Source organism: Heteronotia binoei, chromosome 4 (assembly GCF_032191835.1).
Source record: "Heteronotia binoei isolate CCM8104 ecotype False Entrance Well chromosome 4, APGP_CSIRO_Hbin_v1, whole genome shotgun sequence".
Classification (NCBI taxonomy): Eukaryota; Metazoa; Chordata; class Lepidosauria; order Squamata; family Gekkonidae; genus Heteronotia; species Heteronotia binoei.
Window position 1 is genome coordinate 138,779,539 of NC_083226.1, and position 265,385 is coordinate 139,044,923.

A 265,385-nucleotide genomic window follows, 5' to 3' on the forward strand; every position below is an offset into this window, starting at 1 on the left:
ATCCTCGGAAAGGGCGGCTGAGCTTGACGCGCGTCGCCTGGGCGGCTTCAATGGGCACATTGTGTGAGCGAGAGCGATCATTTTAGCGGGCGGGGAGGGAGAGGCGACGCCTAACAACAAAGGCGCTCCGGAGCCCTCAGAAGGGCGAAACCGGAGAAAGAAGGAAAGCTGGTCGGGCCAGACAGCAAACGACGAGCGACGGCGGGGCCTCCACGCCCTCCCCTCATCCGTCTCCCCAGCACCCCGAGCTGGCGTCGCGGGAGGGCGGAGGAGGAGGAGGAGGAGCCGCCGCGGGCTGGACCCGCGTCAAGTGAGCCGCCGAGAAGACTTGTTGGTGAGGGCGGTGGAAGCGCGCTGGAGGCGGAGCAGCGCCAGTAAACAGATCCGGGGCCTCCACGTGATCGCCTGAAGTACCTGTAAGACTGCTGCCTACTGACTGCATTGTCCCCGGCAGGCAACCGCCGTCCGGCCTCAGAACCACAAAGCCGAGAGAGTCGGGCGCGCGCGCGCCGCAGAGAGCTGAGGAGGCGGCCGCGGCGGCCGTTGTGGGGACTGACGGCTCTCGCGCGCCTCAGCCTATCCCAGCGTTTCTTTCCCATCGCCGCGCCAGCGCATCCTTCCTTCCTGCCTGCCTCCCTCCCTTCCTTCCTTCGGTGTCGGCTAAAATGGCTGATGCTGGGCAGTGAGCGAGCGCGAGACCCCGACGGGAGCGGCTGCGGCGGTTGAGGGGAGCGCCGCGTCACCATGAGCACCTTCGCCTTGGAGGAGACGCTGGAGGCCGACTGGGTGGCGGTGAGGCCTCACGCCTTCCACGAGCGGGAGAAGCACAAGTTCGTCTTCATCGTGGCCTGGAATGAGATCGAAGGCAAGTTCGCCATCACCTGCCACAACCGGACGGCGCAGAGGCAGCGCAGCGGCTCCCGGGAGCTCCGCCGCGGCGGCAGCAGCACCAGCAGCCCCGGCAGCAGCCCCGGCGGCGGAGCCGAGCAGCGGCCCTCCAAGGCCGGCGGGAGCCCCACTGTGCGCCGGAGCCCGGCCTGGAGCGCCGAGCAAGGCCAAGCCAGGAGCTCGCCGGTTTCTCCGGCCCGGGCAGACTCGTTGCTGCGAAGCCCCGGCGGCCCGGCTCGGGCCAGGAGCAGTTCGGCCCGCAGGTCTCCGCTCGCTCCGGAGGGGCCGCTCAGCCTGGCGGCCTGCGGGACCGAGGAGCTGGAGGTGCTGGAGCTGGGCAAGGACGAGCCTGCGGGAGGCGCCGCCGCCGCCGCCACTCTTCTGCTGCCCTCCCCGCCCGCCGAGCCGTTGGCTGGGGCCTCTGCGGAGACCGAGGCGCCGTCGGCGGAGGAGTGCAGCTGGGCCGGCCTCTTCTCCTTCCAGGACCTGCGCGCCGTCCACCAGCAGCTGTGCTCGGTGAATTCGGAGCTGGAGCCCTGCCTGCCGGTCTTCCCCGAGGAGCCTTCGGGCATGTGGACGGTGCTCTTCGGGGCGCCGGAGCTGTCCGAGCAGGAGATGGACGCCCTGTGCTACCAGCTGCAGGTCTACCTGGGCCACTGCCTCGACACCTGCGGGTGGAAGATCCTGTCCCAGGTGCTCTTCACCGAAACCGACGACCCGGAGGAATATTACGAGAGCTTGAGCGAACTGCGGCAGAAGGGCTACGAAGAGGTGCTGCAGCGGGCCCGCAAGCGCATCCAGGAGGTGAGGGAGCCGCGCTAGTGGCAGATCCTAGTTGACAGATCCCGTCAAGCCTCTCGCCCCGACAGATCCACTGCTTGTTTGGTTCCACTGCATCAGTGGGATTTAACATCCAAAGTGTGGTGCTGTAGGATTTCAGTTGCTTCTCTCTTCCTACAATGATTAGGAGTAAAATATTGAGGACAAAGGAAACCTTTGGAGAAATACAGCCCTATACAGGCCAGTATTGAAAGCAAATCCTCTGAAGTTCAGGGGGATATATTTCCGTGTTCCGGGGTTGTTGGCTCTGGCCTTTTGGGGATCTTTCAAATGTTGGTATTCAAAAATGTTTTGATGAGGAGGCATTTAAAGGAGGAGCCTAAATGTTTCAGTTTTAAGTGCTGGAATGATTGTAAAAGAACAGTGACTTGGCCAAGTTAGATTTTGCATCTGGTAGATTTTTGGGGTATTTTAGTACACCTTATCTGTAATATTTGTCAAAGCTGAAATAGTCAGGTGAGTTTTGGATTAATTTTAACAAGCCTAATGTTAAAAAGAGACACTGAGACTGATATCTCTTCTCTGTCTGCCAGACAGGCTGCTATTATACATAGTAAATATATTGCACTCAGAAAACTGGATAAAAGTGTGGATGTCACATGCTCAGTTTGCAAGAAACTGCATGACCCTCTATTTAGAATGAAATCCTGTCCTCATTGACATTAATAAGAATAGTAATTAGTGAATTGTGTGGAGTAGGATGCTTGCAGCATTGTCAGTTTAGCCATTTAGGGACAAAATTGTATCCACAGTGCTTAGACTCAGACTTTGTTTTTTAGTGCATTTGCTTCTGAACACTTCCAGAGTCCACATAGCTCTGCTTTTTAGCAGGATGTATCCTTTGTTTGAAATGGGGGTGAGAAAAGAGGTTTCTTGCATCTACTCTTGTATAGTTGCCTACCTCTTAATTATTTAGGTGGACTACAATTAGGAAATACACGTCCTTTTGTGATTCACCTTTTATGGCTATCCAGACCAAATGGCCAAGCCACACTGGTTTACCTTTAAGACCAACCAAGTTTTATTCAGAACGTAAGCTTTCGTGTGCTCTCTAAGCACACTTCATCAGATGAGGGGATCAGGTATTTTACCATGTGATCAGTCTGCATACTTAATCAACAAACTGCTTGTATTTCAGCCCACAATACCTGATCCCCTCGTCTGATGAAGTGTGCTTAGAGAGGACATGAAAGCTTACTTTCTGAATAAAACTTGGTTGGTCTTAAAGGTGAAACTTGACTCCTGCTTCGTTCAACTACTTCAGATCAACAAGGCTGCCCACTTGGATCTACCTCTGAATTAGATCACTGAAAGTGCCTTCAGCAAGGGTTTCAGTATCTTCTCTTGCTCTGTATTGTTAGGGCTGGAAAAGCTTAATAATGCAGGTCTAAAGAAAGTTACATTCTCCTAAGCCCATTGACTTCAATGGATTTAGAAGTGCACAGATGCTTAGAATTGAACTGATGAGCATCTGAGACAAGTGGTTTTAGTTCTAAAGTACCTGAACATGGTTAACTTTACAATTTGAAATATTTTCTCAGCCCTGCTGTTAATGCCTTTGGTATGATTTAAATTGAAAGTAAATTCAAACTCTGACTCTCTGCATGCCCAACTGCTTTCTTCCCCATTTACAGTGTCATGTCTACTGTCCACTCTGTCAATTATGCTTTTGGCGCTGCATATCGCAGTTGTAAAGGTATGCAGAAAATATATATTTGTGGACACATCCCACCTCTACAGGTAATTTCTAACAATGGTTCGACAAAGCCTGTTTTGATGTATCATCACAGTAGTATGCAAAGCATATGTAAGTTTACGTAGCATTGAGTATGCCATTTATGTTTACTTTTGCAAGTCAGTTGGTCTTACTAGAAATAAGTGACAAACATGTTTTGCAACTCCCCCACCTATTCCCTTGTCAGCTTGTGAAACTTTCATGTGAAAGTTTGTGGCACCATGTCTCATTTAAATAAAATCTTGTAGGCTTCATGAGGGCCATATTTGGTTTGAAACAGATGCTGTCCTGGAGCACTGGCTCAGCAGGTGTGATTTAGGGTTTCTGTTGACTTCTCCTGATTATTATATGCATTATTATATGTAATAGGTATTTTAGGAAACATTAATTAGGAGTTTTTAATATAAAAACAAAACCAGGATTGGAAGGCACTAGTTTTTTTTGAATTATTGTGATTTAGTGTAGACTGTATGCCCTGACCTGGATAGCCAGGCTAGCCAGATCTTTCAGATCTCAGAAGTTAAGCAGGGTTGATTCTGGCTAGTATTTGAATGTAAAACCTTCAAAGAATACCAGGGTTGTGACATGGAGGCATGCAGTGGCAAACCGCTTCAGAAATCTCTTGGCTTGAAAACACTATGGGGCCACCAGAAGTCACCTATGACATAATGGTGAAGAGGAAGAAGAAAAAATAGATTGCTGATATCTGACCTGGATTTCTGGGGTGCCATGGTGCTTGCAAATGTATTTCTTGATGCCCACATCATTCTTTTCCAAAACAAATAATCAGTCCTGGCTACCTGGAGCAGGAGGTTATTCAAAGCTCTTAGGAGACATCACCTTTGGGTTTGTAGGGAGAACCCATCTGTAGGCAGCTGGCTACTTCATGGAATGACACTTGGCTGGGAACCTCCCGACATTTGTCACTAAACCTGACACCCTGGCATCCATTTTTTGGTGGTACCCATTACCTCTTCTTGAATCCAAACGTTTACACAGACTCATTATGTTTTGGGACTCATGGGGCAGATTATAGTGTTAATTTAAAGTTGATTTTAAGAATCTTTGTTGGTAGTCTGAAATTATATTGCTCTTGCAAGAGCAGTTACTTTCTTCGGTAGAGCTTTATCATCACCCTTTACTTAAAAATACAGAATTGCTTAATACAAGAGCCCAGCATGGCTACTATCAGACACAAATTATCTTGTTCACCCTTTTGGTGGCAACATTTATAGGAGCAATAATTAAATACCAGGGAAATAACATTAAGTAAGGACTTCTCTATTTTTTATTTTGATTTCTACTTAAGGCAATAGCTGTATGAGGTGTGATAGATAGAAAGATAGAGTAGAGCTTTATCACAATGCATATCTGCAGACAGAAAAATTAGTCTTAGATTAGGCAACCATATTTGTTAATTCTGACTACCTTTTAATGCCTTTCTGTTCCACAAAAGATGGCCTATGAGCCCATGTTCCACCCACTTTTGGTTTTGTACCTGTTCAAATCTGCAACATGATTTTGTTATGGATGTGCTTTTTGCATTAGTGAATGTACAGCTTTACTTCATAGATGGTTTGAAATCAGGGCTTTCTTTGTAGAAAAAGGCCAGCAGGACCTCATTTGCATATTAGGCCACACCCCTGACATCACCATTGTTCCACACAGGGCCCTTTTTGTAGAAAAAGGCCATCAGGACCTCATTTGCATATTAGGCCACACCCCCTGACACAAAGCCAGCTGGAACTGCGTTCCTGTGTGTTCTTGCTCAAAAAAAGCCCTGTTTAAAATAATAATCTGGATAACTGGAAAATCCTGTGCGTCTGCATACACAGACACTGAAAAAAGCTATGCTAGCAACTAAGAAAAAGCAACTTTTATGGTTTCTAGTGACAAAGAAGCAGTCACTACCCTTGTTTCCTCAGGAAGCTTGTATTTATTCTGGTGTAATCTGAGGTATAAACACACACTGAAAAAAAGAGAAAATGTTAGGTTGATTTGCAGGTAGGTAAAATCCTAAAAGCTAAGCATAAATGCATAATAAAAATTATGCACCCCCCCGAATTAACAAGCATATAGACGTGGTAGAATATTGTGTTTTACTGAAGTGCAGATTTCTTGTCCCATGGTATCTGAATTAATTAATTCTACAAGTATTAATTCATATCTAATGTCAGTATCTCTGTTAGTGTCTGCTGTGTAAACTGACCCATCTTTAATTAAAAAGGTGCTTCATATTTAAGAAAGGAGATCAGTTAGGAGGCTTGCTCTTTTCCTTCTGGCTCTCAGGTTTCTGCTGTCTGTTACTCGCTTGATAGTAGCTTTCTTTTAAACAAGAAGCTCATATCTCACTTGGCTAAGTTATTCCATGATAATGGAGCAACAGATGACAGGCATTTAATATTAATGTGTAATTCTGATGCAGTGGTTTTCCACACTTCAGGATTGGACTCAGTTCTTTTCCTGAAACATAAACCTGCCAAGCTCATGTATGCCATACATATATTCTTTAATGTTACTTTTGCCATCTGTACTTTAAAATGGCTTTTAAGAGTGTTGAGATACAGGTGGAGATACTGTACTCTAGACTAAAAAAAGTGCTAGAACTTTCAGAATAAATATGTTCTCGATTTCAAAAAGACATATAAACTTGGCATGGATCTTGAGCCAGATGTCTTTTATGAACATAAAATGTCTTTTATGAACTGTGGAAGACTACAGAAAACAAACATCCAAAGATTTCTCGTGTTTTCAGTTTTCAGTCATACCAAAACACTTTCTGACACAGAGGCAAGTTGAACAGGAGCATTAATTATTCTAGGTATGGTTCAGATATAGCAGCAGTCCATGCTTTGTTTGCTACTTGAATGAGCTTGGGGGAGGCTGCATTTACTCACTCCTTCTAAGCTAATTAGATAAATGTTCTTCTCAGCTAATTAGTTATTTTCACTTTTGTAGCAAATCATAATCTACTACTGCATTTAAATCAGTAAACTGTTTCCTCTGCAGAGTTGGCTTCCAAATAATGCTTTGATTATAATGCTTTGATTCTGGTTTGCAGATTCAATTTGAATATAGTGGCAATTACACTGATTTCCAGGTTTGTGGGACAGATAATTATCTTGTGTAAGGGTGGACAGAGACAAAGGAGTGTACTAGCTAGAGCATCCTTCAGGTGCATTCACACTGCAGCAAACCATGCTTTATTATTCCGAACTGCTCATTCTGTTAATTATACTGCTGATACTGTTAATTGTCCTGGGCCTCTCAGTTGCTTTTGATACCATCAATCATGGTGCCTTTCTGGATTGCCTTTTGGGACTGGAACACTGGTCTGTGGTAGTTCTGGTCCTGCCTCAAGGGTAGGTTTCAGAAGGTAGTACTGGGGAACTATTGTTGTGTCCCTTAGCCTCTGACCTATTGGGTTCCCCAGGGTTTCATCTTGTCCCCCATGCTTTTCAACATCTATGTAAAGCCACTGGGAGAAGTCATCCAGAGATCTGGGCTGAGTTGCCACCAAAATGTAGGTAACACTCATCTCTTTTGAACTCCCAGAAGATTCCAGGGAGAATGCGGAAACTGTGAACAGGTACCTGGAGGCAATTTTAGAATGGATGAGAGCTAACAAGCTGAAATTCATCTCAACAAAATGGAGGTGCTACTAGTGGGGAGAATTCTGACCCAGGAAATGGTTTATGCTCTAAACTGGATGGGGTTATTCTCCCAGCTTGGGAGTGGTCCTGGACCCATGCCTCCTATTGGATAGATAAACAGGTTGTAATGGTGGTAAGGAGTGTTTTTCAGCAGCTTTGACTAGTGAACTAGCTTTAGCCCTTCTTGAGTAGAAAATATCTTGCCACTGTAGTGCATGACCTGGTAACATTTACATTAGATTACTGCAATGTGCTCTATGTGGAGCTGCCCTTGAATACTGTCCAGAAGCTGCAGTTGGTATAGAATGCTATAACCAGCTTTCACGAATCAATTCCCTTTGTGAGATACAAGGATTTTGCAATAATTCAAAAGTTCCAGAATGTGAACAGTAAATAAAAATTGTGGTTAAAAGGCATGAAGTTATTATGCATCAAAATTTTATTGTTTCTTTAATAACTGGATGACCATTCAGAATGTTTAAAATTAGATGGTACATCTTATTTGACTGAGACTGAACTTAGATGTCATGACAAATAGACTTATCTGTGATGGACACAAATATAGCTTGTTCTTGTGCTTTTCTGTGTTTTTGTGCTTTCTCCCTTTGCCTCTGTTGCCCAGAGTACAATTGAAAACATCCTGGTTTGGGAAGCCTTCAGTCCAGCTTCAATTTGCTATGATGTCCCAATGCCAGCTGCATTGTGTTGTGCCAAAGAAGAGGAGGAGTGAAGGGAGCACTGGTGCATGAGAATGAGATGTGTTTGTGTTCGTCACAGACAAACCTCAGACAAACCTTTATGTGTCTTGACGTCTGAATGCAGTCATAGATTTGTGTGTTGAAGCTGTGCAATTGAAAAAGTGTAGTAAACATTAAACTAACAGATGAATGAAGAGACTATCATTATAATAAGCAGAGGTGACAGTAATTCTTGGTCTTAAAATGAAACTTCTTTGAAACTTCTTTATTTTAGATTTTATTAATTATTTTGTGTTTATATTCTAGTGATCACCAGTCTCCTGCTTTCAGTTTTTCATTCTCATTTCCCTTTAAATTTTTCCCATTAAATGTTACCCATGAATATTCTGGTTACCTTTAGCTTGTAATAGAAGATGAAAAATAAATAATAGTTTTTAAAGCTAAAGCTGATGGTAATTACCCATGCACTTTAGTTTAGTGAGTGGGCATCAACATGGCAAATGAGGTTCAACATGGCCAAGTGCAAGGTAGTGCACATTGGGGTCAAAAATCCTAGCTATAAATACAAGTTAATGGGATGTGAACTGGAGGAGACTGACCAAGAGAGAGATCTTGGGGTCGTGGTAGATAACTCACTGAAAATGTCGAGACAATGTGCAACAGCAATTTAAAAAGGCCAGTGCTATGTTGCGAATTATTAGGAAGGGAATTGAAAACTTGTTCATAAATGATTTGGAGTTGGAAGTGAGCAGTGAAGTGGCCAAGTTTGCAGATGACACTAAATTGTTCAGGGTGGTGAGAACCAGAGAGGATTGTGAGGCACTCCAAAGGGATCTGTTGAGGCTGGGTGAGTGGGCGTCAACGTGGCAGATGAGGTTCAGTATGGCCAAGTGCAAAGTAATGCATATTGGGGCCAAGAATCCCAGCTACAAATACAAGTTGATGGGTTGTGAACTGGCAGAGACTGACCAAGAGAGAGATCTTGGGGTCGTGGTAGATAACTCACGGAAAATGTCAAGACAGTGTGCAATTGCGATAAAAAAGGCTAACGCCATGCTGGGAATTATTAGGAAGGGAAATGAAAACAAATCAGCCAGTATCATAATGCCCCTGTATAAATCGATGATGCGGTCTCATTTGGAATACTGTGTGCAATTCTGGTCACCGCATCTCAAAAAGGATATGATAGCATTGGAAAAAGTCCAGAAAAGGGCAACTAGAATGATTAAAGGGTTGGAACACTTTCCCTATGAAGAAAGGTTAAAACGTTTGGGGCTCTTTAGCTTGGAGAAACGTTGACTGCGGGGTGACATGATAGAGGTTTACAAGATAATGCATGGGATGGAGAAGGTAGAGAAAGAAGTACTTTTTTCCCTTTCTCGCAATACAAGAACTCGTGGATATTCAATGAAATTGCTGAGCAGTTGGGTTAGAATGGATAAAAGGAAGACTTCTTCACCCAAAAGGTGATTAACATATGGAATTCACTGCCACAGGAGGTGGCGGCAGCTACAGGCATAGCCAGCTTCAAGTGGGGATTGGATAAACATATGGAGCAGAGGTCCATCAGTGGCTATTAGCCACAGCTTATTGTTAGAACTCTCTGTCTGGGGCAAGTGATGCTCTGTATTCTTGGTGCTTGGCAGGGACAACAGTGTGAGGACTTCTAGTGTTCTGGCCTCACTGATGGACCTCCTGATGGCACCTGGGTTTTTTGGCCACTGTGTGACACAGAGAGTTGGACTGGATGGGCCATTGGCCTGATCCAGTATGGCTTCTCTTATGTTCTTAAACCTTTAACTTATTTATCTATTTGCATTACATTGTAGGATCCTACTTGTAAGTCTTTCAGATACTGGAACAGTGGGAATTTTCTGCTCTGAAGTAGAAGAGCTAGAATATTTTTATTTTGGTTATTCAAGCAAGCAGATCCACTATGACACCCCCAACAAGATAATTCATAAAGGAACAGAACTGCTTTACTGTGGATTGCTTAGGCAGAAATATTTAATATTGGGGTGGCAGACACTCTAAAGACATCTTAAATTATCCCCTCGGTCAGGAGTGTCAAAACTCATTTGTTATATATCTGATATAAATGAGACCTTGTCGGGCTGACCATATGTGTCATAAAATGTAATGCCAGGTAGCAGTGTTATAAACTTTATAAAGAACACAAACAAACACAGTTCAAGATTTTTTTTTACTTAAAATAAAAAGCATGCTTAAAACATTAGCACCCTTGCAATATTATGGTTATTTAAAAGTCTCTGTTAACTGTCACCTCTTGCTCTGAAGTATTGCATCAAAATGTTTTGAGTATGCTGTTTTGGTGTGTATCTGTAAACTACAAACCTACTTCTGATTTATTGACATTCATTACAGAAATCTCATGCTTGGTGCTCTGAACCTAGGACCCAGAGGAAAACATGAAATGCCTGGGCATTGTGAGCTTTTGTACATAAATTGCTTCATATGCTGGTCAAGAACATGAGAAGTCATCATGACACAGTGAGAGCTATGTGTTTGTCTACAAAACTATATAGTCTTCCCAGAAAAATTACTTCCCAGAAAAATTACAACTCCTAGGAGACAGTGCAAGAATAGAGAGATAACCATGTATAGTAGTCAGTATGAACTTGCTATCTGAGAAGCCTAGGTTCAAAATCCCGCGTCTACAAAGGAAATATGTAAGGTGAACTTGGTCTGGACACACACTCTTAGCATAATACATTTCATTGGTTTGCTATTATTGCTTTCCCATAAATCATGAGGGCGTGAATACAATGAAAAAGGGGAGGCAAACCAGTTCTATCCAGGAGAGCCACAGCATAATGAGCCCAAAAAAATACACAATGTAGCAAAGCACATGAAAACTCATACCTTGAATGAAACAATGTTATTCTTAAAGATGCTTTGTATTTCTCCTGTGTGATTGTGGCAGCTGAGCAAAGGAGAGGAACCTCAGCCAGTGGAAAGGTGGAAAGGCTTGCCTTTGTTAAGCAACTGAGGGAGCCTGGCCAGGAAGCAAGGAGCTACAGCCATGCAGATAACAGAGAGTTACCTACCTATCTCTTCTATGCAATTGAGAGAGTCTGGCAAAGCAAACTGCAATGCAGCAGAAGCAGAACTGGAGACAGAAGCAGGAACCAGGCAGTTGCTCAAGGGCTACATAGGAAATCTGCGCAGGCCAGATGCAGCCTTTGGGCTGCATGTTTGACACCCCTGCTGGAAATGGTTTGAAGAACAAAGTGTCAGCAGTATGCTGATGATGACCAACTCTAATTTTCCCATTTCACCTGAGTCAGGAAAGACAATGAATGCTCTGACTCTGGAGGCAGTATTGGGATGGATGAAGGCCAATGCATTGAAGCTTTATCCAGATGAGACTGAAGTGGTACTGGTTGATAGTATAAGTAATTAGTAAGTGAAGCTATTCTGTATGGGATTCCACACTCCCTAAAAGAGCTGGTTTGCTTCTTGGGGATGATATCAAATCCATGCAGGGCTTTTTTTGAGCAGGAATGCAGTTCCAGCTGGCTTGGTGTCAGGGATGTGTGGCCTAATATGCAAATGAGTTCCTGCTGGGATTTTTCTGAGGAAAAAAGAGCCATGAATATCTGGATATAGATGCTTAAGTCTTGTCTGTAATTTCTAACACCTCTTGCCAGTTTTGATTGATGTGCCTTTATAAGCATGATCTAGGCACATGTATCCATATTCTGGTGACATGCTACTTAGATATGCTCCTTAGACTGTTAGACATGAGTTTCCCTTGAACAGAGTTTGGAACTGGAAATCGGTACATAATGCAGTTGCATGACTTAATTTAGAGAATGTATCTGAAAGAAGTGCAGCATTCCAACATTCTGACAACATTCCAAGCTCTGATCATTTCTTAATATGCTGTATAGCCAGGAACCAGGGATGTAAGGTACCTATTGCTACCATATGAGAGTATCTGTCAGTTAAGATTTTCTGCAAAAACCTTGACCTGTATGCCCCCACCTTCCAAGATGAGGTAGGTGGCCACTAGAGGCAGGGCCTTTTTTGCAGTGGTTTGTGACTTTGAAAGTTTCTGAACAACAAATAGTTGATTAACTGGCATATAACTTGCTTAGGTTAGGTGCTGTGTGAAATCTTTCCTACCAGATTCTTTTTTATTTCCTCCCTGCACTTTTTGCTGCCCTGGTTTTTGGGGAGGAGGTTACTCTGATGATAGTTGATACTAGCTGTTATTGTTATTGACTTCTTTTTAAGATAAATGTCTAAGGCTGTTTTTTGCTGGTTTATGTGGTCACTATGCCATTATATTTCACTTGTTTTATTGATGAATTGTTTTATTGTTGGTCATTAAGCATGTAAGTGGCTAAGCCAGGAGTTTCAGTACACAAATGATTCAGGTAGATAAAATAGTCTTGCCTGTTGGTGGATCATATTCAGAATTAAAATTACAGGAAAAGAATTACAGTTGCAGAATAATTTATTTAACAATTTATGCAAATTATACTTGAAAATTTACATGTGTCTTCTGTAAGAAGGGTTTTTTTGGTAGAAAAAGCTCAGCAGGAACTTATTTGTATATTAAGCCACACCCTCTGATACCAAGCTAGCTGGAACTGTGTTTTTGCTCAAAAAAGCCTGCCTGTAAGTAGTTTTACTGATTCAAGTCTTGTGTATTGACTTTGTGCTTCAGAGGATCTGGGACAGTAGGTTAATGGGAGTTCTGGCTTGCAGCCTTTAGCTGGCCTTCTTATTTCTAATGATTGTAAAGCTTTCATTTGCTTGCTTTTTTTTCTCCCAATGGCAGTATTTGTATGGATGGTTGAGGGAGCATACATAAATCACTCTACATACATATTTACTGTCAGGTAAGCTAATATGTGCAGTATTATCAATCATTTAGCAGTAGAAATGTTTTTGTGTTGTGTAAAAATAAAGAAATGTGAACTTTGCACATTTTATTCATACGAACCCAGAAAAGAATAGCCCTTTGCAAGGCTGCTGCAAAGAATAAGTAGTCTCTTTTTGTTCTCACATTAGTGCAACTTTTGTAGTTGTTTTTGTACTTAGATGAACGACTAAGAGAAAATGTAGAAACTCGTGGGTGGGTGGGTGGGTGGAATATGTATGGTTTCCTGAAAAATAGCATGGTCCATGCTTTAATTTCAGTCAGCTTCAGAACCATACATGCTCTTTGGCAACCAGTGATGCAATCTTGCTGTTGTTATATGATCTGACTCAGAGTAATGAATAAGAAAAGTCAGAAAATTGTGAATGCTTAGGTATGACTGGATAGTTGCCATACCTATTATTAAAGCAAGTGTTGTAAAATTAATTGTGACAGCATATAACACTGCAGCTTCATCCACATAAGTAAGTCAAAGTACTTGGATTCAAGTTAATGAAGGCATGCTAGCCTTTTCTATGTCTTTTCCAGTTCTGCTCTGCTCTTGTAATGTTACATTGTCAGAATGGCACATAATGTACAGGGTGTGTCCTTACTAGGGATCCATAAAGTGCTTTTATGGTGCTTCACTTTAATCACTATCCTTAATATTCCTGAACTTCTTGGCAAATACTTTTCCTTTTCTGCTGCAGTGGTGTTTTTAGTGAACTCGCCTTTGTGATCCCTTTTCCAATGACTAGTATCAGTTTAGAAACCAGTATTGTTTATGTATAGCTTTCAAATTTATTGCTCAGGACTTTCTCCTAATTTATTGCTTAGCTTTGCTATATAGTTATTTAATCTGGCCTTTTTGACGCATGATTCAGTTTTAATTATCCAAAACTCAGTTTGAGAGACAAGGAGACCTGTATGCCTCAGTCACATCTAGTCCCTATGTATGTAAGAATTAATATCTCATTTCTTCTCTGTTAAACAATTTATAGTTGGTTATTCATTTCCTCTGGCTCCCACAGTTCTAGAGTGGGACCTTGAAGATTCCGTCTTATTATTTTTTTCACACAGAATATTAACGGGTTGCTTTATTACTAGAAAATGCTGTGGCTACCCTGTTCTTATGGTTGAAGCCACTATACATAAGATTCAGATTGGCATATCAATCTACTGTGTGGAATTCTTTTATGTCAGGCAGCAGGTTTTATCTTTTAAAAGGAACCAGGACTGTAGTTTTGGATCATTTGCCATATGTTTAGCTGATTCATACCTTGAAGCCAGGCATGAACTCCTTAGGAATCATCTTGCTGATTCTACCTTTACTCTTTAAGATACCTTGAACAAGTCTGAAGTAAAATGTAGCTATATGGTTTTGTGTCTTTCTTGATGTTTGACATCTTTAGTCAGCACTAGGGTTACCAAGTCCAATTAAAAAAAAAATCTGTGGACTTTGGGGGCGGAGCCAGGAGACTTTGGGGGTGGAGCCAGGAACAAGGATGTGACAAGCATAATTGAACTCCAAGAGAGTTCTGGCCATCACATTTAAAGGGACAGCACGCCTTTTTAAATGCCTTTCTTCCATAGGAAATAATTAAGGATAGGGGCACCATCTTTTGGGGCTCATAGAATTGGACCCTCTGGTCCAATAGTTTTGAAACTTGGGGGGTATTTTGGGGAGAGGCACTAGATGCTATACTAAAAATCTGGTGCCTCTACCTCAAAAAATAGCCCCCCCAGAGCACCCAATACCCACCGATCAATTCCCTATTATTCCCTATGGGAATCGTTCTCCATAGGGAATAATAGAGTGCCTAGTAGACACTTCCCTCCCCCCCACGCTTTCTAAAGGGGGGGAGGGCCTCCATACCAGGGAATCCCCCCTCCCTCTCTCACACACACGAATACTTACTTGGTCTTCTTCCAGCAGAACTTTGCTTGCTGTGAAAACGAAAGCAAGGCTGCACAGGAAAAGAAAGGGAGGGGCCGTTCTCCATGGAAACTGTTACTGACCCTTTCCCATGAAGCCCTTCCTGTTTCCTGTGCAGCCATAAAGGGGCACACATTTTAAAAACGGATCAGAAGCTTTACAACAACATGATGCCTACAGGTATGTTCTCTCTCCCCCCCTGCCCCTCCCCCGCTTCCAGATTTTTTGAGAGCGGGGGAGGAGGCTGCAAATTCGGGGCTCCCCCGCCAGGGCAGGGGGGTTGGGAAGCCTAGTCAGCACTGTAATGAATGAGCTAGAAGTAATTATTTTATTTCGTGCAATGCAATTTATGCTGTATTTTATTTTAAAACTTTGTTAAAGAGTCTGTATTTTGTTTGGATATTAGTGCATTAGACTCAGAGGTTTCTTTCTTTGTTTCTGCCAAAGCAAGCTCTGGGCAGGTTACAAACAGAATAAAATACAATATATCAGTAAGTCATAAGAATATAAAAGATAAAAAATTCTCAGTATAAAGCAATATGCATAACAGTGTAGAACAGCAAGATGGCAATAACTTCCTGGTCTGCTCTTCAATATTCTAGATCTAATTCAGTTCAATTTGTATCATTCATGAGCAGTTAAAGGACAGGTCTGAGCTAATTGCAGTAGGACGGATCAATTTATCAAGTGTCTATGGCCAACCTGGCAAAAGAGCTCCATCTTTCAGGCCCTGCAGAACTATAGTAAGTCCCACAGGGCCCTGATCTCTATGGGGAGCTCATTCCACCAGGCTGGGGCTAGAGCAGAGAAGGTGCTGGCTCTCGTAGAGGCCAAATGGACCTCTTTTGGACCAAGGACATATGGGGAGAGGTGGTCCTGCAGGTATGTTGGTCCCTGGCTGCTCAGGGTCTTAAAAGTTAGAACCAGAACCTTGAATCTGATTTGAAACTTTATTGACAGCCAGTGCAGTTCTGCTTCTGTATCACTTCATCAGCAGTTAACATTTGATACAGAATTCTGCTTCTGTATCACTTCATCAGCAGTTAACATTTTGGGTCCTTAGAAAGGTGGCATATAATACTTTAAATAAATTCAATAGTTAAATTTCCCCATACTGGTTTCTCCCGATAGTGGATTTTCAACTCAACTCAAACTAGTACAAACTGTTTTCACAATTGCTGTATCTTTAAGTTAATCTCTGAATGTTACAGAGTGCTGAATACATCCCTCCCCTCAGTTTTACAGATTAGTTGTGAAGTGATGAAATCGTATCACACTTACCAACAAAAGTTACTCAAAACAATTTCAGGATCTTCTTCATGGTCTCTGTGCAGTCCCACACATGGTTTATCCGCCAGGATTGAACCCGACCTCGGAGAATTCAAAGCAATCTTGGAGCGATAATTTTGGCGCGCACTTCCTCTCGTCCCAGGGAGGAGGCATCCGTTGCGCATGCCTAGACGAGAGGGAGGCGCTTCACCCACCCAGTTTCTTCTTTACCACCGCCCGGGATACACCTACCTCGCTGAGTCTCCTCTATTCATCGCGATCATCATCCTTTTCCTCTCTATTTCCTCACCGTTTTTCTCACTGTTTGTCTCTTTCTTCAACTCACTGGTATCGTAAAAATATATATATTATTATCCCTCTTTTCTTCTTTGGCCTTCCCCCGGGCGGATGGAAGGAAAAGACAAAATCACTTTTAAAAAGTGTGTTCGGTGCGCCTCAAAAATCCCATCTACCGACAGACATTCTTTATGCCTTTTCTGTCTGGGTGAGGCTCATTGTACCAACACTTGCCTGCATTGCAGTCATTTTGGGAAGCAAGCAAGAAAAAACCACGCGGCTAGACTCAGAAGTCATTTGTTAGAGTCCTCACTGCGCCCTACTATGTCCCATACTTCGGGATCCCAAACCTTGCCATCTTCCTTATCTACTCAAAAGGGAGTGGCTCGACTGGCAGCCTCAGATTCGAAGTCTCCAACAATGACTTCTGCATCGCACCCGACTATCGACACCGCGACCTCGGTACAGACAGCACTGACTCCATTGGAAGTCTCGGCGCCCATCGATACCATACCTCTCGAGGTCGTAAACATTCCTTCTCTGTCCCTTTCAGTTCACGGATCTTTACCAGAGAAGATCCTCGACACCGAATCTCCAGATTCCATCAGAAGTCAGCGCACTAACATTCTCGGCGCACACTCATTCTGGGAGGTCTCGATGCCTACTACCAAACAACAGATAGCGACACCTGCATCCCCACTTCTAAGAGAACCCTCGACACCGAGAGAGCCATCCACTTGAGTTCGAGCCGAGAAATCTCGAAGCCGTCATAGGGAACGCTATTATTATTATAGCCCATTGAGGTCCAGATCATCATCTCCTCGCAGGTACCGAAGATATTACAGATCACCATCCTCGGATTCCCATTGGTATCGATTCCGTGAAGACCTTCGATACCGTGAAGACTCTCAGTATCGTGAGGTATTTTACCATCCCTCACATCGGGATCAGGCATATCGGGATGACTGTCCTCGGTACCGTGAAACTCCTTCACATCGAGAACAGGCATACTGTGAGGACTGTCCTCGGTACCATGAAAGTCCCTTTCGTCACCCTAAACACTACACTATGGTATCGAAGCCATTGTCTCCAACCAGATCAACGTCGGTGTGTTCAGTCTCTCCTAAACAACCGGAACAGCCTCCTCTGCTGACCAAACAAACTGCTACAATTACTAAGCCTTTTGAGACCCCCATTAAAACCCAAGAAGAGTCTGAAGCTGAGCAATCCGACTCATCCCGCTCCACAGCCTCAGCTCCTCCTTCGCCGGCATCTGACATTATCAAACCTGCTGACCTTTCACCCTCAGAGGGTTCCAAATCCTATCTGGATCTATTATCTAATATGGCAAATTCTCTTAACATCAAGCTGACTACTGATGCACCTAGAGTCTCGGATGTAGTCCACGATTTAGTGCACACAGACCTGCCAGCGGGCTCCTTTCTTCTGATGCTTCCAGTTCACCTGGAAACCTTGAAAGAGGCTTGGGACAAACCCGCTTCAGTGCCACCCATATCGAAACGAATTGAATCTCTTTACAAAATTCATGCTCCTGAATCTAAATTTCTTTTCAGTCATCTGGCCCCAAATTCCATGATAGTGCACTTGCCTCAAAATCAAAACAAACAAGACACCCAGTTCCACCTGAAAGGAAGGCATACTTCCTTTGGATATTCTAGGAAGAAAGATCTATTCTCTTACCACCGCCACAACAAAAATCCACAATTATATGGCCTATTTTTTGGCATATGCTTTCAACCTGACCTCCCAACTTAACTTAACACCTTGGTTCCTTCCTTACCGGATGCAGCACAGAACCACGCTTCGCACATCCTTCAGGAACTTACTAGGGTCAGCAAGCAGCAAATTAACACAGTGCGTCATGCTGTGGCATGTTCATCTAGGACTATGGCCTCATCGATTGCCCTACGCCAGCATGCATGTCTTAGGTTCTCATCACTGCAGCCTGACATCAAATTCAAAATAGAGGACTTACCCTTTGACGGACAGGGCCTCTTTAATGCCACCACGGATGACATTTTGACCACTGTTGACGACAGTAGGAAACGGGCCAAAAGATTGGGAGTTACTCAACCGCAATCCAGCCTAATTGGCAGAGAACCTGGAAACCATCGTATTACAAACGTTCTCGATCCCCCCGACAAGCCGAATTCTGGAAACATAAGGCTTCTCCGGCAAAACAACCGTTTCAGCAGAGACCACGTCCACAAACCTCAAAGTCAACACCAGCCCCAAAGCAGTCTCTTTGACTTCTTCCCTCTACCTCTCAACCAGCCACAATACCATCTAGATGCCACCACCAGACTACGACCATTCTATCCCATGTGGGAATCCATAACATCGGATTCATGGGTCCTGGTGATCATCCACAGGGGTTGCATCATAGAGTTCGATTTGACTCCAAAATTCCACAGGTTCATACCTACACCCCCCTCTCCTCCTCTACAGTCAGAAATCGCCACCTTGCTGGACAAGGGAGCTATAGTTCTACCGCAGTTCCATCACATGGGATTCTACTCCCATTATTTTCTGGTCCCAAAGAGAGATGGGGGGCTGCGCCCTATACTGGATCTTTGAAAACTCAACCTTCATATTCGCTACAAGAAATTCTGCATGGTTACTCTACAATCTATCCTACCACTGATTCCAGAGCAGGCATGTATGGCGTCGATAGACCTACAAGATGCCTACTTCCATCTCACCATCAGTCACCATCACAGAAGATTCCTCAGATTTGCTGTCGGAGATCAGCACTATCAATTCCGCTCTCTCCCCTTCGGTCTCTCTACAGCACCGAGAGTCTTCATGGAATGTATGGCTGTGGTGGCAGCAGTACTCCGACAACAACAGGTCTCCATTTACCCTTATATAGACGATTGGCTGGTCGTATCCCAAACAAAGGAACAACTTCAGAAGGACATTTCATCTACCCTGTCCCTCCTGTCTGCACTAGGTCTTCAGGTAAATCATGCAAAATCCAACCTGAATCCCACTCAGAACATACAATTTATAGGAGCGGACCTGTCAACGATATCTCACAAGGCCTATCTTCCAGCGGACAGAAGGTCTTCCAATCCTTAGCCAATACGATAATAACACATCGTTCCCAAACAGCCCTCATCTTTCAAAGGATGTTAGGTCTTACGGTGGCCACCACCGCCGTCCTCTGTTTTGCAAGACTTCATATGTGCCCTCTTCAACTGTGGTTTGTTCGGACATTCCGTCCACACCGGCAACACCAAATGACCTTACTTACGGTTCCATCTCACATTATCCCATCTCTTAAAATGGTGGATGGTGGATCGTCATCTCCTGGCAGGAATGCCGTTTGTACGAACACCGCCCTCTGTGATTGTCATGACCGATGCTTCCAAGTGGGGATGGGGAGCCCACTTGGGAGCGCTGACAGTTCAGGGACAGTGGACCGATTATGAGAGATCCCTTCACATAAATTGTCTAGAGCTTCTGGTGGTCCACAGAGCCCTGAGATCCTTTCTCCTGTCTCTTCACAACCACCACATTCAGGTCACTCCGACAATGTAGCCACTGTCTTCTACATCAGTCGGCAGGGAGGCACAGCCTCTGTTCGACTATGCAAACGAGCCATATCCTTATGACACTGGAGTATCGCCCACGGCATTTTCCTGACAGCAGTGCATCTATCAGGAGTCCAAAACGTCCAAGCAGATACACTGAGTCGTTATCTAGTCAACGACCACGAATGGGCCCTCAACCGTTGTTACCTGCACGCAGTGTTCCAGACCTTCGGAACTCCGACAGTAGATGTGTTTGCATCTCCAGACAACGCACAGTGCCAGCGCTTTTACAGTCGGGGCCCTCCATCCCCTCTGTCAGCAGGGGATGCCTTCCTCCAGCAATGGTCAGGGACACTACACTACCTATTCCCACCAATCCCTCACATCACGAGGATATTACAAAAGATAAAGTTAGATCAGACCAATTGCATCCTGATTACACCATGGTGGCCTCGTCAACCTTGGTTCACCACTTTTCTCCTCCTCTCAGACAACACATTCCTCCGACTCCCCCAAGTTCAGGACTTGATTTCACAGCAAGAAGGCAAGGTTTTACACCACAACCCGGCACTTTTATGACTGACTGGAAAATCAATTTCTGAATTTCCCTCTGGAAGTTCGGCATGTCTTACTCAACGCCAAAAAACCTGCCACCAGAAAATCTTATTCTTTGAAATGGAAAAGTTTTTTGGCGTATGCTGTTCTACATAACTTCAAACCTGAACTTTCCACTATCACTCAGATCTTAACCTACACCTTATCTTTCTTTAACTCAGGACTTTCGTACTCTTCTCTAAAAGTCCACTTAGCGGCCATCTCTGCATTTCATCCGCATATTGAAGGCTGCACTGTTTTCTCCCACTATGCTACTAAAGCCTTTCTGAAAGGAATCCTCCACCTTCATCCTCCAATCCGCCAGATTCATCCTACCTGGAGCTTGTCACTTGTACTGAGCCAGCTAATGAAGCCACTCTTCGAGCCCATGGCATCCATTCCTTTACATCTCTTGTCCTAGAAGACAGCTTTACTGGTAGCACTTACTTCCGGCAGGAGAGCTAGCAAGATCTGCGCTTTTAGAGCAGACCTGCCATACACCATTTTCCTCATGACAGAGTCATTCTACGCCCTGACCCCTCCTTTCTACCAAAGGTGGTTTCAGCATTTAATCTGGGGAAACCTTCAACTTTACCTGCCTTTTTCCAACGCCCTATTGATGCAGGCCAACGAACTTTACATAACCTGGACGTATGTAGGGCCCTTGCCTTTTACATCAAAAGGACACGCCAGTTTCGAAAAGACACTAGACTCTTTATAGCATACGCAACCCACAATCAAGGTACTAAAATCTCAACACAGATATTTTCTAAATGGATTGTGGCTGCTATTACATTATGCTATAGACTGGCAAAACAGCCTATACCTGAACATTTACGAGCTCACTCTACTAGAGCCATTGCAACCTCAACAGCCTTCTGTAGGGGTGTTTCTGTGCCGCTGCGGTCGGGTCGTCTCCATCTACATTTGCCTCGCACTACGCCTTAGACGTCCGTGCCCACCGTGACACGTCCTTCAGACAGGCTGTACGAGGATCCATCTTCGACTGATTCTCCAGTCGCCTACACTGTAAGTACGTTACTGCTTTTTATATGCATAGCTAACCTTGTCCTTTGGTTACAGATCTAGCACCCGCCTCCGGACAGAATAGCTTGCCAGTCACCCATGTGTGGGACTGCACAGAGACCATGAAGAAGATAAACAGGTTTCTTACCTGTAACTGATGATCTTCGAGTGGTCATCTGTGCAGTCACACACGCCCGCCCATCCTTCCCCGCTGCTGGTTTCTTTTTCCTGAGTAAAAATTTTCCACCTATGCGGCGGCGGGAAGATACTGGGTGGGTGAAGCACCTCCCTTTCATCTAGGTATGCGCAATGGATGCCTCCTCCCCGGGACGAGAGGAAGTGCACACCAAAATTAACGCTCCAAGATTGCTTTGAATTCTCCGAGGTCGGGTTCAATCCTGGCGGATAACCCATGTGTGTGACTGCACAGATGACCACTTGAAGACCATCAGTTACAGGTAAGAAATCTGTTTATTTTTAGTGTCAAAAGAGTCTCTGGATGAATTCACTCATCATAAAAGAGATTGCATCATGTGTTCCTTATTTAATCTCTTGCAGTTTCTGTTACCAAATACCAAAACCTACTGACATCTTTATCCTCTGCCAGTACTTCTAGTTTTGCCAAAAAATTAGGGCATATGTACCTTGTACGGCAAATGAATTTGGGTTTCTTGAACAAGAAACTTTAGAAACAAAATGAAATTGGTTGTTCTTTTCCTGTAAGTTTCTTAGATATGAAGGGATTCTGGATCAGGAACTTGCTTCATGTAGGGGAGAGAGAGCTCTATGATGAAACTGTCTGGAGCCGGGATCCCCAGCCTTTTAGAGCCTGTGGGCACAAGGGTTGCCAGCTTTGGGCAAATACCTGGAGATTTTGGGGATGGATCCTGAGGAGGGCAGAGGTTGGGGAGGGGAGGAATGTCAATGGGGTATAATATAGAGTCCACCTTTCAAGGTGGTCAGTTTTTCCAGGTGAACTGATCTCTGTCACCTGGAGATCAGTTATAATAGCAGGTGATCTCCAGTCACCATCTGGAGGTTCAACCAACAACAAAAAAACCTGGAAAAATAACGAAAAATTAATGAAAAATACTTCAAAATTGTAATAGAGAATTAAACACTTCAACTTCACACACTTTCACATATCATTACATATAACAGCATATTATCAAAAATGCAAAGTATAAAGTACAAGGAATAAATATTCAAAAGTGCTTGCAGTAGGGTGGCCATAATATCTGCAGGCCAGCCAGGTGACGTCATGCCACCGCCGGAAACAGGAAGTGACATCACTTCCTGTGACATCGTTTCCCCGTGCCACTTCACTAATGGCAATTTGATATTGTAGATTATGTTTCTCAGTCATTCAAGCTGTTGCCAGAAAACAGGAAATCACTAAAATCACTAAAATTGACACCTTTTTTTGGCCAGTCTGCTGGAGTAGCCTGAATGCATTAACTGATTCTCTCATACAAATATAGATGTGTGGCATAATTTTTGTCTGGCTGAAATCATAAGTGCAATTGTATGGACACTACAGTGAAGTCAATGCAGCCTTGAACCAAGTAAAATGTTTTCAGGATCATCAGGGTGCCATTTAGTTACTTGCAATTCTGTACAGTGTAATGCAAAATACATGAGAAATAGCTCAGAATGAAGATCATCAAGATAAAAGCATATTAACAAAAGTAAACCTCATATAATTGACTGGACTAATAAAGAATTGGGTTTTCACAGATAGATGCAAACAGCACTATTCAAAAACACAGCATATTCAGCACAGTATATTATAATCTGAAACTAAACTAACTTTGTTGTCCCTGATTTAGGATCTCTCTCTGAGATCACACACAGACCAATTCCACACTAGATCTTTAATCCTATTTTAGCCCTGTCCCCAAACTGACATTCCACACTATCATCACAGAAACCAACTCTATGATTCTATGATTTTTGTACAGCATGTCAGCTTGGGGACAGGGTTAAACCAGGATTAAAGGTCTAGTGCGGAATTGGTCAGTTCACACAGTAAAAATCCAGTTGGAAAGTGGACTGAAAGTGCATTATTTAGTGTGTGTGATTGCAGCCTGTGATTAAAACAATAGATCTCATCTTTTTTTAAGTTGCCACAAGATAGTGCCAAACTTTAGGAAAAGCATGCCAAAAGGTAAGAACCCAAACAAGAAAACGTTTATTGTGAAAAATTCTAAATCATTCTCTGCTGCCAATATTACACAAAAACTAAAAGTCCATCTTCCCAGAAGCACTTCAAGAATATTAAAACTGAATCAATTTAAATCCAAAGAAAGCCTTCCACAGAATACCCGAGCTACTCTCTCACAGCACAGCTGGCATCATGAGGCCTTTGATTTCACATTCTACTTTGCCTAACAGTTAGTAGTGACTCCACTCCCTCTGATTCTCCTTTTTATTGTATCTTCCTTTAAATCATTCCCTGTTTGTAACATCCTCCCACTCCCTTCCTCATCTTTCTATTGAGCATATATTTAACGGATATACACTTTGCTGCATCTTTTGAAGTAAGCACTGAATCACAAAAGCTTATGCTGGAATAAATTTTGCTAGCCTCCTGCTTTATAATGCATTCTGTTTAAATTGAAAGTCCACTACATATTCTTTCAACAACAAATGTGAATCCAGTAAAAATAGCTACCTTGCCTATTTGTGAGCTTTTAGTTTTCTGCACTTTATAAAGCAAATAAAGTTCACAGTAATATTAATTACTAGAAGCAGAACATAAATGTACAAATAACACACAAAATACACTTCTTGCCCCAAGGAACAAAAAAGATCCTCAATTGAGTCCATCATCACTTTACAGGTATCATCCTATGCCATGGGACGCCCACGACACTGCTGTTTAATTTTTTTAAAAAGGAAGGAAAGGAGAGAGAATTCCCCCCCCTTCATTCTTAGAAAAAGCAGTGTAGGAGTGGGTTCGAATTCCATCCAGATCAGGCAGGAAACCGGGGGCAAATGAGTTTGACACTCCTGATTTAAAGTGTGAATGCACCCAGAGAGTGAAGTGGGGCACATTGGAACGAGGGAACAGCAGAACTTTTTTGTAGCAGGAACTCCTTTGCATATTAGGCCACACACCCTTGATTTAGCCAATCCTCCTGGAGCTTACAGTAAGCCCTGGAACATTGGCTACATCAGGGGTGAGTGGCCTAATATGCAAAGGAGTTCCTGCTACAAAAAAGCCCTGTGAAACAGGAAATGTGAGCCAGCTAAGCTCTTAATAGGGCTACTCCGAGGAGACACCAAGGCTCTTTTGGAAGCAAGCCCCAGGCCTTGTTTGGGCTGCCCAGTCTTGGTTGGGTATTCGGGAAGACGGTGGGGTTTGGGGAGTGATCTCAGCGGGGTATAATGCCAGAGTCTACCTTTACAAAGCAGCCATTTTCTCCAGGAGAGCCGATCTGAGTAGTCTGGACATCATTTGTAATTCCAGGAGATCTTTAGCCCCCACCTGGACTCCAGGTGCTGGAGGTTAGTTTGTGAGGCGAGGAGGTGCCTGTTTTCGCCTGGCTGGCTCGAAAGGCGTTCCAAGCAGGGGGCTTCGAGCCGGCGCCCCGGAGCCAGCCCCCCTCTCGGGCAGCTTTGCCCTCCCTCCCGCCAGCCAGTCAGCAAGCAAGTGAGCTGATCTGGCGGCTGCCCGCCGTCCCGTCCTCTCTGGAGGGAGGAGCCGTTCAAGGGACGGCCGGGCGCCTGCGGGGAGGCGGCGGTGGGCGGCGCGTCTTTGTGTGCCTGCGCGTCTGGCGGCGCAGAGGATGGAGATGGTGACAGAGGCAGCGCACGGGACTGCGCTCCTGCGGGGCCTGGCCGCCTTGCGGGCGGAGCGGTGCCTGCTGGACTTGACGTTGGTGGCGGGCAGTGGGCGGGAGTTCGGAGCCCACCGGGCCGTGCTGGCGGCGGCCTTGGGCTACTTCCGCGCCGTGTTCGGTGGGGCCCTGCGGGAGGCGCGGGCGGAGTGAGGGCGGCTGCATGGCGTGGAGCCCGAGTGCCTGGCGTTGCTGCTCGACTTCGCCTACACTGGCCGCGTGCCTCCTGCACGCCGCCGACCTGCTCCAGTTCCCGGCCGTCAAGGAGGCGTGCGGCGCCTGGCTGGCGGCGCGCCTGGAGCCGGCCACGGCGCTGGAGATGCAAGACTTCGTCGAGACCTTCGCGTGCGCGCCGCTCGCCGCCGCCACCCTAGGGTAGCCACGGGGACGGGACCAGGGGGCGGCAGGGCTGCGAGGGAGGGAGGGCAAGTCCGGTGGAGCGTGGGAGAGCCGGGTCAGGATCGCGCGCAGGCGGAGAGGGCGTGCGGTCTTCCGGCCAGGTGGGGAGGAGGGGGCTCCACGAGGGGATGCTCCTGATTGGCCGCCCGCTCTCCCGAAGGCGCCGAGGCCTTTGGGAGAGCGGGATTTTGGCGAACCCGGGATTTCAGTGGTCCCGGGTGAGCCAACCCGGGAGGCAGGAATTTGGGGGCAGGGGCGGGACTTTCCCGGGTTTGCAGTTAGTCCATATCCAGTTTGAAATCCTTGAAAACTATTACTTAAAGTGCCAGTGTCCAATGTGTTGCAATTGCAGATAATTCTTGTTCTTCAGCAAAAAATGTATGATGTTAAGACATTGCTGTAAACTTCCTTTCTTTAAAGACGTTTATTATATAGTGGAAGGTCATAAGCCTCTAACAGTAAAGCTTGTAATACTGTTTCAAATGTCTTCATCTGAGAGACGTGTTCCACTTATCAACTTCCAGCATACCACATTCCTGTGACACTAGCTCTGGTAAGCTTCTATACATAAGCACATTAACTAGATCAGACATTAGCGCAGTAGTGGGACTGTTATGCAGAAAGACTGCAAAACTAACGACTGGAATGCTCTCAAGACTCTTGTGAGGTGCCTAAAGGGTACTGCAAAATTTAAACTTAAGTTACCAGCCAATGACAGCCCTAAGCTTGTGTCATATGTGGATATATTGACTGGACTAGAGCCTTAACAAATAGAAAATACACGAGTGGCAACATAATTTTCTATGGAGGAGGAGCTATAAGCTGGTTAAGCAAGAAGCAAGATACAAACTCTACCGCTGAAGCAGAATACATGTCAGCCGCACTAGGTTGTCAAGAGATACAGTGGCTACTCCAGCTATTGAAAGACATGGGCATAGATGTACCCTATCCTGTAATAGTGCATGAAAACAACCAAAGTTGCATTCACATTTCTGAGAAAGAAGATGTGACTTCGTGCTCCAAACACATTGATGTGAAATATCACATTGTGAACCCCAACACTGTTGACAGTACTCCTTCCCTGTCTTCCTCTAACAGTTAACTCCCTTTCTGCCTAACTCCCTGCTGCCAAGTAAAAAATAAAAGCTGTGTTTGAGCTGGGGGTATATATTCATTCTGCTCCCATGGATATATTTATATCTATATATCTATGTATATCTCCATTGAGCAGAATGGAAACTCTTTGTTGGCCGCCAGAGCTGCCTGTCAAGCTTTGGAGGGCCACTATAGGTGTTCCCAAGACTGCAGAAGTCCACATACACCCATTCCTTTGAGAATTAATTCATTGGCATCAATCTGTCTGACTCACAAACCGCTGCCACGAACCTCCATTAAAAACAAGGTGGTTAGTGAAAGAAGCAATTTCATGAACCAAGACCTCAGGAACCATAAACTGGCCAGCTTCGTTACAAACTTAGGTTTGTGCCCATCCCTAGAGGTTACTGTAAGCATGGATCAGAATGGCCAGATCAGATGTCTGCAGAAATGGAAACAACTTCCAAACTAAACGCAGCTGGAATTCCCTCCCCCAACTAGTCTATTTACCTGTTGCTAGATCCTTCAATGAAAGTTGCACCATCTCAGAAGTGTAGAGAACCACCCCATTCAGTACAGACTTCTTGTTGGGCAACAACTTTTTTTTTGGTCTTACCTGGAATGAGTTTCAGTTGATTTTCCTTCTCTTGATTACCACTTTCAGGCATGGATCTCGAGGAGCTAGCCATGTTACTCTTTTGCTGCAAAATAGTAGAGTCCCGTAGCACCTTGAAGACTAACAGATTTGTTTGTAGTATATACTTTTGAGAAGCAGTTGTCTGACAAAGAGAGCAGTGTTTCTTGAAAGCTTATGCTACAAAGAGATATGTTAGTCTTAAAGATGCTACTGGACTCTTTACACTTTCAGGCATTGACATAAAAAATGGCAGCTTTTGACGATTTAATCAAGGTGATATACAACTGGATGAGGTGTCATCCCCACTCCAAAATACTGTGTGATCTTGTTCAGGACTCTCACATGCATACTGAAGAACATGCGAGAAAGAACAGAACCTTTTGCCCCTCCCCCTATAGATCCCATGGTGACTATAGAAAATAAAGACTTGTCAGAGTAATGCTAGTTCTTCAGGTTGTTCCACTAATTAGGTTCTCGGTGTGGGGGCTTTTGTATGCAGCCAGGCTTTCACTTGTTTTTTTCCATCTCTCTCTCTCCTCCCTCCTCTTATCCCCACTCCACATTGCATGCTGTTCTATAAACTCCACTGAATTCCACAAGTAGCTTGTCATAAGCTGCCGACTGTTCTTGTTTGGGAGAGAGGGAGTAGGATGGGAAGGGAGGAATGAAAAACACAAAAAGCTTTGGTGTGTATGAAGCACTAGCCAGGTTGTTCTCTTAGCTGTGGCCTTAGTTTTATTGAGATTTCTGTGAAGAATATAAAAGAAATATTATTAAAATAATAAAGGTCAGAAAGAAAAATTAATTATTTCCTTTTCTGACTGAAAGCTCCATGAGACAAAGCTCTTAAGCAGCAGAAATAACTATGACTTAAAGGAAAAGGGCTGGGAAAAATGGCCACTGGTAAAGCAATGTTAGGATCCATATCACAAAATAAAAAAAATTGAAAGCATCTGATGGCAAGCTAGAAGAGGAGTAATAAAAGATGCTCTAAAATCATCCAAGATCAGGCACTCAAAAAGAATATGAAAAGTGTCAATTCTACCTAAAGGGCAGGGACAAAGATGGCCAGAATATGGAATATTCAAAAGTCTACCATGGTGAAACTGAGAAGGATTAGCATTAAGCCTAGCCAGACATTGATTATTTCTGAATGCAAAATTGATTTTTTTTTCTAAATTGTTTATTTTGGATTGGTTAAATGCTTGGTTGGAAGTTGTAAATTGAATATCTTTTTGTTATAAAATCAAGAGTTGGGAATGATCACTGATATTTTCCTTGTGTGCATCTACTCCACTTTTATAAAATAACATTACTTGTTTAGATATTCTCTTGAGTTTCTCCTTTATCTTGTTTTGCTTTTAAAATGAAAACTGTGGTTCTTCAAAGAAGTTTGCTTGAGAGAAAGGTTATTTTCTCTCAAGGGCAGTGATGTGTCAGCTGCTCTGCGCCTAGGGTTGCCAAGTCCAATTTAAGAAATATCTGGGGACTTTGGGGGTGGAGCCAGGAGACTTTGGGGGTGGAGCCAGGAGACATTAGGGGTGGGGCCAAGATCAAGGCTGTGATAAGCATAATTGAACTCCAAAGGGAGTTCTGGCCATCACATTTAGAGGGACAGCACACCTTTTCAATGCCTTCCTTCCATAGGAAATAATGAAGGATAGGGGCACCTTCTTTGGGGCTTATAGAATTGGACCCCCTGGTCCAATCTTTTTGAAACTTGGGGGGTATTTTGGGGAGAGGAACTAGATGCTATACTGAAAATTTGGTGCCTCTACCTCAAAAAACAGCTCCTCCCAGAGCCCCAGATACCCGTGGATCAATTCTCCATTATTTTCTATGGGAATAAATCTCCCTAGGGAATAATAGAGTTCCCAGCAGACATTTCCCTCCCTTCCCCCTGCTTTCTGATGACCCTGAAATGGGGGGAGGGCCTCCAAACTGGGGGATCCCCTGCTCCCACCTGGGGATTGGCAACCCTAAGCTGACACCATGGCCAGTCTGCCACTGCTGTCACCAGAACCCAGCTATGCATGCCTGTTTGCGCAGAGGCCGGTCTACCCGACAGCCACGGGGCTCCCTCTAAAGAAACGAGCCCTGGAGGCGAGCAGGTTGTCGTCGTTGCTGCCGCTGCACAAAGGAACCTTCCTCCTCACCCCACACATGCAAAGGCTTCCCTCCGTCAGCATCCCTCCCACCCGTACAAAGCTCCCTCTCCACAAACAGAACCGGCCCGTCAGTGAGCAACCGTTTACCTCAGTGAAAGGGTCCATGTCTGCAACAGGCACCGCTACGGCGCTCGCTCTCCCTTCGCTGCGTCCCTCTGAGGCAAGAGTGGCTATCAACCGCCCTTCAGATTTGAATTTCAGCGCCTGCTGCTGCCCAGCCCTGCAACACGCCTGCGCCCTGCCCAGCCCGATCATGTGGTGGGGGGGAAACGAGCGCAACCGAAAGAGAGTCTGGCCTGCCTGGTCCGCCGTGAACGCATGCGCCGTCTTTCCTACAATGTAGGAGCGATCCAAGGTCGGAGGAACAAAGTAGGATTCAGACCAACAGGGCTGCCCACTTGGATTTATTTAGAGGCTGCTCCTCCGAGATGGGCTCCGAAGGACCCGGACTCGCAGCTCGCCACGCTCCTTGGCGCCGCTTCCGCCCCCCTCTCCCTGCTTCCAGATTTTTGGAGAGCGGGGGAAGATGCTGCAAATCCAGGGGTCCCCCGCCAGGGCGGGAGGGTTGGGAAGCCTATCTGCGCCCCTGCCTTATGAATTAGACCATTGATGGATGATTATTACACTCTCTCACATTGTTGGATTTATGGGCTGATGCCACGATAATTCTTTGTACTGAAATAATGTTGCTAGTGATATTTTCATGGCTTGTGGCTACCACTAATCCCTTGATTGGGACCTGTGAAAGTTTTCAGTAAATTGTTTTGGAAGTGAAATCACTTGACCTTTGGGCTAGAAGTGACATCACAGGATGTAACATCACAAAAGTGATGTCATATCCTTGTTTGGCACCATCCTCAAAGTCTCATGGTTCCACCCCTGAAGTCCCCAGGTATTTCCCTAGTTGGACCTGGCAACCCTACTTGATAATGAATGATTGTATAAAGCTTTTCAGTGTGAAGAGAAACTGTCTGATAACCAGATTTATCTGAGCAAGAACCAGATTTATCTGAGCAAGGCTTTGGAGATGCCTTACATTGAAGAGTCTATGCTAGTGGTTTTGTTCCATTTGTCACAATGATATATAACATCACAAACATGCTTCACTTTTGTTTTAAGTAAATCTGTTTAATATTGCCCATGTCTTGCCTTTGCTGTGTCCTTTGGGCTCCAGGCTGAGTTCTTGCAGGAGCAGGATCTAAATTGAAGGATTAACATGTGTCATCTGTCTGCAGAACAAGGAGTCAGAAAACCAGCTGAGCTGGATGCTAGCTGTAGGACTTCACGTAGCTCCAGGTCTTCTAACTTGTTCCAACAGATGACAGAATCAGACTGAACTCTTATACCCTGAAGCAGGCCCAGGAAGATCCAGAGTACTACTGCAGTGCTCTGAGACTTACTAGGGATCCTCCATTGTTTCCAACAAGTGGGGCTCATGATTGTAATTTCTGAGGAAGTTGGGGGGCATGGCTTCTAGAAGTGGATTTTAGAAGAGTCCTTTGGGGCACTGTACGTGGGTGGGGTGCCGATACTGTGGTTTGGGCTCAGAGAAGCTGTTTCCCTTCCAGACTCTTAATTCCTGATTGTGGTTGGTATCATGGCTAAGCTACATGAGTCACCCACAATTGTCTCAACTTGTAACAGTGTCTGTGTAAAGCTCTCATCTGGACATTTCAACAGAGTCTGTATTTGGCTTGCTAAACAAAGAAACAACATCATATTTTTCCATTAAAAAAACCTCTGAAGTTTTTCCATTAAATATTTTTTCTGATTTAAACATAATAAAATGTAAGGGCCTAATCCACTCACTAGGAATGTGAAGCTGCTGTAAGTTCCATTAAGCATACTCAAGCCTGCTGCTTTGTAGTACATATGTGCACACCAATGAGAAGGAGGGCAGCAAACAGGGTTCTGTCAAAGTGTGTGCTAGTCCTTCTGTGCAAAGGCAAATGCACTTAACATGGAAATGATCGTGCTGTGTATTTCCCTCCCACTATTTTAGTGTGATCTCTCTTTGCACAAAGACTTCAGCCTCTCAGATAATTATAAGATTATTTATAATCTTTAAATTGTAGATTCAGAATAAACAAAAGAAAGTATATCTTCATACAATGCATAATTAATATGTGGAGGACTGCCATGAGATTTGGCAATAACCACTAGGGATGGGCATACAATGACTTATGAACCAAAGATTGTGAAGAACTGGGCCAATTTGTTGGTTCGTGAACCATAATTGCCCAGTTGTTTGCGAACTGCCCTCAAACTGCCATGTTTTTGCTGGGGATGTTCAGTTCATAGGTCTCTTTAAATGCCTTCTTTTCATTGGACTGGCAAACCTCAGTGAGTGAAAGGAAGGCATTTAAAAATGCTGCCCCCTCCCCCGGTGGAAGCTCCCCCCCACCTCACAAACAACCATGAACCTCAGTTTTCCAATTTTTGCCCATCCTTGATAGCCACTAGCCTGGAGAGCATTAGAAGAGCATTGAACAAATTCATAGAGGATAGGTTCCTCGATGGGTAATAACCGTAGTGGTGGCTGAGTGTTTGGAGCATGTTTGGAAACTGCATTCTTCTTCATGCCAGTTGCTGGGGAATAGCAACCAGGGGAAGTTTTGGTCTTTGTGTCCCTCTTCTGGGCCTTTAGGTCATCAACTGTGGGAGACAGTATTCTGAATTAGATGCGCTACTTGTCTCAATTGTGAGCAGTGTAGGAATTATTTTTTTTTACTTTTTAATAGAAAAAGTTTTGGAAGTTATTTTTAATGTTATGAATAACATCATAACATAAAGCAACATAATAGAAATATAAAAATTATATTGGAGAGATATTATTCCTTCTGATAAAATACTCAGTGGATCCCTGTAAACCAATTTATGCAGCACAGACAAACTGGGGGACTCCCCAGTCATACAAGAAAATGTAATTAAAAAAAACCCCTTCCCCCTTGCAACCCGTTGTCACAGAAACAGAGTGACAGATTTAAAAGTCCTCAAAGTGATGAAAAGAAAGCTATTGAAGACCTCTGTTGCTGTTACGGGAGGAGAAAGCTGCCCATCACCGAGCTTCCTAGTGATTCCAGCTCAGGAGGCTTCTCCTCCTCAAAGTGCCATAGCTAGGCTCTTAAGAACTATTTTGTCCAGTTACCAGCAGAGGGCTACTAAAGAATGGAATTTCTCAGAGGGGAGGAGAGAAAAGACAGAAGAGCCTGGTGAGAGCTGTCCATGATCCAGTTCCCAGTAATTCTAGCTGAGGCAGCCCCCTCCTTCACCAGTTGCCACCACAGAGCTACTTAAGAATCATCTTAGCCTGAGTGAAAGGGATGGCAGAACAGCTTGTTGTCAGATAACCTGATTGAAGAGAACAGCATGAAAAGAAAGCATCTGTTAGAACTTCAAAATAAGGAGCACATTGTGAGATCATAAGAAAATGATATATTTGTTTCATTAGCTGTACTTTTAAAGAATATATCATTCTTATAATGTATAAAATTAAAGTTGCTCTTTTCAGTTAGGAGACATCTCTTCTTGAAAAGCAACACCAAATTTTAATACTAAATACTCTCATAACAGCAACAAGTGCATTGATGAGTTTGGCTCAAACTTGGAAGGTAGCCACTGCAGACATATATTTCTGTCCCGATAATTTTAATGTACAACTCCTCAGGCATATTTGTGAGCAGTGGTGATTTGTGAATATAGTAAACAATGCTGACAGTAACAATCACCCCCAAAAAATAAACTGGGAGGGGGGCCTGCCCTTCTTAGCTGTATAAGTTCATGCAAAAAACAAGCAAAATCTCCACACATATAATATTGTTGAAATTCAGTTTGCATGCATACAATTGATTTAGTGAACCATAAATTGATATTTCTTATCAATGGCTGAAGACTTTTGGATAATATAGCTGAGACTGATGTATTTCAGAAATATACAGTCTGGGTTGGAGCAGAATAGATATGCAAGGCTGAAATGAAGGCTGAAGCCCTTTGTGCAGTTGCTTGTGTACCAATCATTGATGTCATTGTAGCTTATATGTGTGACTGAGTGAATATTTGGGGTACAACTGATGTCTTTACTATTACTATTGTAGACTGGCTACAAATGTTAATCCAACTGTGGGTGCTGGTCATAGACCATAAGAAATAAATTGATTGAGAATCCATCAATCTGGTTTTGCCTTGATAACAACCCCCCCCCCCATAAATGTATACTGACAAATTATTTTACTTGATTTTTATATACAGCTCCTGGAAAAACATAAGAATACAGAAAGCATGGTAGAGCTGCTTGAGTTGTATCAAATGGAAGATGAAGCATATGGTAGCCTTGCTGAAGCCACCACAGAACTCTATCAGTACTTACTGCAGCCATTCCGAGATATGAGGGAACTTGCAATGCTCAGGCGACAGCAGATAAAGGTACTAACCTATAAGAACTGTCAAGAATATATGAGATAAAACATAATCCGTTTTCATCATTTTTTGAAGTTTTGGTGATTTTTGAATTGCTTTGTGACTCTTATTTATGTCTAATGCAGGTATAAACAGTTCAAATTATTGCATTTTGCAGCTGTAACCTCTATGTGCAGAATTTCTTCCTATAGCCCACCTTCTTCCATCACTACTTATCACATGTACACAGTAGTGCATGTCCATAGCCACACCCATAGGGCACAGATTGGGTTGTCTACAGCTGCTTTCACTGCATTGTCTCATTTTGTGGAATCAACACTGTAATAATGCTTCTGTAGGCTAGATTTATGCTTTAGGTGAGAATGAGCATAACCAAATTCCCAAGAGCTGCATTATCCCTTTGAGTGCACTAAATGTTCCTTCAATATGCTCTTTGAATCTGGCATGTCATTGATTGTCTGAAGAAAATGATGCAGTGTAGTCTGCATATGACTATGGCAGGAGTTAGCTTTAAAGTGTATGTGTGGTCAAAGTATTTGTATATCCTTTTAATTTAAAAGAGGAATTTTTTGCACACAGGTGTGTGGGAGGCTATGGAAGATAGAACAGTTTCCCTCGCGGTGAATTGATCTTGTTTTTTTGAGATCTGGAGGCTGCAAGGGAAATTGGAGAGGCACGTGGGTCAAAATGTGGCTGCGCAATGACTAGTGGGGAATTGGTTGCTAGCTCTGAGGAAAGCAGAAGCCCGGGGGCAAAGCAACTGCTAGTGAGGAGTAGGTATGAGTATTCCACCTACAGGTTCAAAACTTGCTATGACGGTAAGGTATGGGTTAACAGAAAACCAAGGAAAACCAAGGACACATAGAGCCTGCGTCAGGTGACCTGAGGGTGGGGGCCAGAGTGCTCGGAACTCTCAGAGGGAGATTGACAGCTAATGGCTGGGAGAGTCAGTTAGTGCCTGACAGCCGGAGAGAGTCAGTGTCGGACGGAATCTGAGAGAGTTGGTCTTTGAGGGAGCTGAGACAGTTGCTGAGGAGAGAAGAAAAGCTGACTGCTAGCTCTATAAAAACAGCCAAGGGGCTGTGTGTGTGACAACAGAAGTGTCACAGACACATATACATCTCTTAAGAATTAGAGAGGTGGTTGAGGGAATATATGTGTGTCTAGGAGTCTGAAGGGCTGGGAGTAGAGGCTCCAGTCGACTTGAGAGACTTGGCATATTACACCCAAGAGGCCAGCCTATATTAGTGATAGAGAGTGTATTATTTATAAACTGTGAACCTGAGAGACCTAAGAGAAAGATAAGATATTATAAAGCCTGAAGATACTGAGCAACGTGTTAACTGTATGAGATTCTTTATAGCCCATGTAAATATCTCCCATATCCCCAGTTGAAGTCTTTGTGTTGAATTAAATATCTGTGGTTTACCTTAAAGTTCTCTGGTGCCTACATTTTGGGAAAAACTAACAAAACTGCTGTGGTCCCCTACGAAGTGAATTATATATACATCTGAAAGCAAAACCAAAACAAATACCCCGAAGAGACTAATATAGAGAGAAATCCAAATCATACCCACCCCTTGAGTACTATATTCCTGAGGTAAAAGCTTTAAAAGAAAGAACTGAGGAGAAAGAGGGGCTGGGGTAGCCAAAAACAGCACATAGAAGCGATTCAGTGGGACCGTGAGGTGGGTGCAGTGATACTTGCTATTTAGCAAACCGAATATTTTGAAACCACCAATTACAGGCAAAGTGCAAACAGGTACACAGTATTTAAAAAAATCATCAGATGGTAAAAAAAAAAATGCCTGATGAATAGAACTATAGAGAAGTAGATGGTAATGTGCTTTCCCCTACTATATGTAACCGACCTGTGGAAAGAAAGCTCACAAAGAAAGAAGATGAAGAAGCTCTGGTTTCTGGAACACTACTGCTTAGATCCCACGGCGACTTGGTCTTTTTTTTTTTTGAGATCTGGAAGCTGCGAGGGAAATTGGAGGGAGCCATGAGTCAAAATGTAACTGTGCAGCAACTAGTGGGGAATTGGTTGCTTGCTCTGAGGAAACAGAAGCCCAGGGGTGGAGCAACTGCTAGTGAGGAATTGGTATCAGAGAATGCTGTGTTTTTACTTTAAACAAACCTATTTGAATGTATTCTTTAATTTGGTCATGGACATATCAGATTACTCTATTTCCAGATTTCCATAGAAAATGATTACTTAGGACCAAGAAGAATTGAGAGTCTACAAAAAGAAGATGCAGATTGGCAGCGGAAGGCTCATATGGCTGTACTTTCTATTCAAGACCTTACTGTGAAGTACTTTGAAATAACAGCTAAAGCACAGAAAGGTAATAGATTTCTGCTACTTCACATTTTTTACATTCAGACATCATGCTTTTACCTTATTACTGTGCCTCAGATCACTGGCAGTGGTTCATGTAAATTTCTAGACCCTTCTTTGTGAAATACCAACTGTGATATTATTGGTTTGTCTTGAGTTGATAGCAAGTTAAGAAAAGGGGCTTCTGGGTATGAGCACCATTACTACACATGTCATCCATTCCTGTATCATTTTTTCCTTAAATAGCATTAAACAGTCATCAAAACTAAACTATGGCATGGGGCACTATCCTTCCTATTCTATTCAAAAAAATTAAGTTGGGGAATAAGATTACCCAGCGAGTTTGTGTTGTTCTGAGATTGGAACCTGTGTCTCAACAATCTTTATCTGCTTCAGATTTACTATTTGATCAAGTAAACACATACGAGACTGATCAGAATTAAGCTCTCAGTACAAGGTGCTAAGCTCACTATTTCCTTTTTAACAGCTGTATATGACCGAATGCGAGCAGACCAGAAAAAGTTTGGCAAGGCTGCATGGGCGGCAGCAGTGGAACGGATGGAGAAACTTCAATATGCAGTTTCTAAGGAGACTCTGCAGCTGATGAGAGCAAAAGAAATAAGTTTGGAGCAGAAGAAACATGCACTGAAAGAAGAGGTAGAATAATTTAACTTTTAAAATGAAACTTGAAAGAACAGTGATGCCAGCATTCAAAAGCCAAATGGGTATAGCTGAAATCTCAGAATAATTATCTACTGTAATAATTTTTAGGACTTTATAAACATTATACAAACACACACTTATCTGTCTTCTACTCACTGTGATTCCATGCTTTGAAAACCTAGTAATAAATGGTGAAGAACTATTTCCTCAACTTTTTGGAGGCAGTGGATATAATATTTGGAAAAAATTTAATTTTGAAGTTGCTGTCTTCTAACTCTACATAGCTTCTATGCCGATCACTCTTCTTTGACTTCATAGTACAATGTTGAATGGCATCAGAGTGAATACTTTGTGCATGCTTTTCTCAGTTGACAGTTGTCCTTGGGCAGGGCTTTTTTTGTAGCAGGAACATCTTTGCATATTAGGCTGCACTCCCCTAATGTAGCCAATCTTCCAAGAGCTTACAGGGCTCTTCTTAAATAGGTTCCTCCTCCTGATGGCACCTGGTGTTTTTTTTGCCAGTGTGTGACACAGAGTGTTGGACTAGATGGGCCATTGGCCTGATCTATGGCTTCTCTTATGTTCTTACAGGGCCTACCGTAAGATTTTAGAGAACTGGCTACATCAAAGGGGTGTAGCCTAATATGCAAAGGAGTGCCTGCTACAAAAAAAGCCCTGTCCTTGGGTAAAAAAAAAATGGTTATCCCAAATTTGAAGCACTCCATGTATGAATGGATTGTTCGGGCGGTGCTGTGCTGGGTGTGCGAACCGGCCATGGTCGAGTGTCAGGTGTTGGGATGGCCATGGCCGCAGGTCGGGGTGTGGCGGAGCCGAGTAGGAGCTGGGAGCGGAGAAGAGCTGTGTGGAGTGAAAGAACTGGGGCTGGGAAGCCAGAGGATGCCAGCAGGAGGCTGGAGACGGCGACGGTGGTGCCGGCCGAGCTTCTGGGAGCGACGCTGGGAGCGACAACGGTCGAGTTGTGAGGAGAGACGACGGGGCGAAGTACCAAGGCAGCCGAGGCTGCCGATGGGACGATGGCTCCTATCTCTCCTTCCCCCCCTCACCCTAGGTTGCTGTGACTGGCGGGGTTGGGGGGCGACCGTGGACGAAGACTGGCCAGAAGATCAACTGGCAGGGCTGAGATATCAGCAGGCATATGACGCCTGTGATTCTCTGGTGTTCCTGAGGGCACTGGCTGTGCGGCTGGGGGGACACAGGGAGGCTGGCTCCCCCCTGGGTTGTGCAGTGGGCTGCTCCAGGTTGCCAGATAGCACGACAGTATATTGTACATCTGGATATGATCACACCCCCGTAACAAAAATACATTTGCACCTTACGGCTACTGCCCCAAGTATAAGATCAATTGCACTCTATGGACATCGGCACATCGCAAGAATAGGAATAAGAACACTCGCACCTTACAGGCACCGACACTTTAAAAATAGCAGCACTTTTACTTAGTTTGTTTACATCCCCCTTTTAATCCCTTCAACTCTAGTTGATTTTAACTGCCAATTTTATATTTGGATTGTGGAATTGATAATTGTTGGTTATTTAAATAAGATTATTGGTTTATTAATTAGCTAAATTGAAGAATGATATTTGTGGCAAATTAATTGGGGAAGATGATTTGATTGGGAGGGTTTTATAATTAAGGAGCCTGTGTAGTCACTTAAATTATATTTTAGCTAATGAGTAATGGGTAGAGTGGGGCAGGGTTTCTAAGTAAATAACTATTGGCTATTATTGGCAGGTTAGTTTTTAATTGATAAATTGGCTAGAGAGGGGGGAGGGCTGAGGAGGGAGTAGGTTCAGCTTTCTCACCGGTCTGAAGTTCTGGTGACACTGGCAGGAGATGACTGGGTTGGGGATTCCAGTACTCCTGGGGAGGGGAAGGTATGACGGTGGGAACAGGCAGAATTATAAGGGAAGGAGGCTGAGACATGACAAGGCTCAGCCCCCTTCCAGCCTGCGTCTCATCCCGATGGTGTCAGGTAGTGAAGCCAGGTTAAAGTACTCGCCTCCGTCACTGGTGTTATGCAATGCCAAGTCCATAAATAATAAAACCTTTACCCTTCGGGAGTTCCTGCTTGAACAGGATATGGACCTGGCATGCGTGACCGAGACCTGTGTGTGTGATGGGGAGACCGTAGCTCTCTCCCAGATGGCCCCCCCAGGATGCTCGGTCTTTCACCAGTCACGGACTAGCGGGCGGAGGGGAGGGGTGGCCCTATTCATACGAGAGGCTTACTCCTTCCGGGCTCTCCCGGTCCTGGAGATCAAGGGTATTGAATGTGCCGGTCTGGCGTGGGACGTTGGAGAGGGGTTGGCGATCTGGCTGGTGTACCAACCGCCTAATGCACCAGCTGGCGCCTTACCGTCCCTACTGGAGGCCGCAGCAGGCTGGGCATTGGAGCATCCAAGGCTTCTGATCCTGGGTGACTTCAATGTCCATGCCGATGACGCGACCTCCAATCAGGCGATGGACCTGGTGTCATCCATGGCGACACTAGGACTCTCCCAAATTGTTACAACGCCCACTCACCAGGCGGGGCACATGTTAGACTTGATCTTCGTGGCGGGAGTTTCAGTGGACGATATTACTGCTGAAGCAGTGCCATGGTCGGACCACTATGCCCTCAAGGCTCGTGTGGATGTCCCACCCCAAGCCCATTTAGGCGGTGAGCGTATCTTAGCTTGCCCCTGGAGTCAGATGGATCTGGAACCCTTTGGGTTTACCCAAAAAGGGTAAATTTGATACTTTGCGGCTAAGATTGCATCTGCAATTTTGCTCCCGGCACAACTGTTCAATACAATTCGGACCCTGACAACTCTGCCACAAGGCAGACCAGATTTTAATGAATTGGAGATTGGCTATGAGGCTTTTGCGAATTTTTTTGCAAATAAGGTCGCGTCGCTCCGCCACGACTTCCCCGCCATATTGGAGACAGTATGTGAACCTGAGACTCTGTGCCTGTTGTTGGAGTGTGTCCTGGATGGTTTCAATGCTCTCAGCCTGGAGGAAGTTGACAGGATCCTCTTGTCTGCTCGCCCTACAACTTGTAATCTGGACCCCTGCCCCTCCTGGCTCCTTAAAGCTTGCCAGAGGGAGCTTAGATATCCTGTATGGGACATCATAAATAGATCCCTGATGGAAGGGCATTTTCCAGCACCTCTTAAAGAGGCGGTGGTCCGCCCTCTACTGAAAAAACCAACGTTGGATCCGGCCGAATTGGCACACTATCGGCCGGTCTCGAATTTACCCTTTTTGGGTAAACTCATTGAAAGGGCAGTGGCCTTACAGTTGCAGAGTTTTCTGGAGGATGCTTCCGTTCTCGACCCCCATCAGTCCAGCTTTCATCCGGGTCACGGGACGGAGACAGTGCTGGTCGCTCTGATGGATGATCTCCAGCGGCATCTGGATCGAGGCGGCTTGGCAGTGCTGATGTTGTTAGACCTATTGGTGGCATTCAATACGGTCGACCATCAGCTGCTGACTTGCCGTCTCGCCAATGCTGGGATTCAGGGGTTGGCCTTACAATGCAGGGATTCAGGGGTTGGCTCTCCTCGTTCCTTGATGGTCGGGGACAAACGGTGGCAACGCTTGATTGCTGGGTGCCTCAGGGGGCAGTTCTTTCCCCAATGTTGTTTAACATCTACTTGCGCCCCCTTGCCCAGATTGCCTGGAGGTATGGGCTGGGTTGCCACCAGTACGCTGATGACACCCAGCTCTATCTACTCATGGCGGACGGCCTGACTGTGTCCCAGAAAACCTGGACCTGGCATTACAAGCCATGGCTAGATGGCTCAGGCTGAGTAGGTTGGAACTAAATCCAGGTCCTTTGCTTGGGTTGCCGTGGTCCGGGAGGGGAAATTCCCCTACCAGCTCTTGACGGTGTGCCACTGACAATGGCGCACAGGGTCAAGAGCTTGGGGGTACTACTTGAGCCTGCCTTAACCATGGAGGCCCAAGTAGCAGCCGCTGCTAAGTCTGCATTTTTTCATCTTAGGCGGGCGAGGCAGTTGGCTCCTTTCCTGGAGCAGGATGATCTGGCAACAGTGATTCATGCAACGGTCACCTCAAGGTTGGATTACTGTAATGCCCTCTACGTGGGGCTGCCCCTGTGCCGAACCCGGAAGTTGCAGTTAGTGCAGAACGCCGCTGCTCGGCTGTTATTAGGGCTCACTAGATGGGAGCACATTCAGCCGGGCCTCCGGGGACAGCTCTACGGGATCCCTGGCTCCTTGGCGATTCCTTAGATGACCTGGTAGAGTCTTGGAATGATGAGATCGCACCTAGGTGTCCTCTGCGCCCCTGCCCAAAGCCGGCACCTTGGTATAACCAGGAGCTGCGGCAATTAAAGCGTGGACTCAGACGACTAGAGAGGCAATGGCGGCGTACTCGAAACAAAGCGACTAGAACATCTTATAGGGAAGTTATGAAGTCCTATGAGATGGCAGTCAAGGCCACAAAGAAAACATACTTTGCGGCTAAGATTGCATCTGCAATTTTGCTCCCGGCACAACTGTTCAATACAATTCGGACCCTGACAACTCTGCCACAAGGCAGACCAGATTTTAATGAATTGGAGATTGGCTATGAGGCTTTTGCGAATTTTTTTGCAAATAAGGTCGCGTCGCTCCGCCACGACTTCCGCGCCATATTGGAGACAGTATGTGAACCTGAGACTCTGTGCCTGTTGTTGGAGTGTGTCCTGGATGGTTTCAATGCTCTCAGCCTGGAGGAAGTTGACAGGATCCTCTTGTCTGCTCGCCCTACAACTTGTAATCTGGACCCCTGCCCCTCCTGGCTCCTTAAAGCTTGCCAGAGGGAGCTTAGATATCCTGTATGGGACATCATAAATAGATCCCTGATGGAAGGGCATTTTCCAGCACCTCTTAAAGAGGCGGTGGTCCGCCCTCTACTGAAAAAACCAACGTTGGATCCGGCCGAATTGGCACACTATCGGCCGGTCTCGAATTTACCCTTTTTGGGTAAACTCATTGAAAGGGCAGTGGCCTTACAGTTGCAGAGTTTTCTGGAGGATGCTTCCGTTCTCGACCCCCATCAGTCCAGCTTTCATCCGGGTCACGGGACGGAGACAGTGCTGGTCGCTCTGATGGATGATCTCCAGCGGCATCTGGATCGAGGCGGCTTGGCAGTGCTGATGTTGTTAGACCTATTGGTGGCATTCAATACGGTCGACCATCAGCTGCTGACTTGCCGTCTCGCCAATGCTGGGATTCAGGGGTTGGCCTTACAATGCAGGGATTCAGGGGTTGGCTCTCCTCGTTCCTTGATGGTCGGGGACAAACGGTGGCAACGCTTGATTGCTGGGTGCCTCAGGGGGCAGTTCTTTCCCCAATGTTGTTTAACATCTACTTGCGCCCCCTTGCCCAGATTGCCTGGAGGTATGGGCTGGGTTGCCACCAGTACGCTGATGACACCCAGCTCTATCTACTCATGGCGGACGGCCTGACTGTGTCCCAGAAAACCTGGACCTGGCATTACAAGCCATGGCTAGATGGCTCAGGCTGAGTAGGTTGGAACTAAATCCAGGTCCTTTGCTTGGGTTGCTGTGGTCCGGGAGGGGAAATTCCCCTACCAGCTCTTGACGGTGTGCCACTGACAATGGTGCACAGGGTCAAGAGCTTGGGGGTACTACTTGAGCCTGCCTTAACCATGGAGGCCCAAGTAGCAGCCGCTGCTAAGTCTGCATTTTTTCATCTTAGGCGGGCGAGGCAGTTGGCTCCTTTCCTGGAGCAGGATGATCTGGCAACAGTGATTCATGCAACGGTCACCTCAAGGTTGGATTACTGTAATGCCCTCTACGTGGGGCTGCCCCTGTGCCGAACCCGGAAGTTGCAGTTAGTGCAGAACGCCGCTGCTCGGCTGTTATTAGGGCTCACTAGATGGGAGCACATTCAGCCGGGCCTCCGGGGACTGCATTGGCTGCCAATAATATACCGAGTCTGGTACAAGGTGCTGGTTATTACCTTTAAAGCCCTATATAGCCTAGGACCTGCCTACCTTAGGGACCGTCTCTTCCCATATACCCCCCAGAGAGTGCTGCGATCCGGCTCTAGAAATCTGCTTGTAATCCCCGGGCCAAATGAGGCCCGGTTGAAGTCAACTAGGGACAGGGCCTTCTCGATCACAGCCCCTTGCTGGTGGAACCAGTTACCGGAAGAGGTCAGGGCCCTGCGGGACATTGGACAGTTCCACAGGGCCTGTAAGACAGTCCTCTTCCGGTTGGCTTATAACTGACCGGCATTGAAACATTGAAATATGGAAATATTCTGACGAAAGACTATAAGATAGCACACTGAGACTGATGTATTGATATAGTTGTTGTTTTAATTATGTAAATTATTATTGTATTTTAATTCTTGAATTTTATTGTTAGAACTTTTATATTGTGAGCCGCCCTGAGCCCGCTTTGGTGGGGTAGGGCGGGATATAAATAAAATAAAATGAAATGAAGGTTCCCAAAAAGTTTTTCTTTGAACAGTGCAATCATGTCTACACTATAGGCTGAAACTGGTTAATAGTAATGCCCCTCTCCTCCTGCAATCTTAGGAAGTGTGGAAAATTCACAGTGCCCATGCCCAGACTAACAGCTGCTAGGATTCTTAGTGGGGAATCATGATAGTTATAACAGCTATAAAAAATTGTACATACCTTTGGATATTTGACAGATCTTAATACAGAATTATTGTCATGCTAAAACTGGAAGTGAGAACTTACGTTTGAACAGCAAACTGGGCATTTATTTAGTTCTTTAGAATCTGATGGTCTGAACGCATTGGTTGAAGTTCTGGGAAGAAAATGATGCAGTGTAGCCCTTGTGAACCATTATTTTGTCTGCATTCTTTTTTGTAGATGGTGTTCCGTTATGGAAATTTGCTGTATTATTGTTTATATTGGACTTTCCTCCCAACTCTGAACATTGCTGCCTGTGTTTTTACTTGCATTGATGACACTGTTTTATAACCAGGGCTTTTTTTGTAGAAAAAGCCCAGCAGGTACTTATTTGCATATTCGGCCACACCTGCTGATGATATGTTACCAGTTCAGTAGGTTACTTTCCACATATTGACACAGAGCAGTACAGTGCCATCAGCTGCATTTCATGGATGTGTGTTCTCACGCAGTCCAATGAGAGATCTTGTTTCGCCCTCCCCTCAAACACGGCTGGAGAAAGAGAGAGAGCCATATATAGCAGAGCCGGCCAAGGTCCTCCCTTGAAGTTCTCCTTGGCAAGCTTTTTTGGGTAATTCAATTTAAAGGGACCACCCAAAAGAGCCCCAGCTAATCTGTCTTTCAGCTGTTTTCAGCAGCTTTGCTGCTGCTTTTATTTTCTCCATGTTTTTCAGTTTGGACGAATTGGACCCGAAAAAATTGGGGTTTTCTGAAAAATCCCAGATCTGATGACTTAACCAGTATTGGGATTCAGTTTTGGGGGGGAATCCTGAATTTTTTTCAGGTCCAATAGACTTGAACCAAAAAATACAGAGAAAAAAAAGAATTGACATCCCTAGCAGTGACCAGAACTACACATAGTATTTTAATGAAGGCTGTTACACCTTAGAGCTATGCAGTGACATTATAATATTGGTTGTTTTAGATTCAGTCCATTTCCTTAATAAAAGTGGCGCGCCAGGTCAGGAGCCTGGGAGTTCTACTAGAGCCTTCACTATCGATGGAGGCCCAGATAGCTGCCACTGCCAAGTCGGCATTCTTTCATCTGAAGCGGGCAAGGCAGTTGGCTCCTTTCCTAGAGCGCCGGGACCTAGCAACAGTGATCCATGCGACGGTCACCTCAAGATTGGACTACTGTAATGCCCTCTACATGGGGCTGCCTTTGTGTCGAACCCGGAAGCTGCAGCTAGTGCAGAATGCAGCGGCCAGGCTGTTATTAGGACTCTCGAAATGGGAGCATATACAGCCGAGGCTGTGCGAACTGCACTGGCTGCCAGTTACACACCGGGTTCGCTACAAAGTGCTGGTCATTACCTTTAAAGCCTTATATGGCCGAGGACATGCCTACCTGAAGGACCGTCTCTCCCCATACGAGCCCCAAAGAGCACTGAGGTCAGCAGGGAAGAACATGCTGACTGTCCCTGGGCCAAGGGAGGCAAAATTACAGACTACACGGACACGGGCTTTCTCCGTGGCAGCCCCGTGCCTGTGGAATCAACTCCCGGAGGAGGTGCGGGCCCTGCGGAACTTAGATCAATTCCGCAGGGCCTGCAAGACCATCCTCTTTAGGCAGGCCTTCTCAGAATGCTGACAGAGGATGGCTGAACGGAGGATCCAACAAAGTGATTCTTTAATGATTCTTGCCACCATTTAAATATGTAATAGCGCCCGGAACACCTCTGCTGCTGTTAAGTTATAGATTATATATGTTATAGATTATATACGTTGGATTAGTTCTTAAAATGTATTAACTATGTATATTATTAACTATGTATAATTTTAATGCTGTTTTATAATTTTAATCTGTTTTAATTATTGTATTTATATTATGTCTTCTTGAATGTTGTTAGCCGCCCTGAGCCTGCCCAGGCAGGGAGGGCGAGATACAAATAAAATTTAATAATAATAATAAAAAAACAAACCCAGCATAGTGTTCACCTTTTTCATGGCTTTGGCACATTGGGTGGACACTTTCATTGAACTATCCACTATGACTCCAAGATCTTTTTCCTCTCACTGAATTTCCCTTTGATTTCAACCCTATTAGCATATACTTGAAGTTGGGATTTTTTTTATTTCAGGGTACATCATCTTATATTTACCTACTCTGAACTTCATTTGCCACATTGCCCACTCACCCAGTTTTGTGGAGATCCTCCTGCAGCTCTTCACAGTTAGCTCGTTTTTCAGATAATTTTTGTCACTTTCAGACTTGCCACTACACTGCTCCCTGCCCTCCCCCCAAGTCTGAGTTCATTTATGAACAATTTTTTTTGTCCTCAGTGCCAGTCCTCAGCACTGTCCTCAATGTCAGTCCTTGTGCGATCCCACAGCTTTTTGTGGTTTTTTGTATGTTTTTACTCAATACTTGTAATACTTGAGTAATATTTACTCAATACACTATTTCCTGTTTAACCAAATTTATTTCATAAGAGGACCTGCCATTTGTATGCTATTATATCATTAATTAGCACCTAATATTGCTAATCTATCAGTTTTTTGTACTTAATTATGTCTTATCACTGCAGGATCTTCATGCCCCTCTCTTCGTGCTTGATAACTGTGCTTTAGCTACTTAGGTTTAAAATCTGGGCTACTTATCAGCATATCCTTTTCACTCATGTTAGCAATTATTAACTCGTAACAAGACTATCAAAATTGTGGAACTTTTGCTCCCTCTTTTGTCTTGTTTGACATTTCTTATCAGTCAGTGATGGATTGTGTATCCTGCTTTGCCAGGACGAATTCAAATGTCTGATGGATTTGCTTTACTTGATTCTAGACATATTAAAACATTTTTATTTGTAGCAGAACCATTTTTTCCTTTGAAGCACTTGTGCACAAATACTTGAAAGATGGTATTTACAATGGAAAAGGAATAGTGAAAAGCTTTCTTAGAAGCAGAACAGAGCCTGTTTTGTAGTTTAGAAGCCAGGACTTATTATTTCTTAACAATCAGAAATACTAAATCATTGGCACTCTTTGTAGTTTTCTAAATATGCAAAATTAGCTTGAATATATAGAATGGTGTATTTAGATGTCATTTTTTAGGGAAAAGGTACTTTTGTGAGCATTGATTGCTGCTGCTTGCTGTCCCAGTTGGCTGCAGCTTCAAAGCCTTTGTTTGTTTTGAAATTGGCTTTCTTATCCATTATAACTGTTTCCACATGTCGTCTCTTAGATTTGCTTCATTCACTCGCTCTCACTGTTATTGTCATTTTAATCTTTGTGGCAGTATCATTCCTATTACTACAAAGAAGGTCTATTTTTAAAACAACAGAATGGAACTGAAGTTATTGCTGATTGAGAATGAAAGAGCTCACTCAGGAACACTGTTGTCACCTGAATGCTAAATTGTAATGAGTGAGAGTATTTGAATGTCTGTCACTGAGATGTTTCTTTTTTGCTCCGTTCCTGTGTTGCCCTCAGTGAAACGAGAAAGTGCGGATGGGAGGAAGAGAGATGTTGTTCTTGGAATGCATCCTCTCTGTAGCAGCTCATCCATAATAAATACAGCTCCAGCCAGCAGTCAAGTTCTTTATTGTAGAAATAGGATTGCTTGACTTTCATATGTTAGTAATTCTTCTGTTAACCCCAGTTAATTTGTTATTATTACTGTCATACTGCAGATTGGAAAGAGATGGAGAGAATTCTCCTTTGTCAAAACTGAGTGATTAGTGGTTTGCCTAAGATACTTTAATAGGTTCACGATTGTGGCAAGTTTTTAACTTGGCTTGGGACTTTTTGGCACCCTCTTAGCTGATATTGTACACTAGCTTTCATCTGCCTGATAGTCTCTTATTGTGCTATATCTCAAGTTATCTGGCATATTTCTTGATCTTCCATCTTAATATATTGGTTATAATATCAATAATAGATAATTCTATTGATAAAACTGATGTCTTGAATGAATTTTTTGACCTTAATGTCATTGTCAGCAGTTTCATATTTCTCATATATTTAATTTTAAATTAACTTTCTTTAAGTATGAAATATGAATTTTTCTAGATCTAGGCTGGTAAAGAGAGGTGCAGATTGCTGGACCACAAATACTAAATGATCATTTTAAGGCTTGTGTTTGGAAAAAAGCATCTAGGCAAAATTGAATGACTTCATGAAATCTATTCACCAAGATCTGAATCCTTATGTGGGAGAGATCTTGGAAGTTCTTTATAGAATCATAGATTCACAGAGTTGGAAGGAGTCATACATGCCATCTAGTCCAATCCCCTGCTCAAGGCAGGATCAGCCTGGAGCATCCCTGACAAACTCCTATCAGAGTTTGTTCTGCCAAGTGAAACTGAACAGGACAAGACCGTGGAGATGTATCCAATCAAGCAACAACAAAGTTAGACCTTGACCATGCCACCTTATGGAACAGTTGTTTCTGGAAATCTAGAAGGACTTTAGGTATGAATGTTGTTTGTGATATATTGGCTCTTTAAGAAATGAAGTTTGAATAATATGTAATGGATTACAGATACTGTGTTTCTTTAAGAAACGATGTCTAAAGACTGTGTAATAGATTATTCTGTTATGTGGTGGGGTGATAAAATTTATTCGTTTCTATTGAATAAATTAGGAGTTCCAACAAACTTTAATATTTTATAAAGATCAAGTTTTGACTAAATATTTACTCAAGTATTACAAATATTGAGTAAAAACATACAAAAAACCCACATCAGATATAAAAGATGTTTTTATCTCTCGGCTTGACTTCGCGAACGAAGATTTAAGAAGAGTGCAGTAGTCCACGTCTGCTGCAGGCTCGCTGGTGGCTGACAAAACCAATGCGGGACAGGCAGATCCGGCCACAGTGGCTGCAGGAAAAAGTCTGATTTGGGGTTGGTGCTGTAGCAGTGCGATTCTTCCTCAATCTCCTTTTGTCCTCAAGACCAGCTATGCGTGCGTTCTCAAAGGAAGAGACAGCCTGGTGGATGGTATGCCTCCATGCTTTGCGATCTGAGGCTAGGTCGGACCACTGGTGATGGTTGATGCGACAGGTGCCAAGGGATTTCTTCAAGGAGTCCTTGTACCTCTTCTTTGGTGCCCCTCTATTTCGATGGCCGGTGGAAAGTTCGCCATACAGAGCAATCTTGGGAAGGCAGTGGTTTTCCATCCTAGAAATATGCCCTGCCCCAGCGCAGCTGCGTCTTCAACAGCAGTGCCTCGATGCTTGTAACCTCCGCCCTCTTGAGGACTTCAGTGTTGGTCACAAAGTCACTCCAGTGGATGTTGAGGATGGTGCGAAGGCAGCGCTGATGAAAGCGCTCAAGGAGTCGCAGGTGATGACGGTATAAAACCCACGATTTGGAGCCGTAGATGAGGGTTGTCATCACAACCGCTTTGTAAACATTGATCTTTGTGCCTTTTTTCATATGCTTGTTGCTCCACACTCTTTTGTGCAGTCGGCCAAATGCACGGTTTGCCTTTGCCAGCCTGTTGTCAATCTCCTTGTCGATCTTAGCATCTGAGGAGATGATGCACTCCAGGTAGCTGAACTGCTGGACTGTCTTCAGAACTGATTCACCCACAGTGATGCAGGGAGGGTGATAATCTTCCTGGGGTGCAGGCTGGTGGAGAACTTCTGTCTTCTTCAGACTAACTTCTAGGCCGAATAGCTTGGCAGCCTCTGCAAAGCAGGGCGTCATATGCTGCAGAGCTGATACCGAGTGGGAGACGAGTGCAGCATCATCAGCAAACAGTAGCTCTCAGATAAGTTTTTCCATTGTCTTGGAGTGAGCCTTTAGTCGCCTCAGGTTGAACAGGCTGCCATCGGTGCGATAGCGGATGTAGACACCATCGTCATCATCTAGATCTACTGCGGCTCTTTGAAGCATCATGCTAAAGAAGATCGTAAAGAGAGCTGGCGCGAGAACGCAGCCTTTCTTTACACCTGTGCCTATTGGGAAGGGCTCCGAGAGGTCGTTGCAGTGTCTGACTTGGCCTCGCTGGTCTTCATGTAGCTGGATGATCATGCTGAGGAACCTTGGGGGACATCCTAAACATTCCAAGATTTGCCACAGGCCTTTCCTGCTAACAGTATCGAAGGCTTTGGTAAGGTCGACAAAAGTCACATATAGACACTTGTTCTGTTCCCTGCATTTCTCTCGGAGCTGCCTGAGAACAAATACCATGTCGGTGGTGCTCCTGTTAGCTCTGAAGCCACGCTGGCTCTCTGGGAGGAGTTCTTCTGCAATGGTGGGCACCAGTCTGTTCAGGAGTATTCTGGCAAGGATTTTGCCTGCGATGGAGAGCAGGGTTATCCCCCGGTAGTTGGAGCAGTCTGACTTTTCCCCTTTGTTCTTGTGTAGAGTGATGATGATTGCATCGCGAAAGTCCTGTGGTAGTTTGCCTTGTTCCCAGCAGGTGACAACTACTTTGTAAAGTGTGCTATGTAGTACTGTGCCCCCATGCTTCCAGATCTCTGGTGGGATTCCATCAACTCCTGCTGCCTTGCCACTTTTCAGTTGCTTGATGGCTTTAACAGTCTCTTCTAGGGTGGGGATCTCATCCAACTCTGTTTTCACTGGTTGAAGTGGGGTGAGGTGGATTGCTGAATCTTGAACTACGCGGTTGGCACTGAAGAGAACCTGAAAATACTCCGACCACCGGTTCAGTATGGATACCTTGTCTGTGAGGAGCACTTGGCCGTCTGCACTATGCAAGGGACTCTGAGCCTGATATGATGGGCCATATACTGCCTTCAGGGCTTCGTAGAACCCTCTTAAATCACCAGTGTCTGCACACAGCTGGGTTCTCTCTGCAAGCTTGGTCCACCACTCGTTCTGAATGTCTCGAAGCTTGCGCTGGAGGTTGCTACATGCAGCGCGAAAGATTGCTTTTCTCCCGGGACAGGAGGGCTGAGCAAGATGTGCTTGGTAGGCAGATCTCTTTTTCGCTAGTAATTCTTGGATCTCTTGATTGTTCTCGTCAAACCAGTCCTTGTTCTTCCTTGTGGAGAACCCGAGGACTTCTTCAGAGATCAACAGGATGGTAGTTTTTAGGTGTTCCCAGAGTGCTTCTGGAGAAGGGTCTGTGGGGCAACTGGGGTCCTCAGTTCTTGTCTGGAGTTTTGCCTGGAAGGCAGCTTTAACTTCGGCTGACTGAAGGCTGCCAACCTGAAGCTTCCTCCCAGGGATACCTCCTCTCCTGGGTATGGGTTTAAAGTGAAGACGAAGATTGCAGCGTACAAGACGATGATCCATATGACATTCCGCACTGGGCATTACTCGGGTGTGTAAGACATCTTGAATGTCTCTCTTGCGCACCAGAATGTAGTCAATAAGGTGCCAATGCTTGGACCGTGGGTGCATCCAGGTTGTCTTCAGGCTGTTCTTCTGCTGAAAGATAGTGTTGGTGATGGTGAGCTGGTGCTCCGTGCAGAATTCTAGCAGGAGGCACCCGTTATCATTGAAGTTGCCAATGCCGTGTTTGCCAAGTACTCCTTTCCAGGCTTCCGAGTCTTTACCTACTCTGGCATTGAAGTCGCCAAGGATGATCACCTTGTCCTCTGTAGGGGTCTTCCATACAAGGTTGCGTAGATCAGCATAGAACTTGTTCTTTTCTGCAGGATCTGCTTGAAGGGTTGGGCATACACACTGAAGAGTGTTGCATGCTGCTTGTTTTGAAGTGGGAGGCGCATGGACATGATGCGATCTGAGTGACCTGTTGGCAGGTTTTCGAGTTTGGAGGCAATGGAGTTCCTGACCATGAAGCCAACGCCAGAAAGGCGGCTCTCAGCCTTTGACTTTCCCGACCAGTAGAGGGTATAGCCAGCACCATGTTCTTGAAGACTACCTTCCTCAGGGAAACGGACCTCACTGAGAGCTGCTATGTCAATATTCAACCTGAGAAGTTCGTGGGCAACTAGAGCAGAGCGTCGTTCAGGGCGACCGCTGTCTACTGTGTCAAGCATGGTTCTGATGTTCCAACACGCAAGCTTTAGTCTTTGCACACTTTGTGAGGCAGGTGCATGTCTTTGTTGTTATTTTTTGACCGCAAGTAAGAATGCCCGTTGACCGTGGCTAGCCAACTGGGGGGGGGGGAGACGAGCTTTGTTTAGGCCACCTTTTCTAGGCCCCTCTCCGTATGGAGCAAGCAGTGCTGTCCCTAGATAAGGTTGCTTGGTCGTTCAGGGTGCTGCCGAAAAATGCTTTTGTCTCCGGGTCAGCATCAGGTGACGAATACCCTGAACTGCCTACATGCAGGATCGGGACTGCGGCTTCCAGTGGCATCTTCCACCTGCCGTTTCGCCCCTTGCCCATCGCTGCAGGACTTGGTGTGTTGTGTGTTGTGGATGTGGATATGCCCTTCAGGCCTGCGCAGAGGAATTTTTAGGTGAAGCGCAATGTGCGCAGTACTGGCTCCACCCTTTCACCCTGGGGTCATCTGCCATGGCCCAGTAAGTTGGGACGCCAGCAGCAAGTCCTCCAGGTGGTAGGTGTTACATTAACGAGCTCTATCTGCCCGGGTTTGATGTTAGAGTTTTCCTTCTCTTGGCTGGCGAGGTTGGTGAGCCCAGCCTGCCCATCTGGTTATACCGCCGGACATTCGGTCGCACAATAACGTGGCAAACTCTGTGAGAAACAGGGGGGACCAGCGGGAAGGTGTTGCCACGGATGCAGTAATGCAGGAGAGGCCATTGCAGTGACCATCTGCCAGGCATAGCCGGACAGTGACCACGTGGCTTTCACTACACCGGGAAAGGAGAGGCTATGTATTGTGCATACACTTTCCCTGGGGGGGCAGGATACCCAAGAGGGAGCCCACCCCTCCCCCCCAGATGTTTTTATACACATTGGATATTTGATCATTGTTATTACATGCTGTGTTCCCTTATTTAGACAAGTGAAATGTAATGGCATGTGGGTTTGGTGGGTGGACAGGCAGGGCCAGCGCTAGGGGTTCTGCTGCCCCAGGCAAGAACCCTTGCCCCCACACAGCCACGTCCCAGGCAGGAGAAAGGGGCAGCGGGGAGTCTCTGTACTGCTGAGAGGCTGCCCTCTCAAGGGAAGGCAGCCTCCAAGTGGCACAGAGGACCTGGAAGGGGCTGGGCGGGTGTGTGTTTTCTTGGCGCTTAGGCATTCGGAGCAGGTCTGAATTTATTGAAGCCGAGAAAACAGGTCATGCTGCAGGTCCCGCTCAGCTCCCTCCAGATCCAGAAGGGACTTGGTGGGGTGAGTTGCATGTTTGCTCAGTTCCGAGGCATTTGGACATGCTGCAAATGCCTCAGAGCAGAGCCAGCTGGTGTGAGCAGGGACAGGGAGGGGGCACCTGCCCCTACTGCCAGGTGGCGCCCAAAGCAGCCGCCTACCTGGCCTGCTCCTATGTGCCGGTCATGTAGAGAGGCTGTGTCTTCTTCCTTCTGTGTGTGTCTGGCAAAAGGGTGCATGGTTGCAAGGAGGGGGCTCGAAGCCATATCTGCACAGCTCCCTTGTGTGTGTTTATTCTAAGCTGCCAACTAGTTATTTGTTGGCTGACTTTACTGTGTGAAGGAAGATGTTGTGGTCTCATTGTTCCCTCCTTTTTGTTTTGTGTATGGGCAGTAGCAGGCTGATGTTGGAGGTGCAGAGACATAGTCATGTCTGCAAGCAGCAATTGCTGCTGCTATCTCTGCCTGTCCTTTCAGCAACATTGAGATGTTTCTCCATGATTGGTGGGTAACTGCAGTATTGCTGTGATCTTTGGTGTAATTGTTCTGTTCTCTGCATTTTGGTGGTAGCTTTCTTTTACATATTTCCTGTGTGCTAAGTCAGCATAGAATATGACTAATGCATGCACTGGTGTCAGTTATGTGCCAGCATTGGCAGTCTTAGCATGGGCGCTAGGTGTTCAGAGAGGTTTCAGATGGCTTAGCAGATTCCATCTTGTTTAGTAATAGCAAGTAGTAAGACAAATGCTATCTATAAACATTTCTCTAGGAAAGTTGGGTTTGTATTGCTTCCATCCAGTGGACTTTTTGAATGTGCTGAAGGATCTCTTTTCCAGTCATCTGCAAATTAAATTGAAAATGCAGTTCCTTATGGCATTTAGTATGGTGCCATATTTCCAATAAAGCCCTGTAATGCCTTGTCCCCATGAACAAGATCCTAAAGTATGTTTGATCCAAAGTCCTATTTGGCAAAGGCCTTCCTTCTCCTTCAAATTGTCTCTTTAATTTTGGTACTTGACCTCTTATGTTTTATAGCATAACTGTGAGAACTTTCTGGTTTTCATGCTTAATTTCTGTTCACTGTTTGTATCCATCAATTAATTTCCCCAAGGGAATGGGAATATTTTAACTACTGTGTTCCCCTTCATAGTAGCCAAAGAAGTTGTTCACTAATTTTCTTTATATTTCATTATTGTAATTTCATAATTCCAGGATTTTTGTCTTTAAAAAGGAAAGAAAAGTAATGAACAACTGTTTTTGCTGCAGAGAAAAGCAGTAATCAAAAGTATTCTGGGAACGAGAACTGATCAAGAATCTGCTCAAGAATGTTTTGGCTCTGGAGAGTGAACAAGAAATAATGAATTAGATTGCAAGAGAGGGGGGGCTTTTAAACAAGAAGAAAACTAGAAAGACAGAAATATCAGTAGCTCTTTGTAAGTCTACATGTGAATAATTGGCACTGAAGTTGCATTTAAAAGGAAGAAAAATCTCCGCCAATCAGACCTTTAAAAAGATGGGGGGGAAGGGGAATTCTGGAATGTAATGGACTGATGTATATTCCAGGTTAAACATCTAGTGGTTCATGATGAATCTGATGGTTTTGAGCATAAGAACATAAGAACATAAGAGAAGCCATGTTGGATCAGGCCAACGGCCCATCCAGTCCAACACTCTGTGTCACACAGTGGCAAAAAATTTTATATATACACACACACTGTGGCTAATAGCCACTGATGGACCTGTGCTCCATATTTTTATCTAAACCCCTCTTGAAGGTGGCTATACTTGTGGCCACCACCACCTCCTGTGGCAGTGAATTCCACATGTTAATCACCCTTTGGATGAAGAAGTACTTCCTTTTATCCGTTTTAACCTGTCTGAATACTTGCATGGAGGTTTTTATTTCTGTGGTGGAAAATTCAGCTCTGAATGTTGTTTATGTAGTCATGCTTTACCTGTAACATGAGATCTCAAAAAGTTTTCCACTTTTTCCACTTTTTATATGTTCTGATGGTAACCATCATTGTTTTTTCCATGACCTTGCTTAGATGCAGAGTTTACAAGGTGGCACAGAAGCCATTGCACATTTGGACCAACTAGAAGCTGATTATTATGACCTGCAACTTCAGTTATATGAAGTGCAGTTTGAAATCTTGAAGTGTGAAGAACTGCTGCTGACTGCTCAACTTGAAAGTATCAAAAGACTTATTTCAGGTGACATATATTCATTTACATCTATGTTTTTAACAAATTGTCACACTACAGCTTGGGAATTGAGATTATTTGGGGTTTGCATATTTCCCACACCAGCAATAGCACTTGTCATTATTTTGCTTTTTTTCATTTGAGACACGAGATTGCTGGAGTTCAAGACAATATGATGGATGAGGTGGGTTTTAATCAGGGCCAGATCTAGGGGGGGCAGAGGGGGGTGCTTGCACCGGGTGCCAACAGAGGGGGGCGCCAAATTGGGCATGGAGTCCATTCTATTCTGTGGGCCCATAAGATAGAATGGGCCAATAAGGGGCATCATTTTTTAATTTTGCCCCCCCATCAAAAACATGTATATCCGGTCCTGGGGGTTTTGCGTGACTTCTAAGCAAGATTAACGTAAGAATGTGCGCTCCCCATATCTGAGTGGGAAGTAATTTTTCTGGGGCATTGTCCTCAATCACTTGCAGTGTGATTCACCTTATTTGCTTCTACTTTTTGCTTCATCCAAGCTTTAAATGGACCTTTTGTTACTAGATTAGTGTTAGTGTGTGCATGTCCTTTCCTGGGGTAGGATTTGTTACTCTTTAGGCTGCTTTTGGATCTGTCCAGTACTTTTCCCACCCTGTTTTTCTTATTCTATCATTTTGTTTTGGTTTGTTTCTAAATACTTGTATTAAAGCTTTTGTTTTTTTGTAAAAATATAACAAAATGAGCAAGGGGTTGTAAAGGATTTGACCTTAGGGGGAAAAACGAGGTAATAATCAGAAATAGAAAGAATATATCATAGTAATTAGATCTTTTCTCTTTGAGATATTGTTCTGTTTTTTACAACTGAAAGTTTCTCCAGATTTGACATTAACACTGCTTGAGTGTAGGTATGTGGGTTTAAAATAATTAAAATTGTTAGTATTTTCTAACAGAGAAAAGAGATGAAGTAGTATATTACGATACATATGAAAGTATGGAGGCCATGCTTGAAAAGGAAGATATGGCAACATCTATACACTTGCAAAGAGAAGAATTACAGAAATTGCAGCAGAAAGTCCGGCAACTAGAAGCAAGGCGTGGGCGAATTTCAGCCAAGAAAGCCTACCTCAGAAATAAAAAGGTAAAGCAACTTTTATTTATTTATATTTAGACTGCCCATAGCAAAAGTTTGCAAGCTGTTTACAGTAAAATCCAGTGTAGTAGTTATCACCATCAAACCAAATTGCAGTCATATTTCTATAGAAACAAGAAAATCCAAATAATATTCACAGTACCCCAACTGTCAAGTGCTTGCTGAAATCTACTTTGCAGACTTTCCTGAAGGCAAGCTGGGATGGTATGTGAATGACCAGAGAGAAATCTCCACTAAAAATGACAGTGAACCACCTAATATAGGGCACAGTCAGGATGGTATGGAGGACATTAACTTGTGCTTGGATTCGTATAGGGAGAAGCAGTCCCTCCAATATGTAGGGCCTAGGGTATAAACTGATTTACAGAGAAGCATCTGCTTTAACTCTGGAAGCAAAGAGGTAATTAATACAGAACTGATATAATATGTTGTAACATCTTTTACCAATGAGAATCCTACTCAGTTGTTGGGGATCACATCTACACAGACTGTACACAGAGGATACTTGTGTAAGTGCTATGTTTTAAAATCAAAAAACCTCTCTGCATCCTATTACGACTAGGATTACTGAACTCTCCTGATAAGTATTGTATTGCATTTTTTGTTTATCGTAAGTATGGCATTCTATCAATATGGCAGGTTTTGGGAAATAAAAGCAAAGCAGTTTCCTGCATGTTGAAAGTTAGCATATCAGGAAAATGACCAGGTTAATTGCTTGCCCTTAATATGTTTTTTCTTTTGTTAGTCTTGAACTGTTACTTGAGTTGTTACTTTTCTGCCAGGAAATGGAATAGAGTTGTCTGCTGAGACAGTGACAAGCAGTATGGACTGCCTGGCAAAGTATCGAGGCAGCCTAACTTGCCTGGGAAATTATAGATGTTTATATACAAATGCTAGAAGTGTCTGAGGTAAAATCAGGGAGTTGGAATGCTTAGTGTTGGGGGGAAATTGTGGGTATTTCAGAACATTTCAGAACATTGTGGGTATTTCAGAAACTTGGTGGAATGAGGAAAATCAGTGGGACACGGTGATTCCTGGATGTAAATTATATTGGAAGGATAGGGAGGGAAGAATTGGAGGTGGGGTGGCTCTGTATGTCAGAGAGGGTATACAGTCCAGTAAGATTGAGAAGGTTAGAGAATTAGATTCGCTTCTAGAAATGTTTTGGGTCTAAATAGTGGGCCCAAAAGGAAGCTTAACTCTTGGAGTTTGTTATTGCCCACTGGATCAAAAGATAAAGGATGATTATAAAATGATGAAAGAATTAAAGATAGCAGCTGGATGTAAAAAACTATCTACACATTGATTTGGTCAATATGTGTTCAGGTTGAGAGAAAGAGATTGAATTTCAAGACACTCTCAATGACTGTGCTATGGAGCAGATGGTTACGGAACTTAGCAGAGGAGAGGCAGTCCTGGACTTGGTACTAAGTCCCTAGACCTGGTGAGAGATGTAAAAGTGATTGCAGCACTTGGGAACAGTGACCATAATGTTATTGAGTTCACCATTTGTATAAATAGAGTTGCCCAAAAAGACCAACACAACCACTTTTAACTTTAAAAGGGGTAACCTCTGAGATGAGGAAACTGAAAAGAAAGGTAAATAGGGTCAAAACCCTTGGGGAAGCTTGGAGACTATTTAAAACTACGATCCTAGAAGGTCAGATAAAATATATACCACAAGTCAGGAGAGGCACAAATAGGTAAAGGAAAAGACCTGCATGGTTAACAAACAAAGTAATGGAAGCTGTAAAAGGTAAGAAGGATTCCTTTAAATGGTGGAAAGCTAGTCCAAGTGAGGTTAATAAAGGGAACACAGGCTGTGGCAAATAAAATGCAAGTCTGTGATCAGGGACTATGAGGAGCATATTGCAAAAAACAAAGACCAACGATAAAAATTTCTTCAAATACATTAGAAGCAGGAAACCAGCCAGGGAGGCAGTGGGGCCCCTGGATGACGAAGGGGTAAAAGAATTACTGAAGGATGATAGGGAAATGGCTGAAAAATCAATTGCATTTTTTGTCTCCATCTTCATTGTGGAAGATGAGAAGTGTTTGCCCACTCCAGAACCACTGATTTCAGGAGGGGTGTTGAAAGACCTGAGTTGGATTGAGGTGATGAGAGAGGATGTCCTATGACTGATAGACAATTTAAAAACTGATAAGTCACCATTCCCAGATGGTATACATCCAAGAGTTCTGAAAGAACTCAAAGGTGAAATTGTGGATCTCCTGAAAAAAATATGTAATCTTTCATTAAAATCTGCCTCTGTTCCTGAGGTCTGGAAGGTAGCTAATGTCACTCCCATCTTTAAAAAGGGTTCTGGAGGAGACTGGGAAATTATAGGCCAGTCAGTCTTACTTCAATACCGGGAAAGTTAGTGGAGACTGTTATTAAAGAGAGAATTAGTAGGCACATTGATGAATAAAAATTGAGGAAGACTTAGCATCGGTTCTGTAAGGGAAGATCTTGTCTCACTATCCTGTTAGAGTTCTTTGAGGGGGTGAACAAACATGTGGTCAAAGGTGAACAAACGGCCAATAGACAAGGGGTGTCAAACATGCGGCCCGCGGAGGGCTCCAATCAGGCCCTCCAGCAACTGGCTGTCATTGGCTTCGTTTTCCCTTGCCGGTTTTTTTCGATTGGCATTTTGTGTTTCTCCCCCGACAGGCTAGAGCAGCAAAGCAACCTTTCCCTCTCCCCCTTCCCTTTTCCTAAAGGGAGGAGGAGGGAGGAGCAACCTCAGCCAATGAGGGAACTTGGCTCTATAGCTCTGCTGGGTGAATAAGTTTGCCAGGCTCAATTAATCACTCTGCAGAGCTACTGAGACAAGCCTCTCTTCCTTCTAATAAATGGCTGAGGATCCTCCCCCTCCTCCTGCCCTGGGGAAGGAAAGAAAGAGCCAGAGCTTCCTTTGCCCATTCCCCACCATCAGGAGAGCTACAAAGAATGCTTTTAAGACTAGCAACGTTTTAGTGAAGGTATGAGCTTTTTGCCCTGCTACAGAGAGAGAGAGAGAGTTTTGTTGGGCTTGTAACTGGGTTCCCCTCCTCTTTTTCACTGTACTCATGCCCTCCAGTCTTTCTCAATAGGAAAGCATGTGAACTATTTAAAAGAGAAATTTCAGCATTAGGCTGAGAGTGTGTTCCACCCCAGGTTTACCCAGCAAATTTTTCTTATTTTTTTCTTTCACATTTTCCTTTGATTGGGGGTCCTGAATTTAGACTTCCGAGATAGTAAGCTGACACTGACCACTGTACCTGGCTGCCTCTCTGTTCTTGTAGTTGTTTTTTGGGGGGAAATTGTATTTTTTTAGTCATTTTTCTGGGGGAAATTATAGTTTTGTAGACAAGCACATAGCCCTCAGTCTGTGCCATGGTGCCTTCACACGTTCTTGACTAGTACTTGAATCAACTTCTGTACAAAAGCTCCCAATGCCCAGCTGCTTCATGTTCCTCTGGGTCTTTGGCTCAAAGCATTGACCATGAGATGTCTGTAATGAATGTCAATGAATCAAAAGTCGGTTTGCAACTTACAGATGTGCACACCTGAACAGCACATATTCAAGACTGGTACAGCACAGACATTGTCTGCAGTTTTTGTTGCAATAATTCATAGCAAGAGGTGACATTTATAATAATAATAATAATAATAATAATAATAATAATAATAATAATATATTTTATTTATATCCCGCCCTCCCTGCCGAAGCAGGCTCAGGGCGGCTTACAACATATAAAAATTACAATTTGCAATATAAAAACCTCAGTACAATACAGCACATAGTTCATTAAATAAAACCATCATAATTAAAACCATCATTTATAATTAAAATTAACATTTGTGGTGCTACATATCAGATATTTCCCTCAGTAGGTTTGGTGGTTGAATATAGTAGATTATGTCTACATATCAGATATTTTCCTCGGTAGATTTGGTGGCTGGATATAATAGATTATGTCTCCAGCAGGTCTACATTAAGTCTATATTTAACCAAAGGCCATTTGAAAAAAGTAGTCTTGCAGGCCCTATGGAATTGGTCAAGACTCCGCAGGGCCTGCACTTCATCCGGTAGTTGGTTCCACCAGTCTGGAGTTACGATCGAAAAGGCCCGTTCACATGTGCTCTTCAATTTGGCCTCCTTCGGCCCAGGGATTGTCAACCAATTCTTTCCTCCTGATCTCAGTACTCTCTGGGGCACATATGGGGAGAGACGGTCCCTAAGGTAGGCAGGCCTTTGACCATATAGGGCTTTAAAGGTAACGACCAGCACTTTGTAACGAACCCGGTATACAACTGGCAGCCAGTGCACATACGCAGCCCCGGCTGTATGTGCTCCCACTTTGGGAGCCCTAATAACAGCCTAGCCGCCGCATTCTGCACCAGCTGCAGCTTCCAGGCTTGGCACAAAGGCAGCCCCATGTAGAGGGCATTACAGTAATCCAGTCTTGAGGTGACCATTGCATGGATCACTGTTGCTAAGTCATGACGCTGCAGGAAGGGGGCCATCTGCCTCCCCCGTCTAAGATGGAAAAACGCGGATTTGGTAGTGGTCGCTATCTGAGCCTCCATTGACAAGGAAGGCTCCAGTAGAACCCCCAAGCTTTTGACCCTGTGTGCTGCTTTCAGTGGCGCACCGTCAAAAACCGGAAGGGGGATTTCTCTTCCTAGAACGCCACGATCCAAGCAAAGGACCTCTGTCTTCGTTAGATTCATCTTCAACCTACTCAGCCTGAGCCAACCTGCCACGGCTTGCAACGCTAGGTCCAGTCAGGCCGATGGTCCATTAGTAGATACAGCTGGGTGTCATCTGCATATTGGTGACACCCAAGCCCATACCTCTGGGCAAGGGGGTGCATGTAGATGTTAAATAACATCGGAGAGAGCACTGCCCCTTGCGGCACCCCACAATCTAGTGAGTGCCTCTGGGACAGTTCTCCCCCAATTGCCATCTTTTGTCCTCATCCATCAAGGAAGGAGGAAAGCCACTGTAAGGCCAACCCCCAAATCCCTGCGTTGGCGAGGCGACAGGTCAGTAACCGATGGTCGTCTGTGTCGAACGCAGCCAACAGTTCTAACAACATCAGCACCACCACGCCACCTCGATCCAGATGCCTCTGGAGATCATCTACCAAAGCAACCAGCACTGTCTCTGTCCCATGACCCGGGCGGAAGCCAGACTGGTGAGGATCTAAGATGGAAGCATCATCCAGAAAACTCTGCAGTTGTAAAGCTACTGCCCTCTCAATAATTTTACCCAAAAATGGTAAATTTGAGAACGGCCGATAATCTGCCAATTCGGCCGGATCTGCTGTAATCTTTTTCAAGAGAGGACGGACCATAGCCTCTTTAAGAGGTGTTGGAAAACGCCCCTCTGAGAGGGATCTATTTACAATGTCCAGTATCAGAGATTGTAAAACAAAATATTGCAAGTGGGCTAATATTTTAAGCATGTTTTATTTTAAGCAAAAAAACCCTCTTTAATTGTGTGTCTTTGCCCTTTTTAAAGTTTATATGTCCACTGCCTGGCATTACATTTTATGATACACATAACTCAGCCCAACAAGGTCTCATTTATGTCAGATCCGGCCCTCATAACAAATGAGTTCGACACCCCTGCAATAGATGTTGACTTCTTGACTTCCAGAAAGCTTTTGATAAAGTTCCTCATCAAAGGCTCCTAAGTAAGCTTAAGAGTCATGGGGTAAAAGGACAAGTCCTCTTGTGGATCAAAAACTGGCTAATTAATAGGAAACAGAGAGTGAGTATAAATGGGCAATTTTCTCAGTGGAGGGTGGTATGTAGTGGGGTGCTGCAGGGCTCAGTACTAGGTCCAATGCTTTTTAACTTATTCATTAATGATTTGGAGTTGGGAGTAAGCAGTGAAGTGGCTAAGTTTGTGGATGACACTAAATTGTTCAGGATGGTGAGAACCAGAGAGGATTGTGAGGCACTCCAAAGGGATCTGTTGAGGTTGGGTGAGTGGGCATCAACATGGCAAATGAGGTTCAATATGGCCAAGTGCAAGGTACACATTGGGACCAAAAATCCTAACTATAAATACAAGTTGATGGGGTGTGAACTGGAGGAGACTGACCAAGAGAGAGATCTTGGGAACGTGGTAGATAACTCACTGAAAATGTCAAGACAGTGTGTGACAGCAATAAAAAAGGCCAACGCTGTGCTGGGAATTATTAGGAAGGGAATTGAAAACAAATCAGCCAGTGTCATAATGCCCCTGTGTAAAACGATGCTGTGGCCTCATTTGGAGTACTCTGTGCAATTCTGGTCATCACGCCTCAAAAAAGATATTATAGCACTGCAAAAAGTGCAGAAATGGGCAACTAGAATGATTAAAGGGTTAGAACACTTTCCCTATGAAGAAAGGTTAAAACGCTTGGGGTTCTTTAGCTTGGAGAAATGTCGACTGAGGGGTGACATGATAGAGGTTTAGAAGATGTTGCATGGGATAGAGAGAAAGTAGAGAAAGACCTTCTTTTTTCCCTTTCTCACAATACAAGAACTTGTAGGTGCTCAATGGATAAAAAGAAGTACTTCTTCACCCCAAAAGTGATTAACATGTGGAATTCACTGCCACAGGAGGTGGCAGCGGCTACAGGCATAGCCAGCTTCAAGAGGGGATTGGATAAACATATGGAGCAGAGGTCCATCAGTGGCTATTAGCCACAGTGTATTTTTGGAACTCTCTGTCTGGGACAAGTGATGCTCTGTATTCTTGGTGCTTGGGAGAGGCAACAGTGTGAGGACTTCTAGTGTCCTGGCCCCACTGATGGACTTCCTAGGTTTTTTGGCTGCTGTGTGACACAGAGAGTTGGACTGGATGGGCCATTGGCCTGATCCAACACGACTTCTCTTATGTTCTTAAGAACCTATCACCAATCAGCTTCATTGGGTGCCTTATCACATCCATAATATGGCATCTTAGAACTGTAAATGCTGTCTGCTTTGTTAGTTATATGTTTATTGTATTGTATTACTTTTTATTATTTATATGTTTTAATTCTTTTGTCAAGTATTGGTCTAATAGCTAATAACAGGTCACATTGCCTTCCTGACAAGATCTTTGTTGCCATGTAGCAGTTTGATACTGTGCTGGTTCAGAATGTAAATATTGTTAGCAATTATCCCAGTACTACCACCTACTTGCTATACAGCAGTGCTATTAGTGTGAGTAGACCAAGCAACTATGGTATTATGGAAGGTGATATTGTAAAGACAGGATCTCATTTATGTCAAATCCGGCCCTCATAACAAATGAGTTCGACACCCCTGCTGTAAATTTTACTGTCCTATTTCTAACCCTCACCCCCCCCCCCAAAAAAAACAAAACAAAAACAAAAAACCCATACTTGCTTCTGGGCTTCATTCTTCAAACCCCCTGTGAGAAATTTGCTGAACTCTAAGATTTGACAACTTTCTAATATTTTCCCCCACCAAAAAATGGGAAAATATCTTATTGGCTCAGATTAAATTTATTGTTTTGAAATAAATATTAAAATATCCTTAAGTGGAATTAGAAACATAATGGAACTAGAACATTTTTTAAAACTGTGATGCAAACTGACATTTCTGTAAATTCTGAAGCATTCATGTCAAATTGAGTTTGAAGATTATCTAATTTAGGCTGCAGACTTACATTCCCATCTTAAAAAGCCAGCAGTATGCTGATGTCAACATGGCACTGGCATTGCCAGCTAGTATCCTATGGCTGTACTGCAGGGGGGCATTAAGTGACACAATGACCCCTCATCATGGCTTAAACACATCATGATCACACCAATGTGCATAGCAACCTCAACAATATCCAGCAGTCATGGAGCAGCATGCTGCCAACACACTGATGCGACCAACTGCCTTCCACTGATGTAGTCAAGGTTCCCTGATGTTACGCAGCCACCACACAAGTGTGGAATACCAGAAGATGGAGAAGGGACATCAGGCTGGCCCCTTTGCTCACTTTGTAGTTCTGTTTTTGTAGTCCTCTGTGGGCTACCTCAGGGATATATCTGAGGCTGGTGGGATTCAAAAAGCCAACTAAGTCCTCTCTCTGCTCATGGCACAACCTCCACACTGCCCCGGTCTGCACTGGCATAGGACTTATCCAACTTGCCACTGATGTAACTTGGAGGTATGCCAGTTTAGGGCTTAGTTATCCTGTGCCCTTTCAAGCCAGTGCTTTGGATGGGACTATTAATGGGCAGTACTGAAATAAAAACAAATAAGCAAATGCACCTATATGTCTATATTTTCTCATTCCATTCCATTTAATACAACAGAATCAGGATTTTACATCTGATGAAAAAGCACTAAGATTATTATAGGTTAGACCCAACAGTACCAGTCTAAGTTGCAAAAATGTATCTGAAATTAGTCATTTGTTGCAAATATGCATGAATGCCTTTGCAAAATGGTAGCATGAATAGAATATATTGAGCTGTATAAACAAATGTTCAAATTTCTCTGCACTTCAGTAATTACTTATGTGTATAATTTAACCTTTTATGTTTACAAAGCAATATTAGTTTACATGTGTGTTTTTAATGGACACACGGTTTATTTTGCAAAAGGAAAGAGTCGTTCATCTGTGTTCTTAGAATATTCTACAGCTCTCCTCACTAGAGTTATGCTGTATTGATGAGCTTTGTAATAAATGAAAAATAAATAAATAATGCTAATAAAGCATTAAAATATTTAACAAAGTTTTTGTTAGTGTCTCTATATAAATTCATTTGTTTAATTTATTAATTTCTGCCTTTTTTGATCTCTAGGGCTATTAAATCCTTTTCCAAATCTTGACTTTATATTTTATAATCTTGTGCCCTTACAGGAGATCTGCATTGCAAAACATAACGAAAAATTCCTGCAGCACCTTCAAAGTGAAGGGCAGTCAAATGCACATCATACGGGGAAGTTTGTGAGTTTGGTTTGGTTAAAATTAAAAGGAGCCTTCAGTTAATTATGTCTGTCCCTCTTCCAGGGCTGGTCTGAGCTATCCTGCCGAGCTAGGGAATTAAAATACCGCCCCCCCCCCAATTGTGTTGTGTCATGTGCTGAGCAGCACAGCAATAGCAGTTAAATGATCAACAGTTGACTGAGATACTGCTTTCTTCCTTTCAGTTTTAATTTCAGTAATTCTCATTCTCTTTTGCTCCTCAGAAATCTAGACTAAATGCTAAATCCAGATTTCTGAGCACAATCACTACCTAGATTCAAATTCCCATTTTCCCTGTAAATATGCATTGAAAAAGTGGATACATTTGAAAATGTAGGCAGCTTCTCTTTCTTCAAGGCATTGACACAGCAGAGCATGTGCCTAACTCAACGCACAGCAGCCAAGAAGGTCAGAGCGCCTGCTCCGGCTGCAACACCACTGAGGATGTTCTCCGCAGCTGAGAACGAAACGTCTGGAAGGAAAACTTTCTCCAGTAGAACACGGCACTTGAGCCCGAAAGATTCTACAAACCCTAATCATGTGCCTAGACTTTGGCACCCAGCTGGTTGCTTAGTTTGCAACCATCATTTAGTTGATGGAAATTAGAGCAGTGTTTGATATTTTCAAACAAATTTTAATGTTAATTGTTTTGCATAGCAGTTTAAACTTAAATGGGTTAGATTCAAAGGACTGCAAGTAGAGCTCTGCTTGCAGAACTGATCTTCCCTGCCTTTTCCTCTCCAATGCAATCCCCTGCATTGTTTGAAAAGCAGCTTTTATGGCTTGCGAATAGGGGTGTGTTTTTGGTTCAGCCAAATTGAATACAACCCCAAATAACAGCTGATTCAGCTGTGTTCAGCTCAGAGTGCCACTGTGGCAGTGTAGTGCCACACACAGAGGATCTTAGCTCAAATCTGAGAATCTCTCTGAATTACAAACCTAGAGGAGTGCTTTCTGCATGGACTGCAGCACAGAAACAGTGCATTGAATGCACTGGTGCTAAGCAGCAGAGCCCAGTGGCAACTTAATAGTGACCAGCCCAGTGGCATAATCCTGCCAACTACTGCCCAACAGCTGAACCAGTGCCCTTGTGGCCTGGGCATAACAAAAGATGAATAGACACAAATCTGAAATTAAGATTCACAAAACTGAGCATTCTGTTTAACTGTGATGTCATTTCAGGAGGTTGCTTAATTACAATCTTTACACTCATTGCAAAACTCAGGGCAATGGAACCCCTGCACTAGGCTGGTCACTATTAGGTGGGCACAGTTGGCTTTCCACTGCAGAGATTCTGTAGTCTAGGAGAATCTGATTACTGTTTGTGTTTGCAAGTTTTTGCCAGCATAGGAAACAATGGTGGGATGGGGGCACCCTCTTTGAGTGCCCCTAGATTTGGACCCCTTGGTCCAATCTTTTTGAAACTTGGGGTTTCTGTGGGGGAGAGGCCCCTGCAGATGCCCTGCAAATTTGATGTCTCTCCCTCAAACCTCTCCCCCACAGTCACCATTCATTATACCCTATTTTGCCATTGACTTCAATGGCCCATAGGGTATAATGGATCCGTATATTCAGGAATAGCCAAATACCTTCCGAATCAGATTCTGCTGTTGAATCTGATATTCAGAGATATTCAGCCCTCCAAATATTTTGACCCTGAATAACTTTGAACCCAAATTTTACCTTTTTTTTTTTGGGCACATCCCTATATAGGGACCCACAGAAGCTTGCCTGTATGCAACCATATGTGGACAGAAAGTTGATGATTTTGCAGTCCCTTTTGATCCCCAGAAAGATCATTCCTGAGGCTGGTAGACCTGTGCAGGGAAATATCTATTTGGGAGGAGTGAGAAAGGATGAAATCTTCCATTTTGTGTCTTCTGCAAGTACAGCTCTTCTGATGGAAGTAAAAGGATGGGGCAACTTCATCCCCTTTTCATTCCTCACCACAGTGCCCCAGCCTGCACAGATATTTCCCTCTGTAGATCCTGTGACCCCAGGAATGATCATTCTCTGTGTTCAAAGAGTTGTAATGGAAAGGAGTGCAAGAATACTCTGCACTTTCCATGCACACACGGCCAGTGTGGGATGAAAGGTGGATGTTTTGCAGTGGGAAAAATGAATCACTGAAAACTGTGTGAGCAGAAATGGCCCTGTACTTGTGAAGGAGAGACATCTAGTATACTGTGTTGAAGAGGCTGCATAGTAATCTGATGCAGTGAATATAGTTACCATTTTGGTAAATCAGTCTTCAGTGGTCTGTTTTTTCTCTTGATTTTTTTTTTAAAAAAAACCTTATTGTCTGTCTTTACAAAGCCTTCTATCAGATAAAGCAAGTATTGTTAACACATAAATATGCTGTTTTTTCAAGCTAGTAAGTTTTAGACATTGATTACTGCTGATTATCTAAACGTGAAATGGAAAGCAAATTGATCAATAAGAACGGAACAAAAAGGTTGTGGATTGATGTGGAAGAGCATGCTTTTGATGTTGTTTTGAAAATCTGAAAATTCTAACTAGAATTGTAAAATTAAACAAACTTATATGGTGATTATTATATTATTATTTTGATGCTGGCCCAGCCAAGGGATTTGAGGGAAGAGACAAAATCACCTTCTTATTTTCTGCTTCTGAAATGGCATACCAGAGGCTTTTGAAAGTTTAAAATAAAATGTTTTGTTTTAACTTAAAGGTGGAAAGATCAGGAAGAATCAGGGTTAGGATGTGTGAGAACAGATGATAAAAACTATTACACACTAATTCCAGATAATTTGCTGCCAACAAATAAGTGTTTCTGCCATTCAGTGAGGTCTTTTAAAACTTTGAGGAGAGAGGGTTTCTTTTTAGTTTTTGCTTTAACATGCAAGCATAGGTTTCTGAATTTCGCTAACACTTCAGGTTTAGAAGGCAGGAACATTCAACCCAGTTCCCAAAATCCTTCTTTATAAGACTAGGGATCACTCCTCTCTTAACTAGAAACAATTTCCCTTTTCAGCTTGAATGGGGATTGTCTCTGATTCTTACTCCTTTTGCCTCTTTCCCAGTCCACCATCAGCACCTAATTTTCTCTTCTTCAACTGTAAGATCGCACCTGTCATTTCCTAACTGACATTCTCCACAGAATTCCTTTTGAACAGCCTGTCACTCAAAGGTTCTAAGTTAGAACAATAACCCTTCATAGTCCATCACAATATACTAACTCAGCAAAAGTGAGATACACTGTGTTAAATGGAGAAAACAGAAATAACTGCAAAACAATGAAATATAAACCAATAAAACCACTGAATGCAGTCTTATGAAATGTAAGAGGATATTGGTTTATAATTAATGTATAGAAAATTCTTAAACTAATAATTGAAAGATTGTGCATCAAGAGAATCAGTTTTACAAATTCAATTGATGAGCTCTCACAAGTATTGATGAACAGAACATGATGCAGTGCTGTGGGAAAATGTCATCTACATTTCAGTATACTGCTATGTTCTTCTCTCCTGTTTACATTTTTGTTTTTTATACTTAAAAGAGAGAGCATTTGCAAGATGAGGAAGAAACAAAAAGCTCATGGGTTAGTCAAGAGCGGCAGAAAACACTGGATAGACTTCGAACATTTAAGCAGGTAACTAGATGAAGGTGGACATTCTTTTATGCTTATGCATCAATAAATGTACAATAATCATTCATTAGCATTCATTATCACTTATTAATAAGAGTATCTTTAGTTATGGAATTGTAAAGGATGTTTCATTTTTTAGTTATACAAGTTTATCCTGCATGTAGCCCCTGAGGCAATGTTGCCTCTTTTGCTTTCCTAAAAGCATTAAAAAAATCTCAGATTTTTTAATTCTAGCCCTTGTGGTTTCTTCAGATAATCTTAGAAACGTTAAGGGCACTACTAAGACTCAGGTTCTCACATTACATATCTGTTTCCAGTTTATCTGAAAATTTTGCTGGGGTGAATTATGATTATGAGCTTTTGGAGAGAGTGTGAATAAGTCTCTTTACCATGCATCTTATGTTGCTTCTGCAGAAATACAAAGTGTATTTTAAACTTTCATGATTCTCCCTTTGAACTGAGGTATACTTACTTTGCTTCTTCCTCCAAGAGAGATTCATTATTTGAAGGTTACCAGTTTGAGGATAAACAGATCTAATGTTAATCTCTGTATGCCTGTGTCTGTAGTTCTCTCAGATAGTCCTTCTGGTGTTTTTAGATGTGGTATAATATTGAATTGCTTTCCTATTGAAACTGTGGAACAAAACATTAGAATGAAGCATGTAGTTCTATATGTACATTGTATAATTGCCTAATTTTAAATTTGTGTCTTTTTCCTAAGCGTTATCCTGGTCAGGTAATACTCAAATCAACCAGACTCCGACTGGCCCACTCAAGAAGAAAAAGTATAGCCAGTTCGGTATCTTCTGCTGATCATCCCCTGTCTTTACCAATAACCACACAGACTGATGAGAGACCCCAAGAAGTGGGGCCAGAAAAAGTCACCCAACCCTTACAAATCCATGAGCCTAAGAATTTAGTAGAATATGAAAAGACTTTTTTACCTCCCTATGACGTTACCTCTGAATTTTCTCAAACTACGTCTCTTCCGGCTGAACTGAAACCAGACGTAATTGGTGAGGCACCACTTCCTCCTCCGCTCCCACCACCGCCACCACCTTTGCCCACCAAGGAACAATCTACTCAGTGTTCTGAAAAAACCAGTAGCCCTGTTAAACAGGACAGCATGGAGAAGCCAACCCTACTGAGCACCATTGCACCATCAGCTCATTTCTTTGATAGCAGTCAGTTAGTCAGTGCCAAGAAGAAGCTAAAGAAGACTGGTGATTTAGAAGGACTGCAGAGGAGAAGAGGTAGCTCTTCATTTTTATTTGTTTGTTGACTGCAGTTCTATTGTATATGATTATCTGGAAATAAAAAGTAGTGATCAGTTTGCTCCTGTGTTGATGTTCGTTTTGAATAATAACTAAAAATAACGGCCAGGAGCTAAGATACTAAAACAAGTAGTTATGCACACTAAGGAAAGCTAAGGACTTGTATGTCTTGAACAGCATTTCCACAGCATTCTATAGTATGACATGGAGGACTTCTGTTTAAAACACAAAGCAAAACAAAGCTTGGCAGCACATAAAATAGTTCTTCGGATGTTGGCCGGTGGAATCATCTACATTCTTTGAATTTGTACTATGGTTATTTTAATATTTTGTTAATTTAGGTAGCTCTTATATCATCTTAACAACAGCAAGTGTGGGGCCACAAGACTTGTGGGGGGGGATCCTATTTCCTCATTCCTGTTGTTGAGCCGATGTGGCTCCAGGCCTCACGACTCACCTTTGAGCCCAGCTGCACCTTTGAGCCTAGCTGCAGCAGTAATATGCAGGAACTCCTTTGCATATTAGGCCACACACCTCTGATGTAGCCAGTCTTCTAAGAGCTTACAGTAGGCCCTGTAAGCTCTTGGAGGATTGGCTATATTAGGGGTGTGTGGTTAAATATGCAAAGGAGTCCCTGCTACAAAAAAAAGCCCTGTCTGGGAGATTGTCAGATGAAAACAGCCTCCTCCCGAATTCCATCCTCTTGTTTTTCATCTTCCTTCTGGGTGGCTGTGATCCATTAATCAAGTTGCAATTTCACTGCTAGAATTGTAGAGATATACCAATGAAGCTCTATAATACTTGACAACTTTTATTTGTGCCTGGGAAATTGGAAATGTTCCCTGACAAAGTCTACCTACTGATAGTAGTGCTTGATTTTTGGTGAGCAACAAATAAGAGAGTGTACATTGTATAGCTGATATATTTAGTCAGAAATGGAAATATAAATTTAGAGAAATAATTTAAAAGCTAAAACTTGCAAGTTACAATAGATTATGTTGGAAAACTCAAGGATATCCCCTCCAATGCTTAAAATAAAAAACTCTTTGCAGTTTTTGTAAAATGATGCGTTTTCTAATGCATGTTTAATAAATAATTTCTGTAACATAAAACATAAAAAAATTGAAGCTACAATGTGCCAAAATACCCTAAACAGATCCTATGATTTACTGCAGTGAGTTCACCGATGGATGAGGTGTTGGCTTCTTTGAAGCGTGGAAGCTTCCATCTGAGGAAGGTTGAGCAGAGAAACCTTCCTCCTTTCCCAGATGAAGATGACAGCAATAACATCCTAGCACAGATAAGAAAAGGAGTGAAACTGAAGAAGGTGCAAAAGGACTTGATGCGAGAGTCATTCACAATTTTGCCTGATGATGATCCTTTGACACGCAGCATCCATGAAGCACTACGGCGAATTAAGGAGGCATCACCAGAGTCTGAAGACGAGGAGGAGAATCTTCCTTGTACGGACTGGGAAAATTAAGGTGTAATGTTCCTACTTTTAATACAGATTTGGTTTCTCCAAGCTAGTAGCAGCCTTGGTAGGAATAGGCATGAGCTGTCCTATTTATATTCTGTGAGAGAAGAACACCTGTGGCCTAAGACCCACATTGCAAAATGTATGCATGTAGCTCAAAATAAAAGGAACATTTTATCTGGGATGTTTAGAGTAAATAGCATTAGACTGAAATACAGAATGACTTTACTCAAAATAACTGTTAGAAATTAAAGGGGCTTATTATTTTCAAGCTCAAGCAACATGTTATATGTCAGTAGAACACTCCAGCATAATACAGAAACCTTCCAGCCACCAAGACTGAAAAAAAAAAATGCATCACTGAAATGCATATCTGGAAAGACTTGTATGGTATAATGTAGAGCTAACTTTGTTGTAAGTTATGCCTACATCATGTCTTGCTCCTGAAAGATTCAGGCACACCCTGACTGTGGGAATGCCTCAGTTGCTTCCTTCCTGAGGGTCATAAAAATGTGGCAGGGATGAATGGGGATCTTATTTGTTCTGATCTGGAAATCAGTGTGTACTGATCTTTTGTGTGTACAGGCTCCCCATTTGGTTTGAGGAGTAAAAATCATAGATTGACATAAAAATGTACTTTTTCCAGCAGGGAGCTTGCTGGATGTGGGGCACTTTAAAATGCAATCCTAAACAGAGTTACACCTTTCTAAGCCCACTGCCTTCTACTTACAAGGGTATAAATGGACTACACCATTATTCCAATTTTCTAATTAGAGAAGATATGAGGATGCAGTTGATTATTGCATAATTGATACAAAATGTTTGAACTGAAATTAGGTTATAAGGAATTTGGGAATATATATTAGTACTTCTTTAAGTAGAAACTAGGATTTTTTTATTTCTAAAAATCTACTGCAAGTGCAGAATTGTGTCGTCCTTATCTAGCTCTTATGGGGAACAAATGAAAGTATTCTTCTTACAGGTTCAAAAATTATTTGCTTCTTCTTTAAGACGTTTGTCCTGGTAGAGGATGCATTTTCATTGTACTCGAAGTTTTTGTGGAAGGGGATCATAATAAGCAAATCTTGACTATCTATGATGAGGAATAGACTTTGGGAAAGATAATAACTGTGGCTTGGTAAAACCTTAGTAAAAATTGTGTAACAATGTTAATCTGATTTCAGAGTTGCAGGTTGAAACATATGTTGTTTTAATCAGACATAAGATTTATTCTTATCATAGTTGTTATCAATTTGACAGAGATGACCCCACTTAATTAATATATGAATTAGCATGCCAGTAACTAATTGCAAGAAAATTTAATCAAAATGAAGGTCACATCCAATATCGGCAAGGCAAGTGTTCCAGTAAGGGGAAATTAATTTAGTACTGTAGCCCATATAAAGTATGAAATTATTAATTTACTTGGGAAAAGTGGTAGAGCCAAATACAACTGCAGGGGAAAACAGTTAAAAATTAAAACTTCCACATTGTCTCCAACTGTAGGCTCTTATGCACACCTGCCAGACAGCCATTTCAAGATATTTCATCTCGCCAAGCAAAAGCAATCTCTCCCCATTTAGTTCCTGGGGATTTTATGTGTATGTGTGTGTGTGTGTGTACATATAAACATGCAATGGCCTGGGATATAAAGTCAGTCTGTATTATTTTATTGCAGATAAGAGATAGTGACCTCTTTAACACCGTCTTGTGAGTTTACAGGAATGCAAAATTTGAATGAGTATCTTCACAAAACATGCAAAGCACCCACAGCAGAACAGCTTTCTAGATTACCATGTTCCAACAATTGTAAACCCCAGCTAAGTGTGCACTGAAAACTCCAAAATCTGATTCAAATTTGATTTTTCATCAAGGACAGCGAGCAAGTTAGAAAATTCTATGAATCTTTCAGTACCATTTATCCAAAGTTAACAGCCTCTGATTTGCTTGTACACTCAAGAAATAAACCATGAAGGCTTGAAAGTCAGCAACTTTGACTCACTACCCATTTGATCTCAGGAGAATGATAATATAAAAGTTAGTATCCTATATGAGAAAACTTCACAGTTCAATAGGGAAACAAACACCTTTTTTGCACAAGGCTTGTTCCAGGTGGAAAGCCCTTTTGCTCCCGGGGCTTCTCTCCATTTTCACACAAGTTGCCCCAGAGCTGCGAGTTAGTGCAGTGCTCTTCTGCAGCAAGCAGGATCCTCTTCCAAGCGGTTTCTGCTTGCTGCGGGAAAACAGCACGCCAACTCACAGCTCTGGGGCAACTTGTGCAAAAATGGAGAGAAGCGCCAGGATCAAAAGGGCTCTCCACTCGGAACAACTTCTAGTGCGAAATCAGTCACAGTGAACTGTGTTATGGTGATAGATCCAGGTGGGCAGCCATGTTGGTCTGAAGCAATAAAACAAAGTAGAAGTCCACTAGCACCTTTAAGACCAACAAAGATTTATTCAGAATGTAAGCTTTCACATGCATGCATACTTCTTCAGACCAGGATTGCCACTGGATTTTAACTTTGTACCACTTCGTATTCTAAACCACTGCCCACCAGCTATATGTAGCTCTGCCCACTGTACCTCCTTCCTTGTCTGAAGAGGCCATTTTCTGGCTTTGTTATTCTTTCTACGAGTCCTTGCCTTGGAAACTTGTGGTGCAGTGGTCTGTACTTAAAAAGTGTCTGAGGCAAGTTGCCATCCTGGACAGCTATGATCAATGTTTTCTTTTCCTGGACAAGGGACACAGAGTCCTGCACATAGTGCCAGCACTTCACTGAACAAGTTTGCTACAATCACTCCATTCCAGAATTGCCTTGAGGGAGCATGCTTTGCTGGCATTGGATTTGATGGTCCACCTGCTTGGTCTTGATGCTTCCATTGTCTCCACTTACATTAAAGCCTTTCAGCAGTGATTCCTTTGCAACCTATTCAGGGGCATAAAATCTTAAGTCCAAGTACCACTAGCATACCTTTTTAGAAATGAAGAGAGAGAAAGTTCAGTACCCAGTGGTGGAACTGCAGTCTCCACAACTTCCTGTCTTTCTACTAGTCATGTCTTTGGGATTATGCATTGTCTTTCTGACAGCTCTGTCATCATCTTGGACTGATTTGGCTCAGACCCTTTCATCACCATTTCACCCTCTGTATCTTCTTCACATCCAGTCTTGAAAACTAAGCAGAGGGTCTTATTCTTCCAAGAAACCCACTTTTAGAAGTTTAGAATACAAATATAAAGTACAGCAATGGGACTACTGTTTCCTCTTTCCTCACCCTGCCCTCAATTCCCAGCATATTTGAGCCTTCACAGGAAAAAAGGGAAATTAAAAATATACTTTTTTGAAACAAACAAGAATTGCAGCTAGTTTGATAGCATAGAATAGAAAGTCTTCTTTTCAGCAGCGGTCTCTCTCAAGACTGCCAACTACTCTGTGATCAATGTTCCTTGTGCGGAATGTTCTATTGTACCATTTCCTTCAGGGTTAAAGATCTTTACATACTTTCCCCAAATACATTAGATTTACAGCAAACAAATAGATCTGGACCTGTCAGCTGCACTGCTGTGGCTTGAAAAGGCTAAGGCAAGAATTGAAGACCTACCATTTGTAGAAAAGGTTTAGTCTAAATATAGTTGACATCCTGGAACCTAGTCACCCTTGCATATGACCCACTTTTTATGATCTTCTACCAAGACCAAAGTTATCTTTCACTAGATCTGTCCTTTTAATCTTGAAGTTGTTTAGCCTTTTCATGTACAGTATGGTGTTAACCTGCCAATTTTCTTTCTCACCTAAGAATGATATTGAGAAGAAGTTCCAGTCTTGGATGTAACATGGGCAATCACATTTTACACCCATTGCACAAAAGACCTTTGAAGGGATCAGAACCTTTTACTCTGCTACAGTAGACATAGGAAAGATCAAAAGGATGGTATCACTTCATTATCTGTCTATCTCCTTGTGCTGTAAGCTGGCAGAACAGTCTTTACAGACATATTCTGCATGAGTAGTAGGAAAAAAGCAAGAGATAAACTGGTAACAGCTCTCAAATTCTGTGTCCTTCCTTCCCTTGATTCCTAGTCATATGCCGATCTAGTCTTGTTCTCTGACATCAAAGAAATAAATGGGTCATGAGAGACTGAGAAAAGGTGATGGATCAGAATATGAGGGGAAAATAGCTTACAGGACAGTAGTTTTGAAGCCATAGATTTGCATAAAAAGAATTTGCATGAAAAGATACTGAATTTTTAAGTGGAATTTGAATAAAATATAATTTATGTCATTTGTCCTTAAGCTGTTTTGTTTTTGTTTAAACAGGTGCTAAGGATTCCACAAGACACAGTTTTCCTTTCACTTCTGACCATTCAGAATCAGCAACTTCAGTCTGGGAAAGGCTTACTCTGACAAACAATTTGATATGTATATGAGTCTCAATACATTTTTTTAAATTCATCGTAGAAGATTGTGGTTGGACCAAACACTACCTTCTTTAGATGTGCATTTTGTGTAACACTGAGGAGAGTGATCCCTTCAAGATATTTTCTAGTTCTTCACTCACTTTTTACATTTGTGTGACATACAGTCTAAGTAGCAGCTATTGCAACAAAGTTTCTTCCTAAGTTTAACCAGGACAGGTATGAAAACCAGTTCACTGAAGACTTTAAGAAACAAATTACTACATTCATGTCAGCTTCTTACACAACAGCACAATTACGTAAAGTTTATCACTGTATTTTTCATGGAGGAGGTGGATTTCAGAGATATTATGCATTTGTTAATTACTCCAAAAAAAGAGAAAGAAAGTGCAAGATAGTTTGAAAATGAGAGGAGGTGGCTATGCAGAGTAATGGAAAGTATCATGGTGTGGAAGGCATGTATTTAAGAATGTATTTGTTTACAGCCTAATACATTTAAAATGGTATATATAAGAACCCTTTAGAAAGACATGTATACTGTATACATCATATATTTTTAAATTAGATTTTTTCCCCCTTTGCTCTTATGAATAACAATGTTTTAACTTCAGGGCTGAGTTATAATAAAGTTACATAAAATTTTATTTATAGAAGCAATATTTTGTAATGACAATTATTATAATTATTTTTGTCTTAGTTTGCCTGTCTTTGATTAATCTAAGAAACCTTTATTTAAAGAGAATGCAAAACTGAAATAAGATTTTACTTTTGTGAGATTTGTAATTTTTTTTCAGTTTTGTTGTTCCCTTTTAATTGTTGGACAGATCTGAATTATATAACAGTCTGCTTATTTGAAAATACTTTTTCTTTTAACCCTGATTGTATAATGGTGTAATTGAGGCACAGCTTCCAGTACAGTGAATATCTAAAGCAACCTAATCCCAAACAGCATGACTCATAGCTGCAGGCAGCTAGTTTTATACTGAGCAGTATTTCTGCACCAGGGTTAATCTTGACCATTTTAAAATTCTGTGTTGGATGGGAATCTCCACTGTAGGAGAATCTTGAGCTTACCCAGCTTTTTATTTAAAACAGTTTGATGTTTACTGAGCTTAAAAAACTATGATCCCTTATCTTAGAAAAACGTGATTCGCTATACTCATTCACTGTCCTGTTACAAGCAGATTCCATGAGTTTGTGTATTAGAAAGAATGCATATAATAATTCCTCTTACTTGTATACAAAGAGGTTAAATATCTTGCCCTTTTTCTTTTTAAAAATAGTTGGGGAGCCGTAACCATTGACAATATGTTGTGTAATTCAGTGCATCTCAGCTCTTGGAAATGTTGGGATTTTCGGTAGTGACCACCTTGATCAGTAAAGATCATAATATCAAATGTTTTAATGGAACACCTGCCATTCTGTACTTGGTGGGTCTGCTTTTGAAGCTTGTTGCCTTATATAGTGCAAAATGCTATCCTTTTCAGAAAGTAAACTTGAGAATTGCATGAATTCAGTTAATATGGGAACACCTTCTGTTGAGAAGACAAAGTTCTATTGTGTGTTGAACATAAATTTGTAGGAAACAAGACAACCCACCTTTTCTCCCAAGTTATTGCATCTTAACCAAAATTGCATTATACAGTACATAGTTAAAATCCCAGGTAATGCAGGGTTCAGTGGCAATAATTCAGTAGCTGACAAATAATATATCTGTAAACCTTTACCATGTCTGTAGTCTGTGTGCTTTCGCTGTTGGTCACCCACTCTTCAAATTTCCCCTGTATAACATATTATGTTTGAATTTTTTAGCCATAACACAAAACATGAACTTCTGAAATTAAGATTATGTGGATCATGTATCGCTTCACACTGTCAGTTGCAGCAGCAACACATTTCTCTGGAGAGTTCACATAGATATTGATAAAACTTCTGAGTAAGGAAATTATTATTTGTTGGAAGCTAGGAGTGACATTCCTTGTCATTGCACTGTTTTGCACCTATGAAGTTTGAATTATGTGGACAATTTACAAAGCTCTCAATATGATTGTATAGTGTTTGAGCTTATATTTATGTGATCTTTGCCTTAGAAACTGCATGAGGTTTTTTTTAACATGTTCAACCATTTTATTAATTATTGCAAGAATCTTAAACTGGCTTGGGTCTATAAATTGGCTTATTCATAGGAACATTTTTAAACATACTGACTGCTGTACACAGATTGATCTCATATCCAGAAGTCTCCTTTACATAGAAAGCAGAGTTCAGTCTGCCTCTAAGTAATCACTAGACAGCATTTCATACAAATTTGTCACTGTCAGATGCAAAACAAACATGCGCATCCAGACATGAACAAGTTCTTATAATATTTCCCAAACTTTTTTGGCTGATGGCAATTCCTAATTTTGTAGCTTGCATCCCTTGCACTTGAAAGTTCATAGGAGGCCAAGATAATATTGGCCCTGGTTCTGGTGCAATTCTCCTAAAGTACTTAGAAAATAAATAGGCACTTAAGAGAGCTCAATGAATGCTATTTAAAACTGCATTCATACCCATTCTATGCAACTGAAAAGTGTACAAGAAAACACATTTCAGTATTTTGTGTTGTAGGCTGCCATATATGATTGCAACTGTAGTTAGCATTGTTTGTCACTGTTCATATATAGTTTCTTGCCCATAATATATTCTACATGTCAAGGAACAATGTAAGTGTATTTCAGACACAGCTGGAGGTTTCTGAAATTGGTGGTGGAATTTCTCAAGATTAATAAATGATGACTGTTGAGGTAATTTTACAAAAGGTTCCAAGGACACTAGAGAAATAAACTAAGTGGAAGAGAAACAGCAACATGTGTTTCCGGGGCTTCACCTTCTATGGAACAGTCTTTAATCTTAGTTGTGTGGTTTATTGGTATAATGACTTCAAAATTCTTCAGAGCAGTTTTGCTTTTTGTTTCAACCATCTTGTAAAGCTCTTCAAAATAGAAAAGTTTGTACTGTAAAACTGATACCACAAAAACAAAGTATTAGCACTAAATTGTCTCGCAGGGATAGAGGGAGAGAATCTACTTCACCATAAGGAGTTTGTTTTGAGTGTTATTTTATGTATTGGTGCATTTTTGCAATGCCATCCTGTGAAATGAGAAAACTAATTATCAACATATGTTTATTTGCACTGACTTTAAAGAGTAACTGTAAATTGAAGCTATTTGGATTTATGAACATATTTTATTTTCACTATAGTGATTATGTAATTAGGTTACCTGTGTTACTGTAATGGACTCCTAAGCATGAAACAAGATGTGTTTAGAGTCAGTGAATCATTAATAAGCAAATAAGCTTATTGAAAAGAGATGGAAGCACCTTTTTGATAGCATGTGAAGTTTTTAAATGCTAATGGAGTCAAAAGGTGGCAGCTTCCTATCAACTGTTACCCCAGTCCAGCAGTAGCAATCTGCTTGTGGAAACGGGGTCCTTTGTTTCAACCAACTGCCCATTAGATTTTGAAAATGCCCCTAATCCATTGTGGCTCCCAAGTTGTAGCAGATTCACTGGTACTGCTTCTATGAATACTGAATCATGCCTTAGGCAGGTTTAACATTCAATGGTGTAAAAGCAGTATATGGACTTTTGCTACTCTCCATTCCCTGGATTGGGGCATTTGTTGCTAAGTGTACTTTAGTACAGAAAATCACATTGTTATGTTACTATGTAATGGTTTGAAAAATACAGCACTGTCTGGATTCCCCCCCGTAACTATAATTTTGAATATTCCAATAAAACAAATTTAAATCAATTGCTGTATCAACTTGAATTAAATTAAAACAATTTTAGTAGGAATGACAAATTACATCAGTGTATTTTCTAAAATTTTGCTTTCTATGAGTTAGTTATTGATTTATCCAACTTCATAAGAAGATCAAATTGGCATTTACAAAACTTTTTTTTATATCCATGCTTTTCAAACTTGCATGCTAGACTTTTATTTATTGTCCTGCATTCCTTAATGTGGATATTCATACTGCCTGAAAATAAAAACAAATGTGTTCGGTATTTAGGCAAAAGATTTTTTTCATTGAAAACTGTCGCAAAATATGTAACATTCCTGTTCTGTTAAACTAACAGTTGTGGTTTAGTAGGTACTATACCTTACATTATCTTCTACATCCCATGCAAATTCACAACAAATGTGCTATTAGTTTTCATCATTTTGATTTGAGGCCTTTGTATCTTGGATGATCTCTTCTCTTGGAAAAGCTGAGTTTTATTCTTTTTCATTTGAATTTAGAAACAAGCATTTTTTCCCCACTCAATTCTCATTCCTTGCCTCAGTTTAAAAAAAAATAGAATGTGGGTGTATGTATGTGTACGATACACATTGAGTCTTGATTCAAATGTGCTGGACTATACAACTTCATAATGCAAGTGAAGGGTACATCTTTCAAGTGCTCCCCCATCCAGAACACTATAATAAAGGTGGAAAGGTAACGGATCAAGAAGATGGCTAAGCTAAAGCCCTTGTCCCTGGCTTGCTTTGAATATAAATATGGGGTGGGGGAGAGCGATAGTAAAAGGTAACATTCACAGCATGGTATCTTCTTTGTATTTAGCAGTGATTCTCACTCACATGGTATTTCTACACATGTGAAATGATTTTAAACTCACAAGTTCCTGCAGCTGCAGCCTGTTGGATGTTTATTTCCTTTTACACATTGCCAAGAACATAGCTGCATTAACATGTTTGCAGAAACAAAGGCTGCTGATTATATTGCATGGGTAAAGCTGCTAAGGGTTAATGAAACACTTCATTTTTGAAAAGCTAACAAATCAAAAGGAAAACTCATTCACCATTCACTAATCAGCAAACTCTGCTACAACTCTTTAACACAATTGTATTTACCTGGACATTGTAAATGGCCATTGCATTTCTAAAATACTCCAGCAAATTTGCAATACCTTTATAACGCTCGGTGTTCTAAAGTGTTAAACAAGAAGCATAACTTAAATAAGCATTCTTAGCAATATTTTGAAAACTGAACCAGATTTGACTGCTTTTTTGCTGTCCCCCCCCCCCTTAGTGCAGCTTTTCTGCAACTTTGTTGTATTGCTTTGTACTTCATGTTTTTTACTATCATGGCTTCAAAATTCAAACCTGCAAACAAAGTCCTGAATGACTTGTCTCTTGTACATGCAACATAACATACTTACAGTTTTTGGTGCTTAAAATCTGTTCCTTTGTTTTCTTTAATAAAGGATATTTATTTGAACGTTGTATCTTTCATTTTTGTTTTAGGAGGGAATGGGCTCATTTGTGGAAAGGACTTGGGGCAGCTCAGCATGTGCTTATACTACGCAAATAACGGGCTGCAGCAGTTTTCTCCCTTACTTTGATATGTGCATAAGGTGCACTTTGAACAGATCTTTTGCACTGCAACAGGTGTTCTCTCATGTAGTCTTAGCCTTCTCCCCATTACGTAAAGGAGAACTATGCCAGCGCCTCCACAGGATTCAGCAGGAAACGTAAAACTAAACTGGATTCTCAGAACAAGCTTGTACTTCAATCAGATTATGAGTGCTAGGGTAGTCATTCAGTGAGTGAGTTCTAATCTATTCAACTAATGCTTTGAAAAAAGCAAGGGAAAGTTCTTGCTTAAAGTAGTGGAGTTATCCCTAAGTGAGTTTAGCTATTTTCAGGGCTTTTTTTGTAGAAAAAGCCCAGCAGGAACTCATTTGCATATTAGGCCACACACCCTGATGTGATCCAGCCAGAACTATGTTCCTGTGCATTCCTGCTCAAAAAAGCCCTGGTGATTTTAGCTTCTAGGGGAAATTGTAGCTTGATTTAACCAGAAGTTAAAGTGAAGAGGGAGGTCCTGTTCTTTAAGATAAATCAAACTTATCTTTGCCCAATCCAATATATCCCACTGAAGGACTTCTTTTTGGACCCTTCTCTTACAAAAGCAAAACAACTATTTAGCTGCTTGCTTACATTTTCTCAGTGATCTGGTAAGGTTGGGTGCTGCTTGTGTTCCCAAATTAAGAGATGTGATGCTGAGAGAAGATGACTTATGAAGGGCACATGATGAGTCCATGGCTGGGAAGGGACATGGCTCATTGGTGCAGCTTATACTTCACATGCAGAAGGTCCCAAATTAAATCCCTGGCATTTCCAGTAATGTAGCAGTTCTCCACCTGAGATCCTGGAGAGCCACTGCCAGTTAGAGTAGACAATTCTGGCCTTGAATAACTGATGGTCTGTTTCAGTATGAAGCCTGGTGTGTACATTTAACAGTTTGGGAAACGGTGTTAAACAGTAATTTACATTTTCCTGCTGCTTATATTGTTCTCAGCAGAGAAATATAGCTGCTCCCTGTTTTTGTATCTTAGAGTGTTTAAAAGAGCTGATCCCCTCCTGTCTATGTGCTTTTATTTCTGCAGGCCAGTCAAACAATACTCAGCCTGGAGGAAGTCAACAGAATTCTCTACTGTACGACCAAAAACTTGTGATCTGAACCCCTGCCCCTCCTGGCTAATTAAAGCTTGCCAGAGGGAGCTTAGATGTCCTATACAGGACATTGTAAATAGATCCCTCTTGGAGGGACTTTTTCCAACGCCTCTAAAAGAGGCTGTGGTCCGTCCCCTCCTGAAAAAAGTTACATCAGACCCGGCCGAATTGGCAAATTACCGGCCAGTCTTGAATTTACCCTTTTTGGGTAAAATTATTGAGAGGGAAGTAGTGTTGCAGTTACAGAGTTTTCTGGATGATGCTTCCATTTTAGACACCCACCGATCTGGCTTCCACCCAGGTCATGGGACAGAGACAGTGCTGTTCGCCCTGGTGGATAACCTCCAGCAGCTTGGCGGTGCTGATGCTGTTAGATCTATTGGCTGCGTTCGATACGGTCGACCATTGGCAACTGACCCGCCGCCTCGCCGACGCGGGGATTCAGGGGTTGGCCTTGCAATGGCTTTCCTCTTTCCTTGATGGTCAGGGACAAAGGGTAGCAATTGGGGGAGAACTGTCCCGGAGGCACCCACTTAACTGGGGTGCCACAGGAGGCGGTGCTCTCCCCGATGTTGTTTAACATCTACATGCACAGATTGCCCGGAGGTATGGGTTGTCACCAATATGCTGATGACACCCAGCTCTATTTACTGTTGGATGGCTGGCCTGACTGTGTCCCAGAAAATCTGGATTTGGCGTTGCAAGCTGTGGTGGGATGGCTCAGGTTGAGTAGGTTGAAGCTAAATCCAGTGAAGACAGAGGTCTTTTGCCTGAGTCGGGGCAGTCTGGCTGGGAAATCCCCCTCCCAGTAATTGACGGTGTGCCACTGAAAATGGCATACAAGGTCAAAAGCCTGGGGGTGCTGCTGGAGCCTGCCTTAACAATGGAGGCCCAGAGAGCAGCCACTGCTAAATCTGCTTTTTTTCATCTTAGGTGGGTGAGGCAGTTGGCCTCCTTTCTGGAGCACAACAACCTCACAACAGTGATCCATGCAACGGCCACCTCGAGGTTGGATTACTGTAACACCCTCTACATGGGACTGCCCCTGTGCCGAACCTGGAAACTGCAGGTGGTGCAGAACACAGCGGCCAGGTTCCTAAGTGGGAACACATACAACCGGGGCTGCGGGAACTGCACTGGCTGCCAATAGTGTACTGGATTTGTTACAAGGTGCTGGTTATTACCTTTAAAGCCCTATATGGCCGAGGACCTGCCTACCTTAGGGACCGTCTCTTCCCATATACTCCCCAGAGGGTGCTTCGATCTGGTTCACAAAAATCTACTGGTAATCCCTGGGCTGAAGGAGGCCAAACTAAAGGTCACCAGGGAAAGGGCCTTTTCGATCGCTGCCCCCCACTGGTGGAACCAACTCCCAGAGGAAATGTGGGCCTTGCGGAATCTTGGTCAATTCCGCAGGGTCTGCAAAACTATCCTCTTCCAGCTGGCTTTTAATTGATATGGAGCCTACATCATAGATGGAATATCGTCGCACTGTAGAATCTAACAAGATAATATCTAGATCTGAGCGCTAAATGATTTGTTGTTTTAATCTCTAAATATACAATTTTATAGAATGTACTATTTTATAATATGTATTGTTTTCATTCTGTGAGGTTTTATGCTGTGAGCCGCCCTGAGCCTGCTTCGGCGGGATACAAATGAAAATAAATAAACAAACTAGTAGACCCATAGAGCATGAATTCTTGCTGCTCTCAGTCATTCACTTTTTAACACTAGAGTGCCAAATACCTGCATCTATATGCAGCCCTTTTGCTTGAAACAGTTTCAGTGAAGGTATACCAATCATACCATCTATCAGTCTATTGACCAAAAAAATCCCTTAGTAGCAGAGAAATGATGATTAACATTTCATTAGAAGTAGCGTTAATACTACTTATCGCTTGGTAGTGATTTATCAGGCAATAATTCCAGTTGTGGAACAGTCAAACAGAATATTTTTTTAAGAAACCAAAGCAAATAACACCTTACTTTGTAACAGTCCTTTGCATGTTATTGTTTTTACATTTTTAAAATATGTTCCTTCCAGACTCTGCCAAGCACAGACAATACATCATCAACTCCTGACTTAGAACAGGAAGCTGATGCGCCTTTACACATTCAAAAAAGGATGCTTTTTGCTAAGACTCATATTTGTTTCCTCTTTGTATTGTGACAAGCAGCAACAATGTCCGTCTGGATGAAGGTTCTGTCCTCTTGCTACCCAAACTGAACAGATCTTTGAAAACAGTTTCAGAGGATAGCCATGTTGGTCTGTAGTAGAACAGCTAGATTCAAGGCCAACAAGATTTTAGGGTATAAGCTTTTAAGAGTCAAAGCTGGTATCCGATGAGAGGATCTTTTTAGGGGAGGGACTATGGCTCAGTGGTAAAGCTTCTGTATGGAAAAGGTCCTAGGTTCAGTCTCCAACATCTCCAGTTAAAAGGTCAAGGTAGGAGATAATGTGAAAGACCTCCACCTGAGACCCTGGAGACCCACTGCTGTTCTGAGTAGATAAAACTGACTTTGAAGGACCAAAGGTTTAATTCAGTATAAGGCAGCTTCATACGTGTTCAGTCTAGTAGATCTTTGAAAGGATTGCAGAGTACTGTTCAGCTGGTAAAATCCTGAAGACAAAAACTGCAAGAAAAACTTAGTGCTGTACTAGAGCACCCCGAGATTTGAAAACATGGTGAAATAAGCAATAACAACAATTAACATTCATCTAGCACCAGTATTAAAGGCACCTTATATACATTTAATTCATTAGTTAATCTTAATATGCAAAGGTTTAACATAACTTGTTTTACTCTTGCCCACTAAGGCATGACTGTATACTAGAATGGCAAGTGGTTCCTATGGAATACATAAATGAAATACATTAGAGAGTGGCTGGGAGGTGCTTGGCTACTGCTACTCTGCATTTGCACTGGGTCTTTGTAAATCTTAAATATTTCCAGTGTGTTAGAATTACATAGGGGAGTCAGTCAGAACAATATACTTCCCCATGTATACCTTACAGCAAAAGGCTGACCCACTGCATAGATAACCAAATGCGCACAATGGGGCCAGCCTGGACTCAAGAGAACACCCCAAGTTTAAAGAAAAACATGACTTTATTTTAAAACACACACACTGGGGAACACCCCCTCTCCAAGTCACTGGCCCAGGCATCACAAAAAGGAAAGGCTGGATGCCATTCTGAGTTGTAGTAACCAAGACTGCTCCATGAAAAAGCGTAGGTGAGGAGGTGGCAGTGAAGTCAAGGATGAGCAGAAGGACGGTAGAAGAGTTAAAGGGGGGGGGATGGGATTCCTTTCCTACAGTTCTATATGATCCCCCTGTAAAATCTAATGTGCCAATGTAATTTAGCTCAAGAGGATGCATCTGTTCATATTTACAGAGCCACAGAACTATATGTATTATTTTTCAGCTTTGGAAAGGTGAGCCAAGGCAGGTGCAGTCGTGTGTTCACTAATATGTACTTTGCTCTCGTTATTTTTGGACTGCTCCTTTAAAGCTTCATAGGGCTGTTGTGGCAGGAAAGTCTTGATTATCTATGGCAGTTGCATGCATTCTTGTGATACCAAAGTAAGAGCCAGGAAGCAGCCATACAATTTTGCTCTATCCTGCACCACTAGCTGGCCTGGGGATGCTGGCTAGAGCTGCTTATCACCACATGTTAAATGGCAGCAGGATCCTGATGGAAGGTTTTGCTCCAGGGCTCCCTGATTATCACCCCCATCCACATAAGACCAGGATATCTTCAGAACATTGCCGAATAATACCATTATTTTTGTATTAAAATCTAACTGTTATGGAATGAGAAATTTTGGTTTTTGTGGGCAGCTGACTACCAAACAAGGGAGGGGGAAAACCTAAATTGTAGCTCACCCCTGTGTATGTTTACTTTGAAGTAGGCCACAATTACGAGCCCTGTGGCGCAAAGTGGTAAGCTGCAGTACTGCAGTCCAAGCTCTGCTCACAACCTGAGTTTAATCCTGGCAGAAGGTGGGTTCAGGTAGCTGGCTCAAGGTTGACTCCGCCTTTCATCCTTCCAAGGTCAGTAAAATGAGTACCCAGTTTGCTGGGGGTAAAGTGTAAATGACTAGGGAAGGCAATGGCAAACCACCCCGTAAAAAGTCTACCGGGAAAACGTCGTGATGCAACATCACCTCAGAGTCGGAAACGACTGGTGCTTGCCTTTGCCTTTTTTTTAACCTTTAAGCCACAATTAATTCACTGTGTCTATGTCAAGTTAGTCTGAATAGAACAGTCTCAGTCATTCTTAAAGTAGTACATAATTTTCAATGTGTTATGTATAGTTTTTACAAAAACAACTTCTTTCTCTACCTTTGATTACAAAAGATGAAGGCTGAAAACTAACGAAATTCATATTCCGGGAACTTTATCAACCAATTTGATACTCTGTTCTGCCCTAGCTTGCTCACCTGCCATGCTTCCCTAAGCAGAGTTACACTTATTTCAATGAACTTGGATAGCCCTAACTCTGTTTAGGATAGCACTATAAATTGAGGAATTATAGTCTACTTATTAGCACTTGCTGAATCAGGTTTTCTGGGAGCTGGTGATACTACACTATTGTGAAGTTTCTTCAGTTGGAGTGGTTGGGACACTCTTGAATAGAAGTCTGAGAAAAAGGGCCCAAAAACCAACTTCCAGACGGGGATATACTTATAAAACCTTTTTTTATGTCAAAGTCAGAATTCACAACATGACACTCTGATTCAAAATCCAGTAGCACCTGAAGGATTAAGGTAAATGCTGCCATCCATTCAACAGTTTGTAATATTAAAAAGAGTTAAAGAAGATATTTTTTGAGTAAAGTACATTCTCCAGAACATCAATTGTATTTCAAAATAAAAATTGTATTTTTGTTGGGTTTTAAAAGAATTTTTTAACAAGACTTCATAGCTGTCATATAACAAGTTATACACAACGTGATTCATCTTCTATGCAAGTTCTTGTTTTTTGTGGGGGTTTTTTAGTCTACAGTACCCAACAATTTACTCTGGCATATATATTCCCCACAGTTTCTCTTAAGATAGATACTTTATGTAATACCACTCCTTGGGAAAATGACTTTTTCCAATATGCCAACCGTTATCTTTATAATACAGAAGGGCAGAGGCTAAAGTAGGCATGATCATCTAATTAGGAACTTTAGAGTATAATTACTATAGTACAATTTCTAAACACTCACCTACTGTAAATTAATGTTAAAATATTCTTAACAATAAGATTTTATTTATATGTGCACTTAAATCCACCTTCTCCCATATACATATTAGATTACTTTTTGGGAATTAAACGGTGCAGCCCTCATAGGTTTTATTTTTACAAACAAAAGAACCCAAAGTCAAGCATATTAATATACATGAGAAAAGAAATTATCAAATATTGATTTCCAATTTTTAAATTTAATTTCAATAGGAAAATATTAAAAATGTGCACATTTAAATTTTTCCATGTACTGTATATACATATGTATACACATATACACAGCATTTAAGTGGAAATATTTTGTAAACTATTTTCCCACATGTAAATGTCACTGTATTAAAAATTTTGATCTCATTAAAAATAATGTTACATTTTTTTGCCATCAAATTTCTGTTCCAACTTGTTATAATTAAGAACACCCTTCATGTACACACTTGATTCCTCCTACAATTACACCAATTTTATACTTTGCTGAAGATGTTCCCAATTGACACTTGTATAGCAAGAGAATCAGGTACAAACTTCTCCAGGTAAATTAAAATCAGGTAATTGCTACTGTCCTGGACCTGATAAAAGTTACACATCATCAACACCTAGCAATTAATTTAAAAAATCACCATAGAAAGCTTTTAACTATGAATGCAATGAACAAATATTTTTCCTCAACCATAAATAAAATAAGCAATAAAATACCCTAAAATATGGATGGAACTTAAATAGTGTGTACAGTATAATACATGGCAATTTAATGTTTAGTTAAACAGAAATCCTGACATGTCAGGAAAAAAATCCTTGATAAATTATGGATTACATGGCATTATGGAAATTAAACTGTATTTTCCCTTCTTCAAATACAAATTAGAATGCATGTATTATGCAGTATATACATACAGTACACACATTTTAAAAATCCCGATTTATATTATCTAGTTTTGAATAGCAGTCCTTAAGTGGAAAAAAAATTGTCTATTACAGGGGTGGCCAATGGTAGCTCTCCAGATGTTTTTTTGCCTACAACTCCCATCAGTCCCAGCCAGCATGGCCAATGGCTGGGGTTGATGGGAGTTGTAGGCAAAAAACATCTGGAGAGCTACCGTTGGCCACCCCTGGTCTATTATACAGATTTAATATTTAAGCTGGGTTTTGTATTTGACACTCAATTTGGATATAAAAAAAAGGTCAGTGCATCATTGCGGTTGATACTTTTTCATTCTTTTTTTTTTAAATCCTCTCCCATATTAGACAATTTTCAGCAAGACTGTCCCAAAATGCAGTTCCCATTCAATTAGCAGACATGTGACACTTGGCTTACCTTTCAATTTTTTTACCTTAAAATAAAAATAGTATATAAAGAAATATATGTTTGGCAAAAGTCTTTGTAAATTACATCAAAACAACTTAAAAACCTGTTCACTGAGGATAACTGAATTCAATTCCTGTTTTGAAGTTCAGAATATTGCCTGGTGTGGTTTTTGATAAAGATGAGATGTGAAGGTCTAACAGAGAAAACAAAATCTCTATTTCAATGTTCTATGATTATATAGTTTCTTTTTAAAAAAATTCTCTTGGTTGAGCTAGGTCAACCTAAAGGGAATGCCCTGGCAATAGCTATATAGCCACTATAATAAGCTGCACTGATCATTATCAATGATATTTCACTAAAAAATAGTAAAATATTTTAAGTAACAATAAACATTAAACCTGTGTGATATTTAATGACTGGTTTGATCCTTATCTGTATATACCAAATTTTAAAATACATGGAGGTACTCACCTGTCTTCATTGATTGGCTTGAAGATGTATGACAAAATGGGATACAGAACTTCTACATACATGGACTTAAAATAGGGGAAAGTAAACCATACACTGGACAATATTATAGAACACCAGAGTGAACATTGTAAATAAATACCGTATCTTCCAGTATAAAAAAGGGAAGAACTCTATACAAGCAGTTATTCATTAGGTTTGAATTAAAGATGCAACTCTCTCTCACTCCTGGCAAGAATTAATTGGTAATGCACTGTTTCTCAACAGTGCAAAATATCCTGAGAAATTATTAAGATTATAACAAAAGACAAGGGCTATCATCACAAAGTTCTTGCACAAAACACAGCAGTTAGGTACCTTAACAAAAAGGAAAAAGAAAGGAGAAAAAAAGCAGATCATCTACATTGTGTCTAACATTTAAAAGGGACGTCATCTGGGGCACTTCTCATTCTTTCACTGGCTAATAATTAGAAAAGGATTGCATTCAATTACTGCTAATATCTTTCGAGTTACCTATGGCCAATTATATACAAGGAGGTAATTTGTAATTCAAGTTCTTTTATTTTTTTTCAACTAGCTACAAGCTGAATTCTAAAATTTTACACAAATATGCTGCTGAAAATTTAAAATAGGCCCTCCTGGGGGAACATTTTTTCCCTAATTTTGTGCAACTTTGATGCAGAGCCCAACAAAGTCCTATGAAGAGAGACAGTGCATCTTTAAGATGTTTTGGCACTGAGATTCCATTTGCTTTAGCTGCATTCTATTAGCTTGGCCAGGTTATCTCGCAGTTCTGTTAGTTCAAAGATTTTGCCATCGAGAATTTCTAAAAGCGTTTTCAAGTTATTGCGAAAAGCTTCTTGTTCATTCTGACTTTTCTCCAGACGTTGTTCAAGATCAGAGAGCTGTCCTTCTAGGTCTTTGTTTCGAATTTCCACTTCCTTTAAGAAAAAATATGCCATAGAGTTATGAATCATTTGTAAATCCTACACTATGCTACCCACTGCACTTGTCTAAAACATTAACATGGGGCTGGAGTAGTAATTATGCACAAGATAATCCAGAGGAGGTCCAGACTGGAGCCCTTGCTGAGTGTGATCCATCTTTAATTTAAAAAAAATCTTCTGGAATTCTAGTTCCAGTGGAAGTTCAAGTTCAGGCAGCTGCATAGCAAGAAGAACCAAATTATCATCCTTGATCAAAAGCAGAGGGTATCTTTATCATTGCTTCTGACAGTGGGGTGGATACAATGCTATATTTCATGGATGCAAGGACTTTTGCACATGGTGCATGATTTTTAATGCTCTTCCCTCCTACAGCACCCCAAAATTGCCCTCTAAATTCTGCTCCTGGAGGATGGGGACCCCCACTTACAACACAGGCCTGAGAGGTCAGTGGGCCCTGATTCAATCAGATTCAGCTTAGGGGCCTATCTCCTTAGTCAGTTGTTATATGAGCATATATTTTAATTATTTTAAACACTAAGATATAAATGGATTTAAAAGACTGGTTTGCCCAGAAGTCAGGCATTTCTTACCAGAAAGGTTAAACCTGAGTTTCTTGAATGCCACTTCATTTAAGAGCATTATTATTTCAGACATAAAAAAACAGATTTACATAGGATTCATTTGGTACACTTATTTGTTAACTTATCCCAGGAGATTATATCCCACTAAATGAACACTAAGGTTCTCTGTAAAAATCTAAAAGCAACTGTGAAGGAATGTATTTTCTCCAGGGAGGTTGACAAGCAGCAAACCTCATTTTGGGGTTTTAATAGCTCCCTCCTTTTCTCTGGCTGGGAAGGAGGAAGTCCATCAATGGCTTTCTAGGTCCACCTCTTAAGAAATGCTAATGGATTTAAACAAATGGATGGTTAAGCCTCCCTCTCCTCCCTCGTTCTCCAGGCAGGGAACAGAGTTTGGAGGACTTTGGCTAGAAAAACCCAGATATAATCTCCAGGAAGAAGCTGGAGGAATGCTTCTTTGACCTGGAATGACCACGGTCAAGGGGGGAGAGGAAGCATAAATGATAAAATCTCCTCACAATGGGAAATAACTCTCCTTTTCTCTGAGATGTTGTGATGAGGATAACTCTGAGCTGTGGTCTGAAAACAGGCAGCCAGCCATTTTACCAATGTGGTTGGTCTGGACATCTGAAGCAAGCTTGAGGTAATGGTAACTGTGTAGAGATCTGTGTAGCTAAGTTTAAAGAGCCTATTTTAACAGCTGGTAGGACAAGTATAGAGAAAGGGGCAGAGGATGTGAGGGTTTTTTAAAGTTATTTTGTATTCCTTGCTCAGATCTGGTGTTATGCCAAAAGGTATGCTTGTAAACATTTTCATTTTAATAAATACTTTAAACTTTTGATACTGGGATTGGTTCTCTGTACTACATAGATCCCTACTGTCTTGAACACGGTATTCTGAAGAGGGGAGCCAGGGGGTTGGCAAGTGGCTATTCCTCCAAGGGGATCCAAGGCATTAATCTGTCCCCATGGTGGCCTGGCACTAGGCAGCAGGAGACACAGAGGCAAGGCCTCAGAACTTCAAAGGGAGCCTGGGAGTCCTGTCCCTCCCAGTGGGTGATTTCTTGAAAAGGGGCAGATGGTGGTAGTGGCTAAACTAGAGATAAAAGCCCCTCTGAGGAGCTGGGGACCCCTAGGAGGGCAGGGCAGAACAGGGCCTGTAGGCCAGAGCAGGCATGTTCTGGCACAGCAACAAATAACTAATGTATTTCCTCGCAATTACAAAAGCCAAAACTCTTTACATATATTTCAAACAACATATAACATGGTAACTGTACTCTAGCGGGAATTAATCCTAGCTGCCTGCCCAACTTGATTGTCTGCCAAGCAAGAATAAATATAAGATATTGCTTGAGATCTGGGGGTGATAATTTCAGCATTTTAGAAATGTATTCTTACAGAAACATCCTGAGTATATTTATGGCAGAAAAAGTTTTTTCACAAGTCAGTCAGCCAGTCTGTGTCCCTTCCTACAAGTACAGAGCTAGATGCTTTCATCAGATTTCCTCCAAGCAGTACCTAGGCCATACTGAACACTAATGGGATATGAGTAACAATTTGATTTTAAATGTCCTTTTTAAACACTACTTTCCCAATCTTATTGCCATAATCAAATTCACCCTGAGTAGGCACAACCATCTGCCTACTTATCCCTTGCCACATATGCTCATTGCAGCCATGACTTGGAATGGAGCGTCCATGCACACCTCATATATTCCCATCCTCTCCTCTGGAGCACAGGTTACCAAAGCTGCTAGCAGCCTGCACCTGCATGAGAAGAAATGATGGACATGGATGTGGGAGATGCACACAGGCCTTGTGCTGATCTTTGTGCTCCAAGACCTGTAACTCTCTGCCAGTCTTAGAGGAACTGGCATATCGAACCTTATGCTTGAATAGAACATGCACAGAAAACAGAGTTGCACTTACTTGTAACCACTGTTCATCGAGTTGCCTTCTGGGCAGGCACACATGGGACTGCGTGATTGCAGGCCAGCCATGGAGAGGAGCTTTTAAACTTTTCTGAAGAAGCTTCTAGGCTCTGGAGTGCTCCCCATCTCCTCTGTCTTCAATGATCCTTTTTCCCTCCCAAGGGTCACATGACAGAGATGCGGTTAGAACTCAGGTCCCTTCACAGCTGTAAGGAGACCCCTGCATGGCAACCCATAGTTGGAGAAAAAGAGAGGGATGTGTGCCTGCACAGAAGACCATTAAATGAGCAGTGGTTACAGGTAAGTGCAACCCTGTTTTCATGTGCAGTCATACATGGGAGAATATCAAGTTCACCATGCTGTGGGCTCATCAATGGAAAATGGCTTGTAACACTGCTATTCCCACTGCAGCTTCCCTTCTGGAGTCCACATTCATTGAATAATGCTTGATGAATGTTGATGGAGTAGACCACATCACTGCTTTACAGATGTCCTTCAGGGCAAGTCTGGCTCGGAAGGCTGCCAAAGATGTCTGGGCCTTTGTTGAATGGCCAATTGATATCTGTTAGAAAGGAATTTCTACCAGCACTAACATGGTCCTTAGTCTGGAAAGAGACAAATAAGCCTTCCTGTTTTGTGAATCTAGCAAGGCTCCAATGAACTGCTGTTTGCCCAATTTCTGTCCTTCAGCAATAAGGACTTTGGCTACACTCTGCTTATCTACTGGTAACAATTCTACAAACTGTAACATTTCCCCCTACAATAACATTTGGTAACGGCCTATGACTGCTGTAAAATTGGTCACCCTCAGTCCTACCACACCTGAAGAGTAAATGGCTATTGCTATCTCCTGGATCCCCTGTAGCAAGGAGAGAGCCACTGGACCTGAATCATGGATGTATAGGACTTTCATTATGGGACTGGATGGCTGCATTTCTGATGCATTAAAGTCCAGTCCTAGGGCCTTTGCCATCTGAATCAGCTATTCTGAATACATCTTCAGGTCTTCCATAGGGGAGGAAGCTAATAATTTGGCGACCTGACATCTGGTGATAGCATTAAAATGCTCTCTGAACTAGCTTCTGACATAAAGTGAATCCTCTAGGTTGATGGGGAAGGGTTCCTTCAGGCTGGTAATGTAGTTGTCATTTCTGCTAATGCCAAAGGATTCTTTGCAGGTTGCCATGGGTATGGTTTTAGTGATGCTCACTGAACCACTGCTGTGGCATCATAAACAGAAACAGGGCCCACGGTGATTGTTGAAGCTGTGTATCTGTTTGTCCTCCATCTTGAGGTATTGATGGACCCATAGCAGGAACCTCAACAACCTTTCCCTCTGAGAAATTTGAGCATCACAGAGCTCTCTTGATGGAGAAAGGATCTTTGGATGTGGAAATGACTTGATGTTGAACCTTGGTGGTGAGCTGAGGAATTTTGGAGGTTTGACTTACAAGACTGTCTGTGTCGAAGACTGGATCCAAGGAAAGGCTAACCATCATAGTCAAGGTTGTGAGAAAAAGATGTTCCTGAGCCGGAGAGTGCAATTTTGGCAAGGGAAGATTGTTGGTTCTGAGGGTAATCTGTATGATGCCAGGTTGATGGCAATCAGTTTGGGCTCAGTCTTTGTGGCCATTTAGCCTGTCTTTGGATTTACGGTCACTTTTGCTGAGAAGACTTGTAAAGTCATAAAAGGAGGGAAAGTGCTGGGAGTTGGGAGATTACAGAACAATGTTTACGTTCTTGAGAACTCATCAGGAACAGCTAAAGCTGTAACAAATTCTAACCCTCATGACAATTGTGTACATTTAATGCACCGGAGATTGGGGCATGTTAGTTTTCATGCTATAAACAAAACACTCTCTATTGCGGGGAAGGGTGGTGTGAAAGATTGCAATAAATTCCTTGACTGTGAGATATGCAAGTGTACTAAATCACAAGCTTTCCCTGTAGCTTGCAAGAGCGACAGAGTGTCGGAAAGGCCACTAGCCTTAATACATGCAGATCTGATTGGTCCATTTCCCAAAAGCCACTCCAGTAACAAATATGTGTTAATTCTAACTGGTGACTACTCCAGGTGTATGTGTTAAAACAGAAATCTGATGTATTCACCACTGTGAAATATTGGCACAAAAACAATTGGGTAATCTGTGTGCTATTCAAACAGATATGGGAGGAGAGTTTATGTCCTCTGCATTTAAAATCTGGATGCACATACATGGGATATCTCATAGAGTGGCTAATGTAGCAACATCTCAGGAAAATGGGGTTGCTGAACAAAAAGGTGGAGTGTTGCAAACAACGATGCATTCTATGTTAAAAGATGCTGGGTTACCTATCAGTTTTTGGGCAGAAGCTTTAAAAGCTGCTTGCTACGTGAACAACAGACTCTGGTCTAAACCCATTGATAGCATCCCATATAAGATGCTATATAACAAAAATCCCAATCTAGATCATCTAAGAGTGTTCAGTACCAAAGCTTGGGTAAACATTCCAGTTAACCAAAGGAGAAAGGGAAGTGCAAGATCTAAAAAACTTCTGTTTCTGGGTTACCAAACCAGCACAAAAGTCTATCAGTTCATTCAGCAGATCAGCTAACTGTTGTGAACACCAGGGGTGGCAAAGAATCCATGCTAGTGATTTGCCTGATCAGGTTGCACTGCCTATAACAACTGAGGAACAAACTACTACTATAAAACAGGAAATAAGTTCTCCTTCACCTAGTGTCTCTGAGGGTGAACAAAATGCAGCAGTACCTAGAAGGTCAACTAGGAGTACTAAGGGTGTACCACCTGAGAGATATGGGTTTGAAAATACCTCAGTGAATCATGTTTACGTTAGGGAGCCACAAAGCTTTCAAGAGGTATTAAATATGCCAGAACCGGAAAGGGTTGCTTGGCAGGAGGCCATGCAGAGGAAGTACTCGTTAACTGAAAATAATGTGTTTTCTTTAACTTGCCAGTTGATAAAAAAGGCTATTGGGTGTCGGCTGTACAAACTGAAAACGCTACCAGGTGGTCAAATGCAAAGAAAAGCAAGATCGGTTGCTAGAGGTTTTTCTCAAATAGGAGAAGACTATGATCAAGTGTTTGCTCCAACTGTAAAAGCAGATACTTTAAAAGCAGCATTATGTAAAGCAGCACAAGACAAGATGCAGGTACATCACTTTGATTTTACCACTGCTTACTTAAATGCACATCTAGAGAAAGAACTGTATATGGAACAGATACCAGGTTTTGAAAACTCAAACAAAACTTTGGTTTTGAAACTCAACAAAGCATTATATGGCTTAAAACAAAGTGCCAAGGAATGGAACCAGTGCTTGAGTAAAGCATTGATTGATTTTGGGTTTGAACAGGGGATAGCTGATCCCTGAATGTTCTGCAAAACAACTGAGCAAACAAAATGTTACTTATTAGTTTTTGTGGATGATATCTGTTTTTTGTTCTGCACTGACACATAACTGAAATGGTTTATGGAGTCAACTCAAAATCTGTTCAAGATGAAACACGAGTAACATACAACACTATTTGGGAGTAGATATAAGCAGAGACTCACAAGGATGGTTTAGTCTAAATCAAAAGGAGAAAATATTTAAACTACTTGAAAAATATACCATGCTGGATGCATTGTGTAGACTCACCAATGACTACAGTTTATAAAAATGAGCCTGATGAAAGAGTATTTGAGAACAGTTCCATCTATCAATCTCTAGTCGGTTCATTGCTGTATATTGCCTTTTGGTCCAGACCTGATATATGTTTTGCTGTACACATGTTGTGTCAGAAAAGCTCAAATCCTTATGCTAAGGAATGGGTTGCAGCAAAAAGGGTACTCAGATATCTTAAGGGTACTGCCAACTACACATTGGTGTTAAAAGCAAATGAGGCACAACAAATCACTGCCTACAGCGACTCAAGCTGGGGTGATAGGGAGGACAGTAGATCCACAACAGCATATGTCGTGTACATAAATGGTCCACATTGATACTGTGGAAATCATTAAAACAGACCTAAGTGGCCACTAGTATGTGTGAAGCTGAATATGCTGCACTTAATGATTGTGTAATACAACTAGAATGGTTGTATCAATTACTGATTGATCTAGAAATACAATGCAAACTGCCAATACGTGTGTTCTGTGACAACACTGCAGCTCTGCAACTAGCAGATGGACAAGGGATAAAACCACGAAGCAGAATGTTAAAGATGTTGTGTAAAGAAAGTTAATTATGTTACAGGATTGTACATCTGTAATGAATGTGGCTGATACGTTTACCAAAAGCCTAAATGTGGATAAGTATACAAATTTGAGATCTAAATTAGGTCTCACTGCCTATGCCTTAGGGGGAGTGTCAGCATATAAAAATGCTCAATAAGGCATCAGGCTAGTGACTAACTGAGATCATGCTGATCTAACTGACAGTCAGTGTCAAAAAGATGACATCAGTGTTTAGCAAGTCTCAACAAAGTGAAAACAGTTCTGACCAGCATTTGGAAATGAGTGAAGAGGTTGAGTGTCCAAGTACACAATGACTCAGCACGTAACCCATTGGTGCAGAGACTATGTATATAAGCAGTGCTGTGCTGTACAATTTTTCCTTCTACTTTAGATGGTTGTTTGGCGGAGCACTTTGCTGGTGAATGTAAATATTGTAAATAAATTGTATATAGTTAAGCACAGTGTGTCATTGGACTGTTGCTTGCTATATTGACTCACCTACCAGGGCTAGTGGAAATAACTATAAAATGACATTTTGACCTGTACTCCCCACGTTTCTTAAATTGAGCCATCCTATCAATCTGTAGGTGTTACAAGTCTTCTGAACGCTCTGTGGAGGAATCCTCTTTGCCTTTATGAGACCCCACAAAGCAGCAACCAGAAATGTGTCCTCTCACGGTGGCAAGAAGAGAACTGAGGGAAATAATTCATTGGGTGGGAAAAGGGATCACTGTAGACAGAGCGGAGGGGGAACACTCCAGAGTCTAGAAGCTTCTTCAGAGAAGCTTGAAAGCTCCTCTCTGCAGCTGGTCTGCAGTTATGCAGTCCCCATGTGGGACTGCACAAAAGCCATGAAGATGAACATCAGAGTACTCTTGCATGTGATGCACAGGTTTATTTTTTTCTTTTTCACCATTGTCACTGGCAAACCACTTCTTCACGTTTTCATAGTGCTTGAAGTGGTATTTGGTAAAATTGAAAACACCTTTTTGCCAAAATTGCTGTCCATCTGGTACATTCTTATTCCACTCTTTCTTCAGAGAGCTCATAAGCTTCCTCCTCAATTTTATCCTCAGAATCTGTGAGGTAGGCTGGGCTGAGAGTGAATGACTGTCTCAAGGTCACTCAACAAATTTCATAAATGAGTGGGGATTTGAACCTGGTTCTCATCTAATCTAGTCCATCATTCTACCCAATACATTTACCAGCTCTTCTAGCTCTTCTATGGGGAATGGCCTACTAAATAATACCCATGACATCACAAATATCCTTTCTCTCTTCCTCACACTCCTTTTTCCTATGCCACTATGGAACTACTTCAAGGTTTGATTTCTTAAAAAGGAATTACCCATTTGGCAGAGGAAGAGTGCTCTGAACATAAACATAATCTTTTAACAAGAAAAAAGTTCAAGGCTATCTCATCACTTCAAGAACCTTTTAAAATTTGCTTTATTTTTCTTCTTTGAGGGGCATCCACTCCTTGTTTCCAATTATGATGGGGTGTTATTTGCCTCACTGGGGGCTACACTTGTATTGATGGTCTAAACATGCAACCCTCCAACCCTCCACCTCCCTCATTTACTTACTTGTAGCTTCTGTGTTAGAGAGTCTCTCTGTGCCTGAAGCTCTCGGGCATTATCAATTTCTTGTCTCAATTTTTCTATTTCCTAAAGGGGGGGGGAACATCATGTTATTGAAACTGACCTCAGTGCATATGCTAATATTCACCTTGGAAAAAATGTTCTTCATGAACTGATACAGAATGGCTGCTGACAATGACACTTTGGCACAGAATGATACAGAATGGCTGCTAACAATGACACTTTGGCACAGAGAATATAAAATGCACTGAGTCCTTGAAGTCAGCAACATCTGTAAGGTCTTCATCTGCCACTAATGAGCAGTACATACATACCATCCAATTCAAGTTGGGTATGAAGTTACATCACAGTCTGTATTGACAAATAAGTGTAGGAAAGCAACACCATTGTGGCTTTTGTTCAATTATTACCTAAGCTGTCAGATTTAATCATTTGAGAAATATTCTTTATATATCATGTCAGATTTGAGAAATATTCTTTATACATCATGTACAAGAGCATGAGCTTGTGCCAATGGACACATGACCTGAATGGAGACCAACGTTGCAGCTGATGTTTCTTCCTCTAACAGGTGCACAAAGAGTGCAGATGGGAACAGGCAGAGAACTAGGCTGCCTTTATGCATCATTTTAAGAGTGGTTTAGCCAGCCCTGCACCACTGACTTACTTATAGTATTAATAAAAACCCCATGCTGTTCCCAGTAGAGAGTGTAGTTCTGCCCCACTGTGACAAGGACAAGATGCTGCTATTGATCATGCAGCAACAGCAGAACTGGATTGTTAAGAATGGGTTGTCAGAAAGCAAGATTAGCAGTGTCTGTTGCTGTTAATAAAGACTCCTGAGAAGAACAGCTGTTGAGTATATACAGATGCAGCTCCAGATTACCAGGGACTGAGAACAACGGACGATTTTATAGTGTGAGGAAGTATAATAAAAATACTACAGAATTATGAATGACAAGAGAAAGTAAGCTCTAAAGCAATTCTAAAACATTCAGTCCATACTGATAAAATCTGATTTTATACAATGCCTTAGAGAGTTTAAGGAATTCCTTTCTATACATTATCACCGGATCACAGCGTTAAAAAGAATGAAAAAAGTACATAATCATTTATAAATCATTACCAGCCAATAGCAGTGTTAGAACAGCAACAAGAAGATTGGGAGTTATAATTGTAAAGATTACAAAATGTAAAGCAGACTTCCATGGAAGCAGCCAACTTTCTAATCTTAGTGTAATAAACGTCTACCAATTAGGCGACTAGGAAGAAACTTCCCTGAGGGCACATTATTTCAGAACTACAGCGAGGCATCTTGAACTTTCCAGTGAAACATCTGGTGCCAATTACTGCCAGAGAAAGAATAATGGGCTTTCAGGACTAAAGATGTAATATAAAAAGGTAGTCCCTACCTATTATTCACTCTTTTGAGAGATGAGTGTGTTCACCTGGAACAGCAAAGATACTTTTAAGCACCCCCTCATGCCTGGCCCCCACACTGTCGGGGTTATTAGGCTGGCCATAATTACTACACAGAGTATCTTTCATTCTATTGCACCACACTCTTCAAGCACACAAAACCTGTATATAAAAGCAGTCTCTAAGAAACTGGTTATGCTCAGTCTATTTGCCAGCAAGTTATCACAGCCTGAGAAGGAACTGGGGGAGTTCTGTTACGTATCAGAATCCCAAATTAATTTTATTTTTATTTTTTGTTTTCCATGAACAAACAGCAAAGACAGAGAAACATCACAGGATTGCAACAATGGAAATATATTTAATTGTTGCAGATTATCATGACCTTTGAACAAAGCAGGAGTCAAGGGACACCTTTAAGACCAATCAAGTTTTATTCAGAATGCAAGTTTTTGTGTGCTCTCTGAGTGCACTTGTGCTTAGAGAGCACACGAAAACTTGCATTCTGAATAAAACTTGGTTGGTCTTAAAGGTGACACTTGACTCTTGCTTTGTTCATCTGCTTCAGACCAACAAGGCTGCCCACCTGGATCTATCTATCAGGACCTAAAACATCCTAAAGCCTGTTTCTCAAGATTTTTTCCCTATTCATGTGAGATTCCTCATACAACATTATAAAATAAGTCAAGAACATAAGAACATAAGAGAAGCCATGTTGGATCAGGCCAACGGCCCATCCAGTCCAACACTCTGTGTCACACAGTGGCCAAAAATTTTATATACACACATACACTGTGGCTAATAGCCATTGATGGACCTCTGCTCCATATTTTTATCTAAACCCCTCTTGAAGGTGGCTATACTTGTGGCCGCCACCACCTCCTGTGGCAGTGAATTCCACATGTTAATCACCCTTTGGGTGAAGAAGTACTTCCTTTTATCTGTTTTAACCTGTCTGCTCAGCAATTTCATCGAATGCCCACGAGTTCTTGTATTGTGAGAAAGGGAGAAAAGTACTTCTTTCTCTACTTTCTCCATCCCATGCATTATCTTGTAAACCTCTATCATGATGATTGAGACAGTGCCATACTTTATGTGATCAGTATCACATAGAATTAATGATGGAGTGCCTATGTTTTCCAAGCCTGAACCAGAACCTAGCCACCATCAAAAGACAAACTCACTACAATTTCAGATTATCATCCAGCTCTAAGACATGAAGATTCTTCTAGTATCTTGACCTCCCAGCTCCTGAATCAGGTAGGACCTACTAGGAGGAGGAAGAGGACCCTTCCTGAGAGGACAGCCCATTCTTGAACGCATACACACATATACTGCCCCAGGCCTGGTTCTGCCCTATGCTACAGGATTTCCATGATAACATCCTGGACCCTAAGAACACAGTGACCCTAGGTAGACGCCAATGTTGGAACATGTAGTACTCTGTAGGCAGGGTGGGGCTTCCCTTCCACAAGTACTGCCATGAAATAATTGCCCTAACCAGGATCAAGACCTCCCACTGCTACACCAGCAATGACAAGGTTACCAGGCCTACTGTAAGAATTTTCAGTAACTATGTCTCTGTGTGGTGTAGTCACTATACTGTGACTCCTTTATAGTCCATCTCCTTGGACAGGTTATCAGACTTGACAGTTCTCCCAGTATTTCAGGAACTTTGCCCCTGAAAGTACTCTCCCTACCTTACCCTTCTGAACAGCTCCCTGTCTCATTTGTAAACTCTTAAACATGAAACACACAACTGGAATGGGGCAAATGTTACGCAGGAATGGGGCAACTGGAATGGGGCAAATAGGACCAGTACAGAAAGTTTTGTGTTGCTTTTGAATATGCAGACATCATGCTAAACCACAATTAAACTCTGATTTGCCATGACAAGCAAGAATGCAGTTTCATACTTTGATCTGTGGATTCCCTTTCCTTCTGCTCTCTCCACCCTTCTGCTCTCTCCACCCCCACCCTTCTTGTGCAAAGCACGCAGACAAACTCCTGTTTCCTGTGATGACTGAACATAAGAGACTGGGTAAATGAGAATTTGCTACTCCCCCCACCCCAACTGGGAGACAAAGGATATCTGTGTCTTGTGCCTTTATGTGAATTAACTATTTTGCACTAGAATAGGACTAGATTGGACCTTTTTAAAGTGGGGATCAACACAAAAGACTTTAATTCCACTCAGTGTGCTCAAATGTTTTCTTTCTCACTCCTTCCCTCCAAAGCACACTTTATACAGAGATGTTTACTTAATGCATTATTTTAATAAATATTTTCTCTTATAATTTCCCATCTCCTGATAAAAATCAATTGAATCAGCATCACTATTATAGGATTTCATTTTATTTATTTTAATAGCATGGATAATTGCCCAGATTTTTAAATCATGGTTCAAAAGTTACATAGGCCTAAGGACACTGGTTTAGAAAGAACTCTCCTTTGATTATGCATTTCAATAAACAACTTAGGCAACTGATTAACTACAAAAATATACATATATTTCATTTTTGTAACTCACACCTTTTATATGTGTGTGTAGGGTATCAATAAGAACATAAGAGAAGCCATGTTGGATCAGGCCAATGGCCCATCCAGTCCAACACTCTGTGTCACACAGTGGCCAAAAAAAAATTATCTATCTATCTATCTATCTATCTATCTATCTATCTATCTATCTATCTATCTATCTATCTATCTATCTATCTATCTATCTATCCACACACACACACACACACACACACTGTGGCTAATAGCCACTGATGGACCTCTGCTCCATATTTTTATCCAATTCCCTCTTGAAGCTGGCTATGCTTGTAGCCGCCACCACCTCCTGTGGCAGTGAATTCCACATGTTAATCACCCTTTGGGTGAAGAAGTACTTCCTTTTATCCGTTTTAACCCGACTGCTCAGCAATTTCATCGAATGCCCATGAGTGAGAAAGGGAGAAAAGTACTTCTTTCTCTACTTTCTCCATCCCATGCATTATCTTGTAAACCTCTATCATGTCACAGGCGACGTTTCTCCAAGCTAATGAAGAGTGATGTGTGTGTGAAGCACTGACATTGTGCTTCCTCTTCATTACAGAAAAACTCATGCCAAATTCCATATCCTTTTTAAGATGTACTATTATGAATGGTATAAAAACCTATATCTATGGCTACTTTATTAACAAAAAGATGCAAGCAATTACCTCCTCCTTTTTCTTCAAAGTTGCTTCTAATTCTTGTATTGTCTGATTTAGTTCTGTTTTATGAGTGTGGACTGCATTTGCTTGACTACTAACACACTCCAGCTCTGTCACCTGTAAAAGTAAATACAAGTAGTAAACATAAAATGCATGGGTAATGTTGAAGATTTCTGCTTTCTTGCCCATCTGGATCAAGGAATTATTAATGCATGCAAAATTATGAATAATTAAGGCTCACTGTTTTATTTATTACTTTGCATTTCTAGTCTGCCCTTCCTAAAAATGGCAGGTTTTAGACAAAAGGTAAGTGAAATATCGTTAAATATAATTAAACTATGGGTTATTACACTTAAGGAGTAAAAAAAGTCATGCTAAAAAATTAAATTGACATATAGGGTTCAAGGAAAACTCTGCACTATACTAATAAGAAATTATATACCCAATCTGATTTACCACATTGCATATCCAAACAAAAACTAAACAAATTCATGAATCACTGCTTTGTAATGCAAAGCGGACAGAGAATAGTATACCATAAGAAACCAATAAGTTCTATTTTATATTTGTGCGTGCCCTTACCCCTCCAGTCACTAGGATACTAGCTACAAAAGGTACTAGATTTGAAAGTAATTTTCCTATTGCCCTTATCTCTTCTGGAGCTACCCAGAAACAAAACTGTACAGCATAAGATGACACAAAATTTGGACATCCTACAAGCCTATGGAAATCATCTGGGCAGACATAATTGTTAAGATTATAGATTTCACAGTAGCAGTCTATAGTTGAAGATTCCCAATTCTTGGAATTAAGGAACAGTAATCATCCATAGATACAACCCCACATTACACAGCAAAATGTTATACCAGTGATTTCTCTGGCAAGGATAGCTGTAAGCACTTCACACTGTTGCATATTTAATACCTATTTCCATACACACAAGTTTCTTCTTCTCTAGCTATTCAGCAGATTTGTTTAAATCAGAATCACTTCATGACATGGAGACCACTTGAGCAGATTGGGAGGGTTCTAGAATGTCTTTTTTAACCTGCACTTTAAGCCGTCGCTACAAACTAGGTGCAAAATGCTCATTTTCAAAGCACATCTCAGACTCCACAAAACAAAGTTATGGGCAACCTCCAACATCTGAGCAACCAGCATGGATTTCTGCTGAACTACTGAAGAGCAAATGGTAATGTAGATATTTTAATCACACTTAGGTTTCCCAATCCCCAGGTCCCAGCAGGAAATCTCCTGGTTTGGCAAGTTCTTTCCCACCCCCAGTCAGCTGGCCAGTGAGGGAAACCCTGCCCCAGTGGCCTCCATGTGCCTTCAAACCTCGGAAGGCTTAAGATAACACTGGGAACAGTTTGCTCTTTGAAAGGTGTGTGTGCCTTTAAATCTTCAGCTAGGCTGAATGGGGACGGAGTGAGCCTACAAAACAAGGTGGCAATGAGGAAGGGAAGCAGCCCAGTCCCTCCATTTCTTGTTTGCAGAGTAAATTGGTGAGTAAATTGCTTCAGTGAGACCACAAAGTGTGTGCTTCCAAACTGCATTTATTTTGGCTGCGCTCTGTGTGTTGGTGTTTGTGTGTGCGTGTGTGTGCGTGTGTGTGTAAGAGAGAGAGAAAGGGGGGAAGTGCAGCCAGTTGCTGGGGAAATGACTGTATTCAGGGGAACTGCACTGCTGTATTTTTATTTATTTATTTTAGGGAATGGGAAAGTCTCCTAGTCCCACTCCCAAAATCCCCAGGTATTTTGTAAGTTAGACTTGGCAACCCTAATCACATCACAATAAACATATGTTAAATGCCGATATTAAATACACAGAAGATGAAAAAGAAGATTTATATTATATTATATTATATTATATTATATTATATTATATTATATTATATTCACAGCAATTAGCTATGAAAGTTTCTGGTATCCTTTTGATGATTCTACAAGTCATGACTTTGTGCTGATCTTTAGCGGAGTCCTATGCAATGTGACTACAACCAGTTTAGACTGGAGTGTCTCTGCATAGGACTGACTGTAAAATTCTTTTTGAAATACATTCATGCTTCTGTCTGCATGTAGGCAGAACTGCTCTATGCTTTTACTACACTGGCTTAAGCACTGATATAGAACTGGTCCAGTACATTTACATTACATTACATTTTGCATAGTCCAGTTTTGCAGTATGGCCTCTTTTGCTGTAAACAAGCCAGCCCTCAATTGCTGGAGGATAGAAAAGTTGTTAACTGAAGAGACTGCAGCTTGTAATGGTTTTACAGAGGGAAAATACATTCTTGAGTTCTTGTGTTAACCTTAAAATATTACTGCCATGATGTTCTTACTGTGAATGTGAAGGATGTTTACTGCTAATCCATATAATTTTCTGACATTTAACCCCCCTAAAGTATTTTGAACAAATACCAACAATGAATACTTCCTGCAACACAGGATGCCCTTTCTGACACATGTTCAATATGTACTCACTAATAATAAATATTATGTAGAAAATCAGCATATAATTTGAAAAAGATGAACAGTAGGGTTCCCAAATCCCCCGCTAGGCCTGGAGACTCCAGATTTGGAGCCTCCTCCCCCCGCTGGCCATAAAAGGGAAAGCGGGGGGGAGGGGAGGGAGGAGAACGGCAGCCAGAGCTCTTCCGTTTTCTCAGGCTGCTTCCCGCCCCCAGTCAGCTGGCCGGTGAAGGGAGGGGAGCCCAGCCACGCCCCCAAAGGACCATGTGCCTTTGCACCTCCGGAGGTGAGTGAGTTCTGTCTCCTGCATCAGATTTCCCAGAAACGGGGGGTGGGGGGGGAGGGGGGGTGGAGAGGGAAACGTCTTCTCATAGGGTATAATGGGGAATTGATCTGGAGGTTTCGGGGGCTCTGGGGGAGCTGTTTTTTGAGGTAGAGGCACCAAATTTTCAATATAGTATCTAGTGCCTCTCCCCAAAGTATCCCCCAAATTTCAAAACGATTGGACCAGGGGGTCCAATTCTATGAGCCCCAAAAGAAGGTGCCCTTATCCTTCATTATTTCCTATGGAAGGAAGACATTTAAAAAGGTGTGCTGTCCCTTTAAATGTGATGGCCAGAACTCTCTTGGAGTTCAGTTATGCTTGTCACACTCTTGTTCCTGGCTCCGCCCCAATGTCTCCTGGTCCACCCCCAAAGTCTCCTGGCTCCACCCCCAAAGTCCCCAGATATTTCTTGAATTGGACTTGGCAACCCTAATGAACAGTAATATTAGCAACATCCGTATAATAAGAACATAAGAGAAGCCGTTGGATCAGGCCAATGGCCCATCCAGTCCAACACTCTGTGTCACACAGTGGCTAATAGCCACTGATGGACCTCTGCTCCATATTTTTATGTAACTCCCTCTTGAAGCTGGCTATGCTTGTAGCCGCCACCACCTCCTGTGGCAGTGAATTCCACATGTTAATCACCCTTTGGGTGAAGAAGTACCTCCTTTTATCTGTTCTAACCCGACTGCTCAGCAATTTCATTGAATGCCCACAAGTTCTTGTATTGTGAGAAAGGGAGAAAAGTACTTGTTTCTCTACCTTCTCCATCCCATGCATAATCTTGTAAACCTCTATCATGTCACCCCACAGTCGACGTTTCTCCAAGCTAAAGAGCCCCAAGCATTTTAACCTTTCTTCATAGCAAAAGTGTTCCAAACCTTTAATCATTCTAGTTGCCCTTTTCTAGACTTTTTCCAATGCTATAATATCCTTTTTGAGGTGCGGTGACCAGAACTGCACACAGTATTCCAAACGAGACCGCACAATCGATTTATACAGGGCTGATTTGTTTTCAGTTCCCTTCCTAATAATTCCCAGCATGGCATTGGCCTTTTTTATTGCAATCGCACACTGTCTTGACATTTTAAGTGAGTTATCTACCACGACCCCAAGATCTCTCTCTTGTTCAGTCTCTGCCAGTTCACACCCCATCAACTTGTATTTGTAGTTGGGATTCTTGGCCCCAATGTGCATTACTTTGCACTTGGCCACACTGAACCTCATCTGCCACGTTGACGCCCACTCACCCAGCCTCAACAGATCCCTTTGGAGTTCCTCACAATCCTCTCTGGTTCTCACCACCCTGAACAATTTAGTGTCATCTGCAAACTTGGCCACTTCACTGCTTACTCTCAACTCTAAATCATTTATGAATAAGTTAAAGAGCATGGGGCCCAGTACTGATCCCTGCAGCACTCCACTGCTTAACGTCCTCCACTGCGAATACTGCCCATTTATACTCACTCTCTGCTTCCTATTAATTAGCCAGTTTTTGATCCACAAGAGGACCTGTCCTTTTACTCCATGACTCTCAAGCTTACTAAGGAGCCTTTGATGAGGAACTTTATCAAAAGCTTTCTGGAAGTCAAGGTAAACAATATCTATCGGGTCTCCTTTGTCCACATGTTTGTTCACCGCTTCAAAGAAATGTAACAGGTTAGTGAGGCAAGATCTTCCCTTACAGAACCCATGCTGAGTCTTCCTCAATAACTCGTGTTCATCAATGTGCCTACTCATTCTGTCCTTGATAATGGTTTCTACCAACTTTCCCGGTATTGAAGTCAGACTGACTGGCCTGTAGTTTCCTGGATCTCCTCTGGAACCCTTTTTAAAGATGGGGGTGACATTTGCTACCTTCCAGTCCTCAGGAAAGGAGGCAGATTTCAATGAAAGATTACATATTTTTGTCAGAAGATCCACAAGTTCAACTTTGAGATCTTTCAGAACTCTTGGATGTATGCCATCCGGACCTGGTGGCTTATTAGTTTTTAATTCGTCTATCAGTTGTAGAACCTCCTCTCTTGTCACCTCAATCTGACTCAGGTCTTTCAACACCCCTTCCAATAAAAGTGGTTCTGGAGCAGTCAAACACTTCTCATCTTCCACAGTGAAGACGGAGGCAAAAAATGCATTCAGCTTCTCAGCCATTTCCCTATCGTCCTTCAGTAATCCTTTTACTCCTTGGTCATCCAAGGGCCCCACTGCCTCCCTGGCTGGTTTCCTGCTTCTAATATATTTGAAGAAATTTTTATTGTTGGTCTTTATGTTTTTTGCAATATGCTCCTCATAGTCCCTTTTTGCCTGCCTGATCACAGTCTTGCATTTGATTTGCCACAGCCTGTGTTACCTTTTATTAATCTCACTTGGACTAGCTTTCCACCGCTTAAATGAGTCCTTCTTACCTTTTACAGCTTCCATTACTTTGTTTGTTAACCATGCAGGCCTTTTCTTATACCTGTTTGTGCCTTTCCTAACTTGTGGTATATATTTTATCTGAGCTTCTAGGATTGTAGTTTTAAATAGCCTCCAAGCTTCCCCAAGGGTTTTGACTGTATTTATCTTTCCTTTCAGTTTCCTCTTCACATGCCTCCTCGTCTCAGAGAATTTACCCCTTTTAAAGTTAAACGTGGTTGTGCTGGTCTTTTGGGGCAACTCTCTGTTTATAAAAATGGTGAAATCAATAATGTTATAGTCACTGCTCCCAAGCAGTGCGATCACTTTTACATCTCTCACCAAGTCTTGGGCATTATTTAGGACCAAATTCAGGATCGCCCCACCCCTGGTAGGTTCAGAGACCATCTGCTCCATAGCACAGTCATTGAGACCATCTAGAAACTCAATCTCTTTCTCTCGACCAGAACACATATTGACCCAATCAATCTGCGGGTAGTTAAAATAACCTATTACGTCACAGTTTTTACGTCTACCCACTATGTTTAAGCCTTCCATCATATTATAGTCATCCTCTATCTTTTGATTTGGTAGGTGATAACAAACTCCCATAGTTAAATTTCCTTTTGGGCCCTCTATTTCGACCCAAAGCATTTCTAGAAGGGAATCTAATTCTCTGACCTCAGTCTTAGTGGACCGTATGCCCTCTCTGACATACAGAGCCACCCCACCTCCAACCTTTCCCTCCCTATCCTTCTGATATAACTTATACCCAGGAATCATCGTGTCCCAGTGATTCTCCTCATTCCAACAAGTTTCTGAAATTCCCGCAATGTCTATGTTTTCTCCCAACACTAAACATTCCAACTCACCAATTTTACTTTGAACACTTCTAGCATTTGCGTAGAAACATGTATAATTTCCCAGGCAAGCTAGGCCTGCAACCTTCCTCCTGCCGCCTCGAGACTGTGGCAGGCAGTCCATTCTGTTTGTCACCATCTCAGTGGACAACTCTGATCCATTACGTGGTAGAAAAGTAACAGCTAACCCTTCATCTCTTTGAGATGAGTCCTCCCGAACCAGAGACATTTCATCTCCTGTTGGCTTTCCCCCAAGATTTAGTTTAAAAACTGCTCTGCCACCTTTTTGATTTTAAGCGCCAGCAGCCTGGTTCCATCTGGGGACAAGTGGAGACCGTCTCTTTTGTACAGCTCCCGTTTGTTCCAGAAAGCATCCCAGTGCCTAACAAACTTAAACTTTTCCTCCTTATACCATCGACTCATCCACACATCGAGACTTCTAATTTGTGCCTGTCTCTCCTGCCCTGCATGTGGAACAGGTAGCACTTCTGAGAAGGCTACCTTGGAGGTCCTGGCCTTAAGTCTCCTGCCTAGCAGTCTAAAGTTTTCCTCCAGGACCTCACAACTGCATTTCCCCACATCGTTGGTGCCAACATGTACCATGACCACTGGCTCCTCCCCAGCACTGTCTATCAGCCTATCTACTACACGAGTAATGTCTGCTACCTTTGCACCAGGCAGGCAAGTCACCTGGTTTTGCCACCCATTACGCGGTTTTGCCACCCAGCTGTCTACTTGCCTAAGGATCGAATCACCAACTACCAAGACCCCCCCTCTCTCCCTGCCGAGGGATGGTTTTTTGGCGCGAAAGGATTCCCGCTCACCAACTGAAGAAGAGGTCCCTTCTGAAGGCGCATTCCCCCAATCCTCAGCCCGGTGCCCTGTTCCCTCTCGACCCTCATGCTCCGTGGGGCTGCTACGTTCAGAGCGGGGCTCATCTAACTTGTCCTCGAGAGTCTTCTCCAAGTGCCTAACTGACCATCTTTGCTTCTAATTGTTTCCCTCTTCCTCTGCAGTTCCTTATGCGCAGACTGTAGGGTGTCCCCCTCCAGTTTCTGAACTTCCAAATGAAGAATGATTGTTCTCAGGGGGGAGGTTTGTAGAAAAGCCCAGCAGGCACTCATTTGCATATTAGGCTGCACTCCCTGATGCTAAGCCAGCCAGAACTGCATTCCTGTGCGTTCCTGCTAAAAAAGAAAAAGCCCTGGTTGGTCTGTAACTGCTTTAAAGGCAAACCTATGCTCTTCTTATACACAGTACTGCAACTTAAAACTTGCATTTGACGGATTGAATTTCTGATTTATCTTTGTATGGATTTTAGACCTTTTTAGAATGGTTTGTGTGTATATGTGTGTTCGCTCCTGCTGGCAGGTTTTATCTATTTGTATGCATGTTTGTATATATATGTACATCTGTATTTTCTCTTTTATCTCTCCTTCAATGCCAATAAAGGTAACTGAACTGAAGAAAGGCAAGCCTATTTGGCTTGCCAAGATCATGGGTGAGGTATCTTGGTATCCAGAAAGAAATAATCAACCAAAAATATGCATGGGAAATGAAGTTAAATGTAAAACTCTTTGGAAGCTATTGAATGATGAGGATTTTAAATGCAGGATTTTAATAATGCAGAACCAAAAGTGGAAATAAGCAAAACAAAGCATCCTAACCCTAGGCAAAAGATCTGAGTAGAAATTTATTTGCTCTGTTTCTTTTGCTTCAAAACTGTTGTTTTTTAAAAAAAATATTATTATTATTATTTTTGTTATGACTAATGATCTAGAAACTGTTAAAACAATATTCTGGAATGTATTATATAAAGCCAAAAAAGGAAGATTGCAACGCACTCAACTTCAGTTATTATTTTACTAGTAGCTGGAACAAGAGCTGGGAATGAAACCAAGGGTACATCGTGGGACATTATTTATTTGGTAAATTTATATTCCGCGCTTTCCCAGACGGGCTAAGGGCAGATCACATTCAAGTAAAACAGGTCACATACAATAAAACCGATAAATACAATTAAAACAACAGCATTATATAACAAATGCGGGTGGGCACATAGTGCAAATTAAGGTATAATCATTCAGTGGCCCAGATGTAGTAGTTCAGATGATAGCTCACTGTGGGGGAGGATAGTTGATGGTATAGGCAATACAGTAAAGGATGCCCACTTGCCTCAACTAAATGCCTGGCGGAACAGCTCTGTCTTACAGGCCCTACGGAAAGGTAACAAATCCAGTAGGGCCCATATCTCCACAGGGAGCTTATTCCACCAGGCTGAGGTCAGGGCCAAGAAGGCCCTGGTTGAGGCAAGACAGACATCCTTATTAAGTCTTCATGGGCAGGAGCTACCTGAAATGCAAACTATTCCTGTTAAACTGCAAGATCATATCAGAAGTAATATACTATACCGAGGTGTCATATGATAAAGGTATATTTTTATTAAGAAGTTTAACTATGTTATTAAAAAATAACAAACTGCCCTTGAAAAATTATATAGTCCCAACACTTATTACTTTTATTGGTATTTACCACTTTGTACCTACCTTCTGGGATGTGGAATGGTATAGTATAGCTCAATCTTGTAAGATCTCAGAAGCTAAGTAGAGTTAGTACTTGGATAGGAGACTACCAAGGAAGATTTTGCAGAGAAAGGCAATGGTAAACCACCACTGCTTAATCACTTGCCTTTGAAATCTTACAGTGTCACTGTAAGTCAGCTGTGACTTGACGGCACTTTACACACACATAAACCTACCTTCTGTTTAATGAAAAAGCAATATATACCGGTACATTTTGCTTGTTTATCACTGATACACAAGTTATATGGCTTTTTTTGCACAAAACTTGGACCCCAAAGTCCTCTGCTCTTGGAAAGCACTCCTGAGTTTCCTTAATTTCCAAAGATTCTCTCCCATGCCACATCCAACACAGTTCCAAGCATCCCATGACCCTCAATACAAACTGCTCAGCAGGTGCTGGGAATTGCATTGGGAAGCATGAAAAATCTAGGGTATGAACAGATTTCTGCTTGCGCTGTTCTGGATCCAATATGAGTTTTAATTGTATCAGGCATAAGAAGTACGACATTGAACAGCTGAGAGGATAAGTACTTAAATTCATCAGCATCTCTCAAGAGAAAAGAGTTGTGACTATAGTTTATATTTTTAATTTATAAATCTTTAAAAACTGACAGTATATTAACTCCTGGCAGGCAATCCATTTGCCATTATCTTCTTCGAAAGCTTTGTAATTTTATACTCTGTATTTGTTTTTTGTTAACTGTGTTATTTGGCAAATTGTCATGTTTGTAAGTCCACCTTGTGCTATATGAGAAAGGTGAGATATTAAATAAATTTATATGGATCTGTCGCTGGCCTTGAATCTATTAAATGAAAAGGAGGATATGTAGAACAAATAAAATAATTTTTAAAAGGAAATATTATGGGGAAATGAAGATCAAACCTCCCATCAGTGGTGCTGCACTTTCCGCTAACACTCTCAGAACATTATTGAACAACTATCCAATGGGGAACTAAGGAGGATGGGTTGGGACGCCACTTGTTCAGAATGTGGATAATCTTTGCTTATCTCCCTTCAAGAAAAACAGAGTGGCACTTATCTGTAACTGTTCTTCATTGACATATCTTCTGTGTAGGTGCACATTGGGACTCCATATGTGCAGGTCGGCCAGGGATACGTTTCTAGCTTTAAAGAATTTGAGGGCAGACACAATACTATTTTCTTGCCTAAAATGGGGCAATGGCCCCCTTCCCTTGCTTCCTGCTTAGCTGCCAGAAATGCTCAACCAGACCTAAAACAAGAGAGAACTCACAGTTGGGCAGGAGAGAGGGGATGTGTGCCTGCACAGAAAATACGCTGATGAACAACAGTTACAAATAAGTACAACCCTGCTTTCATCTTCTGTCTTCTCTGCAGTCCCAGCTTGCACAGGATGTTCTCACAAGGGGACCCTTTCTTCACCACAATATACCTTGGCTGCATTTGACAGGATGGAGAATCCAACTGCAAACTTAATTTTTTTCTGCAGACGTGCAGAACATCTTCACATCTTTCAGAACTGATTACTCATATTCCAATATGTGGAAGCATTTTTCCTCATTTTTAGTGTAATCATGGTGTAAACCATGTCATGTGAGCCGCCCTGAGCCCGCTTTGGCGGGGGAGGGCGGGATATAAGAATAAATTTATTATTATTATTATATGGTCTGCTTCTATGGGTGCTGTCTCCTTCCGCCTTTCTAAAATGCTAAAATCCTGTCCCTTAGTTTGGCTGTATTGGTCTTCTCTTCAGTTAAAATAGCAGCCATATCTGCCCATCATGAGCTGATGGAAGGTCGACCATTTTCTCACACAAGTTGTCCCATCCGTTCTTAAAGAGACTACTTAATATATACCCACCAAGATCTCCTGTTGTTCCCCAGTGGTCATTGTCCTTAATACTCTGAGAGTATTTTTTTTAGTCATTGTATATGTGCCCATTATCATTACTCTCCACGTGGACTGCCTTTTTGGTTGCTATTACTTTTAATCAGAGAGTAAGAGAACTGGCTGCATTGAGGATGGATCCTTCCTTCCTTAAAATACATTATAGTTGTGCTACATCCCAGCCTACAGTTTTTACTGAAAATTGTATCCAAGTTTCAATTAACCCAAGAGATTGTTCTCCCCATTTTTTTGTCAGTCCCACATCTCAAGTAGAATACTCTGCACAAGTTTGATTTGAGAAAGGTTTTATTGCTCTGCCTAAAGAGAAGTTAATCATTCTGCTGGTTCAGGAGAGGATAGAGGTGATGGAGACACCGGCTTCAGTATATGGCAGTATATGGTCCATCATATCAGGCTCAGAGTCCCTTGCATAGTGCAGACGGCCAAGTGCTCCTCACAGACAAGGCATCCATACTGAACCGGTGGTCGGAGTATTTTCAGGTTCTCTTCAGTGCCACCCGTGTAGTTCAAGATTCAGCAATCCATTTCACCCCACTTCAACCGGTGAAAACAGAGTTGGATGAGATCCCCACCCTAGAAGAGACTGTTAAAGCCATCAAGCAACTGAAAAGTGGCAAGGCAGCGGGAGTTGATGGAATTCCACCAGAGATCTGGAAGCATGGGAGCACAGTACTACATAGCTCACTTCACAAAGTACTTGTCACCTGCTGGGAACAAGGCAAATTACCACAGGACTTTCGCGATGCAATCATCATCACCCTATACAAGAACAAAGGGGAAAAGTCAGACTGCTCCAACTACCGGGGGATAACCCTGCTCTCCATCGCAGGCAAAATCCTTGCCAGAATACTCCTGAACAGACTGGTGCCCGCCATTGCAGAAGAACTCCTCCCAGAGAGCCAGTGCGGCTTCAGAGCTAACAGGAGCACCACCAACATGGTATTTGTTCTCAGGCAGCTCCAAGAGAAATGCAGGGAACAGAACAAGGCTCTGTATGTGACTTCTGTCGACCTTACCAAAGCTTTCGATACCGTTAGCAGGAAAGGCCTGTGGCAAATCTTGGAACGTTTAGGATGTCCCCCAAGGTTCCTCAGCATGATCATCCAGCTACACGAAGACCAGCGAGGCCAAGTCAGACACTGCAACGACCTCTCAGAGCCCTTCCCAATAGGCACAGGTGTAAAGCAAGGCTGCGTTCTCGCGCCAACTCTCTTTACGATCTTCTTTAGCATGATGCTTCAAAGAGCCGCAGTAGATCTAGATGATGACGACGGTGTATACATCCGCTATCGCACCGATGGCAGCCTGTTCAACCTGAGGCGACTAAAGGCACACTCCAAGACAATGGAAAAACTCATCCGAGAGCTACTGTTTGCTGATGATGCTGCACTCGTCTCCCACTCGGTATCAGCTCTGCAGCATATGATGTCCTGCTTTGCAGAGGCTGCCAAGCTATTCGGCCTAGAAGTTAGTCTGAAGAAGACAGAAGTTCTCCACCAGCCTGCACCCCAGGAAGATTATCACCCCCCCTGCATCACTGTGGGTGAATCAGTTCTGAAGACAGTCCAGCAGTTCAGCTACCTGGGGTGCATCATCTCCTCAGATGCCAAGATCGACAAGGAGATTGACAACAGGCTGGCAAAGGCAAACCGTGCATTTGGCCGACTGCACAAAAGAGTGTGGAGCAACAAGCATCTGAAAAAAGGCACAAAGATCAATGTTTACAAAGCGGTTGTGATGACAACCCTCATCTACGGCTCTGAATCGTGGGTTTTATACCGTCATCACCTGCGACTCCTTGAGCGCTTTCATCAGCGCTGCCTTCGCACCATCCTCAACATCCACTGGAGTGACTTTGTGACCAACACTGAAGTCCTCAAGCGGGCGGAGGTTACCAGCATTGAGGCACTGCTGTTGAAGACGCAGCTGCACTGGGCAGGGCATATTTCTAGGATGGAAAACCACCGCCTTCCCAAGATTGCCCTGTATGGCGAACTCTCCACCGGTCATCGAAATAGAGGGGCACCGAAGAAGAGGTACAAGGACTCCTTGAAGAAATCCCTTGGCACCTGTCACATCAACCATCACCAGTGGTCTGACCTAGCCTCAGATCGCAAAGCATGGAGGCACACCATCCACCAGGCTGTCTCTTCCTTTGAGAACGCACGCATAGCTGGTCTTGAGGACAAAAGGAGATTGAGGAAGAATCGCACTGCTACAGGACCAACCCTAAATCAGACTTTTCCCTGCAGCCGCTGTGGCCGGACCTGCCTGTCCCACATTGGTCTTGTCAGCCACCAGCGAGCCTGCAGCAAACGTGGACTATTGCACCCTTCTTAAATCTTCGTTCGCGAAGCCAAGCCGAGAGAGAGAGAGAGTATATGTGCCCATTATCATTACTCTCCACGTGGACTGCCTTTTTGGTTGCTATTACTTTTAATCAGAGAGTAAGAGAACTGGCTGCATTGAGGATGGATCCTTCCTTCCTTAAAATACATTATAGTTGTGCTACATCCCAGCCTACAGTTTTTACTGAAAATTGTATCCAAGTTTCAATTAACCCAAGAGATTGTTCTCCCCATTTTTTTGTCAGTCCCACATCTCAAGTAGAATACTCTGCACAAGTTTGATTTGAGAAAGGTTTTATTGCTCTGCCTAAAGAGAAGTTAATCATTCTGCTGGTTCAGGAGAGGATAGAGGTGATGGAGACACCGGCTTCAGTAGCATCTCTTTGTTCTCCTGGAAGACTGAGCAGCCTGGCCATGACTGGAAAGCATTCTCACTCCCATTGCTTCCACTGTTGAGTCTTCTGCTGGACCCAGATGCTCAGGTGGGGATACCATTGGTGCAGGGTCTGATTCTTCTGATTCCTCCTCCAAAGAGGAGAAGATGGCAGCTGAAACAGTGATGTTGGAACTTGAGAGTGAATGCTGGGTTATACTTTCTAATAAAATAATTTTGAAGGTGGTGCACATTCAGTTTGGCCAACTGAGCAATAGCAGTGGTGGATGCCATAAGACCTAGAAACTTTTGCATGAGTAACACAAGCTGCCACTACTTGAGCAAAAAATGATCAACCAGCAGTTGAAGAGTGGCCCCTCTTATCAGACAACAGAGAGGCCTTGGTCTCTGTGAAATCCAGAGCTGCACCAATAAATTAAGCTACCTGTGTTAGAATCAGCCTGGATTTTTCCCAGTTCACAATTAAACCTTATCATTGGCAAGTAAGTAAAGTCAAATTTATGAGCTCATCTCTGGACAAGGCTGTAATAAATTGGTCATCTAAATAGGGTAAAACTGAGTAACCTGAGTAAAACTCAGTAATAGAGTAAACTGAGTAACTGAGTAAATAGGGTAAACATGAGTAAACTGAGTAAAATTGAGAGAAGATTGTGGGGATAAATTCTGTAGTCAGAATAACTTTCTGAGCAGGTTGTTGAGGTTCCATAGATGAGTGGGATTGGGTCCCAGATTTTGGCCTAAATGATCCCCTTCTTCTTGAAAATGGTGGAGCCTGTTTGTTCACATTTCTGAGTAAGATACTGTTAATATGATGGGAAGTATTGCAAGCCCCACTGATAAGAAGAGCAATGCCTTTGATACCAAGGGTAAAATCTCTGACAGTACAATTGCAAAGCAGTGGGAATCATTTTCAAGGATTTTACAGTCTGTCTGTTTTTTTTTTATTTGAGACAAAAATTAATCGGTTGCCTTGGAAAATAGGAACTGGCCCTCAAATGGTAAGTCCTCAACTCTACGTTGGGTATCAAATGGCAAAGCAGTTGTGCTGACACATGAATGTCTCTAAAGCACTATGGCAGATGCCACTGCTCTGGCACAGGAGTTCGCTGCATGCAATCAGCATGGATCTTCTTAGAAAGCATCTGTCACATCACATCACAAAACCTTTATTGGCATAACAAGACAACACCATATGGATAATAGAGTCCATGATAAAAAAAAAATCTCCTCCTGGAAGCATGGTAAATGAATTTTGCTACAGATTCAATGGTTTTACTCGTTTGAGGCTAAAAGTGAAAAGATCTTATGGTCCTCAAAAGCATCTGTCTGAATGACCTTTGCCATTGACCACTTGTCCTCTGGTAGCATATCCAGGTACAGAGAAAATATCTTCCAAAGGAAAATTTGATACCCCCATGATCGCTTGATAGTTTGCAGTATGGAGGCTGAGAGCTGCAAAGAAGTAAAGCTTCCTATCCAGAGAGTCAAGTTTTCTGCTTTCCTTGTCAGTGGCAGTCAAGTGTGATCCCTGTCACTGTCCGTTATTAACAACGTGGTGGAGGGTGAACTAATCAGAAGTTACATCCTTCCTGTTTGAAATTATAGAGGTTCTCAATTTTCACAGAATTTGCCAGCACTGAAGAAGCCATTTCTCGTATATAATCGGTGATTTCTGTAAAACCCTCCAGGACTGGGAATCCAAATATAATCTGCTTAGAATTTTCTCCTCAGGTCTTGTCAGCCATGGTCACATTGATTTTAAGTGATGGCCATTCTCAGAAGTTGTTCAGAAAATAACCAAAAGTCATCATTTGGAGAGACTGGCATTGGTTTCCCATTCTCATTGAGGTGTCCAAAGGGGCCTCAGAACTATGGCCAAAACCAATAGTACCCTCCTCCTCAGCTTCTGATTCAACCAGCTGATGGAATCCCTGAGGGGGTAATCAGGTTCTGCCTACTCAAAGAAGAGGACTGAGTTTGTTGGGGATGCAGTAAACCAGGTTCCATTCTGTGCCCATAACAGTCACCCCATTCTGGAATATATGCTGAGGACATCTATAAGGGTACCAAGGCATAGGTGGGAAAGGCTGAGACCATGGCATCACAACTAACAGATCCAAACACGGTGCTAGCCAAGACTCCCTCAGACCGATTTTGCACTAGGCTTGTTCTGGGTGGAGAGCCTTTTTGCTCCCAGGGCTTCTCTCCATTTTCACACAAGTTGCCCCGGAGCTTCAAGTTGGCATGCCGCTATTCTGCAGCAAGCGAGATTCTCTGACAAGCGGTTTCTGCTTGCTGTGGGAAAGTAGCACGCCAACTAGCAGCTCTGCAGCAGCTTATGTGAAAATGGAGAGAAGCCCCGGGGGCAAAAGTGCTCCCTACCCTGAACAAGCCCTAGCGTGAAATCAGTCTCAATGTCTTTAATTCCAGTTCCACTTCAGGCTCTGAAGCTGATCAGTTTGGGGAGTGGAAATGCAAAGAGGCAATATGTAGTGGAAGCCAAATGACCTCTTGTTGTTAAGGTGCCAGATCTGGTCCCTGAATGCTCCTTGAAGGCTGACTTAGACTATTCCTTGTGTTTGGTCCTGGTCTTCAACTTTTAAAATGGAGCTCTGAGGAGTTTGTGACAGAAATAAGCTGCCTGGTAGGGCATGTCACTCCCTTGGATCCAGCAGCAACTCACTTGGATGACACAGAGAGGGACCAGTCAGGATAGCCTCAGCAATAAAGAAGCCTTGGCAGTCTAGTCCAGGGAAGCTCAAAGGGTGTGGAGGCAGTGAGCAAGACTGAGTGGGAGAAAAATGGCTCTCTAGGCCCAGGTGTTTTGAACTAGGGGAGGGAAGAGGAGGGCAGAGCTTAGCTCAAAGACCAGATGTGAAACTGTGGTTATAAAAAGGGAGGAAGGGGAAATGGGAAGAGGCTGGTACGAGGAGGAGGAGGAGGAGGAGGAGGAGGAGGAGGAGGAGGAGGAGGAGGAGGAGAAGGAGAAGAAGAAGAAGAAGAAGAAGAAGAAGAAGAAGAAGAAGAAGAAGAAGAAGAAGAAGAAGAAGAAGAAGAAGAAGAAGAAGAAGAAGAAGAAGAAGAAGAAGAAGAAGAAGAAGAAGAAGAAGAAGAAGAAGGGAGAAGCACAAAGCAAGTTGTAGTATCATTGCTCTTGTATGTAATGCACTGTAACTTTGAGGTGGATGGAGAGAACCACATCTTCAGGTGCCTGGATTAGTAAATAAAGCAACATGACTGGGTCCTGGTTTCAAGATTCCATGGACCCCTGCCCCAGAGGGCACTACTGAGCTCCTTGAAACAACAATTACGGTGGACACCCAAGACAGTCATATTGAAGCCTCCGATGTTATAACCAATAGAACCAAGATCAATGGCACTGGCCTTGAAGGGTGCTAAGAACTGTTTGACAATTTCAGTACTTCATCTGTCAAAAGTGCCTTTTCCCACAGAGTGGCTTATTGTACAGATGCCCTGTAGTTTTGAGCTTCTGTGGGTTAACTGCTGACAAATTCTCCAAGCAGCCAGGTTATGGCTCTCCCCAAGATACAATAGGCACAAGTCATGTTTGTTTGCATCATATTTGGTACATTTTTCAAACACACTCACTGACACTGAGAAGTGGTGGAGAGGTTAAAGAGGCAGGAATGCTGGTAGAAAAGCAAAGGTCTTGCATGAAAATACAATCCTTTTTTAATTTAAGAGATATTTCTCTTATTGTTTTCCCACTTCTTTTTTCCCAGTCAGTACACAGGCCAACAGAAAGGTGAAGAAAAAAAAAAGAGAGGGAGAATTGTCCACAACAAAAGGCCCATGGAGGTAAGGAGAAACAGACAGGACTCTCCTATCTAAGCAGTGGCAAAGGAAGAACTGAGGGAAGAGGGCACTGCTCCCTCAGAGCACATAATGATTTAGATAGGAAAAAATGTTGTGTTTGCTCTGAATGGGGAGAGGCACCCCCTTAAATTCTTTAAAGCTAGAAACTTCTATTCATGGCCAGCCTGCATATGAGCAGTCCTACACAGAAGACAGAAGATGAGCAAACTGATATCTGAGTTACAACAAAAGGGTAGATACCAACCATGGTAGATTTCTATGTGCCATTCTGGAATAGGGATACATTATTTTTAACTGTAAATGGTATAAACTTTCTATTCCTTTGAGCCCTGAAAATGAAATGGACCATTAATCTAAAACAAATAAAATAAAATGGCTGTAAGCACAATATCATGTACATTTTGCTTCACCCTTTGTTTTCTTTGCCATCTTTCTTTGTACTTCTAGTTCTGAATAAAAATTGAGGGGACTTGGGCCTTAATTGTTTAGCTGAGGCTTGTGAGTTTAACTGTGCATGATTTTCAGTCACAACGAGTTGCTATGACAGAAATATGTGGCTCAATCCAGTTGGGTGGTAACTCTTGCTGCTCCTGCTGATTTCTTAGAATCAAACATATGATTCTTTGGAGTTTTGTTTCATTTCTTGCCCTCTGAAGAGACAGCCTAACAGAAAAAACAACCCATTCCTGGAAAAAGGCATGCTAAGCATGTGCCATTATACAGTTATGGTTGCCTCCTAGGTAGTTATGGCAGCATTTCAGCAACCTTCTAATGTTTCCTGTCACAGCTTAAGAGCAAACTGGTACACGGAAATCAAATATGAGGTTTAAGAAGAAACTGTGTCACTGGATTTAGTGTCCCAAGAGCAGTTTGCCTGTATAAAAACAGCTATATCTAATCCTTGAAAGAAAAGAAAAAGAACGTGAAACAATGAAACAATATACTTAGCCCTTTACAGGAACAGGCCTGCTGATTAATCAATGTTATCCTGATCAACTCCACCTCTAAAGCAATCAAGGTGATACCAAATTGAAGCTGATTTGCTTTTTAAATACAAAAATGTCATCACTTTCCTTTGAGAGCCATATTTATTAGTTCAGACAGATCTGTCAGCGATGCTTTGCAATTCCCAGAAAGGATAACAGATTGGAGGAGCTTTCACTGGTGCAATTTATGATCATATTTTTAAAAAAATATCACAACAGCCAATTTCATAACTAACTCTCTAGGATTACAACTTGAGTCAATATTTTCAAAAAACAAAGGTGTGTACAGAGCTATTTTATCACTTAAAGCAGCAGTGAAACGCAGATATACCAAGCGGAGCAGACACAGTATTCCATGGAATGGGCAATTCCGATAAACAAAAGGCATTTTCTGCCAGGACCACATTTAACTAAATATTAATTCATTTAAATCTAAGCATTATTTTGAAATACATGACACATTCAAGAGTGCCTGCACAATAATCACTGTAATCAATTAAAAAATCTTCAAGACCCTGCCAGTGATCTATAGGTACATCTGTGAGTGAGGCATGCATGCAAACAGATAATGTGGTGATAGCAATCCCTGCCATATGCACTTCTAAACTTTACAAAGGGAGTGGGGATCACTTGAACAAGGAAGCAGTTTGAAGTGTCCATCAATGGCAATTGCAATGCGTGGTCTGGCCTTGAGTTGACAGACAAAACGGATAGAAGGTGCTTTTGATGAAGCTGTTAGGTGGTGCACAGCAGGGGTGGGCATGAACTGGCTGATGAACTAAAGTTCATCACAAATTTGGCTGCTTTGTTGTTCATGAAGCAATGTTCTCAAACTTAAGAACTGCCACAAACTTTCATGAATTTTGATGCAGAAAGCTTTCTTCTATTCGTGAAAAACAGCGGAGTGATGGGGAGCTCCCAGGGCTTAGATGAGAAACAGCTGAGCCACAGGGACAGCCAGCTCCAACAGCTCAGCTGTTGAAAGGGATTTTCTTGAGCAGCTAGTCCCAGGGGCTGCCCACCCAAGAAAGCCCCTTTCAAGATCTGAGCCTTGAGGAGTAAACTGCTATGTAGGGCTCAGCTGTTTAGATGGGAAACAGCAGACTGGCGAGGGAAGCTTGCTCCTGTGGCTCAGTTGTTTAAAGGGGCTTTTTTGGGCAGCCAACTGCTGGGGCTAGCTGCCCAGGACAGCCCCTTTAAAAAGCTGAGCTGTGCCCAGCAGGGTATCCCTTCTGCTCAGATATTTAAAGGGGCTTTCTAAACAGCTGAGCCACAGAAGCAGGCTGCCCCCGCCACTCAACTGCTTCAGGCATGAACCTGGTTTGGTCTGTATACAAGATGACTGGGTTCATGGTGTGGTTCAAACCTCATTTTTGCTCATCCCTAGCGCAGATCTCTGAATGGCTGGGAGACTATTTGCTACCTATTTTCTGATGTTATGTAATTCCACCCACACCCCCAATCTGGCTAGGGGACTAGTCTACAAATTTACAGGATGCCTTGTGATAGGGCATTACTTTACCAGGTAACTCACTACTTCAGCAAACATTAATTACTACTGGCCCCTCAGTTCCTCTGGGAAATTGAATATCAGTCACAGCCTGGCACCGAGTTGCTTAACCTTGCCAACAGACTAGAATTCCTCACTGTGCAATGGACTGTTCACACAAGTAGGAATGCGTGCTGAGAAAACATTTGTTATTACTCCAGATCTGTGCTTCAGGGGTGGGGGGGGGAGTTTGGGGGTGGGAAATGAACCTTTACTATGATTGCTGGTTTTCTGGTAGGACTTACTGGGTTCCAGATTCAAATCCATGTGTGTGTATTTTTTTCAGGTTTGAAAATTTTGCAACCACCCTTTTCAAAGGGAAACCTATTTGAAGATTTGGGGCAGTTGTTTTAAAAGATAACAGCACCAAATTTACACAGAACATAGTCCTCCTACTAATCTAAAGCTATGCTAAGTTTCAAACAGAATGGACAAAGGGGATTGATTTCACAGACATGCAAAGCCTTTCAGCACTAATACAAAACTAAGGAGCAGCAGAAAAGACAGACTGCCATTGTATGGGCAACTACAAGAAAAGAAAACAAGAAAGGGGGAGGCAATCTTTGCATCACAAATGTTTTAGAAAACAATAGACTTTGCCCAACAATTCAAACAAACTGTGTGAAAGGCACCAAGGAGTTCTCCTTGGTTGGGAAGGCTGATGCTTTGGAGGGACTGGACCTGCTTGGAGTGGATAGAGTGCAGCAGCAACCGCAGCAGGAAGGGGGGCTGCGCAGTCATTGCTAAACTTATGCACATGACCACAGATTTAGCATTGCTTCTATCATTTCTGACCAAGTATGCAAGATGAATCATGTACCACTGTGCGCATTATGCAAGGCAAACAGGACCTCTTTTAATAATACGTATTAAAATGCTAAAGTGAGTCATCAGATAAAACTCAATATAAATGTAATAAATAAGCATTTACATAGTGGAAAAGGTCAGCTGGGAAGTTATTACATTTAATTTCAAGAACTGAAAATAAAATTGAGCTTATATGAATGCTGAAAGTTACAGGATGAACTGAAGGATTATTAATGTGATACTTTGCTGCACCTTTTTTCTTATTTCAGTACAAAATGACAGATTTGTTAGTTCCACATATTTCAAGGGCCTTAAACTCACCCGTTTATGTAGACGTTCTGCTTCCTCCTGATATGCCGCAAGCTGTTGTTTCCATTGTTTCACATTGGCAGTGGACTCAAGCAGAGCCGCTGTAAGCTTGGCATTGTTACCCTTGAGTGTAGCGAGTTCTGCCTCCCAGTGCTTGCTGATTGCCGAACTACAGACAAAATGAGAGCTGTTGTTACAGTGGAGACCACAGTTTCTTTCTTCTCCTCTCCTTTTTGGCTCATACTATGTAGTTGCCTTCAAAAAACATTTTTTTTAAAGAAAAAATCTGTTTCAAATGCCAAAGATACAAAGCAGTTTAAAATGCTTTGCTTAGGGGAGGGGCCCACAGTTCAGTGGTACAGAACATGTTTTGCATGCAAACGATGTCAGATTTAATTTTTTGCCATATATAGTAAATGGGATATCAGGTTACATGACTGGAAAGAATCTTTGTCAGGCACTGGAGAAACTCTGCCAGTCAGAGCAGACATGAGCTATGTTGACCAGTGGCCTGACTCAAGTCCAAACTATATGCTACCTTTGAAATGTGATTCCATGGGAAAATTGCAGCCACGTGTCAAGTGTCAGTTCCTCATGGAAACTCAGTTCTGATGTATGCAATCCCTGATTTGGTTTGGAACCATGGTGTGGGGCAAAGGGACTTCAGCCTCCCCACATGCTATTTTTTAAACCCTAAATTGCTTGGGACCTGCCTATCTGCAGGACCACCTTTCCCTGCATAAACTCCAGAGAGCAGTGTGTTCAGGGGCCCTAATTCTTTTGTCAATCCCTGGGCCAAAGGAGGCTAAACTAAATTCAATCAGGGCCAAGGCCTTCTTGGTGGCAGCACCAGCGTTATGGAATAACCTCCCAACTGACATCAGGGCCTTACGAGATCTCGTCCAGTTCCATAAGGCCTGTAAAACAACATTGTTCCAACATGCTTTTAAGAACTAAGGGGAGAGTGCTGCCAACCACCTACAAGCCAGGTATATTTATATTACTATCATGGTGCTTTCATGAGACATTCACCTAGGCTATCAGCATATCTGGGAACTATGAGAAACCATTAAGAACTATGGGACGCTGTCCATCTATCTATTTATCTTATACATTACATATCAGCAGATATAGCACCAAAGAAGTTGATTTTATATATTATGGTTTTAATAATTGCTTAATGCTTTATACTAATATTGTTTTAAAATAGATTGTTGTATTTTATGATGTTAATATGCTGTTAGGTGCCCTGAGCCTGTTCGCAGGGAGGGCGGGATATAAATAGAAATAAATAAATAAATAAAAATAAAATTGCCCTGGGAGGCACCATTTGCCCTGTTGGGTAGTTCTACATATACTGATAAGGCAGTGTTCCCTCTCAGCTGAGTTAGTGTGAGCTAGCTCAGTTTTTTAGCCTCTGGCTCACACATTTTTGTCTTAGCTCAGGAAAAATGGCCCCAGATCAAACTAATTTATGCAATAGCTTACAACTTTAATGCCAGTAGCTCACAAAGTATAATTTTTGCTCACAAGACTCCACAGCTTAGATGGAGTATTGCTGATAGGTTACATGCACTTCAATATTGAGTTCCCATGAGGGACTCACAGCTGCTGTATGAGTGAATAACCACACAGCAATCGCATGTAAAATGTAACATAAGAACATAAGGGAAGCCATGTTGGATCAGGCCAATGGCCCATCCAGTCCAACACTCTGTGCCACACAGTGGCCAAAACATACACACACACACACATGTATATACACATTGTGGCTAATACCCACTGATGGACCTCTGCTCCATATTTTTGTCGAACCCCCTCTTGAAGCTGTCTATGCTTGTAGCCACCACCACCTCCTGCGGCAGTGAATTCCATGTTAAGCACCCTTTGGGTGAGGAAGTACTTCCTTTTATCCGTTTTAACCTGACTGCTCAGCAATTTCATCGAATGCCCACAACTTCTTGTATTGTGAGAAAGGGAGAAAAGTACTTCTTTCTCTACTTTCTCCATCCCATGCATAATCTTGAAAACCTCTATCATGTCACCCTGCAGTAGACGTTTCTCCAAGCTAAAGAACCCCAAGCGTTTTAACCTTTCTTCGTAGGGAAAGTGTTCCAACCCTTTAATCATTCTTGTTGCCCTTTTCTGGACTTTTTCCAATGCTATCATATCCTTTTTGAGGTGCGGTGACCAGAATTGCACACAGTATTCCAAATGAGACCACACCATCGATTTATATAGGGGCATTATCATACTGGCTGATTTGTTTTCAATTCCCTTCCTAATAATTCCCAGCATGGCGTTGGCCTTTTTTACTGCAATCGCACACTGTCTTGACATTTTCAGTGAGTTATCTACCATGACCCCAAGAGCTCTCTCTTGGTCAGTCTCTGCCAGTTCACACCCGATCAACTTGTATTTGTAGCTGGGATTCTTGGCCCCAATGTGCATGACTTTGCACTTGGCCATATTGAACCTCATCTGCCACGTTGATGCCCTCTCACCCAGCCTCAACAGATCCCTTTGGAGTGCTCACAATCCTCTCTGGTTCTCACCACCCTGAACAATTTAGTGTCATCTGCAAACTTGGCCACTTCACTGCTCACTCCCAACTCCAAATCATTTATGAACAAGTTAAAGAGCATGGGACCCAGTACCGAGCCCTGCGGCACCCCACTTCTTACCGTCCTCCAGTGCAAAGACTGCCCATTTATACTCATTCTCTACTTCCTATTAATTAGCCAGTTTTTGATCCACAAGAGGACTTGTCCTTTTACTCCATGACTCTCGAGTTTTCTAAGGAGCCTTTGATGAGGAACTTGATCAAAAGCTTTCTGGAAGTCAAGGTAAACAACATCTATCCGGTCTCCTTTGTCCACATGTTTGTTCACCCCCTCAAAGAAATGCAACAGGTTAGTGAGGCAAGATCTTCCCTTACAGAACCCATGCTGAGTCTTCCTCAATAACCTGTGTTCATCAATGTGCCTACTCATTCTGTCCTCGATAATGGTTTCTACCAACTTTCCTGGTATTGAAGTCAGACTGACTGGCCTGTAATTTCCCGGATCTCCTCTGGAACCCTTTTTAAAGATGGGGGTGACATTTGCTACCTTCCAGTCCTTAGGAACGGAGGCAGATTTCAATGAAAGATTACAGATTTTTGTCAGGAGATCCACAAGTTCAACTTTGAGTTCTTTCAGAACTCTTGGATGTATGCCATGTGGACCTGGTGACTTATTAGTTTTTAATTCGTCTATCAGTTGTAGGATTTCCTCTTGTCACCTCAATCTGACTCAGGTCTTTCAACACCCCTTCCAAAATTAGTGGTTCTGGAGCGGGCAAACACTTCTCATCTTCCACAGTGAAGACGGAGGCAAAAAATGCATTCAGCTTCTCAGCCATTTCCCTATTGTCCTTCAGTAATTCTTTTACCCCTTGGTCATCCAAGGGCCCCACTGCCTCCCTGGCTGGTTTTCTGCTTCTAATATAGTTGAAGAAATTTTTATTGTTGGTCTTTATGTTTTTTGCAATATGCTCCTCATAGTCCCTTTTTGCCTGCCTGATCACAGTCTTGCATTTGATTTGCCACAGCCTGTGTTCCCTTTTATTAATCTCACTTGGACTAGCTTTCCACCGCTTAAAGGAGTCCTTCTTACCTTTTACAGCTTCCATTACTTTGTTTGTTAACCATGCAGGCCTTTTCTTATACCTGTTTGTGCCTTTCCTAACTTGTGGTATATATTTTATCTGAGCTTCTAGGACTGTAGTTTTAAATAGCCTCCAAGCTTCCCCAAGGGTTTTGACTGTATTTATCTTTCCTTTCAGTTTCCTCTTCACATGCCTCCTCGTCTCAGAGAATTTACCCCTTTTAAAGTTAAACATGGTTGTGCCAGTCTTTTGGGGCAACTCTCTATTTATACAAATGGTGAAATCAATAACGTTATGGTCACTGCTCCCAAGCAGTGCGATCACTTTTACATCTCTCACCAAGTCTTGGGCATTACTTAGGACCAAATCCAGGATCGCCCCACCCCTGGTAGGTTCAGAGACCATCTGCTCCATAGCACAGTCATTGAGAGCATCTAGAAACTCAATCTCTTTCTCTCGACCAGAACACATATTGACCCAATCAATCTGCGGATAGTTAAAATCACCTACTACGACACAGTTTTTATGTTTAGCCGCTATCTTGAATCCTTCCATCATATTATAATCGTCCTCTATCTTTTGATTTGGTGGGCGATAACAAACTCCCATAGTTAAATTTCCTTTTGGACCCTCTATTTCAACCCAAAGCATTTCTAGAAGGGAGTCTAACTCTCTTACCTCAGTCTTGCTGGACCGTATACCCTCTCTGACATACAGAGTCACCCCACCTCCAACCCTTCCCTCCCTGTCCTTCCGATATAACTTATATCCATGAATCACCGTGTCCCACTGATTCTCCTCATTCCACCAAGTTTCTGAAATTCCCACAATGTCTATGTTTTCTCCCAACACTAAACATTCCAACTCACCAATTTTACTTTGAACACTTCTTGCATTTGCATACAAACATCTATAATTTCCCAGGCAAGCTAGGTCCACAACTTTCCTCCTGCCGCCTTGAGACTTTGGCAGGCAGTCCATACGGTTTGTCACCATCTCAGTGGACAACTCTGATCCATTACGCAGTAGAAAAGTAACAGCTAACCCTTCATCTCTTTGAGATGAGTCCTCCCGAACCAGAGACATTTCAACTCCTGTTGGCTTTTCCCCAAGATTTAGTTTAAAAACTGCTCTGCCACCTTTTTGATTTTAAGCGCCAGCAGCCTGGTTCCATCTGGGGACAAGTGGAGACCGTCTCTTTTGTACAGCTCCCATTTGTTCCAGAAAGCATCCCAGTGCCTAACAAACTTAAACCTTTCCTCCTTACACCATCGACTCATCCACACATCCAGACTTCTAATTTGTGCCTGTCTCTCCTGCCCTGCATGTGGAACAGGTAGCACTTCTGAGAAGGCTACCTTGGAGGTCCTGGTCTTAGGTTTCCCGCCTAGCAGCCTAAATTTTCCCTCCAGGACCTCATGACTGCATTTCCTCACATTGTTGATGCCAACATGCACCACGACCACTGGCCCCTCCCCAGCACTGTCTATCAGCCTATCTACTACACGTGTAATGTTCGCTACCTTTGCACCAGGCAAGCAAGTCACCATATGGTCAGTACACAGTTTTGACACCCAGCCGTCTACTTGCCTAAGGATCGAATCACCAACTACCAAGACCCCTCCTCTCTCCTTGCCCAGGGATGGTTCCTTGGCACGAAAAGATTCCCACTCACCAACTGAAGAAGAGGTCCCTTCTGAGGGCACAGTCCCCTTATCCTCAGCACGGTGCCCTGTTTCCTCTCAACGGGGCTCCCATGTTCAGAGCAGGGCTCATATAGTATGCCCCCGAGAGTCTTCCCCAAGTGCCTAACTGACTGCCTCTGCTTCTCCAGGTCAGTCACGTTGGCCTCAAGGGTAAGAACTCGTTCCCTGAAAACCAGGAGCTCCTTGCATCGACCACACACCCAAGACTTCTGCCCTGTGGGCAGATAGGCATACATGTGACACTCAGTGCAAAATACTGGAAAGCCCCCACTCCCCTGCTAGCATCTAGCTTGGACCTCAGTAATGGCAGTTTCATACATTCATACCGCTCAGAAAAGAGACATACCTATGGTAGATACGCTATTTATTTTCTCAAAGGGCTTTCCCACATTCTCATTTGCCTTATTTGTAAGCTCTGGTTTTTTTGTTTTTGTTTTCCTGTTCAGTATGCATTTATTAAAATATTACACTGGTTAATGTTGGACATAAAAACCTGCATTTTAAATCTGTAGAGAGAGATGTTGGACATAAATTGGTGTAGAACAGAACTGACCACTACAGGGAGCAAAACATATATAGAACAGAATCCCTCCAAGAAAAAGGAAATTACAAGAGAGGAAAAGGAGACTATGGAAAAACCCGAAGTATCCTAGCCGATACTTTCTAATAGTAAATGATAAAAAAGAAATTTATTGGTCTCAAAAGCTACAAATTCCCATAATTACCAACTTCCAAAATAACTAGCTTTTAATAAGAAGCTAGCAATAAGTAACTATTTTATTTTTATCATAGTAATTTTGGTCACTGTGGCTAAAAGTCTCACAATTGTTAAAAGCAGGGTTTTCCAAACAGTTGAGCGGTGGAGATCATCACTCAGCTGCTTGGTTTAAATGGCTCCAAGCAGAAAGCAGGGTTTAAATGGCTTGGACTCATTTAATTCAAACAGCTGAATGGGAGTCCCTGCTGCTCAGCTCTTTGGAAACTCCCGCTTTATGCTCCCTGCAAAAAGCCCTGAGGAGCAGAAAGCTGTCAGCGAAGGTTCATTGAAGTTCCCAAAATGAGCAGACTTAGTTATTTGAAACAAAGTTGCATTTATTGTATTCTCCAAAGTTACTTCAGCATGAAAGACATTGGAACTGATGGCTAGCAGTTCGAGTCATTGGTATTTAACATTATACATCAAAGCATTCACATCTACCCCTAATTCCCAAAACAAAGGCTGTCTTTGCATGTGATACATTTCACACGGCTCCCCCTTATCTTCTACAGTTGGTGGTTACATTTCCCGGCAGCAATGTCCTTGCCGCCTCTAGGGGGGAGGTGAGAATCTGCCCAGGCACTTTCTACTTCAAAGACCAGTTAACAACCTTTGATATTCCTGGGAAGCTACTCTTGGGCTAGCCCCTACTTGGCCCCCCTTCTACTACTACACTAATACGAGTTAGTAAGCATATACCTTTTATTAATCAGTATGGTTAGTGGTCAGTATTCAAGAAGAGTATCAATGAACAGAGTCTGACAGGGTTTAAACTTTAAATGGCTCATGAATTGATATGAACTAGTTCATGAACTAGCATATCAGTTTGTGGTTTGGTTCATGGTTCAGCATGGTTCAGCAATGAACCATGAACCAAACCGCAAAAATGTGGCTCATGCCTATCTCTGATTAAGCAGCCTCTCTTGACATTTTCCATAACATCTTTAAATTTTAAAGAGTACTGGAAACTACAGTTTCTCTATTGACTTTAATGACATTAATTCTGCCAACAATATCTGCTGACAGAAGGACTTCCATCTGTTGATTGTGAGTGTTTTGTGTTTCCCTCCCTGTTCAAGCCAAAATTCCCCTCAAATGGTGCTCCTGGTGGGTTCAGGAGATCCCTAGGGACAGCCAGGGCCGGCGCGTGGGAGTAGGCAAAGTAGGCAGTTGCCTAGGGTACCACCCGGCCTAGGGGGCACAACTGGGTCCCCCCTCCAGGACACATTACTTTGGCTCCTGACCACTGTAACCTTGTCTTCTCCCATCACCAAGCTGCCTTCAACAAAGCCAAGCCACCCCCCCTCTCCCTGATGTGCGACTTGGTCTCCTACCTCATCCTATCCCGCCACCTTCCTTCCTGGCTTGGCGGGCAAGCACTTATTCTCACAATTTTTTTAATAACATACCACATTTTAAAAAAAATTAAAATTAAAAATCAGTAAACTAAAAATGTGAAGTTTCAAGTTTTGTGCTCTTCATTTCCCCTATATTTTTAATAATGAGGGGGATGCTAGTGGGTGATTCGCCTAGGACGCCAGAAAGCCTAGCATCGGCCCTGGGGACAGAACAAAGGGGGAAGTAGTGAAAATCTCCACAGTTCATTAGGGGAAATCCTCCATGGGTTGAAATCCAACGGAAAATAATTGCACTTGGTGTTCCATGGCTTTTTTCCAGCTTTGATACTTCTTTTTGCTGTATTGTGAAACTACATAAAGTTTATGAATTATGAAGAATCAACTGCAACCTGATTCTGTGTATATTACTTTCCCTGGGGTGGGATCCAAATAACTAGTTCCATGTGTACATGAATTTGGGGTTCCATTTCTCAACCAGTTGTCTCCTATGCCACATGGAAAAGGAGGACAGCAAGGTATTTCTGAATGTTTCAATCTGCTCTATTAACATATACTATCCGCCTCCTTGTCTCCAAATATGTATTCACCTCCAAAGTAGCTCATCCGTTACATGCCCATTTTGTGCTTAGGTTTCTGTTATTAAGCTTCTTAAGATTCATATAGTTTTTACTATATATGTGAAGCCATCTTCTGACACTCGGCAGGAGGGTGTTCTTTCACAGGTAATAGTGCTATGCTATGATGGGATGTTTCAGAGGGATGCTTTAATGATAGAAAAGGGATTGTGGACTAAATTATTGTGTGCAGTACATACTATCGTATATCTTATCCCATTATGTAATTTCTGCATTGTAACTGGTCATGTTAATGCTTATGTTTTGTTTAAGCTTTGTTTCAACTTTAGATACATGCTTGGTCAAAGATTTCTACAGTCCTAATCCTATTACATCACTTGAAGTACTTGAAGAGCTGTCATATAGAGCAGGGTGGCCAACGGTAGCTCTCCAGATGTTTTTTCCCCTACAGCTCCCATCAGCCACAGCCAGCATGGCTAATGGCTGGGGCTGATGGAAGTTGTAGGCAAAAAACATCTGGAGAGCTATTGTTGGCCACCCCTGATATAGAGGATGGTGTGGAATTGTTTTCTGTGGCCTCAGAAGGTAGGACCAGATCTAATGGGTTGAAATTAAATCAAAAGAATTTCCGGCTCAACATTAAGAAGAACTTCCTGACTGTTAGAGCGATTCCTCAGTGGAACAGGCTTCCTCGGGAGGTGGTGGGCTCTACTTCCTTGGAGGTTTTTAAATAGATGCTAGATGGCCATCTGACAGCAATGAATGTCCTGTGAATTTAGGGGGAAGTGTTTGTGAGTTTCCTGCATTGTGCAGGGGGTTGGACTAGATGACCCTAGAGGTCCCTTTCAACTCTATGATTCTATGACTTATGGGATGTCCCATCCTGTTCTGTCTTGACATACACTATGTCTCAGTGAGAAAGCTGGACTATAAATAACATATTAATATAATAAATTAATACAAAACTAACTACTTTTGAAACTGAAGGGCCTTCCAAAAGCAGCTGTGATGCAGCAGTGAGGATATGCTGTTTAAAAGGGGGGAAAGGCAAATCTTCTATAAGATATGTATGTCCCAGGCATTCTAGCCCCTGTATTCCCTGAGGCTTTCCCCTGAATAAAGTGTGCACAGGAGTGCAGCTGTAGGGGCATGAGTTCTTTCACATCTTAATTTCAAAGCTAATTAGCAATTCCTCATGGGTTGGAAAATCAGGGATTGATTGCTGAGGGAGGGGCTATTTAAACCTTTTCTCCTACGACTCTTCCTTGATTTCAATTTCAATTGTAATTTATTCCGCAAAGCAGTCAAAAGCATGTAAACCATTTTCTTTCTGCAGAGCTAGCTGTATCTTCAGAACTATTTACATCATGGTAAAAGGCATGAGATCAAAGGCTTAACATTTCCTCCCCTCAGCATTTCATTCCTCATCTTCAAAGCAGCCATGTGGGACTGTTAATTTATTTAAAAAAAAAGAGTAAGAAATCTTTATCATGGAACTATTGTGTCCCATGTTATTTGGGCCTTAGAAATACAACTCTGTGTCTATAAATTTCATAGATGAAAATGGAGGTGAACTTAAGTCACTCACAGATTCTGAACAGACAAAAGAAAATACTTCATTAATTTATAACTAATTAATTGTAGAATTCATAGCCAGTGATGGCCATGAGCATCAGAAAGATTCATGGATTAAAGGTCCATCAATAGCTATTAGTGATGGTGACTAAAGGGAACCTCTATATTCTAAGGCAGCAAACCTCTGTATAGCAGTGAAAAGAACCAACATTAGGAAAGACCTTAGCTTCTACACCCTGTTGGCCCTCTAGGGGAATTGGGTGGTGGCTGTGTCAAACAACATTGCTAGGACCAGATGGACCACTGGTCTGGTCCAACAGGGCTCTTACATTCTCCATATACATAGTGATTCTCAACAGAACAGAGTTTGAATTCAGTGGCACCTTTAAGTTTAATTCAAGGTATTTGTACTGAAGAAGCACTTCGATGGCTTGGGGTCATTTCAGTCCTACATTCACGAGAATGATACAGGTAGTATTTCATACAGATAACTGAAAATCACCACTGTTATTTGCAGCCAGATATACAATGTTTTGATTTCCAGTTTGCCCCCGCAAGTCCTGTCATATAGTCTACTGTTTTCAATGAACTGTGTTAAACCAGGCAGATATTCAATTTCCGCCCCCCCCTCAAGAATCCAAAGCAAGAGAGATAAGCAACTTTACTTCCTTTCACTTCTCATTATTATTCACAACAGCCTCCATGGGAATGAATGATGTCAAAATAAATGTTTAATATTTGCAAAGGATTTAATTAATGAAATTGCCTGTGAAGAATTAATAAAGAGAAAACTAAATAAAATTAAGTATCTGTAGGCTGGGTCTTTCCCTAGCACAGGCTAGTTCAGATCTCAGAAGCTAAGCAGGGCAGCCCTTTTTTAATATTTGGACAGGAGACCATGAAGGAAGCCCAGGGTCGAGGCAGGGAATGGCAAACCACCTCTGAACATCTCTTGCCTTTAAAACATTAAAAAAAAAAAAAAAGGTAGTCCCGTGTGCAAGCACCAGTCATTTCTGACTCTGGGGTGACGTTGCATCATGACGTTTTCATGGCAGACTTTTTTATGGGGTGGTTTGCCACTGCCTTCCCCAGTCATATACACTTTCCCCCCGGCAACAAGCTGGGTACTCATTTTACTGACCTCAGAAGGATGGAAGGCTGAGTCAATCTGAGCCGGCTATCTGAACCCAGCTTCTGCCGGGATTGAACTCAGGTCGTGAGCAGGGAGTTCAGACTGCAGTACTGCAGCTTTACCACTCTGTGCCACGGGGCTCTTACAAGTCCCCCTTAAAACCTTACAAGAACATTAAATGTTAGCAGCAACTTGGTGACACTTTCCAACACCAGGTTTGGTCTCATGGAATCTCTATTATATTATTTGACTTAAAGGCAAAAATGTCCATTACATTAAGACCGATTATCATTTTCAAAAGTTTTCTCCTTTTCTAAATGCAGCCACCTGAGCCGGTTTTCTGAATAGAAGAATGGCAATAGGGTGTGTGTGGGAGTATATGAGTAATTTCACATTCTTGATTGGCCAGGAACCCCCATGTAACCAGAACAGGAGCCATTCACTTAACTAAAAAAAGTTTTCCCTCAATGATGTCAGCAAAGAACATTGCGATTTCTAATGTGATCCCCGATTAACAGAAACAACTCCAAGAAGAAAGTTTTAGAGGGTAGCTGTGTTGGTATGCAGTAAAACAGCTAGATTTGAGGCCCACAGTACAAAGACCAAGGCAAAGGGAGCTTCGACTCTTAACAGCTCACATCCCGAAAATTCTTGTTAGTCTCTAAGGTGTTACTGGACTCAAATCTAGTTGTTTTATGAAGAAGAATCACTAATCAAGGAGAAAATGGTGTAGAATTAGCAGATTATGGGAACATGGTAAACAAATAAACCTTTTTAAAAAGCGAAGTGTCCATTTGTCTTACGTATTCCCCCATACCACTTTTGCTCTGAACACTCCCATATAAAGTAACGTAGCTGTATTTCACCAACTTGCTCTAACGCATAACATTTAAAGGCAACCCAGTTTCTCAGTCCCCCCCACACAGAAGATTTTCTGATTAATTCCACAAAATTTTCTACTTTCTGTCTTTTTATTTCCAATACTATTTATATATTGTTCTTAGCAACCTGTAACCAAATATTCAGATGGAGAGCCAAAATCAGTATGAGAGATTCATCTCTAGTGCCTAATTACAGCTGTTTGTTGCTGCTGCCTCTTTACTCCCCAAGCGCCAGAGGTTCTTTCCAGATCCTGGGTGCATTTTTGCTCAGCCTTAGAATCATAGAGTTGGAAGGGACCTCTATGGTCATCTAGTCCAATCCCCTGCACAATGCAGGAAACTCACAAATACCTCCCCCTAAATTCACAGGATCTTCATTGATGTCAGATGGCCATCTAGCCTGTTTAAAAACCTCCAAGGAAGGAGAGCCCCCCCCCCCCCGAGGAAGCCTGTTCCACTGAGGAATCACTCTAACGGTCAGGAAGTTATTCCTAATGTTGAGCCGGAAACTCTTTTGATTTAATTTCAACCCATTGGTTCTGGTCCTACCTTCCAGGGTCACAAAAAACAATTCCACACCAACCTCTATATGACAGCCCTTCAAGTACTTGAAGACGGTGATCATATCACCTCTCAGCCGCCTCCTCTCCAGGCTAAACATGCCCAGTTCCTTTAACCTTTTCTCATAGGACTTGGTCTCCAGACTCCTCACCATCTTTGTCACCCTTCTCTGGACCAATTCCAGCTTGTCTATATGCTTCTTAAAATGTGGTGCCCAAAACTGAACACAATACTCCAGGTGAGATCTTACCAGAGCAGAGTAAAGCGATACCATCACATCACATGATCTGGACACTATACTTCTGTTGATACAGCCCAAAATTGCATTTGCCTTTTTAGCCACCGCATCACACTGTTGACTCATGTTCAGTGTATGACTCATGTTCAGCCTTGCATTCTGCCTTGTTTTCTTTCATATCACTTCCCCCCCCTTCTTTCAAACATCTGCTAACTTTACCAAAGTATAGATCCAAGTGGGCAGCCGTGTTGGTCTGAAGCAATAGAACAAAGCAGTTGACAAGTTTCACCTTTAAGACCAACTAAGTTTTATTCAGAATGTAAGCTTTCGTATGTTCTAAGCAGAAAGGCCTGTAGTAAAAATGAATGTCTATTTTTGCCCCTGTTCTTAACTTTCCCAACATTCTGGGATCTTTTCCACTCCTTAGATTCTCTGAGCATGCTCTCACAACTTCTTCTGACCCATTTTGTGTAAGGTTCCTCTTGCACGCAGTGATCTATGAGGATCTTTTTCTCACAGAATTTGAGATGTTTAAAATAGTGGTTCTCCAGAATACTCGGGGGAAGGGGGCCCCTGCAAAATAGGCAATGGTGGGAGCCCCTCGCCTTTAGGTTACCACCTACCCTACTGTGGTCAGCAGTAAGTGGTGGCTAGGTAGAAGTCTCAAGGTTGCCACTTTCTGACAGTCTTGGCTAACTGGAATCTCTTTGCTTTTAGCAGTACAATTCAGTAAGAGAACTCAGCACTGAGGAATTTAATACCACTTTTCACAACATGTTTGCGAAAGTAGACATTGTCTGTACTGTTATACACTAAACGAAACCATAGAAACTGAGTGTGGACCAGACTGAAGAACAGAATTACTAAGCTACACATGTGTCATCAAGTTTTGACAAAACATCACATAAATGTTTTATTTAAATATTTCTATTCTATCTTTTCCACTACACCCAAGGAAACTAACAAAATTTGAACGTACGTAAGTAAAACCATAACTAAACATGTGACTTAAAGTATGTCAAGTTGAAATGACATCATCACCAGTTGCCAGAAACATTCCTTAGTTATTTCAACTGAAGGTGTGTCAAAACACGCAACTATATACCTTTTATGGAAGGAGAGTGTAGGAGCTTTCCTATGTGGCAGGCTGTTCCAAAACGTGGCTGAAGCTACTGAAAATGAGTGCATGCAGGTTGTGACTGAATAAGAAGTGAAGTACCTGATGACCTTCCAGCTTTTCACTGAGTCAGAAAAGTGGGCCATCATACCATCAAATTGTATTGGTAGCGATTCCGATTCCATACAAATTAGCCGTCCCTACCAGCATCAACTCTGCCTTTCTTTCCTGAATTCAGTTTCAGTTTTAACCTTGTGTTTTTGATGATGTTTTCTAAATTTAATGATAAAAATTATTTATGTTATCTATATGTATCTACACCAAATACTACTAATAAAAAAATAACAGTGGTAGTGGTACATTCATTTGTAAATTTTAAAGAAGTGTTTGTAAACTCTGATGCAAACATTCATAAATAGATAAGAGTGTGCTCCACCAAATTTTTTAAACAACAAAAAAGGAAGTTTGGGACTCTGGTCTAAACATTTTATTGCAGAGCCAGAGACTGCAAGTCTCACAAGTGTCACAAGTAAGACACTTCAGCAGTTTCAATGAGAGGGAGAAGCCAGAGAACAAAGAAACATTTTTAAAATAGGTAATTATATACTGGAAGGCTCAACTGGAACCTTCTTTCTCCCCTAACCAGCTAGCTTATTTCCTTCTTCTTATAATACTCCAAAAATTACTTTATGCTGAATTTTGTTTTGTTGAAGTTCCTTTTTTGGGAACTTAAATCATGTGCAAAGTTAAAAGACCCAGCCAATATGCCTCAGAGTATAGGTTCGACCTACATTAAGACTCAGAAGAAAATCTCAAGTAGATGTGAATCTTGCACATCTTGCACGGGACCAGGGCTTTTTTAAAAAGCAGGAATGCAGTTCCGGCTGCCTGGGTGTCAGGGGGTGTGACCTGATATGCAAATGAGTTCCTGTTGGAACACTTTGGAACACAGAACGTTGGAACATGTTGGAACACAGAACACTTTGTATGAACTGACAACGTCAAATGAATGTTTGTTCATGAACTGACCTTGTCCACATAATTAATCCATTTCAATAAAAAGACCAAAGACATAGCTAGGCTAAGGCACACATACACAAGCATCGTACAAGTATGGTGGGATAACTGCAGCCTTCCTCCCTCACATCCTCTCTATTTAAAGACTACATGTTGAGACACAGTGCAAATAAGCATCCTAATATAGGGCTGCTATAGGTCCTCTTTTGGGGCTCTTTTCAAAAAAACCTGATGAAAATGTCCTCTTTTGAGGTTGGAAGGTTAGGAATATTTCTAGTTAGAAGCAATTACCGGTATTACAGCTTCAATACCGGTATTTAAAATGAGATTTGTCATAGGGATCATTTGTTTGAAGTAGTCAGAATATGTCCTCTTTTTTGAAGTAGTCAGAATATGCCCTCTTTTTTGCTTTTCAAAATATGGTAACCCTACCCTAACAAAAATGTCCTTCATTTAAGAAGGCACACTATGACACTATCAAGCTTCCCAAGAGCACTGAACCTGGGCCAAACTCATGCAGAAATGACCAGAGCGGTCATAGCAGAACTTGTGCAACATCATTTGATTTTTGGACACACTATGTCATACTTTACAGACCACTATAAACAAAAATCCCTTTGAAGCAAGAAAAGTCTGGAATGAGGTAGAATGTGTGGGAGTTTCATTTTGGAATTATTCTGCCAAGTAACTGAAATAAAGGGAGGCAAAAGTGATTCAGAAGATGAAACAGCTCTCCCTTTGATCTTTTTTCTGTCCAGAGACAGGAAACACAGCCAAACAACTGAGAAAGGAAGGACAACAAATTTCAGATTTTTCTGCATCTATGGAAACTTTATGGTTGATTGTGGGTTGCCAATACCATTGTTACTGTAGTTACTGAGGCTTTGTCATCAAAAGCCTGTACAAAGAATTATGAAGAAGCTTTGGCACATTTTATACTAGCATGAACTTACAGCAATACTGAAGTTACTACGTCTATCTCTGAGCCAATAATGAACAATTTATTTTTCTACAGTACAATTCCATTTGTTGTCAGAAATTTGTTTTCTCTACTGCCAATACAAATGATCACTAGGACAGGCCCAAAGCTTGGGGGTGGGGGGCAGTGTTTTCATTAAAAAAAAAAGTCTGTAGCTCCTTTTGTTGTGGAGATACAGTGGAAGTCGTTTTTGGGCAGACTGTCTGGAAAAGAATTGAGGGGGGATTGAAAGTAGGCTGGTGCTGTGTCAGTTAACTCCCTGGACCTTCTGCTTCTTGTTAGTTTATGTCCTCTTTAATGTCTACAGTGATAAGTAAAAACATTGGTTAGAAAACTGGAGTGAGATATATATTATCTAAGAGGGTGCACCCTCTGTTCGCAAAAAAAAAATTGCCTCAGGTGTAGGTGGGGTATGTGGGGGTAGGAACAAAAGAATGAATGCCCTGTTTTGCTCCGTCTGGTATCTCACTTTAATCATTAACTGCAAGCCTTCTTGCTATAAATTGCTTATGTAAGAGAATGACTATATGCAAAACGCCTTTTACTCATCGATGAATAACCACCATTGTCAAGCTCTTGTCCCATCCTGTCCTCCCCCCCAATTAGGGCTAAAAGACTGAAGAGCATATAATGCTCAGGCAGGTTTTGATTTTTTGTACTTTTTTCACTTTTGGACAGACAGCAGAAGAGCAATACTCAGGCAGTCTTAAGTGCCATTGCCTCTAAGCTACAGAAAAAATAAAGTCTTTGGGAATATTTAAATAAACCTGTGCCATGAATAATCAGTTCTTTGCTTGCCAGTTTTGCAAACAACTCTGCACATGTGCAGACTGCTGTCACCTCACTATATAGTAGTGATAAACTTGGTATTAAGGGATAATTGCCAGGTTGGATGAAGTGATCTCCAGGCAGGTGTAAGTTGGGCATCTTCCACTTTAGCAATTAATGGCACTGATTACTTGCATTCTCCTGCACCCACTCAGCTTTCCCAACACAGTTTTAGAGTCCTACCCAGCAACATCTCTTTGGAGAACAATGCAGGTATATTAATGAAATCAACAAATCACTTTTCCCTGGATAATAGTGTGCGCCAGATATCTGGCTTCTTCTAAGGTATCTATATGGGAATTCTGAGATAACTATTGCACTGTAAATTGCAGGCACAAGACAATAATTAACACTAGGGGCGTTTTCGCACTTAGCGTTTGCTACCGATATTCCGCAGAGCAATTATGTCCGGACCATTTCCCTCATTTTCGCACTATTGTCTCTTTTGCAGAGTCGCTTTCCATGAAGCCCCGGCTCAAATCGTTTTCGCACTGGCATCGACTTGACTTCGATGCCATGTCAATCATTTTTTTTAAGCGCAATTCCAGTTGCGTAATTGCGTAACAACGTAACAAAGTAATAGAGAATCCCCCTTTTTTTCGCGGGCAAACCATCACGTGATGCTTCTGCTTAAGTATTGGCTGCAGCAGCAGCATCCTCCACACAGCCTACGCTATCCTCAGTCCAAATGGACAGCAAGGCTTCTGTTTCGCTGTCACGCCACGAAACACCACGAGCCCCCATCGGCTTGCTGCTGGATGCCATTGCACGTAGCTGCTGTGCGGTGGTGGAGGCAGTAAGCTGTTCAATGGCGCCCAGAAATACCGGTCCCTTCTTCCTCCCAGTGTTCTGTTTGGCTCATGCAAATTGTGACGATCGCTGCTACTTGTGAGCCCCCCCCCCCCGGGATCGACCCTGATGTATATTGAGGGATTTATATGACGAAATTTCGTTGTTGCGAAATAACGCAACTAAGCCGAATTCTTTTTTTAAAAAAGGGTTTCTCTCTTACATGGAAAATAACAAAAAACGTTTTTTGGTATAAAAAATGATTTTGGCTTTTACTCAGCGTAAACTCTAGGAGCTATGAATTGGCAATTGAGGCTATTCAACCAAAGAAATTTTTTTTTTATTACTTCGAAGTATCGCTATTACGCAAGAAATGAGAAGTTTTTTTTTAAAAAGCCGGGCGGGCACTTTTGGGAAGCACCACTAACGGCTGATGATTGGCCAGGCCAGCTGTGTACATAATTTGAATTGCACGCCCCAAGGGGATGGATGGAGTGGGAAGACTGAAAGGCAGAGGGTGCCGCCCACAAAGCAGTCGATGCGGGATAGGATGAATTTCCCACAACAAACTCCGCGGAGTGGATCCGGTGTGGATCCGCAGGTTTTAGGAAACTCCGCTAACATGCGCATCCAGATACTGCGGGGTGAAACTGCTGAAGCCCCAGATCAAACCGTGACCGCGGAGCAACATGTGCGAAATCGATCAAAAGATCCGGGGGTAAATGGGATGCCACCCTGGAGTAAACGCTAATACGAAAACGCCCTAGAAGTTCAACTACATTCTACATTAAGCAGAAAGTCTGGTTCCATATTATACATATTTTTAAATTGGTAAACAGCTAACTTCAAAGCTATGTGACTGCGACTACACACCGTTGAGTTAGATCCAGCGTAGTGTTTTCACAAGCACAATGATTTGTGCCTGCAGTGTGACATTTTGGCTCCCCTTCCTATGAAGAACTGTCACCATGGGCATCTCTTCCCTGACATTGCAGGACAGACTAGGCTGGCACTGGTGGTAGATGCCAAGAAAGTTACACTTGATGGGCTGCAAAAATATTGTGCTGGATCCAAGTCACTACGCGGTATTGCATGTTGTGTGAAAATACTACTGTTGGCATGATACAAACGACATCACTTCCAGTAGCATACCAGAAGTGTTGTAGCACACTGATAGGACAGCAAAGAGGTTGTCCCCACCCCCAAATTCTCCTGCCAGTAGGGTCAGCTACAGCTGGCAAGCTGAAGTATAAACTCCACCAATTATGTGAATGTCTGCAGAACTTTATGTTTTTGGGATTTCCTCTCTGTATCACCCCAGTTTGGAAGACTTCAGGTATACTCTCCTGCCAAAGTGAAGCAACAAGATTACTTTCTTCCTTCTTCTGTAATTCCCTGTACTTTTAAAAAACTTTTTTTAAAAAAATCTGAAGACTGTGCTCCCTTCTTTGTCACACCGATAGGTACTAACAATCACCTGATCATTTTTAAAAAGGAGACTAGGAATAGTCTCTGCAGTACAGATGGCATCATGGCAGAAAAAAACAGCATGCTATGACTGCTCCCCCCAGCTCCAGTCATCAAGATTAATTGTCATGCCACCTCAGCATTTTGGAGAAAAGACAAATAATGGTAGATATTCAGATTCATCAGAACTGATAATTAACATTAGCCCTGTTCACAAGTTACAATAAATGCATGTACAATCTATGTACACTTGATTTTTCTTTATATACACTTTAAGAATTCTCATGTTATATTCATTTGATTTAAAATCCACATTTGACTTAAAATCCGCATTTATCCAGGCATCAGTCCCTGGTTTCATTTGCAGAGTAAACACACACAGTTTCTTACAAATGGATGTACACATATACATGCAGGATGTATATGTGACACCATAACATATGAACAGGGCCACTGATGCTGTCAGGTAACAGCTGAAGTACCTATTTTTCATTCCAGGCAAATATATGAAGGGGGCTACTGAGGAGTCAATTTTCTTTGGGAGACTACAGGACAGCTTGCTCCCTTTTGATAACAAGCTACTTTACCACTTCTCTATTTTTCAGATGGCTTGAATCTAAAGGCTGACTTGTACCCTTACTTGAGGAAAATGTCCAGTACTTATGTCTGAACAATAAATAAGAGGTAGATTGCTATATCTAAGGCAGGAATAGTGGCTTTCCCATGTTTTTTGTCATTACCAAGGTACTTTTCTTTGTGCATTCTATAAAGCTGCCTGCCTTTTGGAGGTGCCAAGAGTCTGCCTCTGCCCACTTTGCAAGTAAAATGGGTACTCTTTTTAAACTGAAATCTTGTAAACAGGGCTTTTTTTGAGCAGGAATGTGCAGGAACACAGTGCCGGTTGGCTTGGTGTCAGGGTGTGGCCTAATATGCAAATGAGTTCCTGCTGGGCTTTTTCTACCCAAAAGCCCTGTTAGGCCATACCCCATTGTTTCACACAGGGCTTTTTGGGTAGAAAAAGCCCAAGAGGAACTTATTTGCATATTATGCCACACCCCTTGATGCCAAGCCAGCCAGAACTGTGTTCCTGTGCATTCCTGCTCAGAAAAAGCCCTGGTAATCTCCCTAATTTAGGAGATAACATTTAAGTCAGCACAAACACGCCTCCTCCTTTGAACCTGAATTATATCCTCTGTGTTTTGTTTCCTTTCTGGCAACTGGACATATGCTAATCACTGAGACAATTTATATTAAAAAATATGGAACATTAATATTCTATGAAGAAGTTGCTTTTTGGTATTTCTTCTTGCACAGATCAAGTGAAAGAAAATTTATAATAAATATTGAAATTGTGCTAATTTCATGTATAAATTACCGTAGAAGGTAGAAAGTATAAGAGTAATAAGCTCTGACGTCAGATCAGTCTATGCTTGTACTACTATTTAATGCCATGCTACAAAGTCCTCATTTAAACCTTGCTCATCTTGGCATAGTTAGGTAGCAAATTAGTTCCCAGCAACAAACAATCTACAAGTGGAACAGGACTTCCCCTCCTTCCTGCCACTGATATCAGAAAATCTGCATCCAGAGAATAGAAATTCTCCAGAAACCGAAGGAGCTGAGGTCTGCAGCGGATTGGGATTTAAATTATTACAAAACAATTAACAATGTAATCCTAAACAGTTACACTCTTTAAAGTCCTTTGTGCTTAGAAAGGCTTAGGACTGAAATCTAAACAGTGTTTGGGTAATAGCGCTGACAGTGGTGAAGAAGCTTTCTAGCCAGCTGAGGTGATATATTGGAATATTCACATATATTCTAAATGCTGAAGAATGACAATGAAATAGAATACTCAGAAGTCTTTTCTAAGAGGAACAAGAGGTATAGTGTGCTAGAACTAAAAAGCTCATACTGGCTCCAGGAAACAGGAAGAAGAAGATGATGATACTGGATTTATATCCCGCCCTCCACTCCGAAGAGTCTCAGAGTGGCTCACAATCTTTTACCTTCCTCCCCCACAACAGACACCGTGTGAGGTGGGTGGGGCTGGAGAAGGCTCTCACAGCAGCTGCCCTTTCAAAGACAACCTCTGCCAGAGCTATGGCTGACCCAAGGCCATGCTAGTAGGTGCAAGTGGAGGAGTGGGGAATCAAACCCGGTTCTCCCAGATATGAGTCCACATACTTAACCACTACCCCAAACTGGCTCTCCCAGGAAGAACACTACTGGTAGGATAAGAAAGTTGATTGCAGAGATGGTAATAAACACACACACACACACAGCCTAACCTGCATGTTACTACCTGAAATGTATGGGGAAAGCAGCAAGAGCACTGGATAACAAAAGATGTTGGCTGAGAGTCAGAATTAAACAAATAAGTAAATAAAGGATTTAGATCCCCCTGAAGCTCCGCAGGCAATTTTCTCCCCTCACTCCTCTAACAGAAGCTTAAAATGCCCCCCTTCCAAACCTGTTCCTGGGGATCCCCCTCATGACAAAATTTCAGAGGGCACTTCTGATCACTGTGACAAGGAAGAGGCGAGACACTTACACTTTGAAAGGCAAAATCCTTCAACCTATGGGAAATTTGGGGAAATAAAAGCCAAGGACAAGGAACTTGAGGGAATGTTACTGGTGGACTCAAGAAGTTGAACAATGGAGGCGGCAAGAAAAAGGTGGAACTATAGGCAAAATAAATAAAGCTGTCCCGTTCCCCCCGGTGCCCCCCCCCCCCCCACCGGCTGTTACCTAGTTCCTTTAAATATTTTAACAATTTTATAATTTGGTTAAAAATAAGTTCAACTACACACAGAGAAAAATAATGCAAACAGAACAATATATTTGGGTTCAAATTCAAGCCTTTTTTCATATGACAATGTTATATTTGTTATGCTGAATTTTTTCATTCTGAGAGACTTGCTATAACTGAGAGTTACAAATATTAAATACAACTGTAACACATAAGATAAAATGCAAACCAGTCTACAAAAGGTGAAGTTCTGTATAAATTTTTAATGAATGCCCACAGAAGAAACATGAACTACTAGCAAACTTGAGTTACAGTAACAGATATTCATACAGCATTTTTAACTGGTTTGCTATACAGAGAATACAAAGATGTAACCATTATTTGAAAGAACCCATAAATCAGATTTTAAAAATTCTAAGCAGGAAAAAACCCACTTTTAATAAACAGGCAATAAAACAGCTACAGATCTAGTTCTGTTGATCTATAATACATTTTTCCAAAATATGAGATATTCAGATTGTCTAATAAAACTAAGATACATAGCACAGGTTACTGACAAGTACTCAGGAACATCTTCAATTAATCGATGACAAGCAATTTCGAAAGCTCGCCTCATATCTTCAAGGAGTTGTCTTCCACCTATTTACTGACCCATAATTTATTTTTAGAAAATTAAGCACCAGAATCTACATTTCAACCGGTGTGATAGATTTCTTGTAGCAAGAGAATGTTAAAAATTAACAAGTAAATTTTTGAAACAAAAATCACATGGAAATGCAAAGGTTTCTCTAGCTTTCTAGCAGATTCCTACAAGGTTTCTTTAAATAGTTTATAGTGTTCACATTCAAAACTTTAAAATTAACTTTTAAGATCTATTCAATTTCTAGATAGAGGTTATTTTTAAAGAGACTATAAAAATGAATACTGAAATACTCACTATTTAAACACAATAGTCACTGGGCAGGTGATATAATTATATGTACTTGATAAACATGCTATGGATTTTATGCTAGCATTAATCAAATACTCATTTACTAACTGCTATAACAAAAGCTTAATTACAATAAATAGTGATTAAAGATTTATATTCCAGATAATTTATTGTTAATATCTGTAATTTTGGAGGCAATCCTGAGATTACTTACTTACAAATTCCACTGAAACCAATTTTAGGATATAGGCAAGTGAAACAAACACAACTGAATCTTAATGTAGCAGATTAAAATGAAGTATCATGCTGAATTAGAACCATTAACTCAGGATCACCCAATAATATAACAATAACCACCACCCCCCCCTGAAGTTAGTGCCATTCTGTGGGCTGATTTAGATGCAACATGGAATCACGGTTTATTTTAACTGTGGTTAATGACACCTGGATTCAGCTTGCAGGCAATCACTGAACCCTGGCTCATTTTGGCATATTCTGGCTTTAGCACCTGTGGTCTTTCCCCCACCTGACAGCCAGCTGGTGTCTCCTGGGGCTGTTTTGGGTTGGGAAAACAAAATTGAGGAGGGGGACTGAAGCCCTTCTGCACTGTGGTACCAATCTGAATTAGGGCCCTGCAGTGCTTGAGAAATTAGTTACAGCTGCTCTTGACTGACTGAGGGGAAAGAAAGTTAGGTCAGAGAATGCCAGGTCTAGTTTGGGCCTTATAAGCAACAGTGATCTCATAAATATTACTAAGGATTTATTTATTTAGATATGTAGCTCGTGTCTTTTCTCAAAGGCAAAGGAAATTACTGAAACAGCTTAAAAATACTGTTAAAAGGAGATCACAAATAGCTCTCCCCCTCTCCCCACAGCTGTACTCCATCACTCCCATAGTGCCTTCTTGGCTCAGTGAGGGCTACAGCTCAATGGTACAGTCAATAGTTTGCATGTCTACGGTCTTAGGTTCAATCCTTGGCATCTCTGTCTAAGAGATTCCAGCAGGCTAGAATCCTTCTTGAGGCTTCAGAGAACTGTTGTCTGGGTAAACGAATTACCGGTCTGGATGAGACGGTTCCTTATGTTACATTCCTTCACTGAGGAGGCAGCAACTGAAGAGCAGATGCATGGTGCCATGTGTATTCTGACCTTGGGGCAACTTATGTGACGAAAATCAATTCCTAATTGCTTATTTCTTTGGCTCACACTTAAAACCAGAATAAAACTTTTATTGATCTTAAAGGTGCCACTGGACTCAAGCTTTGTTCAGTTAAAACCAAGTTTAAGAAACCAGGATTATACCCTCCTGCTGCCTCAGTCAGATAGCAAACCCGAGTTACAGCAGGTTTAGCCTGTGTCTTGCTCTTCGTGTCTAAATGTTATTTGTCCCACTACAGAATCCCCATGGATACCCCTTGTTGTCCACCAACCTGCAGGAGATTTCAAAGAGGCTAGCGTCCTGCAGTGAAAAGAGAGAGATGGGGAAGTTCCATCCTACAAGCAATGCTGACCCTCACGGTACATAGATTCAACCAGGGCTTTTCTTGTAGTAAGAACTCGTTTGCATATTAGGCCACACACCCCAATGTAGCCAATCCTCCAAGAACTTACAGGGCCTACTGTAAGCTCCAGAGGATTGGCTACATCATAGTCTAATATGCAAAGTAGTTCCTGCTACAAAAAAAGCCATAGATTCAACCCGCTAGGAATATGAAAACTCCCAAGCTCATACTCCCAAGGAATATGAAAACTCCCAAGTCTGAGAACCTTGACTAAAACAGAATTCAAGCATGCTCATTTAAAATAAAAGTGCTTTGGCAATGGTAACATGTAATGGAGAAACTGGGCAGAGGTAAGCAGCAATAAGAGATAGGAATGCAAGAGAGGAAAACGCACAATATCTTTTGGCATATTCCAAACCCATGCACCCCAGTTTCAGCTGTAACCCTGACCTGGGGTCAACAGAGATGCAGGTCAACTGCATTTGAGGCAGTGCTGGAAGACACAGAACAGGGCAAGTCTTTGCAACTTATATTTAAGTTCATATCTACTAATGTACTGTAAACACAAACTGCCTTGGTTTTCAAGCTGAGTTACACTATTAAACTTTTTTTACAACATTAAGCACCACATTTTTCTCTGAAATACAGTTTTCTTTAAAATGCTCATTTTCATTATAAAAGCTTTATATCTGTTCACCAAACTGACACCAGAATTTTGCATTAAACCTTAATATTCAGTTTTAAAAATTCAAATAAATCCATTTTTTTTCAAATTTTGATTTGAAATATCTAATTGCAACTGCCAGCATAGAAGTAAAAATCTTCATATCCACAAAGAGCAACACAAATATTCTTTTGACCTTTATGGAAGCACGGCTTTCAAACAAAAGATTCTCAGAACCTCAATAATTCTACTTATTCTGTCCATGGAAAAGAGGCAATAACAAAGTGGCTGCCTATAGTTTTGAACCATGACATTATTACTTATTCCAGCATTCATTTTAACAGTTATTGCCTCTGTATTTTTCCGCCTGGAAAATCATATATTTAGATAAACCACAACTCGCTGCTAAGATGTAACTGTAACTAATACGACATTCAGGAAATACTTTTGTTTGTTTCCAGCGAAAGGTTCAGTACTGGAAGACCAACACAAGACTATAAAGTAAAACAGCATAATACTATAAAGGAAGCTCTCTTATATCAAGCAGACATACTTTTGGTTACCAGCAATACAGTAATATAAGTAATTTAAAAACAAGCCTTATTTAAGAAGAAAACCTCCATTAATTGCCACTAATTGCAAATAATTATTCAATTTTTAAGCTATTATAAAAATATTTACCGTCAAGGGTAGAATTCTAGCAGGAGCTCCTTTGCAGGATTGGCTACATCAGCGCTGTGTGGCCTAATATGAAAAGGAGCTCCTGCTAGAATCCCACGCCTGTTTACGGTTATGAAAAATAGGAAAGGTCAGGTTCTACAATGACTGCAATTGGTTTCTGCTTCTCTCCCCACCTTTTCTTTTCTTTTGCTGTCAAGTCTCAGATGACTTATGGCAACAACCCTGTAGGGTTTTCAAGACAAGTGATGTTCAGAGGTGGTTTGCCATCGCTTGCCTTTGCCTAGTGACTCTGGTATTCCTTGGTGGTCTCCCAGCCAAATACTAACCAGGGCCAGCCCTGCTTAGCTTCCAAGATCTGACAAGATCAAGCTAGCCTGGGCTGTCCAAGTCAGTGCATGGGTTCTGCTTCCCATCTGCCAAGTCACTGCACTTACTGTAGTTCAACGCATTTCCAGAAAAATGCACTGAAAATCCAAACCCATATATCTCAATTTTGATGGCTTAACTAAACTCCCTCTTGATGGCTAGAGAACTTAGTAAATGCATTGAATGTAACCAAACATATAAACCTGGAATAATATGCATGACGCCTATAAATAGCATTCAAGTCTGCTGCACACATATTACCTGAATGGTGCGTATCTCCACATCAGATGGGAGACCCACATTAAGATCTCCTAAGGCAGGGGTGGCCAACGGTAGCTCTCCATATGTTTTTTGCCTACAACCCCCATCAACCGCAGCCATTGGCCATGCTGGCTGGGGCTGATGGGAGTTGTAGGCAAAAAACATCTGGAGAGCTACCGTTGGCCACCCCTGTCCTAAGGTATTGGAAGGATGCTAAAAAAGCAGCTGTGGAAGTCTTAACTCTTTCCCTGAGCCATATTTCAATTACAATTACAATCTGGGGTCCAAAACTAGTTCTCATTAAGGGGCAGAGAGGCACACATATTATACCTGATATTTTTCCTTTAAAAATCTGGGGCGGGTGGGCTGCAGACACAATTTCCATTGGGGATACAGCACAGGAAAAAATCCCTCCTTTCCTCCCACTCCCTTCCTCCACTCATAGGGCTGCCAGCCTCCAGGTGGGTAACACAACAAAAAATGCAAGCTAGCGACCAATTTACTAAGAAGTATATAGAAATCAGTCCAAATGCCCAAAACATGTATATTCAAGTCCCAAAGTAGTGTGGTGACAAGCCAATTAAGTACTTGTTTCTTTCCAGTTTCTTTCCAGCCTGGAGATCTCCCACTTTTACAACTGATCTCCAGCAGGCATAGATCAGTTCCCCTGAAGAAAATGGTTGCTTTGAAGGGTGGACTCTATGCATTGTATTATGCTGAGGCCCCTCCCCAAACCCCACCTTCTCCAGGCTCTACTCCCAAAGTCACGAGGTATTTTCCAACACTGACCTGGCAACCCTACCCACTCAACTCCTTTTTGGAATTAAACAATATGTAAGAAGACTGAGACCTCAATTTAACAGGTAGTTAAGCCCACAGATAAGACTGTGTGCCAATCAAATGCTTGAGATGGGGTTGGGGAGAGAAAGAGAAGGAACTGAGTTCTAGTCCCCTATCCTCAGGCACAGGTTAACAATTCTGTCAGAACTAGCAGGTGCAAGAACACAGATCCTTGAGTGCAATAGTGCAAGTAAATTTTCTGTACCCAGGGCACCCAAAAGTTTTTAGCAACTGAAAACAAGTCCACTGATTTTGGAATTTTACTAGGATGGCACACTGTAGCTCCAACTTAAGTGCAAAAAGTTGCATAAAATTTACATATGAAACATTTCAAAATCAGCCCTTGTAGGTGGGTGCCTGCTAATATTCACATAAATATTACAAAACAGATTTCATATATATATTTACATTACAAAACTGTGAAATATTACACACTATTAATTTTAACAGCTAGTAATGTGGTATTTTCCTATAAAACACATTTGTTGTAAAAATATTTTCTCTCCTGTTCAAGAATTCTGAAAATCTCATCTGCATTTCTAAGAGGCAATCAAAATATATTTTAGATTTAAAAGTTTTTTAAAATTGATATATTTTAGATTTAAAAGTTTTTTTTTAAATTGTCTGTTCCTTACAGTCCAAAAGCAAAAAACACTACATGTCCTCTCCTCAGATTAACCTTTGATTATTTTCAAAGTAAAGATTTGCTATTTGCTTGTTTCAAAAAGTGCAAAAAGCTGAATATTTTGTTTTAATAGAGCCTGCTTTTTATTTAAATAGCCCTTTGCATCCTATGACTCCATCATTTCAAGGCTGAAACTTAGCACTATCACTCATTTTAAGGATAAAAATATTTTAAATCCTTTCAAGCAATTTATTCTGCTAAACCTCATGCTTTTAAAATATTGCTTCCCAAGAATAAGGTGCTTTTACTAACATATTTTGTTTTCAATGGTGATACTTTGTGCTTAATTTTAAAAAAAAAATAATGATGCACATACTTCCCTCAGCTTTATTTGGAACAGGAGAAAGAAAGAAAGAAAGAAAGAAAGAAAGAAAGAAAGAAAGAAAGAAAGAAAGAAAGAAAGAAAGAAAGAAAGAAAGAAAGAAAGAAAGAAAGAAAGAAAGAAAGAAAGAAAGAAAGAAAGAAAGAAAGAAAGAAAGAAAGAAAGAAAGAAAGAAAGAAAGAAACCTATGTTTTTCTAAGCCCATTCCAAAGTTTTGTTGCACTCTTGATCACATCATCAGGAGAATGTCTACTCTATCAAAAAAACCCTCCAGATTTGGCCATAAGCATTCTAAACCAGGAGCTTGTGCCTCACCACCTCTTTTTCTAATGCCTAAGCTAGCAGCAACAGCAATTACAGTGATGATGATCAAAAGGTGGTCAAATCTACAAGGCCTTTATTATTCTCTGCTACCTGGAATGCTGAAGTTGTGTACTCCAGGAGGTAAGAACTCTAGAATATGTAGTCATAAGCAGGGCCCTGGAAATTACATGTACCATGCCTCTGAGACACTGATAATGTTGCATGCACAAGGGTTTCTGGTACGTGTAATGTCATAAGTAATTTCTAGGGTAGCTAGTGATCAGGCAACATATACCAGAGCTCTTTTCCCGCTGGTATTCAATCAGAAATTCCATTAACATTTCAAGCCATTAAAAATCATATTCTGAACCAAGTCATAATAAATATTACCAACATCACTAAAAATACTAAAGCTCAGAGTCACAAAAGACAAAAAACATACTCTGGTTGAGTACAGCTTGCTGTTTTTACTTCAGCAGTTCCTACTTTTGGGAGACAAGCAGCATTAGGCAGTGGGAACTGCTCTAGTAAAATGGGAAGCAAAATTAACTGCACACATGGCTATCCTCTCCCAACACACACTTGTCCCATAGAGCAAGCATTAAGTCTTGTTGAATTTTGTATTTTAAAAAATGGGGGAAAGGGTCCTTTTACTTAATAAGGATGTGTGAATGGAATCTGTACCTATGCGCAAATGGCAAAGCATTCTGGGTGGGTTCAGCCCTTGGTTCTGAGTTTTGGGTCACTTCTGGAGTTGTTCTTTCATCATCTGTCCCATTAATGCTCTCAGGCGTAAGAGGGGATTGAATATCACCTCCTGCAGATTCCTTAAAGAAAGAAGGCAATGGTTACACATTGATTTTTGTGCACAATATATACTCAACAGATAAAACTTCTGAGTACAGCAGTGCAATACATTACAACTACCATACGTTTAGTGGGTGTGAGAAAAACTAGACAAACACTGGACATTAAGTTAGAAATGATCAAGCTCTAATTTGACCTTTCTGGGTGAGATAATAGAGAGCATGGTTCCAGAACAACTCCAGGTCTATCTGACTGATTCATCCACTGTAAAACCCTTTCAATGTGGGTTTCAGTATGACCTAGCAAACAGATAGCACTGGTGAATTTAGTTGATGATCTCTGGATGTTGACAAGTGTGGTACTTTGTTGCTCTTACTAGATTTAACACTAGCTTTTGATCCTGTGAATGCTGCCATCTTTGTTGAGGATTTAGAGGAGTCCTATTGGGGAGACCAGTTATCATCAGCATGAGACTTCTTCTGTGGGGCTCCCGTTTTGTCCCCTGTGCTATATAATTTGCAAGTAAAGTGCTTAGGAGAACCCATTCATGCTTTTGGGGTTGGATGTCATCCAACACCCAACTCTGTATCTTTGGTATATGTAGTACACCCAGCTCTAGATCTCTTTCTCCAAATTGATCAGTGATGCTGTAGAGCCACTGCCTGACTGCTGTGGTTAAATGGCTATGAGTGAACAAGTTGAAACTAAATCCTAATAAGACATAGATAATGTTAGTTGGAAGGTTGAGGTCCTGAAGGACACTGTGCTTCCTATTAATGGGGTCCAGCTGACTTATTGACTTATGAGCCAAGGAGCATTATTACTGGAGAAGCAAGTTAATGCAGCTGCTAAAAAGGCTTTCATCTATTTTTACTGAGCCTGGAAGATACTGCCCTATCTTGAGTGAGCCAATCAGTCCACATGGATTCACACTGTGGTTACCTTGAAGTTTGACTATTGTATTGCACACTACATGCGTTTGTTACTCTTAAGAATAAACTTGGAAACTCCAGGTGGTACAGAATGAAAGAGCAATTTTCCATTCTTGGGCAAGGTGCTAGAGCGGGTGATTGTTTCTCAGCTCCAGGGACTCTTGGAAGGGACTGATTTTATTGACCCATTTCAATCTGAATTTAGGTCATGATTTGGAACACAGACTGCTTGGGTCACCTTAGCTGATGACCTCAACTGAAAATCTGATGGGGGAGCATGTCCCTATTAGTTTTCCTAGATTTCTCAGCAACCTTCAGTACCATCAATTATGGCATCCTACTGGGCTGCCTCTCAGCTCTGAGAGTAAAGAACACCTTGCTATGGTGGTTTGAGTCCTATCTCAAATGCCAGTCCCAGACAGCAGTACTAGAGGATTCCTTTCCTGCCCCATGACTACTGGTCTGTGGGGTTTTGCAGGGTCCAATCTTATACTGCATACTATTTAATATCTACATAAAGACAGTGAGAGAGGTCCTCAGGATGTTCAGGCTGTGGTGTCACCAACATGTGTACCTTTATTTTTCACCTAATTCCAAAAGAAGCTGTTGATGTTCTAAGCCAGTCAGTAATGGGCTGGATGAGGGTGAACAAGCTGAACTTATTCCTGACAAGACAGAGGTGCTCTGGGTAAGCAGAAAGGCAGACCAGGATGACTTGAGATCTCCTCTGTTTTGGATGGGGTTTCATTCCCCTTGAAAAGTCAGGTTCACAGGTTGGGACTGCTGCTTGACACAGCTTTCACCTTAGAAAATCAGGGTGCTGCTGAGGTTAGAAGTGCTTTTGTCCAGTTTCAGTGGTGTGAACTGCACCCATTCCTAGCTCTGTCTGATCTAGGCACAGTTATTCACTAGTTACATCTAGACTGGGCTATTGCAATGAACTATACTTGGGGCTATCTTTGAAGAACTTTGTACAGAATGCTGTGGCTAGGCTGCTGGTCAGGGCCAGCTATTGGGATCAAGTGACTCCTATATTACAGCAATTATGCTGGTTTCCAATCCACTTCTGAGCCCAATTCAAGGTGCCAGTTTTGACCTTTAAAGCCCTACATGGCTTGGGACCAGGGTATTTGAAGGACCGTCTTCTCTCATACGCTGCTGCCAGGGTACTAAGATCACAGGGAGGGATCTTCTTGTCCGAGCTGTGGACCAGAGAAGCTTGTCTGGAAGGGACATGAGAGAAGGGCCTTTCAGCGGCAGCTCCAGAATTATGGAACAAATTCCCCAGGGAGGTGCACCCTCACTCTTGACCTTTAGGAGGCAGCTGATGATGAGTTTATTCAGAGCAGCAATTGATTAATTTTAGATCTTCTGCCTACTGACAGTTTTAAACTACTGACAGTTTTAAAGTACTGATTTTAAATTAGCCATTTTAGGTATTTTATGCATTTTGTGTTTTACTGCCATTTATACTGTAAGCTATCTTGAGTTTCTGAAAGGTAGAAAGGTGGCTAATGAACATCTTAAATAAAAAATAAAATTTATTATTAGAAGTTAAGCGGAACATGTGTATCACTGCCATTCTGCAGTAATTCCATTGGTAACCGAGGGTTCAAATTCAAGGTACTGGTTATCACCTACACCACCTTCCCTGCTGTGTTCTACCATGATAAATTCACTCATATTAGCTAAGACTTCTGTAGCTGCAGTCCTGCAAATGTGAAAGACTGGCAACTGCCCATAAAAACACACTTTGGTAGTCACCTTATCAATGGAGGTAACTTTTTATATTTTCAATATTTTATAATCCCACTTTGAGCCTCAGTGAGAACAGCAGACTGTAAATAAGTGAATAAAAAGAGAAGACATCCAAAAGTGTTGTTGTCTACTTGTAGCCTGAGGTTGAGGACATTCAAGAACACAGCCTCTATTTTAACAGCAGATCATAAGTATCTTCTAGTTGCAGTGACTGCAATGTGGCTGCTCTAAGGTATTTAGAAAGGAGTCAGGGAAATAACTGGGACAATTTTTTATAATATTGATTTTGCATATTTAATAGCTTCCTCCCTCTGAGCCTTCAAGCACAATTACTATTAAGCTGCAGGTGCCATAAGACTTCTGTGGAATACTGCACAAAGCTGACATATAAGAACATAATGGGCCATCCCAAGAGACTAAATTAATGTATTAGGAAAATGCAAACTCAATGGCAGTAACAAATTATACCCACTAACAATAATAAACAAGAATGCACTGCTATGAGCTCCAGTTGGAGTACACAGTCCCACATTCTTCAGTTTGCATTTTGTCAAAACTCTGAGAAAAAAGGTGTGATGTTTTCCACATAGGTGAACTTAAAATACCAAGAATACTCATTATGGTCTTGTTTATACTTCATTTTTGAAACTTGGCAGATCTGGTGTGATGGCAATGAGTATTGTATGTTAATTTTACACAGTAGGAAAAACCTTAGAACAAGTCCCTGGAAATCATTTGCTCTTTACACTTCAGAGGTTCTGTTTTTAGCTGATCCTTCCTGATTTCTCTTTTACTGGAGGAAGGGTCCCATGGTGCATGTATGAGCATATAAATATAGCACAGAGAAGTTAACTTAATTGATTTTATTTACAGTCCTCCCCCTCCCCTGCAAGCAGGCTCAGGGCAGGTAACAATAGCTACAATAAAAACATTTACAACAATAAATATAAATTAGCATTAAAAACAATATCAAATATCAATATCAGATGGCAGTGAAAACACTGAAATAAGTTAATACACCTTAAGGGTTTTGCATCAAGTGCAACAATAGATGTTAAAATACTACAGAGGAGCAGGACAAATAGGCAAGGAAGAGTGAGCACATGGGAGGCTTAAACGTAGGCCTGAAACAGATCTGAGAAACTGCCAGCCTGAAGAAATTAGACTGACATCATCAGCAAGTGGAGAAGCATCAAGTAAGGCCATGACAAAAAATAAGAGTGCCTGTGCTGGCTGAGAGGTATGCAACACACTGGGCGATCATGATAGAATAAATATGTACGAGGTGCACCCTTATATATTAACTTAATTAAAATGTTCTACCACTGTATAAATATCTCTCAGATTGCACTGTTGTATAACACAGACAAGATCAAGAATAAAAGCTGAGAAAGAAAAGTAACCAGCCAGGGCCCCATGGAAAGCGATATCACTTTCTTAAAAACAGGAAAGTCCAAAATTTAGTAGTTCATAAGAAATGGGGCCCTGGCTTAGACCGCATCACATAGGAGAGTGCCTTATACTGAATCAGACCATTGTCTTCTCTGACTGGCAGAGGCTTTCCAGTGCCTCCAGCAGAGCTCTGTCACATCAATTACTACCTGAGCCTTTTATGTGGAAATGCTGGGGACAAAATGTGGGACCTTCAGCATTCAAAGTAGATCTTCTACTGAATTATAGCTAGCCCTCAAGAAAAGTGAGGCTTTTTCAAAAAAGGAAAGTCAGAAATTTAGGTAGTAGGATGAGAGAGGCATTAGCACTGTTAGGACAACTACAACAAAACAAGGTATTAACATGATAGAAGAGGTGCAAGCTTGTAGCAGTTCAATTAGTGTAAAATGAGTGAGCATGTATAAGGGCAAAGTCAAATCAGTTACCACAGATGCTACCACAGATGCTAAACCCGGATACAATTATTTAGGGAATTATACATAAAATAACTTGTATTCTCTAGTAAGAAAAGTTTAGAAGTTTGAAGTTCAAATAGGCATGTGGAAGACATTCTAGGCTCCTGTACAGCAAACTAAAAACACACCTTTTAACATTTGTTGGAAGTTTTTTAAATTTATTTTTATTAGATTTGATTTATATCCCACCCTCCCCGCCGAAGCAGGCTCAGGGCAGCTCAAGTTTTATAACTGAAGAAACGTGGGATTTCACAATATCAGTTTAGAACAAACATTTATCCTGTTTTTAACAAAGAAAATTCTTCATAATTTCTTAACTGTCACATAAATATGCAAAAGAAAACCCTAAGCTTTAATCCTAGATAAATGTGAGGTTGCAAGCTGCAAAAAAGGGACTGAACGCAAAGTAGGGTTGCCAAGTCCAATTGAAAAAATACCTGGGAACTTTGGGGGTGGAGCCAGGAGACTTTGGGGGTGGAGCCAGGAGATGTTAGGGGTGGAGCCAAGATCAAGGCTGTGACAAGCGCCGCAGCCGCAGGTTCCCGCGCCGCAGCCGCCGCCTGAGGAGGAAGCTGTCTCCTCCTCCCGCTCGTCCTCCCCGCCCCTCGGCCCTGCCTGAGACTGGAAGCCTGGGTGAAGCAGGGCAGTGGCGCGGGCATGGAGAGCGGGGCCGGGGGCTCGGGGCCTCCTCCTCGGCCTCCGGCGCTGCCGCGCTGGTGCTGGCGGGGCTGTGCTGCCAACGCCGGAGGCCGAGGAGCTGCCTCCGGCGCTGCCGAGGTGCTGCTTCCGGCGCTGCCGCGCTGGTGCTGGCGGGGCTGTGCTGGCGGGGCTGTGCTGCCAACGCCGCCAGCCAGCGAGGCCCTCGGCCGACAGCTCCTCCGCCACCGCCGCCTCCTCCTGCTGGGCGCCGGCGGGCCCGCCGCCTGCGGCCTCACTGGACGGGAAGGGGGCGGCAGCGGTGCGGCGGCCTCGCACGCTGCGGGACGGGGCGGCTCGCCATTTCCCCCCTCTCCCCCCGCTTCCATTTTTGGGGGGAGCGGGGGAAGAGGGGGGAAATCCTGGGGTCCCCCGCCAGGGCGGGAGGGTTGGGACCCCTAATGCAAAGAATTTCAGAATTCTGTTCACAGAATGGATATCTCTTCCTCATCTTCTGCAGTCTGCCCCCATTACCATCCAAAAGCTGCTTCTGCAGCAATCCTCCTTGCACTAACTAAAGTACTGTCTGCTTCCAGAAGAGCCACTCTGGATCTAATCTGCTGCATCCACTATTTGCTCAGGAAGCACATAAAAGAAGATGATGATTTTGGATTTATATCCTGCCCTATAATCTGAATCTCAGCAGCTCAGAGTGGTCACAATCTCCTCTACCTTACCTCCCCCCCCCCCACAAAAACACCCTGTGAGGTAGGCGGGGCTGAGAGTGCTTTTACAGCAGCTGCCCTTTCAAGGACAGCTTCTATGAAAGCTATGGCTAACCCAAGACCATCTCAGCAGGTGCAAGTGGAGGAGTGGGGAATCAAACCCGGTTCTCCCAGATAAGAGTCTGCACACTTAACCACTACACCAAACTGGCTCTTGCCAGTTTAGTGTAGGCATGTATACCCCACATATAAATTATTTACTAATTAAAAGGTTTATATTCTTACTTTTCTCATGGTTCAAGGCAGCTTTAAATACGAGTATGAATTTCTCTGTAGGGCTCCAGTGCAAAAAGCTCTGGGTGCAATATGCCACAAAACCTCATTCACTCACTCTCATTACTCCTACAGAATGTAGCTTAAATCACAGCAATCTGAAGGCTACATACACTTCTGCTACCCAGATCCATTCCTCAATGATTGTGAGCCTACAGTTTTTCCCCTGCTATGCAAAGACCACGTCAATCATGGGACTATACAGAAGTCTGCTGCAAAGCTATAGAAGACCTCCATATTCACAGAAAGGCAACAGTCACCCAGACAACTATGCGGAAGGATCTGGCCAGAACAAATGGACTGATGGGGGTTGGATGTGAAGGAGGGAGTGGCAGGATTTTTAATTATTTTAATTTTATCCTGAGGGAGGGGAGGATGGCCAGTGTATGCCAATCCAACTAGCTACTTCCTGTTCTCTCCTCTCCCCTGGGAGGCTACTTCATATTTATGCAGCAATGCCTGCGACCCCTCCCACTGCCTTGAAACATTCCTTCCCTCCTGAATGGAGTGTGTTAATGAAGGATGTAGCCCTCTGCTATTAAAATGTCAATCTATAATAGCTGAATCATGCCTATTGTAGAAGAAGCCGGTTACATTTAGATTGCGATATGAACAAAGATTTAGGTAGAACAAACGCACCTGTGAGGGTGTACTTGTTAATTCCATCTTTTCTTGAGATTTCTCTTTAGCTAGTCTTGCGGCTTCCTTAAATTCCTGAAATTTCTCTGCAAACTGAAGGCAAAGATTACATAAATTACAATCTATACATTAAAATTTCTATTGATTGCTCTGTCCTTCATGATACTTTGGCCAACGAAAACACAGTTGTGCCCAGGCATTCTCATCTTCAACAGTGACTGAAACCAACAGCAGAGACTGCTTCTGAAAATCCTTCCTGAGGTGATTGTGTTCCAATAGGAGTCTGTCTTCTGCTGACATTCTGTTCACAAACTGCCATGTGACAAAGTTACTCTGGATTATAAACGGCTGATGAGAAAGTGAACTAACCCTGTTACACGCTGGCTTCTTTTAATGGAGTTGGTTGGCTTTTTAGCACCTTGTTTAGTGGCTTTGTTTTATTATCCAGTTGTAAACTGCCTACAGCAGAAATCTCTGGCAAGGCAGCATATAAATTTTCAAAATAAATGAACAAAATCTACAATTATTTTCATTCACTTCATTTATACTCCTCCTTTCTCTCCATGGGGACTCCCCAAAAGCAGCTTGCATCACTCTCTTCACCTCCATTTTATTCTCATAACTCCCCCCCGCCCAACATGAGGTATATAAGGCTGAGGGTTTGTGAGTGGCCCAAGGTCACTCAGCAAGTTTCCATGGTAGAGGAAGAATGGAAACTTGGATAGTCTGAATCTCAGTCCAACACACTTAACCTCTACACCTCACAATTACTGATTTTTCCCATTTTTTATTTTGTAGTTAAAAATCACTTATATGGATCAGATATAGTATACAAGTTAAACAAAACCAGGATCTGTGGTAGGCCAACCTTGTGACTAATTTGGGGGGCAGCTGCCTTGTTCAAGGTACACCCAAATGCTGCTGGTTTCTAAGCTACTGATAGAATATGATGGATTTCTACCTCTAACCATGGCACTGAGATCACTATGAAAACTTGTACCTATTGGTTCAACAAGATTTTTCTTCATCCTTCCTACACTAGTGATCATCAGTTCTCAAGCACAGCTTACTAGGCATTTGCAACATCCTCCTCCTGAAATTTTTTCCTAATGCTGTACCACAATCACAGGCAAATAGCCTTTCTCTTCTGAGTATATAGAGTTCCTCAGTACTTGTTATCTTGGGAGGGAAACATTTGAAGTTTATAGAATTTGGCGTAAGGTAATTAATCCTTACATCTCTACTTGCAGCACATTATTCACACAAGAAATAAGAGAGAAGGGAAGATTTGCAAGGTACAGTGGAGACTACTGAAAGGGAGGAAGGAAATTTTAAAAAAATTATTTCATATAAACCAAGCTTGCTTGCTTGAGTCTCTCTGAATTGTTCTAGTATACATTTAATCATCCTCACTGGGAAAGTGACTCTTTGTAATCTGCCAACCAGGCCATTTTGGCTCCCCAGTTTAATAATAATAATAAATAAATAATAAAATTTTATTTATACCCCGCCCTCCCCGCCAAGGCAGGCTCACGGCGGCTTACAGGACATGGTACATACCATGATACAACAACAATAAAATCAAACAATAACAATATAAAACTGTTCATACATTAATTAAATTACATAAATAGTCTAAAATCCAGTAAAACTTAACGGTGCTACAAACTTAGTATATATAAAGATGGCTTGATGTTACTACTAAGTTCAACTTAAAAGGCTAGTTGAAAGAGGGCGGTTTTACAAGCCCTACGGAACTGGTTAAAATCCCGCAGGGCCCGCACCTCCTCTGGCAGCTGGTTCTACCATTGGGGTGCCATTATCGAGAAGGCCTGCTCCCTAGTTGTTTTTAACTTAGCCTCCTTTAGCCCAGGGATTTTCAAAAGATTTTGTGAACTAGATCTCAGTGCTCTCTGGGGAACATATGGAGAGAGACGGTCCATAAGGTAGACAGTTTCTTGGTTTTCAGTTTCTTGGCTTGTACTTGCTTTGCCATGTGTTAGTATTGCCTGGGTATCTGTACAACTCCACAGAACCATCTGCTGTGGTGATTCTGACAGGCGGACAATTTAAACCGAGTTTCAGAGAGATTTGAATTTAAATTCCTAAATCAACTGAAAACCTCTCCAGGAAGGCTACATATTCTGGCAATTCTAGACAACAAACAAGAAGCTTAACATATTGCATGGTTACATTTTCAGCATTCAGAGTCCTGTCCATGTATTTAATACAATCTGGATATTTTTGTTTCACTTAGCTGCAAACACAGGTTGGCTTGTGCTCTTTCATTACAAGACAGTATACCTAACCAAGCATTCAATATCCTTTTCACATATCTGATCTTCTAATAAAGTGTGTGCAGTATTGATCTTCTGTCCTCAATCAATTCCATCCTAAGACCACACTAGAAATAGCACAGGAGTGGAGTTACATCAGTTACCAAAGAACAGGAGGGAGTATGGTTATGGGGAGTCTGCCATTGCAGACACAGTGATGTTTACAAAGAAAACACTGCTTAGCTATGTGCAGCCTGAAAAAGATGGGGGGGGGGGGGTACAAAAAATAAAACAAGGAAAATGGCTAGAGAAAAACTTAACTCACTTTCTCATTAGGGTGAAGCAGGAAAGAAAAAAAAAATGGAAGTGAAAAAACCCCAAGGTAGATCTTTTAGGAGGGAGGCAAGAACAACTTTTGAAAAAAGGTGGTAAAAAAACTAAGAAAAAAGCAGCTCTGGGACCATGCATAGGAGCATGAAACCCTCCTTCAGGGAAGACAATCTGAATGCCAATTTAAGTTTAGAGCTCCAGAATTTTCCAAAGCTGTTCTTGCACAGGGACAGAATCCAGTATGAGGGACTACACAAACCCCATGAAGATAAGGTTTGGAGCTAGCTGCCTGATTTTTGGGATGAAAAATTTCTTCCTTGTAGCAGCAATTGACAGCTGAAATTTGTCCCTGAACTCTGCAAAGGAACATAACTGCCCTTTTTGTAAACAATACTAACAATACTTTCAGAAAATCATTTTTACATAGAGACTAATTTTAAACCTAGGGTTATATTGTAACATTACTGCAAAATGAAGATGGTTATAAACCTAACTTACTCACAGCCCAACAGAGAAGCCACTGACTTCATACTTGGCCATGGCTAAGGTAGAGATGAAAGGGAACAAATCCAAGAAAAATCCAGATGAATCTGTAGATGGGCACGAATTCACAATTTCATCAGTCTTCTTTATTTTTATTTATACCCTATCTTTCTCCACAATGGGGACCCAAAAAAACTTTCATTATTCTCCTCTCCTCCATTTTAACCTCATAGCAACCCTGTGAAGTAGGTGAGGTCGAAAGTGTGTGATGGCCTGTATTGATTCAGGCCTAACTCACAAGGACACCTTCCCCTGTCCCCACTTTGCAATGGTATCCAAAACTGGATGGGAGCACCTTTACATTAGCACGGCTACTGCACACAGAGAAACAGCCAGTGGCTGCCTAATAATTCAGGTATTCCGCCCCCCCCCCCCCCGAAAGCTGTTTAAATTCAAACACAAGCAGTTTTCAGAAGTTTTAAAGGACTCTGAATTTCAGCTGAACAAGTTGGTATATGTCTGGCAGCTTGAGTGTACTGTAGCAGTTGTAATGATAGGGGGTTTTTTGAGCAGGAACACAGCTCTAGCTGGCTTGGCAGCAGGGGGTGTGGCCTAATATGCAAACGAGTTCATGTTGGGCTTCTTCTACAAAAAAGCTCTGAGTGAAACAATGGTGATTTCAAGGGGTGTGGCCTAATATGCAAATGAGTTCCTGCTGGACTTTTTCTACAAAAAAGGCCCTGTGTAATATTTTAGATAGACTGAAAACTCATTTAACACGTAGAATGAGGTACACAGGCAATAAGGAAAAAAACAAAAACAGATTTGAGCATGAACACTTATGTGATGTTATTCTTCCCAAACTCTCTAATTAATTTACTTTTGCTGATGAACTGAAGGAATACAGTAGAAACTTCAGGACTTCCTTAGATATTCCTTGACCTGTAGGCCACATTTTCTTTCTTAAGAGCATATTGCACAACACTTCAGAACCATTTTGAGAGACTCCAAGGCAGCCCCTAAGCAGTCAAAGTTGCACACTTACTGAACTTACCTTTGAAAGATGATGTTCAGAGGAAAATCCCAAGCCATACACAGTATTTGCTCTGCTATCTGCCCACTGGCCAAACTTCTGTGATGTTTTTGTGAATGTCATGTTGGGCGTGATGGTACTATTTATTATTGCCTATTAAAAAAGAGTTATAGAATGAGCTTAGTAAAATAGTTGCCTAACTAAAAGCAACAGTTCAGTCGCCTAACTAAGTTCAGTTGCCTAACTAAAGAATCAAATTTTAGGCATCAAGTGGCACTTCAAAATTAAATGCAAGATAATCATCCCTTACACTAGCACACTGAAATAGTAAGTCGGGAGACTGTATGATAAACTGCTGTCGGGGAGGGAAATCTGATGTTACATTAAAAGGGGTTGGACTTACCTGTAATCTTTGTTCATCGAATGGTCTACAGGGCAGGCACACATGGGACTGGCACACTAGCAAGCTTTTAAAGAGAATTTTCTAGTGCCCCAAGAGTGCTCCTCCTCCCACTCACTGTGTTGAGTGTGTTGTTCTCACTCAAATGTCACATGATGTGTGACAGGTGAGCACTCTTTCCTCAGTTCTCCCTTTGCCACCATAATAATAAGCCCAAATAATGAATAGCCCACAATGAATAAAAAGGCAAGGATGTTTGCCTGCTCAGAAGACCACTCAATGAACAAAGATTAAAGGTAACTGCAACCCCTTTTTCATCTTTGTGGCTTCTATGCAGTCCCACATGAGAGAATAGCAAGCTCATTTATCGAGGAGAAGGGTGTGGGGCTGACAGTGAAAAAGTGATTGTAACAGTGCTTTCCCACAGCTGCCTCGCTCCTGGAGTGAACAGCCATTGAATAATGGTGTACGAAAGTCAAAGGTGTTGATCAAGTGGCTGCCTTACATATGGTTTTGAGTGGAGTCCAGCAGAGAATGATGTGAAGGATGTGTGGGCCCTTGTTGAGTGTGCCGGCACAGTGAATGGACATTGAGTATCAGCCTCAGAGTGTGCTAATAGCTGACACTATCCATCTCAATAGTGTCTGTGCAGAGGCAGCCCTTCCCTTATTGCAATCTCTGAAACAGACAAAGCTTTGTCTTTCCTAAACAGTTGTGTTACTTTCAAATGAAACAGAAGGGCTTGTCTCATGTCTAATGTGTGCATTGTCCTTTCTGATGAGAAAGCTGGGGATGAGACCACCTTTGGTCGAAACTTCATGCGTGGTCTCAAGACTACCCTGTCTTACGTGGAATTTTAGGAAGAAGCGTCACAGCAAAGGGAGCTTAGATCTCCCACCCTCCAAGCAGATGTTATAGCAACTAGAAATGCCATCTTATACAAGGGAAGAGAAATGTCACACATAATCAATTCAAACATGTTATATATTAGTCTAGATAACACTAAGGGTAAACTCCATTGGGGGATGGGGTATACAGTGGGCAGATATAAATTTAGAAATCCTTTAAGGAATTGTTTAACCTCTATAACAGAAAAAAACAGTAGAACATATGAAGCTGCCTTATACTGAATCAGACCCTTGGTCCATCGAAGTCAGTATTGTCTTCTCAGACTGGCAGCGGCTCTCCAGGGTCTCAAGCTGAGGTTTTTCACACCTATTTGCCTGGACCCTTTTTTGGAGACGCCAGGGATTGAACCTGGGACCGTCTGCTTACCAAGCTGATGCTCTACCACTGAGCCACCGTCCCTCCCCTAATTAATTAATTAACTCATGCTGAAATCGCAGCAAAATACACCTTAATAGAAGAGGTCAAAAGCCATTCATCCTTTATGGAGAGGAGGTATTCAAATATTTGAAATATGGTACAGGTTTCAGGTTGAAGGCTATGTTGACAAGCCCATATAAAAAACCATTTTCATTTGTCCTTGTAATATTTCCTCGTAGAAGATTTACAAGCAATCATTAGGACTCCTCATTCTATCTCTTAAAGAGGTCAGGCTGATCCACCAAGGTGTTAAGTGAAGTCAGTTGAGCCCTGGTTTTATTTAATTCATTAGTTAATTTATCAATTAGATTAATTTATTAATTTGATTTGGTTGTTGGTTGGGCCTAGCTGTAGCAGGTTGTCTTCCCTGGGAAAAATTTTGAAGTGACCCTGGGACAGCTGCCAAAGGAGTGGAAACCAGATTCACTTCAGCCAGTATGGCGATATGAAAATGTAGGTTGTTCTGTTTGGCTTCAATGTGGCAATCACCTAGTGGAGAATGTTAAAAGGAGGAAATGCATAGAACAGGCATCCATGCCATAAACACTAGAAAGCGTCCCCCAGTTAACCATGACCCAGTGCTGCTCAGGAGCAGAATTGCAGGGATTTCTTGTTGAGTGAGGTCACAAACAGGTCTACCTCTGGAATGCCCCTGGGTAAAGATAATGGTCCATGATTGACCATTCTTGGGAAGCTCCTAGTCTCTACTTAGTGTGCCTGCTACAATATTGGATCACCCTGCTTTGTGAATGGCTACAAGATGCACTTTGTGATTAACTGCCCAGCACCAGATGTGTGCAGCTTCTGTGCATAACTAGACAGACCCTGTCCCTCCCTGTTTGCTTATATAGAAATCTGGCATGGTACAGGAGAACTTGGTGACTTTGCAGCAAGTCTGTAAAAGACCAAAGAGTGTGTCTTACCACCCTGAGTTCTAATAAATTAATCTGAAAATGTGTCTCTCTAACAGACCATAGACCCTGTGCAGAGAGAGACCCATAATGTGCTCCCCAACCTGTTAGGGAGGCATCTGTAAAAACCTGCAATTGATGACTTTGAGTACCCTGGGGTGCAGCACCTTAATCCACCAGATTAGAGACCTAAGTATTGCTCTGGGGATAGAAAGCTTCATGGATAGTATTGTCTAATAAACCAATTCTGAATGAGTCTCATGAACAATCTACTGTGCAGTGACTGCAGTGGTGGAAGCCATATATCCCAAAAGTTTCTGGATTGTTTTGACTGACTGAAACCTACAAACCATGGTTCTCATAGCCAGTGACCTTATCTGGTTTGCCCTCGGTAAAGGCAAAAAAGCCTTCCCCTTCCTGGAATCTAGAACAGAGACTATGAGTTCTAAGCATTGAGTTGGTGTGATGTGGGACTTCCCATTGGTAAGGAGCCCCAAACCTTTTAGCATCTGTAGAACACAATCCAAGTTCTGTAGAACACAATCTGTAGATTTAGCATCTGTAGAACACAATCCAAGTTAACCTGCAGAGTCTCTGGTGAGTCCAATGTGAAAAGCCAGTCTTTCAAGTATGGATATAGTACATAACCTTGCATTCTTCAATATGACACTATGACTGATGTACATTTAGTAAACACCCTAGGTGTTGATGCCAAACTGAAGGATAGCACTGTATATTCATATGCCATGCATTCGTGAATGAATCTAAGATATCTTCTACACACTGCATAGATAGAAATATGAAAGTGGACATCTTTAATGGGAAACTATTTGTGTCCAAAAAGGGGATAATGTCCTGTGAGGAAAGCATTCTAAACGGTTGCTGTTAAGAACATAAGAACATAAGAGAAGCCACGTTGGATCAGGCCAACGGCCCATCCAGTCCAACACTCTGTGTCACACAGTGGCAAAAAATTTTATATATACACACACACTGTGGCTAATAGCCACTGATGGACCTGTGCTCCATATTTTTATCTAAACCCCTCTTGAAGGTGGCTATACTTGTGGCCGCCACCACCTCCTATGGCAGTGAATTCCACATATTAATCACCCTTTGGGTGAAGAAGTACTTCCTTTTATCCATTTTAACCTGTCTGCTCAGCAATTTCATTGAATGCCCACGAGTTCTCGTACTGTGAGAAAGAGAGAAAAGTACTTCTTTCTCTACTTTCTCCATCCCATGCATTATCTTGTAAACCTCTATCATGTCACCCCGCAGTCGACGTTTCTCCAAGCTAAAGAGTCCCAAGCGTTTCAACCTTTCTTCATAGGGAAAGTGCTCCAGCCCTTTAATCATTTTAGTTGCCCTTTTCTGGACTTTCTCCAATGCTATAATATCCTTTTTGAGGTGCGGCGACCAGAACTGCACAAGGTACTCCAAATGAGACCGCACCATCGATTTATACAGGGGCATTATGATACTGGCTGATTTGTTTTCAATTCCCTTCCTAATAATTCCCAGCATGGCGTTGGCCTTTTTTATTGCAAACGCATACTGTCTTGACATTTTCAGTGAGTTATCTACCACGACCCCAAGATCTCTCTCTTGGTCAGTCTCTGCCAGTTCACACCCCATCAACTTGTATTTGTAGCTGGGATTCTTGGCCCCAATGTGCATTACTTTGCACTTGGCCACATTGAACCACATCTGCCACATTGACGCCCACTCACCCAGCCTCAACAGATCCCTTTGGAGTGCCTCACAATCCTCTCTGGTTCTCACCACCCTGAACAATTTAGTGTCATCTGCAAACTTGGCCACTTCACTGCTCACTCCCAACTCTAAATCATTTATGAACAAGTTAAAGAGCATGGGACCCAGTACCGAGCCCTGCGGTACCCCACTGCTTACCGTCCTCCACTGCGAAGACTGCCCATTTATACTCACTCTCTGCTTCCTATTACTCAGCCAGTTTTTGATCCACAAGAGGACCTGTCCTTTTACTCCATGACTCTCAAGCTTTCTAAGGAGCCTTTGATGAGGAACTTTATCAAAAGCTTTCTGGAAGTCAAGGTAAACAACATCTATCGGGTCTCCTTTGTCCACCTGTTTGTTCACCCCCTCAAAGAAATGTAACAGGTTAGTGAGGCAAGATCTTCCCTTACAGAACCCATGCTGAGTCTTCCTCAGTAACCCATGTTCATCAATGTGCCTACTCATTCTGTCCTTGATAATGGTTTCTACCAACTTTCCCGGTATTGAAGTCAGACTGACTGGCCTGTAATTTCCCGGATCTCCTCTGGAACCCTTTTTAAAGAACCCCTTTTTAAGATGTTGGTTTTTACACTCCATTTTTCACAATCCGAAGGAGTCTTAGAGTGACTTACAACTGCCTTCCTTTCCTTTCCACACAACAAATACCCTGTGAGTAGGTGGGGCTGAGAGAGCTGAGAGTGACTGAACCAAGATCATGTGGTGGAGTGGGGAATCAAACCTGGTTCTTTGGATTACAGTCACCACAATGGCTCTCATTCTGAATTTCAGCATCTATAGGACTTATTTAGTACTCTGAAATTTAAAATGGGTCTCTTTCTACTCCCTTAAGAAACATATAAATATCCATAAGCTGATAAACACCAACGAGAGGCCCTCAGGATTTGATTTGCCATGTAAAGTATGGAAGACAGTTAATAGAATTTGAACAGGTTTGGGCAGTTGTGCAGACCTGTCATTTAAATGGGGCAAAATACCAGGACTCAAATGCAATTGTGATGCAGCCCGCCAAACTATTTTCTTGAGTGAGAACCTATGCCATATTCACAGGAATGATGTTAGGCAGATGGCAAGAAGGTAAAGATTGAAATTCCAAGAAGCAAACATGCTTTATTATTGACAAAACCTATTTGTCATTACTAACAGACAACCATGAATCACAGAATACCAGTAACCTATCATGGAACAACTGATTCTTGGCTGATCAGGAGAGGCTAGACCCTCTAGGTCAGGGGTGTCAAACACCCAGCCAGCAGGTCGGATGTGGCCCACCCAAGGCTTTGATCAGGCCCACATGGCTCTTTTCTCCCTCTTCCTCCCCTTACCCTTTGAAGCTCCCAGGCTGAGTCTCTTTCACTTTCAGCCTGGGAGCTTCAAAGGCTCTTTGAAGCATCCTTTGAAGCTTGCAAACTGAGTCCCAGGCTCTTCCTGCCTTTCTTTGCTGGCTGCTGCAAGGAAAATGTGGGGTGGATTTTAAGATCCATTCTGCATTTTCCTTGCAGCTTTGTCTGTATTCTGCAATGGTTTCAAATGGAGTGGAGATGGTTACATTTTCAGCTTTCCTATAGCTAGCTGAAACTTATGCTTGCTGGAGTTATGTCCTTGCAAACAAGGGTTGACGCTTTCAGCCAGCTTCTCTCTCCTGAATGGACCTAATCTAGTGAGTACTCTAATGTGGGAATCCACAGTCAAAAGGGGGATATTATACTGGAAAGGCTTTGCCAATCTGAGTAGATTGGTGGGGAGAAGTTTACAATGTCATTTCATTGTTTCCACAGAGCCAGATCCTTGTGCTTTTTCTTGATGTTTTATTTTTAAAATTGCATTGCCAAATTCCACTAGTCCCCCACCTTTCCAACTGATGATGATGATATTGGATTTATATTGGATTTATATCCCGCCCTCCACTCACAATCTCCTTTATCTTCCTCCTTCACAACAGACACCCTGTGAGGTGGGTGGGGCTGAGAGGACTCTCACAGCAGTTGCCCTTTCAAGGACAACCTCTGCCAGAGCTATGGCTGACTCAAGGCCATTCCAGCAGGTGCAAGTGGAGGAGTGGGGAATCAAACCTGGTTCTCCCAGATAAGAGTCCGCACACTTAACCACTACACCAAACTGGCTCTCTTAAAACCATTGGAAGAGTTTTAAGCATGTTTGTATTTGAAGTTTTTTTAAACAACCTTTAATTGTGTTTGTCTGTGTCCATTATAAAGTTTGTATCTCCACTACCTGGCATTATATTTTATGACACTCATGTCCCGACCCCACGAAGTCCCATTTGTGTCAGATCCGACCCTCCTAACAAATAAGTTTGACACCCCTTCTCTAGGCTGATGTTCTCTCAGAGACTTGGAGGCTTGATGATTCCTCTGCCTACTTGGTCTCCTACCCTGAGTCTGTTGTTGGTAAGAGGGCCACCTGGAAGATGGCTGGAAGAGATTATTTTGGTTTAGGTATCTATAATCTGTATATATAAATGGTCCTCATAACTAGACCTGAGTCCATGGCTCTGTTGTGGCAGTCAGCACCAAGCCTTGAATCATTCAGCTGCTGCTTCCCAAGTTTCTGCGCCTCTGTGATTAACACTTTGACTAAAGGCTTATTATAATCAGGGATCAGATCTATGGATTGAGTCATTCTATCCCAAAGTAACATTTGGTGCCAGCCCATTATTGCCATGAAATTCACTACTCTCAATCCCATCGCACAATAAAATCAAGTTTGAGGCCCTCTTTGTCCATTGGTGCAGAACAAGAGCCTGAATGACCTCTCGCCAGGAGAACCTTGGAAACTAAAGAGTTCTCTTCAGGGTGACTGAATAGGTAGGTACAGTCATCTCCATTTATACAGATTCTCAAGTTTTCTTGAGGAAGCCGGTTTGGACACTGGTTTTGACCATGCAGCCATGGGTACATCTTGAATACCCTGAAGAAAAGGCAGGGTTACCAGTCCTAACTCTAGGCTGAACAGAACTTGCATTATTTTGATCTTTTGATTCGCATCTGTGGATAAGTACTGGAGATCCAGAGCCTTTGACATCCAGATAATCTGCTCTGAGTAGAGCTTTAGATCTTCAGATAGCGATGGGGCTGATGGCTCCCCCACCATGTCATCTGGGGATGGCATGGAAGTCCCTTTGGATTCTGGATCAGAACCCCCCTCAAAGCCATCCTCAGAACTGGAGAAGTGAGATGCAGCCTCTGTAGTGGAGTGGTGAGTTTTAGTGGCTCATATTTTACTACTACACCTCCAAGAATGAGACAGAACATACTGCAGTGGGGGGTGGTTCTTGTTCCAGAAACCCCACTGTGCAGGAAACATCATAGGGAATGGAAAGCAAAGGTGGGTTTTGACCAAAGTTCCCATCTTCTCTCCTATTGTGACCTGACGTCAAGGCATCAAGAATTCTGACATCAGAGGATGACTGGTGCCAGCGCCTCAATGGTGAGGGAGTTTGTGGTATCAATAAGATGTCAATCTGCCTTGATGGCAAAAATGGTGAGGTGACACAGACACACTTTCTGGAGGCAATGCCAAATGGTATGAAGTTGCTGATTGGAATCTATGCCAATTATGAGAGCTGGCTCAGTGCTGAGGGGAGACTGATGGTCAGCACGAAGGTCAGGGAGATTGCTGGTGCTTTGGATCCTGGTGATCCCAGGATGATAAAGACCTGCGTGGTATAGCTTGTGTGTCTGGATTTTTTCTTGGACTTTTTAGTCAGTGGTTTGGAAGCTGAATGGCGTATGGTCATCTGTGACATTACAACTATCAGGACAGAGTTCACCAAGGGTGCCCTGGAATGTTTCTCTTTCATTTTGGGGGGACATTTGATCTGGGACAGCTAAAGCTTTCTCCTACAGAGAGCCACTTTTAATTGAGATGTCCTGACTTCGCTTGCCTTGAGCATGAGGTAGCAGCAGGCCTGGCATGAGGTTGTGCTATGGCCTCCTCCAAGGCATAAAAGGCAGGTCGAATGTTCATCATTTTGGGTCCTTTTGGCCCCGCGTTTTTTGAATAGAGCCATATTCAGAAAATTCTTGAAGAGGAATATTCTCTGTTCTCTCAGAGAACTCTGAAAAAGAACTGAAGCTCACTGAAATCTGTCCTCTCTTAATGGGGACAAAAAGAGAACTGAGGGAAGAGTGCTCTCCCCCCCCCCCACACATGACATTTCATTTGGGCAGGAAAAATATACTCAACACAGTGAGGGGGAGGGGGGGTACTCCTGGGACACTAGAAAATTATCTTTAAAAGCTCACTAGCTCCTCCCTGTGGATGGCCTGTGGAAGCGCAGTCCCATGTGGGACTGCACAGAAGCCATGAAGATGAAATAGAATGTTTAAGACAATAACATTCTGAATATAAACACATCATGAACATTTTCTTCAAAGCATCATAGTATATAATAAACTGGAGGATCCTAATGATTTTATCTAATTTCCTGTAGAAAGTTCTAATGCATATATTTTGATAAAGTTGTTCAACAGAATATAAGATATGAACTGTTCAATCAATTAAAGAATAGATGGCAGAACTGTGACTCTACACAAAAGTTACTTGTTTGGATGCAAGAAGGAACAACTTTTTTCAAGTATTCTTTTAATCACAGTAGCAAATAGGCATTATACAATGGTTGCAAGAGGAAAAGGCATCTATACAATGAGGGGGTTTTGTTTAAAGTTTAAGAATCCATCAGTATTCAATGAGAAGAAAGAAGTATCTATTCAAGAGATTAATTATGTTCATAGACCTATGCAACTGATACAGAGATGTTATAAAAGGATACCTACTCACAGTGTGCAGAGCACCTATTTCCTCATCAGCTCAAATCATACTTCCTGCAACTTTAGTCAACCCTAGATAAAGAACAAAAGGTTGGCACTAAGGGAAATAGACAGACCAAAAAAATGGGGAATTGCTGCTAACGCCTTTAACTTTAAGTTTCAATCCAGGCACAATGGAAAGTTATTTCATACATTACTTAGAGGCAAACCCAGATTTGCCACTAATTCTGAACCGAACATACCACTGCAGCAATCCAAGCTTCCTAAACATATCAGTTTGCAAATAAACATTTGCCATATTCAAGCTCCATTTTTCTAGATGTACATCTAAGGTGTTTTAAGTGTAGTACTAAAAATATAAAGTGTAATGTGGCTTTAAGATAGCAAGTAGGTCTTAAAGCCACATTACACTTTATATTTTTACAGATCCACCTAAAGGTATCAGGATCCAAACCACATTTTACCAATTTGTCAACAAAGATAGTATATGGACCCTTATCAAAAGACTTACTGAAATCAAGATAAACGACATCTACAGCATTCCCCTGATCCAGCAAGGTAGTCACTTTCTCAAAAAAAGAGATCAGGTTAGTTTAACATGACTTGTTCTTGAGAAACCCATGCTGGCTCTTAGTAATCACAGTCATCATTTCTAAATGTTCCAGATCTGACTGTTTGATGATTAGTTCTAAAACTTTTCCATGTATAGACATCAAGTTGACGGGTCGGATCCTCCTTTTTCCCCTTCTTGAAGATGGAGACAACATTCACCTGCCTCCAATCTTCCAGCACCTCTCCTGTTCTCCAAGAATTCTCAAAAATAACAGCCAGAGGCTCAGAAATTACATCTGCAAGCTCTTTTAGAACTCTTGGATGCAGTTCATCTGGCCCTGAGAACTTAGTTTCATTTAAATTTTATTAATTTTAGAATTTTAATTCAATTGTTAAACTAGTTATTGTTTTTAAATATTACTGTATAATTTACTGTATTGATTTACTGTTGTTAGCCACCCTGAGCCTGCTTTGGCGGGGAGGGCGGGATATAAATAAAACGATTGATTGATTGATTAAAGAAACTAGGTGTTTATGTACTACCCCCTTATGCTGATCCTAGGTTGGGACTTCATACCCTCATTATATGTTCTATTTTTGCCATGTGGAGAACTGTTTCCCTCAGAAGAAAAGACTGAGGAAAAGTAGGAATTGAGCAGTTCCACCCTCTCTTCATTACCTGTTACAATTTCACTTTCCTGCCCTTGCAATGGGCCTACCATGTCCCTGCTCTTTTTCTTACTCTGAACAAAAGAAAAGAACTCTTTTTTTTGTTGTTTTTAGCATCTTTGGCCAGCCTAAGCTCATACAGAGCTTTAGCTTTCCTAACTTTTTCTCTACAAGCACTGGTGATTTGTTTATATTCGTCCTTGGTTATAAGGCCCTCCTTCCAATTCTTAAAGGAGTCTTTTTTATTTCTCAAGTCTAGAGAGCTGTTTATAGAGCCAATTCGGCTTCTTTAGGCTTTTTCCATTCTTTCGTCTGATAGGAATCGTTTGTGATTGCACTTTCAGTATTTCGCTTTTAAGAAACTCCCATCCCTCTTGAACCCCCTTCTTCCTAAGTATTTCTGACCATGGGATTTTACCCAGCATAGTTTATTGAAGTTTGCCTTTCTGAAGTTCAACCTATAAGTCTGACTACGTATAGCTTTTCCCTTCCCTAAGACTGTAAATTCCAAAATCACATGGTCACTACTGTCCAGGGTGCCCACTATTTCCACTTCTTCAATCAATTCTTCCTTGTTAGTGAGAAACAAATCCAAGATAGCAGATCCCCTTGTTTTCTTCTTCACTTTCTGGAAAAGGAAGTTGTCAGCAAGACAAGTCAGGAATCTATCTGACCTTGCATTTTTAGCAGAGTTGGACTTCCAACAGATGTCCGAGTAACTGAAATCTCCCATGATCACTGTATCCCTTCTCTTGGAGAACTTTGCAATCTGTTGTAGGAGCATCTCATCCAAGTCCTCTGCCTGGCTTGGTGGTCTATAGCAGATCCCCACAATAATATCACTGTTATTTCTTACTCCTTTTATTTTTATCCAGAGACTCTCAACTGAGCTGCCATGCTCAGATTCACATATTTCCTTACAAGTATATACCTCCTTCACATATACTGTTACGCCTCCACCCTTTCTAATTTGTCTGTCCGTTTTAAATAAGTTGTACCCCTGAATCCTAATATTCCAGTTGTGAGTGTCATCCCACTAAGTTTCAGTAAGACCTATTATGTCATGGTCTCCTTCCTGTATTAGGACTTCCAGTTTCTCCTGTTTGTTTCCCATAACCTGTGCATTTGTGTAGAGACATTGGAATCCATGTTTTATAAATCCCAAGGGTTTTGTTTCCATATATACCTGCAAGTTAACATTACCAAGCATATACGCCAATCTTTAGTGCTCTTTTCCCCATTTTCTGGCGTCATACGAATTATTGTCTCACTCCCCCATACAATTTAGTTTAAAGCCCTCCTTATTAAGTTAGCAATGCTGTTACCAAACACCTTTTTTCCTACTGTCGTAAGGTGCAAACCATCTCCCAATAGAAGACCACCATCTCGAAACGTAAGCCATGGTCCAGAAATCTGAATCTTTCCTGATGATACCATCGACATAGCCAGTTGTTTATTTGAAATATTCTTCTTTCTTGTCCTAAGCCACGGCCTTCAACAGGAAGAACTGATGAGAACACAACCTGTGTGCCCAGCTCCTTCACCTTCTGACTCAGAGCCACATAGTCTTTTCTGATACGTTCAGGGCTATGACGGGCAGTATCATTCATTCCCACATGGATCAGCAAGAAAGGATAATAATCCATGGGCTTGATAAATCTTCCAATCCTTCTGTCACATCCTGGATGCATGCACCTGGCAGACAGCAGACCTCTTCAAGCTTCGCGGAGGCTGGGGAAGTAGCCCTTGTTCCAATGGTTCAGAATCAGTTACTGTGGGGAGATTCTGGAACCTACTGCTGAGCAGCAGAAGCTCAGAACATCTCCTGATTTTCTTCCTCCTTTGTGTTACATTTTTCCACGAACCCTCCTCTTGCATTGGGTTCTCTTCCAATTGCTGAGATACCACTTCCGCTTCCTCCTCTTCTCTTTTCAAGAGCGCCTCATGAGTTCTGTTAAGAAAATCCTCACCTTCCTTTATACACAGCAGCGTATAAAGTGTACACTGCAGTGTATAAAACTTAGGACAGCCATGATCTTTGAGCACCCTTTAGCACCACAATGACCCCACAAGCACACATAAGATGTTGTCTGGCAACAAGTAAGTAGCTAGGCAACATCTTATTCATTTACTTCATTTATATCCCACTTTCCTCCCCAATGGGAACCCAAAGTAGCTTACAGCATCATGTGAAGTAGACTGACATTCTGGACTACTCTTAAGGTTCCATGACAGATCCAGAATTGCTCAGATCATAGTTCAGCTCTCTAAACCACTACCCCACATGTTAAAAGAAAAAGTATAATATAATTCTTTAGTCCCAAAGCAAAAATACTCTATATTAATTATATTAAAAAGTACTTCTTTTGATGCATGAATAGGTCTACTGGTACATATATTTTGGTACATATCACATTTTTGGATTATTAAATGGCATCTATTCTTTCCTTTCATAGTTTAACAGTTCTGAAACCTTCAGGTGGCTCCATAGAAACTATTACAAGCCTGTTAGATTGTCATATAGAAAACTCATATAAGACCTGGAAAGTTCCTCCTGTGAGATGTCACACAGTTCCTGATCACTCCTATGTAATGGGTGGAGCTATTAAGCAACAGAGAAGAGGAGTAGAAGTACAAATCGCAGGTGGCATTAATATAGAACAGAAGGCACCTCCAATTGATAACTAAGAGATGAACTGACCCACCTCCTTCTTCTACTTGGTCTGCTACTTTAAGAACTCTCTTCCCCACCCCAACATATCTGCTGGTAGGTTAGTGTTTCCATAGAGTAGTGTTTCCACAGGTGCAAGGATTTCTGCTTGTGGAGTTTCATTTTCCAACCTGCTATCTTCTGCAGCATCCTAAAACTTACTAAACTGAATGAGTAAATTTATTCGTTAAATCATATTGTTTTTCAAGTGCTCTTAAGAATGCAGGCTGCATACTATCTACATATTTTATTCAAGTCAATTACAACTCAGAAATTAGAGAAGACTTAGTTCAAAGAAGTAATTAGATCATGAGAAGTTTGACACCCATACCCAGATCAGTTCCTGAATATAAAGGTCATCTTTCTTGAAGCTAGAAATAGAGACTTACCACAAGAGACTGAAATCTGCCACTCAGAAATACCAGAGAACGATATACTTGTTCAGTGCTTGAGGACGCTAAACTACAGCTTGATCTAAAGAATATACTTTCAAAATGGGACAAATGTTACTGAAGACCCAAGACAGATGCAGTGCCATCCCTACGGCACAAGGATTCAGAACACTGTATGTGGTTTCAGCCCCAAGTCACCCAGAGAATCTTGGCCAGGAGAGTGGCAGGATCTCTGGCTTGGGGCTGCAAGCAAGCACAGTGTACAAAGCCACTGGTGATCATCAGGCCAGCAAGGTGCTGTGTGGGGACCAGAACTCTCTAGATTCTGGTGGGAGAGGTGCCTGACCCAGGCTCAGCATCTCCCTAGGGACAGCCCATGTCACATGTTCATGTTTCTCATACCTGCCTTTCATTCAGCTGAGGACTAGTTATCATTTAACTGTAGAAAACTGAATGGAGACTTTAGGTTTCTATATTTAAGACATCCAGAGGGTGGTGCTAGATAATTGTGTAAACTAATTCTCCTGTGGAACACAACAGTTGTTTTCCCTGATGTTGTCAACAGTCCCCCAAAACATGATACTGAACAGCTGAATAGTCTCAGAATACTGCTTTGTTTCTTAAAAACAGGCTTCAAGGTATACATTTTTTGATCAGTGCTTGCATTAAACAAAACAGTATGTGCTTTACAGATTGGCGTAAATTAGCTCTTTCCAGAAATTAGGAGGTTATATTCTTAAAAGTACCTATGTCAAACCAAAAGTGGAGGCAGGCAGCTGGGATTTTGAAGCAACAGATAACAAACTCAACAAAACTTCGGAAGTTCACAGCCCTGATGATGATTCCTCACTGCAGGCCAATGAGCAGAATGAGGATTTTTTTTAACTCTCTCTTCTCCTACTTGTATCTATTCTCCTCCTATTCAGGTGAAATTATACCTTCATTTGCAATCCAACAAACATTTTTTACAATGACATATCTATTACCTAAATGCAGCCTTATTTCCTTTCTATGATGGCCAGAAATCTCTGTTGTCCACAGGCAAATTTAAAAAGTCACTCAACATCCCAGCTCTTTTGTGGCACTTTCCAAGCTATATTATAAATAATCAATTAATTTTACATGGCATTATTAAAAAATAAAATATGTACAGACTTGTATTTTGCCTAATACAAGGATCAGCCTGGATATTTCACATTGACATTGAGCATTTTATCCATTTTAAAAATGGAAGGATGGAGGAGCAGACAGGTTAATAAATGAAAACTTTATATGTAGCGTAATGGAGAAATTTTTGTGTATTAAAAATACTTTGATTCATTAGAACATCACATAGAAAGACCAGATTTTGCAAAAGAAAATGGAATTGTATTAACATTTAATTTAAAAGTATGCCCACTAAACAATGTCTGCCATATTAATTAGGAGAAGTGGTATTAGTAAACTACATTCCACAACATATATCTGACCACTAACTTCAGCTACAGAGAATACATAAAAATCTGTAGTAGGTATATCTATATTGATAAACACATTTAATACATCTTTTCATAAATAATTATTTGCAAACATGACTCCAAAGGAAGTTTCTCATTCTGAATCACATTTCAAGAGACACATGTATTATAAGTAAAACACAGGCTAAAGTGAAGCTTCTGCTTAAAGGTCAAAAGCATTGCTAGTAGTTTACCTGAGCTTAAATAGTCAAACAGCTTACCTTTGAGCCATCCAAGCTGATTATCCTATAGACATTTCTTGTGCTGTCATAGAAGTAGGATACAGTAACAGCATGCTTGCTGGTGGGAACCCAGTTCTTCTTCGTATTAGGATCAATCTGGAAGACATGAGCTCGGGTGCTGTAGATGGGTTGCTCCCTGAAAGGCAAAAAGTAAAAGTGGTGGATCTGATTTGGGCGCAATACGGTTGTACATAAGCCATTTGGATATTCCATCCATTGTGTCCTACAGACTTGACTTTGCATGAGTAATGTATTTGCCCCTAAACAAGATTTTATTTGTGGAGTGGGATATAGCTGCAAAGCACATGAATAGTACTCACAAGCAAGAGATACAGAAGTCCTTTAAAACAAATTGAGTCACCAGCTGTACAGTCAGATAAAAAAGACATATCTAAATATAGAGGCACTAGTGATCCACCACTTCCCCTCCCCCCCCCATCCATCTGTCAACCTCTTTAACACTGGCTGTCAATAAAACTAGTGTAATTTCCTTGTATTGAGGAATATCTAGCTATATTGTTTCTCTAGTCTTTTCCCCAACTAATCACAATCAAGACAATTCAATTTCTGGTTACAAGCTGCAATTTACTGAATAATAATATTTGCAAACCCTAAATCAGAGGTGTCAAATGTGCAGCCCAAGGGCCGGATCAGGCCCCCGGAGGGTTCCTATCAGGCCCGTGAGTGTCTCACTGTCATCTGCTTCCTTCTCTCTCTCTTTTGCTTCATTCTGTGTCACACTTGCTTTGCAAGGCTTGCTCAATCACACAGGAGCTACAGGGCAAAGCTTCTGTTTTCTCCATTGGCTGACCAGCACACGAAGCAACCTATATACAAAAGCTCACAAGGCCAGCCATTTCATGTTTTCCCCAGGTCTTAGGCTCAAAGCATTGACCGTGAGATTTCTGCAATGAATGTCAATAAATCAAAAGTAGATTTGCAACTTGCAAGCACACACCTGAACAATACCTGAACAGCTTACTCAAGATTGCTACAGCACAGACATTTTGATGCAATAATTCAGAGCAAGAGGTGTCAGTTTTCCGGAACTGTTAAATAAACAAAATATTGCAAAAGTACTAATCTTTTAAGCATATTTTTTAAGTTTTTTAAAAAATATTTAATTGTGTTTGTGTCCTTTATGAAGTTTTTATCTCCACTACCTGGCATTACATTTTATGACACACATGGCCCAGACCGACAAGGTCTCATTTGTGTCAGATCTGGCTGTCATGAGTTTGACGCCCCTGCTCTAAATGATTGTTTTGAATGTTAAAAGTAGCCAAGCTCGATCTAACCATTGATCCATCTAGACCAGAATTCCATTTCCAGCAGTGGCCAGTCAGATATAAGTTAGTCCACAAAAAAGGACCACAGTCCTCACCCATTATCTATACCACAGCATCTGACAATCAGTCTCTGAAGTCAGAGGCCCCATTTGGCTGTCCCTGCTAATAACCAACAATAAATCTATCCTTTATCAATCTATCCAGTTTCCAATCCATCAAAATCCTGGCTATCACTTCACCTCAAAACAGTGAGTTCTACAGGTCAACTACTCACTGTGTGAAGTACTTTTTCCTGTCTTGAATGAATTATCAGTTTCATAGGCTGACCCTGCATTCTAGTATTACTGGAGAGGAAGAAATATTTCTCTGCTTTAATTACATCATGCATAAAAAGTTGTGTGCAACACCATACACTTTCTGAAGAAAATACAGTCTTTGAACAGCCTTCCAAAGAATACAATTTTAACCACCATGGATGTGGAATCTCTGTTACAAGCAATAAGGAACATGATTTCTAACACCACCACAGCTGACTATGCCATCAAACTGTGTCATTTTGTTCTCACCCATAACCACTTCAATCTAGTGACAACTTGTTCCTTCAGATCAATAGTACAACCCACATGGTCCCACAGTATGTTAACATCTTTCTGGCTAACCTGGAGCAATGGCTCTTAAACTCCTACTCACTCACATTCTCTTATACCTGCAATACATTGATGACATTTTTATTGTTTGGGCACACGGTAAAGAAGCCCTGGAAATATTCCACCAGGCATTCAACAACTTTCACCACACCAACAACTTGGCAATGAACCAATCTATGCAAAACAACAACAAAAAATCTGGACCGTACTGTAAAAATATGCAATGGACACATAGACACCACCTTATACCACAAACCTACTGATCAATAAACATTCCTACATGCCTCCAGCTACCATCCTAAACATACCAAGTGATCTATCATGTACAGCCAGCCTCTATGCTACAGACTCATCAGCTCCAATCCTACAGAGATTTTCACCTGAGGGGTCTACAGAAACCTTTTTTGTAACTAATGTATCCGTCTGATAAAGTCAAGGTACCAATTAACAAAGCCAGAATGGTACCCAAAGAAAACCTTTTACAAGTCAGGCCCCAAAGAGACAATAACAGAACACCACTAATGCTCACATACAGCTTTCAACTCAAAACAGTTCAACACATCATCAGCAACTGACAACCTCTACTGGATAACAGTTTTCTTTCACAAGTACTGGGGGACAAACCTTTTCTTGCACACAGACAGCGCCCCCAGTCTCAAACAACTCCTCACTCACAATAATGCAACATCTAATTTGAACATGGACACTGGGACCAGCGCTTGCAATAAACCCAGATACCTACTTTGCTGCTACATACACTCAGACAACACGATCACTGGATGTAACAACATCAACTAAACCATTTCTGGACACTTCCTGACAGAGTGGTTCCTCAGTGGAACAGGCTTCCTCAGGAGGTGGTGGGCTCTCCTTCCTTGGAGGTTTTTAAATAGACGGTAGATGGCCATCTGACAGCAATGCTGATTCTGTGAGTTAGGCAGATCATGAGAGAGAAAGCAGAAAGGGCTGCATCAGCGCTTAGTTCTTGTGGCCCTTTTGACACTTTGGGGTCAGTCAGAATTTTTTCTCGAGGCCAGATAGGCAAGGGTCCTGGAGGTTTTTGCCATCTTCTGGGCATGCAGCAGGGGTCACTGTGTGTGTGTTTGTGTGGGAGGTATTTGTGAAGTTCCTGCACTGTGCAGGGGGTTGAACTAGATGACCCTGGAGGTCCTTTGCAACTCTATGATTCTATGATTTCAGGTTTATTCCTCATCTTCTAACACTATATGTCATAAAATGCCAACAATGCCCTTCAGTTCTCTACACAGGGCGAACAGCTCAAACCCTATACCAAAGGATAAATGGATACAAATCTGACCAAGAATTACAAAACTGAGAAATCTATAGGAGAACATTTCAACCTTCCAAGGTATTCATCAGCGGGGAACCTCGAAGCAGCTATTTTACTGCAAATGAATTTCCAAAACAGACTGTTGAATTATAAGTTATTACAACACTCAGGAAAATAGAACCACCAGGGTTTAACAGGGATATCAGATTCTTATCTCATTACACTTGCTAAGTTACTCAGTTCTCACTTCTACCCAGAATAAAACTTTGTTGATCTTAAAAGATGCCACTTCGTTCTCACGTTTGTTAACTTTATTATCTGTGTGCTAATTTGCTGCTATTCACAGACTTTACCAACTGTCTTATTCCAATCTTAACTGTAATTATGCATCTTGACTTTAATTAGCCCTTCCTGGCAACTAACTCTGCCATCCATATGCAACACTTGAGGAAATCTGTTTCAATGTATCTGATGAAGTGTGCATCTACACATGCTAAGGGTCTCAAGTTCTCGCTCACACCCCGACTCAAACTTTGTTGGAGGTGCCACCAGACTCAAACTTAGTTCTCACATCTTTTTGTTAACTCTTGTATTTGTAGGCTAATTTGCTGTCATTCACATAGAGTTGCCAAGTCCAATTCAAGAAATATCTGGGGACTTTGGGGGTGGAGCCAGGAACAAGGGTGTGACAAGCATAACTGAACTCCAAGTGAGTTCTGGCCATCACATTTAAAGGGACAGCACACCTTTTTAAAAGCCCCGTGGCACAGAGTGGTAAAGCTGCAGTACTGCAGTCGGACCCCTCTGCTCACGACCTGAGTTCAATCTCATTGGAAGCTGGTTCAGGTAGCCGGCTCCTGGTTGACTCAGCCTTCCATTCTTCCAAGGTCAGTAAAATGAGTACCCACCTTGCTGGGGGGAAAGCGTAGATGACTGGGGAAGGCAATGGCAAACCACCCCGTAAAAAGTCTGCCGTGAAAATGTTGTGAAAGCAGGGGCACCTTCTTTTGGGGCTCATAAAATTGGACCCCCTGGTCCAATCGTTTCGAAACTTGGGGGGTAGTTTGGGGAGAGATACTAGATGCTATACTGAAAATTTGTTGCCTCTACCGCAAAACACAGCCCCCCCCCCAAAGCCCCCAATACCTGCGGATCAATTCCCCATTATTCCCTATGGGAATCGTTCTCCATAGGGAATAATAGAGTGCCCAGTAGACATTTTCCTCCCCCCCCCACTTTCTAAAGCAGGGGGGGAGGGCCTCCAAACCAGGGAATCCCCTGCCCCCTCCCTCTCTCACACACACAAACACTTACTGAGTTTGGTTCCTGCACAACTTTACTTGCTCTGAAAACGAAAGCAAAACAAAGGGAGGGGCTGTTCTCTGACGAAATTGTTACTGACCCTTTCCCATGAAGCGCTTCCTGTTTCCTGCTCAGCTTTAAAGGCACACATTATAAAAACGGACCTGTTTGCAGGTTTCTAAACCTGCCGGAGCTCTAAAAGTACATGATGACTGTAGGGGCGGGGCTTCCCCCACCAGCCAGCTGGCTGGGGGAAGCCGGTAAAAACGGGGGATCCCCCGCTGGGATCTGGGGATTGGGAAAACTACCTTCACTGGTTTTACCAACTGCTTTAATCCAATCTCAGCTATACTTATCATCCAGTTACTTATGCATCTTGACTCTAGCACTTCCTGGCAACTAACTCCTCATCCCATCTCTACCTATAGATATGCTTGAGGAAAACTGTTTCACTGTATCTGAGGAAGTGTGTATGCATGTGTATACAAAAGCTTATACCCCAAATTAAACTTTGTTCTTGAACTTTGTTCTATTGCTTCAGTCCAACGCAGCTCCAACCTGAATCTATCTTTATTATGTTATCCTTCAGTCATCTTTTCTCTAAAACAAAAACCTCTTGATGCTTTAGTCTTGCCTCACAGAACAGATGCTCCAGCTCCTTGATAATTAAGCCTGCTTTGGTGGGGAGGGCGGGATATAAATCAAATAAATAAATAAGGTTGCCTTTTCTGCACTTCTCCAAGTTCTTCAATATTTGTTTTGAGATGTGGAAACCAAAATTATGAGAAGATTGCTATACTGGCAGTTTTATTCTCAGCCCTCCTCCTGATTGCCAGCATGGAATCTACCTTTTCTAATTCATTCATACCCTGCCTTTCTTCCTATGGGAACCCAAAGCAGCTTAGACCATTCTCCCCTCAATTTGGAAAGGGCTGTGGCTTCCACTAACAGCCTCTGCTTTGCATGCAGAAGGTTCTAGGTTCAATCCCAGCATCTCAAGTATTTTTTTTAAAAAGATCATATAGTAGGTGATGCGAAAGACCGTAGAGAAATGCTCTCCGTCTGAATAGATGGTACTAATCTTGAAGGTCTGCTTCAGTAAAAGATGTTCATATATGTTCAGGTATTTATCCTCACCACAGCCATGTGACGTAAGTTATACTGACAGCACATGTCTAGCTAAAAATCATTTAGCAAGCTTCTATGGCAGAGTTCATATTCGAACCTGGGTCTCACAGACCCTCTCATCCTAGCCTGACATACTTACTATACCATGCTGACTTACCATCCTACATGCTGAGTTGATATTTTCAACAAGCTACCCACCACAAATGTCTTTTTCTTGGTCTGTCATTTCCAGTTCAGATCTCCATTAACTTATATATGCAATTTGGATTTTCTGCCCCAATATGCATCACTTTGCACTTATGTTGAATTTTATCCATCATTTCATCACCAGTTTATAGGTCTACAGCAGTGGTCCCCCACCTTTTTGGCACCAGGGACCGGCCCCAGGGCTGACAGTATGGGGCACTGAATTCGGCCTTGCCGCTCCCCCACTGTGGCGCCATGAAGCCTCATCCCACCATCCACCAACCCCCACGGTGCCTCCTCCTCCTCCCTCCGCTTTTACAATGTTAAGACTGGGGAAGGGGCCGTGAAGCGCCTTCCAGGCTCTGTAAATGCTGATTAACCCCCCCTCCCGCCGATCAGCTGATCGGTGGGGAAACTGCGGCGAACAGCAGCAGTGGCCAGCTGAAAAAGGAGGAAGGATGTGAGGAGGAGGCAAGAGCAGCACAGCTTTTTCAGCGGGATGCTGGCTGCTGCTGTTTCACCGTGGTTTTCCCACTGATTGGTGGGGGGGGAGGGGTCGGCCTTTACACAGCCCAGAAGGTGCTTCACAGTCCCTTCCCCAGCTTTAACTTTGTAAAAAGGGAGGGAGGAGGTGCCGCGGGGGGGAGGGGAAAGAGGCACTGCGGGATGGGGCAGCAAGGCTGTGCAGCACTGTGGGGTTACTAACAGGTCACGGCCTGGTACCAGTCCACAGCCTGGGGGTTGAGGACCCCTGGTCTAGAGAGTTCCTCATAATCTATTTGTGTTTTCACCCCCCAGAACAAACTGCTGTCATCTATAAACTATTACCTCACTGTTCATCTTCATTAAAAATATCACTGGCACAGCATTTACTTGGTATGCAGAAGGTCCCAACTTCAATTCCTGGCATCTCCAGTTAAAAGGATCAGGTAGGAGGTGATGTAAAAGACCTCAGCCTGAGGCCTTGGAGACCACTGCCAGTCTGAATAGACAATACTGGCTTTGATGCACCAAGGGTCTGATTTTGTGTAGGGCAGCTTTGTGTATGTTCATCAGCCCCCAAACACATCCTGTGGTGGGGGGCTAGTCACTTCTCCACCTCAAAAATAATAATCTCATTTAACCATCATTACCTATGACTTTATATATGTACCATGTAAGGCCCCGTTGTGAAGAAAAATAAAATGGGCTCTAGAAGGAGGCTCCAGGCAAGTGCCCCCCCCCTTGCTGTCTTCCCACCCATCCACCCACGTGAAGGCATTCATTCCCCCCACCTCAAGAGGAGCTACAGAGCAAGGCTTCTATTTTCTCCATCGGCTGAGGCTCCTCCATTGGGGTGGAAGGAGAGAGGGATAGCTTGCTTTGCCAGGCTGTCTCAATCACACGGCAGAGCTATTGAGCCAAGCCTCTCTTCCTTGTATTGACTGAGGTTCCTCAGGAAGGAAAGAGCCAGAGCTTCCTTTGCCCAGTTCCCTGGATCACACAGAAGAGTTACAAAGAAAGCACCATTAAGACCAACAAGCGCTAATGTTTTAAGCATGTTTTATTTTAAGGTTATTTTAAAAAAAATATTTAATTGTGTGTCTGTGTTCTCTATAAAGTTTATATCTTTGCTACCTGGCATTACATTTTATGACACACATGGCCTGGCCTGACAAGGTATCATTTATGTCATATTCAGCCCTCATAACCAATGAATTAGACACCCCTGATTTAGAGAGCAGTTGTAATTCTGAGTGATCTCCAGCCCTCACCTGGAGACTGGCAACAGTGGTTCCCCTGGAGGAAATGGCTTTGTACCTGTCTGAGGTCCCAACCCCACCCTCTCTAAGCCCACCCCTTAAATCTCCAGGAATTTTCTAACCTGGAATTGGCAACCCTGCGGCCTCTACATAGGAAAAAAAATAGTCTTTCTTCAAGGGAGGAGGGAGACCAAAGCAGCTTACATAATTCTTGCCATTCCTCTCCCCCCTTTGATCTGAACAACAAACCTGTGAGTCTTCTCTATCTCCTTCTCAGGCAACCATCCTTGGACGAGGCTGAGGGGAGGAGGGAGTGACAGGAAAGAGGCAGGAAAGACAGTAAAAAGGGACAGCCATGCCCTCTGAGGAAATGTCTGGCAGTGCCAAGCTCCCTGGCTATTTCAGTAGCCTTTGGATGCTGTGTGTCTGGGATGCTGCCTGTGCGAACAGTTGCTAGGCTGGCAAAGGTTTATTGCCGCCAGATACAGATACATGTTACATACAGTTTCCAAGCAGATGTTCTGGAATCACATCCATTCCCACCTCACTCTAAGGTACTGTCCATTACCTGATGACAACAAATACTGTGCAGCCATCTCTGCTACACACTAGTAATCTGGTTCAGACACCAGACTGTAGTTAAGGTAACTACATATCTCACAAGCAAATGGTTCAGCTATCTATATACCAATTAAGTCATCCATTTTGGTACCCATCTGGGGTGGACAGAGGTCAAAAGGTGGCAGGTTAACAGGTAGGAAGTAGTAAAACTGACAAAACAGAGCTTCTAGGAACAAGCTCTTATTTGTTTTCACTGCATAACAACTTGTGTGTTTTTCAAATATTAAAAAGGTAAAGGTAGTCCCGTATGCAAGCACCAGTCATTTCCAACTCTGGGGTGACGCTGCTTTCACAACGTTTTCACGGCAGACTTTTTACAGGGTGGTCTATAACCACATCTAATCTTGTCTCGTTCTCTTTATTTTATTTATTCAACTTTTATCTTGCTACTTTCCCACACTAGGCAGAGCTCAGGAAGGCTATAGTGGTATCAGCAACCCAGGAGTACAGTGGTACCAGCTTCAGTGGTATCATCAACCCAGGGTGGCCAGCAGGGTTGATTTTTCTTTCAATTTGCATTGGAAGTGTCACAAGGTTTTTGAGGGTAATACTAACAAAAGCATCAAATACTTGTACTGCATTTGGAATTAGCAAAGATAAAGATGGATTACTGTGTCTACTCTCGGTAACTTCACTTCGAGATGGATGGTGCTGTGGCACATAGATGACATTATCTATAATTAAGAGTCAGACTGGAAAAGGTTTAAGAGGGAAAGGAAATAAGGACACAGACAAAGCTGTAATTAGTAAATTAATTCATTATTCTCAGTTTAAAACCCAGTAAACTATATTTGGAATTGGAACAATTCTCCAAAACTTTTGGCCTAAAAACAGTTAAAAGGTTAAGTACTTAAAAGTAAAGAGCAATTTTTCTTCCCTTGCCCTTATGGGTAAGGAAGAAGGAATTATGAATAATTTACCAAAGAATATCACACAGCTGCACTGTTTATATATACTGGGCTTATACAGCATTAGCCAAAAGCTTCAACAACACCCCACATTCACCCTAGATAAAATAGGAATTTAAAAAAAAAATGGGTCAATATGGTACCCACAGAGGAAACGTACAATGAAATCCTAAAAGCACTCTCCTGGGAATAAGCCTTAGTGAATAGACCTGGTTAGGATTGCTTTGGCAGCAGACTACTTGCAGAATTAGGGACAGATATAATATTTCAAATACAGTTGAGCTGATTTGGAATCACTCTTACAGGGTTGGGCGCCACAGTGTGTGTGTGTAGTGGTGGTGGGGGAACAGATCAAATTTGCAACAGAAGCTAACTATACTATGCTATTGGCTGACATTTGTGACATCTTCCAAACCCCAATTTTATACCTTACTTTAGAAAGGTTTACTTTACCTAATAAGGAGTTCAGAAGCAGATTTTAAAAAACCACAGGAAGAAGGACAAGTCTAACTACCAAGCTGTTTCTGAATCACTGATAAATTATTCAGCCTGTAAAGATGCTGGGGCCATGATGCAACAGAGACTTCCAATGCGAAGTTACTTTTTTATTTATTAAATTTATAACCTGCTCTCCCCAGAGACCATGCTTAGAGCAGGTAACATCATTCATAAAAACTTTCAATTCAAACAATAAATACATAGTCACAATAAATACCATAAAATACATAACAAACAGATACATCCCTCTACACAGTTAAAAGATTGTGAAAAACTGCAGGGTGGAGAAATGGAGGAGGATAATCCAGGATGGAAACCATCAAGACAGTCCCCAACCATACACTAGGGTTGCCAGGTACAATTCAAGAAATATCTGGGGACATTGGGGGTGAAGCCAGGAGCAAGGTTGTGACAAGCATAACTGAACTCCAAAGGAAGTTCTGGCCATCCCGTTTAAGCAACCACACACCTTTTAAATGCCTTCCCTCCATTGGAAATATTGAAGGATGGGGCACCTTCTTTTGGGACTCATAGAATTGGACCCCATGCTCCAATCCTTTTGAAACTTAGAGGATGTTTTGAGGAGAGGCACTGGATGCTATGCTGAAAATGTGGTGCCTCTACCTCCAAAAACAGCCCCAGATACCCACAGATCAGTTCTCCATTATACCCTATGGAAATTGATCTCCATAGGGAATAACGGAGTACCCAGCAGACATATCCCTCCCCCTCGCCTGCTTTCTGATGACCCTGAAGAGGGGGAAGGGCCTCCAACATGGGGGATCCTCTGCCCCCACCTGGGATTGGCAACCCTACCATACACCCAGCAGAACAACTGTGTTTTGAAGGCCCTGTGGAATTGCAGGAACATGGTTTCTCCTGGGAGAATGTTTGGCTGGTGGCAGGGCTGAAAAGGTCTTGACCCTGGTTGAATACAGCTGCACACTCTTTGGGCCAAGGATCACCAGCAGATTTTGATCAATACAGCATAATGCTCTCTGGGGGATATACCTTCTCCCCCTAAACTAGGAAAGTTCTGCAACCTCCTCTATCAAGTTCTGCTAACTATAAAAGGTTGAGGTATCCAAGAGCCCTTCCATTTCCGGAATTTTAATATTAATTGGGGAATTATGTAGGGAGCACTGACAAAAGCAGCTTCTGAACACACTCAAAGTGCAAATGTTTTTTGCATACCTCAACTAACCTAACACAGTTTGTAATGCCAGTACAATAAACACATTTGAAGACAAATGTAAAGGCAGCATCAGTCAAAGAAATCTAGAGTTGGTCTCTAAAGGGGCTATGCCGTTGTTAAGGTCACTGTAACCCAGACTTCTGCCTGACACATTTGTTTTATCCTCTCCCTGTGCTATAACATAGGACTATCTGGAATGCATCCAAGGACATCCAGAAAGATAGTTGTAAAAGCAATGTTTGGTAATAATAGGCAGATGGAAGATAAGAAACAAATATAAAGAACACTGATATGCTCAACCAGCAATTCAACATTTTTAAAAGCTGAAGACTGGTAAAAGGAGCTTTGACTCTCAAAAGCTTATACCCAGGTTCAGAAAGGCAAACATTTCTTGTATATGCCCATAAAGTATTTTTGTCAGATTTTGAGTGCTTTTCTTTTAGATTAGTAAGGTAGAACATACCACCCTCTAGCTTCTTGACTTGGAACTAACAATAGTCACTATGCTATTATTGATTAGTATTCTGTGCCTTATTCCACTTGGAGCATGTTGCAGTAGTGCCACCTTTATACTGCCCTCCTAGAAAAAAAACCTGTATCTCAAGAAAAACATCCCTTTGGTTAAGTATTGTACAGCTAGCAGGTTAAAAGTCAGAAGATTGTGCTTATTTTTATTTGCTTATAGGGTCTCTGATCTTGTTGAACATGCAGTCACTTTGGTAATTTTAAGAAACAGTAGTGATTGCCCTGAGCTGGATGGCCCAGGCTAGCCCAGTCTCATCCAATCCTGGAATCTAAGCAGGGTTAGTATTTGGATGGGAGATCACCAAGGAAAATCAGGGTTGCTATACAGAGCCAGGCAAGGGCAAACCACCTCTGAACCTTTCTTGCCTTCAGAATTCTTATTTCTCTAGAGGAATCTAAGCTCAAGCTTATCAGCTGTTTATGTAAATAAATATTGTGGTGGGTAGTCTTATTTAACATCTGAGAGTCTTTGAAACATTGGGGACAGAAGAATCCAGTTGAAGTCAATACTTTGTGGTTCAAATCACAATGAATTTTAGTGTGGTGTGCATGTTTTCTGGATAAGGCAGGTGTTAGGAGTGAAATTTAAATTTCTCATCCATTCTCCTCCCTCCACATCCCTTCCAACTCTACTATTACTCACTTCTGCTTACATTGTTACTCACTTACACTGAAGATCCATCCTCACTTTCTTTCTGGCTGGTGAAAGAACTGCTGTTATGTCAAAGTAGTTTCAGGCAAATACCACCCCCAACACATGAACTGTTAACTGAGACACTTTACACACCTGTGAATGGAGGAACTCGCTACACCTTCTCTACACCAGAGAAAAGTGAAAGGAGCAATGTGAAAAGTGACAAAGAACACAAAAAGAGGGAGTATGGATGACCAAAACAGGACGAGAACTTAAAGGAACAAGGAAAGAGTATAGAAGTGCTTAGAAAAGGGGGAGCAAGGAAGCAAGCAGATAAACTGGCAGGCATCACACTAGGAACTATAAGGAAATATACCGAGGCATCAGGTGTTTCCTCCAGCTTTTCAAACCCTCCAGGGCTCCACTAACCTACTGGAATCTGAAGCTTCTGCTTCTGAGACAGAAGAAGGGAAACTGCTTCAAGACAAACATTATCACTACAAGAAGCCAAATTTCAGGCACTTGCCTATTGACTTTTGATCTACACACATTAAAATCTATCCTGGTCCCCAAGAGCTGTGTGAGGCAGGAGGTAGTCTATTCTAATAGACCTGCCAATCCATTGTTTTTCTATCTACCAGCAGCATCGTGCATATTATCCCTTAGGAGTTTGGGGTTAGTAACTACCTCTCTTTTGTCATCTTGTAGAAGTTCTCTACATAGCTGTTTCTGGGAATTAAATATTTCTGCTCATATTCTTACTTGACCCTTTATTGCTTTAGTCCTTTATTGGTAATCATGATATAACTAGGTACATATATTGTTGTTTTATGGAAGATATGAGTGCTAAAATGTAATCCACCTGCAGAAATAGCTAGATGTTTTAGCAGATGACTAACCGGGACCATAAATTTTCAGGCTGATCATACATGCACATTTATCATTTGATGAGTGAAGCATCAACTGACATACAGGGCTGGATCCAGACTAAATTTTTCACTCCTGCAAAGTACTTCTGTGAGTTCCTCCCCCTCCACCAGCCTCCTGATCTCCCCAAACTGCTGTTCCTAGAGGACAGCGGACCCTCAGTAATTACACAAAGCGTAAACTGGGGCTCTACAGAATGATGGAATTATTAGAAATCATCCCATCTCTTACATTAGAGGAACTTTAGCCTAGATCAATCCTGTATGCAAATGATCTGCCACAAATCTAACATCTAATGTTTCCTTATCACTTGCTGTCATTTCAAACATCTGAATTAGTACACAAACTCAATTAGGAAACAAGAAGTGTATGTATGTGGTACCAGCCCTGAGATGTAAGCCAAATATTCCTTGATGAGTTACACATTAACTGTTGTCCCAGACATGATACGAACATGCCATGTGTAGGCACCCCACCTCAATTTTCAGAATCCACAGCTTTTGGTATTGTACAGGCCATTATGCTTGAATTAGACCATAGATAGCATTTCTCCTCCGAACCAGAATTGCTAGCCAGCTTCAAATACTACTTTATGATCTCGGTTGTGATGGTAAGTTCAAACCACATTTTGTCAGTCCAGATATAAGTGGACTCTGGTTTACGGAATATCAGAAGTTGCTAAGAGACTCTGACTATGTGTACTTGTGTGTAGGCGAAGAATATGTAGACAAGCGCAGGGTACACTGATATAATACAAACCTATCTTTTGTTCTGCAAAGAATTTAGGCTTCCCAACCCTCCCGCCCTGGCGGGGGACCCCAGGATTTCCAGCCTCTTCCCCTGCTCCTCCAAAAAATGGAAGCGGGGGGAGAGGGGGGAAACGGCGCCAAGGAGCATGGCGAGCCGCCCCATCTCGGAGCGGGCGACACTGCTGCGCTGCTGCCTCGTTCGCCTCGCCCCCTCCTCTTTTTTCCCTATCTCGTGACACCTTGTAAACCAATCACATTCGAAATAGAATCGTCTGCTCAACCCTCGCCCCCTTTCATTGCAGTCTGCTAGAGACGGGTTTACCCGCTTAACAAAACTTACCCGCCACTTTAACGGCTTTTTAAACTCGCTGAACTTGCCTGATCGCTGTCAATCAGAATATCACCAACAGCCACTTCCGGCTTGTGTGTGACTTAGGAATGGGAGGAGTTTCTCTTTACTATTCCTGCCTTTTCCGGAGCAAATAAACCTAATCTAAAAGAATGTTAGCGGAAGGAGAGAAAAGTGAGCGAAGCCGTCGTCGACAAGACAACAAGCAGAGTACGCGAGGTATCAGAGCGCTTGCGCGGTGGAGTGGGAGGGCCACCAAAGGACTGAGGCTCAAAATGCAGTTTGTGGCGGAGGTGTTGACGAGCAGAGACGTAAAACTGTCGCTGCCGTGTAGGGTTGCCAACCTCCCGGTGCCAGTAAGTTATCAGGTGGGCCTGGTCTGGATGGAAAGTTGGGGGGGGGGGTGCTGGTAAGTTGGGGGGGGATCCCAGGGGCCCCATTCACTAGGGTTGCTGCCCCTTTAAATGTGATGGCCAGAACTCCCTTGGAGTTCAATTATGCTTGTCACACCCTTGCTCCTAGCTCCACCCCAGTGTCTCCTGGCTCCACCCCCAAAGCCCCCAGATATTTCTGGAATTGGACTTGGCAACCCTAAAAGAACTGCATTTTTTTCTTTAGAGGTCTGAACTGAGTAAAACCTTCACCTTGAAGTTTTTTGCTCTCTTGGCAGAGAACAGGAAGGAGTGAAGAAGTAAATTCACTTCAGCCATCCTTTTAGAAATGCTACTAGGAACAAAGATTTGGAGGAAATAAGTGCTGGAAAAATTTAGGAAAAATTTCCTGGCAACTTCACAAAAAGTTTCTTTGACCTGGCCTGACCTGGTCAGTGGGAGCAGAAAGGCAGATGATAAAACTCTGAAACTGAGGTGAAGGTTCTTTTGTGCTGGTTCCATGAAGGGAGAGAGAATTCTCATCTGAGGTCTGTGGGAGGCAGAACGACCCTTGGCACTTACCGTGAGGGGTCCTTCTCCTAAGAGGACAGGAGGACATCTTGGGTGTTTCCCACCGTCCAATCAGGGAGGCAGGAATCTTAAAAAACTTCCCCTTCCTGTGGATGTGGGAACCACCCTCCTTCCAGTTCGGGTGACTCCGAGAAGCAGTAAAAAACTCTTGCAACCATCACTGCTATGAAAAAAAGGTGAGCTAACTGGTGGTCGGTACAAAGACTTGGCATGAGCCTCCCAAACCGACTGAAATAAACTCATATAGAAACTGAGAAAAAACAGGTAAACTACAGGTAGCCTGTGTTAAAGAGTAATCAACAGCTGTAGATGAGACTACAGGAGAAGAAGTTAGATCCAGACACATAAAAGATAGATGCTGCCCGAGGTAGGACGATAGAAGAAGGGGAGGGCAAGATGTCCTCCTGTCCTCTTAGGAGAAGGACCCCTCACGGTAAGTGCCAAGGGTCGTTCTCCCTAAGAGGCGGAGGACATCTTGGGTGCTCCCATAGCAGTATGTCATACAGGGTGGGATCGTCCTACTCAGGCAGCACGTGTTGCAGGATTCGTCTGCCAAAGGCTGCGTCCGCCGACGCATATGCGTTCAACTTATAGTGTCGGATGAAAGTGGAGATAGATGACCACGTAGCTGCCTTGCACACCTCCTCTATGGAGGCATTCCTGTTGAAGGCAGCATTGGTGGCCGCACTCCTGGTTGAGTGTGCAGTGATCCCTGGTGGTACATGAAGGTTTAATGCCTTATACGCCTCCGATATACACTGCTTGATGGCGTAGCTAATTGCTGATTTGGACATCTTCTGTCCCAGTCTAGGAGCCGCTATATTAATGAACATGAAGTCTGATTTTCGGATAGATTCAGTTCTTGTAAGATAGACCTTAATTGCTCTTCGCACGTCTAAGGTATGCCATGCGCGCTCCTTGGGATGCTTGGGATCCGGACAGAAGGATGGTAAGTTGATCTCTTGACTCTGATGGAATCTAGAAGAGACCTTTGGTTGGAAGGTAGGGTCCGGATAGAGGATCACCTTGTCCTTGTGGAACACACACAGTTCCCTCTTAACCGATAAGGCCCGGATCTCTGAGACTCTTCTGGCCGATGTTATTGCCACCAGAAAGATGGTCTTCATACGCCTGAACTTTAGGGATACAGAACTTAAGGGCTCGAAAGGAGGACCTGTTAGGGCAGAGAGTACCAGGTTCAATCTCCAGGTAGGAAACCGATGTACTTGTGGTGGAGAACTCATGGAGGCTCCTCTAAGGAAGCGTCGAATATGGGGGTGAGATGAGAGGTTCACGCCGTCCACCTGCTGGAGAACTGAGGATAAGGCTGCCACCTGACGTTTGAGGGTAGCTGGCTTCAATCCAGAATGGAGACTGTCCTGAAGGAACTGCAGGATCTTGGGGACAGAAGGATGCAATGGGTCCACGGCTTTTCTCCGACATCATCTGTGGAAGGCTTTCCAGGACATGTCGTAGATCCGCGTTGTGGAGCTTTTTCTGGATGCCAGGATGGTGTTCGTCACGTCACTTGCATAACCAAGATCTAGGAGAGAGCGCCGTTCAACCTCCAAGCGGTCAACCTCAGCCAGTCTGGATGAGGATGCCACACCGGGCCCTGTAACAGCATGTCTGGCCAGATTGGTAAGTGAAGCGGTTCCGCTACTGACATTTGTTGGATTGATGAGAACCAGTGACGTCGCGGCCACCAGGGAGCAACCAGAATGACGTCGGCCCTTAGCAGCCTGATCCTTCTGAGCAACCTCGGAATGATCGGGATTGGGGGAAAGGTGTAAAGAAGGCCTTGCGGCCAGGGAGAAGTTAATGTGTCCGTGGCCTCCACTTGGTAGTGGTAGTACCTCGTGTGGAATCGAGGAAGCTGGTGGTTCTGAGAAGACGCAAAGAGGTCCAACACCGGCGGGCCGAAGCGTGTCACTATCGTTAAGAAAAGCTTCTTGTTGAGAGACCACTCTCCCGATTCAATGCTCTCCCGGCTGAGCCAGACCGCCTTGATATTGCAAGTCCCCTTGATATGCTCCGCCCTTATGGACTTTAGATGACTCTCCGCCCATTCGAACAGTTTCACGGCCTCCTTGTGAAGGGAAGTCGACCTGGACCCCCCTTGATTGTTTAAATAAGCCTTGGCAGCGATATTGTCCGTTCGAACCAGGACATGCCTCCCGGTCACCTGGTTCTGAAAGTACAGGAGAGCCAGTCGAATGGCACGGAGTCCCAGAAGGTTGATGGGAAGACTCGCCTCCTCGGTTGTCCACTGGCCCTGGGTAGGTATCTCGTTGAGGATCACCCCCCAACCTGAAAGGCTGGCATCTGAAAAGAGCTGTATTTCCTTCTCTACGAGGAACATTCTCCCCTGACGCAGGTTGTGGTCCTTCGTCCACCACAGGAGACTCTCCTTGACCTTCTTGGGAACAGTCAACGACATAGGGTGCTTCTCCATGATCTGGATCTGATAAGGGCGCAAAAAACATCTGAAGTTGTCTGGTGTGAAAGCGGCCCCATTGAAGCGCCTCTAGATTTGAGACTAGAAGACCCATAAGTCGTGCCAGGGTCTGGAGAGATGACAATGGTTCCCGCACTATCTGGAGCACCAAAGCCTTGGTCCTCAGCATCTTTTCTTCTGGGAGGAAAACAGAGTCCTTGTGTCGATGACCATACCCAGATGTTGTAGCCTCTGGGACGGCTGTAAATGACTCTGGGGAATGTTGATTATGAACCCGTGTTGTTGAAGACAGGATATGGTGTGTATAACGTCCTGCTCCGCACTCTCCCTCGACGAGGATCTTATCAGCAGGTCATCGAGGTAAGGGTGCACATGCAACCCTCTCTGTCTGAGGATTGCTATCAGGTTCACCAACACCTTGGTGAACACCCGCGGTGCCGTCGCCAGGCCGAAAGGTAAGGCTCTGAATTGGTAGTGAGTCCCATTTACGCAAAAAACGAAGAAACTTGTGATGTACTGGGAGGATTGGAATGTGCAGATATGCCTCTGTTAGGTCCAGAGAAGACATGTAGTCCTGATGGTGCAGGGACTCCGTTATAGATTTGATGGACTCCATCCTGAAGTGACGGAGGTTGATATATCTGTTTAAAAATTTCAGGTCTAGAATCGCTCTCCAGTCCCCGTTTTTCTTGGGCACCGTGAAGAAGACGGAATAGACGCCTTGACATCTCTGCAATGGAGGAACAGGCTCTATCGCTGCAATTTCCAGCAAATGTTGAATTGCTTTGAGGGTGATGCTTTTTCGTTCTGGGTTTCAGCGAAGAGGAGACACCAAGTAACGATCCCAAGGTGCCCTTTTGAATTCTATGGGGTAACGATTTCCAACGTCCAAGCATCAACCCTCGAGGCCGCCCACGCCTGCTGGAAGTGTAGTAGACGGCCCCCCACTGGAATAGAATTCCAGTCATGCTTTGTTGGGCTTGGGGCCCTTCTCGAATTTGTCGGACCTATCGGGCTGATTCCTCTGGAACCGGGAATTGGAGAAGCCCTTTCGGAAACTCTGTTTGGACTGTCCCCAGGTTGTTCTTCTGAAGTCCTGTTTTGGTTTGGAGAAGCTGGAGGAGGCACGAAAGGAACCAGACCCGAAGCTTCTCTTATCGGAGCGGCGCAGATACTTGGGCATGGCCTTTTTCTTATCCCGTGTTTCCACCAGGATCTTATCCAGGGCGTCTCCAAATAGCTTTTCTCCCTGGAATGGGTATGCTGACACGATGGACTTCGAGCTATAACCCCCGCCTTGCTACGGTGCTTGATGCCATTGCTCTAGCGGAGAAGGTGAGGGCATCCAATGAAGCATCCGCTGGAAATTCGGAGGCCCTAAGGAGTCTGCTGGTACCTTCCAGGACCCGTTTATCCAGGTCTGGCAGTAGCTGGGTAAGCCGTCTTATCCAGACGATCGCTGCTCTGGAAACTATAGAGGTGGCCGCAGCTGCCTTGATGGCCAGAGCCATAGCTTCGTGGCTCCTCTTCAAGGCCAAGTCTATCTTTTGTCCCAGTTGTCTCGCACCGAGCCATGGCCATCCTCAGCTAACAGACCGTGTGACTGTAAGGCTGCGATTGGTGCATCCACCAATGGTACTTGCAACATATCATTAGCAAAGGCAGGTAATTCATAGAGCTTCTTGATAGAATTGGGTACCTGTCTGTTGGTACTAGGTTTGGCCCACTCAGATTTCAACTGACGCTCAAAGAACTCAGGGAAGGGAAAAACCTTTTCAGAGGATCTGAATCTGGGGGAAAACTCCGTATTTCCCTTGGGTTTGTTTTTGGGGTTGGCTAGTGGGTGGGGAGACTCCTGCTCCTCGGGTGATGTTTGTAAGTCTAGAGCAGAAGTCACCTTGGCTAAAAGAGGTTGGAACTCTTCTGCCTTGAAAAACCGTGATGAGGGTTCCGGAACTGCAGCATCCTCTATCTCCTCATCAGATAAGAATTCGCCCTCCTCCCGATCTCCCCCATAGGAATCATGAGAGTGGGTCTCAGAAATGGATCTTTCGCTCTCCATCTGGTCACAGAGCAGAGGTTTCTTTGAAGCCCTATGGTGGCTGGAGCTACCTCTGGACCTCTTTGGAGAAGGTGATCTGGAGGAGGAACTGGACCTGGGGGACCTGGGTCTCCTATGGCCAGATGCCCTGACTGCTGCCCCCACCATCTGCTTTATTGATTCAAGAAACTCAGTAAAAAAAGGAGGGTCCCATAAAGGGTACGTTACCCAAGCCCGACTGGGGCTGGCAGGTCTGCGTGGCTTCCAGCGCAGGTTGGATCACATCTGCGACTGAGTCTCCCGCCAGGAGGTTGGCATCGGGACGTTCCTGCGTCTGGAAGCTGCATGGCTGAGGTCTGTCCCCGTTTCGCGCCTTTTTGCGCTCCCCAAGATGGCCGCCGCCAGTGGGGAAGAGCCCTGACGAGGAAGCCTCCTCCGCAGCTGGGGAAGACCAGCGCCGCCTGCGTTCGCCTTTGGGTTTCTCGCCCCTACAGGGCACGTTGCCGGTAGCCGAGGCAAGCTTAGAAGTCATGCCGGCTCCGGAGGCGGGCCTCTCGGTTCCGCGCCAGGCGTCAGGAACCAGGTCGTCGTCCATGAACGCGTCTCTTGACCGACGCGTCATTTTCCCTCTCTTCTGCGGCTTGAATGCTGTGCGCTCGGCCGCGGCTTAAGTTTAAACAGCCGCGCCGTTTCTGAAGCGCTGAAGAAAGTGGGGGGGGGAAAGGAGGCAGAGAAGCTGAGAGGGACTGAAGGACGGATTGAAAGGCAGAAAAAAAAGATCTGAGGTAGAATATCAGGAGATGAACAACAAGGTAGGAACTGAGGGGAAAGAAAAAGTATCTTTTTTTTTTTTTTAAAAGAGATAGGCAAGTAATGAGAAAGGGTAGGAACCTAGCCTAAACGCTGCTACTCCCTGTCGAGGCAGGAAATAAACTGGAAGGAGGGTGGTTCCCACATCCACAGGAAGGGGAAGTTTTTTAAGATTCCTGCCTCCCTGATTGGACGGTGGGAAACACCCAAGATGTCCTCCGCCTCTTAGGGAGAACTTGCTATGTGCTGGCCCACATATTTGAGCAGAGGCTTCATAGTAATAGAAACCCTGTAGAACTTTGGTAACTTTCTAAGCTAAGGTGCCTACCTTATATTTAGCACTCTGCTTGGGCATGCATAGAGGGAGGGACAAAGGAATTTTTACCATTTTCTTTTGAATCCCTTGCTCAATTTGGTGCTGTCTTGAAGGTATGCTTGTGAATATTTTTAAATAAATGCTTTATACATTTTGGTGCTGGTAGTGGTTCTCTGTACCACACAGACCTCCATCGTCTTCAAAACACTATTTTAAAAAGAGCGCAAGGAGAAAGGGAGGATTAGTTTGCAAATGGCTATTCTCCCAGAGGTACACAAGGCGGTAAGCAGTTCCTGTGGTAACCAGATGGATAGTGCAAAACGAGAGAGGCAAGGCCTCAGAACTGGGAAGGGACACTAGGAGTCCTGGCCCTCCTAATGAGCAGTCCTACAAAGGCCAGGTGGTGGTGGCAGCAGTTCTTAGAGAAAATCTTCCTCCATGTATAGGGAAAACTTTGGAGGGCACAGTGGAATATGGCCTACATGTCTAAGCAGGTCTATTTTGCCAGAGGTGTCCTATCTGAACTAACCTAAAGCATACATTTCCATTTGTAAAACTTCCTAATTTGTAATCTACAAACTGTTCTCTCTCTCTTTGTGTACTACAGATGCAATCTTATGCATCTCTGCATAGGAGTAAGCACCAATTAACTCAGTGGAGCTTACTTTCAAACATACACACATATATTCACATCATTTTATAATTATGATTTTTATACATACAAGTAATTCATAGTCCATTAGTATGTACACTTACTCCACTTTAAGTCCATTGATTCCAAAAGGTTTAGACTGGAGCAACTGCATAGGATTTTAACTGTTTAAAAGTTCCAATTACATATCTACTCTCATATTTTAAAAAATTCTGCAAGTGGTGACATTTCTCAAAGTAATTTTGATCTTAAAAATCCCTTCTAACTATAAAAAACATAAGCATCTAGTACAGACTTATACACTGAGTTGCTTAGCACAAAAAGCATTGTAAAAGCAGTTTCCCAGAAAATTATTTTGGCATTTTAATGATATCTGCCACAGCCCTTTGAAATACATGTGTGCATCTAAAATCACTCTGCAAGATGACTTTTGTTTTCTTTGCAGTTTCTTTGGAAGAGTTTGCCCAGAGAATTAAACTTTCAAAAGCATGGAGGTTTTCCAGTCGTTTTATTGTTGTAGTGGTATACCAGCATCTGCGTTGTTTATATTTGTTTTTAGGTATGTATTTTACTTAATTTATGTATTTGTGATGTTTGCTTATGTCAATTTTAATGGTAAAGCATTAGAATGAGCTGGGGAAGATACTGATTAGTTTTAAATGGAAACGGAACACAGTATTTTTAGCTGGGGTGGGGAAATAAAGCATATTTTCTATCTCACATTCTTTTTCTACCAGTTAGCATCTCTCATAAATCCTAAACACTACACAGAATAATAATCTAGGTCTGACCACAACTCTGATCTTTGTTTTTGCCAAGTACATCTTTTAGTATCAACTAATAGTTGGAGACAGACGACAGTAAGCTTCAGTATGTTTGCGGGGACGGGAGACCTACAGTTCTATCCTGAACAAAGGTCAGACAGTTCTGGTTCAGCTGCCTATTAATATTGGAACAAATCTAAAAGTACAAGTGAGATTTCAACAGCAGATAATGCTTAGCAGTAGCATAAAGGAACTACCGGGCCTACTGGCATAAGCAGCTTTAGCAAGCTCCACTGCTATCCTGCTTGTGTTATCTTCACAGCATTTATTTAGATTTATTCTTCAAGTGCTTATCTGAAGCCCTTAATTTCTCAAAAACTAGTGCCCAGCATTACAGCTATTAAAAGGTCAAGTTCAAAGTTATTACACGGAACATGGCCCCTGCTCATCTGCTGATTTTAAGCATAACCAGTTCTCCTTTAAAATAGCTGTAAATTTTTTGATGGAGAACTTATCTTACCCCCTCATGAACCCAGTAATTTAAACAGCAGAATACTTACTTCAAAAGGGAACATAAATGAGGCAAAACCTCATACGCACACCCTTATCTTCAGTAAAAATGATGTCTGTATTCTTTCAGAAGGAAACACAAAAGATTCAAATTATCCTACTGGAGAGCATGCCAGATTTACAACTTAGACAAGCCCACCTTACACAGACTTATAAGCACGTGTAAGATAGACATGTGACTCTGTTTTGGATTTTTGTGTGATAAAAATCTTGATACAGGGAAGCTGGTTTCCAAGACAACAGATACTCTTAAAACTACAGTTCATGCTCTGTTTATCCTAAGGGTCAAAACAGATGCTGGGAGTTCTGTGCATACAGCTCACTGGCTTTTTAAATAGCAGGAATGTAGGACTCCAATTCAGATCCAGAGTATGGCTGTGTGTATTAAGCCCCTGCTCCAGCCTGCCCTGTTTTCTCAACAGCCCTATTGAGCTGCTGTTTGCTCCAGTGAACAGCCAGCATGGTATAGTGGTTAAGATCAGCAGGACTCTAATCTGGAGAACTAGGTTTGATTCCTCACTCCTCTACATGAAGCAAGCTTGGGGACCTTGGGCCAGTCATAGTTCTCTCAGAACTCTCTGAGCCCCACCTATCTCATAAGGTGCCTATTGTGGGAAGGAGAAGTAAAGGAGATTCTAAGCTGCTTTGAGGCTCCTTCCGGTAAAGAAAAGTGAGGTATAAAAAACTCTACACTTCTACGGTGAAAGCTTCCACTGGTCAGTCCTTGGAATAAGTAAAGTAAGACTTATATTATTAAACCACCTGACTTTAAAAACCCACACACAAAACCTGAGAAGCAGCTTTAGAGATGAGCTCTGAGAGTGGAAGAGCAATTGAGGGGGCAGCTTAACAGCTTTCCCTTAATGCCATTTCTCCTCTCCAAATTACATGCTGAGCTTTCCATCAGGAAGAGATACATGGTGAAAGAAACTACAGTACCACTTCCAACTGCGGGTAAGAAGTTCGATACTATCCCATACCAACCCCACCAACATTTTCTGGAAAATTTCTAAGATGTTAATCTTGGGATTTGGTATGGTGGCATGATTTCAGCATATGAAAACTCTCTTGCAGTCTGAATCTGTTCAGCCCAGGCAAAAACTGCTTAAGTGAGAACACTAAGTGGAGTGCTCAGCCAGTCAGTGTGGTGCAATGGTCAGAATGAAAGACTAGGATCTAGGAGACCCAGATTCAAAATACCACTCTGCCTCAGAAGCTTGGTGGGCAACCTTGGGCCAATCAAACGCTCCCAGACTAACCTACCCCACAGGATTGTTGTGAGAATAAAATGGAAAGGAGAATGAGGTTAAGCAATTTTAGGTCCCTACTGGAGGGAGAGGTGGGTTATAACTTACATAACTCTCAGCCAGTGATTAGCACAGAAGTGCATAGACAGAAAAACATGTATGGAAAGAAACACTGTTTAAATTGTATGTACCCCAAGGTCCTGCAATAGTAGCTGTCCCACAGGAATTGAAATAGCCTGTTTTCATGCTGCTTCTGTCACATACCTTCACTTTCAGCATTCTCCAAAACCTTGGGAACCAATGATGGTCTAATGGGATGGCAAGCATCAAACAAAAGTCACTTTACTCAAAGGATAATGCAGAATATTGTCACTATTATAGTGCTTCAGAACAGCTAGAGTGCACAGCTGCACATGATCAATGAATATTTATTTTGTCTAAATGGTGATCTAGGAGGTAGAGAAGTAAAACCCTGCCTAGTTATCCCATCACACACAAACACAAAGAAATGCAACACAGTAAGAAAAAAATTGCTCCTTGGATTTAGTAGCAAAGGGAGCTTGTATCTGAAACCAAATGAGTGGTTTTCAGCAGAATCGAGGACTGCATCAGAATGAGCAGTCAGTCATCTGAATTCCACAGACACAAAACCTACAATATAACCTTTATTTCTACACAATATCAAGTTCAGGTTCCAAGTTAACCTGTACTACAGCCCAAAGCACTCAGTCTCACAATGTAAATGAATCCAAAACTGTGTGAAAATGTAAAGCATCTTCAAGGAAACAAAGAAAATAGACTACTGTATTATCTTCTACACTTGGACTGTGTGTGCCTTACAGAGGGCTGAAATTGGGGCCTTCACCAAAGGAGGAAAGAGGTTCTACCAATGAGAGACCTCCCTCCCCTTGCTGAAAGTATGCATGCAGAAAGAGGAGTCAATTTGTTCTTCTGCTATTCCCTCACAACCATCCCCTAAATATTTGCAGTTTAGGTACATGTTTATTACCTGTATGCTAGCTAGAGATGATCTAATCACAACTGAGCAAGCAATGTCTAAGCATTACTTAGCCAGCCAGCCCTGATCTGCTTGAGCCCAGTACCAGCCCATCACTTGAAGCTTCAAGTTTTTCTCATGCAGTTCTTGCCTCTGATCTCTCCTTACTTTGAGCATTTCTAGCAGAAAAGACAGATAAAGGAAAACAAAATAGTCTAAAATGATACTCCTACAACATTTCTCAAGCTAGGAGAAGATACAGGACAGCTAAGGTGGGTAGCTGTGATAGGCTGCAATAAAACAGCAAGATTTGAGTTCAGTAGTATCTTAAATTGGCTCTTGAATCCTTTTACCCACCCAGGAAATCTTTTTGGTCTATACAAGACCAGAATCTTGTCAGCTAAAAGGCTTAGTAAAAAGAAAAATTTTGATGCCTAAAGGACGCTAAGTACCACATAAGCCTCAAGAGGAAGGGCATTTCAAAAGCCCAAGGGAAAAGACCTGTCTCTGGTTATTATCTGCCTCACCTCCAAAAGCAAGGTCACATAAATTAGGCCTTGGGAAGAGATGGGTTTGGACAGTATGGGAGAAGGTGGTCCCGTCAAGAGACCTTGGCTACAAGCTATTAAGGACATCAAAAGGTAACAAACAACACTTTGAATTGTATACAATAACAGATGGGCAAATGTTCAGAATGTTCAGCATAAGGATGGTATGATACCTGTGTCCAGCCTCTGACAATAACCTGGATTCAACCTTTTGGACTAAATGAAATTACCAGACAGTTTTCAAAAGACAAAGAGTACAGTGTCTGGAAGACTGAAGTTCGAATCCCTGTTCTGCCATGAAAGCTTGCTGGATAGTCACTCACTCTCAGGGTTGTTGTGAAGATAAAATGGAAAATAAAACTATGTATGCCACTTCAGGTCCAATGAAAGAAAGGCGGAATGAATTAAGTAAACAATTAAGTGCACTACAATGATCTAACCTGAATGTGATCAGAGCAGGGATCACTAAGGCCAGATTACTTTTCAAGGAAGAGTTGTAGATGGCATAGCAGACAATGCTAATAGAAGGCACTATATGCCATGGAGGTCCTGTAAAGCTACAGTCATACACCAGAATGCAGCCACACTCCAAAACTGCAAACTTGGTTCTACAAAAGGAGTGTAATTCCATCTAGATTAGGCTGACCTCTCAACCCAAGTCACTTGGTTACTGACCAACAGCACCTCAGCCTTGTCAGGTCTGAGATTCAGTTCACTGGGCCTCAACCATCCCATTATCTTTTCCAGGCACTTGTTCTGGACTTCCATAGTCCCCCCTACCCAGCTATTAGGGAGAGCTGGTGTCATACACATATTAATGGCACATGCTATAAATCCCCAGAGAATCTCCCCCAGAAGTTCAATGTATATATTACACAGCATGGGGAACAAACCAATCACTGTAGTACTTCTGTCAAGCAGACTGATTCAATGACGAGTCGAAGTTGCTACAAAGACTACGTTTATTGATAGACCGTTACTTTGGCTCAAGCCTTGGCTTGAGAAGAATGAAACCAATACATTGATACGTAAGTTTTAAGGTACACTTCAAAGACATTCCTACGGGGAGGGGAAGCAGGGGAGCATTCATACATAACCCACAAAACTACATACGTTCCCAGGGCATTATCAGACATTCGGCCTTGTATCACCCAAATGGCGCTTCCTCCCACAAGAGGATTCATGGGAAGGTGCTGATTACTTTGCTCTCAGTAATTACCAGTCATAAAACAAAGAGGGGTCAGGAAAGGATAATAAATTAGCAGCATTTGGTTCAGTGTGATCTTACCCAGGCCTGCTTGTGGCAGGCCAGGAACCCATCAGTTATTGATCAGAATCAGTCGAGCTTGACAACTTCCCACAGTATAAATACCACAGGGTGTAGCAGCAGCCCCAAGCACCAACTTCTGGGTTTAGTCCAACAGGTAAGAATGGAACCATAAAAGTGCAATACCCTTACTTCTTAAAGATATCATGGTTGATGGTACAGAAAGCTGCCCAGAGATCCAAGAAAATCAACAGAGATGTTACCTCCAACAGTCTCAGCAAATATCATTCTGGACAAGCCGTTTCCATCCTAAATCTAAGCCTGAACTCAAATTGAAATGTTAGATAATGCTAGGGTTGCCAAGTCCAATTCAAGAAATATCTGGGGACTTTGGGGGCGGGGCCAGGAGACATTGGGGGTGGAGCCAGGAACAAGGGTGTGACAAGCATAATTGAACTCCAAGGGAGTTCTGGCCATCACATTTAAAGGGACAGCACACCTTTTTAAATGCCTTTCTTCCATAGGAAATAATGAAGGATAGGGGCACCATCTTTTGGGGCTCATAGAATTGGACCCCCTAGTCCAATCGTTTTGAAAATTGGAGGGTATTTTGGGGAGAGGCACTAGATGCTATACTAAAATTTGGTGCCTCTACCTCAAAACATAGCCCCCCCGAGCCCGCAATACCTGCGGATCAATTCCCCATTATTCCCTATGGGAATCGTTCTCCATAGGGAATAATAGAGTGCCCAGTAGACATTTTCCTCCCCCCCACACTTTCTAAAGCGGGGGGGAGGGCCTCCAAACCAGGGAATCTCCTGCCCCCTACCTCTCTCTCACACATACAAATACTTACTGGGTCTTGTTCCTGCAGAACTTTACTTGATCTGAAAACAAAAGCAAAACAAATGGAGGGGCCGTTCTCCGAAGCCCTTCCTGTTTCCTGCTTCCTGCTCAGCCTTAAAGGCACATATTTTAAAAACGGACCTGCAGGAGGTCTAAAACTACATGGTGGCTGTGGGGGGCGGGAAGGAGACTGTAAAAATGGGGGATCCCCCGCTGGGACCTGGGGATTGGGAAGCCTAGATAATGCACCTCCCAAATTTTAAATGTTCTTCACTGAGCTTCAACCATTCTGCATTCCTCTCTCAATCTATATTGGGTCTATTTAGATTGTAACTGCTATTAAATCAGTGTGTGGCCTCTCTTAGCACTCATAATAGTACATAATGAAGGGTGTCAGATCCACTAAATAATTTCACAGCATAAATGGTAATGGCATTCCATATCTTTTTAGGGGGAGTCAGAAGTATAGCAATAGATCCAGCATATTTAGTTCTTATATATTAGACTGAAACAATTCAGCAAACAGTTCCCTGCCCTAATGTCAGCTGCTCCATAGGTAGGACCCAGCTCTAAACTTACACTGGCACAGTAGATGCTGGCTGCACTGGTATGCTAGGGCTTTCTGAGGGAGGGGAAAAAGGTGATCTTGTTGTTTATCTTAACTTCCAGAAAGCTTTTGATAAAGTTCCTCATCAAATGCTCCTAAGCAAGCTCAAGAGTCATGGGGTAAAAAGACAAGTCCTCTTGTGGATCAAAAACTGGCTAATTAATAAGAAACAGTGAGTATAAATGGGCAATTTTCTCAGTGGAGGGTGGTAAGCAGTGGGATACCACAGGGCTCAGTACTGTGCCCGATGCTGTTTAACTTGTTCATTAATGATTTGGAGTTCGAAATAAGCAGTGATGTGGCTAAGATTGTAGATGACACTAAATTGTTCAGGGTGGTGAGAACCAGAGAGGATTGTGAGGCACTCCAAAGGGATCTGTTGAGGCTGGGTGAGTGGGATCAACATGGCAAATGAGGTTCAATGTGGCCAAGTGCAAGGTAATGCACATTGGGGCCAAAAATCCTAACTATAAATACAAGTTGATGGGTGTGAACTGGAAGAGATTGACCAAGAGAGAGATCTTGGGGTCGTGGTAGATAACTAACTGAAAATGTTGAGACAGTGTGCGACTGCAATAAAAAAGGCCAATGCTATGCTGGGAATTATTAGGAAGGGAATTGAAAACAAATCAGCCAGTATCATAATGCCCCTGTATAAATCAATGATGCAGCCTCATTTGGAGTACTGTGTACAATTCTGGTCACCGCACCTCAAAAAAGATATTATAGCATTGGAAAAAGTCCAGAAAAGGGCAGCTAGAATGATTAAAGGGTTGGAACGCTTTCCCTATGAAGAAAGATTAAAACGCTTGGGGCTCTTTAGCTTGGAGAAACATTTATTGAGGAATGACATGATAGAGGTTTACAAGATTATGCATGGGGTAGAGAAGGTAGAAAAAGAAATACCGTATTTTTTGGACCATAAGACGCACTCCCCCCCCCAAAAAAAGTGGGGGGGAAGTGTGTGCGTCTTATGGAGCAAAGGTACGTACCTTCCTCCGGGGGGGGGGGCGATCTGCTGCCTCCGCCTCCGATCCCGGCGCTTCCCCCGCGCCTGCATGCCTGGCTCCAGCTTCTTCCAGCAAGCGCTGGGATCGCTCCACGTGGCCCCACCGCAAACCCAGCGCTTTGCGAGCCCTGGCTGTGGAGAGGGCAGCATGCTTCCTCCTTGCCTGCCTGCCTGGCTCCAGCTCTGACGCTTACAGCAAGTGCCAGGATCGCTCCCTCTGCCCTCCGATCCCAGCGCTTGCTTTAAGCATCAGAGCTGGAGCCAGGCAGACAGGCAAGGAGGAAGCATGCTGCCCTCTCCACAGCTGGCGCTCGCGAAGCGCTGGGTTTGCGGAAGGGGCGGGTGCTTCCTCCTTGCCTGCCTGCCTGGCTCCAGCTCTGATGCTTAAAGCAAGCGCTGGGATCGGAGGGCGGAGGGAGCGATCCTGGCGCTTGCTGTAAGCGTCAGAGCTGGAGCCAGCAGGCAGGCAAAGAGGAAGCACGCTGCCCTCTCCACAGCCAGCGCTCGTGAAGCGCTGGGTTTGCGGTGGGGCCACGTGGAGCGATCCCAGCGCTTGCTGGAAGAAGCTGGAGCCAGGCAGGCAGGCGCGGGGGAAGCACTGGAATTGGAGGCGGAGGCAGCGGATCGCCCCCCAGGAGGAAGGTGCGTCCTATCGTCCGGAGCGCCTTATGGTGCGAAAAATACGGTACTTTTTTCCCTTTCTCTCAATATGAGAACTCATGGGCACTCAATGAAATTGCTGAGCAGTTGGGTTAGAACGGATAAAAGGAAGTACTTCTTCATCCAAAGGGTGTATACATGGAATTCACTGCCACAGGAAGCGGTGATAACTACAAGCACAGCAAGCTTCAAGAAGGAATTAGATAAATATAAAGAGCAGAGGTCCATCAGTGACTATCAGTCAAAGAGTATTGCTAGAACTCTCTGTCCGGGGCAAAAGATGCTCTGTATTTTTTGTGCTTGGGAGGGGCAACAGTGTGAGGCTTCTAGTGTCCTGGCCCCACTGATGGACCTCCTGATGGCACCTGGGTTTTTTTGACCACTGTGTGACACTTGGCCTGATCCAACATGGCTTCTCTTATGTTCTTATATAGGATTCAGACTGTGTCAAGGTATCTGAAATGACACTGCAGGATTGGGCTGTCCACTGTTGAAAAACATTGATCCATGTAGTATTATTGCCATCAACATAAAAATGCTTGGTTTACTGTAATACAGAAACATTTCTGCCTGAGAACATGAGAAAGACTAGACTAATCCCAGTAACATGATGCTCCTGCCATCCATGTTACCTAAGGAAAAGTTAAGATTTTTGCTAATTTGGACTACATTCAACTGCAAGAACTATCAAAGATCACATGTTTACAATTTCAGTAAGAGTCATGGTTTCTTTTTTACAGCCTACGCTATATTGGTAGTTTAGGTTCTCATTTAAATGTCAGATCCAAAATGTCCATCAGACAATGGAGAGAACCAGCAGCACAAATGTGAGAAATGAACGTATAACAATAAATGATTATGGATTTCCAGCACATTTCACCCACATTCATCTGTGGTTTTAAGAATATGAGCAACATAACATATAATACACTTCTATCACAGAAAGAACAATGTGTAGCACTTACTACTCTGTTACTATTAGCTATCATGACTGCTTGTCGCTTTGTTATGAAATCTGAGGACAACCATCGCCAGGCACATCACTTGAATAGCTAGTCCAGCATTCTAATCCCTGCACCAGTTTCCCATTCCCATTCTGCCCCACACTCTAACCAGTCTTCATGGGTAAGATCAAGTGCAGCATTTCCATAGGCACAACGTCTTCTACCCATGAAATGGAAATTCTATGACATACCTGTCAGCAGCAGTCTGTTACAGGGGTCTCCTCTCCTCCAGGAGCAGCATTTCAGAGTAAATTTTGGGCCATCATGGGGGCGCTCCTCCACAAAGTGGCACTCAGCAAGCAACTGGAAATACTGCACTGGATCCAGCCCACTTTGGTCCCTTTTAAGCTACTATAGCACCTTTCCCCACTATCTTTCTATCTTTCACTTTCCCAAAGCATCTCTTCCCATAATTTCCACTGCTCCATAATCTACTGCCTTTGAGTAAAACTGTTTTAGCGTGTAAAGAATCAACTATAGGGAAAGATCTCCCTTCTGAAAAGAAGCATTATAAGTGAATGCACAAATTTAATGAGTTTGACAGACAGCCAAAGAATGGCAAATTGCCATAGGCACTGGGATCTAGGAGAATTTGTTCTGCAGCTTACTAGGACAGAATGCTAAGCCCATATGGGTGACTTTAGACTTCTATTTCATGCCTACCTACATTCCATTGTTTTCTTCTTCACAAGCTGGTAGTATTCTTCAGTATCTTCTGCCCAAATGAACAAACTTATGGAAATTTTGCTGATCAGATAAATGAAGTTGCTCAGTATCACTGCATGTGTACGAGAGGCAAACAAGAATCCATGCTTTAAAAACTTGTATAAATTCCACATTTCCCTCAAATTTTCTGTACCTACAACTGCCTTTAAATTCAATCTAGTGGCAACTGCTGTGGCTTTTAAAACAAATGTTAATGTTTAAGAAATAAATAGTTTCATAACTTTCTTTCCAAACTCTATTAGGCTGTAAACCACTATACTTCAATAGTTCAAACAATTGGTCAGCATATCTGTAAGGAGAAACATCTTGGGGAGAGATACTGCAGGGAGGGTTTGGTGCCCATCACCTGCATGCCCTTTTTTTCCTAAACAATCTGACACTTATACTAACTTATTTTATGTGAATAAGTTCCATGTTGAAACACAAACAGCTAGCATTACAACCAGTTTAGCCCTAGTTTAGTTTAGATAAAATATTTTAAAGTGTTGATTAACCTACTCTGTGCAAACATGAAACATTAGCTAGTGGCTACTGACACAGCAACTATCATGTATACCCAAGTCAAAATTAGAGTAACCCAATGACTGATGGGACTCAAGCCAGGTGCCATGAAAAGCTCTGCCTACTACTGCTTAAAAACAACTTGCTACTTCCATTTGTATTAGACATTTTACACACACTTTCACAGTATCCACTATTCCCTAAAGCATTTAGCCTGACAGTTTAGGCTTGTCCTTCTACCTCTGTCAGATTCTGGCAGTATTAGTGACTATTACTCCACCAGATAATTATATTTCTACAGCACTAATCCACATATGCTTTCTGATAACTTAAAAGGCTTTTTTTTAATCAGCAGAAGGATCAGGATTGGCATATTATTTAACAAAATCTAGGCTAGGTTCTGTGCCAGGCTTCCCAAGTTTGGAGGCTCTCTGGAACAGCAGGGGGTATTTTGAAACACTACCCTCAACCCACATGCAGAAAGACTTCCCATGCAAGTGTTTTATCCTGGCCCTGGCCCCTCCCCCCCCCCACAAAGAATTACACCTAGTTTAAGGCAATCGCATTTCTGATACTATGGGACTCTGCAGGTGATTATAATTAATTCAGCTGCAGTTACATACCTCAATCTATAATTGTGTAATATATGAATTAATTCATTAAACAGAGGGCAGTGTACCTAAAAATGCAACTGAGAAGAACGTTAATAAGCAGTTTCTAAATTTGTACATGTATACATTTTTCATTTGTTTCCAAAGATATATTACTGAATTTTTTTACATCAAAACAAATGGCAAGCTATTAACCAAAGCTGTATGCTGTAACCTTCAGATGTAGATCTGCAATCCCTCCCAAATCACTTCCAGTTCAGGTCCTGCTCTTTTCACAGGATCTGTTCCTCCTATAATCTAACTTCCCAATCACATTTTTCTTGAGGGATCTCAGAAACAAAGTAGAAAACATGTTTATCAGCAATAAGGCACAGAACACTGCTACCTTAAAAGCCCCCCTTTACCATCTGCAGAAACTCTCTCAAAATCCCCATGAATTGGGTCAAGCGGACTTCCAGCACTATTCATGCTGCAAATACAAATCTTTGCAGTTCCGGCAACTGAAGTCAGCAACTACAGTGAGTCACAGCAATCTAGGTAGTTTTCTCAAGAGATCAACAATCTAGGATGCAAAGACAGGTAGTTTAGAAACAAGTGTAATTTCTCCGTCAGGAAATTCTCTCTTTTTTTCTTTTTTTGGCTTAACTAGCACACTAAACTACATGATAGATTCTGTTTAATACACCCAACTAGTTTTAGTAGTAAGCCACCTCAACAATAAAGAAGGAAAGCAAAGCCCAATTTTGGAAAGGAGAAGAAGCCTGCTTTCAAAAACCCATTGCCTCATATTCTTCCCCTCTATACTTGTCTTTTCCTTCTGAAATGAGAAATTATGGGGATCACATGGTGGTCAGTTTTAAGCCAGAGAAAACTTTTTTTTTTAATTTACAGGTTCAATAGAAGTTCTTTATTGTGCTTAAATTAAATAAGCAAACCACATCAGCAACTATCAAGCTTCCTTTAGATTGCAATCTTAAATATTAACACACTTGCTTACAGAATAAGTCCCAATGAACTTAGTGGGATTTACTTTGCAGGGCTGCACTGTTATCAAATAGGTTTTACTCATTTTCCTGTTAACTACAAGGAAAAACCTGGTAAGACTCAATAATTTAGAGTTTTTTCCCAAGATAATGCCAATCTTGATAAAATTTAAACCACAAAACTTGTGCCAAGTAACAAATTCTACGAGTAATACTCAATTTGTACTTAGTATTCCTAGAGAACTTAAAGGAAAAGCCAATGTATGAATAGATTTAACAGGGCAGATAAAGATAAGTAGCTGATTGACTTGTATTTTAACTAAACAAATTGGATCCCGGATTGCCATTCTGAGCTAGGAAATACCTGGAGATTTCTGGGGTGGATCCTGAGAAGGGTGGGGTTTGAGGAGGGGAAGGACTTCAACAGAATATAATGCCACAGAATTTACCTTCCAAAGCAGCCATTTTCTCCAGGTGAACTGATCAATTGTAATCCCAGGAGATCTCCAGTTACCAATGATTAATTGTAATCCCAGGAGATCTCCAGTTACCAATGGGAGGTTTGAAGAAACAACCAAGAAAAATTACTAATGCCAATATTTGTAAAAACTAATAATCAAATTTTTAGTCAATGTCAATTGGAGAGACTTTTCTCCATTGGAAGACTATTGTGCTTGTTCATACTGCTGTTTCTTGCAAGTGGCTTGGAACATGAACATTGTGGACTGTTACTAACCCCTCTATGAGGAGGATTATTGAAACAGGCTAATCAGCTGCCAAGCTTTGTCAGAAATGGGCTGAGACGTCCAACTACTGATTCCAATCTTTGGCGCTTTATGGACAATGAAAGACTGTAGCAAATTCTTGCACAAACACTTCATTGTATTGGATCATTGTGAGTGCTATTGCCTGTAAAGATCCATTGTTATGTGGCAACACATGTTTATGCGTTAAGATTACTACACTTTCAATATCCATGCTTATTACTGAAATTGACATTGACTAAAAATTTGATTATTAATATTTGATTACTAAAATGTGATTACTAATATTTACATTAGTAATTTTTCATGGTTTAGTTACTTCTGGTTCTGTCCCCTGTAGTAAATTTGTATTTTTAAAGTCTGTATGTTTGTTTACATATCATTCCTGTACCCTTACAAGAAAGTTTCACTTATTTATGTATGTCAGTTGAAAATGAAAACACCTTTTTGTCCTTAAAACAAATTAAATACAGCATACCCCAGTCTATAGATTCAAAGATGCAGCATCACCAAGTTTGCTACATTGTCCAATACATAAATCAGCAAAAGGTGACTCTTCTATAACTGGGAAAAGATGGGGATTTCACAGCTACGACAGCAAGCACATGGTCTGCTGCTGCATGTCGTTCAGACAAGAGATTTCATGTGCATGCACAAGGACAGCCTATTGTGTGAACAAATATGGTGAAGCAACTTGATAAGAACATTCCTACATACTGACTGCTCTTACTAAATTTGTTCCGTATGGTTGACAACACAATATCTTCACTCTGAAATATTCTGCAGAAGTCCCAAATCATTAATAGCTATGATGCAAGAACTTATGCTTTGTCCACAAACATTCCTCAAGACAACTACCAGAAATGATGGGTCTCATATAAGACACATAGGAACATGTAGAATAATATGAGAAGACAACTGAATGACCTAGATGATATGAGTAAAGTGTAACCTCGACAGACTCCTTTGCAATTACAGAAGACAAAAGCAGTGAAGCCCAGAAGGAAATACTTACCATAGTTCAGGGGTGGCCAACGGTAGCTCTCCAGATGTTTTTTGCCTACAACTCCCATCAGCCCCAGCCATTGGCCATGCTGGCTGGGGCTGATGGGAGTTGTAGGCAAAAAAAACATCAGGAGAGCTACCATTGGCCACCCCTGCCATAGTTCATAAAATGATGCAGTAAAAAAGTCTTTCTAAGTTCACAAAAGTTATCTTCCCATGAAAATTTGTGGTAGCCCATTTGCTAATAATGCATAAAAGACCAAGACATTTGCAGTACAACAATCTGAAAAAGAAGCATCCATTTTATTTATTTAAAAGTTCCTACTTACTTGCCTGGAAGCAATCCTTACTTGCTGCAGGGAAGTAGACAAGTGGCTATTTATGTGCCATATATGATTACTGTGCAATACTTTGAATTCCAATGAGTTGAGGGGCCAAATTCACTATCCAGCAGATGGCTATTTTATTTATTTAGGACACTTGTATACCCTTTCTCCCAACTCAGATCCCAAGGAAGGGCTCAGGCCATATCCATCACTTCATTAAAACCTTCAATTCTACTTGAATCTAAATGAATTGATTTCCCACAATCCCTTCCCATTAGACCACCACCATAATGCATTTCATTTTCACTATCTCAACTACCAATCAGGGAAAAAATCTATGAAGGAGAGAAAGGGGTTGGAAAAGAAGAATCTATAGAAGAAAACTGCAAGATGACTATTTTCAATGTAACTTTACTATTTGTAACAAAGTAACCATGATTAGGGTTTGTAGAATCTTTCGGGCTCAAGTGCCGTGTTCTACTGGAGAAAGTTTTTCTTCCAGACGTTTCATTCTCGGCTGCGGAGAACATACTCAGTGGCGTTGCAGCCGGAGCAGGCGCTCTGACCTTCTTGGCTGCTGTGCATTGAGTCTGAAACCTGAAATCTTGGATAAAGTAACCATGCTTTTGCAAATTTGACCACTTTGATTACTGGGAATTTATGTCTGTCATAATAAACAAGGCAAGTCTATTGCACATAAAATGGTTGTTCCCTGTACTTGTTCATACTGTTGTTTCTTGCAAGTGGTTTGGAACATGAACATTGGGGACTGTAGATAATGAAAGCCTTACAACTGAGCCATTAATAGATAGGGTATGGGTCTTAACCTACTATCAAGACTCCCCAGGTATAATGAAAAAGATTAACCAAAAGAAATGCAAAGTTCTCACAGAAGTCCTCATCCTGGTGAGGATTTAAATGCCCAGGAAGGAGTGCAATGTTTAGAACTGCAGAGCATCAATTAAAGGAAAAGAGTGGATGAGAAGGATGCATCAGTCTGTTCAGTCCCTTGAGAATTTTAAGAGTTATTGAGGGCAGATTTGGGGCATGGCCTGGGTTCTCCATATTACCCCTCCCTACCATCTCCCATGGGCTCCTGGTTTCTAAAGTAGCGTACACTTTCAGCAGCACTATTGCCAAAATTCAGTAAAGAGATTTAGCCAATGCTCAGTCCAGTGCTGCTATCTGAAATGCACAAAGTCAAATAAAAAACTTATCTTCGGAAAAAGCCAGGCTCATCTTAATTTTTTCATCCCATATCTAAGAATGTTCTTTGAATTAGGTAATAAGAAATGTCACATTAAGAATTCTATTTTAAAGTTACTAGAGACTGACCAGTCTAATTCCTTGGAAGTATTTTTAGGAAAACCCATATTTGTAGCTCATTGACTAACTTTTGATCCACAGTACCAATTTAGAAGGAATAAGCTATCATTACTGTAAGAGGCAGTGCTTGCTCAACCATTTCTCTGATAAAATGCTGAAGTTTAGCCCAGCAACTAAATATGCTGTGACACACCTTCAGTTTAATCATAAAATACTAGCTGTTAATATAAAACTTAAGAGATACTTAAGGATCCTCAAAATGGATCTTATTCTATTTTGAAGCCCCTTCCAAGCCCAAGGTACAATAAGGGCCTCAGGTAGTTCTTATCTATCAAGTACATGGCATACAATGTTGATACTAAGATCTCAAAATGGGTAAAAAATTCAAAAGAAATCAAATAAAGGGAATTTATCAATTAGGAGGTTTCTGCTAAGTACATCCTTCTTTATGAAATGGATTGGCTTTTTAGTCATGAAAGAACTGAACTGTATGGACCACAGTACAAGTACCAAAAGCTATACTGAAGATCTCAAAGTGTCCATGACCACTCCACCCCATACCCTTCCATGCTTTACAGGTGCTTTTACAATTCATTATTTGTATTTATAAATATCCATTTATATTTATGGATATTTATATCCTGCTTTTCTCTCCAGTGGGTACCCAAAGATGCTTACAGCATCATTCTCGTCCATTTCATCCTTACAACCTCCCTGTGAGATAGGCTGGGATAAGAGACAGTGACTGACCCAAAGTCATCTAGCAAGCTTAGAATCACAGAGCTGGAAGGGGCTTTATAGACCATTTAGTCCAACCCCCTGCTCAATGCAGGATCAATTTAAAAGAATCCCTAACAAGTGCTTGTTCAGCAGCTTCTTGAAGACTGCCAGTGAGGGGAACTTGACACCTCCCTAGAGAGCTGATTCCACTGCTGAATGCCAGTGTGGGGACTTGAACCTGGGTCTCCCATATTCTAGTCTGAAACTCTAATCACTGCACTATGCTGGCCCTTTAAGGCAAAAAAAAAATGTTGATTCTCCATTCGCATTTGAACATATATGAACTTGAGAAGCTACCACCTTATGATGAATTAGGCCATTGGTACACCTAGCTCAGTATTATCTATTTTTATGGGAAGTGGTTTTTTCAGATCTCAGGCAAATAATGGTACTCCAAAACCTACTACTTCATACTCTTTCACTGGAGATAACAGAGATGGAACCTGGGATGGTCAATTTGCAGAGTATGCACTCTCCCACTGAATCACAGAAGATATTGGATTTATACCTGGCCCTTCATAGAATCATAGAGTTGGAAGGGACCTCCAGGGTCATCTAGTCCAGCCCCCTGCATAATGCAAGAAACTCATAAATACCTCCCCCTAAATTCACAGGATCTTCATTGCTGTCAGATGACCATCTAGCCTCTGTGTAAAAACCCCCAAGGAAGGAGAGCCCACCACCTCCCGAGGAAGCCTGTTCCACTGAGGAACTGCTCTAATGGTCAGGAAGTTCTTCCTAATGTTGAGCCAGAAACTCTTTTGATTTAATTTCAATCCATTGGTTCTGGTCATACCTTCTGGGGCCATGGAAAACAATTCCACACCATCCTCTATATGACAGCCCTTCAAGTACTTGAAGATGGTGATCATATCACCTCTCAGCCGCCTCCTCTCCAGGCTCAACATACTCTCCAGGCTCCTCCAACCTTTCTTAATAGGACTTGGTCTCCAGACCCCTCACCATCTTTGTCACCCTCCTTTGGACCCATTCCAGCTGATCTATATCCTTCTTAAAATGTGGTGCCCAAAACTGAACACAATACTCCAGGTGAGGTCTTACCAGAGCAGAGCAAAGCAATAGCATCACTTCACGTGATCTGGACACTATACTTCTGTTGATACAGCCCAAAATTGCATTTGCCTTTTTAGCCACCACATCACACTGTTCACTCATGTTCAGTGTATGATCCACTATGACCCCTAGATCCTTTTCACACATACTACTGCTAAGACAAGTCTCTCCCATCCTATAACCATGCATGGGATTTTTCCTACCTAAATGCAGAACTTTACATTTATTCCTGTTAAAATTCATTTTATTGGTTTCAGCCCAGTTTTCCAGCATGTCAAGGTCATCCTGTATCCTGTTTCTGTCTTCTACTGCATTTGCAATTTAGTATCATCGGCAAATTTAATAAGCACTCCTTCACTCCCTGAAGGAGTCTCAGAGCAGCTTACAATCTCCTTTCCTTTCCCCTCCTCACAACAGACACCCTATGAGGTAGGTGGAGCTGAGAGAGCTCTGACAAAAATGGCTCTTGAGACAAACCACTCTGTGAGAATGATACTGGTGATACTGGATTTATATCCCACCCTCCACTCTGAATTTCAGAGTCTCAGAGCAACTCACAATCTCCTTTATCTTCTTCCCCCACAACAGACACCCTGTGAAGTGGGTGGGGCCGAGAACTTTTGATTGACTCAAGGTCACATCAGCAGGTGCATGTGAAGGAGTGGGGAATCAAACCAGGTTCTCCCAGATAGGAGTCCATACACCTAACCAGTACACCAAGCTGGCTAGAAAGCTAGAGTAGGGCCTAAGAATTTATTTCTCAGATGTGCTCTAAGTAGTGAGTTTTCCATCCACTCTAGTCACTTACCACTTGAACTGCAATGTTTGTTCAATCATGATATCAAAATCTACAATATATGTATAGAATACACACTCTTACAGTTATAGTACTCAAGAAGCAGCTTTAGTATTAATGCAGAAAACTTAGCTATAAAATATTTAGACTTGGCTGAGTGTAACCCTAGATCTAAGTTTCTGATTCAGTGTTATGGAGAGTAAGATAACTTGGGCTTCAGAAATACATTGTCTATAATTTTGTTTCAAGATTAATACATTCAAAAGGGTCTTCCATCTTATTAAGAAAATCTATGACTGGAATCACACAACTGATTTTTTTCATATTTGCTAGTGTACATATGAAAAAAAAAATCAAGTTCTCTCAGTTGTTATAAATAGAAATAAAGAATGCTATTTAAATCACTACTCTTTGCATGGGAATTTCAAATACGAGTTATACTACCATACTCATTATGACTTGACTGTACTCCGATACCCAGTTCCTCAGATAGAATGGCATTTCTGTTTGTGGATGGGGGGGGGGTAGTATTTCCACCAATTTTCTCTCCCACTGTAGACCCCAGGTTTGTCCCATACTGAGGATCCACCAACCCTCAAAACAAAATCACTAGACTGCAACAAGAGAGGCAAGTGGGCAAATCCCATTCTGAAGCACAAATAATTGGATACACACCACACCACTATTTCAGTCAAAACAATTATGTACTCTAAGTAAGATCATGAAGCACCCTATTCAGGCACCATAGGTAATGAAGAACCACCTACTCTGGCTTTCTCTACATCACATTAATTTCTTCAGCTGGGAATTTTCATGGTTCTTCGGTAGCAAGAAAAATTGCTAAGTTTGTTAAACGCCTCAGATATTATTCTACAAATATATATTCTGTTCCTAACCACATGTAATATGTAAAATCCTTCTAAGATGTCATTAAATTTGCTTCTAGGTCCTACGACAAGGGCATACTTCTACATATTATATACAAGGTTGGGTATCAAAGCTCAAATGATCCTTTTCTTTTCCATGAAAAGACACTTCACAGGAAGAGAAATGGTTATTGAATCTTTACATGCCTGCCACCTCAGCATGGCCTTGGAACGCTATGGGTGCTTGGGGGAACAGGGAGCAGCTTAAGAAGCAATCTGGAGTGTAGAAATGGAAAGGAAGAGGGTTACGTATCTCAGCTGACACTTCACTCAATTATGTCCTACTGGCTTTTTCTGAAACAAGAGACACTAGGGTTCAGTTGCACATGTGAGGTTCCATTGCATGCATCTAGGCTATCAGATTCTTGTCACACTTCCTCAGTATTTGAAAACAAGTTATCCTTTAAAAAAACAACCAAAATGGCCCAATGCCAAGTAGATCAAATACAAAGGGTGAGAAGGCCACACAATCTGTTATGTATGTAGAATTATGTGTAGTATCTGGGTATTCCTATTTAGCTCATTTGAGCAGGAAGAACGGAGCTTGGGAAACTAGGAACAACGGGCAGCAGGATCCTGATACCTGCTGCCCTGCACCAATCATAGGACCCTGGCCAGTTTGAACGGCCCAATAACATGCTAGCGCAGGAACTCAGTTTTATATAGTTATGGCTCCATTGGCCGGTTCTCCAGTCTTGTTAGTGCAGCCATCTACCATGCTGCTTCTAATAAAGAGCTGTTATCACTATTACCTCATCTCCTTGATGCTTTGAACCCACTATATTATACAATTCATTAAAAAGGGAAGGCAGACAGGCCAAACCAGGCTCAGGGAGTTCCTGGTATGGAGCTTCCAGCAGTTTTATTTTTTTTAAGTAAACTGGTACATGATGAGAAATGGGGAGATACTATTTAACCCTTGCCCCTCCTATTTTTCAGCAAAAAAGAACCACAGAATCAGATAAAGCTCTCAGCAAGTGGATATGTTCCCCCACCCCATTTCTACCTAACTGAAATTACTCTTCTCCTCCATTTGCACTATTGGAGCAAACATACAGCTCTGGACCTAGATTAATTCCACTGATTGCCCCTTGGTATCATTCCTGTGGGAAAGGAACATTTTCCACTGGACAACTTAGTCTGGATGCAATGCACAGTGTTTTCCAATTGGGTAAATTTCAGTCCCATGAGGTTCAGAATAGAACCTACATTCCCCCTTTCCCTCCATTCTGTCTGGGGAAACCAATGCAGAGAGAAAAGTCTGAACTTCTACTGCCCCTGCATCTTGATCCCAAAGCAAACTGGAGTTCTACATACCAAATATTTAAAATGAAATATGAAATGGTGGGAACTCCAAACACAAAGATGTCAGTATCTTGTCTGCTTTGTTCCTTTGCCCTTTGAGGCAAGAACAGCTGTCCCAGTGAACTCAGGAGTCCCCCAGTAAGTAAACAGCCTATGGCTTCACAAGGTTTGAATGATACAGTTGGCATTACCACTTGGCTCAATCAAGTCACCTTAAACTTAAGTGTTTAGCCATTTTCCTCTGGAAATAATTAAATAATTTTCAGTAACCCAGAGCAGTCAGGTGCATCCCAAATCAACAAGAGAGATGGGTAGATACTATTTAACCCTTGCCCCTCCTCTTTTTCAGCTAAAATGCCTATCCCTGCATGGGTTGAGTGAGTCATTGAGACCCCACGATTTCCCTATAACTGAAAAAGAGATATACAACCTCTCCCTGCCTGCCCTTCCCTCATTTAGACACAGCCTGCCCAAAGTTTCCACAAAAATAAAGAAAAGACTCCAAGTAACATGTAGTGAAGTCCAACTGTGGCCACAAAACAACTTGCATCTCCTCTGCTACTGTCTCTAAGCAAAGCTCACTTCAAGCTAAGGTCACTCACAGAAGATCTACATTTTGTTAGGACCTACCAAAATATAAAATAACTTTAAATGATGTTTAGCATAGACCTGTAAACAACACTACAAGTGTAGGCAACTAACTTCTCTGGGTTATATTAGCTCAAGTAATTAAACAAGTTTGCAAGTTGATTAGGTTTACTAAATTGGCCACATACAGGAGAATCCAGTAGGTAGAGAGCCCTGGGCCAAATCTCCCCACCAACACTAGTGGACCACCATGAGAACACAGAACCCATGCCTACAAAACAAGACAAGGACATTGGTTATGACTTTTACAATTTAGATATGACACATATTTTACAATTATACTCAATCTTATTTATCACACATTACTCGTGATACATAAAGAGATTGTGTAGATTATTCAGCATATATCCCAGTAACTATAACATCACATTTCTAATCTGGAATGTGTAGCTCATTAATGTTCCTAATGGATGGCAGAAAGCATAATTTTTAAGTTCCCCTACATTCTAGTTATTGTAGATTGTACAATCCAATTATGTCAGCAGGAATGCAAAAATACCAAAACAACTGTTAAGTGTTACTTCAGAAAACTCTCCTAAATAGCTGTCAGTAATAAAATGAAAAGCAGAAAAAAACAACTTCTCGATATCTATACACCAAACCCACACAATGATTACAGGAGCCATTTTCCTCACTTTTCAAAGCTACCAGAAGGGCTAAAAAGAAAGAACAATTTTAAAATATTTTCTTTCTCAGAGCATTCTTCAAGCTGAAAGAACCTACAAACCTCCTTGAGTTCAGCACCAATGGTGAGTAAGATCAGTGATCAAAGATGTGTCATATATCACAAAACCAAAGCAACAAGTGTTTTCTGCCTTGTGACTGAAATACTCAAATAACCTTATACTGTTAGCAGTATTAAATTCAAACATAAATGATTACATGGCCCTACCAAAATTGCTACTACTGCTGACCAAAACCAAAAAATTTAGCATTACTGAAAATAAATTTTATAACTTTAATGTCATAGACATTAATCTATGCCTTTCTTTTGAACCTACAAAGGGAATGACAGAAAACTGAACATGTTAAGCATCTGCTTCCCCATTTTACAATTCCATGATTCAACAGGAAATTTCTTACCCCATGATGACCAATGAAGACGTGAAAATGCAAGTTGTTTAAGCAGGCCAATTCGAAAAAGGATTTTCTTCACTCCTGTCACAAAGCTGCAAGTGCAGCCTGGCCAGTCAAGCAACGCTAACACTCCTTTTACTTGTCTGGCTTTCTGCCTTTCTCCTTGTAGATCCCAGGTGTTTCCACAAATCCAGGTGGCCCTAGGCGCCTCTCAGCAGGATTTTAAACGCTATAAGTCTACAGGCATGTGGGAGAGCAGCGGGGGGGAATCACAACCCTTTTTAGGAGAAAGGGAGGTCTTGCCTAGGGAGCAAGCCCAAAGGGAAAGTCCCCCATAGCCTCCCGGAGCCCGTCTTCTTCACCGCACTCCCCTGCACCACGGGGGGGCCAAGGAAGCTTCAGCCCCTTGCCAGGAGGCGGACAAGGAGGAGGTAGAAGCAGTAGCAGCACCAAGCCAACCTCCCTTCTGCAGGGAGAAGGGGGAGGCACTCGCCTCTAGCAGGAGGGGTTATGAGGACACCCACAGCAGCAGCGCCGATGCCCTCCGGCAGTCTAATCGGAATGGCCCTAGAGCAGCAACAGCCCCCGGATCGCAGTCCGTCCGTCCGTGCCTCGCTCAGGTGCAGAGCGGGATGGGGCTTGCGGTGTGCGCAGCGCTCCACGCCGCCCTTCCCTCTAACACCCCCGCCGGCGGCAGCAGCAGCAGCAGCAGCAGGAGAACGGAGGGTGTCGCTTCATTTTCCCGAGCAGCAGGCGGAGGGAGCCGCTTCGCCGGCGCTGACATCGGGCTCCGGTAGAGCGGCGGCAGAGGCAGGGCACCAGCCGCGCATCCCCCCTACAAGGGCGTGATGGAGGAGGAGGAGGAGGAAGAGTCGGCGGGACGAGACGAGGGAAGCGGCGGCACTCGGGGCACCCGCTCCTGTCCTGACCCCGGCGGGGTTGGGCAAACGGTTGGTCCCTCCCGCCCCGCAATCACGCCCAGTTTCTGCAGCGGGCGAGCATCTTCCTCCACAGGGCTGGCAGATCAATCATTCACAGTGGCGGCGGCGGCGGTGGAGGAGGAGTGGCGGCGTCGAGAGCAGCAGAGCCCCTGCCGCCCCTCTCTGCAGCAACCGAGCTGCGGCGAGAGAAAAAAGACGGTGCCCCTCTCGCGCCTCAGGACACCGTCCGTGCGGCGGGGGACCTTCAGATGCCAGGCTCAGTCCGTGCCCCAGCTGTGCACCACCCCACGCCGCCCGTTCACATCCTCCTCCTCCACCGCCGCCACCTTCTCTTCACACCTCCAGCCTCCGTCTCCTCCCGCCCCCGCCCGCGCACACGCCTCAGTCAAGCAGTCTCTTCTCCCCTCTGCCGGTTTCCCGCGCAGCGCAGCTATTCCCCCTACTCGAGGCCCTCAGAGGGGCGGGCGGAGGGGGCGCCCTAATCTCGCGCTTCACAGCGTCCCTCCCACCGGCGCCTGCAGCCACCTATTTAAAAAAAATAAAAAAAAAGACCCGCGAAGGTGGGAGGCGAGGAAAGCAGAAGCGCGCGAGCCGGAATGCTGCGGCGTGTCAACGGCCCAAACCGGTCACTTTTGTCCCTCTCTTGCTCCGCTCAGGCCCTGCTGTCTCTGCGAGGGGGGGGGGAGGGGGGTGCAGCCTCCCTTGGCTCTTCCGCAGCCACAGTTTCCCCACGCGGCAGCACCTGCTTATTCTGTCTCCATCCGCCACTGGAGGGGGACCTTTAAATAGGACACGTCACCGCGTTCCCCTACGCACTGGCGTCACACTCTGCTCCCGGCGCTGACGTCACCGGGGTGCGGGGGATGATGTCAGAATGCTCCACGCCGCCGGAAGCGCTTCTATAATAGGGAATGGGGCCGAGGGGTGCAGGAGCGAAAATAGAAGACGCTGGGTTAGTCTGTCCCGGGGGTAGCGCGGCGCACTGAGTTTGCTTGACCGTTGGTGTCCCATCTACCCACCTTTTTCATTAGCTCAATAATATGTGTGTCAGGAGGAAAAAAAGATATCTCGACTTTGCGTTTTTAGCCTAAATTTCTAAGCATAACAACGAACCGTGAAAATAGCAGGCATTTCCTGTTGTAAACTATGTTAATAATCATCCTTCCAATGTGGATTTCGAATTGAGGAGCAATCCTAAATCTAATACGAAGCCCATTTTATTCAACAAGACTTCCTCCCAGGAAAGTGTTCTGATTGCAGTCAAAGTAATTTACATTAGGTTGGACCTTGGTCCTGGGCCAGCTGTTATGCACAGAGCACGTATTCTAATATGATTCCTTGGTCTGTTCTAAGACAGTAATGGACAGTTCCAAGGTACTTCTGGTAGAAACCCCAAACCCCTAGTTTATTTTTGTCTAGGTCTTATGATTATGGATCACAAATACATTGAAGGCTGAGAAATAAGAGCAATTTATGCTTTGATGATGCCTGGCTGTTCTTTTTGGGAACCATCACTTGGAGAAATGAGGCAAACTACTTCAAACTTCAAGGCTGTCCCACAAATTCCTACATCAGAGAGGCAGTGGGTCAACAAGTCATGGCTGACCTCAGCAAACGCTGCTGTCAGATTGAGCAGTAACAGCAGCACTGACCCACCTGGCTGTTCTTTTTGGAAACCATCGCATCATCCGCAATACTGCCAAATTCCTGCATTTCTAGCTTAAGCATACTATAGATAATAATGGAACCAGTGCTGAGACAATTTTAAGTTCAGAAAAGATGTAGTTTTGTTTTGTTTCTTTTGTTTTTGCTGTAAAAGACTGCAATCTCATTAGAATTTATAGACATGAAAGATATCTGTGACAATGCAATAAAGGATCATTGGGGATCAAGCCCTGGAACCAACCGAGGCATAAAACTTTTAAGTGCATAAGAAAAAACGCACTGCCCCACAACAAATGGAAAAACCACAGTTTTCTCATGAGGTCACATATAACTTGGTAATACATTTTTTCCACCTGTTCACCCTACTCTTTTTCCCCATTTTAATTTTTGTTATTATTTCTTTGAAAAATATTAGTTTTTATTATTATTTCACTAAGAGATGCTGCTTAAAAGATATTACAGATAAAATCTTGTTACTCCACCACAACCTGCCTGTCAACATTGATACAGTATGAGAACTGGAGGCCCCTTGGCTTTCTTTGGATTCAGTAATTGACAACTTCAGCTGACTTTCCCAAGCCACTGTCTACAGGATTCTGGGTGCTGTTAAGCCAACCACTTGCTTCTTAGACCAACGTCCATCATGGCTGTTGAAAGCCAGTGGTGAAGGAATGCTGGGGCCCTGGTGGATATTTTGTCTTTCCCTGAGTTCAGGAGTCTACCCGGGAGGACTAAAGGAGGATGTGGTAACACTTCTCTTAAATAAATCATCCTTCGATCTACTGATCCATCCAGTATTCAACCTTTCATTTCTGGGTAAGGTAATTGAGAGTGTGTGGAACAGCTCCAGAGTTTTCTGGAAGACAAGTCAGCTCTAGACCCATTCTAATTTGGTTTCGACCCCGGCCATGGGATGGAGACAGCACCAGTCACTCTCACAGATGATCTTTGTAGGCAACTGGATCAAGGTGGGTCAGTGCTGGTATTACTGCTCAATCTGACAGCAGCGTTTGCTAAGGTCAACCATGACTTGTTGACCCACTGCCTCTCTGATGTAGGAATTTGTGGGGCAGCCTTGAAATAGCTTGCCTCATTTCTCCAAGGCTGAGGACAGGGTTGCATTAGGAGAGAGGATTTCATCGCAATACATTTTGGTATACAGGGTCCCTCAGGGCATTCCTATCTACAATATTATTTAACATCTATATATGCCCCTATGCCCAACAAAGACCAAAAAGTGTCCAAAGACCTCATACCTTGAATAAAACTTGGTCTTAAAGGTGCCACTGGACTCAAACATTAGGGTTTAGTTTTAGTTCTTTCATACACAGTCCTAGCAGCAGATATAAAACAGCCATGAATATCTTCCGCATGTGGACCTGTGGATTCAATACATTATTATTATTACTTCTTTTCTTCTCATAGGACTGATGGCGACATTCCTGCTTCCTACAAAACCCTTCCATATCATAATCTTATTTTCTTTATTGCTAAGTATTTGCATACAAAAATATGATCAGACAGAAGAATTAATAGAAATTGAAACACATTATTATATAGCTAGATATATGTGATAACCATTGACGTTAATATTTAGAAATAATAGTGCTCAGTTAATTTAGTGGTTTTTACCGGTACTTCAGTGGCCAGTAAATCATTTTTCAGTTCCTTTCAAGTTACCATTTGCACTTGTTTTCTATTTGCCTTGTGCATGCCACCATTTTAATTCATTCTTTTCTTACCCATCCAAGATAACATTTGCTTTGTACATGCCCATTTGGCGTATTCTCATGATTTTCTAGTGCTGCTGTTACCCATTCTTCAGGCCTCTCAACAGTTATCCCCATGGAAACCCTCTAGAACCTTTCATTATTACAGGGAAGGGAGATAGCTTGCAAATCAGGCTTGGTACAAGCAGCACATTCTAGATGGGGTGGGATGGGATAATATAATTTCTATATTATCTTTGTAAATACCATCAGCCAAAATGGGAAGGAGTAGATTTCGCTGTATCTGATCCATTAGTTAAAACTTTCTCAAGTTCTGATAATTAATTAAAACCAAAATGTCTCACAGGAAACATTCACACCACTATTTATAGACTTGTTTTCCTTGAAGTGTTTAAAAAGAGTGTAAAGGAGCCAACAAAGAAAAGACAGACCCAACTTTCAAGTTTCAGCACAATTCAAAGTAACAACATTATTTCATTGTATTTAATGTGCTGCTTTGCTTGTTCAGGCAGGTGCCCTGGAGGGGTGGAGGTCATTTAAGAGTGAAGCACATGGGAGGTCATTTACATGACCAGACATCACTGGAATTCAGATCATACCTTACATATCCCTTCAAGCAATCCTGTTGGCCTCACTGTAGATATATTCCACTAATGGGAATGCAATCGCTCCTTTTTTAGACAATCATTCAATCGTTACTCCCTCTGCCAAAGATCGTAGGCATAGAATGTGCTGGCCTGGTGTGGGATGTAGAGGAGAGTTTAGCAATCTGGCTGGTGTATCATCCGCCTAGCACACCAGCCAGTGCCCTACCGTCCTTGATGGAGGCTGTAGCAGGCTGGGCATTGGAGCACCCTCGGCTTATAGTCTTGGGTGACTTCAATGTCCATGCCAAGGACACAGCTTCCACTCAGGCGATGGACCTAGTGCTTTCCATGGCAGCACTGGGACTCTCCCAATATGTAACAGCGCCCACGCACTAGGCTGGGCATACATTAGACCTGATCTTTGCAGCAGGAGTTGGAGTGGATCAGATTTCTGCCGAGGCGGTGCCATGGTCTGACCACTATGCCTTGAGGGCTCGTGTGAATACACCACCTCTATCCCGTCTAGGCAGTGAGCGAGTTTTAGCTCACCCATGTAGCCAGGTGGACCCTTTGCGGCTTCAAACGGCTATGTGGGATCCCTGGCCCTCTGGCGACTCGTTGGATGAACTGGTGGAGAACTGGAATAGCCATCTCTCCACGGCCATCGACGAGATCACTCCCCAACGTCCTCTTCATCCTTGTTCACAATCCGCTCCATGGAATACCCTGGAGCTGCAATCAATGAAACGGCGATTAAGATTAGAGAGACAATGGCAACATACTCGCGACGAAGCTACGAGAACATCCTATAGGTGAGTGGGCGTCAACGTGGCAGATGCAGTTCAGTGTGGCCAAGTGCAAAGTGATGCACATTGGGGCCAAGAATCCCAGCTACAAATACAAGTTGATCGGGTGTGAACTGGCAGAGACTGACCAAGAGAAAGATCTTGGGGTCGTGGTAGATAACTCACTGAAAATGTCAAGACAGTGTGCGTTTGCAATAAAAAAGGCCAACGCCATGCTGGGAATTATTAGGAAGGGAATTGAAAACAAATCAGCCAGTATCATAATGCCCCTGTATAAATATCAGCCAGTATCATAATGCCCCTGTATAAATTGATGGTGCGGTCTCATTTGGAGTACTGTGTGCAGTTCTGGTCGCCACACCTCAAAAAGGATATTATAGCACTGGAGAAAGTCCAGAAAAGGGCAACTAGAATGATTAAAGGGCTGGAAAGCTTTCCCTATGAAGAAAGGTTGAAACGCTTGGGGCTCTTTAGCTTGGAGAAACGTCGACTGCGGGGTGACATGATAGAGGTTTACAAGATAATGCATGGGATGGAGAAAGTAGAGAAAGAGGTACTTTTCTCCCTTTCTCACAATACAAGAACTTGTGGGCATTCAATGAAATTGCTGAGCAGACAGGTTAAAACGGATAAAAGGAAGTACTTTTTCACCCAAAGGGTGATTAACATGTGGAATTCACTGCCACAGGAGGTGGTGGCAGCCACAAGCATCGCCACCTTCAAGAGGGGTTTAGATAAAAATATGGAGCAGAGGTCCATCAGTGGCTATTAGCCACAGTGTGTGTGTGTATATATATATATAAAAATTTTTTGGCCACTATGTGACACAGAGTGTTGGACTGGATGGGCCATCGGCCTGATCCAACATGGCTTCTCTTATGTTCTTATGTAGGTCATTTATGCGGACCTATGAGATGGCAGTCCAGGCTACAAAGAAGAATTACTTTGCGTCCCGGATTGCATCTGCGACCTTGCGCCCAGCACAATTGTTTAGTATAATTCGGTCACTAATAATTTTACCCGCATGGTAAACAAAATATTAGAGAATTGGAAATAGGCTGTGAGGCTTTTGCGAGCTTTTTCACAGATAAAGTCTCGTCGCTCCGACACGACCTTCCCGCCATACTTGATACAGTGAAAGAACTTGGGGGCACCGAGCACGTCTTCTGGTCCAGTTCTGGATTCCTTCAGTCCACTCAGCCTGGAGGAAGTCGACAGGATCCTTGCAGCTGTACGCCCTACGACTTGTAAGTTGGATCCGTGCCCGTCCTGGCTTATAAAAGCTAGCCAGGCGATGCTACATGAACCACTGCAAGGTATCATTAATAGATCCCTGATAGAAGGGATCTTTCCCATGCCCCTTAAAGAGGCTGTGGTCCATCCCCTCTTGAAAAAACCATCTGCAGATCCGGCCGTATTGGCGAACTTTCGGCCGGTATCAAACCTTCCCTTTTTGGGTAAGGTTATAGAGCGGGCGGTGGCAATTCAGCTACAGGGATTCCTGGAGGACACTTCCACACTGGATCCATTCCAGTCCAGCTTTCGACCAGGTCACAGGATAGAGACGGTTTTGGTCGCTCTCATGGATGACCTCCTGCAACATCTGGATCGGGGCGGCTCAGCAGTGCTGCTATTATTGGACCTGTCAGCCACTTTTGATACTGTTGATCATCAGCTACTGACTGGCCGCCTTGCCGACGTGGGGATTCAGGGGTCCGCCTTACAGTGGTTGACCTCCTTTCTCCAAGATTGGGGACAAAGGGTGGTGATAGGGGAGGAGTCATCCCAGAGGCACTCACTCACATGTGGTGTGCCTCAGGGTGTGGTTCTGTCCCCGATGTTATTTAACATCTGTATGTGCCCCCTTGCCCAGATTGTCAGGAGGTATGGACTGGGTTGTCACCAATACGCAGATGACACCCAGCTCTATCTATTGATGGGTGGCCAGTCCAACTGTACCCCAAAATATCTGGACCTGGCTCTTCGAGCTGTAGCATCCTGGCTCAGGCTGAGTCGGCTGAAATTGAATCCGACAAAGACAGAGGTTCTCTATCTAAGCCAGGGTGGTCCAAGGGGAGGGGTCCAACTGCCGGCTCTATACGGGTGCCATTGATACCGGCCCCTAAGGTCAAGAGCTTGGGCGTGCTTCTTGAGTCCTCCCTTACGATGAAGGCCCAGGTAGCAGCCACTATTAGATCCGCCTTTTTTCATCTTCGGCGGGTGCGGCAGCTGGCTCCTTTTCTGGGGCACAATGACTTAGCAATGGTGATCCATGCTACGGTCACCTCAAGAATAGATCACTGTAATGTTCTCTCCATGGGGCTACCCTTGATGCTGACTCGGAAACTACAGTTAGTGCAGAACGCTGCGGCACGGCTGTTAATGAGGCTCCCTCGATGGGAGCACATTCAGCTGGCTACCTATTGTGTTCCGAATCCGTTTCAAGGTGTTGGTATTGACCTTTAAAGCCCTTTATGGTCAGGGACTGTTTATCTGCGGGACTGCCTTTCTCCATATATTCCCCAGAGAGCACTGCGTTCAGGGACGAAAAATCTGCTGTCCACCCCTGGACCAAAGGAGGCCAGGTTGCGTTTGACACTAGCCAGGGCCTTCTCGGTGGCAGCACCAGAGTTATGGAATGCTCTCCTGGAGGCCATAAGGGCCCTGCGGGACCTTCCTACATTCCGCAGGGCCTGTAAGACCGAATTGTTTCGACAGGCCTTCGATGCTTAAACTGAGAGAGAGCTGCCACCTGACATCAGCTAGAGTTCCCGGTGACCAACCATCTGAAAAGCAGAACTGCCAACATAGTAATGGTACAGTACTGTGGAATAGTTTTTAAATTTTAATTGTATTAATGTTTTATAGATTTTATTGACTTATTGTTTTAAATCGTGTAAACGACTGTTGTAAGCCGCCCTGAGTCCGCTTGCGGAGAGGGCGGGATAAAAGTCTAATGTAAATAAATAAATAAATAAATTACTGGCCAGGTGGGTGGGAGGGGGCAGTCCTGGTTGCCAGCTCTCAACCTGTGTGCATTCAGTGGACAGTGAGAACAGACTCCACATGTGTACAAACTGTTCATACAAGTAGGGCTCCCTACTTCTTGCTTAATACGCAAGGGTTGGCGGATGATCCCAATTCCCTGTTGTTGACTGTTGAAAAGGAATGCTGAAGTAACTTTGCATTATGTGTTCATTACTGTAGACTGTGGAGTGTTATCTGTTGTTTACTTTCTTCCACCTAGCCTCTGGGACTCTTAGCCCACTGAGTCTAACAGTGCAATCTCATTGAGGTCAGTGGGTTTAGAAGGGAGTTACTCTGTAAAACCTCTCCTGATCTTTTCCTGCTCTGATCCATATTAGGTAATGAGTAACCCCATGGAATTTTCCCCCTTTGAATAATAGACTTTCCCCACCACTCACAAAAGTATCTTTAATTTCAAAAGGGATTTGGCAGCTAGCACTGGGAGTCAATAGTCAAGATATATGAACCCAAAGTTCCTTTGGACACGCAAAGCTGTGCGTGTGTTTATCCTGAACTTATATATTTATATTCCCTAATATCTTTTCCATCTTGTATGAGAAAGCTCACAAATAGGTCATAAAAAGTGAAGCAAAGTGAAGGAACGGGTAGGAGGAGATGCTTATCCCCAAAGCTACAAAATAGTGAATATCAACATTTTGTTTGTGTATATCAGTTTACTGTATGCACAAATAGTATATTTTAAGGAAAGAAAATAACAGTAAAACCATTGTAATAAGACAGTGGCAAAGGGCAACTCACATTGAGTTCCCTCCACCTGCAAATAGTAATTATATTCACTAATGTACTCTGTAGCTTGAGGTGTAAACATCTCCTCCTTCCTATTCATTTTGCTTCACTTTTGCAGAGACTGTGGCATCTTCCCAGTCTTTTTTCCCCTTTTCTTTCATCTCTCCTTTCGTCTCCACCCAAGAATCACACCACCTCTCCTCACCAACTACAAGGGAGAATTTGGGGACAAATTATTCAGCATCCTGCCAATGCACAGTGTTACTTCCAGCATGAAACCAGAGGTGACATCATCATGTCAGGCAACACTTTATGGTTAAATCCTAGAGTTGGGGATGAATCCTAGAGTGTTGTGCTGATGCAATGTTATCACTTCTGGTTTTGCATGAGAAGTAGGTGACAGCCTGTTGTGACACCAAATCAACACACATACCCATTCTCCCTGCCCTGTCAAGTGCAATGGAGAATGGAGGTCCAGCCCAGGAGGTTGCAGCCCAGGAGGTCTCTTGCTGTAGCAGAATAGTTAGCCTCCCTACTGCCTTAGTTATCAGTACAACCTGCCGAATCTGGTTGTAAAAACCGTGTAAAGAGTTATCCTGCTTCCCCTTCCTCCCTCAAACTCTTTAAAGATGAGTTTTCTATCTAGACCCCATTTAGTTCCATTCAGTCCCCACCAGCGTTCCCTCTAAGCTGAGTTAGCGTGAGTTAGCTCACAGAGTTTTAGCCTCCAACTCACACATTTTTGTCTTAGCTCAGGAAAAATGACCCCAGAGCACAATAATTTATGCAGTAGCTCACAATTTTAATACCAGTAGCTCACAAAGTAGAATTTTTGCTCACAAGACTTTGCAGCTTAGAGGGAACATTGGTCCCCACTACCCACCCCGTTGCTGACCCGCTTCTTGGGATTCACTTTCTCTAAGAGATATGTAGGGTCAATACATACAGAAGGGAGTTGTGTTAGAACTCTGCCTACAGTTTCTGCTTGGGCTGTTCCATTGGCCTGTAAGGCAAGAAGTGTTGTGAATATTTAGCCAGCAGATTGTTGATGCGCCAGTGTTTAGTGAGGGTGGTCTTTAGTGACGCAAAGAATGAACACTTGCACACAGCAGTGGTAAAACTACTATATACAATTTATTTACACCTCCACTCTCCAAACCGACAGAATGCTCTGCTGCAACACCACCATACACCACCAGATGTGGTATTAAATGAGATTGTGCTCCCTGTTTCCACCACCTTCATGTGAGCTGACATCAGCATGTCACCGCATCAGAGTTATATTGGCATAACGTATCACACTTGCATATCCCCAATGTTACTTTTTGTTTTTAGCATTTAATACTTACCCTATGCCCCTCTGTTGGATACACTAGTAACACCTACTGTAAGGGAGGGGGACTGTTAAACCAATACATTCTAGCTATCTATTTCCAGGGGAGGGGGTTACATTTTGATTGAGGAGTCTCTTTTCCCTTGATTGCCTGTACTGTATGCCTTGTCCTTACATCTCCAGCTGAAGGAGCAGGTGAAGCTGGCGTGAGGGTTACGCCATGATGCATAGAAGCATAGGTGCCCTCATAAGCTGCTCCATGCCTGCTTTAGAAATATATCCCAAAATTATGACTATCCAGTTGCTTACTGAGAAACGAACCTGCTCCTACTCTTTAGCGCAAAGCAGATCTTTTATTAAAATGTTAAGGAAATTAAATAACTTCCTTTAATCACACTCAACTACAAGTGTATAGGCTCATGGGTTTTTTGGGCCCCCAACTATGCAAAATTATTGAAATTATGGGCTAAATCTTTTTGCAAAATGTTAATAGGCAATGTAATATCCAATATGAACTGTTAATCTCTAATGATAACGTATCATATTACCAAAATGCAAATTGTAAGTAAATGGCTGGTTGAGAATAGGACTCTTGCATGGAGACTTTAAAGAAAGATATTCTCTTTAAGGACGCAGAAATGCAAGTATATTAAAATCTTCGTATACATCAACTTTGCAACAGAGCCTCTGCAAAACAGAAAATACATTTTTCCTTTGGATGATGATATGCTCTTAAATGGACAGAGCGCTCATGTATTGAGGCTGGAAGGCACTTGTCACTTCTGATAAACTACCTACTGGTATTGAGACAATAGTGTATATGGAGAATCAAGTGTTGCCCCCAAACAATCTAGATGTCATTCAAGAAATACTGAAAATATCACAGAAGCCAGCAAAAGAATGTGGAGAAAATAATACTGTTGTTCATTGTGGTCTTGCCATCGAAAAACCTGCTTTGCAAACACAATCTTCAGAAGTGCCTGCTGATGACAACATTTTAATTTGTTTTGGCCCATTTTACATTCAAATTGTACACTTTCCTTCACGGTTATTTTTCAAAACCTTCAGAAGCTGAGGATACATTATGTGCATCAGGACTCTTGGCACAGGGCTTTACTAATGGATTCACATCTTGAAAATATTCATCTTCTAAAGATGATCCACATATTGTAAGCAAAAGCAATGCAGATTTTGCCGTTTTGGAGTATTGTATACTGGAATGGTCCCTGGGTTGGTTGATTGTAACTGATTGCCTAATAACAGCGTGTCATTTGAAACATTTTAGAAATGCCACACTTCAAAACACTAAAGGACAAGTGTGATGTAGCCAAAGAATTTACAAGGAATGGTTATCATGAATCATCTTCAAAGTACTGGATTATGCATATTGCATATTATTTGACTGGTTCTTGGCATGATACAATTGTTATTAACTTCTCATGTTTGCTCTTGGTAAATTTTTTGTTAACACATCACTAAAATGTTGTTAGATGTGTGGTCAAGTTTATTATGATCCAAGATCAGAATTTAGAATAAAAGTTATCAGCAAAATATGTGTGGCAATATGTAATGCCAATTTTATAAATATCAACAATATTCACAATAATAGAATCATAGAGTTGGAAGGTACCTTCAAGGTCATCCAACCCCTAGCACAAGGAAGTTCACAAGTACCTCCCCCATATACACAAACACCCAGTGACCCATGCCTGGAAAATGGCAAAACAAAAACAAAAAACCCATCCAGGATCCCTTGCCAAACTGGCCTGGAGAAAAACATTACTGCCTGATTCCGAAGTGGCAATCAGCATTTCCATGGGAGTATAAAAAGGGCCATGAGAACTGATGCAACCCTTCCTGCCCTCATTCTCATTATCTGCCAAATTCACAGAATCAGCATTGCTGTCAGATGGCCACCTAGACTCTGCTTAAAAGCCTTTAAAGACCACCATGTCCTAAGGAAGCCTAAAATTATTTTGATTTAATTTCAACCTATTGGTTCTGGTCCAACCTTCTGCGGCAACAAAAAACAACTCCACACCATCCTCAATATGACAGCCCTTCAAGATGGTGATCATATCACCTCTCAGTTGTCTCCTCTCCAGGATAAACATACCCAGCTTCTTCAACCTTTCTGCATGACCTTCAACGGCATCTGGATCGGGGTGGCTCGGCAGTGCTGATGCTGTTGGACCTATCGGCGGCGTTCGATACGGTCGACCATCGGTTACTGACTTGCCGCCTCGCCGACGCGGGGATTCAGGGGTTGGCCTTGCAGTGGCTTTCCTCTTTCCTTGAAGGTCGGGGACAAAGGGTCGCAATTGGGGGGGAGCTATCCCGGAGGCACACACTTAATTGTGGAGTGCCCCAGGGAGCGGTTCTCTCCCCGATGTTATTTAACATCTATATGCGACCTCTTGCCCAGATTGCCCGAAGGTATGGGCTGGGGTGTCACCAGTATGCGGATGACACCCAGCTCTATCTACTTATGGACGGCCGACCGGTCTGCGCCCCAGAAAACCTGGACCGGGCACTACAGGCCGTGGCTGAGTGGCTCAGATTGAGTGGACTAAGACTGAATCCTGCGAAGACAGAGGTCCTTTGTTTGGGCCGTCGTGGTCCAGGGGGGGAAATCCCCCTACCAGCTTTTGACGGTGTGCCGCTGATGGCGGCGGACAGGGTCAAAAGCCTGGGGGTGCTACTGGAGCCGTCCCTAAAGATGGAGGCTCAGATAGCAACCACTGCCAAGTCCGCGTTTTTTCATCTTATGCGGGCAAGGCAGTTGGCCCCCTTCCTGGACCGCGACGACCTAGCAACAGTGATCCATGCTACGGTCACCTCGAGGTTGGATTACTGCAATGCCCTCTACATGGGGCTGCCCCTGTGCCGGACCCGGAAATTGCAGCTGGTGCAGAATGCCGCGGCCCGGCTGTTATTGGGCCTCCCAAGGTGGCGGCACATTCGGCCGGGTCTTCGGGCTCTGCACTGGCTTCCAATAATATACCGGGTCCGGTACAAGGTGCTGGTCATTACCTTTAAAGCCCTATATGGCCTGGGACCTGCCTACCTGAAGGACCGTCTCTCCCCACACGTTCCCCAGAGAGTACTGAGGTCTGGGACGCAAAACCTTCTCACCATCCCCGGGCCCAAAGAAGTCCGTCTCAAGACAACCAGAGACAGGGCCTTTTCTACAATGGCCCCCACATGGTGGAACCAGCTGCCGGAAGAGGTGAGGGCCCTGCGGGATCTTACTCAGTTCCGCAGGGCCTGTAAGACAAGCCTCTTCCGGCTAGCCTACGCCTGACTAGATTAATGTAGCTTATCAGACTTTAGTGAAATATACGGTATAGTTTTAATGTTAAGATTTTAAGGTTTTTAAATGCTTTGACTTTTTAATTGTAATAATTTTGCACTTTGTTTATTGTTTTATCGTTTGTTGTGAGCCGCCCTGAGCCATTTTATGGGAAGGGCGGGATATAAGTCATAGAATAAATAAATAAATAAATAAATAAATAGGACTTGGTCTCCAGACTCCTCACCATCTTCATTGCCCTCCTCTGGACATGTTCCAGCTTGTTTACATCCTTCTTAAATTGTGATGCCCCAACCTGAACACAATACTCTAGGTGAGGTCTAACCAGAGCAGAGCATCACTTTGCATGACCTGGACACTATACTTCTGTTGAGACAGCCCAAAATCGCATTTCCCTTTTTAGCATCACACCACTGACTCATGTTCAGTGTATAGTCCACTAAGACCCCTAGATTCTTTTCACACTTGCTATTGCCAAGACAAGTCTCTCCCATCCTATAATAATGCATTTGTTTTTTCCTACCTAAATGCAGAACTTTACATTTATTCCTGTTAAAATTCATTTTATTTGTTTTAGCTCTGTTTTCCAGCCTGTCAAGATGATCCTGTTTCCTGACTCTGTCTGCTACCATATTTACTACCATTCAAAATTTAGCATCATCTGTAAATTTAATAAGCATTTCATCTAGTCCTTCATCCAAATCATTTGAACAAAACAAATTGTTGAGGCACTCCACTTGTTACTCCTTTCCAAGAAGATAAGGAACCATTCACAAGGACTCTTTGGGTGCAATCTGTCAACCAGTAATAGATCCACCTAACAGTAACAGGATCCAGACCACATTATACCAATTTGTCAGCAAGAATATTATGTGGAACCTTATCAAAAGTCTTACTAAAATCGAGATAAATGTCTACAGCATTTCCCTAATCCAGTAAGGTAGTAACTTTTTTTAAAAAAAAGAGATAAGGTTAGTCTGGAATGACTTGTTCTTTTTTTAATAACTATTTATTTATTGTTACTTTTCCAAAACTTTTTCAAATATTTACAAAAGCAAAACATACACAAACTGTCAAATAAAAATACAGCAATAACTTAACAAATAATACTTAATTTAGCACTTAAATTAGAGCGTAAATTATAGCAACTGTCATAATCTCTTGATCAAAAATTACCCTTGCATAGAAGAAATACTATTAAATGATATGGTGACATCTGAATTCTTTGACAAAAAACACAAAATCCATATATTTTGTAGGCAACCCACATAATTCACTTCCCTTATTTGTTATATACTAAAAAAAGGTAAACCATTTTTCAACAAATTTAGATTGTTTCTGTGGATTTTCTGCAGCTAAAATTTGGGAAGGAATTTTATCACTTACAACTATGTCCCAAACATGACTTGTTCTTGAGAAACCCATGCTGGCTCTTAGAAATCACAGCCATCCTTTCGAAATGTTCCAGGACTGACTGTTTGATTATTTCTTCAAAAACATTTCCAGGCATAGACTTAAAGCTGATGGGTTGGTAGTTACCGAGATCCTCAGTGTTGCCCATGTAATTCTTAGGGTGGAACCTTTTCCATTATGCACCCTACAAAAATAAATTACCTTGCTGGGTAGATAATTTAACTCTACAACAAACTGTAAACAGAATGTAGCATCAAGACACAAAAAAATTTAATACATTTACTCAGTGTTAAGGAATGCAAATAGGTGGGTGCTCACATGGACCAGTTGTTAGTGCCCCCACCTACATAAATAGCAGGACTTCCAATGAGAGAAGATATTAATGACAAATCTAATCAAAAGGGATAGAAAATAACTTGATAGTCTAATTAAATATGTGGAACAGCATAGTTACTATGGAAGACGTGGAAAACATGTATCTATCAACTGACATCCAAAAGATGCTGCTTCTGTCTGTCTGTCTGTCGATATTTATACCCCACTTTTCTCCACACCATACATGCTCTGCCTAGCACCTGATAGCAACTGGACTGTGTCATTCTGTGCCAGCTGGAGTTTCTGAGTTGACTTTAAGGGCAAACAAGTGTCAGATGCAAGATTTTGGTTCAGAAATGCAAGGAAAATCCTAATAGCTTTGATAAAAATAGTCTAATGTTGCAAGGAAATTGAATTAAACAGGAAGGACTTAAATTTTAATAGGTTCTATGCACCAAGGATCCACTGCTTATCTTTATTGCTGTTTCTCAAGAGTTGGATCCAGTTCCTTAACCACTCATTTCTTTCTTCATGTCACATGGATGGATGGGTCCTAGCATAGAACTGATAGCCATGAAAAAGTTTCAAGAAAACACATACATGTTAAGGTGCAGCTGATCAATGCTATGATGTTCTTGTTTGCATTCCCACATTTGAAACCATTGCAGAAGTCATCCAGACATGTTCAGATTCATTATTTATCACATACCGGTAATTCTCCTCTCTTTCACTTTATCCTAACAACAACCCTGTGAAGTGGATTAGATTTAAATATTGTGATAGGCTCGTGGTCACTCAGTGAGCTTCCATGGCACAGTGGGGATTCAAACCCAGTTGTTCCAGATCCTAAGTCTGACATGCTGACCACTATGCCATTCTGGCTCTTATTTAAATTTATTTTTTAATATGTATATTTTTATTATTAATACATTATCCGTTTCTCTACATGGTTTCTGATATCCATTTTACATTTACCTCCAACCCACCCCCCTTAGTCTATACATCCTTTTCTTCTTCCAGCCAGGGACAAAGGACTCGAAGCTTCCACTGAATGTCCACTCTCCTTTCTTCCTTCGCCCATTTCAGATACGTCAGCCACTTTTCTTTAATTCTTGATCTTCTTTCTTCCCATGATTCTTCTTGCAACATTATAGCGGCTATATCTGACTGGACAAAATCAAAGAGATAGTTATGCCAAGTACTTTCCTTCCATTTACTTTTATCCTTCCATCCTGCCGCTATTACTGCTTTACCCGCTGATATCATTGCTTTTAGTAAATGTTGGTTGTTCTTCCCTATTTTTTCATTCCCTAATAAACTCATCTGCATTAGTTCAAAGTTAATTCTCGGCTCTACCTGAAAGAATTTCTTTATCATTCCCACTACCATATCCCATAGTTTCTTGGCCTCAGGACACTCCCACCACATGTGGGAATATCATCCCTTTTCTTTCTTACAGTGCCAACACTTAAGGCTCAACCCAGGAAACATATTGGCTAAAGTAGCCGGAGTTCTATACCATTTAGTGAAAAATTTCAATTCCATTTCTCTAACCTTATGTATCTTAACTTTTTTTAAACCTTCCATTATCTTCTCCCCTGTTCGTTTCGTTATTTGGCCTTCTAAACTCCATGACCGTTGAAGGTAGCTTATTGCTCCTTCGTTACCTAAATTGCTCTTATTTAAATTTAAAATCTACAATTGTAGTAGATAATCTGTAGTAGATAATTTCCTATTTATTGTGCATCTCATTGGTGGAGAAAAATATACGAGAAAGATTAAAAACCCTACGGACAAGAAAAGCAGCTTAGGGAGGCCTGTTTGCTTTTGAGCTGAAAAATAACCAGAACGATGATGATGAAGTGTCCACTCTCTATCTGCCTTTCCTAAACCCCATCTTGAAATTGTCCAGAAGGGAGGATCTGGGGGGGGGGATACTATCTATAGGTGTCCTCGATTTGCTTGTTTTATTCTTTTTTTGTATCTAATTTTGATCACTTTTCACTTAAAATTTGATTAGAGTTTTCAGTGCCAGTCATCTGCACTTCATATATTTCCATCAGATACCCAAGGTCTAACAGTTCTGCTGTTTGCAATTTGCCAACCCCTGAGCTCTTGCTTTGTTGATAATGATGATTTGGATTGCACATTACAGCTGGATCCTAGGTGTGTTTATTGGGTTGGATCTCAAAGTCTGCATGCACATCAAAGCAAATAGAGTGGGACTTCTCTGCTTAGCCTTCCCACTGCAGCTTTCTTTGAACCCTGGATTTCTGCTGTGGGAACCATAGAAATGCAATGAACAGGTGGAGGGTGATCGTTGCTCTTTATCTCTTTGCGAAAGAGAGCCAGTTTGGTGTAGTGGTTAAGTGTGTGGACTCTTATCTGGGAGAACCGGGTTTGATTCCCCACTCATAGAATCATAGAGTTGGAAGGGACCTCCAGGGTCATCTAATCCAACCCCCTGCACAATGCAAAAAACTCACAAACACTTCCCTCTAAATTCACAAGATCTTTATTGCTGTCAGATGGCCATCTGTTTAAAAATCTCCAAGGAAGGAGAGGCCACCATGGCCCCAGAAGGTTGGACCAGAACCAATATGTTGAAATTAAATCAAAAGAGTTTCCGTCTCAACATTAGGAAGAACTTCCTGACCGTTAGAGCAGTTCCTCAGCGGAACAAGCTCCCTCAGGAGGTGGTGGGCTCTCCTTCCTTGGGGGTTTTTAAACAGAGGCTAGATGGCCATCTGACAGCAATGAAGATCCTGTGAATTTAGGGGGAGGTATTTGTGAGTTTCCTGCATTGTGCAGGAGGTTGGACTAGATGACCCTGGAGGTACCTTCCAACTCTATGATTCTGATATTTGTCCTCCCCACAAAAATCCAGCTTTTGAGAAACCAAAGGCTCTGATTCTTTTTGTTTCTGTTTGGCCAAAGACACAGCTATCATATAGAAGAGCACAATAAACACTGTGATTAAAATAATACAGGGATTGAATGGTACTTGTAAGGAACCAGAGACTGTGAATTCGTTCCTCTGGTTTAAGAATTGGTGCTAAATCTTTGTTCCCAGCTATGCTTTGTTACGTAGGTCTTAAGAGAAAATTCAATACATTTAATGTTTTCTGTTGGGCTCATCTCAACTTCATTTTTTAGTAATACTAATATCTTACAGAGTTCTCTTCCACCACTACCACCCTCAGTGATCTGAAAACATGTTAGAGTGGGAAAAGATCAGTGGAACAAGGATAAAAATAAGATTATTTAGTACATTATTGGTGGATAGACATTCTTACATCTGGTATGTTTCTGTATTGCAGACATATTGCACACCTAAATCCATAGATCAGGACCGCACTGATACCCAACAGATTTTCCTGCAAACTTGGGGGACTCCCCAGGTTTGCAGAAAAATCTGAAATTAAAAATTAAAAAAAATATATGCAGAGGGATTTAAATCCCTCCTCAATATCATTGTGCTGTCTGCACATGTGCAGATAATGCACTTCCCTTGGCAAAGTTAGCAGCAGTGGACTCCAGGAGCTGCTCTGGGCTTGGGGTTGCCAGCCTCCAGGTGAGACCTGGAAATCTCTTGCTTTTACAACTGATCTCCATCTGGCAAAGATCAGCTCCCCTGGAGGAAATGGGTGGACTCTATGGCATTATACCATGCTGAGGCCCCTCCCCTCCCCAAACCCCACCCTCTCCCAGATCTATCCCCAAAGTCTCCAGGCATTTTCCAACACAGACCTGGGACCCTAAATATAATACATAATCTCCAGGGCTTTTTTCTAATGAAGGGAGCATTGATTCTCAAAATGTATACCTCAGAAATCATGTTGGTCTCTAAGGTTCTATTAGACTCAAATCTAGAAGTTCTACTACAAACCAACATCACTACCCTCTGAAAAATATATATAGTGAAATGTTTCTTTTTGCTGTCCTGGAGTCTGGTTATATTGCTACTGATATACTACAGAGGAGTAACAAATACAAGGTTGGTTAGTGCCCTCAGGTACGTAAGATTGATGTGCATGGATCTATAAATTTTGGATCTCCAAGAATTCAATAACAGAAGTTATTGTTTCTTCTTTTGGTGTGTTATTGCAACGTGAACTCTGATGACTTTCTACTCCCCTGTTGATGAGCAAGGGGTCAATCTGTACTCTTTCCCTGCTGATACAATTTCACTGGTTATAACACTGAGAGCACAGCTTGGACTGCAGCAATATCTGTTGGCACTGCAAAACAAACCACAGCCATTGATGTTGTCATTCCAGCCAGGAACTCTCACTCATTACAACAAAGTAACAGTGACCCAATTTTTAGATAATGCAATTATATTTGGTCTGCAGCCCAAATACAGTCATGCTATTCAAACTGTGGGGGGTGGGATTTCACCTAAAGCAATTCACCTCCATACGGGTTGGCCCGCACCAAAGACAAAAAAAAAAAAGGCAATACAGTCCCAACTTTACATTTCAGACTGTGCTGCACACTTCATTAACAAGTCCCCATAAGCCTCTGAATTTTGTCCTGCCATCACCTTTCCTTGCTATACATTTAATTGTTGCAGCAAAAGGGAAAGTTACTGATCAAGGCCTTTCTTCCTTTTTGCTGCCTTGACTGCTCCAACATCAGCAGCCTAGGGGCAAAAAGGCCCAGGACCTGTACTTTCCATGGTCCTGATGTCCATATGGCCATAGAATAATAATAATAATAATAAAATTTTATTTATACCCTGCCCTCCCCGCCGGGGCAGGCTCAGGGCGGCTTACAGGGTGTGGCAAAAGCCATGTTAAACAATAAAACAATTATACATTCTATACCATTTAAAAATTTACCATTAAGTTTACATAATATAAAAGTCTAAAATCAATCTAAAATAATCTCATCTTATTGCTATCTCAATTGTTGATGTTAGTGATGGCATGGTGTTCATTTCAGGTTCCATCTTGGAAGGCTAGCCGGAAGAGGGCAGTTTTGCATGCCCTACGGAATTGGCTAATGTCCCGTAGGGCCCGCACCTCTTCCGGCAGCTGGTTCCACCATTGGGGTGCTTTTATAGAGAAGGCCTGTTCTCTGGTTATTTTTAGTTTGGCCTCCTTTGGCCATAGACACTCTGGTGGATAAAAAAATCCCCAGCCTTCATGGTGGGAAGGTGAAAGCGAGGCCTTGCACAGAAGCCCTCCATCAAGAGACCCTCCCCCCACTGCATCTGAAAGGGGAGTGCAGAAGGTCGCTGCTGCACTGGAGGGAAGGGAAGTAATGGCAGTGGACCAGCTGTTTATTAGCCAGCATCCAGACTTAGGGCTACATTACAGAACTTGGGAGTGGGGAAGAAGCAAATGGATGAGTTTACCTACGAAGTTCTCCTTTCTTCATTTCAGCACCACCTCTGTATGATACTTAAAATATTCATAACTTTCTAGTGAGAAAGAATATAGACTGAAACCCAAACAACTACAAATAGAATAGGAAGGGATTTATGCCAATTTGCCTTTCCCAACAGAGTCCCTTCCATATCCCAAAGTGCTGTTCCTGAGGATCAGGGACCCTTAGGAATGGCATAATATGTGCTGAAGGCACAGAAATTGCCCCCCTCCCAATTCCTGAACAAGTTATTTGTAGAATAAATAATTGTGTGCATTCTCTTCTCCCCAGTCACTGCCCTGCACTACATTGTATGCTGTTTATGATCTCCCCAACCCACAAGAGTGATTTTTCAGGAGGTTTCAGAGAGAAGTTAAAACTGGCAAAATCCCTCTGCAAAATCACTCCATTTGCAGTCCTTCAGAATCCAACCTATGTGTGCTAGACATGTTCTTATCCATCTACTGCAAGTGTTCTGTTGGAAAAGTTGTTCTCAGACATACACAGACTGTTATAATCTGGACCAATTGGGAGTGGGCTGAAATCACAATTGCACAAGTAATGGTAAGGAGCAGGGTCCCTCAACACTGCGCCCATAGGCCTCATGATGCCTGCCAGAACTTCCGCTGGCACCTGCTGACCTTTACAGAAAGTGGGAAGTTCCATTTAAGGCAGGGCTTCTTATTGGCTGCCCTTATTCAAATGAAACAGTTTTCTAATGCAATTACATTCACAGCTATAAGATCAGAAGAAACTATAAGCACAGTGCTTTCCTTAAGAACATTTCTGCTACAGGCATTCCTTAAGAACATAAGAGAAGCCATATTGGATCAGGCCAATGGCCCATCCAGTCCAACACGCTGTGTCACACAGTGGCCAAAAAACCCAGGTGCAATCAGGCGGTCCATCAGTGCAGCCAGGACACTAGAAGCCCTCCCACTGTTGCCCTCCACAAGCACCAAGAATACAGAGCATCACTGCCCCAGACAGAGAGTTCCAGCAATACACTGTGGTTAATAGCCACTGTTGGACCTCTGCTCCATATTTTTATTCAATCTCCTTGAAGCTGTCTATGCTTGTAGCCACCACCACCTCCTGTGGCAGTGATTCCATGTGTTAATCACCCTTTGGGTGAAGAAGTACCGGTACTTCCTTTTATCCGTTCTAACCCAACTGCTCATTGAGTGTCCATGAGTTCTTGTATTGTGAGAAAGGGAGAAAAGTACTTTATCTTTTCTATTCCATGCATAACAGGCCCATAGCCAGGATTTTCATTTGGGGGGCACATTTTTAAAAAATATATTATACCTAAAATAATGAATAAATAATGCAGACAAGTAATTTATCACTCAAAAGATGTTTGAAATTTATTTTTAAAATGCTAACCATTACCTATATAATGAATGTTTATTATTACTTACTATTTATTATTATTTACTATTTATGTTTCTGTTGTATCACTAAGACACTAACCATTACAGATATAATGAAGACAAGTAAAAATGTTCGGTCTGTATTATGTTCCCCCAGTTGGCTGGCAACTGATACTATAGGTCCCCTCCCTTTTTCACACTGACTCGAGATTGAGCTTCTGGCGTTATAGATAAGGATTGTATTTCTTTAGCATATGCTTATTACACCATAGACAAGTTTATTGTCTTTGCAAAGCAACATCAAACACATGCAAAACATCTCTTGCAAGGTGTGGGGACTGAAAGAGGGGTCCCATAATGATTTCAAAGAGATTTGATTGGTAGGACCAGTAACCCTCAGGCCCACCCCCTTGCTATGGGCCTGATGCATAATCTTGTAAACCTCTATCATGTCACCCCTCAGTTGACGTTTCTCCAAACTAAAGAGCCCCAAGTGTTTTAACTTTTCTTCACAGGGAAAGTGTTCCAGCACTTTAATCATTCTAGTAGTCTTTTTCTGCACTTTTTCCCAATGCTATAATATCCTTTTTGAGGCGTGGTGACCAGAACTGCATACAGTACTCCAAATGAGGCAGCACCATTGATTTATACAGGGGCATTATACAAGGGCATTATTCCTTCTTTTTATTATTCCTTTTCTTTCCCCTCCCTCCCCTTGGGTTCACTTTCATTTCTTTCTGTTCTCCCTTTTGTGATTCTTTTGCAAAGTATTGTGGTTTGCTGTGTCTTTTGCAGCAAGGTGTAAAGCTCCAAAATAGCCATTGGAGATGCTGCAGTTCTGTGCTATCTCCAGGCCCCACCCGGAGACCGGCAACACTGAGTGATGGTCACTAGTTCCTCACAAAATTCTAAAGATGCTTATAGGTTCAAAAAGGTTGCGGACCCCTGGTTAAGGAGTGTCAACATACATCTTTTATACATGGTTGAGAACTGGGAAACACTATTCTTGTGACTCCTGTAAAACACCTATCAGAAATGAACAGTTGAGGAATTAACAAAGTTACTAATCAAGGAAGTGAACAGCAGAAATTCATGGCAAGGAAAAAATGTCATGTTATTTTCAGGAGAAGAATCTGTTTGGCAGTGATGAATCACCACAAAACACAGCAAACTTGGTGATAGCAGGTCCTGGTGTCAATGCTGATCCAGCAACATTTGCTGAGAAGATAACTGGGGTTAATGCTAGAAATGTTTTTGCAGTAGACATTAAAGAGTACAGACTAAGCCATGACATTTACTATAAAAATTATCTGAAGGTAAGACCTGTATGATGCACATAGAGCTGTAGTTAATCTTCCAGTGCCTGCTTTTAAGAGCATAAAGGTATGTCAGAGGTCTTCAGATATAAATTACATTCTTTTTATCATAAAGTTCTCTTCAGAGAGGCACCTAAGTTAATTATGCCAAATCATGGCAGAATATAGCGGGTAGCACAATGGCAGTATGGTCAGGGCTGGCTCCAGAGTTCCTGGTGCCCTAGGTCCCTTCCCTTGCAAGGGAAGGTGGTCTCAGAGAAGTGCACACGCCACCGTGCCATGCTGCTGCTCTCAGCTTCCTGGGTCTGTGCAGATCTGGGAAGCTAAGAGCGGGCCAGGGCATGCTCTCCTCTGAATCCACCTTCTCTGCAAGGAAAGACAGGCTCAGAAGAGAGCACCTGCCAATGCACTGCTTCACCACTCTCAGCTTCCTGGATCTGCACAGATCCAGGAAGCTGAGAGCAGCAGGGAGTGGGCACCCAGTGGTTCCCTTGTAGGCCAGGTGGCGCCCTAGGCAGCTGCCTACCTGGCCTACTCCCAAATGCCAGCCCTGAGGATGGTCACGGAAAGGTTATTTGCTTCAATGATTCCCACAGCATGGGCACACAACATTTACTTCCACCAGTGACATGTATGCTAAATACATTCTGAAGGCACAAATCAACCCAGTAATCATGTTGGATGGATATGAATATGGTCCATTCATAGTATACATCTGCAATATTCAGGTGTCAGGTGGACAGCCAGCATCGTACAATGGTTAAAGTATCAGACCAAGATCTGAGAGACCCAGGTTCAAATCCCTAGTCTGCTCTGAAGATCATCAGGTGACCTTGGGCAGATCACTGTCTCTCAACACAACCTATTTCATAAGGCTGTTGTGAGGCAGAAGGGAGAACAATATATATTACACTAAGGTCCTTGGCAAATGTTCTTCAAATACATTAGAATCAGAAAACCAGCCAGAAAGGCAGTGAGGCCACTGGATGACCAAGGGATAAAAGATTACTAATGGATAGGGAAATGGCAGAGAAACTAAATGCATTCTTTGCCTCTCTCTTCACTGTGGAAGATGGAAGGTGCTTGGCCACTCCAGAACCACCAGTTTCAAAAGGGGTGTTGAAAGACCTGAGTTGGATTGAGGTGAAGAGAGAGAAAGTCCTATGCCTGATGGGAAATTAAAAACTGACAAATCAGCAGGCCCAGATGGGGTACATCCAAGAGTTCTGAAAGAACTCAAAAGTGAACTTGTGGATCTCCTCACCTGACAAAAATATGCAATCTGGAAATCAGCATGGACCCTTGAAGAGGTTTTGCTTCCCTCCAACTCAGTATGTGACTGCAATAAAAAAGGCAAATGATATGCTGGGAATTATTACAAAGGGGACTGAAAACAAATCAGCCTGTATCATAATGCCCCTGGCGGCCTCATTTGGAATACTGTGTACAATTCTGGTCACCACACCTCCAAAAAAAGATATTATAACACTGGAAAAAGTGCAGAAAAGGGAAACTAAACTGATTAAGGGGATGGAACACCTTTTATGTGAAGAAAAGTTAGAGGCTGGAGTTGATTGAAGCAGAGCTGGCTGAAATTAAATCCATTGAAGGCAGAGAGGGTTGCCAATCCACAGGTGGGACAGGAGGAAAAAACCACGTGGGCATTCACGTTAACCTCAAATTTTTAGAAATTCAATAACTTGTATAGAATTGTTCATAGAAAATACAATTGTTCATAGAAAATATAATGTGACACAAAGTGCAAAAGAATACTCCCGAAACAATAAGTACAATATTAATGTCCAATAGTTTGTTCCAAGTTATTGAAGTTGTGAAGTAGTGTATAACGCCGTGAAAACAGAGTCCAATGCTCCAATTCTTCTCTGTAAGCCAATAATGGATGGAATGCAGCAAGGCAGTAGGACGCAACAGGGATGCGCTAATTGCCCTGTTTCACACGAGGCTTCAACGAGCCTGGCTTCCTTGTTTTTTTAAATTTTCTATGGAACACCACTGCCAATTTCTCTCTGTCAATATAATGATTGCATCTAGAGGAAGCCAGGCTCGTTGAAGCCTCATGTGAAACAGGGCAATTAGCACATCCCTGTTGCGTCCTACTGCCTTGCTGCATTTCATCCATTATTGGCTTACAGTCCAACACTCTACGTCACACAGTGGCCAAAAAAAAAAAAAATTACACAAACACATATACACATTATGGCTAATAGCCACTGATGGACCTCTGCTCCATATTTTTATCTAACCCCCTCTTGAAGCTGTCTATGCTTGTAGCCGCCATCACCTCCTGTGGCAGTGAATTCCACATGTTAATCACCCTTTGGGTGAAGAAGTACTTCCTTTTATCTGTTTTAACCTGACTGCTCAGCAATTTAATCGAATGCCCACGAGTTCTTGTATTGTGAGAAAGGGAGAAAAGTACTTCTTTCTCTACTTTCTCGATCCCATGCATTATCTTGTAAATCTCTATCATGTCACCCCGCAGTCGACGTTTCTCCAAACTAAAGAGCCCCAAGCGTTTTAACCTTTCTTCATAGGGAAAGTGTTCCAAAACTTTAATTAATATAGTTGCCCTTTTCTGGACTTTTTCCAATGCTATAATATCCTTTTTGAGGTGCAGTGACCAGAATTGCACACAGTATTCCAAATGAGACTGCACCATCAATTTATACAGGGGCATTATTGCAATCGCACACTGTCTTGACATTTTCAGTGAGTTATTTACCACGACCCCAAGATCTCTCTCTTGGTCAGTCTCTGCCAGTTCACACCCCATCAACTTGTATTTGTAGCTGGGATTCTTGGCCCCAATGTGCATTACTTTGCACTTGGCCACATTGAACCTCATTTGCTATATTGATGCCACTCACCCAGCCTCAACAGATCCCTTTGGAGTGCCTCACAATCCTCTCTGGTTCTCACCACCATGAACAATTTAGTGTCATCTACAAACTTGGCCACTTTACTGCTCACTCCCAACTTCAAATTGTCATGGGTGCTGGGGACCCTGCAGAAGAAGCTGAGCCTGCAGAAGAAACTGTGCCCCTGCCACCTGCACCAGTGCCTCTGCCTCCTGCTGGAGAAGATCCAAGCCCCCCTGCCTCGCCCTCTCGGGTGGCTCGTGTGCGTGACCGCCTTCATCAGGACCTCAGGGATCGGAGGAGGGCGGCACGCTCACGAGCAAGACGCTCCCTGAGCCCTGAGTTTTGAAAGGATTCTGGCCCTTCTAGGAGTGAGGATGCTTGAGTCTCAGCAGGATCCTGGCTGCCTCTCTGAGCCAGCAATTAGCCCAAATGGGCAACAGACAGCAGAGAGCTATATAGCTGTGGGCTTTGGGAGGAGGCTTTGTGGAAGCAACTAGTCACTTACCTGACGTCCTAGCATCCACGGCGGCTTTTGACTTTGGCTTCTGGACCCCCTGACTTTGGCTTTGACTTCTGGACCCCCTGACTTCGGCTTCTGAACCTCTGACCTGTGATACCTGGACTGTGATTCGGTTTTGGTGCCTTGGACCCTCTTTGCTCACCAGCTACAGACCTTGGACTGCCTCTGGACTTTGCCTGACCCGGCCCCAGCCCGTGACACAAATCATTTATGAACAAGTTAAAGAGCATGGGACACAGTACCGAGCCCTGCGGCACCCCACTGCTTACCGTCCTCCAGTGCAAAGACTGCCCATTTATACTCACTTTCTGCTTCCTATTAATTAGCCAGTTTTTGATCTACAAGAGGACTTCTCCGTTTACTCCATGACACTCGAGCTTTCTAAGGAGCCTTTGATGAGGAACTTTATCAAAAGCTTTCTGGAAGTCAAGGTAAACAACATCTATTGGGGCTCCTTTGTCCACGTTTGTCCACCCCCTCAAAGAAATGCAACAGGTTAGTGAGGCAAGATCTTCCCTTACAGAACCCATGATGAGTCTTCCTCAATAACTCGCGTTCATCAATGTGCCTACTCATTCTGTCCTTGATAATGGTTTCTACCAACTTTCCCGGCATTGAAGTCAGACTGACTGGCCTGTAATTTCCTGGATCTCCCCTGGAACCCTTTTTAAAGATGGGGGTGACATTTGCTACCTTCCAGACCTCAGGAACGGAGGCAGATTTCAATGAAAGATTACATATTTTTGTCAGGAGAGCCACAAGTTCAACTTTGAGTTCTTTCAGAACTCTTGGATGTATGCCAACCGGACCTGGTGACTTAGTTTTTAATTCGTCTATCAGTTGTAGGACCTCCTCTCTTGTCACCTCAATCTGACTCAGGTCTTTCAACACCCCTTCCAAAATTAGTGGTTATGGAGCAAGTAAACACTTCTCATCTTCCACAGTGAAGATGGAGGCAAAAAATGCATTCAGCTTCTCAGCCATTTCCCTATCGTCCTTCAGTAATCCTTTTACCCCTTGTTCATCCAAGGGCCCCACTGCCTCCCTGGCTGGTTTCCTGCTTCAAATATATTTGAAGAAATTTTTATTGTTGGTCTTTACGTTTTTAGCAATATGCTCCTCATAGTCCCTTTTTGCCTGCCTGATCACAGTCTTGCATTTGATTTGCCACAGCCTGTTTTCCCTTTTATTAATCTCACTTGGACTAGCTCTCCACCGCTTAAAGGAGTCCTTCTTACCTTTTACAGCTTTCATTACTTTGTTTGTTAACCATGCAGGCCTTCTCTTACACCTGTTTGTGCCTTTCCTAACTTGTGGTATATGTTTTATCTGAGCTTCTAGGATTGTAGTTTTAAATAGCCTCCAAGCTTCCCCAAGGGTTTTGACTGTATTTACCTTTCCTTTCAGTTTCCTTTTCACATGCCTCCTCATGTCAGAGAATTTACCCCTTTTAAAGTTAAACGTGGTTGTGCCGGTCTTTTGGGGCAACTCTCTATTTATACAATTGGTGAAATCAATGTTATGGTTACTGCTCCCAAGCGGTGTGATCACTTTTACATCTCTCACCAAGTCTTGGGAATTACTTAGGACCAAATCCAGGATAGCCCCACCCCTGGTAGGTTCTGAGATCATCTGCTCCATAGCACAGTCATTGAGAGCATCAAGAAATTCAATCTCTTTCTCTCGACCAGAACACATATTGACCCATTCAGTCTGCGGGTAGTTAAAATCACCTATGACGACACAGTTTTTACGTTTAGCCGCTATCTTTAATCCTTCCATCATATTATAATCGTCCTCTATCTTTTGATTTGGTGGGCGATAACAAACTCCCATAGTTAAATTTCCTTTTGGACCCTCTATTTCAACCCAAAGCATTTCTAGAAGGGAATCTAATTCTCTTACCTCAATCTTGCTGGACCGTATACCCTCTCTGACATACAGAGCCACCCCACCTCCAACCCTTCCCTCCCTATCCTTCCGATATAACTTATATCCAGGAATCACCGTGTCCCACTGATTCTCCTCATTCCACCAAGTTTCTGAAATTCCCATAATGTCTATGTTTTCTCCCAACACTAAACATTCCAACTCGCCAATTTTTCTTCGAACACTTCTTGCATTTGCATACAAACATCTATAATTTCCCAGGCAAGCTAGGCCCACAACCTTCCTCCTGCCACCTTGAGACTTTGGCAGACAGTTCATACCGTCTGTCACCATCTCAGTGGACAACTCTGATCTATTACCCGGTAGAAAAGTAACAGCTAACCCTTCATCTCTTTGAGATGAGTCCTCCCAAACAAGAGACATTTCATCTCCTGTCGGCTTTCCCCCAAGATTTAGTTTAAAAACTGCTCTGCCACCTTTTTGATTTTAAGCGCCAGCAGCCTGGTTCCATCTGGGGACAAGTGGAGACTGTCTGTTTTGTACAGCTCCTGCTTGTTCCAGAAAGCATTGCAGTGCCTAACAAACTTATACTGTTCCTCCTTACACCAGAGGTCATTTGGTAAAAAAAAAAAAACAGCTATTGGAATGCTCATTCCCCGCCCCTCCTAGCTAAAAAAACCACACACACCCTTCTTTGCCGCCCAGGCCTCCCGGGGAAATTTCCCCAAAAGAACATACTGCAAGGCACATGAAAGCTCATACCTTGAAGAACACTTCATGGGTCTAAAGTGCCAATGGATGCCAGCTTTTCTCTCAAACACTGGGAGCGGGGGAGAAGGAAGGAGAGGCAGCCCAGCTCCTCTCTGCACCACACAGAGTTGGGGCGGGGCTAGCTTTGCTGGGGGAGGGGTAACTTTGGCTTCTCTTGTGGCCTGGTAGTGAGGCTTCCGTGGCCCGATACCGGGTCACGACCCTGCAAATGGGAATCACTGATGTAGGGACATGGTGGAAGAATTTCCAGCTCTCAGTGGAAATAAACAAATGGGGCAAAGTTGAAACAATGTTGTGTGCAGAGATGCAACAAACTATTGCTTTTGTAGGTAGATACTTTGGAGTCAGAAAATACTGAATGTTTTTGTTAGTTAATTTCACATGGCACATTTGTGAGTGTCTGGGCAAAAAGTTACTACTTTATATGAAGATTTTAGAGAAAACAGTTCATATACCAGAGATGTCCACTATTCCTTTTTTACAGCTGATCTTGATATTGTAAAAATATAGTTAAATTTGTTTACAGTGCTGTCCCAAGCAAGGCCCCTAGAATCCTTCTAAATCCATTTAAGTCAATGGGTTGAGAAGGGTGTAACTTTGCTTAGATCGGCACTGATATTTATAATACTTTTACTCAGCCCTACTACCAAACAGGTTATTGGATTGATTTTAAAACACAACACCCAACCTATAAAATGCAAAGCCAATATGAAAACAAAAAATGTTCAAGCCAGCAAAGATCCACGATGAACCTTTTTAAAAGCTGATTTAAAAAGAACAGTACTATTTTTACTACTATGCAGTGAAACAAACTTGGAGCACAATCCTAAGTGGAGGGCAGAAAGTGCTTTGGGAGCAGATCATCCACTACGTTGGCACAAGTAGCATTTGCGCCTGCATGACTCCAGTAGCGCCATGGCAGAGGAGACTTACATGATTGTGGGGCTGCTGGAGCACCGCCCTGCCCAAGAGCAGCGGCGTCTGAGGGCTACGCCCGAGCGTTGGCGGAAGTGCAGTGGAGTGAGGTGTTTTGGCACAGGTGGAGGAGGAGTTGGAGGCATGGCCAGGCTTAGGTGGCTCCCTAAGGACATTGGGCCATGACACGCCCCCCCCCCGAAAGGCATAGTTACGTCCATGGAAATGGTGGCATAACCCATAGGCACTCATTGAGACTGAAAACAAAGGTTGCCCCCGCCTCCATGGGAGCTCGCAAACCCCTTAGGGAGCCGTGTAATAGCCTCACCAATCCTCTCGCAACCTGGCCTGGGCAAGCCCCCTCTCCAACACCCAATCACTGTTCTCCCTCTCCTAGAAATACTTTTGCTCTGGCCTCGCACAACTCATTTGATAGGGACAGCAGTGCATGGTGAGGGGCTCTGTCGGGAAGCTCCCTGTCATGTGGACAGAGTGAGGGACAGGCACGTTGGTAACAGGGTACTGCACTGAGTATTTGCATAGACAGAATCTTTGACTTGCAAGGAGGAGAGCAACATCTCTCCCCTGGGGCTAGCTACTCTTGTTTCTAGGTCTCCACAAGTTCCTGTCTCCCGGAGGCTCAGCATGCGAGGGTAAGTGCAACTGCGCACCCCCACTGTCCTCCCCCTCTCCTCCTGCAAGACCGGGTGATGTACAAGCGTCTCTGGCACTTGAACCAGGCAGTGGGCTCTGGCAGGGGGCATTTGTGGCCCCAATCTCCTGTACTGCTGCTGGCTCCCTTCCCTTGGTCTGTCCTCTGGCACATTCCCACCCCTGGCAGGGCAGGGTGTGTGTGTGTCTGGCAGCTGCCTCGATGTGGGGAGGTGGGTCAGAGACTATACCTTTAAGAGAGCACCCGGCTGAAATGGAGCCTGCTCCTCCAACTGCCACCCCTGCAGGTGCTCTTAATCTCTGTCCGTGTTTTGCAGGAGGAAATCCAACATAGAGGCTTCCGTGTGTGGCGCTCCACCCCCCTCCACTCCCTCAGCTGTTCCTGACTACCGCTCCAAATGGAGCCCCACCCCCAGCGAGACTGCCCAACGTGCACCGGGTAAACCGTTGCACTCTGTTCCAGAAAAATAAAGTCTGAGCTGTGCCCTCTGTTGTCTCTCCTGCTTGTCATCTGCTGCATGTTCCCTGGGTGCCCCCCCGCCACTCTGTCAGTGGCCTCTCTGAGGGAATGTCTGGGAGGGTGGGCACATTTGGTTCTTGGGGGTGGGTGAGGAGAGGGCTATGAGCCACCACGCTACCCCCACGTGGCTGGACAGGGGAGGTGGGGGTTGCTGTTCCTCAGCCTAGCCAGGCTGACAGCCTACCCAACCCCACAGGGCTGTTGTGCGCAGGGCACAAAAGTGGGGGCTGATGAAGTGGATGCATGCCCAGTGGCTCAAATTCTGAGTTCTGCGGCCACCGGGGAAGGTGTTCCATGCACATAGCAGGGGGCATCAGGGTGATACAGGGGGTCTCTGGGTGTGGGGCGGTATCTGTTGGACATGGTGCTCATTCCCATACACACATTTCAGCCGCTGTCTATGGCAGCGGACTCCTGCACTTCGTGCTTCCGGTTTGTATACGTATGCTTTTGCCCATCTGCCTGCCATTGGCAGAATCTCTGACAGTGGGAGGGTGTGAGGGGACTGACAGCCTCTCAGGCATGGGCTTTCTACCTTTGGGAACCAACTGCAGCTGCCTACGGTAGTTCTACACTCGAGCGCAGCTACATGGCGGTTCTCAGGATTGGGCTGCCCAAATAGTATGCAGAATAAAATCAAATACTTAAGTGAGATGTAAAAATCAGGGTAAAATCTAGTCTGGTAGATGCCTTGGGAAACAAAGAGAAAGAAATCTGTCCTATGATTATTTGAGAGCACGCTCTGCTGAACCCATTTAGAATCACCTGCCAGTAAATGAGCACAGTCTTGGGTTCCATGTGGTATTTTAATAAATGGCGGTTCCATTATTACTTCCAGTAACTACTGGTTATGGGCAGTTATTGTTTGTAATAGCTATAGTACTTTTTATGCTGCTGCGCTTATAACTTGGTATAAGAAACAAAATTCATGTTTACAGAATGATTACAAAATAGCACTTTATTTATACTTCCTAGTATTGCACAGATAATTTTAAAGTACAGATATGGCTACCATTGAACAAAATATCTAGAATGATATGTGCCAAGGCAATTAAACCATAGTATGAATGGCATGTTTTGTGGATTAATTGAACACTGGCTATTGAAATTAATAATTTAGGGCTTTTATATAAAGCTGATCAATAAGGGCAGTAATTAAGCCAAAGACTTTTGCATATAGAAAGAGCTAAAGGTTGCCATAGAAACGCTTTAACTTTGAGTTCTCTTCCATTTACAGATCTAAAACTTGAGAATTAGTGTCACATTAACACAGTATTTTGCATTGAATATGCCAGTGGAGGATTATTTGAATGCTTGACATTTCTAAAAAGCCTAAATCTGGAGTTAATTTGTGCAGGAGCATTCAAATAATAAAAACTAAAAGTATTAATACTCAGTTCACAAAACATTCAAAATGAACTGTCTTTCATATAATTGTGAAAAACTGATAGCATTGCATCGAGTTCTTGAAGAAACTCGTTTTCTATCTGTCTGGACTGTATCCAAGTGACAGGCAAACTTAAAGCCACTATTCGCAACCTAAAGGAGAAAAGGAAAACCTATTCAAAGGTCTAAAAAGGAATCTAAAAACCAAACATCTGAGTATTTGCACAGTTTTGAAGGAAGCCCATGATACAGTTAATGTATATTTTTTTTATCTGAGTTCTTCTAAAATTCCTCAAATTGAGAGGCAGCAGGGTTCAAGGGAACCCCTCTGAGGTCCCTCCCTAGACTCCATCCCCAAATCTCCAGGAATTTCCCAACCCAGAATTAGCAACGCTAATCTGTTCAGTAGGTCCACTGCCTATGACAAGGAGGGAAAGCCCAAGTCTCTGCCTCTACTGTTGCCCAGTCCCTTCAGGCAAGCAAAGTTTTTGCATCTCTATCCTGCAAGACCGATGGATAGTAGGCTATCAAACAGGTAGAAGTTCAAGTGATAAAGTCTCATATGAAGAATGATGCTTCCAAATTTGCGGTGAGAAGTGTCAATTTCAGAGAACTCTACTTCTGTACAGGTATGGTGTACCAGGTATGGTAAAGCATGTTGTAAGCAGCAGCATTGTTATGAATGTTAAGATTTGAATTAAGCTTGTAGAAGCGAGAGTGTGGAACGTGGGATTTGAGTACTACTACATCGTGTGTTTTACAATTTATACCCTGCTGTACAGAAGAAGAGTTCTCTGAAATTGATACTTCTTGCAACAAATTTGGAAGCATCATTCTTCATATGAGACTATCACTCGAACGTCTACCTTCATCCAGTGACTGAAAGTTTTGACATTGGTTTGTCTTGGAATGACTTTGGGATGAGGGTACATGTTCTTTATTTATATTTATGTTTAAAGATTTGGAATACACTTTGAATATTTTTCTAAAATTTGTTTATATTGCGATATTTATATATTCTATTTAGAGGCTGGTTTTCGCTGAGGTGTTTACCTTTATTCCCTGCTCTACCATCCGCATTGCTCTTTTTGGGTTGCTCAGTCCCCTAGTGGAGACAGGGGATCCCCAGACCCTTCTCTAACTTCAGGCTCATCAGAAAACAGGGGGTGGAGAAGGGAAATGTCTGCTGGGTACTCCATTATTCCCTATGGTGGCCAATTCCCATAGGGTATAATGGAGAATTGATCTGCGGGTATCTGGAGCTCTGGTGGGGGCTGTTTTTTGAGGCAGAGGCACCAAATTTGCAGCATAGCATCTGATGCCTCTCTCCAAAATACCCTCCAAGTTTATAAAGGATTGGACCAGGGGGTTCAATTCTATGAGCCCCAAAAGAAGGTGCCCCTATCCTTCATTATTTCCAATGGAGGGAAGGCATTTAAAAGGTTTGCGGTCCCTTTAAATGCAATGGCCAAAACTCCCTTTGGAGTTCAATTATGCTTGTCACGCTTGCTCCTGGTTCCACTCCCAAAGTCGCCAGATATTTCTTGAATTGGACCTGGCAAGTCTACTTCCTTCTATCGACTGAGGTTCCTCCCCCGCCTGGTCCCCTGGGGAAAGAAGGAAAGAGCTTCATTTACCCAGTTCCCTGGATCCTGTGCGAGAAATACAACAAAAGCTCCTTTAAGACCAACAGGTGCTAATGTTTTAAGCATGTTTATAAAAAAATCTTTGTGTTTGTTTGAGTCCTTTGTAAAGTTTATATCTCTGCTACATAATCTTAAATAGGTATACACATGGCCTGGCCTGACATGGCATGGCCCAACAAGGCCTCATTTATGTCAGATCCGGCCCTTGTAACAAATGAGTTCGACACCCTTGCATTAGCCCTTGTTCTTACCCATGTGAACGAGTGATTTGTATTTTGGCATCAGTCTTAAATTGCTAGAATTCAGCAAGTAGATGCTTTCTTTCCAGCTTATCCCACTCAGTCACTTTCTCTTCGCTGCCACATAGAACTGCACTTTGTCAGCATAAGCCACACTCTCTTTAAAACAGTGTTTCCCATCCTGCGGGCTGGAATCCAAATGTGAGTCACAAACCCTCTGAAAGTGGGTTACAGCCCTCCCTTCCTTTAAGGGATCCCTTCTCCTTCCATTCCAGTTTGATGTAGTGATTAAGTGTGCAGACTCTTATCTGGGAGAACCAGGTTTGATTCTCAACTCCTTCACATGCAAGAAGTGGAGTGTCCTTGGGTCAGTCATAACTCTGTTAGAAGCTGTTCTGGAGAGAGCAGTCTCTGTCACAGCTCTCAACTCCATCTACCTCACAGGGTGTCTGTTGTGGAGAGGGGAAGAGAAAGGAGATTGTAAGCTACTCCAAACTCCTTTGGGTAGTGAAGGGTGGTGTATAAATCCAATCTCTTCTTCTTCATTCCCACAAGCCCTAAAAACACTCCTTCTTTGATTTCACCATGATGGTAAATGAGAAGCTTAATACCACTTTGAGGAGCACTTTATCCCATATGTGCTCAAGCATATGTTTCATACATATGTTTACAGCACTGCACTGAGCAGCTTGGCTCAGAAGGAATTGGGAGAAAGGAAGGGAAAATATCTGGCTCTTTCATTTGACTAGACTACCAGTCAGGACAGTTTGAGCTTTGCTCCTGAGAATTCACAGAATATAAACTTAACATCCATAAAGTAGAAAATTCTTATACAGACATCTGCGTGAAGTGTTATTACATTATAGAAGCAGTGATTAGTTAACTGTTCAGGTGAGATGACATTCCTGTCTAGCTTATATCTGTTGAGTTACTCTCCTACTTTGCTGTCCATGTCCAGGAAAATTAAACCAGATAGTGAGGTGTCAAAGTAACTGTTAAATCTGAAGGTTTCTGACTGCTGCCAAATGTATGAAATAATGCTATCTGGATTTGGAATATTCAGAGCACAATCCTAAGGGGGGGGGGGGGCGGAAAGTCTTTTGGGAGCATATGATCCACTACATGGGCGCAAGTAAAATTTGCGCCCACGTAAGTCCAGCCCCACCATGGGGGAGGGAAGTTACATGGGCAGGGGGCAGCCAGAGTGCCGCTCCGCCTGAGAGCAGCAGCGCCTGAATATTGGCAGAAATGTAACAGAGCGAGGCGCTCTGGCACAGGAGGGGGTGGTTGGGGGTGCGGCCAGGCTTAGGCGGCTTCCTGAGTAGTTTGGGCCATGACACGGCCCGAGAGGCGCAACGTTACGTCTGCAAAAACAGCAGCATGTCCCATAGGCACCTATTGATGCCGAAAACAAAAGTCGCTGCCACTGTGGAAGCTCATACACACCTTAGGGAGCGGTGTTATTGCCTCATCAATCCCCTCGTGCCTCGGGCTGACAACCCCCCTCTCAACACCCAATTGCGGTCCTCCCCTCCTAGAAATATTTCTGCTCTGGCCTCACACAACTCAGTTGTTAGGGACAGCTTCGCATGGCGGGAAGTTCTGCCAGGGAGCTCCCTGACATGCAGACTTAGAGCGAGGAACAGGCAGGCACGTTGGTGAAGGGTTTTTCACTGTGTGGTTGCTTTGACAGTATCTTTGACTTGGGAGAGGGAGAGCGAGGTCTCTCCCCTAGGGCTAACTGCTAGTTTCCAAGTCTCCACAGGTTCCTGGAGGCTCAGCGTGGGAGGACTGTCGGCCATGGCTGGGTAAGTGCAACTGCGCACCCCCACTGTCCTCCCCCTCCCCTCACTCTAGACCAGGTGGTGTGTGAGCGTCTCTGGCACTTGAACCAAGTAATAGGCTCCAGCAGGGGGCATTTGCTGACCCCGCTCCCCTGTACCGCAGCCTGCTCCCTTCCCTTGGTCTGCCCTCTGCCATGTTTCCAACCCCTGGCAGGGCATGGTGTGTGTGTGTGTAGCAGCTGTCCCGATGTGGGGAGGTGGGTCAGAGACTGTCCCTTTATGAGAGCGCCTGGCTGAAAAGCAGCCTGCTCCTCCAGCTGCCGCCCCTGCAGGTGCTCTTGATCTGTCTCTGTTTTTCAGGTGGGAATCCAACACAGAGGCTTCCACATGTATCGCTCCACCCCCCCTCCACTCCCTCAGCTGTTTCTGCCCACTGCCCTGAATGGAGCCCCACCCACGGCGAGACTGCCCAGCGTCCACCAGGAAAACTGTTGCACTCTGTTCCAGAAAAATAAAGTCTGAGCTGTGCCCTCTGTTGTCTCTCCTGCTTGGCATCTGCTGCACGTTCCCTGGGCAACCCCCCCCCCCTCTGTCAGTGGCCTCTCCAAGGGAATGCCTGGGAGAGTGGGCAGACTTGGTTCTTGGGGGGGAGTGGGCTATGGGCTGCCACGCTGCCCCCATGTGGTTGGACAGGGGAGGGGGGTGCCGCCCCTCAGTCTGCCCTGGCTGACGGCCTACCCGACCGCACAGGGCTGTTGTGTGCAGGGCACAAAGGGGGGGGGCTGATGAAGTGGATGCGTGCCCAGCGGCTCGCACTCTGAGTTCTGCGGCCCCCAGGGGAGGTGTTCCTTGCACATAGCAGGGAATGGCGGCAGGGCCTCTGGGTAGTGGTGGGGAGTGTCTTTTGGACTTGGTGGTCTGCCCACTCCCAGCCATACATTCCAGCCACTGTTCAGGGCAGCGAACTCCTGCACTTTGTGGTTCTTGTTTGTCTGCGCATGCCTCTGCCCGTCTGTCTGCCATTGGCAGAGTCTCTGACAGCAGGTGGTTGTAAGGGAATTGACGACCTCTCAGGTGCGGGTTTTCCACCCCCTCTCCCGGTCACATGCAACGGGCTGGCCAATCCCGTAGTCCCGCGCGAGCCTGTGCCTCCCCCACCCCCGCCTCAGCAGCAGGCCAATGGCATGCGCATGGGTGGAATCATCATGGCAACGGGTTCTCTCTCACTCATCGGGCCTGCGCTCCCCTTCCATGCGTGCCATAACGTCTCCCCTTTGGGAGCCAACTGCGTCCGCCTATACTAGTTCTGCACTCGAGTGCAGCTACACGGCGGTTCTCAGGATTGGGCTGCCTCTGTATTTATGAAAAGGTGCATTTTGGGACAATACTAGTTAGAAAATTTCCAGCTGTGCATCTGAAAATACCAAAACAGATTTCATACCCATAATTTCTGACCACAATCTATTAAGATAAAACTGATTGCCACTTAAAAGTCTTGATTTAGAATCCCTGACTTCTTTTCAGATTGTAATGTCATTGTAGTGTTTCCTAAAGTACATTTTAGAACTGCATGTTTGTACCAGTAAAGGCCTGCAGTGCATTTTCTGTGAAAGACAGTTTTCTTTGGTAAAGAAAATTCTTTTTACTTCTAAGCCTCTCTTTTGGCTGCCATCCCAGAATTAACTTCAAAGTCCTTCACATGGGTATTATATTTAAAGAGCTACAATTTTATCTGTGGATACTGGACCAAATTAAGCCCAATGAATGTTTATTTCTGTGCTTTTAGAGTACAGTGTTCACTACGTTTAGGTTTTCTAGGTTATACCGGATCTGGATATTTATTATAAATTTCATTATATATAAAAATAACATTATACATATTGTTACAAGTTAGGCAGCATTCTAGAAAGAGGTTCTAACTGCTCCATCACACTAGACCTGCCCTGAACCCCCAGCCAGTATAAGACGCTGGTGCACATGAGCATCAGGTAGCGTTGCCAACTACAGCTTGACAACGTCCTGGGTATATTGGAAATGATGCCTGCAGAAGGCAGGCTTTGGGGAAGGAGCTTCTCAGATAAATATTTTCACAGAGTGGAAGCTATTATTCCCTCCTGGGAAATTGGATCTCTAAGTTTGGAGATCACCTGTAGTAATTCTAGGAAAGCTCCAGGCCCCACCTAGAGGGTGGCAACCAATGTTCCCTCTGAGCTGCAGAGTCTTGTGAGCAAAAATTCTACTTTGTAAGCTACTGGCATTAAAGTTGTGAGCTACTGGCATGAGCTACTGCATAAATTAGTGTGCTCTGAGGTCATCCTTCCTGAGCTAAGGCAAAAATGTGTGAGCTGGAGACCAAAAATGTGTGAGCTAGCTCGCACTAACTCAGCTTAGAGGGAACACTAGTGGCAACCTAACACCATGATGCCTGCTAATATCCTTCTTGGCACACACCAAGTGTTTTTAGAAAGTAGGTGGGGCTTTACCCAGAAGGGCTTTGGACTGACCAGTGGAGATTGGACTGGCCATGAAGATTTTAAAATATTGCTTCAGTAGGAGTTTCCAACCCCTGCATAAGTATTTTCACTGCATGACTGAAGGTAAGTTGTGTATAAGCAAAATAATATTTTAAATAGTATGTCCATTTTAAAAGGTACCCTGTTATGCAGTTTCTGCCTTCAAAGTGTTGCTATGAGAAAAATGCATAACTGTGATCATTGACAATTTTTTTGTTTGGCTCTGCCTCCCGTGACAGCCATTTTTTGTTGTTGAGCCCACCACCTTATATTAGAACTCCAAAATTGTCTGCAAGCTCAAAAAGGCTGAGGAGTGGACCCCTCAGTATCCAAAGCCTTTAAAAACTTCAGTACATCAACATCCTTGTGGGAGACGACACTTGTAGCAGTGAACATTATATAATTACTTTGTCTTGCACGCACAAAAAAGATTGTTGGTTCTCAATTTACTGCCAAATTATCAATTTCATAGGGAAGCTTTGAGTTCTAGCATTATTAGAGGGACGTTTTCTTTCTATCCACTATTTCAATTTCATTACTAATTTTATAAACTCCTGTCATGGCTCCACTTAAGTCCCCCCCCCAAACTAAACTAAAAAGTACTAGGCAGCTTTTATTTTTAAGAAAGATGTGCCCATCCCTTGATCATTGTACAATATCCTTGTGGAGAAGAGATAACCTGAGCTGTATACTTTATTCTAAAAGTTGCTGCACCAGAGATAAAAAGCATATAATTTATTTGCAATTCCTTTTATAATAGTTCATTAAAAAAACCCAAACTCTTACTGTACTGAACAATTCAGAAGGGCATTTTTATAAAGAAACAGGGCTGTATTATTAAAAGAATGATTCAGGAAGATGTTTCAGTAGACTGAACAGGACTGCAGACTAGACTACTAATACATATAGCGCAATGCTGTATGTTTTTAATCTTGCTCTCACTGCACTGTATTTCTACCTATGTGATACCATTTCTTGCATTGTTTCATACGCCATGTTTAATCATCACTCTTCATTTCCCATTTCTGAAATCCAGGTTATATTACATTGCTTATACATCTCATTACTTGTACTGGTTTACAGTATCCAAACTGCCTTGAGTCTCAGTGACAAAGGAAGACTATAAATAACATAACTAAATATATACCAGAATTTAAAGTATATCATTTTATGAATATATTAAAACATATTATTTGATAATATTATTTGAAATCAAAACTTAAACTGCAATTGTCCTGGGATCCTTCCCTGTGAACTCATCCTAGTCCTGAAACCAACCATAAGCAAAGCCAACCATAACCAATTTCTTCTTGCCACCTAGTAAGACATGGCTACAACATATGGACACACCTTAATGTGGTGGTGGTGGGGCTGTGTCTGTCATCAGAGCTGAGAGCAATACCATAAGGGGTCTAAAGTCCAAGCAGAGTCATTCAAAGTGGAATGGTCACAACTGAGAGAGTGGAGTTAGATGCATTCATCCCCTTCAGAGATCAAAGCCCACAGCAGCAGAAAAGAACAGATAGTTTCAATGGTCCTGGGGACAAAGGAATCCTTGAAGAGTAGCTACTGGGCGGTAGCAGTAGTGGAAGGTGATACTGGCACAGGATCTGTTGTAGACAAAAGCAGTGCCACTTCAGCAAATCTTGGTCACTACTGGGCAGAAGGCAATGATAAACCACTTCTGACCAACTCTTACCTTGAAAACCCTATAATGAGAAAATCCACAATGAAAAAGGCACACCGCTGAAAGATGGAGCCTCTAAGTCAGATGGCACTCAATCAGGTACTGTGGAAGATCTGAGGACAAGTAGAAATAGCACTATTCTTAATGACACAACAGGACTAAAGCTGAAAGGATATTCAGTTGTTGGCATGAATGGATGCAAAAGGAAAGTTCAAAGCTGTTCATTGCATATAATCGGAACATGGAACATGAGAAGTATGCATCAAGGTAAGCTCAAAATTGTAAAACAGGAAATGGAAGGTTTAAACATTGCAATCCTGGGAGTGAGCAAACTAAAGTGGACTGATTTAAGACATTTTCAGAAAATTACAAAGTGTTTTACTTGGGGAAACTATAGGTGCTAATGAGAAAGAAATTGAAAGCTTCTATGCAAGCGTCCAGGAAGAAACTGATGACACACCTAAACAAGATGTGCTAAACAAGAAACTGATGACACACCTAAACAAGATAATCATAGGTGACTGAAATGCAAAAGTAGGGAGAAAAGCAGAAACAAATATTGTGGGAAGATTTGAACTAGGAACATGAAATGAAGCAGGGGAGTGACTCAGAGTTCTATGAAGACAACAATTTGTTCATTGCAAACACATTTCAGTCAACAAAACAGACAACTGCATACATGGATACCACTGGATAGCCAATGTAGAAATCTAACAGATTACATCATTGGAAACTCAATAAAGCCACAAAAACTGAGTCCATCAAAATCTTAAGAAGGTTGTGTCAGAAAATATGGAAAACAAAACAGTGGCCCACAAACTGGAAACACTCAGTTTATATTCCAGTTTCAAAAAAGATGTCAAACAATGCAGCAACTATCAGACCATCACATTAATTTCTCACAAGTAAAGTTGTGCTCCAAATCTTACAACAAAGACTGTTAATATATATGGAACAAGAAATGCCAGATGTTCAAGCTGGACACAGAAAAGGAAGAGGCACTAGAGATCATATTGCAAATTTATGTTAGTTACTGGACCATACAGGAGAATTTTAGAAGAAAATCAGCTTGTGTTTCTTAGATTGCCGCAAAGTTTTTGACTGTGTGGATAATGAAAAACTAGTTGGTTTTAAAAGAAATGGGTGTGCTGCAGCATCTGATTGTGTTGATGTACAATTTGTACTCTGGACAAGAGGCCATTTAGGACAGAATACAGAGAAACAGAACGGTTTCCAATTGGCAAAGGTGTCAGACAAAAATGTATTTTATCTTCCTACTTCTTCAATCTATATGCAGAACATATCATAAGGAAAACTGGATTAGATTTAGATGAAGATGGA

General features: G+C 42.7%; 2 protein-coding genes across 3 annotated transcripts; one reads left to right on the forward strand and one right to left on the reverse strand.

The window, feature by feature from the left end:
• The first annotated feature begins 700 nt into the window (after positions 1-700).
• Positions 701-77,135, forward strand: JMY (junction mediating and regulatory protein, p53 cofactor). Its single transcript, XM_060235857.1, has 11 exons — positions 701-1,692; positions 33,774-33,947; positions 36,139-36,289; positions 36,770-36,939; positions 54,851-55,016; positions 55,937-56,124; positions 64,986-65,081; positions 68,620-68,706; positions 69,425-69,956; positions 71,153-71,461; positions 75,771-77,135. Exons 1-10 carry the CDS (start codon positions 745-747, stop codon positions 71,458-71,460), a joined length of 2,820 nt encoding a protein of 939 aa, XP_060091840.1. The 5' UTR covers positions 701-744; the 3' UTR covers position 71,461; positions 75,771-77,135.
• Positions 77,136-88,817: 11,682 nt separating this feature from the next.
• HOMER1 (homer scaffold protein 1) lies at positions 88,818-223,548 on the reverse strand. Of its 2 annotated transcripts, XM_060235863.1 has the most exons (9): positions 222,687-223,548; positions 179,063-179,219; positions 163,841-163,972; positions 159,698-159,790; positions 152,645-152,787; positions 124,041-124,197; positions 103,282-103,392; positions 98,648-98,728; positions 88,818-90,326 (listed from the first exon to the last, which is right to left on the reverse strand). In XM_060235863.1, exons 1-9 carry the CDS (start codon positions 222,689-222,691, stop codon positions 90,138-90,140), a joined length of 1,068 nt encoding a protein of 355 aa, XP_060091846.1. In that variant the 5' UTR covers positions 222,692-223,548; the 3' UTR covers positions 88,818-90,137. The 2 variants fall into 2 exon arrangements, with proteins under 2 accessions (XP_060091846.1, XP_060091845.1); XM_060235862.1 differs by lacking the exon at positions 222,687-223,548 and having other exon boundaries at positions 179,063-179,358.
• Between the last annotated feature and the right edge of the window lie 41,837 nt (positions 223,549-265,385).

Excerpts from the sequence above, each read along its gene's own strand:
- JMY (XM_060235857.1), top strand. The coding sequence starts at position 745 with ATGAGCACCTTCGCCTTGGAGGAGACGCTGGAGGCCGACTGGGTGGCG. Across the intron at positions 36,940-54,850 it reads AACATGCACTGAAAGAAGAG|ATGCAGAGTTTACAAGGTGG; the intron begins GTAGAATAATTT and ends GACCTTGCTTAG. Across the intron at positions 69,957-71,152 it reads AGGACTGCAGAGGAGAAGAG|TGAGTTCACCGATGGATGAG; the intron begins GTAGCTCTTCAT and ends GATTTACTGCAG.
- HOMER1 (XM_060235862.1), bottom strand. The coding sequence starts at position 179,326 with ATGCAAAGTCAAGTCTGTAGGACACAATGGATGGAATATCCAAATGGC. Across the intron at positions 152,788-159,697 it reads TAACAAGTACACCCTCACAG|GAATCTGCAGGAGGTGATAT; the intron begins GTGCGTTTGTTC and ends TCTTTCTTTAAG. Across the intron at positions 98,729-103,281 it reads CTTTGAAGAAAAAGGAGGAG|GAAATAGAAAAATTGAGACA; the intron begins GTAATTGCTTGC and ends CCCCCCCTTTAG.